General features: G+C 41.2%; 1 protein-coding gene across 3 annotated transcripts; it reads right to left on the bottom strand.

Moving 5' to 3' along the window:
- Window positions 1–124898: 124898 nt before the first annotated feature.
- ZBTB18 (zinc finger and BTB domain containing 18) lies at window positions 124899–130804 on the bottom strand. Of its 3 annotated transcripts, none has more exons than XM_065401660.1 (2): window positions 130746–130804; window positions 124899–126481 (listed from the first exon to the last, which is right to left on the bottom strand). In XM_065401660.1, the coding sequence occupies exon 2, from the start codon at window positions 126465–126467 to the stop codon at window positions 124899–124901; it is 1569 nt and encodes a 522-aa protein (XP_065257732.1). In that variant the 5' UTR covers window positions 126468–126481; window positions 130746–130804. The 3 variants fall into 3 exon arrangements, with proteins under 3 accessions (XP_065257732.1, XP_065257731.1, XP_065257733.1); XM_065401659.1 differs by lacking the exon at window positions 130746–130804 and adding an exon at window positions 128517–128529; XM_065401661.1 differs by lacking the exon at window positions 130746–130804 and having other exon boundaries at window positions 124996–125054; window positions 125090–126475.
- Window positions 130805–288358: the final 157554 nt, after the last annotated feature.

Below are 288358 nucleotides of genomic sequence, written 5' to 3'. Positions count from 1 at the left end.
GTGCCTATTCTATGATTATCTCTAAATGGCAAATCTCAAGAAAGCACCATTGATCATGCTAATGTGCTTCACTTAATGAAGTAAAACATAATATATATATAAAAAAAGAACAGGAATCTCCTAAGGTGTAATGGATAGTGTTTATCCATCCAGTAATCCTAATTTTAAACTTTGAATTGCAAAATCCCCTCATCCCTGCATACTTTTTAATAGCTATTTTATTTTTGAACTGTTCCACCTAAAAACACACCAAGTAATCAGAATTTTCAGTGGAGGTTTCTCTTCCTCTTAAGAATTCTTATCTGGATTCCTCTTCATCCTTTGTCTTTTCATCTTTAACATTCTCCAGTAGTTGAGTTGCAATAATTCAGAGAACAGAGAAGTTTAATGGGATACATTCCTGGGAGCATGATCAAGGCACATATACTTACATTGATAACAATTTAAATCTTTTTATTTATTCGTATTATGTTAGTGCCCAGGAGCCCCAGGCATGGACTGGGACCTCATTCATTGTGCTAGGCGCTGTACAAACACAGAACAAAAAGATAGCCTCTTGTGATCTTTTGCAAGTGTCAGCTACTCTACTATGGCCTTGTCAAGGAGAGGATATGCAACAGTATTTTATTTGTTTGTTTCAGATGGTAGTTTTGGTTGTTTGAGGTTTTCTTAAGCCAATATTTTCCTTTTGACAGAATAAATCTTGTAAATTTATTTGTCTGACAATTCTGAAAGTCCAGGGAAGACACATGAGCACAGAATAATTGTGCCGTTTGAGTCTTGAATCTGTGGGAGGCTTGGATTGTCTCAGAATTCCAGAAAGTGAATGGATGTAGCAAATATGTACTTAGGTAAGGCCTGCAGATGATAAAAGAGAACTGTTGACTGAAGCAAAGGATAAAATGTTTAAAACAGACATATTAATCATGGATCCAAAAGATCCAAGGACTCAGGACCCATATTCAAGAGGCACTTCCAGTTGTGCAACTTTATCGGTTCTTTCCCTGTCTGTGGTGTGGGACAGTGCTAGGTCTACAGAAGGAGGGGAAGGGCAAGTGTGCGAACTACTCCCCACTGGCTCGGTCTGTGTTCAGGCAGAGGTGGCAAGTGCAGATCACAGTAGCACTCCTTGCTCAATGCAGAGAAGTTGGGAGCGCTGTAACAAACAGACCCTGTAAAGGCATGGAAGCTGTTTGAAGAACACCATCAGTCATGTACATTGGCTACCTAGGTCACTACTGAGTGATTCAAAGCCACTAGAAAGAAGTTCACTAAATCCAATGTGCTCCCAACTAGTGGTGTCCAAATAACTGATTTTTCAGTTCACTGGCCAAACTGAAACATTGAAAACATGGCTTCAGAGCAACCTGAAACAATTTTTTTCCAGCTTGTTCAACTAACCATTTTGTTTGACCCAAAGCAAAGTGTTTTTCTTCATTGTTGATGAGTTTCTACCTACTTAAAAAAAATAAAATTGAAGTACAATTTTAAATGAAAAATTATTTTGAATTGAAAAGGGAAAATGTACATGGAAAATGTAACATCTACTGTCAGTACAGTAGTTTGGGGTCTACAGTCGAAGCCATTGTCTAGTTTTAAGGCAAGTAACCCTACTGGAATAATAATTTGGGGATCTTGAAAATCCAGGGAAGTTGACGCCATTTGTTTGTGAAAGGCTATTCTTTGAAAGCTCTAATTCAACTTTCTGTATTGGTGATTAAATGTCAAACCAACTGTTCTATTATAGGCTATTGCATTTTTTCTGAGGATACATTTAAAGGGCAACTCATTTGCATAACATTTTCATATCCTTGATCTCAAAAGGCCTTAAGGAATCTGGACTATGATCTGAGGTTGCCAACTCATGGCTAGTCTAGTATTTCTACCATTTACATTTTCTGTGCTGGTGCAAAAGATGAATGGCCACCGAACAATTTATTGATTTGCTTTGAAAATGATATTGGCTAAGCTGGGGACCCAGACTGTGAAGGGTTAAACATATTCAGTGGTACCAAAGTGTTTTTACTGCTTACTCCAGGCATCTGACATGAATCTTCGAGGTGAAACGTGTTTAAATATTAAACATGAATGTTCTTCTTTTGATGATTAAGCTACTATTAAAACCTTTATTTTTTTAAATAAATAAAGCATCTAGAGCCAAATACGTTTAAACTCTCAGTTTCTGGTCATCTTCTTAATAGAAAATACAAAGTGAAAGCTGCTAATAAAGAGGAGAGAAATGCAGGGTCCAGCAGAATGATTCGGAGCAGCTCCAATGGGTGAAGAGAAGGGAGAGATAGAGGAGCAGCAGCAGAGAGAGGCAGAACAGTGCTGAGAGGGGAGGAAAAGACAGGCATTATGTACACAGCAGCAGGAGAGGAACTGTAAGTATTAAATACACCAATATCGTCTATCCCTATTCAGCAAAACTCTTAGCACACAAAGAATTTTAGGCACATGCTTGAGTCCAATTGACTTCAGTGGTATTTCAACATGTGCCTATATTCAGCAAGTGCTTTTGCTGAATTGCGACAGACTTGGGCATGTGTTTGCTGAACCAGAGCCCCCTGCAATCCCATTAGTGCCAATAGGAACACAAAGGAGTATACAGCATGGCAAGATTTTGTCCGCAGCAATATAATTGCATCTCAGTTCTGGTGAGAATAATAAAACATTTAAGCTAGTTCCTGCTAATGGTTAATAATGTCACCAGAAGCCACTAAAAGACAACGTTATAAAAACATGGATGCCTATAGAGTTTATCAAAATGGGAGACTATATCTTTGCTATTGATCAGTATCACCTGCAAGTGATGTCAGAAAAGTACCTGCTAAAAATATTTGTACATTACAATTTGGAGCATAACTGATTTTAAACTATTACACAGTGGTTGGAGAATAGTGCAGAGGCTGGGGGGTGGAAAGGGAACAGAAATTGTTGGGCAAAAGACACAGAATGGGGCACCTGAAATATAAAATGGGGTACAGAAGAGGACAAGAGACAGAATGGGGAGAAGTTACCTTCATCTATATATTTGATTAAACAATGTATTTCCGAAAATGTACTTTAATTAAAGTTTCAGTTCCTCTGGTTCTGTTGAGGTGACAAGCTAGCCAAGGTCTGGGGCAGCCTGCTCATGGCAGTGTGCAGCTCGAGCCAGAATATAGCCAATAAGGTTTAATAAGATCTAGAAGTATGTCCCTCTTCCAGTAAAGCCTCCCAGACAAGTGAGAGTCTAGCAAACAGCCTATCAATATTTAATGTAGACTATTTTATTAGAAATAATAGGTAAAACAGACCTCTGTTTAACTTTCAGTCATTGGCTGCCTTTTTAAACATCTTTTTATTCATTTTTTAAACCAACTCAATTAACCCTTATGGAAAAGTCCTCTAGAATTTAATAGGGATAAAACTAATAAGGATCTATAGAAACTGGATAGGATTCTATAGAAGTTACTCCAAAAACCTCTGGGTCCAGATCCTCAGTTCGTGTAAATTGGCATAACTGCACAGAAGTAAATGGAGCTACGCTGATTTACACCAGTGAAGGATTTGGCCAGTAGAATTTAACAGAGAATGACATCTTTTCTTTTGAGTCTTCCTATAGAATTCTGTGACAGTGATGCGATTTTCTATTAAATCCTATGGGATGGTTCAAAACATCTACAGAAAGGATATAATTTTCTGGTGACTTCTATAGGACTTTTCTATGAGTGGGTCTTTGTTTCTCCCCTTTTTTCTAACTCGCCTCTTCCTTCCTGCCTCATGCAACTGGCTCGTTTGCAACATATTTGGTGCAATCCTGCCGAGTTTCATTTTCACTTTTTTATTGAGAAATCAAAATCTTTTGGAATTAAGCCCCCCCCCACCCAATACTGAATTTTCAATAGCAGGTGAAAATTACACTCCGCATGAGAGCAAAGAAAACAATACTTCAAGCTCACAGTGCTGACGTGGGAGCTACAGCGATGACGTTCAAGCAACACGGCACAATGGGGAAAATATTTGAAAATGAGGGGGAAATGTTTTGGAGCTACAGATTTTTAAAAAATGAATTAATCCAGCTGCAGCAGAAGAAAACAGGGGAAGAAGTTTTCAACTGAGAGCATAAGGAAGTTGTTCAATCTTAGATCAGACGGTGGAAGTAAAATGTAAAGTCCCAGTATTATTGATATATTTCTACAAAAGACAATGGGGCAATACATGAAAGGAGGCGACTTAGCATCTACTACTATGGCTGCTTAAGGGAACAATTCTGCAACACTTAGGTACAATGGAACTTAACCCCATTGTCCTTATTTACACTGGCATTTGGTGTGTGGTTCACAGAATGCATTAATGGAGACATGCAATCTCTTCTGCTGCAGCTAAATGGCTGTGTCTATGCCAACATATCTCTTAATAAAATCCCCTACCATTGTACTATCATTGCTGGTGTAGCAGCAGCAGGGCCAGGCTACTGGCAGTCTGTGGTCTTTTAATTACCATCTAGATGTGGTCCAAGCAGGGTTAATCAACATTGTAATTAAAATATCAGTGCCCTGTATAACAAATCACTAAAATTTATACATAGGTACATACACATTTTCTTTTTTACCAGCCCCAGCAAGGTATCCTCCTTGATTTCCTAGATGTGTGTGAGTATTTGCATTTATATAGATGAAGGTTAAAGCTCGAGAGCTTAGTGTTTGGACTTCCCAGAGTGTTTGCCTCTAAGCTCCTGCTATAGAGAGGATGCTATCAAATAATATCAAAGCGATGGTGTATCACAATTCTTAGGTCACACTCTGCAATGGAGTTACTTAGTCCAGTGGCTCTCAACCTTTCCAGACGACTGCACCCCTTTTCAGGAGTCTGATTTGTCTTGCGTACCCCCAAGTTTCACCTCACTTAAAGTACTTGCTTAGAAAATCAGACATAAAAATACAAGTGTCACAGCACACTATTACTGAAAAATTGCTTACTCTCATTTTTACCATATAATTATAAAATAGATTGGAATATAAATATTGTACTTACATTTCAGTGTATATTCTATAGAGCAGTATAAACAAATCCTTGCCTGTATGAAATTGCAGTTTGTATGACTTCACTAGAGATTTTTTTGTAGCCTGTTGTAAAACTAGGTAAATATCTAGATGACTTGATGTACCCCCGGAAGACCTCTGCATGCCCCCAGGGATACGTATACCGCTGGCTAAGAACCAGAGATAGACAACTATCAAGTACAATGAGCTAGATTCAGTCCTCAGTTAAACCCAGGCAACCTTACTGACTTCAGGCTTTCAGGACTTTATAGGGTTTCTGATCTTGTCCCACTGAAGTTAATGGAAGTGTGATAGCGGACCAGGCAGCTTAGCAGTTAGCACACCATGCTTCTGGCCCCTTGCATCTCTGACCAGACAGCAGAGGTGCCTGGTTCCTGACCTTAGACCAGGAATCATCTGGCCTCCATCCGCATGTGGGTCTCAGCACGTAACGGGGCATGGTAGGGGGAACCAGGACCTCCCGCTCCAGCCAGTCCCAGCTCAGGGCCTCATGGGAAGCAACACCGAAAGGGTCCTTCTGGCAGACAGTGAAAGTCCACTGCCCTTGGCTACTTCCTACCTATGTCTCTTCAGTCTGGGGCCAGCCCCTATAGTGCAGACAGTCTGTAGCGGCTCACTTGGAATAAAACCTCCTTGTAGATCTTGTGCAGCATTCTGCTGTGGCCTCAGGTCCCTCTGGGTGAGGGCTGATGTACGATTGGAGTGGCCTAGCCCCCAACATCCTTAAAGTCAAATAATAAAGTTCATTCTCTACTGGGCACGCCCTAGTCTCCCTCAGCCAGGGACACAGTGCTTCTCCTTCCCCCCAACAGCTGTCCCAGTGTCAGGCTTGTAATAATGCAGAGAGGCAGAGCTACCTTCTGCCCTTTCACCAGTCAGCCCAGAACTGAGCCACGTGCTCTCCTTTTCTTCTGCCTCCAGGCCTGACACTGGCTGCAGGTGTAGCAGGGTGGAGCTAGCTGGGCCTATAGGCTTTCTTTAACTCCTTTTCTGCTGGTGTGAGGTTTCTCTGCTCCATTGCAGGAAGCTTTGATGACTTCAGTGGAACCCTGGGATTGCATGGGTCCAAGCTAACCTAGGCGAAAACTCCCTGATTCAGGCTTGTGCCGTTTTTTTAAATTTGCTTTTCAACTGTATATGTTTTTCAAAACCTTAACTTGTTTTTTCCTCTTTCTTCCAATTCTTTTTAGCATCTTGGAACATGCCATGCAAATGGAATGGAGTGGATATGATTATGAGCACTATATAAATATCTCCATAGCTAGTTTAGATGTCCAATTAATAGATAAAACCTATTAGATTACCTGCTCCCGCTCTCATTGAAGTCAATAGACATTTTGCTATTGTCTTTCTGGGAACAGAATTGTGTTCAAATACTGTTGCACTTACTGTGGAAATATTGTCAGGCTGGAAAGCATGAAAACCCTGCAAATCTTGCAGGTCTGGATTTCCAGCTGGTGAGATGCTCCAGGAATTAATTCAGAAGAGCTATATTTTGTTTCTCCCTCGCCCACCCCACCTCAACCAGTTTAAATTTTTAAAGGGCCTCATCCTGCTCCCTTTGAAATCCATAGGAGTTTTGCCATTCTTTTCAATGGGAAAAGGATCAGGCCCAATGTGTGTAAAATATTCTGTTCTTTCTTGACAACTTGTGTGCTGCTTGTTAGCACCAAACACTTGTCACCAAAGTTATTCTGACAGAAATAAAAAAGGAAGGCAAATCAAGAGAACAGTAAACCCCTTGAGTGCTTTTGGGAAATACAATGCAGTATATAGCAAATAGGACCTAGGTCATGCTATAAGTGAAGAATTTCCATGTCAATTAGAAATGAGCCTCTGGGTAGCCACCAGTCTCCCCATAATGCCGAGAGCCAAGTAAGTAACCCTACTAATCCGGAACTTACAAATATTTCAGTCAGATAGTCAATACTTGGATTAAGCAGCCAAATGCTGGTGTGACTTGGCCCAAGCTTATAATCAGCTTTTAGCATCATCACTGCCACTGTGTGAAGAAAAGAAACACGATGTGAAAGGAGATAGGAGAATATCAATTAGAAGGAAAACGTTGCTTTTAAAATTCAGCTGTGGCCTTATTTTCTTCTAATGGATCCTTTTCCAACCCACCCTGAGTAAAGCAACTGGCAGTGGCATGTGATATGCATTGCAGATGGATCATGTGTCACCCATACAGCTGCACATATCTTGCACACAGGTGTTCGATTTTGTGTCTGCCAGCTGCCCAGCAGCAGCCAGATATTTTGTGGCCAAGGGACAAGAGGGGAGCAAAATCTTCACACTTGTTTGGAAAGAGAGAGAGAGAGAATGTGAGTCAGAGTTGTGGTGCAGGGAGAGGGTGGGAAGGCATTAAGCCATCTCCACACATACGCTCAGGGCCAGATTGTCCCTTCAGATCCTGCACAACTCAGTCAAAATCAGGAGTGTCCAAACTCTGAAAATCCTGCTCCCCAGATCATTGTGTAGAGGGGACCCTCTGTGTGTGGAGCTGCCCTGGCTGAGCTGGAAGGGGAGAGTGTGTCCTTTACAGCACTGTAACGCTTGCCCTTGACTCTGCAGATGGAGCTCAGCAAGTCCAGGGACCTGCACATGGGGCAGTGCCATGAACAAAGGGTGGGGGAGGGGCCAAGGGAGGAGGTGTATCTTCCCCAAGCCCTTTAGGAAATACTCCAACAAATCAATTCAGCCTTAGGCCTCCTGTGGGATTGTGTGTGGATTGTGGGGAATCTACAGGTGCTGGCAGTGGAACCAGTTCTTCAGTCCACCAAAGAGGGGGCAAACCTGTCAGGCAGAACGAGTTGAGGAACATCCTGCATGCTGAACCTTCCTTTCTCCCACCCCCTTTGGGCCTGCAACTGTGGATTTTGCCAGATGAGGGGTCAATCTGGTACCAGGTTTATCTTACCTTAGACCTTAGTTCTTCCTGTGCCAGGCAGTCCAGTTCCTCCAAGTATCAGGTTTGGAGTAACATTTAAGCCTTCAAATGTTCCAGGGTATCCAAGCATTGTTAAAGATTCTTCATCAATTGGTGAGATTGACCATGGATTCCCACCTTCTCCCTTCTGGGAACTTTTGCTTTGTTTGGTATTCTGAAGGATCCCAGGCATTCTGCCTGTTTCCTTGTTTCACTGTATATTTCCAAATTTCATAACATTTCCTCACTAAAACTCTCCTCTGATGAGATACCTGCAAAAGGCTTGACAGTGGCTAGACATCTGGTGTGCTGGGGCCATTGCCTTTCACGCTGACCAGTATTGCTTTGTTTCTTTGTGCTCCCCTCTGTATGTCTGTGCCCAGCTATTGTCTCTTGTTTTCTACTGAGATTGTCAGCTCGTTGGGGAAGGGACTTTTTGTTCTGTGTTTGTACAGTGCCTAGCACAACGGGGTCCTCATCCATGACTGAGGTTCCTTGGCATTAACACAATACAAATAAATAATAATAACGTACAAAGTCTTTCCCATTTGGCCATTATCCACTCTTTCCACAAAATTAGAGGAGATCTTTCTCTAGGGTAGATGACACTGGATAAGGTAGAACTTCCTTAGCCAAACCAGGATAACATGCTGTATGAATACATTATTTGAATGAAGGCCACCCTTTAAAAGTGGCTCCATCGTGTATTCAGTGACTATGTTCCCTATTACTCCTGATAGTAGTTGAAATTTCAGCACATCTTTCTTTGAAATGCTGCTTGACTAATGTGTAACTACAACAGAGAAATCTAAATAGGTCCCTTGATAGATTACTTCCTCACGCATTTGGGAATCTCCTATGCCATTTTTGTCACTTTTTTCTTCATTGGAATGTTGGCAACCAACAAATCAGCAACCAAATATTTTTATTGAGAGACCTGCCTTCAATTGTGATTTTATTGGTTACTCCTTTCCTGTTTGAAGAAGAGACTGATGAAGTTTTTCAGTTCTTCATAAGGTGTAAATGGAAATTACTAAGGAAATCTAATTTTGGTCAATTGTTTTCTAACTGTTAGAAGAAATCATTTAGCACTGAGAAATTTTTTTGTCTTAGATCTGAACCCTATGTATTTCCTTTAGCACAGCCACACTGTACTGAAGTCCTGAATACCCTTGTCTCAGTGTATAGCCTCAAAATCTATTCAGTGTCTGGAAGGAATAGTAAGTATGCTGAGAAATACTGTATTTCCTTCAGTCTATCTAATATTTTTATCAATCTACCTACTCTTAGAGGTTTATATACCACCAATCCCCATAGAATCTAGGTGCTGAATTTCAAAGTCAGTTCAATGATATAATTCCTACTAACCAGTAGTTCAAGAATAAGATGGTTTTATTGAGAATGCCCTTTACCTTTAAAGATTACTGACCTTCTCCCATTAAGAAGATTGTGATAGTAAGATGTGTTTAGTTTTTGCCTCTTTGAAAAAGGGTGGTTTTAAAAATATTTTGCAGTTGGGAAGTCCCTATTTCTCATCCCTGTGGGAAAGGAGAAAAGTAAACTATCCTAGCAGGATTGTTCAATATAATTCAAAAATGTCCTTCTTCAGATCAAGGCATCATAAAACAAAGAAAAATCATATTATTTTGTTTTCAGTAATAAGATTAGTGTAAGTAAAAATATCCTGACAATAGAAGTAGTCTTGGTGCTACAGAAATATTAAACATAGTTGATTTTACCCTGTGCTACACAATGTTGCATCTGAACTAGTCTAGTGGCCTGCAGTAGTTAGCACTGTCAATGAAGAGACATAGGCCTGGTTCCTGTGTCTGGTATAATATTATGCTGCAGTGCTTACAGGAACTGGGAGTGCTGTAGAGGAGGATATTTAGCCTATGGAGGTGAGGGAGCAGCGTGTATTGTTCTTCAATGACTCATCTGATTATTCTACCCTGTTAAATCACACCAGTGCTCAGTACAATGGTACCAAACATGACAAATGTCGAACAATTGTGTAGATATAAATTCAAAAAATGTTTAAAATTATACCTTAACACAGGGATGCATTACTTACATAAAAAGGAAGTTGAGTTTTGGTAATCCTAGGGAAGTTAGCCTTGACATGTAGGACTGAAAACTTTTATTCATCAAAGTCATCATCAGGATCTGTATCCAGGGCACCCCTAGACACATCACACTGATCCTTGTCTGTGCTGCACTTACACATCTACGTACAAGGCAGGCTGCTAGCCAAACATTTGCAAGGTGGTGAGCATATCGTCTTGGCACACAAGCAGTTGATTAGCTGAAGGATTGATTTGGGAGCGCATGGTATGTCACACATGGTATGATCAGTCCAGCCCTCAAGATCCATCCATGCCCAATAGGGGAGGGTAATTTTGGATATGCTTGGCCATCCTGGAGCCATTCCATTGCTTGATAATTTGCCCTCTTGATAGCAGGTATAAATGCACCCCTTGTCAGTGGCAATTTTTCTCCATTTGTCTGCTTCTTGGAAAACATCAATCAATGTAGCTCTGCAAGTGTCATAACGTTGGTCTTCAAATGCTAAACTCAACCTCCAGAGCATTGATGACCTCATCAGTGACTGTCTCAGCCATTCTGAGCACCTCCAGAATGAGGAAAGTTTTCAGAAGCTGAATCAAATGACTTCCACTAAGATAATTGGTCTTTCCAGCCAACCTTCCAATACGGTCACATCCTGAAAGGGCACGGAAACCTGTCAGTACACATCTCTGAGGGATCTGTAGTGATTCTGTTCCTCAGCAGCAGGCACAAAAACAGAATCTTGTGGAAGTCTTGGTTAACATCTCACAGAGAACACTAGAACATCTGCATCTTGTGCAAAGATCCATCCATGAGATCCATCCATGCCCAATAGGGGAGGGTAATTTTGGATATGCTTGGCCATCCTGGAGCCATTCCATTGCTTGATAATTTGCCCTCTTGATAGCAGGTATAAATGCACCCCTTGTCAGTGGCAATTTTTCTCCATTTGTCTACTTCTTGGAAAACATCAATCAGCAGGCACAAAAACAGAATCTTGTGGAAGTCTTGGTTAACATCTCACAGAGAACACTAGAACATCTGCATCTTGTACAAAGATCTATCCATGAGGTCCATCCATGCCCAATAGGGGAGGGTAATTTTGGATATGCTTGGCCATCCTGGAGTTAACATCTCACAGAGAACACTAGAACATCTGCATCTTATGCAAAAATCTGGAGTTTAGCATCACTTCCCTGTGCCATTGATGGCGTGCAAGATAACTGTAGGGTCAGCCTCCTCAAGGGAATGACAAAGAAACTCCACTGAACAGTGCAGGGCAGCAACTTCATTATGCCATGTGATGACAAAATTCTTTGAGCAATTCTTTGCATGCTGGAGCATTTTTGCAGCTAACTCATCCTTTGTGCGAGTATTAGACAGTAGCATCTTCACTGTGATATTGGAGACGTTCATCAAAGTCAGTGATTTGTATTGGACAGGTTCAATACCATGGAGTCGCTTCTTTCAGGTAATATTTTTAATTGATCCCTCTGCATATATGTCAAACATGAGGTGGACTTCATCGTAGGTCCAGTATATTTTCTGTAGCCTCATATTGAAATGTTCAGCTAAATCTCGTCAGGTGTTAACAGTTTCTGGTTTGTCAAGCGCTTATATCTCAGCCATAACATCTATGATTGCTTCACTAAAAGGCCTCTGTGGTGTAAGATACTGGTCACATTGTCAGTAGGTGCTAACTTAGGAAGGCCATGCAAGATGTGCATTCATTTGCTTTTCTTCTGGCACATATGCACTATTCCATCACATTCGAACTTCAATCGTGGTACCATGGAGAACTTGTACTTTCCAAAGTCTCACATAGATCAACATTATGCTGAAACGTGGACACAACCAGGAGATGAGCAAACAATGACCTGTCTGCGGTTAGCTCTGTAATAGTTCCTTCTACTTTCACTCTAACTTTCTTCATTGCATTCGAGCCCAGCTTTAGTCTGTTCTTCTTTACTGGATCCCATAGATTGACAAAACCTTGGATAATTCTTTGGGTTTTGAAGGCTTCATGCAAGTAATGACCCAAAGTACCAATTTGACTGACATAGTTAGCTATCTCATCACTGAAGACTGCTTTTGTCATGCCATTAATGAGCTCTGTTCCATCATGTGTGAACGAGTTGCCAGTGCAAGTAAGCTCATCCATAGCTTTAAAATTGTCCCCTCTTGGCTTTTCTCCTTCTTCTTAGCGTATGCGCAACATGCCTCAGGTGGCACGTGACCAGGATTCATCACCAAATTTTATCCACTGGTTGGATCATTAGCTTCCCCGGCTTGGGCCGGGTACTGACAGGGAGTGACATGAATGCTGATCCATGCCCCCTCTTGGCTTTTAACAGCCCCCACTGAATCTAGTTGATGCTTGGTTAGTTCTGGGGAAGTCATCGCAGCCATGCTTAATGTATTGTTCAATGCTCAATGAAGTTCTGGGTTGTCAGGAAAAACCATGAAAGAGCTAGTGCTGAAGTCATTGTGATCTCTGATGCACCACTTAAAGAAGTAGTACAGGTCCGGTTGTATTATTTTTTCAGGTTTGACATCAACTATGGGATCCTGAAGCACCCATGTACTTCAGGTCAAAATCCTTTTCCATAAAAATGTAGCATCTGCAAACAGTCTTCATATAACTGTTGATGACAGCAATTTCTTCGGCTTTTGATAGCACCATGTCTTTTGCAGCTTTTAAGGATATGTGCTGCGATTCATTTCTGTGGATAGGATTGCTAAAACTACATCCATATCCCACAGTTCATCTTCAATAAGTGCTGTAAGAGCCCTTCTGCTAAGCATTTGTTCCTCTTCAACCCTGTTCAAAGCATATATTTCTCTGTACTTAGACTCTGCATTGGCCATTGCCATCGCTTTCCCATCCCATTCCTCTGCAAGGCAATTTATGTTCTCCGCTTGGATCACACAGTTTGCAGTAGTAAAATCAGTATTTGTTTTTGTTGCTTTTACCTTTTGATGCAACACATTACATACATTTCTTGGTGTGGCATTCGATGTGATATGCAATGTTGTATGCTTGGGAGTATTTTGGGTTAATGCACACTTAACTATACTTGCCAAATGTAAGCTCTCTGGCCTGAAGCCTACAAGAGAAGTGAGGTAACTGAGTAAGCTCTCTGTTGGCATCTGTTGGAGAGCAAAGGGAGTTGACTGAGTGATGCATTACCTCATTTACATAGCAACTGTGTTCTTTGCCGTCATCTGCTGGAGAGCAAAGGGAGTCAACTGAGTAAGGCAGTACCTCATTTACATACCAACTGTGAATAGTTTGGAGTATAATTTGGCTAAATTTTGTACTTGGGGCTGATATTTCAGAGATTACCTTGTTGGGAACTGCCTGGGAAAAGCCTGGACAATGACTGGGTTTGGGGGGTCACCCTGATGAAGACTAACGTTTGCTGAGGTTGGGAAAGAGGCCCTGCCCAGAACCAGAGTTTGAGGGGAGAGAGACTGCACATTCTTGACTTTCTGCTGGAAATACCTTTTTGGGTGGTAGGGATGCTGGCAGGGTTCTTAGGTTCCTCGTGTTCTTGTACCTAAAAGAACTGAGCTGTGAGCTGCAGTTGGCTCAGCATCAGTTCCAGTCATTTGGTCTGTAGCAAACATAAAGAAGCCTAAGAATAGTTCTGGTTACCTGGTCAGCAGGTAGAGCAAAGAGGGAGTTGGGTTCACCTCCAACACCAGCAGGACAGCAGTGGGCAGAGCAAAGCAGGAGTTGGATACACCTTAGCCTCCAACATGAAAATAGCAGGCTGAGAGCAGTTGTGTGAACTATGGTGGGAGCACAGGAGTTTTAACCTCAGTCTACACTGGCCTAAAAACTCTGCTGAGGCCGCTCCAGCCTAGCTGCTCTGAAATCATTATAGCAGGACAGAGCCCCAGAGCTACATAAGAAATGAGGACCCTGATTTTCCTAGAACCACAAACTGTGAGTGGGAAGTTGGGGAGCCACAAATGGTGAGGAGGGTCTGGGAGGTGGAAAAACTGCATCAGCCACTCAGGATCCAATTGTTCGGGACTGTGACTTGTGCTCCCTGAGGTAGTAGGTTGTAGAAAGTGTTATATTGCAAAGTGTGCCCCAATTCACCCTGTCCTTTCCCCAATAAAGTTCTTTTGTTTAAAACCTCTGTTGAATGTGCTTGCGAGTGAGTACAGATTTGCCTATCAAAGGCTCTCAGAGTGGACATAGGTTCCCAGATTTCTGAGTGGGGGCTTGAGCCAAAACAAGGCAAACTGCAGATAATCCCCTAAAAAATAAGGACCCAGCCTCTGTTGCTGTGAAGGCCATTGGCAGAAGGGTTACACGTGTAATATTTTCACAAAGAGTAATTGCTTCATAGGGGTTCTCACCTGTGTCATGTGTTGAAACTGTGCTTAATGGATGCCTTCAGGTTTCCAGCTTACCACAGAAGAAGCAGGCCTTCTTCTAGAAATGCATGCCATGGGACCCAGTATAAGGCATGTCTCTCCCAAGCTGGCACTTGTCCTGGCATCTTCAACTTTTTCCTGATGCGTGGTGTACTTCCTCTCCAGTTTTGCCAAATTCAGTTTGGTGCACGTCTTACAGCATGAAACGTGCCACTGAGCGTTGTGTTTAACCATATCCTCCTCAGTGGTATTCTCCAAAGATTCAGTTACTAGCTGGTACTCTTCATCTCCCCATTGAGGGCTAAAAATGATCAAGACCAAGTAAAAAGGAAGAACTTTGGGAGTGTAATTACGTTATGTAATGTAACATTCCGTAACTATGTCAATACCATTTGCAAATGGATTCCAGTAATTTCTGGTGGATGCTGATGTCTTAACCAGTGCCTCATTACAACTCTTGGCATAATAAACAAAGGTGATAATCAATACCACTGAACTGCCTCTTTTTTGCTGATGACGGCAAATCAACTTGAAGCACTCTTTCCATTTATAGTAATCTGCAACATTAAAAAAATTAACCAGGTACCATGTTCTGAGCATTAACTGATAACACAGCACTGTCAGTCAACAGCCACAATTTAACTTTGTGACGGTTGCATGCCTGTATTAAAGTGTAATTAAAAACAGTAATTTTTAAACATTTTCTTGAATATATAGCTGCATTATTGTTCCGGGTTTGTCACGGTTGATACCATTGTGTTCATGGGAGAAAGGGCTTTTGAATGATACCCAACCGGACTAATTTCTGATGATGTATTATCAAAATTTCCACCAACCTGAGGAGCTGGGTGGGAAAGGGGGCAGCGAGTCCTCCCTGTTTCACTGCAAAGGGTGACACCATTGAAATTTATGATTCTGTAGATTTTTACAAATCAAATGACACCTCCCTTACTTTTGCATCACTATGTCTTGTGATATCCTTTCCAGAAGTGGTACTTCCAGGAGTGATGTAAGACCTAGCAGTCGCTACATTCTGTTTATTTTTAATTCACTATTTTTTAACATAAAGTAGTTTTGCAGGAAATCCACTATGGACAGAACAAAATGATGCACTCTGCTTGTTCCTGCTATCTTTCTGAGGCAATGACAAGTAAGTATGCTAAGGGACAGGTGATGGGAAATCCTTTAAAAACAACTTCACAGAGTTCTAGGACAGTGGTTTTCAAACTTTTGTACTGGTGACCCCTTTCACACAGCAAGCCTCTTAGTGCGACCTCTCTTATAAATTAAAACACTTTTAAAATATTTAACACTGTTATAAATGCTGGAGGTGAAGCGGGGCTTGGGGTGGAGGCTGACAGCTCACGACCCCCCAGGTAATAACCTCGCGACCCCCTGAGGGGTCACGACTCCCAGTTTGAGAACCCCTGTCTAGGATAAGAATGTCTGAAAATAAAACTAAAGCAGTGGTCCCCAAACTGGGGCGCGTCCACCTAGGGAGGCATGGAAGAACGTTCAGGGTCACACGACGGGGCCCGGGCCAGCCCCCATATCAGGTGGGAAGGGAGCGCCATGCTTCCAGCCCTGCTTCACCCCCAGACCAGCTCCGTCCTCAACCCCATTCAGCCTCCAGGCTCAGCTCTGCTGCTGAGGAAGCCTTGGCTGTGCAGTAATGCTGGGGCCGGGGCAGCGGGGCGGCACAGACAGATTCCAGATGAAAAGTTTGTGCGAGTTTAGTGAAGAAGTGGAAGATTATAAAATACCGAACTGTTTCCAGATGTCCTGAGAGGGTTTAGACTAGCAACTAATTTTAGTAATTTAGGGCCAGATTTTTAAATCTATTTACATGCCTATCTTCCGTTTATTTAAACCCCACGCGGCACCTAAATATCTTTTAAAATCTATCCCTTAGTCCCTGATTCAGGAAATCATCCCTATTCAGACAGCACTAAATCACATGCTTTAATTATGCGTGTGCTTAACTGTTGTCCTGAATAGGGATGGATATTAGCAAATGGTTAAATGTTTTCCTATATCAGGACCTTCCTTTGTTGCATTTGCTTACGTAGTACTTTGGTTATGCCTTGACCAGTCTCACATTTCCTCAGGCAACGGATCGTCTATGTGAGACTCTTTTTGTGTTGTAAGCTGCCATAGTAGCATATGAAAGAGGAGGTTATAGCTTGTGCTGTAGAATTTGGTAGCAGATTTTGTAGTACAGTGCACAAGGCATAGATGCTTATGAGCCTTTGTACCTGGCAATACCAGTGAAAAGCAGCCATCTTTGTGGCGGAGAGCAGCAGCAGCCAACTGGTGCACAGCAACACTACACAGCAATGTGGAGAAGGGGACATTTTGATAAAGGACTGTCCCAGGGTGCTCTACTCACCACTGGAGCATCTCCTTCTGGCCACGTCTGGGAATTAGCTCTGCCAAGCTGATGCGGTTGCACTCCGTCACTCTCTGTTTCTCACTCTCTCAGGACTCAACTGCTCCTGCTTTGTGGCTTCGCCCTCTGGCCAACTCACTGTAGACTTCCCCTTCCAAGGGTATCAAAGTTTCTCAGGACTGTCCCAGGCAGTCTTCCCGTTCACTGCCCTTTAACAATACCACTTCCCCAATGGCTGATAGGGGAACCCAGGCCCACCCTCTACATGGAGTTCCAGCCCACAGACCCTAAACCAGGGGTTTTCAAACTGAGGGTTGGGACCCCTCAGTGGGTCGTGAGGTTATTATGTGGGGGGTGGAGAGCTGTTAGCCTCCACCCCAAACCCCTCTTTGCCTCCAGCATTTATAATGGTGTTAAATATATAAAAAAGTGTTTTTAATTTATAAGGGGGGGGGGTCGCACTCAGAGGCTTGCTATGTGAAAGGGGTCACCAGTACAAAAGTTTGAGAATCACTGCCCTAAACAAACAGTCAAGGTCCATACAGTCCCAAATCGTAATGCTGTATCTATGGGCGACTTCCTACTTTGCATTCTCACCGACAGTGACTGCATGTTTCTCTCTTTGCAGCCCCTATCTGCTCCCAGCTACCAGGGCCGGCTCCAGCATTTCTGCCGCCCCAAGCACACACACAAAAAAAAATTTTTAAAAAAAAAGCCGCAATCGGCGGTGGCAGTTCGGCGGCAGGTCCTTCGCTCCTAGAGGGAGTGAGGGACCTGCCGCCCCCGAATTGCCGCAGGTGCCGCCCCTCTCCCTTGGCCGCCCCAAGCACCTGCTTGTTAAGCTGGTGCCTGGAGCCGGCCCTGCCAGCTACTGGGCTTTATACAGGTCCCTCCTGTTCCTGTCCAGCTGAGCCTTGTTCCCTGGCTCCTCCTCCAGGTGCAGCCTAGGCAGTTAATTGGCCCACCTGGCCACTTTAACCCTTTCAGGCCTTGTATGGGGAGGACACCCCATCATGCGGACAAAGCTCTACTCTTACAAGAAGTGCCAGATTTTCATGACTTAGTTTCTATTTTGCACCGACAAGTCTGAATTTAGCGCATGAAGCTGTTTAAGTACCTGGCTGTTCTCACAAATCATGTACTTAGCCCTCCAACTGGCTGAAATCATACCCATAAATAATTCTGACTGCAAAACAAAATGTGCAAAATTGTGCATGTTGAAAGGGAAGCCCCTTAAAGCCTGACTGAAAATCAGTCATTCATGTCTACTCAAGGCAGTCCCTGGACACCAATAATTTTGATTACTAAATTAACCTTATTAATGGAATCAAGGTGTGGCGCACAGGAGTGCTGATAAAATGGGTCAGGATGACAAAAAGTTCATACCCACATCACATGACAGGCATCAATATCCACTGTTTCCAGTGCCTACTGTTGCAATTAATAATCAAGATCATAATACTTTCCATGCATAGGATCTTGAAGCACTTTACACATATTTAAGCTTCACAACCTCCCTAGGAGGAAATGTATCCCCATTTTACAGATAATAAACTAAGGAGCAGAAGTTATGTGGATTGTACAGCAAGTCACAAGTGAGACTAGAACCCAGTAGTCCTGGCATCACCTTCCCTGCTTAAAAAAAATGCCTGTGTGGACAAAGAGAAAGTACAGAAACTATGGTGTGGGGGAAGCTTGATTTTACCATTTTAAAACCGGCTGTTTTATTGCACAGAAGCAGTGGTTAACCTGGATTGAACAACCATGTTTGACACCTGCTAGGGCAGAGAAAGTGAGCTGGGAGAGTTCTGAACATGACGGACTGGCTGATCCCATGGACCTGCTTGTGCTGCAGCTGAAAAGGAAGCCAGAGCTGGCTTCAAGCAGCTTGAAATTGACATAAGCACCCGTTTTTAGATGAGCAGCAGTTTGGCCTTATCATTTCAAGCCGTTACAGATGCAGGTTGGCACAGCGTGTTCTGGATCTGTGAACAGACGAGACATAGGAGAGAAGCAGAGAAAAGGGAGGGAAAGGGAAAGGCATGGAGAAAGTACAGAAATCGAGACAGTGAAGAAGGAAGTGAAGCCAGAATGGCTGAACCCAAAAAAGGGAGTAGATGGTGAGAGAAGGAGAATTAGGGAGAGAGAGAGGAGAGACTAAAGAGACAGGACAAATAGTAGGAACAGACAAAACACACAATGTAAAAAGAAAGAATAACGAACAAACTGAAAGTACCTAAAAGAAAAGGGGGGAAAGAGACACAGTTAAAAAAGGAAATGGGAAACCAATATATTATTTCATTATCTTCACATTGCATTAGTGCCCACAATGCGCTAGACACTATCCAAACATATAGGCAAGGACAGTCCTTCCACCAAAGAGCTTATTGTCTCAGAAGACAATACAGATAGACAGTACTAGATGGATAATAAAGAAACTAAATGTCTTAGGTACACGTTTTGTTCATTTTTTTTCTTTACAGAACCTCCTAACCCTAGCTACTGAATATCTAGCTGCTGACCCTCCCCCATTACTATGATCCCTCACTTTAAAACAAAATCACCAAATTCCCTGTTATGCCAGAGCACTGCTTGATTCATGACTCCCACCCAACATTCAATGAGACAATGAACTTCTACCTTTCTTGAACGTACCTGTCAACAGCCAGGCCTTGCAGTCAACAGAAATGGGCAGAACACTGTGACATCAGAGGACGGGGCACCCACCTCTGTGGAGCTGTGCTCTCCCTTTCTATCCTGTCACTGCAGCTCTTCTGGCAGCTGGGGTGGGCAAACTACGGCCCGGGGGGCGACATCCGGCCCTCCAGACATTTTAATCCGGCCCTCAAGTTCCTGCCAGGGAGCAGGGTCTAGAGCATGCCCCGCTCCACGCAGCTCCCAGAAGCAGCAGCATGTTTCCTCTCCGGCTCCTATGTGCAGGAGCAGCCAGGGGGCTCCGCATGCTGCCCCCACCCCAAGCGCCTGCAGACAGGGTAGCGTGCAGAGCCACTTGGCTGCGCCTCTGCATAGGAGCTGGACGGGGGACATGATGCTGCTTCTGGGAGCTGCTTGAGGTAAGTGCCACCCAGAGCCTGCACCCTGACCCCCTCCTGTGCCCCAACCCCCTGTCCCAGCCCGGAGCCCCCTCCTGCACCCTGAACTCCTCATTTCTGGCCCCACCCCAGAGCCCGCACCTCAACCCCCAATTTTGTGAGCCTTCATGGCCTGCCATACAATTTCCATACCCAGATGTGGCCCTCGGGCCAAAAAGTTTGCCCACCCCTGCAGGAGTGCTTAGCAAAATTCAGGATTTCCATCCTCAGGGAAATTCTGATACTTCAACTTTTTTTTTTGGTCCCAAATCAGGACAAAAAGTTGGAATACTGACATTTTTTGCAGAACAAAATATTCAAAAAAATTTAAATTTGGAAATGGTGAAACATTGCATATCATCATTTGCAATCAAAATGAAACATTTCAACATTCCCCAAATTGAAATGTGTTGTCGACGTGACCTGAAAAGCACCATTTCCCCATTGTGGCACAGTGCCTTAGAGGAGCAGGGCCAGGCTTCCTGGCTGGACTACATCTCCCATATACATCCAGAGTGATGTGATTCCCACGGTGCACCATGCAGCTTAGTTAAATGGGAGTGCACATTGTATTATGGGAGGGGAGGGGAGTGCACGTTGCATTATGGGAGGTATAGTCTTCCAGGAAGCCCAGGCCATAGACGAGATGGGGGGAATGAAGTACAACCCCCATGGGGCAATGTGCTGCTGTAGAGAAATTAAGTTTAATATTGAACTGATTCAAAACTAATGGTGTTGGGTCATTTCAACAGAACAAAATATTCCAATTCCATTTTCCCAATTGAAAAAGGGAAATTTTTGGCAAAAATGATGGAAAATTCCCAATCAGCTCTAACCAGAAGGTTTCCAACCTCCTGTGGTAGGAGGGGCTTGTCTGTACTGTGGTGGAGGCTCCTCCCATGTGGTTAGCCCCAAAAAGGTTTATGGGCTGTGAGGGTCTAATATAGGTCTGGGGCTAGGCAGGACACAGAAAACAAGTCATCAGTTTTAGGTCACGTACTGTACTTCCCTTGCCCTTTTATTTCTGTAAATATCTTTAGTATATAAATGTTTTAATAAAAATCTGTGAATTGTTATTTATTATCAATGGCGCTGAATGCAATTTCTTCAAATACCAGGTCTACTAGTGCAGTGGACAATGGAGGGTTTAAGTGGAAAGCTGGGATTCTTGGGATCCAGGACTTGCAGCTAGCAGGGGTCCAGACACAGCAGTGAGTCTGGAATCAGCAAAAGCTGCAGTGCATGGTGTGCCCCAGACACAGCAGTGAGTCACTGAGCAGACGGAACTGCAGAACACAGCCGATTTCTGCCAGCTAGAACTCAGGAAGGAGGTGATGCATCATGGACCTACCGATAGGTCTCCGCAACTCCTCAAGTCATGTTGCCATGTGATCTAAGGGAAGAGTGGAGCTTTATGACTCAGTTGGCATATGCAGCACTTTGGGGGTACAAGGATGTTTCTTCTGGCGTGGGGCATATAGTTGGATTCAGTCGCAGCATAATTTTAATTTCCCTCTGAGGTGTATGTGTGTGTGTTTGTGGGGGAGAAAAGGGGTTTCACAAGTATTCTGTTTGATCCAATTAAAAAAATGTAAAATGGGTTTGAAAAAAACACATCTCCAGTGTTGGTCTATGGTACAATATCCACAGTAATGGCACAAATATCCCTTTTGACTTGAACACTGAAAAAATGATTTAAACATTAATACTGAGGGCTAAATCCTCACTGACGTCAATGGAGCCACCCTCATTTGCATCATTTGAAGAGATGGCCTTGTACTAGCAGCACAGGGGTGCATGGCCACAGTGCCACCTTTTGACAAGGTGCAAGCATGTGGGGCCGCCCGCCCACACAGAGAGCCAGCTCATGAGGGACAGGTCTATGGCTCTATTCCTTCCCTGTCCTTCCTAGGGTGTGCAGCATTGACAACAGAGCTAACCTCATATAGTCCTTAAAGCGCAGGGGAATGTAAGGTCTGCAGTTGTGTCTGACACGTATACAGGAGCACAAGGCGAGAAAGGCTTCATGTGCCCTCTCCCCACCTCCCACACCTGCACAGGGAATGCCCTAAATACATGACAGTGTTGGAGGTTAGTATTTGGAGCAGAGAGTATTGATGTATGTGATGACAGTGCAACCTCATACAATATATAGGCCACGCCTGTCCCCATCTGTGCTTAGTAGGAGGAGCATCTGTCCATGCAAGGGAACAGCCTTGATATTAAAAACACAGTTTCAAACAAACCCTAATGTGGACAGCACCCTGAGTGTAGGACCTTCTGAGAAAGGACCTTCTGACACTCCCTTGTTAGCTAAAATATAATTCTAGACTCAATTCATTTTGACTCTTGCATGCTTAGGTATCCCCAATCATAAATGCACGGCGTAATACAGGCTTTAAAACTTAAGGACATGAGAAAACACCCATACGTGTTCTAACAACAGCATAGCAGGATAGACTACAATGGACTATCCTGTAAATATTGCTAAAGAGGCAGGGACAAATCTATCTCACCTTCTTCATGTGAAGAGTCCCTTTGCCCTGAAGTCTATGTGGCTACTCATCTTAATAAGAGAAGCAGGATTTGGCCTGTATATTGTACAGCAAAACCAAAATTGGCCCTAGATTCAGACTAATATAAAATCTATAAGTCTAAAACCTAAAACAGCTTTAAAAATAACGTTAGGCACCGCAGTCATACAAAGAAAGAAAGAAATATTTGGCTTTAACATGCAACCCCTTCTCTCCCCAGAGAGTGCAGAACTGTGCTCAACACTCGGTACTTAACCTCCCCATTTTGCCCCAGTGTTGAAGTACGTACGGAGCCCCATGCAAAACCTATTGAAGCCAATGGGAATTTTCCCACTGACTTCAACAGAAGCAGGACTGGACCCAGAGTATTTAAAATTATTGCCTGTTCTTCAGATACCCCTTCAGTAAGTCCAATGGGGAGGATTAAGAATCAAATATCATACTTTTCCTATTTACTCTTATTCTGTTATTCTGATAGAGGCAATTTATTAATGTGAATAAACTGAGCTTTAATAGGTCCCTCATGAGAGTGGTGTCTTCAGAGATGAGTCTCCCCCAGCTAAAAATGGTGCCCCCAAGAGATCAGATTAATAGAATATCAGGGTTGGAAGGGACCTCAGGAGGTCATCTAGTCCTGAGGATGAGCCAGACCCTGAGGGCATGTCTATACTTCAGTTAAAAACCTGCAGCTGGATCACGCCAGCCGATTTGGACTTGTAGGGCTCGGGCTGCAGGGCTTGCATTGCCGTGTAGGCTTCCTGGCTGAAGCTGGGACCGGGGCTCTAGGACCCTGTGGAGTGGGAGGGTCCCAGAGCTTGGGCTGCAGCACAAGCCCAGAAGTCTACATTGCAGTGAAACAGCCCTGCGAGCCCAAGTCAGCTGGCATGGACCAGCTGCAGGTTTTTAATTGCAGTGGAGACATACCCTAAGGGGCTAGTGTGCAGAGCTTTTGAGAACTACAGTTTGATTCTTGGCACCCCTGTCTGGATGAGCATTCACAACAATGAAAAGCTGCAGGCTGCCAAATTTCAATGAAGCAGGCAAGACTAGATTCAGCTCTAGCTAAATGCAAAGCGTATAGGGCCCTCCATTTTGGAAGGGAGTTAGCTTTGCAACTGGAATTCATACTTTTGGCATCCACTAGTGTCGTCAGTCTTTCTTGTCCCCTCCTGTTCCCAGTAGATTTTGCATCCTTTACAAGGGAGATAGTCAACATGCAAAGTTTAGTCTTCTACCCAAGCTTCCAGAATACCCAAGCGCCGGCCAACAGAATTGGTAGTCAGGGGAATAGCCACGAATGTTTAAAATAGTCTGGCCAAGTGATATTGAAGACTGCAAGATGAATGATAAGTCCCCCACACACAATACATTTTTTAAAAATGTAAATGAACATAAGAATGGCCATACTGGGTCAGACCAAAGGTCCATCTAGCCCAGTCTCCTGTCTTCCAACAGTGGCCAATGCCAAGTGCCCCAGAGGGAATGAACAGAACAGGAAATCATCAAGTGATCCATCCCCTGTGGCCCATTCCCAGTTTCTGGCAAAAAGCTGTTAGTGAGAGGCATAAGCTAGTGATCTGTGCTGAGGGCTGTAGGCCAAGAATTCTAGTTTTCATCCTGGCTCTGAAAATGACTCCGTCTGTGCCCTTGGGCATGTCACTTAGAGCCAGCTTGTCCCTCCTCTGGGGTCAGGGGATGAAAATTCAGTGGTTATGTGATTCTAACCTGGGTCAAGGTCAAAGCAGCCCTGAGATAGCCCCAGAATACGGGGATGTGCAAGAGGACATGAAGCCACTGTTTTCCCTCCTTCCTTTTGGGCCCACTGCATTTTTTCCTGAATCTTTACATTTTTCTTTCTTATTCTCTTGGGGTAAAATTAATGTCATTCAAACTAAAAGTATCAGATTGCTCTTTTGTATGGAAAATTATAACAGTCCTGACTATGACACGTCAGTTACCCTAGGAAAATATGGCCAATAAAATTAAAACAGGGAGACACAGATAGGCACACGGACACAGATGGTTTAAATCTGAGCTTGTTCTGGGAGCCAACTCAGGTAAGTCAAAACTGCTGATCATACATTGTAGCCTTTTGAAACTTTACCTATTTTATTCTGTATCATGTTAACTTATAATTTGCCCAGCCCTAGAGCAACTCAGTGCTGTATCCATAGTTTTAAAGAGCTATATTAATCCAAACGAATTATGTTAATAGAAAAGGTTCAGAAAAAGGCAACTAAAATGATTAGGGGTTTGGAACGGGTCCCATATGAGGAGAAATTAAAGAGGCTAGGACTCTTCAGCTTGGAAAAGAGGAGACTAAGGGGGATATGATAGAGGTATATAAAATCATGAGTGATGTGGACAAAGTGGATAAGGAAAAGTTATTTACTTATTCCCATAATACAAGAACTAGGGGTCACCAAATGAAATTAATAGGCAGCAGGTTTAAAACAAATACAAGAAAGTTCTTCTTCACGCAGCGCACAGTCAACTTGTGGAACTCCTTACCTGAGGAGGTTGTGAAGGCTAGGACTATAACAGCATTTAAAAGAAAACTGGATAAATTCATGGTGGTTAAGTCCATTAATAGCTATTAGCCAGGATGGGTAAGGAATGGTGTCCCTAGCCTCTGTTTGTCAGAGGATGGAGATGGATGGCAGGAGAGAGATCACTTGATCATTGCCTGTTAGGTCCACTCCCTCTGGGGCACCTGGCATTGGCCACTGTCGGTAGACAGGATACTGGGCTAGATGGACCTTTTCTCTGACCCGGTACGGCCTTTCTTATGTTCCCCAAACCTCTATAGATCTCCCTGGTTTTAAGTGGGGATGTTCTTTGTATATTTCCTGGGAAACTGCTATACCATCTTTCTGCAGCACTCATTATTGTGGTAATGCTTGTGGAAACACGAGAGTCTTGTTAACTATTGTAGGAAGTATTGTGATATTAACTATGTTTTATCTATGGTTACATGCCTGTGTTTGTATTCTAAAGCCTGATTCTCATTTACACTAAGGCTATTTTACAGTGGTCTGGCAATGTAAAGGGGCCTTAAAGTGGGCTTAAGTTACATTGACATTCACTTTATGGTTACTTTTCAGTGCCAGAGATGGTGTAAAAGGCCCTGAATATTTTAGTCTTTTGTGGCTCAGTTTGACTCCACTTAACTCTAATAGTTAAAGACGGAGTGTCAGTGGTCTACATACTTGATACATATCCTGCAAACTCAAATATAGCAAGGCTCAAGAACACTCTTTGCATAATGTACATATGTATTTCATTTATTTTTGTAAAAATTCTGTTTAAGCATATGGAAAAGAAGGAGTGATAACACTGCCTAGAGGCAGATATAATGTGGTCAGGCAATGTGCAAGCTTCCTCACACAGCTCGAGGAATGAGCCTCAGTTCTAAATTGCTATATGAGTCCTGGACTATTTCTTAGTAAATATAAGCAACTAAACCAAACAGCGTGGCTCTGTGACATGGGCAATTGTCAGCTAGGGATGGAAAAAGACCTCTGGACACATTTCACATGGAGGTTATGGCAGTATGTTTTAAACCCAGTACTATGGAGATGCAATACTAAAGTTGAATTTTTCAAATTTGGGTGCTTAAAGATATGCGCGGAACTCCATAACCTAAATATCTGTATTTAGCCAGAACATTTTGGCTTAGTGATCAACATGCTGTGCAACCAATGCCCCTAAAGAGGTTTCCAAAGGACAGCACCAGGGTAATATTAAAATATCATAATCATTACATCAAATTGCAAAGAAGAACAAATCACTAATAGAAAATTAAACGTTTTAAGTATAATAAAAAAGAACAACCATTACTGACTTTATTCAGAATCTTATCTGAGTGAGGACAGTGAGAAGGGGCCACTGGGCCTGATCCTCAGAGATGATGAGCGTCTGCAAATGCTCAGAATAAAGCCTATGCTTTTTTAACCTTCAAATTTACACGTGCATCTTATATTTATTTACATTTTACTGACATGCGGTTGAAAATATATTTCAACCAAAAATAGCATTGCTCTTCCTACGTGATTGGGGTAAACTATAGTTGCTACAAATAAAAGTAAAGAGTCATAAAATATTTGACATTCATTTAGATATATGAACTTCTGGATGCTTATCCAGAGCAAACTCCAAACCTTTGGCGCGTCCCTCATCCATACAAAACTTGTAGGTTTGCTGTGTTGAGACTGACTTACTGCATGATGTGACATAGATTTGCTATTGTGCAGTTATATGTTGGTATATGTATGGTGTGGCTGGTTTACTCATTGTTCATTGTTTGCTACATTATTGCTGGAGGTTGCATGTTGACAAACAAGTGAATTGATAACATGCACACAGACCAGGAGAGATGAGGAAGGATGTGTGTGATGTTGCACTCCATATGTTTTATGGAAATAGGCTTATGAGTGTGAATATGATGTAACTGGAATATGCTTTATGCAAAAGGTCTCTTGTAAGGTATCATAACAAAGGTTATAACCTACTGAATATATTTCTCCTATTTGTATGTATGTATCATTCTTGTATCTGAAGCTAGAAATATAAAGTATAACTCTGGGGTCCTATTGTAATTTGCAAAGTGTGGATCATTGATGGTGGTTTAGAATCTTGATGGCTCCCATTGACTAGGACAATTGGTTGTAAATGGCTCTGTTTACTTGCAAGCCTTTCTGTGTTCATGTAAGCCAGCCCAGGAAGAATGGAGGATGGGGGTCTCACGGGACATGTGACCATGTCACATGATGCTGAAATCCATCTTAAATCTGGTACTTTTCCCAGAGAGACAAAAGATTCCTGCCTTGGGCCAAAGCTATAAAAGGGGGTGGAACAGAACAAAGGGGCTGCAAGTCATGCGAAATACCCTAGTTACCACCTGAGCTGGAACTAACAAGGACTGTACCAGGGGAAAGGATTGTGCCCAGACTAGGAAGGAGTCTAGTCTGTGAAAGAAGCTTATTGGCCCATCTCTGAGGGTGAGATTTTACCTGTAAACAGTTTCTTAATGTATTAGGCTTAGACTTGCGTGTTTTTGCTTTATTTTGCTTTGTGACTTACTTTGTTCTGTCTGTTATTACTTGAAACCACTTAAATCTTACTTTTTATACTTAATAAAATCACTTTTGTTTATTAGTAAACCCAGCGTAAGTGATTAATACCTGGGAGAGCAAACAGCTGTGCATATCTCTCTATCAGCATTATAGAGGGCAGACAATTTATGAGTTTACCCTGTATAAGCTTTATACAGAGTAAAACGGATTTATTTAGGGTTTGGATCCCATTTGGAACTGGGTGTCTGGGTGCTGAAGATAGGTGACCTGCTGAGCAGTTTTTGGTTAAAGTCTGCAGCTTTGGGGGCGTGGACCAGACCTGGGTCTGTGTTGCAGCAGGCTAGTGTGTCTGGCTTAACAAGGCAGGGTTCTGGAGTCCCAAGCTGGCAGGGAAAATGGGCTCAGAGGTAAAGTCAGCACGTCAGGTGACAGTCCCAAGGGGGTCTCTGTGACTGAACCCGTCACAATGTGAGTAACAGAAATAATAGTATGTGGTCACTCAGTTCAGACATATGTATGTATTAGTGATTTAAATGGTTGTGGGCGGTAGGGTTATTAGGGATGGTGATACTCTTACTAAAGTAAAAACATTTATTTCTGGTAGGCTGTTCTGCAGAAGTGGTTTGTCAGACTGACTTAAATGAGGTGAGTGTAGAGGCTTGACAGATTTCGAAGGCAGAACTATTTGAAGAGGAAAAAAGAGATTGCTGTTTCATTTGTGGATGAATAACTGTTAGGCTACTGACTATCTGCTATGTGATGCCCATTGAGTTAACTTTGGGGAGGGAGAATTAAAGTGAGAAAATGGGCAGCAGAAACAGCAGCATCCAACAGCAGAATACATTTCTCTATCTCTTTTTCTCTCTCTCTTACACCCACTACCAAATTCTTGTCTTGTCTCAAGTAACTCCACTGAAATCAATGGATTTAATACAGGTTTACACAGCTGTAACTGAGAAAAAAATTGGACCCTGTTTCCTAATTTGGGCTCTGGCCCAGAAAAGCAGTTAAGCATGTGCTTAACTTTGATCACGAGTAGTTCCAATGAAGTCAATGAGACTGCTCCCGAGCCTAAAGTTAAAGCTTAAGTACTTTGCTGGATTGGGGCCATATAGCACACACAAATAAATGTCAAAGATGGTCACTAACCCTTCTCCAGATCTGCTTGAAATATTGCAAGCAAGAAATCTTGATTGAAAGACAGCTTTTGACATTGTCACAATGTTTCAATGAGAAAAATAACGATTATCCTGACATGGCTCCAAAAAATGACATCACCGAAACAAAAGGGTGACAACTTTTGTGCAGAATTGCACCCCAAAAATGTTCACTACTTCCACACAGCTCTACTTTGTCCACTATGATATTCTGAATGCATAGCTGGGGAGTCTAGGAACTAGACCAAAGGTATTTGCATAAGAATCTGTGATTCATTGCCTCACAGACTGTACATCAGCAGAGGGCTGGATTTTAATTAATTCTATTAATTTTAAGGGAAATAAAATAGAAAAGTATGCAATGGTTTCTTTGCCCAAAAAGCTCTGAAATGTCTTTTATTTTTAGAACACGCTGCAAATGCTTTTCATACAAACATATATTTTATATATAAATCAGTTCCGGTGTATTACTCACTGTGAGAGCACACTTTAAAAAGACTCTGACATTTACATTTTTGTGAAGGATTTTTGTTTTTTTAAGAAAGAATCGTATATATGTATCATACAAGTATTTTTATCAGGCCAGATTCTGATACCCTTATTCATGACGAGTAGTATCTTAAATTGCAAATAGTCCCCTTAAATAATTTGTTGAATAATGATGGATGTTTAAGCAAGTGCTTAAGGCCTGAATGCTCAAAAGGAGTTAGGGACTGTGACACAGGTGCCTAGAAAATTAGAGGAACAACACTGTGATTCACAAAGCCTGAGTTTGGCGCCTAATATCTTTATATAATGAATAGGGAGAGATGGGCACCTCAGAACAGGATTCACAAAAGCCAGAACAGTAGGTGGGAAGCTGCCTAAGCTATCCCATCAGAGATGCTAACAAGGGGAGCGTGTACTAACCTCTGTCCCTTTCCTGGAGATAGGCGCCTAAGTCCCGGATGCAGGAAGGCACCTATTTCTGCTTGCGATTCACAGACGGGAACCCCTCTTTGGAGTTAGGCACCTATGTCATTTTGTAACAAGGCGACGATGGTGGTGCCCATCTCGTAACTTTTAGCCCAGTGGTTAAAGCCCTTGTGTGGGAAGTGGGAGATCCGGGTTCCATTCCCCCCTCTCTGCCAGTGGAAGAGAAAGGATTTGAATAGGGGTCCCGCACCTCTCTCTCTCACACATGCACAAACAATGGCCCAGTAACTGTTCCATTGTGGATAAACACTTAAATAGACATTGGGCCAGAGAGACTGTAAGAATGACTTATAGTCCAGTGGTTCGGGCACCCACCTGGGACGTGGAAGACCCAGGGTCCAGTTCCCTGCTCCAGTCTCTTTCATTATTTATCCACAGTGGAACAGCTTCAACAGGAGAGATAGAGGGAACCCTGCATCAGAATATCCATAGCTCAGTGGTTGGGGCACTCTCCTGAGAGGTATGAGACCCTTGTCTTTTTACCCTGGTAGTGTGGCCTTGTTTGTAATTTAATCCAACAGAAATCTAGTGAGAATGACTAAAAATTATTGAAGGTCTGTACGATTCAAATGGACTGAATTCAAACCAAGGCTTTGAATGCAGGCAACATTTAAAGAATATAGGGCTTGATTTACTGAAATAAAGAGAAATGCCAGGACTTTTAATGATTTAGGTGTATATTTCCCCAAAAGTAGGGCACCCATTAAAATTACGTTTTGAATGATGTAATTATGATTAGGCTTGTACAATCCCCCAAAAGAATAATGTTCTGGTGCTTTGCACTGTCAGGGAAACACTCCAAATTCCCATTCGTGTTGGTCTTGTATAGATAATATCCCAATCCTGTATTCCTTGCACACTCAAAACTTCCAGCACTAATGACACTAGCTAGAAGACAATAGGGAGTTTTGGCTGAGCAAAGAATGCAATGATGATGCAAGAGGTTTTTTTTTCTTTTAACTTTGTCTTCATGTCACTAGTGACTCTCAATCTTGCTGGTAATGAATCAGAGGATGACTATCATGGACCGCTTCAGTACAAACCCATCTCTTATAAACACATCAAAACCAGGATCCTTAGGCTGGATTTTAGCCTGTGGTTCAGTTAGCAAGGATGTACATTACCTATACTCTGAAAATTGAAACACAAGCTGATGCTTATTTCTGCTGCTGAGAAGGTGACAGCACCAGCGCTGGAGCCAGAGGATTCAGGGGGCCATGCTCCTCATTTTTAACAAAAGAACCATAAGCGCAGAATTCATGTCCCATGCAGATTATTTTTTCCCAGCAGAATAATAGATTCTTCCAGGGAGGCGCTGCAATTACACCTTTTGCCCACCAAAGGCTGCTGTGGTGCTGCTGACTCACTGCTGGAGCTGCCAGCCACAGAGAGGGAGGGGGCACTTTGGCCTTGGCCCCCTCACTTCTACAAAGGTTCCGGCGCCCTTGGGTAAATTCTCTAGTCCCAGCACACAACCCAACTAACAGGGCTGTGCATAAAGGCCTGGGGTTGTCTGCCCCACTAGTTTATGGAGTGGCAGCAGAGCAACAACAATATGTCGATTCAGATTCCAAATGTCAGCCCCCCCAAAAATGGGGGGATTCAGCTACAGTGATTTGGTTCTAGCCCATCTGTACCGAGGACTAAAACATTCAGAACGCAACCTGACATGCCAAGGTGTTTTCTGTTTCTAGAAGTGCAATTACTGTTTTTAATGGTATTTCTGCCTGCCTGTAAATTGTCTTGTTTATACAGATTATGAATTTGCTTTTCACTTGAAACAGAATGTATTGAATGCCAGAGGAAATGGAAAGGAACTTTATTACACCCACATTGTATACTCTGTAAGTAAGGGAGCATCCTGCTGTGCCAACTACTGGCTTCCATGCAGCTGCAAACACAAGGTTGATAGGACAGAGGCAAAGGTAATGGAAAACGGACATTGATTTTGCAAAATGCAATTCTGCAGAGAGCCACCCTCGTCCCCGAGGAAATATTGTATACTGTGTACTAGTTGTGTGTTCAAGGGGCATCCCTGATTTGTTTCCTTGGATTTTAATTTAGTTCTGGGTTGTCACATCATGCAGAGCTCTGAGCTGCCTTTGGTAGATGATGTCAACCACTGGCTCAAAGGAATAGGTTTGTTAGATTTAAATATTGTGTATTTATGAAGATTAATGGAGGAGCAGCCAGCGTGAAGCACAGCTAGGTAATAAAAGCAGAGCTGTAATGCCCTCTCTCCACAGGACAGCAGACCCAGAGTAGTTGGATTTGATGCATGAGGAACTATTACTCTTGGCCGTTGGTTTCCATTGGGATTCCAGCACAGGACGCCAGTCTGTGAGGTGAAAGTTAACAGCATCCATGTTGTGTGCCTTCTCTGACTATTCATTCTTTCTGCTTAAAACAAAAAACAAAAACAAACAAAAACAACTCTTACATTTTTGGTGGCATCTCATGCTGGGGGGAAAGGCTGAGATAAATGGATACTTTCAAGGTCATTAGCTTGTGGAGCTCACAGTTTATATCACTCTGCCAGAGTTCTGCTTGGAGAGGTTATAAATGTTTTTCTGCTGGAGCAGGGAGCTCATTGTTGGATTTTGGATCCTCTGCTTGGCTGACAGTGAAGAATCAGAATTCTGGTGGAGTACAGCTCTCCCTCCCTTCCTCCTTAAGGTTCTTTTGTATATACATTTCTAATATAAAGCAACAAATCTGATACATGATTGAAGAGCCTGAACTGTCTGAGCAACAGAGGTACCAGCACCAAAATACATGCTGGGAAGCTTAGCTTCCTGGCACCCCACCAAAAAAGTCAAGGTCAAGTGTTGTTCAGTATCCAAGGAAGTTACCTGAAAATGACAGCCTAGAGCTGGACCAACTATTGTCTCATCAGCATTCAACAACACAGACACCAGAGGGGATAGAGAGAAACCTGAGACGTATGGTGTTTGTGTGGGGAATGCCCCCTCCCCATGCTGTGGATTTCAAAACACACACACACACACACACACACACACACACTTTTTTTCTTAGTCCACTCTGAGTCAAGGCCCTGGCAAGATGTGTGCTTTGCAGATGGATCAGCTGCCACACATTGGCAGCTGTGCCAGTGTGGTAGCACACAAGTATTTTCTCCTTGTACTTGCTATCTGGCCAGCCAGCAGCCATAGTGGGTTTTTTTGTTTTTGTTTGAATGAATGGTACCTCCCTCTCCTCATTATTTCACAGAAAAGGGAATACTCTGCATTGCACCTTGCCTCCTGGGCCAGACTTATCCTCTGAAGGATTAAAACGGGCAGAGGCACAAGCTTTGATGGTTTCCAAATCCAGCTTTCAAACAGGTGAGACAATTTGACACTATCTCACCATACAAGTTTCTTCTGCCTTGCACCAGTAACATGGCCGGCCAGCAATAGCACTGAAGATAGGCTCTGTAAGTACATACTGGATGGTAGACAATGGATAATGTTGTTTGAACTGGCCACTGCTAACCCTTTAGTTCTCAGTAAAGTCAATAGTTGGCACTGGCATCTCTGTTTGCCTAATCTCTCTGGTATTTCTAGGGCACCTGTCCCCATACCATCTAAGATCCTGACAACCTTCCTTCAGATGGAATATTTATCCATATTTCTGGATGCCGACTGAATTTGCTTTGATAATGCTGCACCCTACTCTTGGGTGATGTGAAAGGTACCACTGGCGCCAACTTCTTCAGAAATGCTGTGGATGTACTAGCAATTTTGGATCAATGCGACAAATTGAAATGTGTAGGAAATTCCTGATATGAGATGTACAATCAGTTCAGAAGTTTCATACCAATAGATGGGAGACTCCAATAGACCGGAGCTGAAGGTGCAAGCTGATCTCTAAAATAAATGGACACAAGTTTTTTATTTCATTTAAGTAAACAGAGTGATATTTACTGATAGGACTTCAACAGTAGCCAATATGGTGATCAAGAACTGGAGAGCAGTACTGAAAGTGGCTGGTTTTGTGAGGATCTCCGAGGGTACAGCTTACTTTTCCATAATCAGGTGAAGGTGCTGCCTCAAATTCCAAGTACTGGTCTGCAGTCTCCTTCTAGTGGGAGAGTGACTTAGTTCTCAGGCTATACCAAAAGTCTTCTCTTTCCAGAGCAAAACAAGAGTCCAAACAAAACAAGTCCCTTCATCCTTTGGCTGCAGGGGTTTCAAATGGTCCCTTTGCTCCTTGACTGCAGGGATTTCCTCTCAATACCTCCAGGTGCCAAGGCTGAGATGGAGCACCAACCCCAGGCTCCATGCAGCAAAGCAGCTGTCAGCTCCAATATTCTGCTCCACTTTACTCTTCCCAGGCCTACTCCCAGCTCTTGCTTGTCAGGCTCACCTACCTTTTAGTCCTCCTTTCCTGACTGCTACAAACTCCGTTCCCAGCTTCCTTTCAACTGGGAACTCAGTACAGGAACTATCTGGACCTTGGGTCAACTTCTCACCCACAGGCTGCTACTTTCTCCAGCAGTGCCTGCACACGGAGAAAGTGGTTTGATTTTTATTCCCACTCCTCTCCCAGCAGGTTTTGGAGGTCCAGCACAAGTTAGATCCAGGGCTGAAATCCCACTTAAAGGCACAGCTCACCCTGTGCCAGACCTCCAAAGATAGCCTTCTGCAGAAGTTTTAATCTGTGTAAAGATTCCATAATAGATCTTTACACAGATTAATAATAATATTAGGCAATAATAAATTTTGGAAGTAGACGGAGCATGAATTACCAGTGCAGTGCTTTTCTAGCAATATTTAGAAAGTGGTAATCAAAAATACTGAGAACAGATGTTATATTGTGTTAGGAGGAAAAAAATGGGTCAAATATTATGCTAGAGTTTCTAAAAGCCATGTGGTCTCCATTGATCTTAACCTCTGGGTTAATTTTTTTCTCTGAAATCCCATTGAAGTTGCACTGATGTGACTAAGAGGTGAATGTGACCTTCGGTGTTTAAAGTATTTCATTTCAGAAAATTTTGTGATGTCCAATTCTGAATCAAACAAAATTGCTAAAGCCATCAAGGTATTTTCAGTCTAACAGTGACAATTTGGGTGACCAGCTAGCTGAGCAAACAGACCTTCAGAAGTATGAAATGCAGGACTAAGATAAAGTGGGAATGGATGAGTAGATGCAATTTTATAACACTTTCTAACTTAATGTTAGTCAGCAATAAATCCAGGAGAGAAAAGTTCCAAGGAACATTGTTCAGTAGCAGAATCATAGTTCAGGCCTAATGGCAAGAGGAATGAAAGTAAGATATTTTAGGACAAAGAAATGGAGCCGAGGAATGGTGGGTAGAAAAGAGAACAGATCCAGATGTAATTCACTGGTTTAGTGTGTTATGTCTTCCCCTACTTAACAATTTAAAGAAACAGGGTATAACTGACTAAGATTAAATGTCACTATTAATTTAAATCCACAGGGGCAGTTGAATAAAATCAATTAACAAATATAGTATACAGTAATAAATGAAACTTATGTAACTGGCATTTACACTGCCACCATTTACCCCACCCCGGAGTGTACACTCCTCTGGATTTCAGAGACCTAGACGCTTGCGTGGGCGTGCTTGAAGATCTGCAACTGGAGACAGCACCCTGTTGGTTCTGTGTATCAGTCCAGCCAAGGCAACAAGCTGCACAACCCCTCTGATGATTGGAGCTGGTCCCACCAACGGTCAGCAGCTCTGGGTCCTGGTTTGGTGGGAAGATCACTCTGCCTCTCCCTCAGACTCAGTCTCTCTGCTGTGCCCCTTCCCTTGCAAGTACTTTCCCAAACAGGAGTGGGGGTTACTTGCTGTTCCTTCACTGCAGGCCCACCTCAGTCAGCTCTAGGCACAGCAACAGTCTCTGCCCTGGCTCCAGTGAAGGCACCAACCACCTCTGAAGAGCCCTGCTCAATCAAAGCCCCTGCAGGCTCTCAGCAGCAGCTTCTGGCTTCCTAGCAGCAGCTCCTGGTACGGACAGAGCTCCACACCAGCAATCTCCCCAAAATGGAGCCTGCCGCCTGTTCTCCCTGCACTCCCTGGAAGAGGAAGTCTCTCATTCTTTCCCCAAGGCATCATGGGATTGTGATCTCTAAGGCTAGATTGCAGCATACAGGATCTTCCCAACTGGAACACTCACAAGTAAGTTCAGAGGCCACACTAGTAAAAGATGCCTAACACAGGATATATCCACAGTGGAGGTTTGACTTTTAAATAATAGAGGGTAGTAGGGTACATGGTGTCTACTAGATGCATGAATGATTCTCCATTTACCACCATCTTGTCAACCAGTCTTTGCTGGTCTGGAGAATAAACTGTTAATGAATTAATAGCTTGGACATACAGGTCAGCAGCAGACAATGGTAATTTGGTCAACTTAATGTACCCTCTCTGCACATGCACAAACACGCACAGCATACATCATTTGAAAGCTTATGATGTCTACTTTAAGATGAGGTAGTAGGATACGGAGCTGTCAAATGGTGCTGTTATCATAGAAATGGGGATAAATAATGACATAATCAACACATGATGACCACTTTGAAATACTTGCATTAGTTTCTGTTAGTTTAATAATATATTGTTTCAAGACATAACGTTGGATTTCTTTGTGACCTCAAAGCATAACAACAACAATCCAAAGGGTAAAATAAAATCTTATAATACATTTGTACAGGTATCATTGAAATGTATTTGCAGTAGGGACATTTCTAGTCAACATCATTATGATCTTTGTTAAGAGTGGCTGGGGTACCACAGTCTTCATTGCCTTGCATGTACACGGTTCTGCACAGGGAAGATTGTTCTGACTACAGACAGTTGCTTGTGCAGCAACCTCTACTGGTATAGGCACAAATAAGAGTTTGTAGACACTCAGATATCGTTTGGGCCCTTGAAGAATACAGGGTACAAGAGTATCATCCATATTTTTCCATCCATATTGCAAATGGTGATCCGATATCTGTTTTACCTATGTGAGAAAACATCCAAATCTTTGTTTGCCAAGATGCTCTTTTGACATGTTCTTCAAAACTGTCCACATATGATGGGAGTTTAGCCAGTCACTTGTCCCTTTTGATGGCTAGGTTGAGGCACAAGCGATTCAGGCCTCTCTGGGGCTCCTTTTCTTTCTCTCTCTGGTCATACAGCACTGCTACCAACTTTCTTGCTGCAGAAATTGTGGCTTGTCCAACACTTTCTTCAAATTTGGCAAGATCTCTGAAGTGGGAAGCTCCTATGGTTTTGAGAACATCAAAAACACAGATTTTTTTTCCCAATAGGAATGACACAGTTCACCATACATCCTGTTGTTAATGCGTGTGCAGCAGGAAGTATGGTGCAGAAGTCAGGAAGGAGTGTGTCACTAATTATGTACACACGTATGATGTGACGCTTGTCAATTGTGCTGGTCATGGTGCCTGTTTCAATCCATGTGTTCCATTTTTGGAAAGTAGTGAACAACAAGGACCAAACCATCTGTACCAGGTGACCTAATTATTATGGTTCCTTTGGCACCAAGAGACCCAAAATCCATATTGGCACATACAGCATACGGAAACATCCTTGTATCTGCTTCCTCTTGAGTACTGTATAAATCTTGGGCTTCTTCAGCACCTTTACTGGTGATAGACTTTGCTACTTCACCTCCAGCAAGAAGAATTGTTTGTGCTGGCTGTGGCTCCTACACTCTTAGGTGCATATTGAATCATATATTCACTGTGGAATTTTACAAGTTGCTGGTCTATCTGCAGCCTGTTCTTGAAATTCCACTCTATCCATTGAATGGAAGGTATTCTTTCCATCAATGGTCTCTACATTGATGTCTATATTATCTTCTTCATGGATGAGATCTCCACCAGCATGAAGTGGTATGATTCCATCTGGAATGAACAAACCTCACTGGAGTCTTTCTACTTCAGTTTTTGCAGCACTAGTGATGAATCGTCTCAGCTCATCATAACTGATGCAGAATCCAAGAAGTTGTAGTATGTCAATTAAATTGTGAGATCCAAACTCACGGCGTGGCTGTGACGCAAGACTTATGTGCAGTGGTGTGATAATTTTGGAATTGTTACATACTATCTATCAACCAAAGAACAAACTCCTGCACCAACGGGGTCACAAAAATAGCTGACCTATCTAAACTACAATCACCTGGCTTTGGATAATATTCTGAGGCTTTCATTTTTGACTGTTTTATATCGAAGGGTAAAAGCATTGTTATACAAAACCACTTGTTCATTTGAAATCTGTTCATCAAGCTCACTTGCCAGAACATCCAGAAAACATTTGGATATCTTAAATTCATGCTTCAGTTTACTAGCAGCTTAGATAGCATTAGATAATGTTATTGCACTGCATAGAACAATGGTAGATTTGCCTTGTGCATGCTGTGCATGGAATGAAATTGCAGAACTACAGTGTTTTTCTAACCTTTCCTGTAATTTGCTACTGGAATAGTTTGCAGTTTCTACATCTGAGGGAAGTAAGACTTTATATCTTTGTAGCAGCTTGGACAGGAGACAAGCCTTCTTGCTGTACATAAGATCATTGTCTATCTCAGGGGTGGCCAACCTGAGCCTGAGAAGGAGCCAGAATTTAACAATGTATATTACCAAAGAACCAGCAGCCCCCATCAGCTCCCCCACCCCACTCCCAGCGCCTCCCACCCACCGGCAGCCCCGCCAATCAGCGCCTCCCCCTCCCTCCCTGCACCTCCCGATCAGCTGTTTCGTGGCATGCAGGAGGCTCGTGGGGGGGGAGGGGAAGAAGTGAGGGCACAGCAGGCTCAGGGGAGGGGGTGGGAAGGGGTGGAGTGGAGTGGAGTTGGGGCAGGGCTTGTGGCAGAGCCAGGGGTTGAGCAGTTGAGCACCCCCCGGCACATTGGAAAGTTGGCGCCCGTAGCTCCAGCCCTGGAGTCGGTGCCTATACAAGGAGCCGCATATTAACTTCTGAAGAGCCGCATGTGGCTCCAGAGCCACAGGTTGGCCACTCCTGGTCTATCTCTTCAATCAGTTGATAAAATGCAGTGTTATGTAGGGACTGTATTGTTACAGTGTAACTAGATGGTTTTGCTTTAGGATTTGTCTTACTCAAGTAGGAAGAAAGGCATGTTGAGTGATAAACGGCATCCTTAGCAATCAAGTCTTTCACAGATAGTCTGTGCACCATCTCCTCACTGAAGTGCTGCCTCCCTTAGATTGGTTGATCTCTCAAATGTTTCTGTTTTATGAACTTTCTTGTTTTTCTTGTGTATTTTTCTCAAGCAAACAATGCAACAGGACCAGTCACTGGAGGATGTGCTTGCTCTGGTAGCTACAGAAGCAGGTGAATGTGATGCTCTCTGATCAGATTCAGTCTGTTTTCTTTCCTGGTTTCAATACAGCTCTGATATGTGCCAAATGTGACTTGCTTGTGTATTTCTGAAAGCGACCCCTGGGATAGAGTACTGGTGGCACATCATCTAAACTAGAAATCTCATCCAGTAGCCGTCAGTACAATTCATCTCTCCTGGCTTCTGCTGCCAGCATCACAGAATTCTGTCCAGCACTGGTGGCTTTTGACAGTTTTGCATTCTTTTGTTTTTCTTGACAAATAACACATTTTTCAAAGTTTGTGGAGAGTCTTTTTCTCTTTGATGTAAGCTTTAAGGGGCCTGTATCTTCCCTGTCTTCTTAAGCTGTAACTTCTCTGGCGAGGTAAAATTCCTAAAGTATACTGTAAGCATTACTACTACCACTATTTTTCATTCTGCACAAGCATACAGACTTGTGCTAAATTAAATATAAATTAGATCTATATATTAGTATCAAAATTGCCATTTTTGTTTAGTGAGCACTGTGACTGAAGCTCAGCATGAAGCTGTGAGGTGTCATCTCTAACACGAATATTGACCTATGCATAAGTGTCACTGAATTAAAAAGCTAGTTTATAGAATATTTCAAAGGCTTGTACTGCATGCATAGGCAAAATTAAACCCTTCTACCAGACAGACTAGATGCTACATTGTATGTATGTGAAGGTCCTCACTCGGGGGGCGGGGGGGGGTTGGTCAGGAAGCGTGACCTAGTGGTCAAGGCTATGACCCATGACTGGCCGGGGGATTGTATGTCCAGGGTCCATATGTGGGGGAGAAGGGAATGCTTCCCTCTCTGACTGTTTCTGAGGTGGGTCCTCCCTACCATCAGGGAGGGACCTTTGGGGGCAGTTATCTTAGAGATTTTGGCCTTCCCTCTGCTCTGCGCTGCTGGAGCCACAGGTTGCAGGTCTGCTTTCTTCCAGGTTTGCCACCAGATGAACTGTGTGTTTCCCTATCTTTTAATTCCTCCACCAGATGGAGCGTTTGCTGACGGTGTGGTGGGGCGGGGCTGGCTGGACCCAAAGTAATTTCTTAACCCCCTGTGGCCCTGTGTGGGGTTTGTACAGCCCATCATAATATACAAAAGCTTACAAATGGAGAAGCATTACATTAGGAATTCACATACATTTATATCTACCCCTTCTGTAGTACAAACTATGAGCACACAATCTACTGCTACTGGTGCACAACCTTCAGTATGAGACTGATCTGGTCAGCAAACATCAAGTTGAAAAGATAGAAAACTATTATAATCACTTGTGAGATACTCTGACAATTCAGAATATGCAATGTGAAAACATTTCATGTTCATATATCATGAAATGTTGATATTTGCCATTTTTGCCACACGCTAAAGAGGAAGCAATACTTGCTCATGCAAAACCATTAACAATCTTTTAATTCATTGTTGTTGGGTAGCTCTGACCCATAAACACCACATTAAGGTGTTAAATTTATTTAAAGAGTAAAAACTGTAGTCATAGTCATGGTGCAATATTTCTGGAACTGTGCAAAAAAATGACACTTTCTCATTTTGGGTACCATTGTTTCACCTCGCCTACAGGCTTATAGCACCACTTGGCAGTTCCACATCATACCTCCTCTAAACATACATAATATAAGCTTTCAAATGATATAGGATGTGAGTGTGTATAGGGTGGGTACTTTAAACTCCAATAATAAGGCCCTTTTGGAGTATTGCAGCACGCCTACTCATATCTAGTTCCTTGCACAATTATTTTAGCTTCTGCCATAGCAGATTCAATTTGGCTAACAATAAAGTACCGTTTTCTATAGTTAGTTCTGGTTCAAGCAGTAATCGCTCATTTATGCCTGGTATAGATGTTTTCTCCAAGAGCTGGTCTCAAGTCATCTTATTGCTGGAAAATGACAAGCTCCTCTACAGTAGCAAACTATTGGTCTGGAGAGACACCCACATTCTCTACAAATTAGCAAAATATGTATCTTTCTACCACTACATTTACTGTAGGCATTCAAAATTCTTTATAGCTGTAACTGCAGACGCATATGGGTTATCAGGAAGAGAAATAGTATAAATATATATAATCAAACACACAGACAGGGTATCAGCAAACCTTGATTCCAGGCGTCCGGGAGTCATTCCATTGATAGCAAAAATAAAGGGTGAAATGCTGGCTCCACTAAAGTCTATGGCAAAATTACCATTGACTTCAATGGGGCCAGTATTTCACCCTCAGTTTTCAAATTACAAGACCAGTTTGTAAAAACCGGTACAGGCTCACATAGCAAGGCAGAAATGCAGAAAGAGATGCAAGTAGGAGAGTATCCACCCTTTTGCTAAATTCTTATATAATGTAATTGAGACATAGCACCAATATCACATAGTAAACAGTTTCCTTATTATAGGAACTTCTGACCAACAACCAGGATTATAATGCGAACTGTCCTAGCAGTATATGGTAGCTACATGAGCTGTAAGTATCCTCTAGCACCGTCTAGGTAACTCACATCACCATGGTAACAAGAGGGACAATAACAACAACATACTTCTACAGAAACCAAGTAGGCCTTCGGTCAAAACAAGCTACCACACCCAAAATAACGATGTTGCCAAATTCTCTAGTAACTGAGTCCTAGCAGTTTTAATTCTTTAAATAAACTGACCCAAAATATCCTGGCCAGGCAGTGAATTAGAAAATGCTGAAAACAGATCCAGAATTTTCCAAGACTATCAAGAATGCAAAAGGATCATGCCACCTGACGTGGTGGGACAAGATGGCAGCTACCGGCTGAAAAGTGTTATGCCACTCGGCTTATGTGGCACAATCTCAGTTGGCAGGAGTTTAAGATACTTTTTCCTGGGGATTTTGCTCCACTGTAAATGGTTTTCTGTGAAAGAATTTAAGCTTCCCAACGGATAAGTGGAGATGAAATATGGCAAATGTAAACCCTTCCTCAGTTTATCAAAAGGTTCAAACAGCCCTGAACCAGCTCTTATGGATTACCCCTACCTAGTATCAGACACGGGACTCTTTGCAAAGGTCTGTGGGCACAGCAGGCTCTCTGGCAACTTGTAAAGTAGAAATAGATTCCAGCAGCTGCAAATTGGTGAATAATACTAAAGTATGCAGGAGTCTTTGGAACGTCAGCTTATCCTAAAAACCAGTTCAGGGAGATGAGTCCAGGCTCTGTGTGCTCAGCCCTTCTCAGAATGGAACAAAAGTTGGATGCTCTCCACACTTTGGTGAGTGGAACAGAAATTAAACTTTGTGAACTTGAACAAAAGACTGATCATTTGGGGGAAACAGTGAGGAACCACAGACAATTAGTAGTCTACAGGCTCTACAGCATCATTAATGAGGGATAATATCCAATTAAGAAGGAGGACAGAAAATCTGGAGAATCCTTGTATGGATTCCAATCAGCAGCTAGTAAATTCTTTGGCTGGTCATTAAATAGCAAAAACATTCACACAAAATGTAAGTGACTGAAGTATTTGAAGTGTACAGGTATGTGGTGTGCTTCCCGCATGCTGTGAAAGTGTTCCCCCCACCTACACACCTAGCCAGAAAAATGTATGTATTGGAAGGCACTTAACAAAAGGCTTGAAGGGGCCTGGCAATGAATTAACTCAATTAAAATCTGTGGGAGGGTTCGACTTCACATCATGAGACAAGCACAGGATGAGTAACCAATCTAAAACTGAAAGGCACTTTGCTTGTGTCTTTTGGATGGCCTGTGGCTGGATAATATTCCTACAGAGACAAGGTAGGATGATTCTTTGGAGGACGTTATAAAGCTTTAATTTTTTCTTGTTGTCGAAGGTAGATAGAGATTTCTTTGTAGCAGGAAGTTTTTTCCTACCCAGAGGCCTTCTATACCCATCTCAGTGTTTGTTTAAATGGAACTATTAATCCTACTGGTTGAATGATGTGAACCAAATCAGACACACCTTTCATAAAAGGAGGAGGAATGAGTCAGTGATCCTTGAGCCTCATAAATCTTTTTTCTGGATTGATGAAGAAAGGGGAAGCGTCTGTAGAGAGACATACACAAAGTTAGTAGAAATTTTCAGAATTTTGAATTTTCAACAAAAGTTTTCACCCAAAATTCTATTTTTGTCAGGAAAACAGTCAGGTTTCTCCTGTGATTATATTTGTAAGTAGAACAAATGAGCCTGGTTTTCAGGAGAAAGGTAAGTTAAAAAAACAAGACACAAATAAAACATCTATAAAATAAAAGACCCCGTAGCTATGGAAGAACCAGAAGAAGTTCTGAGTTTTTTTCCAAACCATTAGAAATTCTCTGAAAAGCATTGGGCTCTCCCCCTCCCCCCGCCTCCCAGGTATATTAATAAATTCTCTCTCCACAGTTGCAATAGGGAACACAAACCTTACATAGTTACTATTACAAACAGCTTCTAAATATCATAATAAAAGAGTTCACAATGGTCTGATTAATGGGGTTTTAATTACCTCTCTCCCCTCTCTTTTTTCCATCTGGAAATATATATACTTAATCCCTTTTGGATATACTGTATATAACCACTGAAAGTCATAGATACCTTGCTTTTCTCAGGACATGGCCGGCATAGTACAGAGAAGATTAATATCAGTTTCTGCTTTGCCATTCCAAACCCCTGCTAACTGTAAATAATATTTCAGAAAAGATCTTGATGCATCATGATCTGTTATGTAGCAGTGATGATGTTGGTTGTTATGTCTTTAGCAGTGATTTATCATCCTCTGCAATGACACAAATCATGGATGGCTCATGACATTCCAGAATGTATGATCTCTTAGTTGTGGCAGTGATTAATTCTGTACTTAGATCATAACATTTTGAAACCTGGGATTTGTAGCTTATCTTTTGCTTCTATCCACTTTTAAAATGTACATACACTCATAAACCCCTCTCTTTGTTATCAATGCGTCAAGCAGCCCTTCTCTCCTTGTTCATGATAACTTGTAACAGTCCACTTTGGGTAGGCCTCGAGTGGTTATCTTGGAGCTCTGAATGACTCATTTCCATTGTGTCTTCTCCACCACTTTCTAACTTTCAGTGTCCTCCTCCTGCATTCTAGTGCTAGGGACATATTTTGAAATTATGCTGCATGTATAATGAGTATAAAATGTTCCTTTGAAAGCTGGAGTAAGCTCAGCTGTTTGGGTACAGTAGGCCCATTCCGACACAACAAGCCCACACTCAAGCTGTGATCCCAACAGAGGAGCAAGCTTGTCAAGTCTGATCTGATCTAATCCAGTGAGCTATTGCCATATCAGCTCTGCACCGATAAAGTGGAAGCTCCTATTTTTATTTGTTTTTCCTTGTGGCATTAAAAAGTCTCCGGTCTAACAGAACAGTCTAAGGGTTAAAGATCCAGTACTAATACATTTATGGGGCCTTCATGCTGACAAAACAGAGCATATGTCTCTTAGAAAGTACATAAATTATTGTTAGAAGGCAGATTTCCTGGGTTTTGGATGAAAGAAATGGATATTATTGTCAAATGAGAAGAAACACAATGGGCCAAATTCTGCTGTCAGCAAACACCATCAGAGGAGTTGCATGGGTGTCACTGAGGGCAGGCACAATTGTAAGCTTACCTTGGGATCAGGCCTGAGAGGTGCTGAGAACCCTCATCTCTCATTGGGATGAAGCCTGAGGCCCTTAATCACAGTTTACTTAGTGTTTACTCAGGCAAAATTCCCACTGTTGTCAATGGGAGGTGAAGATGCTCAGCACCTTGTTGCATTGGCTGCAATAAACCAGTCAGTTTTCAAAAGGTATGGTGTAACCCTTGATCTAGGTCAGGATTTACAGAGAAGTTTGACCTGGGTATAAACCACCACCAATCCCATGTGGTATATTTTTATATCCACTTTGCAATGATATAAATAAGGAAGGAAGGTGCAAGACAGTGGTATAAGAGGCTCTGTGATGCCTTTAGACAGCATAGGGAATGTTCTTCTGTTGGGGCACTGGAGAACCAGGGAGAACTACAGAGTCTTTGTGTGTCCAGCAGCCTGAATATAGAAGCTAATGTTGTACCAATATTTGAAAAGGGTAAATGTGACAGCCCAGGTAATTATAGGCTAGTCTGTCTGACATCAGTCCCGGACAAAATAATGGAACTGATATGGCACTTGATTAATAAAGAATTAAAGGAGGGCAATATAATTAATGCCAATCAGCATGGGTTTATAGAAGATAGATCCTGTCAAACTAACCTGATATCTTTTTTAATGAGATTATAAGTTTAGTTGATAAAGGTAATAATGCTGATGTAATATGCTTAGACTTCTGTAAGGCATTTGACTTGGTACCCTACTACATTTTGATTAAAAAACTAGAAGACTACAAAATTAACATGATACACATTAAATGGATGAAAAACTGGCTAACTGACAGGTCTCAAAGTGTAAATGGGAAATCATCATTGAGTGGGTGTGTTTCTAATGGGGTCCTGCAGGGACTGGTAAATACCCTTATGCTATCTAACATTTTTATCAGTGATCTTTAAGAAAACATAAAATCATCACTGATAAAGTTTGCACATGACACAATGATTGGGGAATGGTAAATAATGAAGAAGACCTCTCCAGCGCATCATCAAAGATCTACAACCTATCCTGAGAGATGATCTCTCACTCTCACAGATCTTGGGAGACAGACCTGTCCTCGCTTACAGACAACCCCCCAACCTGAAGCAAATACTCACCAGCAACCACACACCACAGAACATAACACTAACCCAGGAACCTATCCTTGCAACAAAGCCCAATGCCAACTCTGTCCACATATCTATTCAAGTGACATCATCATAGGACCTAATCACATCAGCCACACCATCAGGGGCTTGTTCACCTGCACATCTACCAATGTGATATATGCCATCATGTGCCAGCAATGCCCTTCTGCCATGTACATTGGCCAAACTGGACAGTCTCTACGCAAAAGAATAAATGGACACAAATCTGACCTCAGGAATCATAACATTCAAAAACCAGTAGGAGAACACTTCAACCTCTCTGCCACCTTTAAGTCTGTTACTGAGTGACCAATCTTGCAACAGAAAAGCTTCAAAAACAGACTCCAACGAGAAACTGCTGAACTTGAATTAATATGCAAACTAGACACCATCAATTTAGGCTTGAATAGAGACTGGGAATGGCTGAGCCATTACACACATTGAATCTATTTCCCCATGTTAAGTATCCTCACACCTTCTTGTCAAACTGTCTGAAATGGGCCATCTTGATTATCACCACAAAAGTTTTTTTTCTCCTGCTGATAATTGTTCATCTTAATTAATTAGCCTCTTAGAGTTGATAGGGCAACTCCCACCTTTTCATGTTCTCTGTATGTGTATATATATCTCCTTACTATATGTTCCATTCTATGCAGCCGATGAAGTAGACTGTAGCCCATGAAAACTTATGCTCAAATAAATTTGTTAGTCTCTAAGGTGCCACAAGTATTCCTGTTCTTTTTTCTGGATCACTTAGTAAGTTTGGGTGCAAAAAAACACTATGCATTTTAAGGTAAATATATTCATCTGGGATCAAAGAATGTAGTCCATACTTACAGGATTGTGGACTGTACCTTGGGAAGCAGTGACTCTGAAAGGGGCTTGGGGGGGGTGGTCGTGGTGTATAATCAGCAGAACATGAGCTCCCAGTGCAACACTGTAAGGGTGAATGTGATCCTTGGTTGCATAAACAAGGTGGGTGTTGGGAGGTTAATGCCAAATAATGAGGTAACATATTGTGACTGCTAGTGGAATAGTGTCCAATTCTGGTGTCCACTCTTCAATGTTGATAAATTGGAGAGGGTTTAGAGAAGAGCTACAAGAGTGATGAAAGGACTGGAAAACATGTCATCCAATGACAGACTCGCCGCGCTCAATCTATTTATCTTAACAAAGAGAAGGTTAAGGGGTGACTTGATTACAGTTTTTAAGTACCTGTATGGGGAATGGAAATTTGGTAACAGGCTATTTAGTCTAGCAGACAAAACTACAAGATCTAATGGCTAGAAGTTGAAACATTATGTAAGTGGAGGAATGGTCCTGCTATTGTGGGGAATTTCCCTGGCTTCTCTGCTACCCCAGTGGAATCAGATGGTGAAAGGATCTGTGCCCCCATCCCAACTCCCTTTACCCATATGCCTGCCTGAGCTAGAGGACTCCACTTCCTCTCTCCCATGCATAAGGCCGGGCCCAGGATCTCTGGGGGGCTTAACCCTCACTTTTGCCGTAACAGGGGCTAGTTTCAGTAAGAGGCCAACAGCCCCCTTACATAGACAAATACAGACTGGAAATAAGGTGCTAATTTTTACCAGTAATGGTAATTAATCATTGGAACAATTTACCCAGGGTCATGGTGGATTCTTCATCGCTGGCAATTTTACAATCAAGACAGATTGTTTTTCTAAAGGATACCCTCTAGGTCAGTGGTTCTCAACTAGGAACACGCGTATCCCTGAGGGTACGCAGAGGTCTTCTAGATCAAATATCATCTAGATATTTGCCTAGTTTTACCAAGGCCAACACAAAAAGCACTAGCTTTTAGTACAAACTAAAATTTCATACAATCACGTGTTTATACTGCTCTATATACTATACACTGAAATAGAGGTAGAACATTTATATTCCAATTAATTTATTTTACAATTATATGGTATAAATAAGAAAGTAAGCAATTTTTCAATAATAGCAAGCTGTGACACTTTTGTATTTTTATGTGTGATTTTGTAAGCAAGTAGTTTTTAAGTGAGATGAAACTTGCGGGTACATAAGACAAATCAGACTCCTGAAAAGGGTACAGTAGTCTGGAAAGGTTAAGAGCCATTGCTGTAGTTCAAACAGGAAATAATTCAGAGACGTTCTATGATCTGTATTATACAGGAGGTCAGACTGGGTAATCACAGTGGTCCCTTCTAGCCTTAGAACAGATTCTCTGTTGATCTCAAGTCACCACTGGGTTCAGCAGAGGAAGTGGGTTACAAAGAGCTGATGCTGGCTCCCTGATTCTCAGGATGGCTTTGTGCCAGCCCTAGCTCTGGCCCTGATTCCAGTTGTGGTTCTAGAATAGTCAACAACAGCATGGAGGCTGCTTTACTGTTACACCCAGCAGCTCAAACTAGCCAGACCGCTGTAGTTCTCCTAACACACTTGCTATGTCAGAACCAGGTTGGGGACTGCTGTAGGAGCAAACTACTTGGTTCTACACCAGCTAAAGACTCCCTTATGCTCAGGAAATTATCATCTGGGGACAGCCAGCCAGTTTCCAGCCCACTTGCTTTGCCAAAACAGCAGAAAGGGGCTGTAGTGGGCTAGAGAATCTAGCCCAGAATAACCTTTATATCAATTACATCCTTTTCTCTGCAACAAGAGACACTGCAAAGCACCCCCCCGATATCAGGCTAGTGAACTCTGTCTACTAGCTTCTCTAGAGCACACAGTAACGCATTCATCAGTAGGAACATTTAGCCACTCAGTTTGCTGTGTTGATCTTGTGTTGAACCCTTTCATTAGCATATGCAGCAGGTTGCCTTACTGTTCAGCTATCACTTTGATTGTTCCATTTTGCCCTTTAAATGAAAGTCTAGAAATAATGTGCATTTTAATAAAAACTGTTTCATTAGCTCAGCTCAGAGCTTTGTCATGTATTTATAGCATGCTCTGTATTGTTGTATGATTTTTACGAATTCACATAGGACAATGGTGAAAATGTTTAGTTTCAGTGTCCTCTTTCCTGAACTGCTCATAAGTCACCTTGTATTATGAGCCAAAGGAAACCTCATGGCAGCGATAGCTATATTACATTAAAAAAAACTATTAAGAGAACATTAAGGTTGCAAAGTGAAGCACTCAAAAGTTAGGAAATGCCAGCATTAAGGTTGCCAGTACAACCTTAATTCAACCCTATTGTCTGTACACATTATGATGCAGACATTACATGATCCAGACTAATTTTTCCACAGGACCCCTCCTCATTCAGTGCACAGGCTGGGTGGTGCTCTGGAGATGAATCAGGGTTGCAAAGAGAAGGAGGCTGCTGTTGTTAGGACCTCAGACTGATTCATAGTAGAAGTCAGAAAGTGTGTGGTGAATCAGGCAGGAAACTGCAAAAAGAGAAAGGATGGTCTCATGATTCAGGCAGTTGAGGTTATTGAATACTTGACTTTGCAACCTTAACATTGTTTTAATTTAGAATTTTAGATGTAATTTTCTGGTTTTTAAACTTAAATGAAAAAAAAAACAAAAATGTAACCATGTTGGAATCATATGGACTCCCCCTCCCCCACTGGTCATCACCAGGGTTGGGGTTTTTAGATCCACTGCAGAGTCTTCTACCATTTGAGTTAACAAAGTAGCTGGTAGAAGTAGAAGGCTGTTATCTTCCATGTGGACCTGGCAGGCTAGCCTCTTTGAACAGGGGCTTCACCCGCCACCCATGCCCACCAGTGAAAATTTCAGCCTGAATGGTTATATTTGGCTAAGTCATAGGCAATATAAAACAAGGTCTTATAATGGAGAGTGTTAGGCAACCTTAACTATAGGCATTGCTACTTGCTCCACACCATAATTATATGCTTTATAAAATATGCCTAGCTGTAATATGTAATTCATTTGTCTCCTAAGAACAGACGTATAGAAAGGGAAAGGAACCAAATATGTTAGAATAAATAATGTTCTAGTCACAACTATCCACCTAAAAATTGGCAGCTCCAAAAATAAACAGCAGTGATTCAGAAATAAGCCTTCCTAACTATTAGCCCTAGATGCCTGGTTTCAGAGTGGAAGAGGAACAATTTCAAAAACTAGTGGCAAAGGTGAGAATAACAGTATCAGATATGCCCTCTGAATCTGCTTCACATTTCCAGTTTCCAGCACACAACTCTGATTATCAGTTCCAAACAATGGGGGTTTCACAACAGCAACAAATTCACTACTTATAGCTAATTTCATCTAATAGAATTGTTTATTTTTGATTCCACCGCTTTAAATACAAATATATCTGAAAATCATGAAAGTGTCCTTATAAAACCCAATATGGGATGTGCAATATGGGATGTGCATCAGCAACATTCTTACTACATTATCTATAGACTACTTACTAATAACGTTACTTCTTTATATGCTGTACATCTTCCATTACAATAGCCTTCTTTGCATACTCCGTATTTTACAATGTACTTACGCTTTAACATAACCAAGCAATGCCTTACTTTTTTATGTACCCTACCCTTTACAGCAGTCCTATTTCTTTATGTACATGCTACACTTATTTCTCTATATACATTCGGCTACATGGCGCTTTTACTTCCACACTTGCACTACAATACTTTACAGTACTCTCACTCCATTGTGCATTTGCTGGACTAGATGCTCCACTGTGTTACACCAATTTTCCTCAGATGCAATGCCAATGAAATCAATTGAGGTACACAAGCATAAAACTGTGTAACACACTGGAGTAGCAGACCTCCCCCCATATCTGTATACTGTCTCTATACACACCCTTCTTTATAATGCCCTTCTCTGCAGACATCTTAATTTACAATTCCCTTGTTTATTTCCATACACTTTACTTGCTTCTTCATATTCAGTAGTCATTACTAAGATATAGCTGATCTAGGCAGCTATGCAGAGATAGGGAATTTTGAAAAATTATTGCAAAAAACTCATATATTTCTGCCATTCTGTGTTCATTTTAGTGGTTTCCATTGTAACAGTTAACAAAAGATGCAAAGACATACATACCAGAAACATAAGGTATGAAGATTTAATTTTTTATACAGGATATACATTTAAATCACTACTACGTTTCCCATTTGGCAAGGGTATTGTTGTGGCTAATGTATGTATTTCCAAAAACAATTATATGGTTTCCAGTACTATCTTCCACAAAATTTTCAATGAGCAATAAAAAAAGGTTGAGGTGGGATGTGTTTTATCCCACCACGTTATATCATCCCTCTTTTTCCTCTTTGTTGGATGGCAATCAGAGACCCCCATGCCAAGCTTTGGAAGCAACAGCATCTGGCTCCTTGGCAGATTCTGCAGGCGGTCTTGTTGCCAGCCTTTAAGCTGTGTCTGGGTCTGCTGCATGGTTTGGCTGCAGATGGGCTCTCTGGGTTGCCTTGTGCTTCTGGGTGCCAGTTTTGGCTTACTTTTGATTCCGAGGACTTTACTAATTTTTATTCATTTGTGAATAAAGGCCCATCCAAATGCCTCATGAAACCAATACCAAATTGTACAGATATTTAAAAATAAAAAATGAGGAGGCTGTTTTTCCCATTGCTGAAATAGCATCTGCAAATGGATCTAGATCTATCAGTGTTTCCATTATAAATCAGAGGGCTAAAACTTAGCCATGAATGTTCTTTCCAGGATGAAATATAATACCATGGTTAGAATATGGTACAAGAATAATGAAGATTTTTTTCAGACGACCTAACTATTACAGTACTCAACTTCCCTACTTTTAATGGGAACAGTACTGAGAAATGAATTTCTACTTCTGAGTTTAAGTCCAATAACATTTAAGCTCCAAAAATTCTTCTTGTTGATGTTTCTGGTAGCCTAGGTTTAATACAGCCCTGGAGTCTCTTCCAAGAACATTGTCTGGGCCTAAGAGAAGATCCTCAAAATGTGAGAATAGTGTCGAAATTGAAAGTTTTGCAGAGAATAAAATATTTCTTGGTGTTTGGGTATGTATGGATTTAATATCAGAAGACAATGAGCCAAATTCACCAGTGGCATCAGTAAATGCAATTCTAATTGAAGCCAGTGGAATTGCACCCATTTACACCTAGTGCTGAATTTGATCCAGTAGGACTAGATGTGCTGAAAGCACAACCATGTAAGTTTACATTTCAGTAATAAGACATGGCAGGCTATTGTTAGTGGTTAGTGAAGCACAGGGTGAAGCCAAGTGCCTCTGTCCTTCCAAGAAGTGCTGATATACACAGATGGCCTGGTGTGTCCCTTTCAATTATAAAATTAAGCCTTTGAAACAAAAATGTAACTTCTAACATCTAATAATTAAATTTTATGAGTGCTGTATACCAGTGCATCCATCCTCACATCCCTGTCAGATAAAGAGGGGCTGCTAGCTGGGCTCTTAGCTTTAGAGCCTTTTTGGCAAGTAACATTTTTGCTGTGCTAGGAGATGTGGGAGTCTGTTTCTTGGCACAATTATAAATATGCTTTGAAATTAGTAGGTTAGTTGTATTCTTCATTTGAGACTTTTGACAAAAGTAAAGAAAAGTGCCTTGCCCATGTAGCCTGCCTGCACCTGGTGCAGTAGCTCTGGCTGAGAGAGAGCGGTGTGGTGGTCGCTGTGTGGTGCTTTCCGCAGTTGGCACAGGCCAGGGTGGCTCAAGTCAGGTGTGCATTGAGGGGAACTTGTCATAGGTCACCCGGACACATTTAAAAAGTGGATGGGGGCCTGGACTGTCTCCATACCCTCTACTGGGCAGCCCAGGCCCTCTTAGGGATGTAGAGCACAGGACAACATTCACTAGGCCCTAGTACTCTTGAGTGTGAGGTGGAAATCCGGACCTGCAGCTATGCTGATGCACACAGTAGCCCTATTCCCCACTGAGTGCAATACAGAGCAGGATTTGGCTGATAGCAGGGTCAGGCACTTACTGATCGACCCCCCGTAAAAGATTTCCTAATAAAAGTAGGATCCTTGAGTGACAGTTCCAACAATAATGAAAAGAAAAACAAATATTTAAAAATTGGTTTTGTTTTTTCTTCATTTCAGCATACAACACATGGGGTTTTACCCACAGCCTTTTGGCCAGAGCCAGTATCTGTTCCTTACATATAACACGGTATTGAACTCAGTGATACACTGTGATATAACCAGCCTACCTAAAAAGTTAAACCTAACTAAATGAACTAAAACAAATCAAAGTGGTGGCATGCTGATGCTCAGATCTTTTTTTTTTTAATTTTTCTTTTTTGTAATTAGGAAAAGGTTTGTTTGATTTTCTCTTCACATGTCCCTGCAGTCTATAGGCAGTCTCTGCACATGATTTATAACAATCTTTCATGTTCAATCTTCCTTTCAGAATCATTCTTTCTTGGATTCTTTTTAACAATCTTTCTTGCAATCTTGTGCACCTGGAGTCTTGTATGAATCAAGCCAGGATGTTAATTACTCAGGTGTAGTGGTTGGTGAGTCCTCTTTTCCAGGAATAGTTGTTAAATCACAAAGAAACGGTTAGATTTCTATTTTCTTTTCCAGGTTATTAATTATTATTATTTTCATCGTGAAAGTGTCTCCTGGTCCCAATCTGGCAAAGCTGTTGAGTACATGTGCAACTTGAAACGGGAGTTGTCCAATTGCATTCAATGGGACATGTTTAAAGTTATTCCTGTGCTTAAGTGCTGTGCTAGATCAGGTCCCATATTGTGGCATAGTCCAGCCTAATGTTCACTTGTTTCACTGCTGTGATAATAGCACACCTTGCTCACTAATTGCCTTCTATGAGGAGATAACTGGGTCTGTGGATGAGGGGAAAGCAGTGGATGTGTTATTCCTTGACTTTAGCAAAGCTTTTGATACGGTCTCCCACAGTATTCTTGCCAGCAAGTTAAAGAAGTATGGGCTGGATGAATGGACTATAAGGTGGATAGAAAGCTGGCTAGATTGTCGGGCTCAACGGGTAGTGATCAACGGCTCCACGTCTAGTTGGCAGACGGTTTCAAGTGGAGTGCCCCAGGGGTCGGTCCTGGGGCCGGTTTTGTTCAATATCTTCATTAATGATCTGGAGGATGGCGTGGTCAGCACTTTCAGCAAGTTTGCAGATGACACTAAACTGGGAGGAGTGGTAGATACGCTAGAGGGTAGGGACAGGATACAGAGGGACCTAGACAAATTAGAGGATTGGGCCAAAAGAAACCTGATGAGGTTCAACAAGGACAAGTTCAGAGTCCTGCACTTAGGACGGAAGAATCCCATGCACTGTTACAGACTAGGGACCGAATGGCTAGGAAGCAGTTCTGCAGAAAAGGACCTAGGGGTTACAGTGGACGAGAAGCTGGATATGTGTCAACAGTGTGCCCTTGTTGCCAAGAAGGCTAACAGCATTCTGGGCTGTATAAGTAGGGGCATTGCCAGCAGATCGAGGGATGTGATCGTTCCCCTCTATTCGACATTGGTGAGGCCTCATCTGGAGTACTGTGTCCAGTTTTGGGCCCCACACTACAAGAAGGATGTGGAAAAATTGGAAAGAGTCCAGCGGAGGGCAACAAAAATGATTAGGGGGCTGGAGCACATGACTTATGAGGAGAGGCTGAGGGAATTGGGATTGTTTAGTCTGCAGAAGAGAAGAATGAGGGGGGATTTGATAGCTGCTTTCAACTACCTGAAAGGGGGTTCCAAAGAGGATGGATCTAGACTGTTCTCAGTGGTACCTGATGATAGAACAAGGAGTAATGGTCTCAAGTTGCAGTTGGGGAAGTTTAGGTTGGATATTAGGAAAAACGTTTTCACTAGGAGGGTGGTGAAGCACTGAAATGGGTTACCTAGGGAGGTGGTGGAATCTCCTTCCTTAGAGGTTTTTAAGGTCAGGCTTGACAAAGCCCTGGCTGGGATGATTTAGTTGGGAATTGGTCCTGCTTTGAGCAGGGGGTTGGACTAGATGACCTCCTGAGGTCCCTTCCAACCCTGATATTCTATGATTCTATGATTCTATGATAATAGTAAACAAATTACTGATCCTTTTCCAGAAGTCCCAATTTAAATACTAAGGAATCCATCAGCAAATCACTCTATATCATTAATAATATATATAATATATGCTGGTATAGTCTCCAAAAGATGCTCTTACTGGAAATATCCATCTGATATGGACAATGATCTAGAGCCGAGCTAATCCACTACTGCAAAACAGGATTGGTGAATACTGTATTTGTTTGAATTCCAAACTGCTGTTCAGCTCATCCATGGTCGTGTCCTCTTGTGAGTTGTTAGATTAAAGTGTTTTTGTTTGCTTGACTGTTAGGGAGAGTGTTTAGTTATTCATTGTAAGAATGCCCATATTCACATGTATGCATGAGCATTTGTGCGCTAACAAAAGTGTTCTCTATTTCCTATTTTCTGGTTTAAAAACTTTCAGATAGCCAACTGGGGAGCAGAAACAACACCATGTGACTTAGGTAACCAATCACAGACCATGAATATTGAATCATAAACAGTGAATAGACAAATTGAATAGCTCACAAATAAACCATAGGATGAAAATTATCTGTCCAAACTACTATGATTAAGAAAATAGCTAGGAATAATGACTATATCAGAAGAAATTCAGGTTGGTTCATCATTCACAAACAGAAAAGAAGAGCTTAACTAACTCTATTGCTGTGTCACATGACCCCACCTTGCATACTGGATTAGCTTCTGAGGTTGCACTGGATACAAGTGAGGTCAGAGTTTGTCCCACTGTATGGAAAATTTATTGGCTCTGTTCCTGTGTATGATCTTAATCCTATGAGGTATCATAAAGGTACAAATACATTATTCATTTATCATACATAATGATATGCTTGGAACATTATACCTATGGTTGAAGAAATGACAACTCTACAGCTGTATCTTTGTCCAGTTTCTAGTGGGCAAGAGCCCATACCACAAAAACCACCATCTCATTTGGCACTAATCACCATTTGTGTTGGCAGCCTCAGCAGAGAGGCCAAGGACTGAATGAGCGTGAAGGCTGAGCTCTCCCCTGAACTCTACCCTACAGGTGAACCCTGCAGGTCAGTATTGACATATTGGTAAAGCAGATGGGGGAAGCATACATTCTCATTGCCTGCCCTGTATCTGTTCTGGGGATAAAGTAAGGAATTCAGTCTCCAATGGCTTGTCAGACTAGCACTCTTCCACAGTCTTTCCATTCACACTAAAAGTTTGTAAAACTACATTTGTTTTAGGAGTCCCTGTATTTCAGGTACTTGTAATTTCTGAGAACCCTGCCCTTTGCCACGCTGATTCTCTATCCGAGGGTAATGTTTTTTATTTGTAAAGAAAATTTGGAAAAAAAATCCCATGTCACTCTTTCTAAATCACACAAGCATAAATAAATGGTGTTTTTCCCCAGTTCCAACTATGATTGTGAGAAAATTTTAAACAAATGCATTTAAAATTTGATTCATATTTTTTTTTTAATTTATTTTCCATGGAGTTGTACCTGAAGATTTTAGGCCCTTGCCCTTTGCCAAGACAGATCCTGAACTCCTCACTGGGCAACAACACATGCAGACATGAGCAGCAGCTGCTCCTTTATATGTCTGGAATGAGCAAAACTGGGAAAAATCAGCAGTGTAGCCCAGAGTTCTGAGAATAGGGGTATAGCCTCAGAGCAAGCCAGCTCTGTATATATTGCCCCACAAAATGATAGAATCCCTATGCATTTGCCATGCCTAACTTATTTCAGGCAAAAATAACAGGAGTACTTGTGGCACCTTAGAGACTAACAAATTTATTAGAGCATAAGCTTTCGTGGGCTACAACCCACTTCTTAAGCTTATGCTCTAATAAATTTGTTAGTCTCTAAGGTGCCACAAGTACTCCTGTTATTTTTGCAGATACAGACTAACACGGCTGCTACTCTGAAACCTGTCATTATTTCAGGCACAAGCTGGAATAAGTCAGCACAGAATGCATCAGGCTGATGTCTTTCCCTGTCCCTCCTGTCAGTACAGCAGAGGGTGGGGACAGATTCTCCCGTCTGGCTGAGTTCCACTAAGCTTAGGGCCTGATGTGGGTGGGAGGATGGGGAACATAAAGCTAGCTTTGTGTCATCTTTCAGGTGCCTAGGGTGACTGGGAGCTAGTTCAACCCTTCTAATTTAGGTATAGGTGCAACAGTCCCCAAAGGGCAATTCCGGCAATGGGGGAAATGAGAGACAGCACAGCAGCACTTTGGAACTCTCCCTAAATCATGGACTCAAAGCAGGGTGGGGCTGCAGCAAAGAAATCTCCTAGGGAATCCTCAGGAAGCTATTGAAGTGCAACAAGAGTGGTACCAGGGTCCATAGAAAGGGCCAGGACCTGGTCTGGAATGTTATTGGGGCTCATGGGGAAAGCTTACGCTGTGAGGTGTCCATTGCTCCAGAAGCACCAGCAGCTCACATCTCTACGCAGGTGGATTTGGTGTACCTTCCTCATTCCCACTGAGTCTGTGGGTTCCAAAAACTCGACTGCTACCAACCCAGAATTTTCACACCTCTATTGCAGCAGCTGGTTCCTCAAATTTCTGAGAATCTACCCTAAAAGCAGTGAATAAGGTGGGAGTCTCTGAATAAAATAAATTTCCCCTGTAAAAGGGCTTTCAGAGTAAGATTTAAGTTACATTCTAAGGACAAATACCAGTACCCTACAGCATTGCAGCATGGATGGGCTTCTATTTCCTCTTAGAAAATGTTATCTTAATACATGAAATCGAGGAAAACATGTGCATGAAAAGAGGTTTATAATTTCATACTCATTTTGCAGTTTGGCTATTTTATAAACTCAAATTTCACAGCATTTCCATCCAAAGCCAATACCATATTGAAACATACAAAATTTCAAATTCTCAATTGCTTTGATGTGGAATTGAACTTTGTCCAAATGGAATATAGTAATTTCTAAAATTTGAAAATGTTTCCTCAAAAGGAGGATCACTTTTTAGGGAAAATTAACCCATTTTCACTCAGAAAGGGTCCTATTTTTAGTGAAATTGCAAAATTTCAAAGGTTTTTCATAAAACGGAGCATTTGGACATTTGAAATAAATTGTGAAAAAAGACTAATTCTGAAACTTTCTAATTTCATTGAACCAGATTCTGAAGTCATTCAGTTTTTGCCATTGAAGAAATGCCAGGGTATTCTTCACAAGGACACCATGACACTGGACTTCGATCCACCCTTTTGTCCAAAATAGCCCCAATTTTGTGACCTACTACGATGCTGTAAAACTCAGCTGTTTGACAGGGGATTTGGAGAGGACGCTTCCCATAATGATAAAGGGATGGAAAAGCATATCTGTAGGTGGTTGCTTGGCTGAGTTTCTGTTGACATGATTACTTAATGGTGCTGGGATTTTATTGTATTATTAACGATGCTACAGCACTAATGAGCCTTGGATAATTATCTTTTTAATATTTTAAAAGTAAATATAGTTTTTTAAAAAAAATTTACTCAGCCCTTAGTTCAGCTAAATGCCATTGAAATGTATGGAGTTTGGTCTGAATAAGATCTGCATAATGACTGAAGTCAATGGAACTATGTGTGGAGTAAGGCACTCTTCATCATGAGTAAAGGGATCAGAATCTTGCCCTTCTCAATTTGGATTAAATTATTCCACAGTTTTCAGCTTCTATTGAAGAACAGCAGCATCCTGCAAGTAACAGCTTTCCTCTGCCTCGGGAAGATGGTACATTGACTATAAAACAAAACACAAAGAAATTAAAAATAATACTTCATGTGTCAATCATCTTTACTATTCTATCAAGTGTTTCCTTGAAAATGGTATATTAAGGTGATGCATTTTCAACATTAATGAAAAATATCTTTAGGATTTGATCCTGCTGCTGTTGAAGTCAATAGGAGCTTTGGCATTAACTTCTATAGTATGATTGAGACCTACTTCTTTAAAATTGATTTCTATCAATAAAACCATAATCAATAAGTTTCTTATATAGGGAAGGCACAAAACCTCTTGAAGCAAAAAAAAAAAAAAGTATATGCCATACAGTTGTCTTTCTTTTACGGGCCTTGGTCCTGCTCTCATTGAAGACACTACCAAAACCTTCAACATCAGTGGGAACAGGATTGGGTCCAGGATGTTTGAATTCTCAATGTTCTCAATTGTTTCATTACAATAGCCAAGTCATTGGGCCAAGATTTGAATACACATCTTCCTCACACCATTTCACAAAAGGCTTCGATCCCAAGAATAGGAGAATACAACAAGGGCATATAAATATGAATGTCAAACCGCCCCCATGAATGAAATGCTTTAAAGTACTGGGGAGTTCCATAGAGCAGTAGGCCATATAAATACAATGAAATGATAATGAGGCCAACCGGTGATGAAGACCACCCACCCGTGGTTTTATTGCTGTGATTTGGAATGAAGGTTCTCAGCGGGGCCATTTCATTTGGATGGCTTTGTCATTTTTAGTACATGCTAAAGTAGCAATTGTGAAAGAACATTTCAACCGTTGTCTCTGACAAACAGCAGCCAGACTATTTATGGATAACTCCCACCCCATTCTTGTGCCATTGGCCGTAGCTGTCGGTAAGAGAGAATGGAAAACTGCTACTTTGTTCAAACGGGTTTTCCCCTAGTAACCTTCTGTTAATCCCTGCATACACTTCATTTTTCCCGGGGGAGGAATGTTTTACTCCACTCACTCATTAGAGGGCTCTCCAGTCTGAGAACTTCTCTGGTATAATGCCTGCTGCCCCCTGGCTGTAGGCTGCCTCAAACTCCATTATATTTAACCTCCTATCCAAATACTTCTTTACAACATTCAGATCCTGGCTGTCAAAGTATTGAGCTGCAGTACATTTATTTAGGGTGTGATTATGCCTTTAAGACACAACACTTGTATTTTGGGGTGAGCAGGAGGAGGGCTAGTCAGGAGCAGGAACCCCTACAGGAATGTTGGCTCACTCACTCAGGAACCCTGTGTGCCGAATCAGAACATCTCCAAGTCTCTTGGTTCTGCCCCTCTCCGATTATCCCTGCTCACTTTTTAGGTTGCATCCACCAATTCCCTAACAGAGAGGAGGTTGCAGACAACTTGCACCTGGGCATGCTGACAGCAGGAGGATTTTCTGCCATCCAGGTTCTGCCTGGTGGAAGGAAGTTAAACCAAGTTTCAGATAAACATGTTGTCTTTGAAGTATTGATCCAAGCTGAACCTGCAAATCTTTTCTGCTTCATACACCTTTACAAAAAATACCCACCCATCTACAGTTTATGCCACTTTTAGTCTTCCTCACTGTTTTGCAAACATCCGTGGCCTCAACAGCCCCCTAATATTTTGTATTCTGCCTTAATGTTTTAAGTAAATGAACTGAAAAGAAGTTGATCACCGGGATTTTCTTAATTCCCAACTTCTGTCTCGAGTTTCTTCTAAGGCAGAGTAACTTTGTTTGACTTTTCAATTGTGAGATACACTTCTGAGGAAGGTGGTCCACATTATTACCCCATCATTCCAAGTTATCATTTCAGAAGCTTTCACCACTGGCTGGTGTTGAAATATGCCACCTTCGAAGTCACAAAATTCCTTATTCACCCATAGGTACTTCCTTCTGCAGTTGCTTAAAGTATGCATGAATTTTTACCTCTCAGTTTTTAACTATTCCAGTTTTGTAGCTAAGGCAACTACAGCACGGCCTGGAAAAATAAGCAGACATAACCTCTGCTATATGTCTATAGTGATGGCTTAACATTTTATTAGCATTGGCAGCAGGAGGTGTTTTATTTTTGGGGTGAGGGAGCTATCTCAAAAGAAAACCATTTCTAAGACTGAATTCTAGATAGGTTAGATTTAAGGAACTATATAATTAAGTTACTTTATTAGTATTGCAGTAGCGCCTAGGGCCAGGGCCGGCTCCAGGGTTTTGGCCGCCCCAAGCAAAAAAAAAACAAAAAAAAGCCGCGATCGCAATCGCGATCTGCGGCGGCAATTTGGCGGAAGGTCCTTCGCTCCGAGCGGGAGTGAGGGACCGTCCGCCGAATTGCCGCCGAATAGCTGGACTGGTCACCCCTCTCCGGAGTGACCGCCCCAAGCACCTGCTTGCCAAGCTGGTGCCTGGAGCTGGCCCTGTCTAGGGCTTCCAGTCACAGAGCAGACCCCATTGTGCTAGGCATTGCACAAACACAGAACAAAAAAAGACAGTCCTTGCCTCAAGGAGCATATAGTCTAAGCATAAGACAAGACAACAGGTGAATATGATAAGCAGATATGGAGAGCACAAGATAAGAATCAGACAGTACTAGTAAGCACAAAAGGCAGTGGCCACAGCACACCAGCTGCCATTGTTGAGATTTTTGTAGGCTAGATCTCTTACTCTTGGCTCTACCTCTTAGAGTTGGAGTCGTAATCCAGGATGCGATTCCTGGGCTACCACCAAGGACAAACATACAATTCACAAATTCGTAGATTCAAAGGTCAGACGGGACTATTGTGAGCATCTAATCTGACCTCCTATATAACAAACACTATCTTAATTCCCCCAAATAATTCCTAGAGCATATCTGTTAGAAAAACAGCCAATCTTGATTTAAAGATATCCAGTGATAGAGTCCACCACAACACCTTGTAAATTGTTCCAACGGTTAATTACCCTCACTGTTACAAAATGTACACCTTATTTCCAGTCTGAATTTGTCTAGCTTTAACTTCCACCCATTAGATCATGTTATACCTTTCTCTGCCAGACTGAAGAATCCATTATCAAATATTTGTTCCCCATATAGGTACTTTTAGACTATGATCAAGTCATTCCTTAACATTCTTAGTTAAATTAAATAGATTCAGCTCCTTGAGCTTCAGTCATATTTTCTAATCCTTTAATCATTCTTGTGGCTCTTCTCTGAACCCTCTCCAATTTATCAACATCCTTCTTGAATTGTGGACAGCAGAACTAGACACAGGATTCCAGCAGCGATCTCACCAATGCCAACTACAGAGGTAAAATAACCTCTTTACTGCTAATCGAGATTCACCTGTTTATGCATCCAAGGATCACATTAGCCCTTTTGGCCACAGCATCACATTGGGAGCTCATGTTCAACTGATTATCCACCACCCCTCCCAAATCCTTTTCCAAGTCACTGCTTCCAAGAATAGAGTCCCCATTCTGTAAATATGGCCTATATTCTTTGTTCCCAGATGCATACATTTAGCCATATTAAAACACATATTGTTTGCTTGCACCCAGATTACTAAATAATCCAGATCACTCTGTATCAGTGACCCGTCCTCTTCATTATGTACCTCTCCCCTAGTTTTTGTGTCATCTGCAAACTTTTAGTCATGATTTTGTTTTCTTCCAGGTCATTGATAAAAAGGTTAAATAGTATAGGGCCAAGAACTGATACCTGTAGGATCCCATGAGAAACACACCTGATGGATGATTATTCTCTGTTTACTATTACATTTTGAGGACTATCAGTTAGCAATATTTTAATCCATTTAATGTGTGCCATGTTAAATTTTATATAGATCTAGTTTTTTAATCAAAATGTTGTGCAATACCACGTAAAATCCCTTACAGAAGAAGTCTAAGTATGACATCAACACTATTACCTTTATCAACCAAACTTGTAATCTCGTCAAAAAAATTACTTTGACAGGATCTATTTTACATAAATCCATGTTGATTGGTATTAATTATATTACCCCCTTTAAGTCTTGATTAATCAAGTCACATATCAGCTGCTCCATTATCTTGACCAAGAATGATGTGATACCGACAGGTCTATAATTACCCGGGTTGTCCCGTTTATCCTTTTAAAATATTGACTCAACATTAGCTTTCGTCCAGTCTTCTGGAACTTTCAAAGTGTTCCAAGACTTACTGAAAATCAACATTAACTGTCCTCAGTCAGTGATTTTAAAACTCTTGAATGCAAGTTATCTGGACCTGCTGATTTTAAAATGTCTAACTTCAGTAGCTGCTATTTAACATCCTCCTGCTGCACCAGTCTGAGACAGCTTCTTCAAAACCACTGCAGTCACACAATGGCCAAGCTTTTAAAAGCTGCTGTTGATGTTGAGTGGGGTACCCAACTTGAGACTTTTAGAAGGGACCTGATTTTCAAAAAGTTCTAAACATCTGCCCTCTGAAAATCAAGCCCTTTTAAAGCATCTCATGATGGGCACCCAAAACTTGAGGCATTCAAAGCCACTGGTCACGTCTGAAAATCTTGGCAAATCTCTCTGACTCAGGATTCATTGTTCACAGGAACTTTTCACACCTAGCAGACTGTTGGTGTTATACTATTAAATAATTAACAATAATAGTAATGATTAGTAATGTAACACGGCTTTCCTTATATAAAGCCACAACAGTAATTTCTGTCCACTCCTCTAATAAAAAAAACCACACCCACACTATAAAGTAGTACCGAGACCCACTGTGGATTGTGGGGATGCACAAGTGGTCCAGAAGTGCTCCCACAGAGCATGCCAACATTGGAAATCTCCCCTACTCCCACTCCTTCTCATAAAAACTTGCAACTCCTTCTGCCAGCCCTGCATATTCCAGGGTTTCTCTGAAAACTCTACAAATGATGGGCTTTCCTCATGACAAATAGTTCATTGCTAGCAGCACATTACACTATCTTTAGTTCTTAGTGTGTAGGGAGAATTTAGTGCACGTTTAAGGGAACTCCCTTTCATGTCAAATTGGCCCTTTGTTATTATTCAGAAACAAGAAGATTTGTCTCATGGAAAGATCAGTAGAACACGCTTGGCAAAAATATCAACTTTTTTTGCCAGTTAGGAGTCCTGGAATTGACATATTTTCAGATCTCAGCTTCTGAGTTTCCTTTTCCGCTTTCTTTCATATAAGCATTTCTATGGAACTTGTCAGTGTGGTATCTGAGCAACTCACCAACATGAATGAATGAAGCCTAACAACACCTATATGACATGGGGATGTATCATATTCCCATTTTACAGACTGGGAATTGAGGCCCACATAGGTTAAGTGACGTGCTAAGGTCATACAAGAAGCTTGTTGGCAGAACTGGGAAATGAATCCAGCTCCCCAGGCCTGTGCCTTAATCGTAAGACTGTCCTTGCTTCTTCCAACTCCTTCCTTCTTCCTACAGCCCCACTCTTCTCAATACACCAAATATAGATAGTTGAAAAGGAAGACTGTGGATGGGGTAGAAAAACTCTTTGTATTTTTTAATTTGGCATAGCTGTGAGAACAGACTATAAGAAACAGGACTACAAAGAGCCAAGTAAGTTCACATGTGTTTGTTGTGTCCAAAGAGAGTTGCTTTCCTTTGTAGCAGTATGCTCCACTCATCTGTGCATCTGGCCTTTTATTCTGCTACCTCTTCTGCTGTAATGAAAAATGACAGAGCTGAAGAACACATTTGGGTGCTGAGTATTCTCCAGGATGGGGTAAAGCATGAACCAGGTGCTTGGGGCAAGAGAATCTGGAAAGATATTCAAATAGCTTTCAGAAATATAGATGAATAAATATATTATGGGCAAAATTCTCACACTTCATTCTCAGTTTTTGCTAGATCTCTTTGTGCAATCAGCATTGCAACACATGCTTACAAATTCCTATTACAAATCCAGGTGTAGTTTGTGTGGGTCTCATTATATAGTGGATCCCATAGCTGCTCTCTAGAAGCACGTGGTCATTCAAGGTGGCTTGTTCCAGATGCCAGCACCGAGCAATCACTCTAGTGCAGTATATCTCAAACTGTGAGGCTGAGCTCCATGGCATGGCATTGCTCTAATCCTTCCTAGGGGACACAGAAGTCAGCCCAAGGAAATTGATAAAAAGGAATATTCCGTCTTTCTTGCCTAATCATTGTCCATGATGATTCAGTGAGAGCAGAACCATCTAGTCTACATGGAAGATTCAACAGAATTCTACTCTTTTTGAATCTTCAGTGGAAACGAACAAGAACATTTAAAAGGCTGTCCTTGTGTACCCACAGGAGAGGCCCAACTAGTTTTCTGTATTTTAGGGGAGGAAATATGGGGAAAAATTAGAGAAACTTTGCCCAAATAATAACATTATTTGAAACCGCAAGTGATCACTTGCATAATGTAGGGGTAACAGCACTTCTGACTTAGGTGTGTTAACTCTGGTATCCAAGGATTGGTGGAAGAAATATCCTTTAAGGATGGATTTGAACAAAGAGGGGATGGTCCCCTGGTGGTGCTTGAAGAAGTAAGGAGTGTAGGTATTATGACAACACCTGCTTTGCAGCTGTAGCTGTGTCACATGCCACAAACGGCTGAAAACTTACCAGCTTTCTCTTGGGACCTCCTAATGACAGTAAAAAAGGCTCGACAGAGTTCATACAGAAGTTACGTGACTTATGGCGCAAGACAGTTGTCCACAATAATCCCTCATAGAATTTCAGAATATCCATTGGGACCCTGGCTTTCAGCAGAAAGATAAATGTGCTTCAGATAACGTAATACACCGATTAGAAGAGCTGCAGTGCTCTGATAAAGCAGAGAAGTTTGTTTCTGTATTATTTTGTGTGTACACTTACATGGTAAGGTCTAGGGCACTGGTTCTCCACCAGGGGTATGCAAAGGTCTTCCAGAGGGTACATTACCTCATCTAGATATTTGCCTAGTTTTACAACAGGCTATATAAAATGCACTAGTGAAGTCAGTGCGAACTAAAATTTCATACAGACAATGATTTGTTTATACTGCTCTATATACTATACACTGAAATGAAAGAATATTTATATTCCAATTGATTTATTTTATAATTACAGTAAAAGCTGTGTTATCTGGCACTTTACCAACCTGAAAGCTCTAGAAACCGGCATTTCTGATACCTCCCAATACAAATCTTCAATAGGGTGGCCAGGTGTCTGTTTTTTTACCAGAACGCCTGGTCGAAAAGGGACCGTGGCAGCTCCGGTCAGCATCACTGACCAGACCATTAAAAGTCAGGTTGGCGCGGGACAGGCAGGCTCCCTACCTGGCTCTGCATGGCTCCCCGGAAGTGGCAACATGTCCCTGGTGCTCTTACGCGGAAGACCAGCCATGGGGGCTCCGTGTGCTGCCCCCGACCCGCTCCGAGCACTGGCTCCACTGCTCCCATTGGCCGGGAACCACGGCCAATGGGAGCTGCATGGGCGGCACCTGCGGGCGGAGGCAGCGCACAGAGCCGCCTGGCCATGCCTCTGCCTAGAAGCAGCAAGGACATGTCGCCACTTGCGGGGAGCCCCCCGAGGTGAGCGCCGCCTGGATCCGGCACCCCGAAATCCCTCCTGCACCCCAACCCCATGCCCCAAACCTCCTCCCACACCCAAACTCCCTCCCCTCCATTGGTAAGTATAACTCTTAGTTAACCAGAATTTTTGACTAACCGGCACCCTCCATTCCCCCAACATGCTGGATAACAAAGCTTTTCCTGTATATGGTAAAAATGAGAAATAAGCAATTTTTCAATAATAATGTGTTGAGACACTTTTGTATGTTTATTTCTGATTTTGTAAGCAAGTAGTTTTTATGTGAGGTGTAACTTGGGGGCAGGGGCGGCTCCAGGCACCAGCCCAACAAGCAGGTGCTTGGGGCAGCTAAGGGGAAGGGGCGGCACGTCGGGCTCTTCGGCGGCAATTCGGCGGCGGGTCCTTCGGTCCCTCTCAGAGGGAAGGACCTGCCGCCGAATTGCCGCTGAAGAAGAAAGCGGCACGGTGGAGCCGATTGCGGCTTTTTTTTTTTTCTTTTTTCCCCGCCGCTTGGGGCGGCAAAAACCCTGGAGCTGGCCCTGCTTGGGGGCATGCAAGACAAATCAGACTCCTGAAAGGGGTACAATAGTCTGGAAAGGTTGAGAGCCACTGGTCTAGGGGCCAGTATCATATCTTAACCCCAGTGTTTGGTATAGTGCCAAACCCCATGTCAGTGATTAGCAAATAATAATACATAATAATAATCAGCTCATCAAATCAGTTTCATTAGTTGTAGCTAGAAAGCACAGATTTGCTTTTCAGCCCTGCAGAAACACAAAGTGCCTCCTGCCTCCCCATCTGGTGCATCAAAAAGGGAGGGGTGCCTGGAGGCTAAGCTGTCCATAAAAAACTGAAAAAGGCCAGCATGCAGTGTATACTGCAGGCATGACACATGTTTTTCACTTCACTGACATGCAGGCCACAGGTCAGAAAATGCTGCAACCCTTCTCAGATCCCAGCTAAGTCATTTCTGGTCAGTTATGTTCTCTCACACACTGGGTCCAATTCATCACGGAGGCAATGGCAATGAAGTCAGTGGAGTTAACACCAGCAGCAAATTTTTAGACCTCATGTTCTCAAAAATTGTCACTGATTTTAACTCTCAGTTTTTGGGGTGGGAGGCTAACTAGAGACACCTATGCACTAATGGCCAGATGATCTGATCTGCTACGTCCACTGTGCATTCCAGAAGCACCACAGAGTGGACCGAAAGTGGTCAGAGATGATCAGTGGGTAATTTCCCCATTGTGGGAGAACTCCCTGCTGTGTAAGGCTAGCAGAGCAACTGATGGGCTGGATACCACCAACACTCGGTGAAAGGGGAGGGAGAGGCCTAAGGAATGGAGCTCTGCTACATCTGATCCTATACTGCCATACAGCCCCTGCATTAAGATATAACAACAGAGGAGTGGTAGGCAAGCAGATCACGAGTTGTATAGGTTGGTTTGTTACTTGGAGTTGCTTGACAAATAGTAGAACAAATTCGGGCCTGTTAATGGGAGCTGGTGCATAGCTCAGCACTTTTGAAAAAATCAGGCCACTTACCGAGGTGCATAAACATGGATGCAAGAGCCTAACTTGAGGCACCCATATAGCCTAAGGAGTACTTGCTATGAAAACGCATCAGCCCAATTATGTGCATAAATACTGTGCAAAGAATTCTAAAAAACGAACAAATCTGTAAAACTGACAATATGTTGGCAGATAACACATGTACAGAAAAAAGGGCCAAAGTCAATGAATAAATTGTTCACAACTAACAGTTCTACCAGCTGTAGTCACAATGGAGTGTAACAACCAAGGTTATTTGTGTAGTACACAGGGCCAGAACAGCATCATATTTTGTCCAGACATCAGATTGCAATGCAACACTGCAATGTGCTCAGATTTTGTGAGCTCAAGACAGAGGTGGGAGGATCACAGAAATGCTGGGATGATTGATAGTGAAATCTTTGATGTTTCCAAGTGTCCATGCAGAGGTATCCATTGCTTACACTCCATTTCCCTCTCAGCATAGTACTTTTCAGGGTGGATGGAATCATAAATTTCAGAAAAACAAAATAGCACAATGACATGTCACACAGGATTCATATTCATTTGCACAGCAAGGGAACGTACAGTTTAAGAGGAAATGTAACATACTGTTTGTCTTCTAATACTCATTACTTAGGCATAATAAGGCGCATTACAGAAGCAGATAAGGTGGCTCCCCATTGTGCACAGGTTTTAGAAGACATATGTTTGCCCCTTCTCTGTACTTTCCCCTGTTTTTGTCAGTTTATGGCATTCCCTTGAAGTTGTTTCACTGCGATGCTTGTTGATGATTTTCACTGTGTTTTTAAAAAAATGCTTTACAGGAAGCTGCTCAGTTCTCACCAGAAGACAATGCTAAATTCAGATACATTTCTTCCATGCAATTGGCAAATCTCTGCTAATGAATCCACTCAGATACCAATGTAGTTCTATGGGAAACCTGGGTTTTGTTAGCATTTTCCCACTGATTTTAATATATGCAAAGGGCGGCATTCTGAACTTGGCTACATCTTTGTAACCCTCAAGGGAGCGTTACAGAAGGCAAAACTTTGTCCGCTCTCTGGATGTAATAAAAGTTAATTTAAAAAGTGCTTTAGTTGATGCAATATAACCATATTTAAACATAAATTAAATCAATTTTTTTCATTCATAGGCAGCAGTTCAAATTAAAAGGTGCCAGTTCTGCCTTCAGTTACACCCATCTGACACCCCATACCTGGAGTTGCACCCATATAATTAACCACAGAGACCTAAGAGCCATCTGAATTTCATATTTCAATTGAAAACAGCTATTATTTTTATAGCTAGAGATAGAATGAAATTGCATGGTACAACTATAAATATGGATGTCGGAATAGCGGCCAACTTTAACAACAACACTATGACTACTATCCTAGTACAAAATTAACATGTGAGGCCATTAAATGGAATGTACTGTATAGATGTGAAGAGGAGCAGAATTTTTGAAGTTTGATTTTTTTTATTAGTATTTAATGGTAAATTAAAATACTTAGCACAAAGAGATCATTTGACAGCGCCTCACCTTTGTCTCTTACAGGAGCAAAGGGCAACTTAGCACATAGCATTTCTGTTGGGTATTTTTCCTCTGTAATTTTAAAAGGCACCAAGTGGCCTGATCCAAAGTCAACTGAACTAGATGGAAAAACTCCCATTGATTCTAATGGGCTTTGGATCACGCCTAAAGAGAGCACATCATACTCAAGCTGGGATGTTTGCTTGGTTTTTTTCCTGTCCTTATAAATGCTCCATGTGGCATTTTAAAGTTCAGGTGTTAAAAACAGGAATGATAGCTTCATGAAGTGTTTGTCAGTGTACTGCAGAGTTTAGAAGGCTGTTAGAAATGTGAATATAAATGTTACTGTGCATACATAGTACAGGGACAGAGTTTAATTTAGTTGGAGCTGCTGGCACTCAATACTTCCCATTATAAAACCCTGGTTCCAGTTGCTTATAGCATTGCCAGATTTTAACCATTTGGGTGTCTGCCGTAGGGTGACCAGATAGCAAGTGTGAAAAATCAGGACCCAGGATGGGGGGTAATTGGCATCTATATAAGAAAAAGCCCCAAATATCGGGACTGTCCCTATAAAATCGGGACATCTGGTCACCCTAGTCTGCCGCAGGCTGAATTTTTTGAATCTCTTCATTCCAGCAGCTAGGTCTTAAGGAAAAAACACCAACTATCACAAGGAGACTTGCAATAAAATTGTGAGAGCTGGCCACATTGAAAAATGAGAGACATGGGCAGAGATAGAAACATGTGAGGGAAGGGAAGGACAAGAGAAGTGGGAGGTAAACAGAGAGGAGAGCAGGGAGAGGTGAGAGAAAGAGAACCAGAGAGGCTGAGAGGTTAGGCCAGAAGGAAAGGCAGCCTAAAAGACAGAGCAAGGGGTGAGAAATGAAAGATACACAAAGCATTAAGGGCAGTAAATCTTTACCTAATGTATTCAACTTCCAACATTTGATTTTATTCCCCTGGTGCAGAAGGGGAAGACGAATGGAACAGAAGGTGCTAATTGTAAGTCCCAGGGGCCTGGAAGGGAATTTTTGGTCAGACTGCAGCACTGAGTGGAAGGGCATCGTATTGTACCTGCTTGTCCTACTTTCCCATTTACCGTCTAGCCCTAGAGGTCAAGCAGCAGAAAAATACCTTCAAATGTACTTCAGTTATATTTGTTTTCCAAATAACTCTGGGAAGAAGTTACAGGCACCTTGGAGGAAGGAGAAAGAACTAGGCGGGGGGTGGGGGATAAGGGCAAAGGGGAGAGGGCAAAGACAAAGGCTAGAGAGAAAGATAAAGGACAGATGGGGAAGGAGAATAGGTCAAGAGATGCAGACAGGGAAGGAGCCACAAGAAGAGGACAAAGAGAGAAAACAAACCTTTATATATTTTGAATTCTATTAAATAATGTACCCTTGAGTGTATGTTAATTAAGCTCACATTTCTTCCTCATGGTTGTTCTTCTCCTAGATAGCATGGTGCTGGGGATGGGTGCTGTCTAAGTACCACAGATAGATAGATCTGTTGATATTACATCTGAACTGCACTCTCATCATTTGCAAATTCTCACTGGAAACCCTTGATGAAAGAACGCCCTTACTATGTACGGCAGGGCCGCCCAGAGGATTCAGGGGGCCTGGGGCAAAGCAATTTTGGGGGCCCCTTCCATACAAAAAAGTTGCAATACTATAGAATACTATATTCTCGTGGGGGCCCCACTTGCCCCCCCCCTCTGGGCGGCCCTGATGTACGGTCACTCTTTACACATTGTGCACCAAAGCTTTAAAGCCCAAGTTGTAGGGAGGGGGCATGCAGACTAGTTGTGCACCCACCATGTGAGCAGAAACCTGCATTTACAAGGGCATATGTCAGATTTCCCCTCCCCCCCCATTTTTTTTTAACTGTGCAAGGGCATTTTGTGCATCTCTCCCATTTTGCGAAGGTTTTTAAATTTGGCCCTCACTAACATACACACAGACAGACTCACTCATGCTGGTAGAGAAAGAGAATGTATTTGCCTGACCCTGAGAAGAATGATATGATTATACTTGCAGTAGTCGCCTTGTTGCATTGCTGCCTGGAGCCAGTATGTAGGCAATAGGTGCTCCTCATGCACGAGCTGCATGTGCCTACTGAACACATTTGTCTGTTGAAGTTCATTTTAAAAGAGCAAAATCTCACACGACTTCAGTACAAATGTCTGCAGGGATGATTCCACTCTATCTTTCAAAAGGAAAGAAGAAAGGTACAGTCTGGATTGGAGCTGGTCAGATTATTCATTACAAATAATTTATCTGACCAATTTAGCCCTCTTTTTACGACCGTGAACTATGCACACACAGTTCACACTGTTTACAGATATGTTCCTTATTCACAATTATCTGCCAAACAATTTGTGAAAACAAACCTTGGTTCCCCTAGGGATTGTCTGCAACCCATTTGCTCAGAGTCCTGTCGAATCATTATTTGCACTGTATGAGTGGTCGCCTAAACCGAATGATAATGCTTCTATGAATGACCTAAACAGGAAGACAACCTTTTTCTGTTCACAAATTATCCATGCACCATTCAACAGACCTATTGTGAGAGTCATAAAAAGGTTTTCAAAAATGCCTGTAGAAGACTTTCTGCGACTCCTCTTTTTGTGAATATTTATTTACTTAGTAATGATATAGCATCCTAGATGGGCACCAGAACTGGTAGGTCACACTGCATGATCAGGGCCTAAATTATGACAAGGACAAAAGGAGGAGTGGGAATGGGTAAGTGGGTGACAAGGTTGACCACAGCCATGATTAATCAGTGACATGGGAGGCTAATACATCTGCCTCAATTTGAGAGCTACATAGTGGGTTGTTGTGGTTTTTTTGTTGGTTTGCTTTTCCTTTCATAAACACATTCTCACTAATGCCAGCAGAGTGAATCAGTGGGTTTTATTCACAGGAATATTCCCTTTAAAAAACAAAGCAACCTGTATGCACACAGCTTTGGTCTGGATTCATGTTGCAGCAGTACTGTGTCACTTTCTGGATTAAATTTTTTTAATCAACACTGGCAGTAGTGTTAAGTAGAAATGGTCTATACAGTCTTAACAGGAGAGAGAATAAAGCGTAGACAGGTATTTCTGCTTATATGGGAGCACTTCCCAAATCTAAAATCTGAATCAGAAGTGCCATTTGTCTGGGGGGGAAAAAGAGTAACAAGGAGACAGATGTTTCTCTCATTAGTTCTGTTCTGAGACAGGATTGCTATTATGACATGTCACCATCCTGGAGGGCCACAGATACAAATGCACAGCAGGACAGCTGTGTTTGAATTATCAGCGTGATTTCCACTGGGGCACGAGACACAGCCCATATTTTTTATTTTGACGCAGTCGTGCAACAGTCTTTTCTGAATTACTGTATTAAACACAGTGTTTAAAAAAAATATACAAAACCAGGCAGTTTTCTTGGCCCTGCCCAGACCTATCAAAGAGATATTCAAGTGTTTCAGTTTAGAATCACTCTAAAAATTGTGTTGGTCTCCATTCAATTTAGCTCAGACCACCACTGGATATTTCCCAAAAGGCAGATAATTGTCTGTCTAATCACTGGACAGCAATTCAGTGTACTCAAGGCCCAGAGTTAACGAAACCCAGATCCAAATAGTCAGTGAACAAATTAGGTTTCGTAAGAGTCCTTTAAAAATGCTGCTTTCCTTCAAAACACATTCATTCAGGCCCTTGAAGCACTGGAACTGAGCAGTAGACAGTCCAGGAAAAGGTTGAATTTCCATGCAAGGCAGACAGGATTTCCTGCAATGGGTCAAGAAAACATACCTTCCTATTGTCCTAGTTTATATCACAGAAAGTCCCTGTGCTTTGCTGAGGACAATGTGAATTCCTACTCTTGGTAACTAAGGAAAACATTCAGGTTAACGTTTGGCATGTTGTGTGAAAGTGCTGCTGACATTCCTGACAGGAGAAGTCAGTATAAAAAGAAGGCGTTTCCTTATAGGCTGTCATGTGTGCTCATGGACATCCCCCTTCAACAGTTGCTTGGCCAGTGATGTGGAAAATCAGTGGCAGTCTAGGGATAAACTATATTTAGGCTTGGACAGATTATATTTTTATTGGTAAATGTCGATTTTACTGTGCACACACAAACTGGAGAAGAAATGTTTCTATCAATAATAACTAAAAATTTACAGATAGGCAAAGTAAGAAAAATGCTGCTTGAGAACTTATTAGACTTCGAATTAAGAACGTTTACTTGGTATATTTTGACGTGTGATGTTGACAATTTGTGTTTTAACAGGTATAAAGCTTTAACTATTTGAATCTTAGCATCTACTGTCATTAAATAATTATTGTCTGATCCTACCTATTGTCTGATCCCCACAATTTCCTGCAACTGTGAAAATTTAAATACATTTTTTTTTAAAAATACTTAAAAATAAACATCTGTAAATCATAAATCAGCTGTAGCCACCCTGTCACCTTTTCCCTAGACCTGCGGAGGGTGCGTCACATGACCAGGGCTCAGTGCTATGGAGTGGTGTGAAGAGTGGGCGGTCTGAAGGTAAGGTCACAGGAATGGAAATCTACCCCCTGGATGGAAAAATGTACAGAAAACTGTGAGGGGAACCTTGCAGAGTTTCCTGTCCCGCACCTGGGTTTGCTGCCTAGGGTTGTAGGAGCTGGCCCTAATGTCATTTACTCTAGATTTACACTCATGTAATGCTGTTGAAGTCAATGATATTGCTGTGGATTCACTCTAATTTAACTAAGAGCAGAATCTGACCCAGGGTGCAATGCCTTCAAAGCATGTAGAACCATAAAGGGAACATCTGTCAGTGCCCCCACATAGCGAGGCAACGGTCACCCATTGCTAGTATTATGAGGGGAACCTCCTCTTGGGTTGTTGGGTGACATACACCCCATGAAAGGTCAGAGTAAATGAGTTTTGTGTGGCAAATTCTGAGCCAACACACCTGCCTCCCAGTCACATGTCAGGTACAAAGGCTTCCCTGCATTATTGCTTTGTCTATAGGCCATCCCCAGCCATGGCTGTTCTGTGATATGCAGGAGCTGGTTCAACAGGTGGATTTCCCCCATAAAGGAAGGCAGCCGTCGGAGCCTGAAAGCCAAACTAGCTCTACTGATGCTTGGTGATATGCTGTTTGAATATAACAACTGACATTGCACATCTGTTAGTCTTAAAGGTGCCACAGGAGACTCTGTTGCTTTTTACAGATCCAGACTAACACGGCTACCCCTCTGATACTTGCCATTGCACAGTCTCTTATTCTCTACTACCCCACTGAGGAGAAAAATATGCAGAGCTGTGTCACCTATGCTGCTTTCCACATAACCTCTGTAGTATCTTTCTGGATAAAATACATAGCAGACGTCATCTGTGACTTCTTCCCCCCCTTGTCATTGACTACAATGTCCTTTCTTTCATTTATGGATTTCAGTCAGCTCCCTCGTGTTTTGGGTTTTGCAACAGAGATGGCACCATACTTCCTAGGCAGCTTTGACCAGCAGCCTGCACAAGAGTTCTTCAGACCTATCTCTGTAATTCGTGACAACTGCTCTATTCCATGATGCACTAACCCAGCAAGAACACAGCCCATATTTCTCCATTAATGGTAGTGATTAGTACAAAATCATTATGAACAGGTGAGAGAACAGAATTCAAAGACTATAGGTAAAGGTAAGAATACAAATGTAGGCCTCTTGCTGTGGATCTTCGGTATTCTCTATTCTCGTACAAGGTAAAGCAATGAACAAATACAAACATGTTCTTTTATTAAGTTATTAATAGGCTTTATATTGTACCTGTCATGGAATTTTTATTTATTTCATTGTTATTGTTGGAATTCTTTCTTCCCCACTAAGAACATTTTAAAAATAAAATACAAATCCAGTAATGGGCATAAAAATTACACTTCAATCAACAATTTACTCATAAACACAGGTAACAAAATATAATTAAATACCAAATTACCAGTGTTAAGTAGAAGTGGGCCCTGTAGTACGTGCTTGACACACACGAGGGTTGGTAAGAACCTAGGCTTTATCTTAGGCCTCAGTTATCTGGATCAGAGTGACAAATGTCAGTAGCCCTCTCACATGACAGGGGTCATCAGTATATTCTGACTCTAGTGACTACTGTTACAGGCCCAATCTCCACATTTTGGATCCTACTCAAAATCTGAACTCCCAACTGGAGATTGGAGAGGACTTGGCTTTGGTGCTCTGGTTCATGCCCATCTCTACTGTTAAGAGTATTCTATGTTCGCTACAGCATTTTTACAAGTGTGTTATTCCTTTGTGCCCAGGGCAGTGTTTCTCAACCGGTGGGTTGCAATCCCTGAGGAAAGGGTTCACGAAAGCCAGTCGGATGGGGTCATGAGGCATCGAAAATTTTATTGCAATCAAAAGCAAAGAAAATCTGTGCTCTGCTTCTCCCTTATCCTTCAATTCTCTGTCAACATCTCCAAACACACACACATACACAAATGAATTTAAATATAGATTAAGCATATCCTTATTATCGATGCATTTACTATAAAAGTAAGAGTTAACAAAATGGAAAAGGGATTGCCAAAAATTTCAACAGGACGCATCAGTAAAATGTGAAACACTGCAGAGACCCTTCTCGAATATTGCCCAGAGAATGGAAAATAACCAGATAACTTGAAAGACAGTGAAAAAAAATGACATCCAAGAAGATTCCATGTAAAATGTTACTGTTAGATTTAGGAGAAATAAAAATTTGTGTGCACAGCAGATGAAATATGCATCTTTCAATTTATTACAGATAAAAGGAGTGTAGGAATGGGAGCCAAGATTTTCTCCCATCCATCTTCACCTAAAGAGGCTCAAACTAATGTTGTCATCTGAGGGTAAGACTGATTTGTCAACTACAGAGTATGGCAACAATAAAGAAAATCGTAAAATCAACTGTCCAGCCTCATTATTAATTCAGTTTAATTTGTAGACTTTCTCCCTGTTTAAATAAGTGTATTTCCTTTACATGTGCTGTAAGTATGTTCAGCTATAGTGTACATACATGTAAGAGACAGGTGACATACCAAACAGAACTGATTCCATAATACAACAATAATTGGGTGTAATATTTCATACTTTTTAAATAATATCTTAAACTATGAGGAGAAACTTAGTTCAAGGTATCCATTGAGTCCACCAATGCCCTACAGAGCCAAACCTACACCCACTTACGCATGTGAGTAATTTTAGGCATTGGATTAATGCCTTTGAACTCAATGAAACTACTCATGTACGTAAAGATACTAACTTGCATAGGCGTGTGCAGAATCAACCCCTGCATTTGCAGAATTGCTAAGCTGGACCATGATCTTCAAAAAATATCTGTAATTCATTTATAATGTAAAATTTTAAAATAACTGTGCTCCTCTCTCAATCCTTTCCACCTAGTCTAAGAAATCTGACATGCACTGTGTAAAAAAGATTGTCACCAGCTGTTAATAAGAAAGCAGCTTTAGCTCTTCCCATGTATCCCCCCTTGACTTCTCTTGTTCACACATATAAAGTGTCGGCAATCAGTTAAAATGGGTTTAACTACCAACACCGCTGCCATCACCTCCCGCAAACAGAGAGTGAGAAAAGGAAAAAGAGTTGAAGAAACAAACTGACCTACTTAGTTACTGCTAAGGACAAGCATACCGGTTCCGAACACTGGATGGCTATACATACTTGTTACCCTGGCATCTTCTCAAACAGTTCCTTCCTGCTCCTCTTCAAAATATGCCCTCCCCACCATGTGTCCTCTCCCTGTGATCTTTACTGAGGTGGATTTAAAAAGGCCATTTCATCTAAGCATCCAGCCTTTCCACTCACCTGTTAGTACCTGTTCAGCACAGAGCTGCTCTGGGCTCTATACCAGGAATCCCTCACCCCCATTCCATAGCCACTGCTATAGGCACTTACCACCTGTCCCTCCTGTCTCTGCTGCTTGCTCTTCTGAGGAAAGACTGGACTTAACTGTAGGGGGAGGTGGCTTTCACTGAGATGACCAGACTTGGAAGGAGTGGTACCTAGAAGGGGGAAGGAGGGACAAAGGAGGACTTATTGTTGACAGGAGTTCTTATTCAGACCCATGCCCAGTGGTCACATACTCTCCCCATGCCTGGCACGTAGCCCCTGAGTATCATCACACTTGGAAATTAACTACTCCATAAATTACATCCGCCTGGGCACAGGCCAGTTTGCTAAGTCTAATATCAGTTATTGCAAAGCGGAATCAGTGTATTCAGCTGATATAAGGAAGGCATTATAAATACTATTGGTTTTTGCTCTTCAAAGTATTTCTGGCAATTCATAGTTATAATCATTTGATGGATAACAACCAAAAGTGCCTTCCTGGCAGCACAGCATTTTTTGCTGAGAGACTGGAAGAATCTCCTTTGCTTTCTATATAAAAACCTACTGATGACTCATGGAGAACTCAGAAATCGTCCTAGTTAGAGATAAATAGCAAATTATATTGCAGATATGGAGAGATAAGTCTGAGTCACAAAGTTGGACTAGAGATCAGGTATCAAACTCTCGAAGGTCAGGGTTATATGGACGTGGAGGTTTTTGTTTGGGCCCCTCTTTACTTATGTATCACATACAGTCTTTTCTTTTTCTTTTTCTCTTGATAAGTGTTTAACCATTGCCTCACTAAATCCTTTCTGTAGAATCAGGTTCTTATATTCTCTTACCTTCTCCTCCCTTTCCTGCCTTTTTACTTTTATGGTCATTTTATTAAGTTTCTGAGGCAATTAAATAAGGGTTCCACTATAACACATCTACCTCCGTTAGCCACCAAAGCACACCGTCTTATATAATTATATTGTGCACAAAAAACATCCTCTTTAAGAGAGCATTATTAAGGTAGCAATTCAAGCACACAAAAGTTAGGAAATGCTAGAATTAAAATTACCTGTGCAACTTTAATTTGACACCCCCCCACCGCTGGGACTGGCTTCCTGCTCTAGGTGTTGCAACATAGGGCATGGGTTTGTATGTGACCGTGACCCCATGTGCCATAATCACTATACCACTCACTCAGATATAGCCTAGCTGCCCCTCTCACTCTCCAGCCCCTTCCCCTCTGCACCAGGCCAAGATGAAGGCTATGGTGCCTGGATAGAGAGTGCAGCAGGCACAATAATGTGTGAAACTAGCAAGCCAATAGATATAACTGAAGATGGTACCATCAATGACCCATCATTTCCCCCACCCCCTAGCAAAACCTGGCTCTGCCTCTAACACAGTACTTAGCTTTATATAGCACTATATATGTTCTAAGCACGACTCCCACTGACTTCAGCTGCAGCTATGAATGTTCAGCACTTCTGCAAATCAATCTCATATTGGGCAACCAGAAAATAAGGAACGCACAATTAGTGACCCCTGGGAAAAGTTTGGTTTAATTGACTTAAATAGCATTGTACAATAGCAAGGACAATCTGCCCCTTAATAGCCCAGGGTGGCGGGTGAGAACAGGGAGCAGCTGACCCTGCTCCAGAAAGAAGCCCAGCAGACTGGTGCTGGGAATCAACTGAGACAGCAGATCAGCACCTCATGATTGGCCCACATTCTCAGCTGGACAATATAAAGGAGAATGGATGCCTATGGTAGGGGAGAGGGAATACTCTCTAGCAACCAAAGCAGAAGGCAGCATGCTGGCAGAGTCTCTGTGTAGTACCCTTCTCTTCCCCTTCCTCCCCCCGGTTGGGTTGAAAAGGGCCTTATCTAGTAATTACTTAGAGGTTGGAGGACACCAGTCTGAACCCTAACCAGACTGTTATTTATGTTATGTTTTGCACACTTTTCTTTCTTTCATTGTGAAGACAATAAAAGAAGCCTGAAAGAAGGGACAGAAACCTAACCCGGAAGTGACTATCTATCCTCAGCTGCTGACTGGGGCCACAAGTGTAAAAACATCACATAGGAACTCTGTGGTAGAAGTAGGGTTGTAATCTAATTCTGCTTTAACCATGAGACCTTCCCTTCTCTTCCTGCAATCTCCTACCTCATTCACTACTTACCTTCCTACATCTGCAACAAATGGGTCAGGGGTCCTACATGAAACAGCCTCATTCAATTACACAGTTCTGATTTATTCCTAAAGCAGGTCCATCATCCTAGCAGTATCTTGCAAACTCAAAATTTCACATTAAATTTTGCCAAGGAAGTGGATTTCACACACGCTGATGTGTAGGAAAAAAACTGGGCACTTGAAATTTTTCATTCCACAAAATTCTGAGGATACAAAAATTATTAAAATGATCAATAAATGATACAAAAAAGTATCACTGTTTTAACCCAGTTCTAAGTAAAATTAAAAAATAAGTTAGCTTAATTCTGGAACCATATGATAATTTTCTTGGCATATCAGAGTTGCCTTCCACATATTAAATAGTTAACACAATTAAAAATTCTGAAACCAAAAATATTTTATGAAATATTAATGGACAGATTGTGCTATACAGGACACCCCAATGCTCAATAAATTTTCAGTAGTTGCGAACTGAAGTGTCCTGCCCTTAGAATAAAGTCAGCCAATGAGAGCATTATGATGATGTGATCCTATCTTTCATTTAATTGGTTGAGGGTATCATTCAATATCTTGTTGGGAGAGTTGTATGGGTAGAATTTCTCTTAATTGGAAATAGCTGGTCTATGCTCATATAGATGAACTTTAGCTTTCAATTAAGTGGTTTTTCTAATTTTTCTCAAGACTCAGTAACTTTCCCCCCTAAATACACTGCATAAATTCAAATATCTTTTAAAGAGTTGTTTCCTCATGTCCTCCTAAGAGTGGTAGAACTGCTAGTTATTTACTTAGGAGAATGCATCAGGTGGACGAAGGGTGGCCACCAGGAACAGATATATTCTAGTGGAGCTTCGCTGAAACCCTATTTAATTGCCTCAGAAACAACATTAAAGAAAGTAAAAATCATCCATGGAAATATTATAAAGGGTAGGGACACTGTTGTTATTTATGGGTAATGCCACAAAGTAAAAGAGAATAGCTCTACAGGACATCTTTAATGTTTTATGGGCCAGCACACCTCAGAAACACCACTCGAGAAGGAGTGGGTGTCCCTGGGACATTTATTTACGTGCATGCACATGAAGTGGTTTTGCTATTGTGGAGGAAATAGAATGTTGGATGAGATTAGGCACTCAGCTGCTGCCTGTTTACAGTTTGGGACCGTGGTTCTCAACCTTTTTTGCATACTGGAATCCCTGTCCCATATAGCCAGGACTGCCCCCTCCCAAATAGCGATGTCAGAATGGCAGGGTGGTCATTATGGAGAATTAATGATTTAAAAAAACTATCCACTAAGGCCCTAATCCCTGATTTTGTGCTCGTCTTTTGGGCAGGGGTGAATTTCACATGGAATGCAGGCCTAGACCAAGACCAAGCATAGAAAATTTCAGCCCCAAATGGAATATTTCAAAAAGTTATAACCCCCCTGTTTTCAACAGTTCATAACTTATAGAAACTATTTTGCATCCTTAATTACAGGGGTTCCTGCCAACAGACTGTAAAAAGGTTGCACACAGTTCTCTTCCCATAAACATTACATGGGTATTGGACTTTGCAACTCGTAAGGAATGCTATAGTCCTAAATAATCCATCTATTCATTTTCTCCCCATCCCTCCCCCCCATCCCCAGTTTAAGCACAGAACGCCCCGAGGCTCAAGAAGACAAAAGATGACAAGGTTTCCAGATATTTATGTGGCATATAAATATGAAGCTTTTTACTTGTGAGGTGTTATATTATTTGTTAATTGTCCTATTTAAAAAATGTTTGGGGGAACTCAAACAGGAGAAAGGAGACAAAAGCCTCTCCAATGAGACTGAAAATTAGGAAGAGTCAGAGCTCCAACATGTTCTACTGCTGGGAACAGCAGAGCTGCATTGTGAAATCTGCTACTTTTGGTTCAGAGCCCAAGGGCTCAAATAGAGTCTGTTCATTACAATGCAGTGTATATATAAAAAATACCCTCCAGATAAAACTTTGTAGGTTTGTTCCCCTCCTCTAAGACTTAAAGACAACAGAGCTATTAGGATATTGATGTGCTAGTCAAACTAAGAGTGAGCTCGGTTGCATGTAATTTGCAAAATGGGCAAGTCTGTATATCTGAATGCAGCTGAGACAGGAATATGGTGTCTTTTGTTTTGGTTTGGGGGAAGGGGAGGGGAAGATCACAGCCCTGGAAAGTTTGCAGCATTTTCTAGTAAAGAGCCACTTCAACAGTAGTCTCTGGGTATTTAAAAGGCACAGGCAGCATACCTCAATATTCTGTAAAGCACATGATAAATTCGTAGCCCAAAATACTAAGAAAGCATTGCATAGGTTCTGCTTTAAGTGCTATTTATTATACAGCATGAAATGCACAGAACTCTTATTCATGTGGGAGTTTTATGCAAACATGAAAGTAGAATATGGCTCAAAATTTTAACTTGATGTGATGTAGACATGATTTTCTGTAGAATCTTCTGAAGGCAAAGTTCTTAACTTCATGTAAAAAGGTACAAACCATTCACTTAAAAAGAAAGGAATAAATAAATTTCTGTAGCATGTAGCAGTATGGTGCTGGATGACACAATCAGTTTATACCAGTTCCCACATTTCAAACAGAAATGGGGTGGTGGGGAGAGAGAGAGGAGGGAAAAAAGCACAGAAAAAGCTGTTTATCCAAAATGTTTCCCTCCAGAATTTTGTTTCATTCAAATTTGCAACTAATTGTTTTTAAGGGATAGATGTACGTCTAGAGATGGCACACTACTGTGGAGAGATGGTAATTCCTCCATAATTAATGCTGTCAGTAGATTTCCATTTAACGTACAATTTCTATTCCTTCTAACTTTCTCAAAACTAAATTGAGTCACCTGAATAATAAGCATATGCATATGCTTTTACTGAGAGAGAAGGTGAGGTTTTTAAAGTGTTAAGTAGTCAAGCCTTTTAGCAGATGTTTTTAAATGGTGGATATTTCCTAACTTTTGACACCTTAGCTCAAAAATGTCTTGGCCTAGAAACTTCAAATTTGTTTAATCATGTCAGCTTTCATGAGGACTGGTGTCTTTGACTGTTTTTGGAAAGTGTGGTTTAATTTTGAAGTGCCATTTGAATTTTTGAGAAATGCACATAGGTCTTAAAGTTTGCAAACTGTATTGCATTGAAAACCTGTAGCCATTGACTGTGGATAACAAAGTTCATATTTCAGCTGGCAATGTATACAGGGAAACATAGATCTTATAGACAGTAATGGCTGCATTGGAATTGATTGGCATACAGGGTTAAAAATGTCTGCTGCCAAAGGTTCTAAGAAGAATTACAGCAGAGCTTCCTGCTGTGCTTGTAACTATTACAAAGACTCCTGCAGAGTTTATAAGCTCTGCACAGAGCTGGAAAGCTTTGAAGAATTCTTGGTCCCATCACGCTTTCCACAAAATAATATGGTCTCCATTCACAATCAAGTTTTCACCCAGGAAGTTTATAAAAACAAGTATGAAAAAAAATCTTTAGAAAAATCCTTGATCGAAGCTTAATTTATGGAGTTATTTACTTCAGGGGAAAAAATCTTATTTGAACAGTGAGGTTGTATTAAAAATAGTTTGCAAAATAGGGATTACAAATGAAAGCAAAATTTTCAAAAATAAATGTTTGAAAAATTGGAAATTCAGAGTTAAGGTTCCACAAATATCCTTAACGTTGTCTCCTATATGTACCCCTGATCACCCTGTACAAAATAAAGGAAATAGAATTAGGATAAAGTTAAATTCAGCCAGTCCATTTTCTGTATGCAAAATAAAGAACCATCTAACATTATTTTATTGTCCTTCCTGATGTCGGTCTAAGACACATACTATCACATAAGATCTCATGTATTACCATTTAGTTTTAATGTACTAAATAAAAAGTCAGAAACAATGAAACAGTCCTAGATGAAGAATCAAAAAGTACTAGGAAAGACCCACTCGCACTCTTGCGGCAGCAAAGATTTTTACAAGTTTTACTTTGTAGCTCGTTCTGCAGGCACTGAACCATCTCACTACACAGGTAATGGGGCATTTGGAACCCTCTGAACAATGTGAACATTCTCCTTGTATCACAATTACGAAAGCCGAGCTGTTAAAAAACTTTGGGCTACAACATTGTGGAAATTCACTGAGTATTCAGTGACCCTAATAATTTCTCATTTTTTCCCTCTGATGGCATGGTCGGCAGGTTGTGCTTTGGGCTGCAGCCTGAAACTTGTAGGAGTCCTTGGATGCTGCCTGCAAAATGCACCAGAGCCCTTTACTTATCACTGTATGTCTCTGTTTCTGAATTTAAATTTGATACATCCGAGTGAGGAAAAATAGGCTTTTCTATATGCTGTTTCATTTTAGCTCAGAAATTAAATAACTGAAATATTCCTTGTTTAAAACTCAACTTTAAATTTTTCACCAGGGGAAATTTTTCTAGTTATTGGTAAAGCTCAGAATGACCAAAGCTAAGCAAAAATAAAAACATCACAGATTTTTTTTTCTCCAGACGGCATGTCTGAGTAATACTTGGCTTTGTTTCCTGCTACCAGTGCAGCTCAGATTCTCTGTCAATGGTGGCAGATACAGATATACTAAAAGGTACTGGTGCCGGGAGACCTTCTTTTGGAAATTACAGTTGCCTGAGATTATCACTGGCCCCATCCCATTCATTCCATTGTGCCACAGGGTCCCTTTTCAAATCCAGTATCTGCAACTGTTTGCCAAAGCCAAGCAAAAATATGGCAGCTAGCCCTGAAGGTGTTGAAATAGAAATACTGGGGACAGTTTTCAAAGGTGCCTAAGTGATGTAGGTGTCTAAGTCCCATTGAAAGTCAGTGGGACCCCGGCATATTTGAAAACTGTATCCACTATCTGCCAAAATAGATATGGTACCTATCATTGAGGTTTCTAAGTGGGTTTTTCTATAGGGATTTTAATTTCTTGGGCTCCTAGATCTCACATGAGGATGCTTATGGTGTACCCACAGGCCAACTCAAGACACCTGAAGAGAAAGGGGTTGATATCACATACTCTATATTATCTTCTTAGAGAGGCAGTTCAGTCCAGTGGATACAACAGTGTGTTCTATTTCTGACTGCCATTGCCTCATTGTGTGTCCTCTGGGCCTCAGTTTCTCCATATGTAAGTTGAGACTAATGATACTTCCCCTCCTTTATAAAGCTCTCTCAATGAGATTAGGTAAATTCTAACCGTAGAATTTTTCATGGGTTGGCATAACATAGATAGATTTACAGATAATTCAAGAGCACTGAGAATGTACTGTTTGTCTTTGTTATTACTACTTTGTATAACTCATACTTCTTAACAGGACAGATGTAAAATATTAGACATTCAAATTTTCCGAAGAGCAGGACCTTTCCAAATGAGGGGCAGCAGCAATAGTGTTGCATGTGCTACAGAATATCAACAATAAACAGTGCAGGCAACTCACTCACCTCAATGTCCTTCAGTAGAACAAGGCACAAATTAAGGGCAAGATTGTGGCATCTAGTGACAGCCGATAATAAACAGTCCCAGGAGAGCATCAGGAGGCTCCCTGGCTTTGCTAGGTGGGATAATTAATTTACTGCTACCAGGTAAATGACAATTAATTTACTGAAACCAGGTATACACAACCAGGCAGCTCAAATGGCTGATGCATAGGAGTGTGTATAGTCATGGCTCCACTGACTGCTTGTGCCTTCCCGTCCTCTTCCCACCCACATGCTCCTAAGGAGAAGGATCTTTTGGGATGCAGCCTCATTGATTCCTTTGCCTCTACACAATCACATAAAACAGGAGTATCTTTACTGTAGTCAATAATTACACAACTGTGAGGTCAGAACCAGACTCGCAATTTTAATAGCTGCTAAAAGCTGATAAATGCTGCTGTTTCTAAATTAACCAGTTCACTAGTGACAGGCACATGACACTTCCACATGACATAAATGCAAGATTAATATGAAAGGAGGAGATCTGATGACACATGGGAGAAATTGTTACTATGTTGGAGAATGTGTGGCCCAAAATCACGACTGTCTGTGTTTTCCAAAAAGTTTTAAGGATGATCTGACATTCCAGGTCTATTTCTAATGGAGCATTTTCATCTCTCCCTCACACCCCAAACAGATTATATTGTGTTTTTTAGTTTATTAAAAGATCAAATGTTGGAATGCTGGATAGACTGAATTCATTTATCAGATCACAAAGTCCTCATAACATTTCTCAGCCTTAATAACACATCTGCTCTTAAAATGTTGTCTCTTGATAATAGCTGGCTGAAAGTGTCTGAATTTAGGGATTATTTGAGACAACAGATTTCCTTCTATTTGGAATTGAATGAGGCATCTGCTCCCTCACCGTCAGCTTTGTGGGATATTCTCAAGGCAATCATAAAAGGGCAGATCATTTTGTACATTATGAGAAGGAAAAAAGACCTCTGTTGGCAATTATGATATTTGGAAGGGTGAATTAAGGACCTGCAAAGATATCACTTCACGTCCAAAACCCCTGCTACTTCACAGATTCTCTCCCAGTTTAGGATGGAACACAGATTCAGCAGACAAGTTAATAGAGCAGGGGCAATGCTCATTTTAAGGCCAACATTTGCAAAAAGGGAAGAGGGAAAAATAATAAGGAAATGAATTACACTCCATCTGGAAATTAAAGAACAGACCTGACGACACATTACAGAGATTAGGACTCAGGATGGAGAGCTAGACAAAGATCCTTGGAGGATTAATGGAACTTCTGCCAATATTTATGCCAAGTTAGTACATTGGAAAACCAGGACAAAAATGAATGTTTGCAAATAAATTTTACATATATTCATCATCATAATCTGCACCCAGGTATCAGAGAGGAAGAAGTAAAAGAAAAACAATCAGAAGACAATTAGAACTCTGAACTGCAACGAAGCCACTACACTGCACTTAACAGGTACATAGCCAATTTCTATTGGACTTTTAACACTATATTCTATCCTCAAATGCTGACATTCTCCAAAGTACCAAACAAATGATTGTTTAAAAGTACGTACATGAACACACACAAAGATATATAGCCTCTTATTCAAGTGAACCTTCTTCCCAAACTGCTGTGGAGCAATATACCAGCTACCTTGAATAAATTTGGATTTGGGAATAATTCTTTACAATAGGGCAAAACTTTACATATTTAAGTGCTGAGCCTGGAAAGGAGTCCATGCAGGGGGAGAGTTATGCCTGCACAGAATCCCCTTGACTTCACTGGTACTCCGAGAGGATGTATGGATCCACCGGTATAGATCCTGTCACAGGACTAAGTCCTTAGTTTGCCAGTGAACATTTTTTTCCTTTGAAATAGGTAAATATCCTGTCAATCTTGACCAAGAATTTCAAAAATGGATGCCCAATGTTAAGAATGGACCTAGGAGCCTAATGTCAGGCACACATTTTAAAAAAATCTTTGTCCTTCTGTATCTTTATTGCCACACTGGAACAGAAGATTAGGTTCTCCTGAAAAATACTGAGGTATTGAGCTGAGTGTTATGACTAATGAGGCCCAGTTTTTTCATGGCGTTTATGTGGATTATGGTATGTGTGGTTTAAACAAAATATATGTGGTACTTTTTTAACCTAAGGAACATTATTTACCTTCTGTGAAGTAGTAAGGTTTTGATATACATAAGGAAATTCAAGAGGTGTAGAGGCCATGACCGGGACTTTCCTGTGCCCAACCAATCCTTAGATGCTAAATATCCCTGTGGGACTATTGGCTGAAGGCTTAATGTAGGCTAATCTAATTTACACCTGTCTTTGGCCTGGCACAGGAGCAGGTGAGCATATAAACCACAAGTCAGTGCATAGTACATGGCCTATTCTGTGCCTGAGCCACAGAAACCATGAGTCCATTATAGCTCTCAACTTGAGCTTTAGTGATTTATGAGTACAGTTCTGGAGGTCCCCAGTTCAATCCTGGATATTGGCAAAGATGGTAGCCCTCACAAACACACATCCTGATTTGTGCTGTGTAGCCCTAGGCCAAACAGCTCATGGAAATATTTCAATGCAGAGTTGGACTGAGCTGCAGAAATCAGATCTGGATCTTGATTTTGAACATACTAATCTTTGTGAGGTGATATGGTATTTACATACAAGGATTTAATTCAGGAACAGCTCAATTTCAGAGGCAGGGTTTTTTTTTAAGCAGTTTGAGTCAGTCCTAGATCAATTCATCTTTATTTTTTTTAAATGTGGCTATTTGTTATTAAAAAGGGTTTGGGAAGTTTCAAATTTTCCCCTTGGCCACCTTTAAATCTCATTTCTAGTCCCTTAGTCCCTTTAATGAAGTCCTCGGTAGTTTATATTGTTATTAAACCTCTGTTTGGGGAATATCATTTTAATCCTCATTATATGCCAAATATAGATATCAAATATTCATTGTGTAATTGAAATTATAATATACAGCCCCCCAAAGGATCTTTTATATTAATTTAAATTATCCTCAATTTAATTAAGATCAGGAATAACTTATGCTCCTGAAAATGTCTTTATTGAAGTGATATTTGCAGATGATAGAATAGAAATAAGTAGTGTGTTGTGCTAACAGCACCTTTTTTGGACAAATCCTGTCCCCTTTTGTAGAACAAGAAACATGCAAATCTAGAATTAAAGGGCCATCATGAACTTGAAAATGAGTACTTTTGTAGTTACAAGTAATAATTAAGATGACTCCATCTAATTTTGCTAGCAAAAGCAAAGTATTTCCCTTTATTTGTTCAGTTTTCTTATTTTGTGCATTTGACAGCAATATGTGTCATTTTCACTGTTACCCTGTATAATCAGATGGTCAATTCCTCCACCGCTGAAAATACCCCTATAAACAACATGAAAGCAGAACAATCCTTATAAAACATATTTTAAATGATTTTTTTTTTAAATCAGGAGTTTGTTTAAAAAATATTTGTTTTTAAATCAAGTTATGAGTCTCCTTATACCCTACTGCAGAATATGGCAGAATCACAAAAGTCTTTGAATAAGCATTTCAGCCTACAACAGAATTCATTTAAGCTATTTTTGTAGCTAATAATATTAAATTAGCATTTATATAGCATTTTTTATTCAAAGCACTTTACAGAGAAAGCATTGATTCTCTTTAGAATAGATGCTGCTGTAGAGAGATCTATTGGAATATTTTGTTAAAACCAGAAGCACCCATATATAGCCCCATAGGAGTCAATAACAATAACATATGGCTACATATATTGTGAGCCTCTTGTGATCCCTTGTGTTTTTTTTTTTTACTCTATTTCTGGCCACTCCCTCTAACACTGCACCAATCCAGCACTAAACTTTCTGGGCAGCCCCCACCATTGCCAGACAATGGCCTTCTAGTTGTTATGGATTAAATTGGTTCAGGTATTGGGCAGCAAGTAATCTGGGCCAAATCTGCATCCTCATGAAGGCTTTATTTCCCCTCCTTATATAAACTCCCCTTTCTTTATATACTGGCCTAAAATATACTGCTTGATAAGACAGTGGGTATCATTCCTGAGTGACACAAAAAGTTCACCTTCTATAGCCATCCACAAGAGAGCTGCAAGTCACAGGACTTCTGGTCTCCGTAAGCTTAGTGAGCAATGACAGATAAAGGTTGGGACTGAAACTCATGCCTTCCCAGCACAATAGCCTGGCCTCTAGAGATCACATCAAGCTGTCTCCTTGCCCCGAAGATACTCATAAGTCCATCAAACATAAAATTGAACTTTAGTGGAATATATTAGTCAGCCATAAACATTGCATTGTGAGAGATGAAAACAGAACACCTGTTTTCAGGTGGGTTTGGTACAGCCCCTGTCTACAGTCCATACATATGGGAGGAGTCACATGGACTTAAATGGAGTTACTACAATAATAAGAGCCGCAGGAATAGGTCTCTACACTGTATATTAAAATTGTGAATGTGACAATCCATGTAGTAATGTCAGAATGCTAACTGCAATTTAGACAGTAAGACCCTGATCCTGCAATGAGTTCCATGCAGACAGCCCCCTGTGCCTGTACTAAATCCCATTCATTTCAGTGGGGTTCCACACAGGTACAGGTTTCAGCCCATGCAAAGCTCATTGCAGGATCAGGGCCTTACTTGAGATGATTATGAACATGGTGAATATTGTAGGGGAGAATCAATGCTGGGACCCTTGTAAAATGACAAGATGAGAAATCTCTTAGATGATTCATTCTGCTCATTTTAAATACAAGTTTTGCAGATTGAGGTTCCAGAATCTCAACTAACTTTGGTACCTGTGGGTATTTTATCTCTGTCCCCATCTCTAATTATATACACCACCAAACATTTTCAGTGCTTTCAGAATTAATCACATGCTGTTCTAAAGAATTTTGACATTTGCATTTCAAAACTCTTATCAATTCTAAGCATTTATTCTACAAAACTTGGAAAGATTGTCATTTTGTTTCAAATTATTCCAGCATCGTGGGCATTGCTACAGAATGCGGAATTACAGAACATATGAGACTGAAACCTGACACTCCTTCTTCCCTGTTGTGAACTTTTGATGGTGAAAAAAATATACTAGTTTAAAAAATAAATTAACTAGCAGCCCAAGTTCATATTCCCAACACAGCCTCAATTCCCATTGGCTTCAGTGGCCCTTGTGTGTATACAAGGAGTAAAGGATCATAGTCTATATAATCACATGCAAACAAATAAAATTGATTAAACAACAATAGTAATAAAATATCCAATACAGCATAATCTCCTGAGGTTGTTGGCTGTAACTCAGAACACTAACAGAAAAGAAAACAGATGGTATATTTTTCCAAACATCTCACCCCTTCAGAAGTGGCTTTACAATCTGGATTACACAAAGAGTTTATTAAAATCAGTTTATATTACTATTAAATAACCTTTCTACCTTTAAAAATGTATCAAACTAGACAGTTTTAAGCTTTCTAGCCAAAGAAACATTGAATTTTGAGTACACATAATGACAAATAATAAGTAACCTTTCCAGACACTTGAATCTATCTCAGTGATTGAGAAGGGATAGTGAGGTATAAACTGAAGGAAATCTTTTTAAGGGAGTCACTGAAGTGCAACTGGAATATAAATATTACTTTGGTCTTTTCCCCCAGTGCTATAATGACACAGGCCAGGATGTATGTTACAAGAAATAAATAGCAATGCCTTACGCGGCTTTAGCACTTTCATCTGGAAGTCTCAAAGTGCTTATACCTATTTGCAGAGGGAGAAACTAAGGCACAAAGTGCTTATAGTGACTTGTCCAGTGGGTAGGCAGCAGAGTCAGGAATAGAAGCCAGGTCTCCTGCTCTAACCAGCAGATCTCTTTGCCATCTTCTATGTGATAAACAAACAAATACTAAGCTAGGAGAGTGAACTGCCTTTTGGCCCCATCTTCAGCAAGCCTAAAATTGCACACATTGCTGGTGAGTGAGGAACTAGCCACTGTGATCCATGCGTAGGTCATGTCTTGTTCCTCATTCAACCTGGGGCTGACTGTGAAAGCCACAAAGCAGCTCTGACTATTTCACAACACAGCAGCCCATCTCTTGAACAAGACAAGCACATAAACCGAGTACTCCATGCACTCCATTCATTTTCCATTGGATTCTGGATCCACTTCAAAGTCCTGGTTCTAATCTATAAAGCATTTAACTGATTTTTTTAAGAGACCTCCTTCCACCCACAAGCAACACTACCTGAGTAAGGAATGAGCAAAATCTGCAGGATTTAGCCTTTAAGTCATAAAGACAGAATAGCTGAAATTTTCAATATGTTGTACTGTTTTTAAACACATACGTGATTTTTCCGTGCAAAAATTACACTAAGAAAATACCACGACATTTTCTGCTACCTCCTCTCCCCCAAATAATACACAATTCTGACAGGCCGTAATTACAAATAGCTGCCTATTTTTTAATGGGTCTTCCTGGCCTTTTCATGCATTTTTCTCTTTCTGACTGTGTCTCTCGCTCTGTTTCATCAAATCACCTGAACAGGCAAAAAATGTATCTGCAGCACTTAGGAAGTTTTGCTCTTATTTACCTTCAAATGCTGATCTTCAGTTCTCAACATGTGTTCAGCAAGAGCTCACGAGCCAAAGTGAGACGAGTACAAAGCTAATTTTATCCTTTTCACAGCGTTCGGGTGACTTTGCGCCACTTATTATGCACATTTTCATATAACTGGTCTGCCCAAGATCTAGTGGGGAATCTATGTTTTCACATTAAAGGGCCACCAGCATCTGTGAGGGTTGAGGAGTAACTGTGAAAGAATCGTTGCCACACCTAGACTGTTTTTTTCTGCAGAATTTGAAGACCTATCAAATGATTCTTTCTTTGACCTTCTCCCCTTGCAGATGCTCATAATCAGAGGTTCATTGAATATTTCGTGCTTTAATCTTACATTACTGCTAGATGAGTACTTACTGTACTGACTTTCAGTGTTTACAGACATTCCCTTTCCCCCCCCTTACTTTCCATTTCCTCTTTACCATTCGTGTCTTAGGGATGAGGTGAGGGGGACAGGTTCTTGCAGGTATATTCGCTCTATTGTTCACAGCAACAAACACAGCTGGGGGCCCCAACTCCACTGGGCTCAGGAAAACACTTAATACAGCTAGGTTGCTAAATCATTTCTTTTTAATAGTATACAAGATTCAGCTTTTCTCTTGTATTGGCAATTATGGTTTAGGAAAAAATTCAAATAAAGTACGTCCGTCCGTCCCTGTCCCTGTCCCTGTCCCCCTCTCTCTCTCTCTCTCTTTATATATATATATATATATATATATATATAAAAAACCACACACAAGAAACTACACTGAAAGAATATTAAGCTTGCAAAGTCAAGCATTCAAAAGTTAGGAAATTCCAGAATTAAGGTTGCTTGCACAACCTTAATTCAGCATCCTTGTGCATATGCATCATGATACAGTCTTAGTATGACAATCATAAGAACAGCCATACTGGGTCAGACCAAAGGTCCATCAAGCCCAGTATCCTGTCCTCTAACAGTGGCCAATGGCAGGTGCCCCAAAGGGAATGAACAGACAGGTTATCATCAAGTGATCCATGCCCTGTCACCCAATCCCAGCTTCTGGCAAACAGAGGCTAGAGACACCGTTCCTGCCCACCCTGGCTAATAGCCATTGATGGACCCATCTTCCATGAATCTATCTAGCTCCCTTTTCAACCCCGTTATAGTATTGGCCTTCACAACACCCTCTGGCAAGGAGTTCCAGAGGTTGATAGTGCGTTGCATGAAAAAATACTTTCTTGTGTTTGTTTTAAATCTGCTACCTATTAATTTCATTTGGTGGCCACTTGGTTCTTGTACACCCCTATCTCAATATAACGCTGTCCTCGGGAGCCAAAAAATCTCACCGCATTATAGGTGAAAACACGTTATATTGAACTTGCTTTGATCCACCGGAGTGCGCAGCCCCGCCCCCCCGGAGCACTGCTTTACCGCGTTATATCCTAATTCGTGTTATATCGGGTCGCGTTATATCGGGGTAGAGGTGTATTATGAGAGGGATTAAATAACATTTCCTTATTTACTTTCTCTATACCACTCATGATTTTATAGACCGCTATCATATCCCACCTTAGTCACCTCTTTTCCAAGCTGAAAAGTCCCAGTCTTATTAATCTCTCCTCATACGGAAGCCGTTCTATACCCCTAATCATTTTGTTGCCCTTTTCTGAACCTTTTCCAATTCCAATATATCTTTTTTGAGATGGGGCGACCACATCTGCATGCAGTATTCAAGGTGTGGGCGTACCATGGATTTATATAGAGGCAACATGATATTTTCTGTCTTCTTATCTATCCCTTTCTTGATGATTCCCAATGTTCTGTTCGCTTTTTTGACTGCAGCTGCACACTGAATGGATGATTTCAGAGAACTATCCACAATGACTTCAAGATCTCTTTCTTGAGTGATAACAGCTAATTTAGACCCCATCATTGTATATGTATAGTTAGGATTATGTTTTCCAATGTGCATTACTTTGCATTTATCAACATTAAATTTCATCACATATTACATATTATTTTTTCCACAGGACCCCTGCCTCATTCAGTGCACAGGATGGCCAGTGGTCACTGAGTAAGCAACTCTTCAACATTTTGTTTTATCTCTATTCCTGAACGTGTGGCACAGTATTCAAACCTTGCTCTGGAGACAGAAACATTAATTTCTTCATTGGCTTTTCTATGGCACTTATCACTATAGTATCTGAGTGCTTCACACACATTAATTGATTTATCTTTACAACATCCCACTGAAGTAAGGAAGTAGTATTATCCACATATTACAGATGGGGAACAGAGGCACAGTATTTTTGGGTGTCCAATTTCAGACACCTAGGGCCTGATTTTTTCAGAGTGCTTACCATTACATATCATTTGTTATGTTCAAAGCACAGCTTCCATTGACTTCAGTTGCAGCTGTGAGTGCTCAGCATTTCTGCAAATCAGACCCCAGGGTCTCAAGTTGGGAACCCAGAAAATGAGGAAGACACAATTAGTGGCCGCCTGTGAAAATTCTGTTTAAGCAGTATTGCCAGCCTCAAGAGATCAAAAATCATGAGTCAAGCCACCAAAAATCATTTAAAAAACGTGATTTGATGTTTTTTTAATCTGTCTTAACTACCCTCTCTCCTCTGCCCATGTGAGAGTGAGAGAAAACGAACACGTTAGGTCACAAAGTCAACCTTTAATGCACACGGAAATGTACATGTCTCCTTGGCTACCATATGGAGAGCTCTCCTCATCGCTAAACTAGGGCCACTGCCATCACATTACTGTCTTGACTCTCTCTCCCATCCTTGTTTATTTCCTTTGATAAAAGAAAGGCTGGATGATAAATAGCTTCAGAACCACTGGCCTAATTAATTCATTATGATTCAGACTCCTACACAGAACTTATGTTTTAGGGTTGATGAGTTGCCGTTTTATATACTAAAGAACTTTAAGATTATATCAATCATTCATATAAGCAATAATAGCACCATGAAAATAATAGGGGTTTGGTTTAGTCTTTTGCAAGAAGCAAAAAACTTTCCATCCTGCCCCTTTCTCCTGGGCAGGACTCCCTCCCACAACTCCGCACCTGCCTCCCACTGGTTTGGGCTCCCTCCTCCACTCTACTCCTCACCCCTGTCCTACCTCCCCCTGCTCCAGAGCCCCCTTCACATCCCATCCCTCCCCTGCTGTCTCTGATCTGAACCCCCACTCCCCTCCTTCCCTTCTCACCCCTCATTCCTGCCCCCCATTCCTCTACAACCCCTAAATCTGCCTCTTGCTCCGCCTCAGTCTCCCAATCCATCTTTCACAGCCTGCTGCTCCTCACAGGCGCTGTGCACTGGCCAGCCCCCCAAAACCATAGAGTGGCAGCTATTTTGCCTGCCTCTGGGAGTCGTTTCAATCTCACTGAAAACAGTGGAAGGTGGCAACCAACTTTATTAAGGGCAGCCTCACTTCCACACGCAGCGAGTAGAGAAATGGCAGTCATTTTGCTGGCTTCAGCCCCCATTGACAGTAATGGGAAATGGTGGCTATTTTGAATAAGGGAAAAATTGTGAGTTGGCCCCTTTCATTGTGTTCTCATAAAAAAAAAAAACCACCCCAAAATCATTAGTCATGATAAAATCATGAGAGCTGTCTCTACTGTTTAAGTGACTTGCCCAGCATCACACAGAAACTCTGTGGCAGAGGCAAGGACAGAATTCAGTTCTCCAGGACAGCATCTGATTGCTATAACCATGAGACCATACTATCTCTTCCTGAAATCTTCTACTTCATTCACTGCATGCCTTCACACTTCTGCAACAAATGAGGCAGGGGAAGTCCTACAGACAGTCCTCTTCATTACATAACCCAGATTCATCTCCAGACCAGATCCTGTGCACTGAATGAGGCAAGGTTCCTGTGGAAAAATAGTATATGATCACGCAATTAAAGACTATCATAATGCATATGCACAAGGGGGACAAATTAAGGTTGTACAGGTAATCTTAAATCTCGCACGTCCTAATTTTTGAGTGCTTGACTTTGCACTCAATTTTCTTTTAACACTGTTTTTATATGTAGTTTCATAGACTTTAAAAAAGCAACCCTCCCGCGCCCCTCCCCTCCCGAAATTCCATTATCTGACACTATTCAGATATCCACATTGGTCATCACTATGGTTGGAACCTTTAGCTACACCGCAAAGACTTCTGCCACTTGAGCTAACAGAGTACCTGATTGAAGTAGTAGGCTGTCATCCTCTATATGGACCAGTAATAGAGAGGGATGAGAGATACACAGATATTTGCTGACAGAAGAGGCATGATGAGACTCAGGAAGCTTGGGTTTCATTCCAGGCTCTGAAGGGGAATGTTCTCTAGTGGGCACAGACTCTTCTTCCCCTATTGTGCTCAAGTGGCACCTGACCCCTTTTGCCCCATCCCTTTCAGCCTGTCCCCCATCTCAGCCGTTTCTCTTCCATCCCACCCCGACACCTTGTTACAGTTCCATCAGCTTGCCAGTCCCACTCTCCCCCACCCCACAACCTCCCAGTTCTGCCCTCCCATTTCCATTTGCAGTTGCCCCCATTCTCCTTGTCCCAGTAAACTCCCTCCACTGCCCTCTCCCCCAGGACTTCTTGTTACGTATGCATTTGAATCAGCCTGTTCCTCCTCCTCCTCACTGCCTGGGCCCTGCAGCGGGGCACAGAGTACTGGAGACATAGGCTCCTTCTTTTATGTTCTAGAGGCCTGCAGCAGCAATTGCAGAGAAAGTCTTGGCCAGCCCCTACAGCCCAGAGCTAAAACAAACTCAGTAAAGATGTAATCTTGAGAGAATTTAGCTGCCCAACTCTAACAAATCTTTATTGAGCATGTACAAACAGATTTTTCAAAGACTTGTAACTTGGCCAAATTTGGGCACTTTTGCACAGGAACAGTCAAAGTTACATCCCCAACACCAGGGTCTCCCTTACCAAATTTCAAATCCCTACTCCAAAGAACAGAGGCACTAGCGCTTAACAGGGGCGGCTCCAGGCACGAGCGCAGCAAGCGCGTGCCTGGGGAGGCAAGCCACGGGGGGCAGCCTGCCGGTCGCTGTGAGGATGGCAGTCAGGCTGCCTTCGGCGGCATGCCTGCGGGAGGTCCGCTGGTGCCGCAGTTTCGGCGGCGGGGACGCCAAAGGCGCGGCACCAGCGCACCTCCCGCAGGCATGCCGCCGAATCTGCATGACCAGCGGACCGCCCGCAGGCGCGCCACCAAAAGCCGCCTGACTGCCGTGCTTGGGGCAGCAAAAAACAGAGCCACCCCTGGTGCTTAACAAAGTGGTTGTCAGAGTTTTTTTAACATCGGCAAAACAAAGTATTTTTCCCCAATTTCATTCTCTGAAATAGCGGAACTGTTTTTTGCTGAAAACACAAGTACCTGAAAACAGGGTCTTATAATATGAAATGTCAGGGTAACCTTAAATATATACAGCACTACCAGTAATCGCTATAGTACATATATAAATATTCTTATTCTCACATTTTATGTTTTCAAATAGTCTAATATATTCAGAATTATCAGTGGATTTAATCAGCAGGGCATTCTTTATAACAGAGATAATACATTACCTTACAATTAGCACTGGATTTCTCTCTTTCTTCCTTTTTTTATTTTGTTTTAAAATTTAGTTTGTGTGTGTCAGGTTCTTATTTTGGTATCTGATTCCTGTGTATTATCTACAGACCTGATAAATTGCAACATATTCCCAAGCCCATTTCCAGGAGTTATTAATTTGGTTGGGGGTCTGAATTTCATACCTCTGAGGATGGAGCAGTCACATTCTTATGGAAAAGTCTTATAGAATTTAAGAGGAGAATAATAACTATTCTGCAGAATTTTTAAACCCACTTACAGAATATTAACAGGGGGCATCATTCTCTATATGATCAATAGGAGGGAACACAAATTCTATACAATGGCTGTATTCGATAGAATACAAATTCTATCAGTTTTAAGAACAATTTCTATACAACCCTAATTGTTTCATACCTATTATATAGTTCCTCTAGGATTTTCTGTAATGACACGCTCTTCAGCATTTCATGACTTGGGCCCAGATCTTCAGTGGTATTTAGGTACCTAACTCCCATTGATTTCCATGGGATTTAGATGCCTAACTACCTTTAAGGATCTTGGATTCAGTAACTATCATTCACCCCCCATAAGGATGGCTAATCCCCTGAAATTTTTAAATGTAGTGTATCTTCAAAAGACCCAGCAAAAGCCAGAGGAACCCTTTGTCAAACTCAGGTGGCATCCTGAAGACCACTTACAAAATATTTTTCACCATCTAACCCTTCAATAGCCACCTTTAAACCGTTGTTTCTAGAGAGACTAGTGTCTATAAAGTATACATGGAATATGCCTAGTAATGGGTCTGAGAACCACTGATACAACCTTTATAGTCAATGTGCCTAACCCCGCTTCCATTGAAACCAACTGCAAAATTCCCATTGCCTACTCCCTATTGGGAGTATGACTAGACCTACTGGGACTTGTAGAGAAACATTCTGATACTTGTTCTCATGTTGAATAGTACCTTACTCTACAAATAGCCTCTTTGGTTTCAATGGTATCACTTATGGAACAAAACACTACTCAGTCGGAATAAATGTGTCAGATTCTGCCCCATAAGTAGGAACTATATGGTGAGTTAAGTGTTTACAGGATCAGGTCATTTGTTTTTAACTTTAATTGGGGGCTTGGGTTTCACGCAGAGATAATAATGTGTTACATTTTAAAATATATGTGGTTGTATGAGAAACAAACATATTTGGAAATACTCGTGATTTTCTATCAGGTTTGATTAAATTGGTTAGAAGTCACAGAATCACGCAGCAAAAAAATGACCTTTTCAAACACACCTAATTTACACCATTACATTTAAGATAATAAATAAAACCTCTGTAATGCTTTATAACATCAATAATACCCTAGAAATTATTCTGCACTTAGTGGCCAATTTAAGAGCATTAAATGCTGTTAACAATCAATTTACTAGGTATTATTGTGCTTCTGTTTATAAATGCCTAATTATATAGGTCATATTTACTTGGAGTGTGTTAGATTTGCTGGCCAATTGCAGCACTTAAATCAATGCAGTAAAAAAATAATTGCCTTATAAAATCACTTTTTAAAAACCTGTTTGCATACAGATTTCTAGGTTTCTGTTATGCCATCAACACTTTTCCAGAATGTCCCCCTCCCTGAATCAGATAATTAAAAGGGTACTGGTGCAAAGGAGAGCAGAGCGCCACATGGCTTGGCAAAGTGTTTCCATAAAGTTCTGTCCTGTAGCTGTAGATACAAACTCAAGCTGGTCGTGTGCAGAACCCCAGCATGTTGAGCCCACTACCCCTCGGCACAGCCAAATGTTTCAGCAGCTGCCCTTTTGTCCTGTTTCTTAAATAAACAAAGAACAGATACAAATTAATGACCTAAATTTATGGCAAAACACACTGCCTTCCCAGAGCAAATAGCCTTAAAAGAACAGATGTTAAAATAGCATTTCGTACTCAGATACAGAAAACGGCTACTGTGTGGAAATGGAGGTTGGAACATATAGAGAATAGTATCTAAAGAATCTAATCGTTCCACAGTATCTCCTGCAACACCACAGACTGCACAACCGTCTGATCCTGTGTTGTACATAATAATTACCCTTCGCAGCACATTCCCCATCCCTTCTTTTCCCATCTCAGAGTCCCAGAAAACTTGCTCCTCTAATGTCTCGGTGTTTTACATTCTTTTTGGGCTTTGGGAGGATAAAAAGAGTGAAATGATTATTTTGCCAGTATGTTAAATAGTACCTGGCTATCTGGTGCTGTAACCAGTGTAATTTAGTCTCGAGGAATTATGCTCATGGAATGCACACTCTCAATAAAACATTTTTGTCCTACAGTGAAGGGTGCATCCATTACATAGGAAATATTTATTTCTTGGTACATTTTTGTTGAGGATGATCCTGCAAATGCTTATATTCCAGCAATTGTTAATTACCCCTGCATGCAAAAAGTAATTATTTTACAAAACAGAGTGAGAAGCCATCACACAGGGGAAGTGTGTATGCCTTCTAGTCAGTGAAGCATCTTAGTCATTCACAATTGGCAAAGGCAGGAGCAAACAGTGTTGGGTCATCATCTGTACTCAGAAGTTGAATTAAAAGGCATATTCACTTTCCACACACCAAGTGCATTCTGTTTATACTACACCACATTGTATTTCTAGTCTTACTCAACATTTTAATATACATTTTCTTGTCAAGCTTCTTGGCAGTCGGGTATGCGGCTTGCAAGATGGACTGATAATTCCACAGGTGGACTGATTAGTGGGTGGCATTTTTGAGTTGTAGCAAGCTGTTAGCATTATGTCTGTTTGCTTTAGGTACAGATGTGAAATGATTTGACAGTCAATCTCAAAAGTGTGCAAGTACTTTTTTTTTTTTTTGGTATGTCAAACTCTTCTTATAATACCATCCTTATCCGTCTGGTTGTCCATTAAAAACTCCCCCCCCCCCCCCCCCACATAGCCAGTCTGGATGTTGCAATGCATTATTCAGAAGCTTACAATTTGTAAGTTTTAAAAGTAGCCTTGGTTTTTCCATTTCATTCATTTTTAGGACCACAACTGCTGGGACCAAGATTCTTTACTGGGTACTGAGGTTATCCTACTAAGAAGGCAATCTGTTTACTTCATGCAACTTGCCCAAACACAGGTTTCCTTAACAAAGTCATAGATGGAGGCAAGTGGTGTTTGACAAGTGGAATTGTCTGTTGACTTGCTCATTTCATTTCCTCCTTTTGGCAGAGACACTTGGAACTTGCTTTTTTTACAGTTACTATGAGCCCAGAATAATAACTCCTAAATCAACGCTAAGGAGGTGGAAAGGTACAACAACACAAACACTCAGTAACAGTCAGGACAGCGACATGGAAATATGAGTTGACATGCAGAATAACCACAAGTGCTGCATGATTTATTGATTGCACCTTGTCATCTGAATGATGAGCTCTCAGTTAGTGAAATTATACTTTTATATATTTCACAACTTAGGGGAAAATATAAATATTATATATACAAGCTGTATATACAGTAACTAATGGATAGAGCAAGATTACTACTTCCAGTTAGTGACAAAGTTGTATTCATCAGAAAGCTATGCTGTCTAGAGTTGGGCCAAACTAGCAAAACAAATGTTCTACAAATATTAATTCAGATATTTAGGTAAATTTGGTTAGGTTGTGTTCACATTCCTTTTAGTGTTCACATTCCACAAACATTCAATTGATTATGACTGGCCAAACCTTTCAGCTTTAGTACTGTGCTATGCATAAAATATATTTAAATTATATTGTATATGTGAAACCACAAAAAAACAGCAGCAGCTAGAGGTGAGCTAAATAACTAAATGCTCCTATTATGCAGATGATATTTAGAACATTAGAATGGAATGTCCAAGCATTCTATTATTTGCTAACAGTTTCTAAGTTTCCTTTTAGATACAATATCAAGTCTCTCATTGGTTGGACAAATGTATTCTCTTTGCCTCTGAATTAGTAAGTTTTTTTGGGAACCTCCAGTGCCGAGGAACTAGGACTTTTTTCCAGTGTTTAAAAAACCCAAACTTTATATTATATATAAATTTTTAATCAGTAAGGAGCTAGAGCAGGACAAAGGGTTTGCTGTTTAATGAAATTAAACAGCAACAAGCTATACAGAAGTAAGCCTCTTTGCTACAAGACTGTGGCTGTCTTGCTACATGTACAGCCTGAATGGTAAGGACAAGCATCAGGATCACCTGCAAATCCAGTGACATGTTCTGCTATGACTTGATGCTCAAAGTAACCAAAATAGGTCCATAAAAGATATAAGAATTCCATCATATACTGTTTTTATCCCATGGAATAGGTGACCAACACTGAGGTTAGCAAGGAAGTAATGATCACAGCCACTGAAAATCATGGAGTCCACCATTTTTAATATTGTAAAAATGTGGAAAGACCCAGATTTCTATTGCTTGCCCATTATTGCACTGATTTAACAACTTGAAAATCAAAATTTTCTGAGTAAAGGGTTTTTTTTTTTTTTTATTAAAGGGTTTCTTCTTCAGATATATGAAGAGAAGTGTGTCAGAGGTTATTACAGAAATATGCTACAAAGACGAAATGGTGGTAAAGTCAGAATACAATGAAGAGACAGGCTAAGGAAAGAGAAGGAAGGAAGAGGAAAGGAGTAAGAGGTTAAAGAGAGAAAAAGAGTTAGGAGACCTAGAAAAGTTACAAAAAGAGGCGAATGAAAAATGAGAAGAAACTAAGCTGGAAAGGAGTGTAAAGGTCGACCCTTGAAGTCTTTGCGCGGGCTGGAAGTCAATGGGATTATCATCGGTGCAAGGATTGCTGGGTCATTCCCTAAAAGAAAAGCAGAACTAAGTAAGAAATAAATTAATAGAAGCAGGAGAAAGGAACCAAGATTACCTGAGACTCAGTTTGGGTTGACCAGAGGTGCAGAGCCATAGTGCAGGACACCCATCTTCACCTGGAAATTTTTCAAGAAGGACACTAACTACAATGAAGTATTATGTCAAGAGTGGACACAATCACAGTTTTAAATACAAGAGTCATGAATTCTGAAATGTAAATCATAAAATTATGACTCTGAGTATGTCCTGAAAGTGAAGTGCCTTTGTAACAGATATGTGATCTTTAATCACCATAAGTGGCCATAGCGTTGGTCCCATATCTCAGAGAGGACACTGCCCACAGAGAGCACCTCACCACTCCAAACAACAAACCGGACTTTGTTTCTGTAATGACTCATGTGGAGTATCAGCTACTGATTTACCTACATCACCTTCTGCACCACCTATGTAAATTGTTTTGGGAAGTCTGCCATGTAAATCCTGATCAGACCTAATCCTGTTTAGATTATGAGACCTGACAAGATAACAATCCAAGATGCTATGAGTGCAGTTTTATTAACTAATATTACAGCAACTACCAACAAAGCTTTCGCTACAATAGGCCAAAGTCATCCTTGGTACAATTCCATTGATTTCAGTGGAGTTACACCAGGAAGATATTTGAACCACATTTTTTAACAATAAAAAGAACCTTCAAAAGAAACATGGTTAGTCCTCACTAGAGAGAGAACCCCAAACTGTGTGTTGCTTGAAATGCAGGTTAGTTTGGATCTGGGCTTTGGTTCAGGCCCATCTCTAGCAGCCACTTAACACTTCTCTCCATTTTTCTTCAAGAGTTGGAATATAATTTATCATCCTTACTCATGCAATAATTTTTACATTGGAGTGTTTCAGAGCTGTCTACAGAATGTGTGTGTGTGTGTGTGTGTGTGTGTGTGTGTGTGTGTGTGTGTGTGTGTGAGAGAGAGAGAGAGAGAGAGAGACAGACAGACAGACAGACTATGGCTGAATATCCAATTTAGAATTGTGTGCATAGTAACCTTTTGACCTTTTATGTTATTTCTCTATTTTTAATTTACACTCGTGGCTTTGGGGCAAAGTTTGCCTAGCTAAACATGCATCATGAAAGATGTTCCAGAGAGGTCATTATGATAGACAAAGGCCCATCTTGAAAATGCTATTTAAGGATACATAAAATTAATGGTTATGAATGAGGCAGGGAGCTAGCAAAGAGGATTTTGCATGCAAAGGCTAGGACAAAAAAATATATATATAAATCGGGCAACCTTAAGTTGGTTTTAGAAGATGGACACCCCGATCCCGTAATTGACTGCACACATGTGCACACCTGCACTCCCACACAGCCAATTGCAGCACTGGGGCCTTAATGGATAACTGGACTTCAACACAAGGGGATTATTTGGAAGAACAAAGGATCCCGGTTTTCCTACAATGCAAAAAGAAACTTTCTGGGTCTGAAGAGAGAGAGACACACACTCTTAGTTGGTTCGCTAAAAAAAAAAAAAAAAAAAAAAAAAAAAAGGAGAGAGAGATGGGAACAGTGATTGAGGCCAAGAACTTTCATATATATTACACACATACAGGTTTCATCTTGCTTAACCAGTTCTCTCTGTCTTATTGGAGCCTATAGCCTAGCTAGCTCTGCTTTTCACAGTGATCTCTTGTTTGTGATTCTTGTTTTATTTTCTACCCTGTTCCAAAACAAGAAACCTCTTTCACTATGTACCTGTTAAACAAAAGACAACATTTCCCACCAGGGTGGGCTCCAACAAAAGAAACTGATATCTGACCTTAAAGGAAGCAGAAAAAAGGCAGCTCAAATGGTGCCAACATGAACCTGATCTGTCAGCATGGGCACAAAAAAATCCAAACAACCTGTTGAGAGTTAGGCTCAAGTAACAAATACAATTTTATACTACCTCTTTCTTATGTAGTGCTTTTCCATTAGTCGATCTGGAAGCATGTTACAAAGGAGGCAAGTATCATTATCCCCATTTTACAGATAGGAAAACTGAGGCATAGAGAAGTTAAGTAATTAGTTAAGTTCACCCAGCAGGCCAGTGGCCCTCCGGTTTCCTGAATCCCAGGTCTCTATCCACGAGGCCCTACTGTCATGCAGTGCATCACAACAATGTAATGTTTTATTTTTAAAATTATTTTTTACAACTCTGTGAATATATCTAGGTTTCCAGGTAAATGGTTTCCAACTCTGAGCAACTGCAGCCTTTGCCTTCATAAAGCATTCTAAATGCAGTTTCATTCTAGCTTGACACTCTGATGAAGCTGTTAGGTTTTTATTCTTTGCTTATAAATAAATATACTTGTTGCAATTTTTTTTTTAAAAAGTGTGAATAGCTGCAGCAGAAGTTATCAATTAGCACAAGCAAGCAGGGCCAGAGTACTTCCTTCCTCCTCCCGCACAGCATATTATAAAGATACCTGTAGTCATCTACTTTTGAGGTTGTTGGAGCGCCTCATCACAAGTTGAACAGTCCCACTGCCTCCCTTGCATCTGCTGTAGAACGGCCAGTATGTTAGATACAAGGGATGCAGGACAGGCTTGCAGCTCTGGCACTCAGACAATGGGAGAGAGACCAGCTCAACAGCAGCAGGAAAAAAAGGAAAGATTCTTTCCTTTTTGTTCCAAAGAGCCTTCCTCTGCAGAGTGAGGATGCCAGAGGTTGCCTGGGTTTTCAAGCACTGCTCCCCCTTTCCAGTATTAAAGAAGCTGCAAGGGGAACCCCCTCCAGCAGCTTTGCTTAATTACCCTGATCTTTGGAGAGGCTCGAAAAACCTCTCAGCTGAACATTTTGTAAACCAGACTATGACTGCCAGAAGATTTCTGTTGATTATACTATGCAGAGTATTAATTAGAATATAGATTACATGCAGGGACCTTACCATAAATTTGCTGCAGTTTGGTACCTGAATGTATGTTTGTTGCCACATAACATTTTTCATAAGAAAAAGAATTTGTCCTACCACAGCTCCTGCGAGCAAGGAGGAGAAAGGATTGTCTTACCTTTTCAGTCACTTGCAGCTAGTCGGAGTATAGATCTTTAACAGCCTTCTAAAGAAATTAAGAATTATCGTAGCATTGTTTAAAAACATTTGAAACTAGCAGCTCGTGCACTAGACCTACGCTGGCTGCTAACCTTCTTGAATGTCAATACAGCACGGCATGACTGGCCAGGTAACATTAGTCACAAAGCTGATGAGGGGTAGTGGCCAAACTGACGTGGAAAGTACAATCCAGTGGTCACTGCATTAAATACCAGCTTTGTTCATCATGTAATTGGCACTGTGTTTCTGTAGCCCCCTTGAGAGCCACACACCAAATGCAACCTTCAGGCCACAAGGGTTGTTTCGGAGTTAATTTGTCATTGTGTGTACACTCACTCCCTAGGGTTCCTTTTCAGCACATTGTACTTGGTATTAGCTACCTCTCCCACTCGCACTGTGAATTTTAGGAGTTCCGCATCCAATTTCCTTTGTGCCAAGCTAAAACACATAAGGATTTGGTGGATACAATTATAGAATTTAATGGTAGTTTCTAGGAATATAGATGAGACCAACAGTCCATCTAATCCACTATCCTGATTCAGGCAGAGGGGCAAATAGCACCTGCTAACATGCAAGGAACAAGAATCCAGTACTGGACAGTTTTGGAATAATCTGACCATAGGGGAAGTTTCTTCCTAACCTCAGGAATTATTTGTTGGCTTTTGTCCTAAAGTAGGATTTATGTCCCATTTAATTTTTTATTCTACTGTAATTGTAGATGATCTCATTATACATTAAAAAAAAGAATTAGTCATTTAAACAAGGTTGACTCATTGGTATCTTCTGATAGGGAGATTCATAGGTAAATTAAATATGCTGTAACAAGGAGTTTTCTTTCATTATATATATATATATATATATATATATATATATATATATATATATATAAAATGTATTATGGCCTTTCCATAGCATTAGATGCCTATGATAGAATGAACTAGAGCATCCAATTTTTCTTTGCTGTACCATTTGCTATATTATATACTGCTATTGTGCTCTGATTTCTTGCTCTCCCCTCTAAATTAAACAGTCCTCATCTTTTCCATCTGTCATTGTATAGAAGTCTTTCCATGTCTCTAACATCTTTGTCTGAATCTCAATTTATCAGACTACTGTAACATATTGATTCACAGAAATCTCACTTTACTGAAGTGGCCCAGCTCCTGAAAGCTGTACTCACTTTTCTAAATCTGCTTCAAATTTTGATTCAACAAATGCTATTTGACAAGCTCTAATAGTAATATGGGTGCTAAAGGAATACTATCAAGAGAAATTTGGCCTCAAATGTAGTTATATTTTAAAAAAAACCTAACACTTAAAGCATTTCTGTGATTTTTTAAAAGATAAACAAATATTCCCCTGCAATGTTTGCAACCCAGTTTGCCATTAACCCACATCACAGCTCATTTAAAAATCAACAAAAGTTGGTTGCTGCCCATGCAGAAGCGCGTAATCACACTGCAAGTTTTTTTAAAAATAATTTTAGCCTCTTGCATGTCATGCTCCTGAAATATAAGAGGTATTTATCATGAAGTTAGACGAACTTTCGACAATTGCTAATTAGGACAGTGTGATACAGTGTATATTAATAGTGCATATCAGGGCAATCCAGGCCTTCCACTTATTACTTTACTTGCATTTACTGTACAAATGATTTTATGTTGATTGCAAGTAGCAGTAGGTCAATTCAGACACTACTTTAAAGTGTGATTCTACTCTGAAAGCCAACTAAGTAAAAATGGCACCCATCTTACTCAACTGATCGGCTCCTTGTGCATATTAAAAGTCGTATCTGCTTAATTAATGACAACAGCTTTTTACGGCTGTTAACACTGCAAAGCCAACCCAGCTTGGGGCGAGTGAGCTAGATACTGTTCTGGCTTATGCACAGCAAAGAGAATTGTTATCTCAAATTCTAATTGCAAAACCAAATTCTGTCCTCATTCACACCTGTGCAGCCCCACGACGATAATGGGATTTGTAGGGGTCAACGAGGGTACACTGTGGCCAGAAGAATTTATTATCAATGACTCTCCGTGAGCCATACAGAACCTACTTGAATAATCATATTTTAGATTGAATTTGGGTTGAACATCATCATTTTGCTGTTAAACTCGGTGGATTTAACATTGAAATTGTTATACATTCCTTTGCAGAAGTTACAAAACACATTTCTGAACCTAAGGGACTTATTTCACATGTACACATAGGTAAACAAAGAAATGAACATTAATTGACTCCATAGGAGAGAACACAGTGACTCATCTTTCTATCTCCCATTAAGGCTACGAGAGTGCCTGTGCTGCAGTTGCTGTAGCAGAGATGGCTGAAACAGCCACGGAAATGTACTGTCTCTGTTGCAGCAAAGACATCTTTATTTAAGTCACTTTAGTGGCAGATTCCCATTTTAAAAGCTGCGCTTTGTGGTGCACCTGTTCCCCAGGAATGAAGTGTTCTGCTTCAGTATATGCAGTAAAACATGAAGGAGCTACTCTTAGAGACAGCTACGGTGTGGATTTGGAGCTAACACTTACAAAATGTCTTGGGTGAAAGCAGTGATCAGACTGGCTGTTGAAAGTCAGGTTCCCAACCCATAAAGTAGTTTTGCAAATGCCACTTATATTGGAATTATATAGACCTTTCACTGGCCTACTCCTGATTAGAGCTGGGCAAATGATGGATTTTGCAGTTCACTGACCATTCAGAAAAATTGAAAAAAAAATAGTTGCAAGAAGAACGAAAAAATGAAATTTTTCAGTATTTTCAGCTAATTGAAAAGTCAAAAAATGTTCTTTGGACAAAAATCAAAAGGTTTTGTTTTAATTTCTACTGATTTGAAACAATTAGTTTTTAAAATAAAATCTAAAGAAATTTTCAAATAAAGACATTTGGAACAGAAAAATTGAAATGTTGCATTTAAAAAGCGTCCAAACAAAACCTCACATTTTTTTCTGATTTTTTTTTTTACTGAAACAATTGGGCAAAATCAACATAAATTCATGAAATATTAGTTTGTTGCTGAATCTGCATTTTTCACCAAAAAAGTTTCATGTGAAAAATTTCACCCAGCTCTATTTCACTCCAACTGACTACTGTGCCACTTGTAGAAGTATCACAGACATTAGAGATGGACAGAACCCATCAGGTTATCTAATTCAGTGGTTTTCAGCCTTTTTATAGTATGCCCCATGTTGCACCAGTAAAAAGTTTCAGGACTCATCTTCCATCTTCTAGCCATAAAGAGGTGACCTAGGCTGAGGGGGTGGAGAGTTCATCACTCTCTCCAATGCAGGCTTGTTCTCCATAGTACATATAGAGCTATGCCCAGTCACATTTAAAGTGTCCCAGGGAAAGGGGCTTTCTATTCTGGATTCTACAGATCTCACTTTCAGGAAATGTATCCAGATAGTCAGTGTAAAGTTAGTCTTTTGTAACTTGAGCCTCTTACTCCTAAATAATTCCTCCTTATAATACCCTTAAATTCCTCTCCCTCTTGGCTGTTTATACCTTTCAAATGTTTGTAGACTAATGTCCTTCCTCTGTTAGCCATCCTATACATATTTAGCTCTTAAACTTTCCACCTATATCAGTCTCTCCAGCACCATGATGTGTACACCTCAAGTGAAAAGTTATTTTAAAAAATTTTAACAAATAATTAACATAAGTGGTATTCATTTTTACAGAGCATGGATTATAGTGGTCTCTTGGCTGAGCAGGTTGAATCTTGCATTCCAAAAGGTATTTTCTATTGGTGTTGGCAGGTTCGGCTCCCTCCCTCGTACTGATAATTGAGCATTAAGATATAAGACACAGATTGGATGCAATTTTTCCAACATTAACAGAGATGAGAAGAGGAAGGATGGTCCTGTGGTTAGGACACTAGACTGGGATTCGGGAGACCAGGATCCATTTCTTGCTCTGCCACAGATTTCCTGCATGACCTTGGAAAAAGTAATTTGGTCTCCCTGGCCTGGTCTACACTAGAATGGGTTTGCCACTATAGCTATACCACCAAAACTTCCTAGTGGAGACAGCTTATATCACCAAAGGAATGTTTTTGCTTGTATAGCTTATACCAGATCTGTGAACTAAATGAGCTTATTGGCAAAAGGGCTTTTTGACCAGTATACCTGTATCTGCACCAGGGCTTTTGCTAGCAAAACTAAGTTGGCTAGAGGTGTGATTCCCCCCCCCCCCCCCACACACACACCCAACCAATATAGCCATGCCAGCATAAAAAAAATAATTAAAGCATAGACCGGGCCTGGATGTGTCAGATCCCTATAAAATGGAGACGATAGTATTTAGAAGGCCTCACAGGGATGTAGTGAGGATAAACATTACAGATTGTGAGGTGCTTATAAACTATGATAATGGGATGCAATAGGGCCCTATCAAGGCCCTGAATCCAAACACTGTTGATTTTTATGGATGTTAAAAATCTTCTGCACCCTGATCTGAATTTTGAAAATGGCCTTTGCGTTCATAATGGGCTAAACCGAAATCTCAGATTTGTACACCCCGACCTCCTTGAGATGGTCAGAGTTCAGATCTAAGCAAGTTTTAAATACACACCACTTCACTTATTCATGTGGAAAAGAAAAAAGAATCAGAATTTTTTTCTAAAGCTGAAGAAATTCCTCTTCCCTTCTCTGACTCACAAACCTCTACAACAAAAATTTCCTCTTGAAAGTTTGCTTTGAGTTAATAAGAACATGGGTGAAGAACATGAGCCCAATTAGAAGCTTCTGAAAAAAAAACTAAGTACCTGAAAATAGATGTTTACTATCTAAGTGACACTTCATCCCTAATTAGTGACACTGTTATTCAAGATTATTTTTCCAGATCCTTGTTGATAGTGAAAACGTTTTAGGCTTTTGAGAAAGTGACATTTAAGAGGTTATAGATGACAAATGACATTGAAATGTGGTAGGGCAGGTGTGGCTGAATCGCCCAATGACTGCATGCTCAGTGCTTCAAGGAATGCTGTGCTGATGTCCTTAAGTAACCTTTACACATCCAACATGCTGCAGCAAATTTCAAATGAGGATAAAAACAACCTGAAGTCATCAAATGGGGAACACTTTCATAAAATTAAGACTGACACTGAAATATTATGGGAGAATAGAGAGAAATTTGAGACAACACACTGCATAGCATGTACAAATAAATGTTTTCTTTCCTTGCTTCTCACTGCAAACTATTATTCTGCTACTGCAGGACAAAACATCACAATGGAGAAGCAGCACAAAACAAACAGAAAAAGTCATGCTCATAACAGAGTGCTGCACAATTGCTAAGCAGCTCACGTTGGAATGTGAGAAAATCATAAGGTTTGCACCTAGTGTGTTGAGTTCAATGCAAACAATCACATGCGCCATGAGACCCAGTTGGGATGGCACCTTTGTTAAGGTTCACAAACAAATAGGCTAGTGGCTCAAGAGAAAGAACCCAGGTTGGACCTGCACTTACACATTAGAAACATGACAATGGTTTGGACATTGTTTTCATGGGTTAGGGATGACTATTCACAGAGGCCAAAAGGATACTAGTACTCAATAATTAGTTGTAAGTGCTAGGACATGCTAGGCGCTGTCCAAACACATAACAAAAAGCCCCAAAGAGCTTACAGTTTAAGTAAATTCAATTTGTCTCTGGCTATCGCCCAGGAATTTATTGCCATCCTCATTATTAGTCTTACTGATACACCTAGGAGCCCTAGACCAGGAAGGACCCCTTTCTGGTAGATTCTGTACAAGCAGAACAAAGACAGTCCCTATCCTAAAAATGTTAGGATCTAAGCTGTATAGCAAAGAAAGGGGATGTCATAAATGGAATTAAACTTGTATTTAATTGTTCACAGTATTGATACAATTACAGAAGTAACTTTTGGTGGTTTCTATTTCTCACTGAGATAATATAGCATAAATACAGCATCCAATATCCATGTTTGGATTTTCTGGGAGATCCTTAGATCCTCTAATTTTAATCCTTTATGTTTTATAATTGACTGCTAGGCAGAGATGGGAATTTCACAAATAAGAAAATATTTTTAGGCTATTAGCTCATTTAGACCACAAAAGTGATACATGTCCCCTCTCTTTAAATACGTTACATAGTTCTGTAGGGCTTCCGTTATTGTGGAAGGCAGCTACACTAAAAAAGAAAAGTGAAAATTAATCCAAAGCTAAATTCATGACATGATTTTACTCCCATTGCATTTCACTTAAATGCATATGTTTACAATATTTTTAATAATAATTATTATTATTAAACATAGTAAAATACTTCCAAACTTGGCTCATAGCAGAATTGTACTGCTAGTGGGGAAAAAAAAAATCTGAAGCCTTGTCAATATGCCACTTCCTCCTCCCCCATCTTTTAACAGAAGCAGCCTCCAGTGAAATAATCCAAGCTGTGTTCAAGAAGTTGGCAAGTGGGTCCAATTAAATGTGGTTTTAGTGTATTCTGGCATTTGCATAGCTAGTTTGCCAAGAAGTAATGTTTTACAAAAAAAAAAAAAAAAAAAAACTGCATTGGTCCAGACAGACTAGATGGTGCTATGCATCATATAACTTTATCCCAGGAATCAAACAATACTTAATTTTTTAAATTTTCAGTTTTTAAAATGTCATCTATTACCCCATTCTCAGTTCATTATGATTTACAGTACCTCATATGCTTTGTACATTTTCCTTTACATTTACAGTTAGTAGCAGTAAATCCGTGAAAGCTAGCTTCCCCAAAATAGGAATCCTCCCTGGTTTGCAATTAATACTTTAAAAAGAAACCTTACATCAACATTACCTTTTTGTCGAGAAATATTTAATTTCTTATTTCAGCTGTATTCCAATTAAACTATGATCCAATAGAGCAGGCCAGCAAAATATCCTTTGTGAGCTAGAACACCAAGTTTTAAACACAGTTATTGAAAAATTGTATCATCTACAATGATTAACATAATTATGCTTCAGTGATTTTTTTTTCCTGTTTAAATTTAACCATCTCCCCTTCATTTTTTCTCCTACAACTATTTGTTCCTTCCTTAGTGGCACTTGACAGCTGATTGAAAGTGTTTATTAATACTGTGCATTGAGGACAAGCCTTATTCACAGACTCCTTGGCCACACCTAGGTCATAATAGGCACTAAAGTAATCTGATGTAGTCTCTCACCCTGTTTCCCCTACAAACACCATGGGGGAAAAAGGGGGTGAAGGAAGAGGAAGCAAACCCCTCCCCCCCGCCAAAATTTGTAGTTTAAAATTACATTTAATGTATAAATGTAAGTGAAAACTTCTGTCAGTGTTTCAAAGCACAAAAACCTCTTCATATAAAATGAAGAGAGTTCATTTAAAACTGATGCAGAATATAGTTATACGGAATCTTTAAACCCTTTTATAAGACTGCCAGTCTATTAGCAGGACTGAGTTCTCAGTAAACTCTACACTCCAATATGTGCAATGGAGCAGCTAATTTCTTTTGGACTCAATCTAAGGCACCAAGCTGATTTTTTTTTTAAATCTTTACCCAAACAAACTATTAAATAATCAACAAAGAAGAATATTTAACCAAAAATAAATAATAAGAGGAATGATCACTGTCCTAAAAACTACAAATTAAAGCTATGTAATCACAAAAGAAGGTTGAGTCATCCATTAAGCAACAAAGAAGAGAGGAAAACAGATTACAGTTCTGATGTTTTTGTGAAATTGGTTGCCTCACAGAAATGTGTACAAAGACCCAAAGAGGATGGATGGCAGGAGCCCGAAATCTCACAGAGATCATTATGTAACAGTACCCAAATACATGCTAGGTGCTTTACAGACAAATAGTACAAAAGGAATAGAAGACTAGTTCCTCTCTCCAAAGACTTTACAATCTAAGGTCCTAATCTTGAAACCACACACCTGAGTAAATTGACTCATGTGAGTAGGTAGTCCCATTGACTCTGATATGACTACTCACATAAGTAGTGTTACTCCTGTGCATAACTGTTTGCAGCATCACAGGGCCTCAATGTTAAATTAGACACAACGAGCAGCAGCAAAGAACAATGGGGTAAGAACAGGGGAAGTTACATAAATCAGGTCATGTGGCTGCTTAAGTTTATTAGGACTGGTTGAAACGTTTCCATCAAAACTGTCTGACAGAAAACCGAGTTTTCAATTAAATGACATTTTTACTAAAAGTTTGTGGTTTCTGCCGCAACATTTGTTTTTTCATCAAAAGCCCAAGTACCTGGAAAACAAAAACTTTTGATCTTTGTATGAAAACTGAAATAGTTCAAATTCTGAAATGCTGCCATGGTACCTTATGCTCCCATTCTCATCTATGAGCCAGGCTACCCAACTAAACCATCTCCTATGATACATCCACTCCCTCCAGCAAGAGGGGAGACTGTGATGCATCATGGGAAAAGTAGTCTAACAGCAGGGCCGGCTCCAGGGTATTGGCCGCCCCAAGCAGCCAAAAAAAAAAAAAAAAAAAAGCCGCGATCGCGATCTGCGGCGTCAATTTGGCGGGAGGTCCTTCGCTCCGAGCGGGAGTGAGGGACCGTCCGCCGAATTGCCACCGAATACCTGGACGTGCCGCCCCTCTCCGGAGTGGCTGCCCCAAGCACCTGCTTGCCAGGCTGGTGCCTGGAGCCGGCCCTGTCTAACAGAGAGGCCAGCTTAGAGAGAATAGGAGTGAGACACCTGAACTACAATTCCAATGAAGCACCATGGTGGCCCTTCTGAATCAAAATATATCAGTTTTTCCTCCCAAACCTCAACATTTTTCAAAGAAGCCCAAACCATTTCCCAATATCTTTCATTTCTGTACCTATCTTAATTGTTCTGCTGTACAGTCTTAATTATTTGAAGTGTTTATAATAAATATAGGCCACTGTTCACAAGCTGAGTTTCAAGAGTTTTCTCTATGCAGTACTAGTTAAAACTTTGCCCCATATCATACATAACTCACAATGTTTAACACTTGATGTATGCATTTCTTCCAAGTGCCCTTCCTTATTCAGCGGGTACAGCACCTTGCAATTGTCTTAGTTTTGACAGATTTCCCTCTGCAATTCTTTAGACAGGGCCCTAATGAAAACACTGTTTTAAAGGAGTAGTTACATCCCTCTTCCCCCCCCCCCCAAAAAAAAAACAACAACATTATTTTGGAGTCTGCTCTGGCTTTTGTGGTGGTTTCACTTAGAATCCCACATTTTTATTTTTGTTTCCAGAAGGAGTCTATGCCAGCAAGATTTTTGACACGTCTAGGATCACATGCTCTCATGCCTTGTGCACTAAAGAGTGCAGCAATACAAAATCTATTTTCAAATTGTGTAAAACAATCTCAAACCACCTCACTGGCGTGTTATTGCAGCATCACATAGCACAAAAAATGGTCCCATGCACAAAGTGTACAAGCTCCAGAAAATGGGTATGGTTTGAGATGATGGAACAAATTAGGAGAGTCAAAGTACTATATTCACTACCCCAGACTAAACTAACTAAGGCTATGATCCTACGATCAGCATGGATTTTAGGCAGGGAGAGGTCGTCAGCTAAATATGGGTGGAAGATCCAGGCTTTGACTCAAATGGCAAAGGGCACGGAAAAAACTGCTGCACATTTCCACGTGTTGTAGCACTTTCCAACAGATCGTGCTTCGTGTAATGCAGTGCTGCACATCTTCCCCAGCATAGTACAAATGAGTTGGGTGAGTGTGTCGGGGGGAGAGGGAGGTTAATTAGTTCACTGGTGTTTCTATTCCCACCCAATGCCAGCTACCTCTCAGTAGGGGATGATGAGGTGATATACACAGCATTAACCACTACAAAACTGAGTTGTAAAAAAGTTGCAGATTTGAGCCCTTTCTTCACCTTTGTAATTACAAAGATGGACACAGAGGAAGATTTTCAGGGGTATTTAGGAGCTTAAATATAGCTATCTAGAGTGGGATTTTAAAAAATAGGGAGTTAGGCACTTAGCCTGCTTTGGTGCTTTTGAAAATCCAGCTTGTTGCCTATCTTTAGGCACTGAAAATCCTGCCCGGAGGTCCTGGTCTGCATAGCTCAAGAAATCACAACTTTCACTTTTATTTGAACTATGTGCTTCTGGAGCTATCCATCTGATTTCAAAATTATTTTCCACTTTCCCCAAATCATTTTTAAAGCACATTCAACTCAAGTCAGCCTGCAGTAGAAAGGCCAAGAGCCACGTATAAAAGCAAGCACCAAACACTATAAGTATAAGGTCTGGTTGATGGAGGGCAAAACATAAACAGAAGACTGGGACATAGCAAATCCTCTTTACCTAACCATAGGACAAACACAGCTTTAGCTTCAAGTTTTACTCATCCTTCTTCAATGATTTCATTACTCACTGGTTTTCAAAGCATTGCATCTTTTTCTAGCTTTCTCAGCCATGGGGCTGCTGCTGCAGTCCAGTGGCTAACGCAGAGAACTAGGAGTCACAGGAGACCTGAGTTCTAGTCCCAGGCTCTAGAGGGGACCTTGGGGGAAAAGACACTTCATTTGTGCCTCAGATGTCCATAAAATGGGGATAATGATACTTACCCTCTTTTGTAAAACACTTTTGAGATCAAAGGATGAAAGTGCTTAATATTTCATGGAGGAATAGGGCTGAGGTTTTCCATTTTAGAGCAATATGCTACCCCGCACTTAAAAAAAAGATACTTTGAAAAGTTAACACTTTCCTAAAACCACAAGGTGGGTGGTGACAGACAGCATCTAATAGGAATCCAAAGGGGGTAATGGGGAATACCTACACTTCCCTCTCAAAAGCCAGAAAAAAAATTCAGAATGCTTTTTGTACTAAATCAGAGTAAACTGTTACATGAAGAAAACACTAGTTTGCTTTTCTCTTCCTACTTCCCATTTCTATATCTTGATGCATCTTTTCTTCATTCACATCTGTTTTCCCTCCAATCTTTCTATAAATTTTCCTCATACTTTAATGTGTTTATTTTTTCCTTTATTTAAAAACATCGACCTCTAACTACAGCATTCTCTTTCATCCTCCTCCCCATCAAACTGGGTCACTTTGGATGGGAGCCAAAGCATGGATTGCACTTCCTCTACATAAAAGCAGGTAACAAGTGTTTCAGAAGGTGAGCCTGTGATACCAAATGTTAGTATCATCTTCCAAATGCATATAAACTGATGTCTCTAAAAGTCATCATCTCTGTTCTAGATTCTGACATCTGATATTTATGCCCTGATTTGACACTACCAGTGTGGCTACACAAAACTATGTTTTATTAACAGAACTACTTACTTTTAATTCAAGCAGTCTTGGTGCTAAGATGTCCGTTAGTCCATGCAGATTTTTAGGGGAAATGCCACTATGGTATACTGCTATACAAGTGCAGTAAGTGGCAGTGCTCCAGGAGTGAGGGAGTTCTGAATACGTTTCTTAAACAGAGGAAAAGGGAAATGAGGAACAGCACTATTTGTCTAATGTACATCTTACTAGTTAAACGAGTGCAGCTCAAGTCAGTTCGGTCTCAAATGCTACAACTCTTCTCATTCTCATGCTAACAATCCACATAAATAAGTGTTGCAGAATCAAGCCCTTAATTTACTGTGTATTAGAAATTATTTGTATTACTGTAGCACCAAGGAGCCCCTAGTCAAGAATCCCATTGTACTAAACTTTAGTTGTACAATTAGTTCAGAATATAATATTTTTAAAGCCAGTGATTATGTTTGTAAAGTTTATAAGTGCTGCAGTTGAGGGAGGTTAGGAATATTTACATCTTCATTGTTTACTATGTGTGAACAAGTGTGGTTATTTTAACAATTGTAGGTTTGAACCACTGTACATTATCAGAATGTTATCTGATTCATTTCCAGGCAGAATCACTTCAGTCATTTTAAATCATTCCACAACAGACATGCCTACAAACCTGCTGTCATTTTTTTGATTAACATATTTTTCACTACAAGATATTCATCTTTAGAAGTCATACTTGTAAAATGACAGTGAGCTTTTCAGTTTACACACACAAATCACTCTAGTACTTGTCTTGAACCATCACTCAAATAAAACAATGCTCAGTTGAAATATCAAAAAAGACAGAGTAGTTTCTACATGATACGGTAACACCACCCTCTCCTCCCAAATCCAACTCCCCAAGTTACATGCTAAGAAAAAAAGAGATACAAGGTAATATTTAGAATTAGTACGCAGGTTAAAAGTTTTATACTTCCTAATTTAGTCCCATTTTGAACTATTGAGGATAGGTCTGAACAGGCCTCTCCACTAACATGTCTAAAATTCATCCATATTTTACACAAATTCAGGATAAGAACTTCAAATATTGAGACTACCAATCAATATTTCCTAAGACTAAAATATAATTTCATATAATTTTTGCCTTTAAAAAACTAAAAAAGATTAATGAACTTTTCATTCCTTAAAATAAGGAAATACCTTTCCTGATTTTGCTTTCTACCAAACTAATAAAAAAGGGTAGTAAAGTTTTGCATTGTAATCTACCCAGTTTAGAAACATGTAGCCATTGTAAGCACTATCCATTATCTATAGGGAGATTAATCTATTTGCAGTGAAAACTAGCATTAAGAAAATCCTTAAGGCAACCTGCAAGGAGTAACTCAGCATCTGCTGTGGGTATATGGACCTAACTATCCAGCATTTAGCCTAACTGTCCAAGAAGCTAAGCATTACAGTTGCACTAATACATACCCCTAACGTTAATGTAAGGACATACGAATATAAATTTGTCCCAGATATTTAAAAATGGTCTAAAGATTCCCTCCTGTTTGAAACTTAGTATATTAGTTCTCAAAGTCAGTTTAGCCATTTATAAATATTGAAAGATTAATAAGGTTACGGTATTTTCAATATTTTATGTATGTGTGATGCCTGAAAAATCTAGGAATTAAAGTAAGATACTGGATACACAATGCCAACTAGGTTGGGCTTTTTTTAAACCAGAGGGAAATAGCTAAAAATATGAAGTCACAGTAGCTGCTGCCTATACACAAAAAATGTTTCATAAAGATTTTAACTACACATTCCATATCAGTATGCATTTCCAAAATTATCTTAACATGAATCCTTAGGAAGCATTATGATCTGGCAAATATATTTAAACATAAATCACATCTAATTTACATGATAAACTTCAAGCAGTCCCAAGGAAATCATATTTATAGAATAAGTGCATATTTAAAAGTGTAAATGCACATTTGGGATCAAAACCAAAAATGTATAAAAAGTATGTTTAGTGCTAAAATTGAAAGACAAATTGGAAAAAAATAAGCCAGAAATTTAAAATTAAGGCTGTTTTATATTTCAAATAGCTGTAAACAGAAATTCAGAAAACTACACTTTTAGGACAGTTGTGAAAGATTTTTTTTTAAATTCACCCAAATATCAATTATACAGTGAGCACAAAGCTGTTTAACGTTTTTATAAGTAATTTTAATGCTCCTATTATAGTATCTCTGCAACACTTCTAGAGAGAATTTTTAAAAAATTTACATGAAGTCATGTAATCTATATAATTTACTCAAAGTATTTTACTAATTTAAAAAGGGTTTCATGCACTGGACTCTAATGATTAAAGATTTACTGTGAAAATCCATATTTTTGCATGTACTGTACATATAATAAAAACCCTTTTTAGTACACAGATTACCTCCAGGGACCGCAACAACTGCAAGCAACCATTACAGAATATCATATCAATCTGGCTGTCACATATGAGCACAAAATGTGTGTTCTAAAACCCCTCCAATTTGATGCAAATGCACTGCTGTTTCTAAACAAAAATTCCCCACCAAAATACAATAAGAATGAAAACTTTCCATTTAAGAAATACAAAACCACTTGAGTACATTAAAATATTCTAAAAACTAACCAGTATATATATATATATATTTGGCAGCAGTCAGTCAGTCAGAGGCTTCTCAAAACCCCAAATAGAATAAAAACTTCACTTCCAGGTCAAGACTTCGTACACTATATTTCAGAGTAAGATGTTATGGACAGATTATACAACCTTAAAAAGTAAGGTGTGTCAAGTTTTCCATGATAAAAATCATAAAAACTCTGCTATTACAGATAGAAGATGCATCAAGATCTGTGCGACTATTGTAAAATTTTTCACTCAAATGAGCTCCTTTTGACTCCCAAAAACAAACATGCTTAATGTTACATATAATATATGAATCAGAGAATTAAATTTCAGTGTAAAATCTGCAATATTTTAATAATGCTTCCTACTAGTGATGTGGCTGATTTATAATGAAAGACAATTGAAAGTAAAATAAAAATAATTCTTAAACTTAGCAGCATACAATATATTTGAATTATACTACTCTAGAATTAAGCAAATTGCGGAATTCTATTACGACAAACAGCGCGGCTGAAAGACAATTACTATTTCCGAAAACATGTAATTTGAAATATGTATTTAGTACTTACAGTCACTATGTGTCAGTTAAACCAACATCATAGTTTGCCTTATTACTGCTTTGTTTTACAGAGATGTCTCAAACTTGTTTTTCCTTGACACTCCAAGGTTTTGACAGACATAGGACATGCTTCTGTATTATCAGTTTAGAAAATATTTAGATTTTTTAAAAAGTCAGTAATGCATTTTTAACCCACAATAATAAAAAAGGATAATCTTTCTGAAAACATAATCTGTCATCAGTTAAGACCCTGTAAAAGGTTTATCTGGATTTTATCACACTAGAATGAGTGTCTAGCTCTAGGGTTTGAACATGCAGCATTTTTTCCATACGACTGTTTTCATTTGGCGACAACGTATTACCACCTTAGTTTTACCCAAAGGAATTTGTACAAATGGGATTCTGAAAAAACCCTACTTTACTGTGCATAAGTTAAAATTATTTTAAAAATCCGATTAACACTATTTAAATTATCTAATTTAACTTGACATTGAAAGTTGAAATGCCGCAAAAATTAAATTGTGATATCTAAGATAAAGCATTATTAGGAAGTCTAAAATATTAGGTTTTTTGGTTTCTCTTTAAAAAAAAGAATTCATTAGTGTTTGCTGCTTTAAAAATTAAAAAAAAAAAGTCAAAGCTACCATATATGTAAGTACTTGGCATAATTTATAGATTTATTCACTGGCATAAACTACACCACACTAAATATTTGCAACAAGAAAAATTATGAACACTAGTTTTGAATTAAAAATCTAAAAATGAAACCACAAAAGTTAGCAGTGCCCCCAAATTTGAAGAGTACATCTACACTAGAAATTTTTATAACAATTTCCCATCAATCATGTAATAAATTCACTTCAAGCCTGTAAAAATAATGTAAGATTGTACACACCTCAAGCATGCAAACAGTTTAAAAATATTACACAATATTTTTAGACCATTTACAGGCTTGAAGCATACTTACAATGGTTTAAAAAATTATAGTTTATATTCTCTCAATATTTGCAGAGCTCAAATGCAATTTTTAAAAATCAAATCCTCTACTATATAATTCAAATGTGTCCAACACTATACATTAACGTTGTAAAAAATTCAGTGACATACCAGAGTATAGGTAGCTTTCAGAAAGCGTTGTGGGTAGGTTTCTGCACTAACCAAAGAAATACTATTTTTAAAGTTAGGTTTGATGAGTCCATTTAAAAAGTTAGAATGCTTGAATGATTATTATAGAAGGGATTCATTTTAATTTTTAAAAAATGTTATCTGAACCCAAGTATTTCTAACAGGTCACGTTATCAATCAGCCTTACAGGTAAAACAGATAGGATAGTTTATGAAGAGAAGAAAAGAAAACCTCAACATGCTCCCCAAACAGGTTAACAAGTGCAGCTGCTGGAAAAAATGACAAGCTGCTAAAAAAAATTTATTGTTTTAAGTTACAAATAAAAGGTTAATTTAGATTTTGAAAATATGCATTGTCTTACATCAGTGTTCAGCAGGACTGTGAAACATCAGTTAGATGTTCTCCGTGCCCCTTTATAGAATGGGGTAAATAATGCAGATTCCTTTGCTGAAAGACAAGTTATATTTTGTTTTAAATTCTGAGCCATTTCAATCTTAAATTTACATGTTTCAGGTGAAAATAATTTTGCGTTAACAGAAGGCCTATAAGAGTAATATACAGTCTCAAGTAAATATTTAAAAATTGTTTTATCAAATATATCATATTAAGCTACATTAGCATTATAATAATTGAAGCCATAAGCTTTCAATAGAGTTTTAATACTGTCAAATTAAGAGCCAATTTACCATCAGGGGGACTGGTTTAAAAATGCAATTATGTGGTACACTCCCGGTGTGGTTTTAGATCACAGAGGCATTCCCTCTTCAATACCAATGACCATCACTGGTCAGAAAAGACTATTGAACCCATAAGACTATCGTAATAGATACAGAGACAGAAATTTCAGTTTATCAACCAGTATTAGACCATAATAGGCAGATGAGTGCACAAGTGTTTTGATTTCTGTAAGCAACACTTCCAAAGCTATCTAGAATAGATTCTCTCAAGCTTAAAATTTATTTAGAGACCATGTAAAAAAATAGTTACACAGTATTCAGATGTCACTTCTTTAAATCTATGGAGAGATGAAAGATACAAGTGTACTTGCCTCCTCTTTTCAAGAAGTAGCAATTCAGTGGCCATGATTAAGCACGCGTGGTATATTTACACGCACCAACTAACTACAAGCCAAAACGATGAAGCATGTTCTTACCAAGTGCTTTTATCTTTAGGGGTGAAGTTATGATTAAAGTTACTGTATTGGACAAGAATTCCCTTTCAAAGACTCTAAATGAAGTATTGCTGGATTTGTGAATCCTCTGCTCTTAAAATCCCGTGGCCCTTGGGAACATATGGCAAGCCTATCCTAAACCACATCTAATGCTAATCAGTTATGTGGATTTCAAACCTAATAGCTGTAATATTAACCTTCCCTTTCACCATTCTCTTATATTATTTAACCAAGTATTAAGATTATATAATTTGAAAGTTATGACCGTAGTAAGAATTTGCTGCTATGCAGGCTTTGTATATATTTAACAGCTGTTTACATTTCTAAATTTAACATTAAGAATTCATGAGGAATTAGCTTGAAATACTTCACTTTATTAATACATAGACCACAAAGAACAATAATGCTCTTGAGACTTTAGTAAGGGATTTAATTAAAATGATTGTGGAAAGATCCTTACAGCGCAGTATAAGTTACTCTGAATGCAGAAATTTGCACAGTTCAGGTATTTATCTACAAAATATTTCTGTATATTAGGTGATGAAACTCACTTGGTCAAGGCTATATGGAAGCTAAACCTGTTTAAATGATGGTGCTAATGAATCTTTTCTTTTACTTCACAAGATTTTTCTCAAATTCTCACCTTTTCCTGTTCCAGACTCCACAGTTCTACCCTCACATTCCCACTAGACTTTACAGTCGTAGTTCTATTCAGAGCAGGATAGGACAGATTTGGAAACGCACTTCAGGACTACCCTGTTACAAGAATCAATAGTTCAGGGTCAGAGGTATCCCAGGCATTTTTAAAATAACCTGGTTTGTACAGTAAGTGAAATTTACAGACAGACCAGGCGGATGAGGGATGATTACTATTTTCTTTTAGTAACCCAGAGTAGATTGGAGTACAGCCAATATTTTGGAATACAGGACATTTTAAATGCCTAATAATTCTATTGCCTAGGATGCCAGTTTATAGTCAAGCAGTGCTTCAAATTAAGTTTTTCCTTTCTCCTCTAATTTTCTATTAGAAACTTGAATACTAAAGAACAAGTCTGACAGATCTATTTAGGGTAAATTTAAAACATAAGAATAACATTCACTTCTGTTTTGTTAGAGATTTGCAGTGTTAGGAAACATTAGCGATCCCTAGGAAGTTAATAGGATGTTTCTACGCAGGTCTCTGAAGAAAATGTATTTTTCCCCTCTACAGAATGATAGAGCGCTACACACAGATGAATGCTTTCAAATCACAAGCATTTAATTTTTTAAATGTTAAGCGAGAGAGGTAAATATATATATGCATGTTAGCAACAGAGTGCTTAAAAGCATACCGAAAACATATTCCATACACAGTTAGCAATAGAAGTCTGTACAAAAGTAATAAAGTTACACAATATAAAAAATACTCCATAGTTATAATTTAAAAGAGGGGGAAAAAAAGACAAGGGAATTGATTTCTCAGTTCATATAATTTATTGCAGTTAGCACACAGTTTAAAAATTCACCAACACACCAATAGTACAAAACTAAACAGCATTATAAGTTATTCCCCCCTCAGGAAAATAAAACATACTATGATTGTCAAAGCTAGATGTCAGTCTAAGTTTTAGAACAAAAGAAGAATGTGAAACTAATAAAAGAAAATAAGCAATCACTCATGAGGACCACAAAAAAAAAAAATCCAAGAGAAAGTCCATTTTTCTCAGACACTGATTGTCTTTTCTAAATTAATAAAAGAATGTATTTTTAAAACCTAGAAACTATTCAAGTAACTAAAGATAATGCTCCAAGGCCATTTTCACAGCTTTTTTTTTGTTTTAAATGCCATTACAGGGTACAGCCAACTTAACACACATTTGACCAAATATTTCCAAAACAGTCCAGCAATACACAATGGAGTTTTCCATTCAGTATCTTAAGCACAAAAATAGGCTATGTTTACAGTAGTTAAGGCGATCAAATTTTAAACAAAAGCAGAAAAAGAAGGAAAAACAGCAAACGTTTTCCATGCTACTCCCATAGACCTTATTTGTAAGTGCAAGACAGGAAAACAAACACTGTGCAAAATGCTTTTGACCTGTGTGTTGGTCATTAAAACCACACATCAGGCTGCAGTCTCTGCTGCTTGGATACACATAGTCCACTATGCCCCCCTGCCCCCCCCCTTTCCCCATGTCAATCAAAGCTTTCTAGTCCTTTCAGCCTGGGGCTTTTTCAGTCCCTAGAATCTTTTCAAAAAGGGGGGGGGGGGGGGGAGAAGAGAAGAATAAGAATGACCTATTGTTAATTTGTGCAGCAGGAATTCTAAAAATGCTCATCTGGGTAAATGTATGCATCTAAAGTTTGAGCTGGCGTGGATTTTGTGCAATTAGGTTTTCTTTTAATAAATGCACACAGCACATGCAAATCTTTAAGCTGGTTTGTAAACATTAATATCTTCCTTCTTATGTTACTAAATTATCAACTTGTAGCTTAAGTTTTATTCAACTTAAAGACAGTGGGAAAGTAAATTTAAATTATATAAAATAAAAACAGTGCATTTATGTTCTTCATAACACCAGTTTTTTTCAGTGGTGTTTTTTCCTAAGGAAATTAAATAATTTTAAACTCACTCATTAAAGTTATACAATGCAAACAAAGACAAAAATATACTGAAACTCATGCATTTCTGTAGCGTTAATATTTACTTTTCAAAACTCAACTAAGAGCATCAACACAACCTGCCAAGTTCTTTGACACCCCCCCCCCAGCCCATGTAATCAATTACAGTATACAATAACAGTAATTCACATTTTTAAACACACAGTTCATCACTGCTGAAGCTGCAATATCCTTTTTCATCCCAAGCAAACCTTCACAGACTGAACAGAGTCCCAGTGATCCCAGTGTACTTTCAGAATTATTTTTTCCAGTGGGAACTGTCAGAAATCCAGAAGTTGCCATAATAAGTTTTAAGTCAACTGCTTGTTTAAAAATAGATAATCCAGCATTTCAGAAATTTTCCATTTGGGTCTAAAAGCATTCAGGTTTCCAACAGCTAGAAAGGACTCATACAATTTTAGAAATGTAAAGGAACTAATAAAACTGAAGGGGATTTCTACATTCATATTTTTAAAATAATGAAAAACATTTGGGTCTTAAAATAATGCAGTGTTTGAGGGGTGGAAGAGAATGAAGAAATGTAAAATCTTTTTACAATTTGAGATTTCCTTTAACAGCGAAGTATTTACTGGCTTATATTCCAAAAAGAGGGGCAAAAAAAATCCTCTGTAGTTTATTATGTCATATTACTTCTAAAGTTCATTTTCTCAGAGTGCTAAATTAGTGAAATGTTCATGCTGCCTTAAAGTGCAAAAACAAGCTAATAGCCAAACTTTCAGATCAAGGAAACAAGATTGCTTTTAGACTGTACCACAACTATATAGATATTTATATATATATTATTTATATATATAAAAAATTATTTCCAAAGTTCTTGTGAGCTATCTTCTAAGGTCCAGTCTCTGACAGTAGGTAAGCTCAGTGCTTCACTTTTGACAGACAACGAGTTCACCAACTCACAGTGAAACTTCCGAATGTGTCTGTAAAGGTCTCCAGACTGCGTGAACCTGCGTTCACACCACTTACAAGCATGTGGCTTCTCCCGGGTGTGAACCACTGCATGGCGGCTCAGGTTGTGGGAATACTGGAAGCTCTTCCCACACTGGGTGCAAGTGTAGGGCTTTTCACCTGAATGAGTCCTCTCATGACGTTTCAAGGTGTACATGCAAGAAAAAGTCTTACCACACAAGGAACAGGTCGGGACATTGACATCAGTAGCAGGCTTGCTGCGGATCCCATCCTGCTCTCGAAAGTGCGTGCTTAAATGGATCTGCAGAATGTGGGGACTAGGAAAGACTTTGTTGCAGAGAGGACACATAAAAATTTGGCCAGCAGGGCTAAGTATATTTGACACATAAGGGAGCAAACTGCTGTCCATGTTTCCTTCCACTTGGACTCTCTCATTCTCAGGAGTTATCATTTCATCATCGCTTGCTTTGTCCTCTCTATCTAGCTCCCTTAAGACAGAATCTTCCCTCATAGGAGCCAGATGGGCTGGCTCATAATGTACCCTGTTATTAGTGCTCACACTTTCTTTCACAGTGCTATGTTCCATGTCATAGTCATTAGTGCCAACATCACTTTCATCACAGGAAGCCTCTTTCTCCACCTTCACCTGAACCAGGTTGTTTCTAAGCATGTCCTGTGAAGAGAAATAAGAACTGTTCAGATTTTCTACTCCTGAAAGGCTGGACTTGACAGACAGGTCCAGCACACAGTCAACATCTGCTGAATCCCTCATGGAGGTGACAGACCTCTGGGACAAAGACTCTGTTGAGCTGCAGGGGCTGGCTACTGTTTTTCCAGCTGCTGGTGCGTGTGTCTCTGCCTCTCCGCCAGTCTGGGGAATGCCTGCTGAGTCTGAGGGCAATCTCATCCACATGTTCCCAGGCTCAGCCGCCAAGTCCCTTTTGCTAGGCAGGATGTTCAATTTTTCATCTTCTCCTTCATCTTCATCACTGGGTAAATCTCCTGCTATGTGGCTGCTGCCATCGGAGAGACTCTCCACTTTGTCCGAACAACTTGAGGCATCTTCTTCCTTTTTTGTACTGTCTGCCTCTGTGGTGGCTTTCTCTTTCAGCTTCTTTTTGCAGACTTTGACAATGTCATACATGTGGAGATAACTGGCAGCTGCTAGCACGTCTTCAATGGGCAAGTCTTTGAACTGGAGTTTCCCTTCATACATGAATTCAAGCAGGAGAGCGAAAGCTGGGGCTGTAACAATGTCGCTGTTCAGATGAACAATGTCCCTTTTGTCCAGCTGGTCCTTGTAAAAGAGGTGGAAATACATGCTGCATGAAGCCAGTACTGCTCTGTGAGCTCGGAACTGGGCATCTCCTACCAGGACTGTGCAATCACAAAGAAAACCCTGATGTCTCTGCTCACTCAGACACTGTAGCAAATGTCTACTATGATCAGGAAACTCCATATTGTCTTCATAACCTATAAGCAAAAAGATTTTTTTAATTAAATATGGGTAGAAATATATCAAACCTACATGTACAAATTATACTCTAGAAACTATTATTTAATTCCCTGGATTTTAATCAAGTGACAACTATACCACAACTAATACACATACAAAATGATTAACACCCCACAAAACACACTAAAGTTATTTTTATGACTAGACTACAGCATACCACAACTGCTTTTGATAAGAGTTTAGGTAAAGCAATCACTAATTATTTTTAAAAGTATCATTGTTGTTCCTTAAGTCTGTTCAGTGATCCTTTTTAAGCTACTTAAAACAGTAGATTTAAAATAGACTCAAAATACTGTAGGTTTAAAAGTTGGATTTTCACAGCAAAGAAAATAAAGTGTATTTTGAGAATTAAGCAGCTTTCTCTACAAAGTCAAATTGTAACAACAACAACAACAACAACAACAAGAGAGCTTACTGCGTGAAGACAGATGTTACTACCTTAAAATCTACAGGTATAACATACGTAAGGGATCGCAAACAGAGAACAAAAGCAAAGATTTATGAAATTTAAAGAAGAAAAAATTATCACACTTATGTTGACATACTTTTAAGGTTTTAAACTTTCCCCAAGCAATATGAGAGCAAAATATTCTATATTAATAGGTAAAACTTCTGAAGAAAGCTATAGACTAAAATGAAAACAAGTGTTGATTATACAAGAAGACTTTTCTTCTTTGTAGAGAGAGGCTTTTAAAAGATGCTTTTTCCCTACAGTTTGCAATACCAAACTAAAAGAAAGTGTTTCAGCATGGGTGTGTCAATTATTCCAGATACTATTCTTCCAAAGGCATTGTTTTCCTACTCACCTTCCTTGAGGAGAAAATCAAGGAAGTGCAAGAGTCAAAACTCAGCTAGAATGTAAAATTTCAAATTTTTTTTTTTAAAAACTAATCTATTCCCCCTCTTCTGTGACTAAAAGCAAAGTTCTATGAAACCATTTAAACACAGATTGTGCATTTTGGGGTTGGCATGTATTACTGAAAAATAATTATCCCTCTCAATCCAAGATGTATTAAAACTTACAACCCAACCTGAAATATATTCTGTAAAATACCATTGCTAGAATAAAGCAAGAAGATTTACAATACAATCACTTTAAGTGCCCCACAGCCAACATCAATCCTAATCCTTAAGAGGGCTAAAAATAAAGATTGGAGGGCAGCTCACAAGGTAGCTGTGATCAAATTAGGAGGCTGAAAGGACAGAGAGGGACGAAGAAGGAAGCTTATAAACATCTGATCCAGCTGACTGTGGCCATATGGCAGCTGCTGCCCAGATAAAGAGATTAAGAATAGAGGAGTGCGATTACAGCTGTCTGGCCAATTCAGGCAGCTCAAATCTACAAGTTCTAAATTAGTCGCGAACACAAAAACTCCCTCAAATAATTGTTGTTATGCTGAAATAAAAGATCTCAAATATGCATCTGAGAAAGAAAAGAGGAAACCAGTCAAGCTATTCTCCTGGGGACAAAAGTTTTGAAACACACAACTGATTTCTATCTTTCAGACAGTACAGCTGTATGCTTTTGTAGTTCTAGGCTGCTGGATCTTTAAACATGAAGTTTAATGGTAGAATTCACAAAACATTTTTATATACCTTTTCATATTTCATTCCAAAACATATTTTTGCTTTATCACCCTTAAAAAATAATACAAAATAGAAACCAGAACCCTCATACTGTCTGCAACTAAAATCTTCTCAATTTTGGTCAGAAATGATGAGCGAACTTGTTATCTCAATGCTTTAAAATGATATATATAGAGATATATATATAAAAATAAAAATTAAAGTTTCTTCTGATAACATGCACAGGAACACATACTCTCATGCTACATCCTAAGCTTTTCAACTGCAGAAAGTACACTTATCCAGTTAATACTCAATTTCATATATTATCCCTAAACTTGGTTAGAAAAGTAATGTGATTTTTCTGAAATTAAATAAACACATCAAAACAGAAATATGCTGTATCTAATCTATTACTACTCCTACCTTTAGTACACATAAACCTGATTAAGTCCTTTCCTCTGAGTCTTGCTGGCTCCAGGTCTGTTAGATCGGTGGAAAAAAAGCAGACTAAGAGAGACAGATGCAAAGTGGAGATGATGTTAGAGAGGAATGAGATACCTTCTCCACACACAGATCTGCACACACTAACTCCCTGTCTGTGTGTTAGAATAAAAGGCTGAGGGATGGCAGGCTGTCAGCTGCTCTGACATCATGTTCAGATGGAAATGCTACCTCCAGCTGTGCTCCTTTTAATGCCATATGCTACTCCTCTACACTCCTGCCACCAGCTTTTTCTTAGGAGAACTTTTCTCTTCTGTTAGTATAAACAAAATACTTCAAAGTCTCTTTTTTTCAAACTTTCTAACAGAAAAAAAATTGAAAATCCTAAACATATGGGGCTCTACTGTATTTATGGGATACCAACACTTCTGTCTAAAGATGGTGGACTGCTTTATATATTGACAGCATACTCAAGCTACAGGGCTATCCAGGAAATCCACACTGATTCGTTTTTTATTGAACCCAGAGGTTCAGTTACAAAGATGACATTTTTAACTAAATCTATTGAACTCAACTTATAGTCCACCACTTCAACGTCATTACCTTTAACTTTTTTGGGGGGGAGGGGGTAAGCAGCAGAGATAGTAACCTAAACAATCTAAATATATGCCATGACCGAGGCCGTCAGCCTTGCTAAAGCGTTATTTTACTCATGTTTAGCCACTGCTTATACTGTAGATCATTTCTGTATGTTTCCTTGGACTGTCATTATTATTCTGATGCATAAATATCACGCAACACTGAAGTTGGACTTTTCTTTGAGAAACCCTTAAGACTATATTATTTCAGAACAGTGACATAAAATTAAAGGTCAGGAATGCAGGAAATAGCTTAAATTGAACTGTTGTGCATTTTGTACCTGGAAATGTGATCTTACTTCCCAGGTCAGAAAAGATATCCTATCTCCCCTCTGCCCCATTCCAAAACCTTTTATAGTCTACTTTGTAATATTCTTGTGAAGTTGTCAAATATATGTCTAATACATTTGTTGTAAAAAGCTCTTAAGTTCAGTTCTGATATTTTGAAAGGCTGACAAAACAGTTCTGCAACCTAAGCTGGACACACTTGTGCTGTGTTCACTGTGCTGACATCTGTGAATGTCAAATGCATCTCTGCATACATACACATTCAAGGGAGTGGGAGAAAGACTGTGGCCTCCTATCAGACTGAAAAAGCAATGGTCTTAGGTAATGAATTACCATGTGGAGATCTAAAATGGGATGTGGTGATCAATCATCAAAATCAAAGAAGTCAAACAGGACAGAGCAAGTCGTCAGCCTAACTTTCTTTATCACATGAACCAGACTCAAGATAAGATGCTCATGAAATCAACTTCTCAGCAGTGCTTCACCACATCTTCCCCATACCAGCTACCAACTAATTACAGCACCTCCCCAGTTACTATACAATTCTAGGACCAGTCAGTTACCAAGGGTTAGGGGAGAATCTGTCACTATTATTTATAGAAAGTATTTCCCCCCTGCTTCTCAGAAAGTGCTGCAAAAGGTTGCAGATAAAAGCACCTCTAACTCATTCTGCTCCCTTGTGTGTACATGTATAACGTGCACTGGCCAAAACAGGACATACAAAGCAAAGAGACAAAAAACAGAAGCAGCGGCAGCGCTCAGAGCCGAGGGAAGGAAGCAGCCAAACGTGCAGGAAAAACAGACCTAGGTCACAGCAGCAGCAACAAAACAAAAGTAACCAGAAGCGCTGAGCAGCGAGTCTGTTGCGTGGGGCTGCTGCGCTCCCCCCTCTGTACAGCTGCGCGGACACCCCAGAGCCCAGGGCCATCAACTAACTCTGCTCCCACCACACACAAGGGGCTCGTTCCTCGCTGCACCGCCTGCCCCCCAGCCCAGCCCCACCTGGCCCGCAGCGCCCCTTAGCCCCACTGCGCCACCTGCCCCCAGCGCCAGCGCCACCTGCCCCCATCCCCAGAGCCACCTGCCCCCAGCCCCCCCGCACCACTTGCCCCGCCTACCCCCCCAAGCCCAGCCCCGCTACATCGCCTGCCCCCATGTCACTCCCTAGCCCCCCACCTGCTGCCCCCCCTTCCTCTTCAACTTGAGCCCGCCCCAAATCGCCCCCTCGGTGCCAGCCCCATTCACAGCGGCGGGGGGGGGGGGGGGTGAGGAGAGCGGGACTCACACACTCCGGAGCGGCCCTAAGTCCCCGGGCTCCCTCCGCCTCCTGCCGCCGCTGCCTCTTCACTCACTTGCTGCTTCGGGCTCTCGTCCTCCCCCCGCCCGGCTCCCCGCCCCCCGGCTGCGCCGCCCGCTCCCCACCCCTCCCCCCCCGCTGGCAGCTGAGGAGCGGGGCAGCCGGCGGAGCGAAGCGGGCCCCACGCTCAGCGGCTCCCCATGGCATCAGCGGCCAGAGACAGCGCGGAGCCCGGAGCCAGCCGGGCGGGGGGGGGGGGGGTCGGGGAATGGGGGGGGAAGCCGGGCGCACGCACGGCGGCGGCGGCACAGACGGGCCAGGGCTGCGGCACCCAGATGTTCCCCACCCCTCCCTCTCCGTTACTGACTGACAGGCTAGCCTGCCCACTCCGCCTCCTCCTCCAATCAGAGAGGCAAACAGGTGTTGACAGACAAGGACTGTCGCCCAGTGAAGGAAGACGAAAGGCCTTCACCTCTGACCAATCAGAAGGAAGAGGGCGGAGCTCTCGGCGCAAAGGCGGAAGGAAGGGTGGTTCCCGGCGCGCAGGAAAGGGGCGGGGCGAGAGATGGGGCGGAGTTCTTCGTGCCGGGAGGGGGCCGGGCTTCATTATCAGTGCTGTTCCCCCTCCCCCCCATAGCCTCACTCTGGGTCTGGGGCTGAGAAAGCTGAAGGAGCCGGGCCAGGCGTAATGCACTATGGGACAGTGTAGGACTGGAGGGTGGTTTCTAGATGAGGGGCAAGGCCAGGGGCAGCTCATGGACCTGCCCCACTGTAACCCTCTGCCTCTGGGACAGGGTGGCTGTCTGGCCTGCACCACGCCAGTGCACCATGGCTGCTCCCAGCACCCCCACTGAATGGGAGCCTCAGATCAGCAGCAAGGAATGGGGCCTGGCTCCCCCACAGTGAGACAGAGCAGTGTGAATGAGGAAGGGGTGCAGAGCCACCAATACATACCTCCTGGGAGTTGCCCATCAGATATCCTGTAACCTAGGGGGACATGCACTGAGCTAGGAGCCAGGAGAGCATAAATTCTGGTCCCGCCTCTCCTAATTGATATTCATGTTTCTATGTACCTCATAGCCCAAGTTACTGACCAAGGCCTTATACCTTAACTTAAAAGGCTGTCAACTATTAGCCTATCACATTTTATAAATACATTCTACAAGAGATTGCCCAAGGTCACTTAAGGCAGAACTTAGAATTGAACCCAAGTTTGTAATGTAACAGACCTCTGTTACTCAGCCAAGTTGCCTTTGAGACAGAATATACCAAATCTATGGGCCTGGGTTGTCCTTCCTCTGTTTGATCAAACTTCCTTCCCAGACCCAGGGACAGAACTCAGGATTTCCAGTCTCCAAAATTCTACTATTGTTTAAGCAAACAGTTAATAATCCACTGGCAAAGTGTCTGCTTTCCTCTATGGCAAGAACGATCACTAGAAGTGAGGCCAGGGACTTTGGTGCTGTCCGGGCTCAATGGGGAGTGAAAACAATGGGGGTGTAGGGATTGTTCAGGCCTGCTGTTGGGCCACAGCAACAAGGACAAGGCTTGGTGTCACAGCTCCACACAGCTTTGTGGTGGGTTAGAATATGTATAACAATCAAAGGCAGCAGGGGCCAGACTTGAACAGCTGAGGACTTTGGTAAACACAGGACAGTTGCCAAGACAAGTTGGAAATCACCAAGACTACCACAACTGTGGTAACAGGCCCTGCTCACATTCACCATAAACCCTCACTATGTGTAGGCTGATCTTGTATGGCATTTTCTGTGCATCTTTCAACAATAGTGTGTTCTTAGCAAAGGAGTAGTTTGCTGGGCATGTGTGTGTGTGATTTTTTCCCCACCATTTCAGGTATATAACTCCAGTATGAATTTATGTAGACAAAAAAGTGCACAAAAGTAACAATAGAACAAGAATCAAAAGGGAAACAGCTATGTATGTGAATCCAAAATGGAATGAAAATATCGCTCTTTTTATATACATTTTTGTATAATTATTTCATCTGGAAAGCACACTTCACTAACTTACAGCATTATAAAAAGGTACACCAAGTCCTATTTTGGCTAGCTTATTTGACAGCATCACTTTGCATACTGTGTAGCATCTGGAGTCCAGGTGCCCATTTTGTAATAATCCTGCTTCTCTTTCCTCCACAACCATTACAAAAATCCACCCTATTCTTTAGGTTCCCGTGGGCAGATTGCTCATACACATCTTACCTTCCATCTTGACTACTGCAGACTCCTTGGATTTTTTATACTAATCTCAAACCCTTCCAGCCCATCCGAACTGCTGCCACCAAAATCTTACTTGCTTATTGCTTCAACTAGGTAACTTGTCTCTTTTTTGAATCATGCCACGGACTCCACATTGTGTTATGCATTGCATCCCTGTCTTCAAGGCCCAACAGCTCAAACCTAGTCTCTTCCCCCTCACCTCACCCCATCAATTCCTCTCGGACACCCTTTCATCTTCTCGTGACAAAAATTAGTGCCTATCTCCTATGTCTGGAATGCCTTTCCAAAATCTTTTTGCTAAGCCTGCACCCTCACCTAATTCATATAACTCTTTAAACTAATTTAAATAACATTAAAAACTAATTTCAAAAGCATTTGCTAAAAATGGATTTACATTTATTTTTATATTATGTATTTTAAACATATTTTACATGTATTTACACAGATACATTTAAACTATATTTTATGTAAACACATGTATGTACATACATTTGAATTGCCAATATGTATGCCTGAAGTGAGTAACCATATCATCATGGCTGAAACCCATGTCCTTCCTCCCCATTTTCCTTCTTGATGTATGTTATATCTTAGTTGTCTGTCTAGTGCACTAAGGCCTTATCTTCCTAATACTTATATATGTGTAATTTAACTGATGTGAGTAATTCATTTGAAGCCAATGGACTAATTGAGCCTCTATACAAAATTTTAAATATAAACAGGAGCTGTTCAGCTGGAAAGGGTTGGGAAGATTTGCTGTAAAGGGACATAAACATCTGGCAATACATCTGGCTCCTATGTACATTTATAAAGCACTGTTCATGTCAGGCATCCCAAGGTACTATTCAAAATCACAAAATTTAAACTAAGAACATTCATAAGCCAGAGAAAATAGGACTGTTTTCAATTTATTATAAAATAAGAAATTAATCCCATTTATTGCACAAATACTGTTTGGGAGAATATACTACAGTTTTGGTGCAACACTGGGAAAAGCTCTTGCACCTTTGTGCCTGCTGACTTTAGTTTGTATCCTCCAGGCAACAAGTAAGCCTGAAGGCCTTTGGCTCATAACCAGTGCTGACGCTGCAGTGTAGTACCGTGGGAGGGGTTCCAGCTCTGTTAAAGGTCCTGTCCTTCTAATAATTCATTAAAGCCGAGATCCTCTTTGGCTGTCTCTGATCGAAGTTGGAGATCCCGTGTCATGTTTTGAAAAGAGGAATGGTGAACCTCCACATGGCTCACCATTACTTCTCAACATAAAAAAGATCTGCTTCCAACTTCAAAGGCTGTGGATGATGAACTATTGCTGAGCATGTTGTATTGTAGCTGCCATGTTTCCCTGCACTTAGTGTAATACCCAGATTTAATTCATTACTTTGCTAAGGGCTTTGAAATAGCTTGAGTATACAGCATTAGACTGTACAAGATCAAATTCTGTTCTAAAGGTGGGTACAAAGAGGGTAATGTTGAGTCACAAAAAGTCTAGGGTAAAAACACAAGACTGAGGGCCAAACCTGTACGTAATTTTAAAACATTGCCATTATAATATGAAGCCCTTTAAAGGCTTGACCTTCAATACTTTCCTGATCAGCTAGCACATTTTGCTTGTACCCTCTGTTCTACAGTTTTTAATCTTTTCTTCTAATTGTAACACAATTCTATAGTTGATAGCGCCCTCTGACAATCCCTGGTACCTGTGGATACTTCATGGACTTTGTTATTTTCTTTTGCAGAAGCCCCTGAATCTGTTGTCTAGGTGTATTGTGAGGTACCATAATTACCATTTATTCCCTCTACTTTGCTCTTAGAAAAGAATAAACAATGGACTGAAACCACTCCGGAGGCCAGTTGTCTTGTATCTATATTGTATGGATCATCTCAGTCCAATGAGACTCAGTTACCAATGAGGTATTGCTGCTGGTTTGATTAAGAAGGAAAGCAGAAACAGGTACCTCAGTATAGTGAAAGCTATTTTAGAAATGTTTGTAGTAAAATGGAAGTAGAGGTGACAGCAGAGCCTCTCTCTATTTTCTGATCCCAGAGAATGAAAGTTAGGACTGGTGCTGCTGACACTCATACATTTTTATTCTGAGCCACAACAAAAGTTAATTGATGACAGTTTGATTTTCAGAAAAATTAAAAGTTAAATATTTTCTGAATCCAACCTCAAGCATGATGGTGAAGTGATGTCACTATGGAACTGAATTGTCTCTCTGGGGAACCATGGTTGGAGGATCTCCGAGGTAATATAATGCAGTCTTTGAATTGCATGAATTGGCTACATGTATAGCAGTGGGTCTCAAACTTTTTTACTGGCGACCCCATTCACATCGCAAGCCTCTGAGTGTGACCCCCCCCTAATAAATTAAACACACTTTTTAATATATTTAATACCATTATAAATGCTGGAGGCAAGCGGGGTTTGGGGTGGAGGTTGACAGCTTGCGACCCCCATGTAATGACCTCGCGACCCCCTGAGGGGTCCCGACCCCCAGTTTGAGAACCCCTGATGTATAATATATTGTGCCAGTCTGACTGGATCAGTAATTCTTATCAGCTTTAGCTATGTTGGAGTCATCAGGATGTGCTCAGTTAAGAGCTCATCTCAGCATAACTGGTCAGAAATTTCTCTCTCCTTTCACATGGTATAATGTGGGGGAATAGCAGCACCATGAGGTAAAGTTTCTCCACTACCATGACCAGCACCAGCACCCATGTGATTACTCATAAAGACCAATATTTATGATTGATGACGGGCTGGTGTACTTTCTCCCAGTTCTGCTACCCTTTTCTGGTGTACAGACTTGCAAGTGTTTAAATAACAGCTGCTACTTTATGTGGGGACAGCTTTTGAGATAAATGACCCATTCTTTATGCACGGGATCAAGTACCATAGCGTGAGCAAAATGGTTATCTAGAACAATGGAGTCATCTCAAGACTGAATGGCTGGAGACTTGAAAACTGGAGTCTAGCACAATTCGTCTCTGAATATTAATGTCACTTTCACCAAATACAACCAAACCTTGATTTTATGAACACCAATCTTATAAAGGACCAGTTATACAAAACATTTTCCCACTGTGAGGGTGTGTGATGGGGTGTTCACTCCACACCAGCCCTGAAAAAGTGAGGGAAGCTGAAAAAGGGCCAATTAGTGAGATAGGCCACACATAGGGGGGTTAGGCTGGAGAAGCAACTCCTGTTTGGAAGATGGAGCTCAGCTGAGCAGATGTGGGCTGAGCTATCTATGCATTAGAGAGGGAAGAAGGGAACCCAAGGAAAGAGTAGGACCCTGGGAGCCTGGCCCTGAGGGAAGGGTGTACCCAGCAGACAAGTGGGAAAGAAAGCTTGTGGGAAGCAGCCCAGGGAGAGAGTAGCAAAGTTGGGGACTGAGCAGACATTGGTGGCGTGTTGTAGACTTCCAGGGCTGGAACCCAGAGTAGTGGGCAGGCCTGAGTTCTCCTATCAGTCACTGATGGGTCCGGTGAGATTCTATACCCTGGAAGGGAAAACCACATAGTGAACTGGCCAGCGGGCTGCATCACAAAGAGGAAACTACTGCTCTTGGAGCAAGAGAGGAGCCGCAGAGTTGGGTTGAGAGACCACAAGGGGAGGTGTCAGACCTGGAAGAAAGCTATTCCTCAGAGCAGCCATGAGGAGGCACCACCGTGGTGAGCGAGTACCCTGTGACAGGAGGGAGGGAAATCCCATAATGAAAGCGATGTTGATGAAGAACAAGTTGACATCCTTCCATGTGCTGATGCCTTCAGTGCATTGCAAATTGCTTTACAATAGTTTGAAGGACAAGGTGAAAGTGATGCGATGCACCATACTGCAACTGGGGCATGTACTTACTGTAATTTTGAGATGTTAAATTTTATGAACGTTGTGGTTTTTATGAACTCAGTCCCCAGTTAGTTTGTAAAATAGGGGTTCTACTGTAAGGATAACTCATCACCACCAGAACCAATACAAAAATATTTTATCTTGGCCTACAGGAATGACCTGGCTGCTAGTTTCCAGACTGATCAACATAATTTTGGGTAACATCTTCCATTTCCCTTTGAGGCTGCATATCTACCTGATGCGTATTGTAATTTGCTTCATTATTAAAAAGTACAAAAGCATGAAGTGCTTTTCATTTAGTATGCTGACTGAACATTAAGCTCTGCAGGAATGATTGTTCAAAAGTCAAAAGAAAGTCAGACCTAGCTTTACAGAAAGAAAGAAAGAAAGAAAGAAAGAAAGAAAGAAAGAAAGAACTACTGTTAACTTATTTTTTCATTTGGTTTCTATATATTTGGTGCACACATCTGTGTACATCTGCCTCTTATTCCGTTTAATGGAGGGCATACTACAGAAATTATAATTAATTTATTGTGGCCACACTACTATTTCACTTTTTAAGGCACACCTTAAAAATACAATATTTAAACAAAACCCAATTAAATTTTCTTGTGCTTGTTCTGTATTTCCTTTCCTCTTATTGTTGATTACAAAGACATTTGTGCCTAAACAGAAGCTGTCTTCTTCCAATCAGCCTGTTCTTTCTGCTCAGTTCATTGACTAAATCATTTAATCACCCAAGGCCATATGTTATCATCTTGTGTAAAAGGTGTGGAAGGAGGAAAAAAACGTAAAAATCTATGCACAAAAGTGGGCGCCAGAATTCCAACATAGCTCCCACTGTGAAGCATAAAATATAAAATGTAGTGGCTATAGTTACAAAATATACATAGACCAGGCAACAGCTGTGCAAAAGGAAAGGAAGGTACATGGCAAAGGGGAGTGAAGCCATGTGATCTGAGGGCACGGATCATGAAGTAAAAGCCATGTGTTAGTACTCTGGGTTCAATTCAACTGTCAACATAAGCTTCTATTCTTTGTTGTATTAGTTGCTCTCTGCTGCAATTAGGTTGAAGTACCTTAACTCATGCCCATTATACATTACTATTTTCCATATCTCCTGGATGAGATGATGCCCTACTTCGATTCCTTCTTGCATCCTTTTCCTCCAGGCCACACAACCAGTGTTACTTGCACATATTAACACATGATGTTATTCATTTTGTCCCAGATATATTGAATATGGCATCATATGCCTTGGCTACTCTTCTGCAGTTGCAGTTCTCTTTTGAGGTAACCCAATTTGATTTTCCTCCCCACACATTCACTGAGTGCTGCAAATCTCATGGGAACCCGTCTCCAAAGAAATCACAGGATATTTGTGCTAGTTGGTAGACACTGAGGTCTGGAAGAATTTGAAGGCTGGAAATATATTACAGACACTCCGCGACTTACGCAAGCATTCTGTTCCGGAATGCCTTGCGTTAGTAGAATTTTGTGTAAGTCGGGATCGTATACCTGACAATTACGCAAAAAAAAAAAAAAGCTTACAGAACTTTTTCCGTAAGTACGTATTTGCGTAAATCGGGTTTGCGTAACCTGGGAAGCATCTGTACTTTTAAATCAATAGTATTTTCATTCTATGAAAAGACCCATAATCCCTCTTTTCTTCATAATTCTAGAAAGCTACAACTGGCAGAGAAACACAAGTAGGGTGACCAGATAGCAAGTGTGAAAAATTGAAACACTTTTTTTTCAAGGGGAGCGTATAGTTGCATATATAAGACAAAGCCCCTAATATTGGGGCAGTCCCAATAATATCGGGACATCTGGTCACCCTAAAGGCAAGTCTGTGACAAAGTTGAAGCTGAAAACTGTAGAACAATTCTCTCAGCCCATTAGAGGGTAGCTGTGTCGAGCCAAAGAAGATTGAGGGATCCAAACTGAGAAGCTGCCAAAGAGGAGAAGGTTTCTCCTTCCATAGTCAAAGTCTCCTGAAGGTTGAGGCATGACAGTGCAAACTGGAAAAAAAATTGTAAAATTGCACATGGTTGTTTATCCTGAGACTATAAAAGCATAAAATATTATATTTTCATTTGCATGGCTTGCTGGTTTTTATTTGGCAGCTACAATAACAACAGGCTACACTGAGCCCATAAAACAAAGTGAGAACAGCAGCTCATTTTTTGTGGCAGAATGTAATGGCTATGGCTAAAGGGCTTACATAATTCATCTTAAACCTTTATGCCTGTATTTATTGTTGTTTAAATGGAAATTAAACTCCTAAGACCATAAGGAGGCTTCTGGTATCTGATCAGGATTTTGATTCAGATCTTTTTATTTATTTATTATTCTGATAGCTTCAATCCGTAACACTTAAAAAGAGCATGGAAAAACATTCCGTTCTGAAGTACTTCAGCTCAGTACAGCTGTGCTATGCCTCCCTTTCCTGCTTCTTAAGATAACCACAAAGCTCTTCGAGAATGATAAAGAACTGATAAAGGGACTGACTGTACAAGCCTGGACATCTAACTTTCTTCAGAAAAGAGATATTACAAATTATGCTTACCTAAGAGAATGATCACTTAGGAGAAATATATGAGGAAATAGCAACAAAGAGTCCTGTGGCACCTTATAGACTAACAGCCACAGGACTCTCTGTTGCTTTTTACAGATCCAGACTAACGTGGCTACCCCTCTGATACATGAGGAAATAAATTTCTTTCGCAGGTGATTAAACACTGAAGTAAAGCTGAGGCATTTGATTTCTGTGAAACAGTTTATTGTGAAAACATTCTATCACCATGAGAGCTATTTCTTATATGCAACAAGACAAAAGATGATCCAGCAAACCCATACCATTAAAGAAAAGAGGCATGAAAAGATTTCTTTTGTTTCTCTCTGAGATTTTCCAGGAATACCATTTTCACCTACTTTCTGCCCCTGAAACAGAGGGCAGGTTCAAGAAGTGAAGAGCTGTTCAAGGAAAAGTCCTGTCTGCAAACTGAAGCTACATCCACACTTAAGCCTCTACAACTGCAAGCCGCAGCAGTACAGTCTAGCCAGCCACTCACTACAGTGACAGGAGGGGTTCTCCCATCGCTATACTTAATCCACCTTCCTGAGAAGCAGCAGCTAGGTTGACAGAAGAATTCTTCCACTGACCTAGCGCCATCTAAATCAGGGGTTAGGTCGGCTTATCTATGTCACTATGGATTTTTCACACCCCTGAGCGACATAGTTGGGTCAATTTAACTTTTTAGTGTAGACCTGGCCTGACTTACAGGACAGGACACATGCTGTCATTGTTGAATTTTAACTGACAAGAACAAGTAGTCAGTAGGCTTGAATGAGAGTCCTTTATTTAAACTCACTTGTAAAATGTCACAATTCCACCATCTCGTTTTCCCTATTCTCTCCTTCCTCACTTAGCCTTCCTCACTCTCTGTTTAGACAGCTTTATATACAATGGTTAATAACAATGTCATGGTCATGAAAACAGTACTTAATTTTTTTATGCTCTGGCCAAAATCTTTTTTTTTTTTTTTTTGTGATAGCATATGAACAGATGATAAATTAGGTCTGGAACTTGGGAGACCCAGGTTCAATTCTCATTTCTGTAACAGACTTCCTTCATTTGGTCTTTTTGTTCCTCAGTTCCATGTCTGTAAGATGGTAACAATAATTCCCTATCTCACCAGGGTTGTTTTGAGGATAAATACATTAAAGATTGGGAAGTGCTCAAATACTATGGTAATGGGGGTTATATAAGTGCCATAGATAGCTGTTATAATGGTATTAAGGACTGTTCACAATAAAGAGAGTCATTGTGAGGCTGTGTCTATCTCAATGGAATAATTCTACAGATTTGTTTTAAAACACAGTTCCTCAAATTAAATCTTTATAATATGTTAAAGACTTTTGAGTTTTCAAAAGATAGCCGGGGTGAATGAACCCCCCTGCCCAGGTTTGAGAACAGCTGTAAATGAATATTTGGCACAAAACTAACAGAAGAAAAACTGTGGAAATGAATTAACAGACACAGCTAAAACAAAGATGACCTAGAGCTGCCAGTGGTGATTCACTGTTGACGCTTCTAGCATTAGCTGGTGATCACCTCCTTGGTAAGTAAATTTGCTGCATAAGTGCATAAGCTATTTTAATTTTCAGAAGATTTTAATGATTGAAAGATAATTAAAATTTACAGTAGCATTTCAAATCAATATGGTATATGGACTGCTGTGAATTTTCTCATCAGGCATGTTGCCCGCAGGAAGCAACATTAACTTCAACAGCAAAGTGTGGCTATGGGCTCATTAATCATCAAGTTTAGATAGTGTCTTGATGGCAGCTCCAAGTGCTCCTCATGGTGAAGATCCTTTAATAGTGGTTTAGACGTGCTATTCAGACACTCACTAATGAACTTTCACAACCAACCGCCCTTTGAGGTTGGTATTTATCATCCCTGTTTTTCAGATGGGAGATCAGAGGCAGAGAGGTGAAGGAACTTGCCCGAGCCCACACAGCAAGTCAGTGCTAGAGCTAGGTGGCGTCAAAACCCTGTGCTCATTTCTCTAGGGCAAAGAAAGAAAAAGACTAGGAACCACAATTTTATCAAGGGAAAAAATACAAATGGAAGATGTTGGAGTGGAGAGCAAAGCTAAGGAGAAAGAAAAAGAGTGAGAGCAACAAATGAGAAAATGAGCTGGATAAGAAGAATGAGGGAGAAAAGAAAAAAAGTAGAAAGATGTCTATTTATGTATACTAATGTAGCCTTCACTTTAGTACCACTCTCAGAGGTAAGGTGCACTCTGAGTGCAGCCTGGGTTTGAGTGAAGCTCTCTGCACCAGTACAAAGTGCTTACAGAAACTGTCAGTACACTGGCTCTACCCCGATATAACGCGACCCGATATAACACGAATTCGGATATAACGCGGTAAGGCAGCACTCCGGGGGGACAGGGCTGCGCACTCCGGTGGATCAAAGCAAGTTCGATATAATGCGGTTTCACCTATAACGGGGTAAGATTTTTTTGGCTCCCGAGGACAGCGTTATATCGGGGTAAAGGTGTATTTGTTCTTGAAGTTTGTTGCTTTTCTCTTTTCCCAAGTCAAAGGAAGGTGTTTTTTTATCTCACTCAGCCCTTCCTCTCTCTCAATCAAGAGAAGAATGCAACAAAACAGAGAGAGCTCTCTGGCATCACCTCATCCACATCATACTGGCCCTTCACCCAACCCTCTGGCCCTCCCCTATGGGAAAGGAGAAAAGGGAAAGATTGTGAAGGGGGCCATAGCACAAGCTGCCTGCTATGGCTTAATCCGATCTGCTGGAATAGTCCTCAGAAGTTCTGCCAGGCCTACTGAGAATGAGCAGTATTTTAACTTCTGTGAGGAATGGAGTGACCTGCCTACTATGGATCGATCCTTTGTTCGGACTCCCAAATAAGGCCACTTTACCTGTGGCTGGTAGGGGAACCTTGTCCCACCCACTACGGCGGGTTCCAACCCAGGGATCCTGTACACAGCATCTACATACTGCTTATTGTCATCTGTCACTGCGATTTCCCATGGCCTCTTCCTACCAGGCCCCTCTTATCTCCAGCCTTCTCTCAGGGCTAGTGTCCTCAGTTCCTTCTTTCTCTGCAGTCGCAGCTATGTAAATTCAGCCTGCCATAAACTCTGACTACTTGTCAGTTCCTTTGGCCAGAGAGGTGCCCCCTTCTTCACTTCTCTAGTCCCAGCCAGGAACTAAGATCCTGCAGTTCCTTTTATCTGAGCCTGCTGGATACTGACTGGCTGCTTCCATGAGGCCTCTCTAGGCAGGCACACAGGACCGACCTTTGTTTCTTCTCTCCTATAACTTCACTGCTTCCTGGGGTTCGGTGTAGTAGGACCCTGGGGCATCATGTAGGGAGCCACAAAGGCCAGATGCACCCTGTCACTAAGTACTAAGCTTTTGCTTTCCATCAGAACCATGCTATTGTGTCTGCACCTTCCAGCCCCACCCATTGGCCGTACATAGGACCCAAAGAAAAATAGAGCCCTCAGAACTATTAGTTGTAAATCTATGCTTTGGCAAGACTTCCAGGGTCACCTTTAGAGTCCTCAGGGATGAGGGAGGAATAGTCAAGCTTGAGATCTTGATGAACTGATTGCTTTATAAAGTATTGCTTTTCCTTCTTTTTCCCTTTCCCTAATAAATTTACCCCCCTAATTTCTTGCACTAAAGTTCTTACCATTCCTTAGAGCACTGTGTAAGCTATGCTGTAGCTTATTCTGGGCAGTTTTGTGACACCATTGTAGGCACGGCCTCACAAGAGCTGGAGGCACTATGTAATAACACTTGTAATAACTGATGATCCAGTTGCCAGTGAATAGATGAGTTCTTAAACCAGGTCAATACCACTCCAAAAACCCAGAACCCTCATAGACATCAGCTAGCACTGCTCTAGTGCAGTAAGGGTTACATTCATATAAATCTCCTCCCAACCAGGAGAGGAATGCACACTACAGAGCAGCGGTACAACTGCTCTTCTGCCCTGGGGCTACTGTAGCCATTGCACTTTCATCTCCACCCTTAAAGTAGCAGATCCATTGGCCCTGGCCCTCACTCTCTCCTTCCCAGTGGATCTGGGCTCCATGTCACACTGGGAGTTGCATCTCTTCTGCCCTATGCAGCTTCTTAAAGTTGTGTCCTCCTGTCCTACATCCCCGTCCGTGCAGCAGTTAAATATTATGATGATGGGTGCAGATTAACCCTAAAGAAGAGAGTCAGTGGAACCACACTAGTTCTTCTGTATATGGGGCCCTCCAATCATAGGGGGAAATGTTAATGGGGGCGCATAGGGTGAAGCAATTAGATTTTTAATGAAAAATATTCACTTAAAATAGTATAAAGTCACAAGGGGAAATATAATTGAAGAACATTTATCCATATATTTTAAAGCACAGATATATCAAAAATGATAGTGCCTATATCAAGGCTACCCTAATGGAGCTTTAATTTACATGCCATTGGCATTGATTTTGTGTGAATATTTACTCTCCTTTTCAATTAAGAAAATCCATAACTGCCACCATATTTTAATTTTAATGTATTTTTACACAGCTCTTTGTTTACCTTATTTTCTCTTCTATAACATTAACACTTTTTTTGTTAAAAATGTGTGAAAGATTAATTTGTAGAATGACGGGTTATGTGGGTGTGTAGTACAGGACAGATGGAAGGGGTGTAACATGACAGTTTTCTTCTGTGGCATCATTTTGTTTTTACTGTTGCAAGTGAGCAAAGTATAAGTAAAATGATTATTTCTTCTCTGGGCAAAAAGAAATAAGTGGTAGATTGCCCTGTTTCTCTCCATGGTACATCTTTATTATCATGCAGCTGCATCCCTGTCCAACATAGCTGACAGGTTGATAAACATTTGTTTAAGACTTCAGCTTGTCTGTTTGAATAGCACTCTGTTAATTAAAATAAGGGAATTTATATGTGGAACTCCATAATTCTTGACTATGGAATAGACTGGAATGTACTTTTATTGAACGAACAGGGTAATTTGGTGATTTATTAGTCTTCTTTCCCTATGTGATACTAACTGCTTCTGCACCTAAAACTGAGAAACCACACAAGAATCATAGAATATCAGGGTTGGAAGGGACCTCATCTAGTCCAACCCCCTGCTCAAAGCAGGACCAATCCCCAGAGAGATTTTTACCCCAATTCCCTAGATGGCCCCCTCAAGGTTTGAATTCACAACCTTGGGTTTAGCAGGCTAATGCTCAAACCATTGAGCTATCCCTCAAAGCTTTCTCATATACAAAAGCTAGCTACATTCAAGGAAGAGGGTTTTTTAATTGTTAAAAGAAGGCTGTGAAAGGTAGGGTTGTTCTAAGGCCAAATTTTAATTTACACATAAGTATGGTAGGAGTTTGGTATAGTAAATGTCCTTATTGAAGAATAAAGCAATTAGCACTGTAACTCACTGTCATCTGGCACATACAGGCATTCCAAGAAAAACTAAAACATTGAGGAAAGAATGAGAGAAATTCAGGACAGCATGTGGGAAAGGAATATGGAGGCTTCTTTTTATGCCTCTCTTAGGAAAGAAGAGAAAAGAGGGGAAATCTATTAAAAACTTCATTTCTTTTTCCTTTCTAACTTTAAACTGAACCAACTTGTAACATAAAGACTTGGGAGGGGGGAAAATTCAAATTAAGCTAACTACTAATCTTCAGTTCAGATGCCAGAAAAATGATCTTACAAATTGATATGTTTCTAGAGTTTCCATCTTCCAGTGAACTCTGTGGGCACTTTTAATGGGGCTCCATCTATCTGTGTCTCATGGCAGGAGAAAGGCCTGCTTTAATACACAGTACAGCCAATGGAACCAAGTGAAGAAGTTGCACTTTGCCTTTGCAACTGCTGACTTTTCCAGGTTCAGATTTGCAACCTTAGCACTACATCAATAAAAGTTTTCTGCATTTAGTTTCCCTTTAAAAAAAGAAAATTAGATGGCAAAAAGAAAATTAGAAGCCAAATATGTTCTTTCTGTGGCAAGATGAAGACAATTTACTTTGGCAAATCCATAGATTTGACACTGTACCAAGGTAGAGATCCCCAAAACCTTGTGGTGGCATTATGGTATTGTGCAATTCCATAATACCACAGTCAGTGACCATGCCATTAGAGCTGTGTGTACTGAAAAAAAAAATATTTCCATCTCATTTGTTTTTTAAAGAGTATTTTAATTTTAAATAAAATTGAAGTACATTTCAAAACCGTCATTTTGAATCAAAACATCAAAGCATTTCATTTTGCAAATGTCAAAATGAAGTGTTTTGATTTTTGTTGTTGGAAACAATTTGGCAAATTTGGTACAAATTCATGAAATGTTTTGGTCAACTGTAATCTATATTTTTCACTGAGAAGAGTTTAGGTTAAAACATTTTGCCCGGCTCTCCACATGTATACATTTTGCCTGGTTGGGTGTGTACACACACACACACAGAATGAGTGAAGTTATTTTTAATTCCCCGACTTCATCATTTTAATTTTTTTAATGTGGAAACAGGGAGTAGAGCATGATATTAGAAGTCAGATTGCTAATTTACCATAGCCTAATAGGGTTTTCTACCATTAGAATCATGTGAAAAGGCTTGGAAAGATTAGATTTTTATCAGTAAATGTCGATAAGCATCTAGTTCATCATATACACACAAAGGGAAGAAAACATATTTGCACTGATAATCAAAATTTATAGGTAGGCGAAGTAAGAAAAATGCTGCTTGAGAACTATGAGAGTCAAAATCCAGTGATTTCAACCTTTTGAATTAGACTCGGTACACGAACTAGTAGATGAACAGTAAACACAGATATGATTTGTTAATTTAATGTATATTTTGACATGTGATGTCAACAATGTATTTTAATGGTTTATAAAGCTATAACTTTTTTAATCTAAAGGTCCACTGTCAGTAAATAATAGTCTGACCCCCTCCATTGTTTCCTGAAACTGTGAAAATTTAAATAGGTAAAAACCTAAAACGGGGCTTAAAGCCCATAATTCTGAACAACTGGTAAAACTGAAACTGAAATCTAAAAAAAGTTTTAAAATAAACATTGATATTATTTGTTGAAATTATAAGAAAAAATCAAATTCTACCAAGCATACATACAAATTGATGATTTAACACATCAGTTCGATCTCTTTTCGATCTCTAAGTCCATGTCCATTTCACCATTGGGGCAAGATTGTCCCATACAGTACATTTTCTAGTGCTTTGTCCAGTTTAGTTTTAAAAGTCCCAAGTGATGAGGCTTCCACCAATTACCGTGGGAGACCACTGGGGACATTAAAGGCATGTCTACACTTCAATGAAAGACCTGCGGCTCTGAGCCCATGTCTGTTGACTTCAGCTCACAGGACTAAAAATAGCAGGGTAGATGTTCAGGATCGGACCCTGGGCTCTGAAACCTTACAAGAGGGGAGGGCTCAGACTCAGGTTTAAACCCAAACCTCATTACTGTCCACACACAAATAAGAATATTTTCTTGGCATTCAGTTTAAATGTTTTCTCTTAGTTTCCTTTCACTAGTCCTAGTTATCCCAGTCTATCAACTAAATAATTCCTCTCCCTTCTTGTCCTTTGCATCCATCAAATGTTAGTAGTCTTACACCGCAAATTCAGTTATCAGTTAAACATTGCCTATTTTGCTCTTTTAATCTTCCCTCAAAAATCCCTTCACTCTGGTCATTTTTGGGCTCGTCTCCAAATTTTTTCCAGTTTATCAATATCTTGGACTCAATTAAATGCCCAGAACTGAACAAAATAGTCCTAGTTCAATCACACCAGAACCATAGACAGGGATTATTAGCACTCTGCTTTATAATGTGCCTTTGCAGCCTCAAACCCCATTAGCCTTTTTTGTTGCCATGTCGCATTGCAAATTCACCTCTATGGTTTAGCAGTACCCAGAGAGCAGGTGAACTCTATCAGGAGCAGGGAAATCACCTCAACCTTTCTCTTCAGATTGATGGCAAAATTGTAACAAGGAGCTCCCTCCTAGCACATCCCTGGAGAGCTCTAGTATAAACTTCAGTAGTTGGCATTTCTGCTTTTCTCTGTGCATGCACATATTTCTGGCACTGCTGTTTCTCTTTCTCCATTGTCAAACAATGATGCTTTTCTAAAAAGATTGGTAATCCTGTCTCAGCTATACAGGGTGTCAGTATTCTGTCCTTCATATACTGTGTCACTGAGCAATGCTTAGTCCTAGATCAGCCCTTTGACAGAGGGGTAAACTTGCTTTGAAAAGCTGTGGGGGTTTTAAGGCCCCATCTGCAGCCCAACTCCCTTTCAAAGTTAATGGGTAAACAGGGACAGCTTAGCTTCCAGGACACCCCTTTACTGCAGAATGTGTGTCATTGTCTCCTGCACTATAACTGCAATATTCCTACTTCCTCGGAGGTTGCCAGAGGGAAGTGTGAGTTGTGTGGTTGCATGTGGCAGTCTTTTATCGAGAGCTGCCTCCTCAGTGGCAATGTAAGTTTTTCATTTTTAAAGCCAGTTGGAAAAGATTGCAGTGGTGAGAGTGAAGCGAGCCTCTTGGGGAGGGAGATGAGGTGCCTCTTGCCACGGGATTGAAAGAACTGGTGCCCATCTAGAAACTTTTGCACTTCCTCCGAAAATACATAAACCTATTTTGGCTGTCCACACGGGATTAGAGTTGCTTGGAGCTTGCAATGGGCAGCAAAAGTTTCTAGCTGCTTAGAGCAGCAGCACCCTAGCTCCATCACCACCCCCAGCCAGCCATACATTCCAGTTGCCAGCAGAGCCTCAAAGCTGAGTTTGACGTGCCCAGGGGCTTCCTCCAGTTCTGGGGTACACGAGGTTGGGATGACTGAACAGAAATAAACCACAGGAACAGGCAGGAAGATATGTTTGCCTGTAGAGACCCTTCGTAAACATAAACCAAACAAGGTATAATGAGTAACAAACAAAAGATCCCCAGATATTATCCTCATCCTTTCTCTCCAGGAGCCTTTATCATAGCCTCCCCTTAACACAAGCCTTCAAGATAGAAGGGAAGGGGAAGCAAGAGTTAGCCCTAGGGGGAACTAGGTTGTGCCCTTGTATGCTGTCATAAGGGAAACATTAAGTGTGGTCACCTCTCCACTCCATATGCACACCTCACCCCATTTTCATGGGTATTTGTTCTGCACTCGCTATACATCCCCAATACAGCAGCAGGGAAAATCTAGCCTTTAGTTAACAGTGCCTGGCATTCACCTAGGCTGTTCATAGGCTTTGGGTGGGTTTTATAACGCCCATTAACCCACATACAAACACTTTCATTTTCCAGGGGCAGAGTAAGTTTCCTTTGTTATGTTTAAAGGATAAGTCACAGCTACCTGATGTGCCATTGACTTAAAAGCTGGCCTTTGTCAACATACTCTTGATGTCAGTCATTAGTGGCATAACTGGCTCTCTTGGTATAGGTGAATGGCACAACGTGTTTTCTCAGCAGAAATAGCTTTAAAAAATCTAAACTACTTTTTCCTTTGTAGATAATTCCAAAGGAAGGCCTCATGGCTGAGAATTAAGTGCCAGTACCATTTTCAGTGTGTAGTTAAAATAATCCTGAAATCTCTCTTCAAACCACTTTGAACATAGTCATAATATACATGTGATAAAGGGGCAGAGGGAGTAGACAAGTGCAGGTGGAGTCTAAACAAGAAAAATAAATCTATGAAGGTGTGTTACCATTAAAAGAATTGACACAATTTCTTGTAAATAGTAGGCTAGAGAACAAAGCAACTTCCTTACCAATTGTTATACCTAGAAGATACCAGAATATGGACTCTGTCAAAAGAGCAGTGACCTGGTGCACGTTCAAATAAACAAATGGCCTGCCAAAGTCAAAATATTGTGGGGGAGTGAGAAGATTGCCAAATAGCATGATAATGTTATTATGCCCATTACAATCTTCAAGAGATCCCTTCTGGTTGTGATTAATGCACACTGTTCAAATTAGTCCTCAAACTACAAACCAATATGACCATTTTCTGCTTAGTTTCTATAATGCTACTGATCTGGCTATTTGTGTTTAACTGTCTTATTCTCTCCCTCAGATATTACAGCCCCAATCCTGAGCAGTGCTTCCTGAGTGGCACAACTTTCGAGTTGTAGCCCAGGGGCTGGGGAGAAAGGTGGCTGTGTGCCATCTGTGTGTTGCGGAGATTCAAGAGGTGGTCAGCAATCAGATCAGACCCCAGCATAGGTTAGAGTATCTCTAGAGACGACTTTGACTTGTGACTGCCCCGCGACTCCCCATGGAGCTGTCCAGCAGATGAGAACAGCCAGAACAGAGAATGATCCGGATAAACTTCACTTCCACCTTATCTCCATGCCTAGTATGCCCCTACACTAGGGGCTGTGAGGGTAAGTGGTATATGGCCATTCATGCCACAAAGGAAAACATGCTCCACTGAGGGAATTCCCAGCTGGTCCCATCCACTTTAAAGGGGCTGGAACATGGCCCAGAATTGGGTCCTACAGCTCCAGAAGTCTTAATTTCCATTTTTCATATTAATTTCAACAATTTCTCTTTAAGGTTGGTTTGCTTTTTCCTGTTAACAAGAATGGTTTTCCCTCTTCTCTCCACAGCTGTCGCTATTAAGTTGTCTTCATGTTTCATACATACTGGGCTGTCTTGCAACAGCCATGAAAAGGTAAGGGTTTTTTTTATAAGGACCCTGCTTCCTTGGGCCACTAGTAAGAGCAGCTTTGAAAAACGATTATAAAATTTTCCAGGCACAAAAATCTACCATCCTACCTATAACATGAAGATGAAAAAAATATTTTACTTACCCACTGAAAAAGTTCCTCATCCCAGCCAAGTGAGCAAACAGCATTTTTCATAGATTTCAAGGCCAGAAGAGACCATTAACACAGGCCATTGAACAGGGGTAGGCACGCGTGCCGAAGGCAGCACACGAGCTGATTTTCAGGGGCACTCACAGTGCCCGGGTCCTGGCCACCGGTCCGGGGGGCTCTGCATTTTAATTTAATTTTAAATGAAGCTTCTTAAACATTTTAAAAACCTTATTTACTTTACAAACAACAATAGTTTAGTTATATATTATAGACTTATAGAGACCATCTAAAAACGTTCAAATGTATTACTGGCATGCTAAACCTTAAATTAGAGTGAATAAATGAAGACTCGACACATCACTTCTGAAAGGTTGCCGACCCCTGCCATAGAATGTCCCCAAAATAATTCCTTTTCAACTACTGCTGAGCAAGTGTCACACCCTCAGGATATGCTGAGCCAATGACCGGGGGGAGGGATAGCTCAGTGGTTTGAGTATTAGCCTGCTAAACCCAGGGTTATGAGCTCAATCCTTGAGGGGGCCACCTAAGGATCTGGGGCAAAATCAGTACTTGGTCCTGCTAGTGAAGGCAGGGGGCTAGACTCTATGACCTTTTAGGGTCCCTTCTAGTTCTATGAGATAGGTATATCTCCATATATTTTATTTTTATTTTATTCTGATGGCGTGAGGCTTGTAAACGAATATTGTTCATTAGAGTTTGTGTGGGTGAGTAAACACATTATGGAACTGAACACAACCAGAGTTCTTCCTCTCCATCGAGCACATGAAGTTACCATTAAATTTCAGTTGAAACAAGTCTTATTACTTTTAATGCAATCAGGTTTTTTTATAATTCCCTTCCACCCTGTTATTTTTACTTCAAGCACAGACTAGTTACTGAATAGTTTCCACCCCTGAAGACCTCTACTGAGTTTAAATCTGCCACTTTACAGAGGTACCCATATCAACTGGGGGTGGAGGCTAGTGAGGAAGAGGACAGGGAGAAGGGGCAAATATTCAAATCCCAAGGGAGCAGCATGAGCACAGGTAACTGTATGGAAATCTGTATGGCTTTGTGGAGAAAGCAAAATCCCACAGCTCTTTTTCCATCTAGATGCTTACCTGAAAGAATCAAATGTATACAGCCCTATTAACAGCCAGTAGCTGAAAGAATATGCAGGCTTTCCCAGCCACCTGCAAAAACATCCACCATGAGTAACTAGGCTCAGATTTGTTCACTTAGTTGCCCTGAAAGGAAAGGTACTTGTATGGGGCAAAACTGGTCTGACTGGTAAAAGATAAAATATGGGGTAATCTTATGGTGATACAAGGAGAACATGAAACCAGAGGAGCTGGAGGATCACAAAGAGGAAGTATTGTCTGGTTCAGATGACTTGAGCTCATAAATCTTCCCAAGAATGACACCGCCAATGAATCTTGCAAGTATGATATGAGTTTCATGTAAAAATAAAGCATAGCATTTACCTGACATTAATTCCAAGACCCATAGGAAGCATACAATAGAAAATGCTAGAGTTAGGTTCCTGGCCACTAGCTCGCACCTAAACCCACATTTCCTGCAATACTATAATGAACTCCTAGACTAGACAAGAATCATCACTTATAGAGGAAGGACTGTTCTTGCAGTTAATTGGATAGGGACTCGGGAGATCTGTGGTCTGTTCTCAGCTCCATTGCAAACTTCCTGGGTGACCTCGGACAAGCCAATCTCTCTCTACCTCAATTCTGTAGCTGTAAAATGAGGATAGCACTTCCCTACCTCACAGGGGTGTCGTGAGAATGTTTGCGAGGTGAGGTGCTCAAATACTGCAGTGATGAGCACCATAGAAAAACCTAAAATACATACAATTTATGAACATTTACTGTACACTGCACACTGAGATCTGCCAACATTAATCCCAAAGAATTACATACTTTAGGCCTGAACATAACATACTGTATGCAGTAACTCACATAAGAGCAACCCATATGCTACTGTTAATGTGCCAACTGACATGGTAAGCCACAAACATAAGAAAGGATTGGATTTCAACTGATTTTTTTTTTTTTGTATTCCAGTTATTCCTCAGGCCCAATAGTTTTATTTACTGCCATCTTCTCCCCTTTCCTCTCTAGGCATTTTTGCTCTTCCTAATGCATCTTCTACTCCCCATAGCAGATTTCATCCTGGATACATCCTGCCCTGCAGCTAAATCTTCAAACAACTACCATGATCAGATAGGCCAGGAGAAACAGAAATAGAAACCCATCTCCCCCTGCTGTAATCTAGGTCACTTGATGGCCTACTTTAGGGTTCTCACTGAACTCTGGGTTCACTCCTGCTGGGCAAAGAAAAACACTGAGAACAAGTGGGTGAATTAAAACACACCATTCCAAGTGTCAAATCTGACTCCTCAGGATGGCTGAATCCAGGATGTGCTGACAGAAGGTTGGTTGTATTGCATGTGATTTGGAGACCAACATTTTTATATCACTTTCAGGACATAGTAGTTCTATCCCGTACTATCTACTATCTGTCATTGTGTGATGCCAACAACTGGGTTTATTCAAGGAACTGAGGAAAACCTCCCAACATTGCTACAATAGGATTTAAGCTTGAAGGTCACTTTTGAAAATGGGACTTAGACAGATCACTTACATACTTTTGAAAACGTTATCCATGGTCCATAAGAACAATACCAGTTTAGCTGTTCACGAGCTGGAGAGTTATCAGTGCTCATGCCTGCTCAGATATAGAAGACAGCAGTGGGTTCTTAATGACATAAGGGAGCCATGAATTAACAGTGTTTTACTTGACCTTAAGAATACTATTTCAGTTTAAATCCTTCAAAAAATGTGTATTTTATCACTAATGAGGTCATTCTTTCTATTATCATTATTCACATGTTTTCCTTGGATTATCTTTGTGTAAAATTAATGCTAGAAGGTGAGTTATTAATTTCAGGATTAATATTGAAAAATGCAGTGGATGGAATAGTGCTGTCATATTAAGTTAGAGATGGGCTGGGAAGACAGGGTAAGAATCTGGATTAGATTTAGACTAGGGTTCCAGAGCTATGGTTCAATGGTAATGAAGTTTTGCCATCTGTTCTAGAGAGATTTTGCATGCATCCAAACTGAGGTTCCAGTTCTGGCCCATTTCAAGTTAGTCTTTCTGCTCTCAAGAACTTTCAGTGGTTGAATATACTGAGTCAGATTGTGGCTACTCAAACTTTCTATCAGGACCCAGTAATTTTCTTATCATACAGTGGTTGCACCACGGCAGGGTGCCCAGTGAATGCTAATACTGAGTCACAAAGATGCACCATCATACTGCAGACATCATCATGCAATTTCAAGCTATCACACTGCATTTATTTTGTGACTGTTCTACAATAAAGTGACTCTCCCCAATTCTGACAGCTCGTGCCACTGAACACAATTGCAGATTGACCCAGTTCCTTTTGATGTAGGAAAGAGTACAATATCCTTGTCAGCCAATGACACAGTGTCAAATACAGTGAGATCAAAAGGAGAGTTTATATTTATTTTGTAAAATCGAGTGGCTTAATAACTGCAGGTGAGAAAGATGTCACCACATACTGTAAATCTTTAAAGTGCAGTGGTCTACTGATAGTAAGTGTATGAAAATTTTGAACACAAAGGCCAACATAGAATCATGAGGTTGGTTACTACAAGAACAGGGCCAATGGCTACCTTAACAAAAATCTTCAAGGCAGTGCACAGTTGGAAAACAAAGAATGAGAACAACTACTGATCTTTAGTTGGAGTAGGTGTACCACCTGTCCAATTGCTCTGGTGGGCCAGTTTGGATAGGGAAGGAAATAACTCCTGCTTCATTCATCAGAGACGGCTTCCTTGGGCTGAAGACGCTCCCTCATATAGTTATCGGGAAATGCAAGATGTTTTCAACTGGCCCCATTCTCCTATCACAGATGTGTGGGTCCCATTGCAAATATGAGATCTTTCATTCCCTGGTAAGTACTTGAAGGAGTATCTTCAGCCCAGAAGGCCTCACTCTTCTCCCCAATTTCATTTTGTAATGGCGTTCTGCTGCAAAGATGCCTTATGACCACAAAGCTCCTTTGACATATCTTCCCAAATGTGTCATTTAAGCAGGGAACCTCTTTCCTGCATCTGAATGTTGGTGGACTCGTTGAGGATGATCACTATGCCTTCCCCACCTCTTGGCATCATTGCCAGGATCCCTAAGAAGGGGGTGGGCTTAGGTACTATAATACCATAGAGCGTACCCTTGGACTAGATAGAAGCCAGAGTAAATTTGTTGCTTGAGAGGCAAAGGAATCTTTATGAGCAAGCACTTTTAAAAGTAAATTTGGGCTGGTTAATCGGTTACTGCATAAACACAGGTGGGTTCCCATTATGAACTTCCTAGGCCAAATTCTGTCCTCTCCTATGTTCTTGCAATACCCACTGAAGTTAATAGTATTGCAAGACAGTAACTGTAAGGCAAAATTTGTCTCCCTGACTTTTGTGGATTTAAACCTTAATGCTCTATTAACACTGTTTGGGGCATTATAGAAGGAATGCAGATCAAGGCTGTATGCTAAAATGTCTCTTCAGATGCCTGAAAACACACTACTTTCCAAATGATCCTCTAGTGCTCTATAATATCTGGAAACTGAAGTAGAATAAAGAAGTCAGTGGTTGGGTCTCCATGGTTTGAAGCAATATTTTTGAGATGTTCACTCTCTTTCTATTGTAGTTGTAAAGCAATCTTTATAAAGCTGCTATAATTCATCTACACCCCATTTGTTCTTGTAGCCAAATGGAACATTTAGCTGCTTTACAGGATTCCTCCTTGCTAATGAAATACCAATTAGTTTTTGCACCTTATCATCATTATTATTTGTTTCACTTTACAACTTTACCTAAAAGTGCCCTGTGAAATTTAAACGACTGCATTATCAGTTCAATGCTATATTTTAAATAAATAGTTCTGCTAAATGTAACAAGCTGGCATTTGTACTGCATGCACCTATATTATCATCATTGTAAAGCAGATGCAGAATGTAAGACTACTGGAACAATCAGCACTGTAATTTGCACAGTAACATTGTTTTAGACCTAATTAGTGCTTATGCAGATCCCTTACAAAAATGTGAAAACTGCACCAGGATGTAATTGTTAATGAATTTAGTGCAAAGCACATCTGCATAAATTCCATTTCAGCAAAAGGGGGGGGGGGAAGTTCAACTGCTATTTGCTGAAGAGCCAAAACATTGTGAATTGTGCCCACTATGTTTTAGCCTTGCTCTGCTGGCTTTGATATTTCAAATAAATACTACAAAGTTGAAGCCTCCAGCTGCAGACCAACCCATCTGTAGATGTTTGTTATATTTGGCAGTATTGTAAAATGATTTGCCTTCCTGCTGGAAAAAAAAAATCAGGTTCTCTCAGCAAAAAAAAACAAAATTGAAATACGTATCAGCCAAAAAAAGTTTTTAAAATATTCTACGGGGGTCAGGTGACAACTTTTGGAACATCAACTGAACTGGTGCTGAACACAGTTTAGCTGCAAGCTTCAAAGAAGACCAGCTGTGCTCCTGTCTGTTTTAGAAAACAGTGGTTGAAACCTGCTCCATTCTCCCAGTGTTTTCTGTAGCGTAGACAAAACTTTAGAACTCAGCTTCAGTCAAAACCTGATCCAAATACTTCTGTAAGAAATCCTTATTGGAATTCTGTAGCTTCAGTCCATCAGTAGTATTTCTATATGGAGGTCATAAATAAAGCCATGATCCTGAAAACAGATGCCTTTCTGTGGACCCTCATATCTACAATGGCTTCAGTTAACTTCATTGTGACTCCATGAAGGCATCAGCGTCTGCAATAGTACTACTTTTTGCAGACCAGGAGCCATGGCCTAAGTTTCAGGATAGGATGGACTTCCATACTGTTTTAGTTTTAGCAAGTCCGTACAACATTATGATAGTTTTGTCTGGGTTTGTGGAGTTTGCATACAACATTGTATATAGAAGTAGACCAAAGCATTATACTGCAGAAGTGGTTACAGGGGAACATGTTAACTTGTATAGGTATGGTAACCATACACTTGACACCAAATATCCATCTTGGTCTTAACTTTTGGAGTTCTTAATTCTTGTAAACACAGAAATCCAGCCTTGACATTCCCCTCCTGTCCCTGATGTCATCTAGGGTCAGGCATGGTCAGTTTGCACTTGATTGTTACTATTTAGCTCATAAAGCTGAAGACATGAGACATTCTCCAGCATTAAATTAGTTTTCTATCCAGTTCATTACAGGCATAGAGACCTATTGGTCTAGTATGTCTAAAGCCCAAATAATACTTGGGCTTATTTCTCACATAATCATACACAACAATAAACATTCTGTTGCTCTGTCACCTGATTGCAATGTGATGGCCACCATCTTGGTTGACAAACCAGGGATTGAACTGGGGATCTTCAGATGTAAGAGCATGAGTCTCTACAATGTAATCTCAAGAGTCAAACTCTCTGGTGGGGAGCTTTAACAGACTCACACCATCCGTGCATCAAGCACAGAGGAAGATACTTAAAACACATCAACCAGAGGGTTTCATATTTCCTCTGGACAGAGGAAACTTCCCCTGAGTGTGTGAGGCAGCAGCAGTTTGAGTCCTAGACAAGCCTCCACTTGTGTGACAGCCACTAACTAGGCTGGCCCCAGGGGTTGAACCAAGGATCTCCACTGGTGAAAATATGAACCTCCACAGTTTGAGCGAAAGAGACAGATAATCTAATAGAGAATGTAACAGACTTGAGAACTTCTGAATTGGGAACCAAAGGAGATATGTAACATATGGCAGCCAGTGGATTACAATAGCATTGCCCTTTTACTGCTTTATTAGACGCACACTTCATTCTCCACTCATGCATCTCCTCATTTATGAAGAAATGCCCTGAAGCATTTGGTACAACTCATCCATGTGCGTTCCAGTTTGAACCCACAAAAATGAACAAAACAACCAACTTAACCGTGATCTTTTAAACCCCCTCTCTCAGTTTGGTGGTACTCAAAGTTTTAGGAATGTGCTCATTTTAGTAACGGGTTACTTAGTCTTTCAGAATCACAAGGTAGGTTTGGGTGGGTTTGTCTGATATAGAAAGGCTGTGGAGAATTTAAAGGGAAAGGGAGTTGGGAGAAAAAGTCTGGACCTTTGGTGATGGGGGAACAAACGGAAAATAATTGAAGGAGGAGGAGAGATGAGGTGGCCAGAATAGAGAAGAATGAAAGGGCGGGAGGACAGAGAGAAAGTGGGGGATGACAAAAGTGAATAGGAGAACAAAGAACAAAATGCACACATGATCTGTGGGAGAAGACTCCCTTCCCAAGAACTTCCGATCTGGAAGTATATTCAGTGAACATGTTTTGACATTCATAGCAGGAAGACCAAGTTCAACACTGGGTTAAATGGGCACAACTTCATTGAAGGCAACTGAATTGTGCCCACTTGTGTCAGTGGTGAATCTGGCCCAGCATGCTATAGAGGTTACAAGCATATTTCCTTTAGGCAGGTGGCAAGTGCGAGCTTGGAGCTGTGCAGTAGAAGCTGTGATAGTTGTCTTTCCTCTTCTTTCCCGAGCTTTAATATAATGGTAGTTAGCACTTTTCATCCACAGATCTCACAAGTGGGTATCCATCTCCTCATTTTACAGATTGGGAAACTGAAGCACAGAGAGAATAAATGAGTTATCCAAGGAAAGACAGCAGCAGAGCCAGCAATAGTACCAAGGTCTACTGGCTCCCAAGCCTGTTTCCAAGTCACTGGGGGCCACATACTGACAATAGCACTGAAAAATTTCTCATGCTTTTAGAGCAATAAATAAAATTTCCATCTTTCTTTTCTAAGTTCTGGGGGTCTCCTTTAGTGCTCAGCTTCTCAACCTTGCCTTTGTCTCTCATTGAACATAGTCATATATCACACACACATAATCTTCTTCACAAGACTAGTTAACTTTGTTCTTGACCCCCTTGAAGCAGCTCCTCACGCAACTTGAGAAGGTAGGTGAAAGTCAGGTAAATTCATGGCGTCAGCTTGAAAGGATTCAAGATAGATGTTCTAAAGAATTACACAAGAAATTTTGTAGAGGGACTTTTAGTCAACAATGTGGCTGAAACTTTGCATACATTGCCCCAAACAAGCTATTTTCTCTTCCTTCTTATTTTAAGAGTACTGCTAAAATAAATTTTGCAATATAGAAAATTGTGTTTCTCTGCTCTCACAAGCCAGCACAAATGATAAAGAAAGAAGCTTCACTCATCACTTTCACATACTTTTCAAAACAGTTTGGATTCGAAAACATTTTACTAATAAGGTAATTTGCTACCTCCCCTGCTACCTCCCTCCTCCCCTCCCCCACAGCAAAAACTTGCTCTGTCTCATATCTCACACTTGATTTTTTTGGCATATATTTGCATACATTAGCAAACGGCAAGAGGATTAAAGTTTAAGAGGAAATTGTGGCTAGTGTGAAAGGGGAACAAAAGGACATCTGTGAAGTAGTCCACAACTGGCAAAGAAAGCTATTCCACCTCCAGTGCCAGCTGCAGGGGAAGTGGTGCCCACCGCGCCTGACAAGGACTTCTTTGTTTTGCTGAAAAAATTGGGAGTGCCGTTCTTTAAAGTGATATCATTTGAGATATAGAACTTTGCTTTTTTCTGTTCTAATCCAATTTTATACCATAATGCAGACATTTGGTAAGGAATTGATTCCCCCTTTGATAAGAGGCAACGTAGAAAGAAAACCTTCAAAATGTAAACTGAGTGCAAATTGATACAGCACTATCTTCCTGCACCTTCAGAGAAACTTTTGGGAGTTGAGTACATTTTTAAGAGCTTTTACTTTGTATGTACCTAGCAGGGCCGGCGCTTCCACTAGGTGACCCATGGCGGTCGCCTATGGCGGCAGGATTTGGGGGGACAGCATTTTGCCACCCTCGGCGGACATTCGGCGGCGGAGGGTCCTTCCGCTCCGGATCTTTGGCGGAAATTCGGCGGCGGGTCCTTCACTCGCTCCGGGACCCGCCGCTGAAGTGCCCCAAAGACGTGGAGCAGAAGGACCCCCACCGCCGAAGACCCCAGGCCCCCTGAATGCTCAGAGGAGGAGCGCTGCCGCCCAGGGCGGCAAAAACCCTGGCGCAGCTCCTGGTACCTGGCGCCTTCCAAATGAGGATCTCAAACAGTCCACAATTAATAAGCTTCACAACTCACCATAGCTTATCTGTAGGGCTCCACCATGTGGATGCAGGGATCCACTCACATATCAAAACTTGTGGGATCATTGCAGAGATATTATTATCCCTATTCTGCAGGTGGGGAAACTGAGGCCCAGAGCAATCAAGTGTTTGATCTTACTCCCATTAAAATCATTGATGGAAACAGGTTCAGGTGCAATGTGACTCACTCTAGGTCACACAGCAAGTCAGCATCAGAACTGCAAATGGAACCCAGATCTATTGACAGTCAGAAATATGCTCTAACACTAAATGCACTGACTCCCACTGAATGCCCCATCTATTCTCCCTGAATAGCTGAGAAATGCAAGTAGGAGAAGTGCCTCTTCTTTCACCACCACCTAGCCCCAGAGCAAAAGAGTGGGAGAGGGGCGAGATGGTTAGATGTGTGCAGGGAGAAAGAGGAGACAGAGATTGAGAAAGGGAGAACAAAGAGATTGAAGGGCGAGAGGGGAGGCTGAAAGCTGGGGATGTGAATAGAGATTGAGAAGAACAGGTGGTGGGCCCAAACATGGATACAGGGAGGAGCAAGAAATAAAGTGGGATTTGAAGCAAGTTGGGCGTGATAAAATAAAGAGGAGCTGGGCCTGCTTGAATAGGGAAGAGAATAGAATCAGGGGCTGGGGAGAACACAGTGAAGGGGATGCAAAGGAATAAATAGCGCTTTCTCCCATCCTGTCCCTTCCAATAACAGGACCCAGTTTTTAAGTTCTGAAATGGTTGACAGTGGATTATATACACAGACACCTTTTCTGCTACCTGCCCTAACCCTCCCAGGCACTCTCAACATGCCCCGCAGAACAAGTATTGTTTATAAAAACAAATACTTTAAAAGTTTGATCACCTGACGTTTGCAGATCCCAAAGAATGTCAGATGCATTTTCCTCTTCCTTTTAGGGTCCCTGAAGAAAGCAGTGTCTGAAGATAGGTAGGTAAAAGCTTTCTTTCCCCATGCGTTTGCTTTTCCCACATCCCCCACACTGTAGTACTGTGCCATGATTCTTTAAGGAGAGAAATCTAAAGCTTAATTCCAGCCCTCAATAGTATATGAATAATTTCAATGAGTAGGATTTATTGTACTCTCCCTCCCTTAGCTAACTAATTGCTCTAAAGTTCTCTTTACCTTTCTTGGCACATAGACTAACTTCCCTCTTTTAGACTTTGTTACAGATGGTAAAACCAAAAGCAGTCCTGTGGGCTCCCCATCTAACATCAATGAATACATAATGGAGAAAAATAGCTGAATATTTTTAAGCTGCCTTTTCTATATGGTTTGTTTGTGGCTCAAGCCCTTTCCAAACAGACCAAAGAGCAGTATTTTTATTAAACCTCTTAGAACCTCTCTCCAGCCACTAAAAAGCAAAAACAAAAAGTCAATCATCAATATCAAAAGACTCTCTCATAAAAAAGTTCCTAGGCTTTCATATGAAAACATACAACTAAAATTCAAGAAAAATTCCATGACTCAAGGCCCTGACTTGTTAATTTGGGTTATTTTTAAAGTACTCTCCCACTAACTGACTAATTCCCATGTATTGGAGGGGCGGGGGGACATGTAAGTTCGGAGCATGCTTACTATAGCTAGAGGGTCCTTTTTTTTTCTTTTTGGTGAACAGTAAATTGGGAAGAGAAAGGATTCCCTTTTAAAAAATGAGAAATATGGGTAAAATTGTTGGCTTATAAAAATGCAAATGTTCACCAGCAGCCTGAGGTCATTCCGTTTAAATGTGTAAGGGCACAGAGAGTTTATGCAATAGGGACAATTGGTTGAGTTTTAGAAGTGGTAGAACTTTATTTATGCAACTAATTTAGTAGAAACGAGATTTAATTCTAGAAATTATAACCTGGATTTCTTTTGTTAATTTATCTCATTTATGCCGGTATATTTCCAATTAGCATGTGGCCCGAATCCTGAACTGTGAGGACAAAATAAGGTTGTGATCCTGCAATGAGCTCCATAAAAGTTGTACTTGGGGAGGTAGGGGGAAAGAGTTCTTTATCCATCAGTCAGTATTCTAACCCGCCATAAAAGGTGCTCCTACTATGAAAATTGACTGTAAACATGGAATTGTGGGATTCTATGGAATTGTGGGCTTCTATATTTGTTTCTCCAGATAAAATGTACTTGGTTCACACACAAAAAGATGTTTTTTCTATCTGCCAATCTTGCAAACTGAGCCTGGGATCTGAAAGAGAAGCTGGATTCTTTCTGGCTGCCATAGAATCACAAATAATAAAGATCACATGGACCAAGTTCTTCACTCACTTATCCCTGTGCTACCCCATTGTATTCAGTGGAGTGGCACAGGTATAAATACAGAAAGAATTAGGCCCTGGAAATGGAATTTAGCAGTTAATACTTCTGTGAATGATGCACGAAAAGGAATAAAATCCAGCTCCCTCTCCCATAATTGTTCTAAGTCTGCAGCACTGAGCCACATGACAAGTAGTAAAAACTTATTTTTATCACTAAAATAGGTAATATGGCTGAATATATGCAAGACACAGATCTCATGAGTGAGGAATGAGATGGTGCCATTTTACTGGAGACACTTCAGAGCAGAAGTGCATTTTCATGAAGTTTACAAACGAAGATACATATTTATTACACAGTTACAGAGGAGAGGGCTCTGTAAAAATGTACTCGCCTTTGCTGGACAATACTGAAAGTATATAGTCAGACAGAGCAAAATCATGTCAATATTCAGTGGGAGGGAGATGATTAGCCAGAGACTGAATGATGATAATCAGCAGCGCTGATAAGGAAAGAACTGAACCTGAGGATAATGGGCCATTTTAGTGGCTTAATAATAAATAGGTGCATCTACTTTTAATTTTTAACTACCCTGTATAGTCATTAGTTGTTATTGCCATATTCTAGGTCCTACTGTGGGCTGATTCTGCATTTATACTTTAATAAATGCCGGCTGAAAAAGAAAACTACAAAAGAATCTATAACTTTCAACGTTTTAAAAATATTACAAGTTTTCCTTTATTTTTGCAAGTGCATGCTCTGTGGCAAACATGATTCCTGGAGGCTGCTCACCATTCCAAGACTGTACCATACAGTGACCTTTCTTGAAGTGTCCACAATCTAGTGCTGATTCCATCAAATGCTTCATGCCATGGCAGCCTGTCATTGACAGTGGAAGAAAAAGAAAGAATCCAATCCAGATGTTCATCAAGTAAATGCAAGACTTCAATGTCATGAACCAAAATAGAAAGAAAGCAAGAAAGAAAGCAAGAAAAAGTTTACAGTGGAATAGTTAGACATAAAGAGAAGAGATAATCATTAAATGCCTTGATATACCCAACTAGTTCTTAATATTTAAGGAGACATTTGAGCTGCTAAATGAAGTGTGGCCACTTGTAGCTGGAAAGGCTGCCAGAATTAAATTAGTAAGAAACTGTTTATTCAGCCTGTTCAGACAAAAAATGAATTGTTTGATGAATGAGAATTTTTTAATGAATTAGCATGTCATGCCAGTAGTTTTTCAGTATAAAGACTGAACATTTATATTTTTCTTTTGTTTTGACATGGCTGCCCTACAATAATTGAAGTATCTGAGCTACTGCAACAACACATTTGATTATGTGTTTGGAGGGACATAGTTGCAACTGTGGGTGGACAAACAGTATATGAAAAAACCTGTTTATTTACTATGTATTTCTGTAGTAGCTTTGATAATATTGTCTTTATTTTCAGCAACAAAAGCCCAATGTTTCAGTTAATGATAGATACTATGGTAATGAAAATCATATAAGTTCCTCAAAAAATAGGGTTAGTCTCCTTGGCAAAAGTCTTCACATTGGGTTTTGACAGACATTTTAATAAAGACGATAAGCAGCACTTAGCAATTAGGACCTGCTCTTGCAACCCTTACTCACGCAAAGTAGTACCATTAACCTCAACTACTTTACTCATGTGAGTAAGAACTACCAGCATAAATAAGGACTGTAGGATCAGGCCCTTAGTGAGATAACTAATCTTTCACTTCTGGAAAGTTGTGTCATGGGTAGAGTTCACTCAGTATGCAGCGGCAGTCAAAAAAACAGAATGTTAGGAACCATTAGGAAAGGGATAGATAATAAGACATAAAATATCATAATACCTATAAATCCACAGTACGCCTAAATGTTGAATATTGGGTGCAGATCTGGTCACCCCATCTCAAAAAAGATGTATTAGAATTGAAAAGGTAGGAAAAAGGCAACAAATATGATTAGGTGTATGGAACAGCTTCCATATAAGGAGAGATTTAAAAAATGGGGACTTTTCAGTTTGGAAAAGAGACGACTAAGAGGGGATATGATAGAGGTCTATAAAATCTTGACTTGTGTGGAGAAAGTGAATAAAGAAGTGCTATTTATTCCTTCACGTAACTCAAGAACCAGGGCTCACCCAATTAAATTAATAGGCTTAAAACAAACAAAAGGAAGTAATTCTTCACACAACACACAGTCAACCGGTCGAACTCGTTGCCAGGGGATGTTGTGGAGGCCAAAACTATAACAGGGTTAAAAAAAACAACTAGATAAGTTCATGGAGGATAGGTCCATCAATGGCTATTAGCCAGGACGGTCAGTGATGCAACACCATGCTCTGAGTGTCCCTGGCCTCTGTTTGCCAGAAGCTGGGAGTGGATGACAGGAAGGATCACTTGAGGACTGCCTGTTCTGTTCAATCCCTCTGAAGCACCCGGCATACTGGGCTAGATGGGTCATTGGTCTGACCCATGGGCAGTGGGTATAATGGGCCAGGGGCGGCTAAGCCTCCCCTGGCGAAGCTGCCCCTGCCACCAGATGACTGGGCTGTGGTGGCCCCACCTTTTCCCCTTCGTGCTGGGAGTGGGCTTCCACCAGAAGTTATTGCTTATTTATTATGCGCTATGCAGGTTCCCAGGCAGCTGAGGAGACGGTATCTGCTACTCAGCTTCCCAGGTCCCTTGGACTCCCCAGGGACATTACTGATGAACCCGGGAAGCTGAGTAGCAGATACTGCCTCCTCAGCCGCCCGGGAACCTGCATGGTGCACATAAAAGCTCAGCATTCTCTGCCTGCCACTGCCTGAGTGGTCCTCTCCAGCACTCCACCCCCCTCTCCGGAAGTCCCTGCTGCTGCTCACCGGTTCCTACTCTCCTCCCCGCTCAGCACCCCTACCGCTGCTTGCCGCATCCCTCCCAAACAGGGACACACACACACCCAGATACCATGGGGTCTCACTTTGCTCCCTCTTCTCCTTCAGGCTCCACCCCATCCACCAGGCTCCTCCCTTCCCAGGCTCCACCCCCATCTGCCAGGCTCCTCCCCCCTTCCCAAACAGGGAGGGGGAGGAGAGGAGGGATGCATGCAGTGAGCAGCAGCGGGGGGTGGGGGCCAAGCGGGGAGGTGGGGAGAAGGAGAGGAAAGATGCACATGGAGATTGGGGAGGGAGCCAAGCGGGGGAAGGGGCAGGGCCTGGAGCAGAGCGGGGGTGAAGTGTGGGCAGGGCCGCGGGCAGAAGAGGCAGGATGGGGAGCTAGCCTCCCCGACGGGAAGCTTCACCCACTGCCCATGGTCTGACCCAGTATGGCCGTTCTTATGTACAAGTGCAAATGGGGCCCCCTCTGAACCCTTATTTGTGTACAGCATAAAATAACCACACAATTTAGTACAATTGGCAGTCTCTGCTCGAGAGAGATCCCAGACTGGAATAGTAGCGGGTTTGCAGGTCAGGATTGAGGAGCATTGGCAGAGTTGTGTATGAAAGGCTGCACAGGTTCAAGCCAGTGCTATTAACCCTTCATTTTCACTAGGGCTAAATTCACTGACAATGTTTTCTTTAAAAATGTAGATTATGCATAGATTTGCCAGAGCAAAAATAAGAAACCTTTTCAATATCTTGGCTGTTATTTTAAGTGTCTGAATGAGCAAATCCATTTCCTATCCAGAAGTAAGGGGAACAGGCTTGAGTTATTACAATATTGTAAGCTTCACCCTTTGGTCTTTTCCCTCTAGTATATTTTGAAGATACAGGAAGGAGGGAGCAAGAGAGCACATTTAGGAGACTGGTATCCAAAATCTGAATTACAATACAGAATCCACACCACCAAATCATTTTATATTAGTGGGATATCAACTTCTTGCTCTAAAATAGTCATAATAAATATTCTATAGAAAAACAACTACTGGCTATACCACTTACCTGTGCCGATTGCTAAGGATTCTGATGTTATCTTGCAATTCATAACAGTCCTGACCTTCTCAGGGGAATCAGCAGCATCAGCAGGAAGTATGTAGGGCAGCCTTTCTTCGTCTGATGCCAAGCAGTAGCAAGACCTTCGGTAGCTGTGGAGTAATCAGGAGGGCATTCAAAGCATGACTTCCAGTACTTGATAGCCCAATATAACAGAATAAAATGGAGTGAAGTGGGAATGAATAGAGTGAACTGGGAACCAAGGGCCACACGTCAGCCATAATAAAAAAAATTGTGGAAAAGAATATCTACTTCCACACCTAGATTTGTCTCTGTTAATACCTGGGTTAATGTTTGTAAGCAATAAGAATAATACCAAACATGGGCCTTTCATCTGAGGGTCTTGAGTAACACACATTTAGTGTATTTATTTATACTACTTTTCATGCCTACTAGCACTGCAGAGGGTAAGGATCATTGTCCCCATTTTACAGATGGTGAAATGGAGACGTGGAAGGGTTAGGTGACTTGACCAAAGTCCCACAGCCTGTCATTGGCAATGATGTTAAGAGAAACCAAGTTACCTGAATCCCATCCCTGTCCCCCAACCAAAGGGCCCTCAAGACGAACAGCATTGTTTAAGTGCTAAATAGAATGGGAATAAATAAAAATAACTCTTTCTTACAAGTACATATGGAAACATGGCCTTTGGTGCAGGTTTACTTGAATAGTAACACATGTGCTACATATATCTCATTGCGGATCAGACTGTGATACTCTGAATACTGCCTTATTCCAGGAGTGGGCTCATTGAAATCAGGGGAACTAGCTGTGGAGGAAGGTGCTGGCCAATGTGAGTAAGGGTATCAGAACCTGGCCTTGTGTGCTTAGATTGATACTTTTCCATCTAGACATCACCTCTTTTTCAGTTTTCTTAATGCACTCCCCTCCAGTTTCTTACTGTGGCAGCAGCAGAGCTCATGGGCCTTGCAGGGAATAAGCCCCTTTCCTGAAAAATCTGATGGGTTCAGTCTGCCTCCTTTGTCAGTAGCTGATACTGAGCCTGGCTTCTTCTCTTGCTGCCACTTGTATTTATGATAACAGATAGATATTTATATAAAGTTAGGCTGATGCCTATTACGATATTCCAACCTCAGAGCTTATGACCGTGCTACTAGAGTTCTGTGGACCATTCCTGTAAGATACCGTTGTGTTTTATAAAGAGAGAAGAGACCGAGGGCCATATTTACAGACAAGTAGAAAGTGGACTTTGCAGTGGAAAGTTTAAGGCTCAAAAGCCATCATTAGCCACCTCCACTGAGCACAGAGAAGGACAAAGGAGGGGAAACCAGAGGGAGTTTTAAGGACACAGGTAAAGAACAAAGCAAAAGAAGAAAGCAGGGGGAGCAGAGGAGAAATAAGGGTAAAACTTTGGATCCCTTTCTCCTTAATTATTTAATCCCTCCTCCCCAGGTGAGCATGTACAGTACAAACCCATGAAACCAAATTCCAGCTAATCAAAACTTCCAGTTAACTAAAGCTAGGCTATGTCCTCCAGGCTTGGACAGTATCTTCACTGTACTTCAAGTCCCCCATGCTCGGAGTGCAGGGAAAAAAAGGCTACTGGTCTAGACCTTACGCTTTTTAAAATGTTCATTTCTGTGCTCCAGCGAATAACTGAACAGCCCAGGTGAAAGAGACTCTGCCATTTAAAACACATCTATAAACTTTCCACTAACTGACCCGGCTGTATGTGACCTGAATGGCTATATTTTCCAATAGATGTTCCTGTGTTGCATATGTAGCGCTGACCAGTAGCCTGCCTATCCTGGGGGAGCTGAGTGCGGGTGAAGCTAAATGCTCCTGTTCAGCAGGTCCAACTAAGGTTGCCAATTTTGGTTGGACGTATTCCTGGAGTTTTCATCACATGACATAATCTTTAATTCCTGGAGACTCCAGGACAATCCTGAAGGGTTGGCAACCCTAGGTCCAGCCCTCTCTCCTTGTGTGCCATTGCTATAGCAGCTGCTGCTGAGCCCCTGGCTGGGTGGCAGAGTGGGAAACAGAGTCTCAAGGTACTTCCCTCCACCAGAACCTCTAGGCAGCCAATTGGCTAAAGAGCTGAAGTGGGAGAGAGCAAAACTCCCCAACTTAACACGGACTCAGCTGGCCTACTTGTAAAGCAGGACTATTTTGCTTGGGACAGAATGAAAGCGCAGGGACAGCTCTAAAAGTGTGAATTTGTGCACTGAATTTAAACCCCTGCTAATGATCTTTAGTATATAGGTTTAATATTATGTCTGGAGAGGAATTCTTATTCTGTATTCACAAGTGTTTGGGCGGCAATGTTTCAGCTCTCACATCGTTGTGATTACACTGAAGTGAATAGACTTACACTAGTGAAAAACCTGTGTACAAGGGAGGAGAATCGAGCCTATAGGCCACGGGTGGCCAAACTTACTCACCCTCTGAGCCACATACAACAATCTTCAGAAGTTTGAGATCCAGGTGCACCTGCTGGGGCTCGGGATTTCTGCCCTGCAGTAGGGTGGTGGGGTAGGGACTTCTGCCCTGTGGGGAGGGGGGTCTTGAGGTTTCAGCCCCGTGGGAGGTGCCTGCTGGGGCTCGGGGCTTCAGCCCTGCTCCTGCTGAAGGAGAAGCCCGAGCTCCCCACCTTCCAGTCTTGTAGGTGGAGAATGGGGGGAGGGGCGTGGGGGGGGGGGCTCCATGAGCCTCACTGAAACTGTAAAAGAGCTGCATGTGGCTTGCGAGCCATGATTTGGCCACCCCTGCTTTAGGGCCTAGTTCTGCCCTAGGTTACAGGGGTGCAGCTGCCACTGAAGTCACTGGGAGCTGCATTCCCATAACTGAGGGCATGGGATGTATAGATCACAAAATGGCATAGATAGAGAGACCCATATATGGGTTGAGGTTAGGGATAAATTGAGAGGGGATCCAAATTCTGCTCTCATTTCCACCAGGTATATTGATGTCAATAGGATTGCTCCAGATTTACACCAGCGTAACCAAGAAAAGAGTCTGGCCCTATATTTGGCAGGAACACAAATTTAGAAACACCACCCACAGCCAGATCTGCAAATAAAGATCTGCAAGATTCAGTACAGATTCAAAGGGCAGATATACAGTCCATGTTTTGCTTTCCTGGTAGCCTGGAGAGAACCACCCAGATTTTCAACTTATGTACTTTACTTTCAAAAGGGCAAAATTTGGCTTTTGTAAATAATTTCACATACTTTACTGGGATAAAAATAATCAATGTGACATTTTATTCATCCCCTTTTTTCCTGCGTGCAAGCAGCCAATTCTCCATTACTTACAACCCTGCATTTTTCAGTTTGATTTCTAAAGAGACAAACACAATGATGGGATTTCTAATTGGTTAGAGCTCAAAATGTTTGCACAGAAAGCAATATTTCATCTTCTAGCCAATATGCCATATGCGCAAGCCAACAAGAGCCCCTTGTAGTATATATTGTCCACCAACCAGCATGTACTGTATATTAATGTTTGAGAACAATGTACTCTGATTTTCTATAAAAGGAGTATTTGTTGTAGCAACATATGGTACCATCTGAACTGATGTAGGTGTGAAGTCCAGTAGATACATATATGTCAATGAAAAATTGACTACAAATGGTATGTTGAGTTCTATATTAACTTTTCATCAATAACAACCTGGGAACGGCTGCAAAGCCCTCTTTATGAATTAAACAGCGTACACCAGTGCTCTTCACTATTTTTGAAGTGGGGGCCACTTTGGCAAAAAACCTCTAATGTGAGAGCCACATGGGGTGGGGCCAAGGGGTTCGGAGTGTGAGAGGTGGCCCAGGGTAGGGCAGAGGGTGGGGTTGGGGTTCCGGCTTGGGGTGAGGGCTCTAGGGTGGAGCTGGGGATGAAGGGTTTGGGGTGTGGAGGCAGCTCAGGGCTGGGGCAGAGGGTTGGGATTCAGGGGTGAGGGCTACGGGGTGGGGCCAGGATGAGGGGCTCAGGGTGCAGGAGGGGGCTCAGGGCTGGGATAGAGGATTGGGACGCAAGGGGTGGGTGAGGGCTCTGGGGTGGGGCTGGGGATGAGGAGTTTGTGGCAGCAGCTAGCTTGGGGAAGGGGCCCTCTCTCCCATTCCGGCAGGCAGCACAGGAGCTATGGGGGAAGGGGCCCTCTCTCCCCCCCGCCGACAGCACAGGAGCTCCAGGGGAAGGGACCCTCTCTCCCCACTGCCAGCAGCAGGGTACTCCGGGGCTGGAGGAGAGGCCCACAGCAGCCCTGCAAGCCCCAACTTGCTCCTCTCCCCAGTTCCCCCCCATCCCCTACCTCTCTCCTCTCCAGGTCCCTGCTGCGTGGCCCTTTAGAGCTGCTGCATAGCTATTTATAGCCTGCTGTGCGGCCACGCAGCTTAGAGGGAATTTAGGGAGACGTACTTAGGGTCGATGGGAGCCGCCACTGGCTCGTGGGCCGTGCAATGAAGAACACTGAATTAGACCATACTTTGTAAACGCTGGCTTTTTTCATTAATTTGTCCCCTATTCCCACAGTCCTGTCCCTGCCTCTGGATGCTGATCTCCGTGATGAGATCCCAAACCTACCCACTCAACCTCAGGAACCAACATGGATACTGATTAGCAAGTGCTTATGATAAAAGTAAATTGATTTGTCTGACACAATTACCAACAGGTATGATAAGCCTAACCTGCAATCCTTACTTGCATGGGTCAGGTTTGTAGGATCAGGCTTTTATGTAGGACCGCTGGGGAGAGCAACAAATTCTTTTTAAATTCATCTAGGTTTCAGTACCAGAAAGCTTTGACCTTAAAGAAGACTGTTACTCATTTTCATTCGTATGTGAAAGACATTACATGAGTGAGCACTGGCCAGCTGGTGAATGGGATTAGAAAGATCTTCTTCTGTCAGTTGCTGGTGTTGGGTCCCTTTGTGAAACCTTTTTCCACTTAAGAGACAGCTGTTTTCTTCTTCTTGCCCAAATGCTTGCTAGAATTCTTCGTGTAACCTTTGGTTTCATAAAGCTCCAACTTTTGGGTTTGATCCTGTGAAACTCTGAGTGCTCTCAGCTCCCACTGATTGGAGTGGAGAATCAGACTCCCTTTTTTGCACCCATTCCTGGTAGGAAACCCATAAAAGTTAGTGGAAAACATTAACTGTTGCATGCCTTGCTTTTTATATTATGGAACTTTTCTTGCTGGAAAAGTATTTTTCTTTTTCATTGTGCTCAATAAAATAAAGAAATTGATTTGCAGGCACCAAGGTCCACAACACACATGTTTTCTTTCAGGTTGGGGGTCGGAGGGAAGAGCTCCAGAATCCTTGCTACTGATTTCACTAGATTCCATCAGTATTACACTGATTTTCCCCCCTGTATTTTCCTTCAAACCTAATATTTTATGCTGGTTACAATTACAAAACAATTTCAGTTGAAAGACAACAGGTTAATTTTGAATATTTTTCTAATGGTGAAAGAATACTGAATTCATGTGCCAAGGACACACCAATGTCAGCAATATGCAATTATTATTACTAATAATAATTGTGTAACAGATATTACAGAAGTGCCCAGAGGCCCCAGTCAATATCAGGGCCTCATTTTAAGCTGGATGTTGCATAAATCCATGTGAACATGGGCTCCCTGACCTTAAAGAGTTTACCAGCTAAGAAATAATACTTCAGTGTACATGACAATGGACCAAGAGAGATTTCCCTAAAGTCTTTCAGAAAATCAGTGTCAGAGTAGGAATAGAACCCAAGAGTCCTGATTCCCAGTATTCTACTTTAATCACTAGACCATACTCCCTCTGATGCAAAATTCTAGCCATTCAAACTAAAACAGTAAAAAAAACAAACCCTAACCTTTTAATTTAAGGCACACCTCAATTGTTAGTTCTGAGTGTAGGCATTCTAATTAAAACACATCTTTACACTGATGTTGAAACACAATTCCATCTTTTATTTATTATTGTTATTGTTTTTATCATAGTATCATCTAGAGACACGCCCCCAACAAGATTGTGACCCCATTATGCTAGGCACCATACAAACATATAGTAAGACACAGTTCCTGTCCCCAAGAGTTTATTCCCACCATTTACTTAGTATCCAAACTTTCCCGGCTTTTATGAGAATGTTGAAATTAACAAACAAAAGAATATAGAAACCTGTTGGAAGGTGGTGACACCTAATGTGCAAGGGGAGGAGACCTACAAATGTAGATTGGTGACTATGGAGCTGAATTAAACATATTTCACCAATATTAATGCCCGAAATCCCCATAAATTGTGCTCCATCCAAGAGCCTGATGTACTGGGGATCAGAAAGAAAAGTAAAGACTAAGATGATGAGACAAAACAAGCCTGACAGGCTTTTTTCATGATACGTACTGCCCCTTTCAATGTTGGATACTTATGTGGTGCCATCTTTTCCCTCTCAAGGGAGAAGGTCCCTCTATTGAGCGTGATGAGGAAAGACCTTGTAAGTTTTTTTCCAAAGCTGGTAAATTTGAAAGTAAATACAATGCCACCTTTCATGTCTGATAGAAAGAGCAAACACAGGAACTTGGCTGCTCACCTAGCCAGTTTAGATTCTTGTGTCAGTCATGCAGTAAAAAGGGCGGAGAACGATGACCATAAAAAGATGTGGAAAGTAACACATTCTTAAAATGACTTCAAAAATCCAAAATTGAAACCAACATTTTTGTAACCTACAAAAGGTGATTCGGGCTGTTAGGAAACAAAAGTAATGCTTCAAATAGTCAGGGCGTGAGGAGTGAGACCCCCTTTGTGTATGTAGACAGGCTAGTTTCTGAAGTTTTAGATTTGGATCTGAAAGAAGATCCAGTCTAGAATGAAAAAAATCTTACAGCATTCCATTACATAAAACAGGGTAAATCACAAAGGAGGAGTGGCAATGATACGCATGTTCTCAGTCATCCTACGTCATGCCAGGAGTCCCCCAAGTAGCAAGAAAAAAACAGACAATACAATCAGATGACTCTTACCTGGCTCTATATATCATCCCTTTTTTTTTAACTCTCCAAGGCAAATGTACAGGTGTTAGGCCCTGATCCAGGACAGCACTTAGTAGCCAGATTCTCATACTAGATTTAACAAGTACCTTACTCCATGAACAGTGCCACTGAAGCCAGTGGGGCTATTTATGGAAGAAAATGCTACTTGCTGGAAAGGCATCAGAATTTAGTCCATTAGCATTTGTGTAACTTTAAACACTGATTTCAGTGGAACTACTCTGGTGCTTAAAACTACACACATACATGAGTGCTTTGCTGGAGGTCTACACTGGTTACCTAGGACATGCATATAGGAACAAATCCCCTCACATCTCAACCCCATGGGCACTGCCTACAGTGCAAGAGCTGGGGTTCTTCAACAAGGGGAGTTGCAGAATGTGGGAATTCTCTGTAAGGGTGCACGCCCCTGGAGTTCCATGGAGCTCGGATCTGTGGGGGCTTCCTGCATAGCATGGTTCTGCAGAGATTTGGGATCGGCCCAAAGGTGGGTAATTCATAACTATATTGGCCCCTCTACCTATTTCTGTGGAGGGGAAGCTCAGGTATCACAGAAATGACTCCAGCTCTGAGCTTAGAATAACAATCACAGAGCTGCTTCCCTTTCCCCCTCCCCAGTCCCTAAGGAGATTCCCAATGCACTGTCTAAGCAGCCAGGCTGAGTACTGGAGAGAGGATTTGGGGATTAAATAATATTGACAAATGAATAATGGCCTGATTGAAAGCCCATTGAACTCAACGGAGAGACTTCCACTGATTACAAAGAGCTTTGGATCAGGCCCTAAATGCCTTAAATCATCTCTTTACAAAATTCAATTGATTTTAAGGCCTACACAAAATACCCAAAAGTTAAGTAATTATCTGATACAGCAAGTAACATAGGCTGCTAAATGAAGTAGAAAATTCCATCCTAAACAACATGCTGTGCAGCAAATTTAATGCTCATCATTTTAAATAATAGAAATCTATTTAAAAATTCACTCAGGTAGCTGGACACATTCCATACGTATGGGGACAGAGTTTCAGACAAGTTACGTTTATAGTTGCACAAACGATTTCTGTGACTCTGGTTGCATATTATTAATTAATGGAAGTAGTATAGAATACGTACATTGTGACTCACAGTGGTGGATGTTTTACAGACTGTATACAGAGACTTTTCCAAAGAGTTTACATCATAATTTTAGGCATGATGTAAACACTGAGAGTCACCAAATAGGGGGCATTGAGGAAAGGCAAGGGCTACAGTAATAAGCTTACACAAGTGTAGGCACAGAGCCATCTTGATGGTTTCATTCAAGTTTTATGGGTGGGGTTTTATTGGAAATAACTCATTTCTAGTAGGAAACAGAAGAAATGGGAGGAACTGAGTGAGTGAAGTGGAGTAACATGGCAATTACCTATGTATCTATCTTTCTGTCTTAGGTAACTAAATGGTCCCTATTATTGTAGTATCTGAGCGCATCTCAGTCTTCAATGTATTTATACTCACCACACCCCTATGGGGTAGGAAAGTGCTATTATCCCCATTTTACTGATTGAGAACTGAAGCACAGAAAGACTAAGTAACTTGTCCAAGGTCACATAGGATGTCTGTGGTGAAGCAGGAAGTGGTATGCAAGTTTCCCAATCCTAGGTTAGTGCCCTAACCACAGGAACTAAACAGGTATTGGGAGGGCATTGCATGCATAGGGGACAGTGGGCAGCATGGAAATGGGAGTGGGAAAAGGAAATGAAAGGGGCATCAAGGCTGGTGGCATGGCGTGAATGAGCATACAAATGACTTTTACAGGCACAAAGAGCCAACTTGTGCCTGCTGTCATAGTAGCTGTGTGCTTAATCTGCTGCATCATGGTGCTCACATCTGGGAAGGTGCTGCATATGCTTCCAAATCATAATTTGATGGAGATGTCATGTCCACGTATGGGGCCAGATCCTCAGTAGATGTAAATCAGCATAGCTACATCGATTTTAATGGAGCTATGACAATTTATACCAGCCAAAGAACTGATCCTTAGTGTCAGAATATTGATGTAAGAGCAAATGTTATCCTTAAATTTCTACATGCCAACATTTGAAAATTCTTAATAGGGCTAATTTATTTATTATTCTTAATAGGGCAATGGGAGAAACTCAGTTGTTGCACAGAGAGCCAGCACCAGTTACAGGCAATACTTAAATTCCATTTAACCCTTTCTTTTGAGGGTTTAAGTGAGATATAAATGGCACATAGGCCTTATGCTGTTTTTCTGCACAGGGCTGAATTTTACCCATGCACTCAGCCTCTATTGAAATGTCTTGAGCTCAGTCAACGTTTTGGAAAAACAGTACAAATATGGCAAGCTTTTTAAAATAAAATGATAGGTGCTGTCTTCCCTAAGTGGGTTTGCAGTGTATACTACATTCCTATGGTCACTGAACACAAGGGAGAGAAAAAGAAATTTTCACTGGATCCTAATTTCATCTCATTTTAAAGAGCGAATGAGTGTAGGGCAAGCTCATCTCAAGGCCTACAGAATTTTTGCTCAGGGGTGTGACTGTGGAGATATGTCCGAGGGATTAGTTGCCACCCCCCAGTTGCCAGCCAGATGAAATATCACATACAATTCAATAGTTCTCTAGGGACAGCAGTGAGTCAGAATGTACAGCAACTGTTTGAAGGGTGGGATTAAAGCACATCATAAAATCTTGACGCTAAGAGAGTGAAAGGAATAGTTGCATGAGATACCAGTAAATTAGAGAGCTGTGTGTGTGCCTGGATAGATATTAAATAAGAGATAAATCTCAAATCATTCATAAAATGCAGTAAATTGCATATTTAGTGATTAAACTAAAAAAAAGAAGAAGAAGAAGAAGAAGAAGAAAAGAAATCTTGCAGTACTTGGGAGGAAAGAGGGCAGTGAGTCAATTAATATCCCAGGCGAATTCTTTGCCCCTTTCCTGTAATGCTAAATTCTATAATGCCACTAGTTATTTTGTCTCATGGATTAATCATTTATGTGGATTAGGTACTGCCTGGGGGAGTGATGACTACCGTCTTTGAATTGATAATTGTCCAACCCAATATGAAGGAGAATGGTCAGATGTAGGGAAGGTTAGTAATGTTTAGCCCACTCACCCAAACAAAGGACATCTGCCATTGGCACTGTAGCCTGGAGGAGTACTGCTCTCCCTTGTTCTGCCCTGGCTTTCTGTGGTTTGTGGCTACTGACAGCATATTACGGTATTTATGAAAATTAAAGCATATGAATATTTTGTTATTAAGGAGCTAGCTGAAGTAAGTTATAGAACAGACTGAGATGTGAAGTGCAATTCCTGTGACCAGTCAGGGAACAATTCTGTGAGGTGCTGAGTACCCCACAGAAGACTTTCAGCCCTTTACTGAGTCAGGCCCTAAATTAGGTTGCATATCAGGTTGCAGGAAACAGGAAAGATACAGTCATTGTTGACAATTCAATTTTAAAAATACATTGTTCTAAAACGCTAGGGCCACTCCTTCACCTGGGCAAAACTCGAATACTGAAATTAATGGAGCTATGTCAGTTTACACCAGCTGAGGAACTGGACCTTGATTTTTAATTGAACATGTAGTTAAAATTCAAATAAATTAACTATATTTGTACAGTCAAACTGAAATTCTTCCTCGTTGCCCTTCTGTAGGGTCATCTCAAGCCATTTACAAACATTAATTAATTAAGCTTCCCAGGAATCCTCTAGGGTGGGTATATATTATCCCCGTTTTACAGCTAAAGGAAACTGAGGCACAGAACTGTTGGGATTTGCACAGCTAGGACTAAACCCCAGAAGCCAGGCTTCCAGTTCTCTGCCCCAATCACTAGACACATTGCTTGCATTGTGAGGGACTAGACTGAAAAGAAATATGGTGACTAACTAATAGTTTGGTAGGACTGTGTATGGGTGACTCTGCAGAGGAAGGAGCCAAGAGAAACTGCTTGATGTTGCTGAGTAACCAAGACATTCCTCTAGCAGCAACATATTATGCAGTGGTTGCTGCTTTTCAAAATTGTTAAATATTTTTCAATTCAGAGTTATTGTTGCTAGTGTGTCCTGGTACTTCCCCTTTTCCTTCATCCTCTTTTCAATTCATTTACTTTACTAAAAATTACTAGCCAAGGGTTCTATTGTACAATGAAATGAGGTTGGTGAGCTATGTAAGCTTTTATGTAAGCTAGATGACAAAAGATGCATCAGAAAAGTATACAACAGGTAAGCTCTCTGTAGTATGTACGTCTGCTCAGAATAGGATCTCCATCTTGCAAGCCCTAATTCATACAAATAATCACTATTCATGCATATCATTCCATTGATCACTCCTATGAGATAGGTTACAGGCCAGGAACAGACCTGAGAGCTCAGTATTGCTCTATGACTAATCAATTTACTAATCACACACATTTAATATCATAAATAAAAGCCGGTACTAATTTATATTCTAAATCTTTAGCAAGCAAGTTGATTTCTTTGCTCATCTTTTCAGAGGGATCAAGGAATCCTACCTTATTATAGCCACTTACACAGCAGGGGCTCTAAGAAGAGAGAAGCATTTGCTTTCTCTGATCAAAATCAGATTCTTAATGGTGATATTTTCCATAATATTTAACAAAACCACATTGCTAAGGAAAGGGGACATAGTGGTTTCTCCATTGTTTAGACTTGCTTTAAGAACAGTTCCTTTTTGGCCAAACAGTTAACCATTTCTGTAGGAGCTCATCCAGTGCTGTTCTGTACATGTTGGTTTACAGCAAACTCATTTTGTTGTGAAGCATTGCACTTTAGGAAAATATAACCCACCAATCTGGTGGTAAACAAGCTTTGGCTTTAAGACAAAGCATGTTTTAATCTCCACGATCAGGCTACAGATCTGACCATGTTTTTTTAAAAAACCTCTTATGAAGAAATCCTATTTATGATTATTGTCTGTATTAGAATAAAAATGTCTAATTACCTTCTTATTAAATCTGTAGATATCAATTGTGGCTTTCTCTGGGAAATTATAATTTGCAAAAATGCTCTACATTCCAAGCTTTAACAGTTGGAGGTGGATGTCCTTAAGGATGGGGGGGGGGGGAGTTCTTTTTTAAATGGCACATTTACTAATTATAAAATGCTCTTATCTCTCTGCAGCCAAAGCCAAAATGAACATGTGCCTTGCACTAAGAAATCCCAGGATTGTCACAACTTGTGCCAGCTGTTGAGGTTATGACACCTGTGCCAGCATCGCCAGCTCTGCCCACTGTCATCTGTTCCAACTGTTCCATCTGCACTGTTTGTACCAATTCTCCCATTTCTGCATCTGTACCTTCTGCAGAAACGGTTCCAACAATGCCAGCTGTGTCATTGGTGCCAAATATGCCAGATGTTCTATTTGTCCACCCTGGGCCAAATCAATGTAGTTTTGTGCTCATTAGTTTTAGCTGGTAGATTCTATTTCACAATTTTTTGAGACAGAATCAATGCTAAATCACCACTACAACCGCTTTACATCTATCCATCCATCTATCTGTAAACACAACTTTGTCTGTCAATGTACATTCAGTCAAAATTATTTTGATCAGATTAAATCATGCATGATGATAGCAACTTCAGTATTAATGAGAAGATATTTTTTCCTATAGATTATGTAGCTGCAGAGAAATGAACAGGAGGAAAAAAAGTCAGGCTATGCAGGCTGCAAATAGTCTTAATGGCTACAAATAAAATTGTCCAAACATTGCTATGTTGAATTGGTTAAAGAACTGTGGGCCTGATTCTGATCTCATTTATACCAATGTAAATCAGAACTAACTGTACGGAAGTCAGTGGAGTTACACTGGTGTAATATGATGTAAATCAGAGGAGAATCAGGCCTTATGTAAGTATTATGTGATTTGCTATTAATTTATCTAACGATTGGTCTACTGATTAGTAGGTTTAACTTTCTAAATTAATAGGGAAGACATATAGGATCTTGTTCTATGTGCTGCTAAAGATGTTAACTAAAAAAATCACAGCACCGAATCCTCGGGTTATTTACTCAGTTTTTATTCGCTGCATGGCAAGAGAATTCTCCCATTTAGTTCAGTGGGCCACATTATGAGAGGTGTTGAGCCTCTGCAATGTTCGCTGAATTCAGTGGGAGGTTTGAGTGCACATTGGCTCACTGACTTAAATAAGAATTTTGCCTCAGTAAGAATTATACGCCAGTTTCTGCCACCCTTACTCCTCTTGGGTAAATTCATCCCCGTGGGGAGGACCAGCACAAGGTCTATGCACTACTCAGATACCACTTAAGCCCACAAAATAGAACATAAGTAGGATTTAAATAGTGCATAGTGCTGGCCCCTTGCGTAGGGATGATCTTCACTCATTCAGAAGGAACTTACTCAGTCATCAGTCACAGTAAAATCAATAGGAGTATTCACAGAGTGAGTGAAGGTGACAGAATCTGGCCCTTAAATCGTACCCTTTCAATCTGTGATGTCTCATCATATCATTGGCATTTAATCCTCACTTTCTGTGAGGTATCAGGTGCCTTCAACTCTAACTGACCTAAGTGCGAGTTATATGCGCTCAGAGGGCCGGTGCAAGGAAGTTTCGCGCCCTAGGTGAAATTTCCACCTTGCGCCCCCCCCCCCCAGCCCTGCGGCAGCTCCCTGCCCCCCCTCCGCCCTAAGGCGCCCCCCCCCCCCCCGCGGCAGCTCCCCGCCCTCTGCCCTGAGGCACCCCCCCCTGCGGCAGCTCCCCCCCGGGGAGCTCCTCACCCCAGCTCACCTCTGCTCCGCCTCCTCCCCGAGCACCCCGCCCCTGCTCTAATTCTCCTCCCCTCCCAGGCTTGTGGCGCCAAACAGTTGATTTGCGCCGCAAGCCTGGGAGGCGGGAGAAGTGGAGCGGCGACCGTGCGCTCGGGGAGGGGGCGTAGGAACGCTGTAAAAAAAATTGGGGGCACCGCTTTTTGGCACCCCCAAATCTTGGCGCCCTAGGCAACCGCCTAGTTTGTCTAAATGGTAGCACCGGCCCTGTGCGCTCAGCACCTCACATGAGGTACTTGGTATCTTGCAGTAGTGGGCCCATTATGTTGGAGGTGTTGTCTGTGTATTTATCTGAGCTCCCCGCTGCCATATAGGAATTACTCATGCCTACAACAGACAGCAGTGTGTCACTGTAGAGACATTGTGCTGTGCAGGGAGCCAGCAAATGGTTTGCATAAACTCAATCTGCAACTATTGGAATCAACAGAACTGACAGCTCATTATCAAAGGAAGGTACAAATTAAAAAAAAACGAGTCAGTTAATCGGGAGGAGGTGGAGGGAGCGAGAGAGACAGTTAATAGAGAGGGAAATAGAACACACAAAATGAAAAACTGTAGACCAATCATGCCTCCTAATTTGCATGACAAGGAGTCCCTCCTACATGAAAGTGGGGCTCAGCTGTTAAGTGAGATGGAATAGCAGAGAACTTTGAGATGTGAAACTTTGCAGAACTCTTCAATCTTTTTCTTTGGATGTCATGATAAACAAATATTATTTTAAAAGTTTCATAAGTTCTACATGGTTTACCATGAATCAAAAGCTGAATCTCTCTCTGTTCTGTATGGTCATTTCTTTGAGATGGTTAAAAATATAATGAAAAGAGAGAGAAATGTTTTATGTAAATATTTCAGGTAACTTTGAATTGACAGGCAGATAGACAGTTCTCTAATGAGAAACTAGTATGTTCTATTCTATATAGGTTTTTATACCATGCTCATCATTGTAGAGTCTGAGCATCTTCCTGTAGTACAATGTGACTACACACCTGGCACATGTTGTTTGTTCTCTCACCTTTCCCTAGAGGGAGAAGCGCATGGAGTAGAGTGTTTTGTTTTGATAGGTGGTTGGTGGTAGTGTTGTTTTGTTAAACATACCTGTTGCGATATGTTTGTATTAGGGAAGGCAAAGTCAAAGAAATGCACCTTGCGCTTGGAGCAGGTTTATGATAGTCCTTAGTTCCTGGGGAGTTAATTACATCAGTGGCTCTCAACCTTTCCAGACTACTGTACCCTTTTCAGGAGTCTGATTTGTCTTGAGTTCCCCCAAGTTTCACCTCACTTTAATTCTACTTGTTTACAAAATCAGACATAAAAATACAGAAGAGTCACAGCACACTATTACTGAAAAATTGCTTACTCTCTCATTTTACCATATAATTATAAAATAAATCAATAGGAATATACTTACATTTCAGTTTATAGTATATAGAGCAGTAGAAACAAGTCATTGTATGAAATTTTAGTTTGTACTGACTTTGCTAGTGCTTTTTATGTAGACTGTTGTAAAACTAGGCAAATATCTAGATGAGTTATGTACCCCCGGGAAGACCTCTGCATACCCCCAAGGGTTCACGTACCCCTGGTTGAGAACCACTGCATTACACAGTCTTGGACCACCCCCCGAGAAGGACCCGTCTCCTGCACAAAAGAGCTTTACTCTCATTGTTGAGAGTTCCAATGTACCAGAGAAGTGAAGCTATCAACCACAGTCTTCATCCCAGAGCTTTAAATCATCTTTCAGGTATCCTGGCCCTCACCATGGGGCACTTTGAAGAGGAGGACTGAGTACTTAAACTTGATTCAAAATTTTATGGGTAGCCAGTGTAGCAAGCAAAGACTGGTGTGATGTGCTTATGGTAGCCTGTGTTGCTGAGGAGATGTGCTGCAGTGTTTCATATTAGCTGGCGTTTCCTAAGGGCTGCAGGTCTGATATCCAGCTATATCGTGTAGCTGTAGTCCAGCTGAGAGGTGGCATGAATAAATGAGGCCAGATTTTCAACTGCCAGAATGGGATGGAGTCTCTTAGCCACCCAGAGATGGTAGAAATCTTTACTCAAGACCATTGTGATCTCAGAGCTCAGCATCAGTGAGGAACCCAAGAGTACTCCTAAACTACACACTGAATTGACCAATTGTAGTCCTGCAGTAGTTACCCAGACAAAATTCCCATTGAAGTCAATGATTCATTATTTTTTTTTAAAATCCTTAAAGCTACAAATTATGCACATACCAAGTCTACATAATCTTACATTTCTCTTGATGATATCCTTTTCTGCCCCCTCTGCCAACCCCTCTAGCACATACTATAGAAACTTGCTATGCCTTGTCTGTATTTACACTGTAAATTCTGTGAGGCAGGCAGTTTCTGTTATGCCGTACTGCACCTAGCACATTGAGGCCTTGACCTTGATTGAAGCTCCTGGGTAGAACCATACAAATAAAAAAATAATAATAAAAGATCAGACTGTAAAACAACAGTAAAAATAAGGGACCCAATTCTGCAAGTCTCACTCATGCCAGCTGACGTACTGACTTCAGTGAGACCACTTATGGGAGGAAGGCTTGCAGGATTGGGCCAAAGCCTAGGTTGGCATCTCCATTTAAATCTCTATTTTCAGGGAAGCTTTTTCGTTTTAGCCCGTTTCAAACTGCATGGAACAGGACTTAGAAGAACAAGTTGTCAGTCTCCAAAAGCATTTTTTAAATTGTTGTTACTATCTTTATTGTGTTGTCCTTTTATCATGTGTCATTAGCAGCAGTAAAGGTAAGGTTCAAATATTGTCTAGGCGTGCTGATTATAAAATTATAGTCTTGAGCTCCCACCTAAAACCTTACTCTCTCCCTGGTTTTAGGCACTTTACACTTAAATCCCCTCATCACTTTTACAGGTGTTTCTCCCTACTGACAGGTGCCTAGCAGTCCTCGGGAATATGAAACCAGAAATAACATTTGTTTGAGAAAAACAGGTAAATATCTATTTACATAATAAAACAAAATTAGCAAGACCCAAACAGTGTGGAATGGGAGTGGCTGTCCCCACCAGGGCCGGCTCCAGGGTTTTTGCGGCCCCAAGCGGCAGAAAACAAAAAAAAAGCCGCAATCGCGATCGGCGGCAGCTCCACCGCACCGCTTTCTTCTTCGGCGGCAGGTCCTTCCCTCCGAGAAGGAGCGAGGGACCCGCCCCCGAAGAGCCCGACATGCTGCTCCTTCCCCTTGGCTGCCCCAAGCACCTGCTTGCTGGGCTGGTTCCTGGAGCCGGCCCTGGTCCCCACGGTCCCAGTTAAGTTTGTTGGGGCCAGAAGTCTTAGTCACAAAACAATCTCCACCCACCTTAAACTCTCTCATGAATCTAGTTATATTCAGGGGTGCTCATGTGGGTATTACACTCACAGAGCAGGGAGCTGTTCTAAGATGGAGCATTTTACTAAATCTTTTGTTAGAATCCAACATGCACACATGCATACACATAGCTTGCACAAGCCCCATTGGTGGAGAATCTCCCAGGAACACCAAACTGCAGCATCCCCATATCCTGCTCACTGGAGCTAAGTCCATCTGACCCTTTCAGCAGAGTTCCACCCCTTTCAGGGACAGGGTGCTAGAAAAAATAGCCCAATCCAATTCTTACACCAAAAATGTTATATTTACACTACCATACACAGCTGTCTGCGTGCTCGTGCTACATGGGTGCCAGGAGGTGGTTCTCTTCAGCCTATCTGCTGCAGTCCAGTGAAGTCCACCCTCCCATATTCCACTCAAGTCTTTTACTGCCAGGTCACAGTTCAGTGAAATCAACACCACCAGGTTGGCTGATACCAATTCTGGACACATGAAGTAAGTTCCAATGCTATCAGGTCCAATCCCACAAAGTCAGCTTTGCTGATATCAGGTGCGGTCCTGCTAAGTGGGAACCACACAGGTTCAGAGTCTCTGGGCAAGAATTCCAAAGCATACCAAGAGCCCTGGAACAAGTGTCTCATCTCTCTGACAAAGTCTCCCATCCTATTGTTGAATCTGGGCTTACTACCCAATTAGAGTCCATCACCTGTCAACTCAGGGTGACCTTTGGCAATTTCTTCTCGTTTGCATCAGTATATTTATATGCACCATTTAGTAGCATTTCCAAAAACAGAACACAAACAAATTTCAAACAATACAATATAAAGCACAGTGCAGAAGTGAACTGGGGTGAAATAATAATATATGTGATTTAAGCCTGTTAGAGCTACTTGTAGGTTATTGGTTCTTGCTTCAAGTGCATTGCCCAAGTACCTTCAATCACCTGAGAAGTGTACCCATAACCTACTAATGCACACCCTGGGCAAGAGGCTGTGCTGAAACACTTAAAGGCACAGCAAGAACTCCCAACCCAGGGGGAGTGTGGAGTTAAGATGGCTATAAACCATCTTTGAGCCCTCCCAATCCTGGGTTGCTCTAGGAGCTAAAGAGGTCCCTGGCATAACTTAGATAGCTCTGAGGTCTATCTAAGTTATGGTAGCCTGCCCGGGCTGCTCTGTGGGTAACAGTGCTGCCCAGTGTCTCCCCAGCATGGAATGCTGAGCCCCTACCCACCAACCTGCCCCTCCAATTCCCTATGCCAGGGCTTGTAAGGAGGTCCTTGCAGGGCAGCTTTATGGCTGTCTTCCTCAGTTTCTGCACTCAAGGAGAGTGCTACTTGGATGATGTGGCACCAGCAAGACACAGAGCTTCTAGAGCCCCTTTACACCACTTGGTGTAAAAGGGCCAGAGTGGGGGTGAAAATTTCACCTCCTGTCATATCATATTGATAGAGTATGGGTCATTCATTTTACATTTCATTTAAAAAAATGAAAAAGCAGTTTTGGAAGAGGAGGGTAAAGCAATGGCTTCTTCCACTATAAAAAGTAGTTCCTAAAATGATGAGAAAATAATTGGACAAATGTTATAACATTTTTCTTCTATTCTGAATAAAGTTGTTTGTTCATTTTTTCCTAAGCCATGCCCCTCTCTTTTTTAAGGTTTCTTGCATTCTCTGCACCCTCTCCTTATCCCCAGAAACACGGCTGTCCTTTCATCACCCAGTTTGATCCCCAGCAGATAATTTTAACTCACTTTCTTTTATAAAAATGAAATGTGGAATATTGAACCGCTCCCAGTTTAACTTTTAGAAGACGAAATCAAAATGCCAGAAAAGGCCATGCCTTGCAGCTGCCACTTTAGGGGAAGGACCAGGCTAATACAAGCACTTTTTCTCCTTCAACTCCTGACTCCCCGCCACACACACTTTATCTCTTTATTGCCATCCTCACAGGAGGTTCAATCCAATGCCCAGTGAAGTCAATAGGAGTCTTTCCACTGACTTCACTGGGCCATAGATCAGGCCCAGCATGCCTTATTAAAAATGCTAGTCTGGAGAATTAAGAATTTTTATCAAGCCTCTTCCATAGAGAATTAAAATATCCAAGGTGATTTGTGGGAAACTATCCATTTTTGGCTACAATGAGTTTGATTCTCAGTTGCCCCCCACTCTACCTTTCTATTTATCCTAACTCTGTGGTGAGTCTGGAGTGAAAATGGCCCCCACACAGGGTACTGCACCCACAGGTCTGCTCTAACTAAAGTGGGTGGAATTGTTCCATAGGGGCCTTCCACTTGCCTAGGACTGCTGGAACACAGCACATATTGGCCCTGCCCTCACCCCATCCCTGGACTCCCTAGATTAGAGGAGTACCAAGTTTTATACCATTAGAGGATTCTCCTACTCCAGCAGCTTTAAATTGCTAATGGAGCAGTGCAAATGGGACTTAATATGGCTAATTGTGTTTGAGAACTGTAAGGTGTTCCTGTTCCTTCAAAGTGACTTTGTATTTTTCTGGTTTTGCCTGGTGAGGTACCAACCAAGAGCTGTATAATGCCACTTCTAGGTCCCTGAATGACCAGGCAGGGAATTCCTCTTTCTAAAATTGCAGTAGGACGGGGAACTCAAACAGCCCTCAGGATTGATTGAAAAGCATTTTTCCTGTAGAGAAATAAAACCTTTAGAAAGAACACACATTTTCAGTCAAAACTGAAGGGCTGTTTGAGCTCCCTTTCACAGCTGTTTTTTGTGAGGGGAACTTCCTGTTCAGTTAACAGGAAATGAAGTGCTCTTTTAACCCTTCGCCTTTTGCTGTAAATGTTTTAATTAACTCAATTTCTTCCATCCAAAAAATTACAGTGAGTTGTTAAGAGTTTTCATGGCACTTTTGTTCCTGAGACTGTTGGACAGTAGAAGAAGAGGGGAGAAAAACAGCTGTTAGGAAAGGCAGAGAGAGAGAGAGAAGGAGTGGAAAATTGGCTAACTGCCTTCGTCGCAAACACCCACCTGTATGAATTTCTTTTTAAATTACCTGTACTTTAAAAAAAAACAGTGGAAGTGGGAGGAAATTTATATATATATTCCTCCCACTTCCTGTTTTCTTAACATTGTTAAAACATGTTACATACAACATATACATGCTTTTACATATACTGTATACTTTTTGTGCCCTCACAGATTAAACCTAAAGTGGTTGAGCAGTTGGGCATAGACATAAACTTTGAGTGATGAGGTCCCAGCTGCATAACTTTGTGAGGTGACTAAAAAACTAAAAACATCAAACTGAAACTTTTTTTTCATAAGAACGTGACTAATTTGTGGATATTTTGGGGAAAAAAATCTGAGATGCACAATGGACTGATATGAAATGAGGGAAATTTTCTAAAAAAAAATTAAAGTATACAGCTCTAGTTGGGAAAGAAGCTTTGCAGCAGATTTGTCTTCCAAAATCTCCACAGCGTAGACAGAAATTCACCTACTTATTTACTGATTATATAGCAGCATCCCTTTCCTGCTATCAGATGACTATTCACAAGCTACTGTAAAATGTGCTGGCGATTCTACTGCATTTCTTATTGGATAAGTGTCCACATTAAAAATGCATCACCACAATTTGGAACCCTTTTGTTGGTACTCTTAGCTGTGAACTATCCTTTCACCCATAGAGATGATGCAACCAAAAATAACTGAGGCACATGGATGGAGCAGTGAGGGCCACCATATACTACCTTATCCTTTGTGGTACATCTTTTCTGTGACTATCCTTAGCAACATGAATACTTACAATTATACGACACCTCTACCTTCATATAACGCTGTCCTCGGGAGCCAAAAAATCTTACCGCGCTACAGGTGAAACCATGTTATATTGAACTTGATTTGATCCGCCGGAGTGCGCAGCCCCGCCCCCCCCCCCAGAGCGCTGCTTTACCGCATTATATCCGAATTCATGTTATATCGGGTCGCGTTATATCGAGGTAGTGGTGTATGTCCTGTTATAAACAAAATAGGAGAACTTCAGGGGGTTTCAGTCACTGCAAATAAAAGCAGCATTGCAAGCATGAGTAAACTCAGTGATGGTACTTGGTATTTTACATCAGTTACAGCTAAAGTGCAAAATTGCAAGAGTTGGGAATTGATTTCAAGCAGAACGGTTGTTGGAAGGTCACTGAAAAGAACTAATGCCTTGAGCCATCAGTGCTCTGTTGTTCAGGCCAAGGTTCAAAAGGCTAGTCCATGATTTCTGTCTATCCACTTGGGTATTATTAATTCCAACTCAATCTCTCATTTCACTAAAGTGGTAGAGAGTAACAGATGAAGGTCAGATCTTTCCTTCCTCCCAGAACACACCTGTAGTTTTCACCAGTAGTTCATATGTTCAGACATTATAGATACTAATCCAGAAAGCTTTTTCACATTACTAAATATCCAATGGAATTACAAAAACAGAAGACTATATGCTGAGGGTGCAGAGGAAAGAGATTGTCCTAAAAAACAATGTACCTGAATATTATACTTTATAATTGAAACCAATGGGAAAAAGATCACACCTGAGTGAAAGAAGCACATAGATTGTGTCAGCAAATCAGAGGAAAGGTTTCCTTTCTCCTCTAGTTGTGTTCTGCCATCCTGCATGGAACAAAAAGCTATTTCTAATCATATTAATTGACATACTGCTGCTTTTGTCCACATAAGAAAATGTACGTGAATAGTAGTGAACAATACGGTTTTGCATTAATCCATATGTTACAAATGGTTGAATTAGAAACAATTACATTAAAGATATTCATGACAGTAATTAATTTGCAATGCATATTATATACCTACAACGTGAAATTCCCCTCAGTAGAGAGAAACCATGCAAAGTCTTACATAAAACCTTAACGTGGTGCTTCAGTTGCGCTTTACAGTCTTATGTAAGCCCCCTCAACCAGAGTCAGTTTCATTCAAAAGAATAAATTTCCAGAACTTGGAAGGACAATACTCCAAATTCCTGTCAAATTTGATCTTGTATAAGTTTAATATAAGTGGCACTCTTTCTCCAGCATGACTTTTCTGTTTTATTTGCTGTATACATATATTAGATAAGCATGAATGTTCATGGCAAAAAACGATCACGCACTTCAAAGTATGCGTTACTATCACCATTTCTCTGGTTTTGGTATTTGGAGTGGAAACAAGAGCAAAAGTGAAGGAGAAATACTTTGCCATTTTTAAAGTTTGTCCAGGCAAGGGATAACTGCCAACTCATTTAAAGAACGACTCTCATAGTGGGTGAAGTTTATGAAATACAGTATCCAGTCAAATCCATCCTTGTTTCACCTTCCAACAAAGCCATGAAAGGATGATTATAACCTGTTTTTACTTGTAGGTACCCAAATCCCATTGACTTTTATTGGGATGTGAGCACCTAACTCCCTTAGGCTCCTTTGAAAATCCCAGTTTAAATATATTTATGGGCTTAAAATGTTTGTTTTGCTCAACATATAAATCTATTTACTTTTTGCATATTTATCTTTTATTTTCTTGAAACTGCCATAAAACTCACAAGGAAAACACACTAACAACAGTTGAAACATCATCACACCATCTTTAAAGAACTAGAACAGCACTTTATTATTATTTAGCGCTGCCTGGAATAGGATCACCAATTTGAACTCACGGATATTTTCTTACCATGGCACTGATTCTGCTCCCATTAAAGTCAATTGTAAAACTCTTATTGTCTCCAGTGGCACAGGATCATTTGCCTTATTTGCAAATTACCATAGCTATTTGTGCGTAAATAAGGGCTCATTATCATCAGTGACTATCTCCTCCTTCTTCTTAAATTCACATTAAAGTAATAACATTGGACTGGCGATTCTTCAATCTTTTTATGACATAAGAACAGAATTATGGCTTCGCTACAGAATCAAGCAGAAAGAGATACAAAAGACCTCTTATTAAAGGCCCTGTGATGCGGTTTACAGACCCCACACTAAACCAGGGCAAGGCATTAAGCAGTATGGGGCTAAGGAACTCTGCCCCTTGGCAGCTGCAGGACATGCTCCAGGTTAAAAGGACCTGGGTTGGCCGGGGCAGAGAGGAAGTGCACCAGAAAGTGGGGCTGATGCTTGGAGCTGTGAGAGGAGTGGCTGTGGTATTCCTAAGGCTACCCTAGAAGCAGTGATTCAGATTTACCATGACCACTCTCTTTGGGAGGTGAAAACCCACAAGAGACTGTGAAGAACAGACATTGTTCCACTGACAGACTAAATAGATATTCCTGAACCTGTGACCATGCCCCAAAAAGAGGTGCCACAGCCTGGTAGGAAGTCACCCGGGAGGAGTATAACTTGGGGGTGAACCTGTCCAGATATTATAATGCCCCTCTAGGGACCTGAATTGGGACCTGGTGGAATGGGAGACGTGGGTCCCCCTACCTTGCTCCCCCATCCTCTGCCATCACAGAACGCTACACGTGGAAGAGACCCTCAGGGAGGATTGGGGCCTGCTACCTATGACTCAGCTGGGGTCCCCCTTAAGAATGATCAGGCCAGAAAGAATGGTGTAGCAACTGCCTGAACACTAGGCCAGCTGGCTATCAGACTGACCTGCTACGTATAGTTAAATATTTACTCTCTCTCTCTAAATATATATATATTAAATAAAGCAAAGTAAACACATTAAAATGCCAATTTTATTTTAGAGTAAATGTTCTTTTTTATTCACAATTGGTCCAGTGTGAACTCCTCCCTCAACCATAAGTCAGTGATCAGTGGATGTGCTACAGTTTGAATGCTGTTGACTGTAACTTATGTCCTTAACAAAAACAATGGTTTAGTTTGAACTTCCCAAATACGTTATAGTCTGTTGGATGCCCCTGTGCTGCTTCTCCAACATTCCACAGTTTTACATGAGTTATTCAATTTCACCAGATCATGGGGAGTCAGGCTGCCTGCATAAAGACTGAAAATGGTTCTTCGTTTGCAGGAAGTAGCACTACAATGAGAGCACTGTGGTATTGGTACCACACACTTTCTAATCCTATTTCCATTTATTTAGGCCCAGATTCTGCAACCCTTACTCTCAGTGAGTAGTACCTTACTGGTTTACTTTGGCTTAAATTGAACTACTCATAGAATAATGTACCACTTGACATGAGCAAGGATGGCAAAATCAAGTCCTCAGCAAAGAAGGAGCAGAGAAAAGAGAAACACATTTTCCAGTACTTATGATTTCCAGCGAGAGAGGTTGCACTACAGAGAGCACTTGGGAAACCCCTCAGGATAACAGGCTGAAAATGGTAAGCACTACAAGTGCAGAGTTCACAATTGCTCTATTTTAACTCAAGCCTGTATCAGACAATGGTACAAGTGCACAAGCTCAGCCATAAAGGAGCCAATCATTTGCAATTTCCCTAAAACATTTAGAAATTTATCTGCAGGAGACATAAAATATACAAAAATCAAGGAATAGAGCTGTGACTGACATGGCAATTTCCTACAATATCCTTGAAAAACCTTATTGTATTAAGTTTATCTATTATTGTGGGCCATGATTATATGTAACCTCTCTAGGTGGGAAATGTGATAGATATTCCCAGCTTGGAAAAGAGGAGACTAAGGGGGGATATGATAGAGGTATATAAAATTATGAGTGATGTGGAGAAAGTAGATAAGGAAAAGTTATTTACTTATTCCCATAATACAAAAACTAGGGGTCACCAAATGAAATTAATAGGCAGCAGGTTTAAAACAAATAAAAGGAAATTCTTCTTCACACAGCGCACAGTCAACTTGTGGAACTCCTTACCTGAGGAGGTTGTGAAGGCTAGGACTATAACAGCCTTTAAAAGACAACTGGATAAATTCATGGAGGTTAAGTCCATTAATGGCTAATAGCCACGATGGGTAAGGAATGGTGTCCCTAGACTCTGTTTGTCAGAGGGTGGAGATGGATGGCAGGAGAGAGATCACTTGATCATTACCTGTTAAGTTCACTCCCTCTGGGGCACCTGGCATTGGCCACTGTCGGTAGACAGGATACTGGGCTAGATGGACCTTTGGTCTGACCCAGTATGGCCGTTCTTATGTTCTTATGTTCTTATATGAGACTTGAGAGTTCAAATGACTATACTGAAAATGCTAGACGAGTATGGACCTTTGGAACAATGAGTGCTAAGTGGATTCCCTAGGGAGGATTGCCTGAGGATTCCCTAGGGAGAGGTGAATGCAAATTACCCAAGTCCGGTTATGCAGAAAGCAAGCCTTTTGAAGCAACATGCTGAGGAGAGGGTCTTTGTCTGCTGATTACCTGTTACTGAAGGCCAAGAGCAAAGGCCTGAGCTGTATAAAGAAATGACTGATCTGCCCAGTGTTTGTTCTCATTCTGGATCTAAGATGGATATGAATTTGTAGCCACAGGGAAAATCCAGTTGTGGGTTTTGAAGGACTGAAACCTAGGAGAGTCCTAGGCTGGCATTGGGGTGACCTCTGGGAAGGTGTTTAGCATGTGTTTAGGTTCTTTTATTGTTTTAATATGTTTACTCTGCAATGAATTTACCTTAAGAATAAGTGTGCTTGCTTAGAGAGAACTGTGTGATAACTTAAAACTGCGGGCAAAGCCTTTGGAGAGAAAGCAAAATGCATGTGCTGGCCTGTTTAGGCTGTCTGGCTTGCTGGGGATATCACAGTGCAATCCAGAGATCTGGGCAGACTTAAAACCCCTGGTCAGGAGGGAGATAGATGAGGGTCTCTGCTCAGAAGAGGTGATATCTGGGCGCCAGAAACCTTTAAATGCAGATGCGATGCGTGGGGAGGGGCATGCAGGGTCACATGACCCCCCAAGATTTGCTGCTTGGCTTGTACTGAGCATGCTCAGACAGACTGAGCACGCTCAGTAACACTGCGGAAGCTGGCTGCTCTCACTCTGTCCCCCCACTATCAGCGGGCACACGTCATCTCTGTTTAAGTGGGTGCCCTCCAGGTAGTACACAGGGGGAATACAGGTACAGTTGCCCTGAAACTGTGATGAGCTCCTGCTGTTGCTAATATATAATTCACTTTTCTGTCCCTGCTTGCGACTACAAATACTTTGTGTCCTTATTCCTAGCCTAGCAAGTTCTCATATCTACATTAAGGGCAGATCCTATCTGGAGTAAATCAGTGTAGCTACATTGAATTATACCAGCAGAAGATGTGACCCCATAATGCTTACCTCTGTCCTATTTGATTTTTCTTTATTGTTGCTGCCATTTTTGAGACTCACTAATGTGCTCAGCACCATGTGTCTAAAAAAATGAGGTAGCAGAATTGCAATGAACTAGTGGATGTATATAGTCATGTGTTTCAGCAGAATTATAGGAAAACACTTAAGATATAGCTATCAAAGAAGAGTGAAGATTTATGAAGAACAGGACTTTTTTAATACCATTTTGTAACCATCTACAAACCCCTCTTTCAAAATAATTATTCTGAACGGGCATCTCTAAAGCTGCTAACCCTAAAAGAGCTCAAGATATACATTTTGCATTCACCTCAGTAATTCAGCAACTAATCAAAGATGCATGACATCATCTGGTCAACAATGTTTGCTACATATTCTTTGTGGCACAAAGGCAAGATTTTTTGTACATGTTGGCTCTGAATGAAAAACACTCTAGACTGTAAGAGGAACAGGTGATGGTAGAAGCACAGATCTGTTGGGTTCTACCTGTAGTCACTCATGGGCAACAATAGAACTAGCTGTGAGAAAGCAGTCATAACCAGAGTCTAGTACTTCTTGTCACATGGCCAGCTGGCCAATCCAAGCAAGAGATGGGAAAATTTCTGCATAAATATTGAAAGACTGTCATGTAGCCTTGGAGTACAGTTACCTATTCCACCAACTTCTTTCTATGTACCATCAGTTTAATTAAGCAGAGAAGCAAAGATAAGAGCCAATTTCCATATAAGGGCAAAAAGACAAGAGTTTGCCTATGTCCAGTATACTATTCTATGTGACTTGCTGAACCAACTAAAATCCAAGCTTGTCAGATACAATGAGGGGAAATATTTTATCTCCTAAATGAAACGTATGCTGTGAGACAACTGAACCCATGAAAGACCACAAAGATTCTGCCATCAAAACTGTTCAATTCCAAATAACTTTCTAAAGACAGGCCTAAATTATTAGTGCCTTTCCAAACGGTATATAATTATGCATTGTGGATAAATTTATCCCTATGCAGAGGGCTGGCAAAAGCCATATTTTACTACTTCTTTTCATTGCATCAATTGTGTTTAAGTGGTATGTAGGACTTGTGCTGTTCCTCTATACGGGGATGAATTTCAACCTCAGAGAAAGAAGGAAAGGCTCTGATATGATTTTTGAAAACACTCTAATTCTGGTTCTTGTCCTATTAATTGTAAATAATTTCAATATTTTGTCCTTTGCAGCAGGTACTAAAAAATTTTTATACCAAAGCACCACATTCAAAAATAATAATGTAAACAATTAAAAGCAAAAGGAAAAAAAATACTTGCAAACTCTATAATCTGGAGCATGAGGCTTTTGCCATTACTTTTACAGCTTGTAGTTACCTTAATGTGTGTCTCAACATATACTACTGTGTTTTCCATTTAAAAAAATCAATCATGTCATTTACCAAGAATTGGTACACTGTTGGTAGCTGAACATAGACAATGGCTTTCTGCAGAATAGGAAATAACTATAATATTTCAGGTACTGTGCTGTGGTAACGCTTGGTGAATGCGGATTCTTTAATGGTGACCCCTGTACAGTGGTTTGTTTTGTTCAAAATCATTGCACTTAATAACCATAGTTTGAGCTCCTCTCTCAGAATGGTATGTCATTAAGAAAAAGAGCACGTATGACCAAGCCAGAATGGTTTAGTCTATGGCTTGAAGCTGTCAGAAGAGGTACTCTCTAGAAAGAAGGGAAAGCACTGTCAAGGCTGAAAGAGAGTCCTTATCTGTACAACTCCAGATTCTGGCCAATAAATACTCTGGGAGATCAGTGACAAGCAGGCAGGGAGACACCAAAGGCTAGAGTTCATGGGAAGAACCTGAGAGATTGGAATTGGGAGTAGTGAATGTACCAAACCAGGTCAGTAGGAAAGGCTCATTTTCTCACAAAGATGCTGTTAGAACACAAACTCAGGTAGCTCTTTTACTGTTTACAAGCCAAGTTGCTAAGGAGTCGTTTGGTTTTATTTTAGTGAAATACTGGTTGAACACCTGTTGTTACAGTGGAGTTTTTATGTATTTTCCACATATGTTTCTGTAGGTCTCTGTTGAAAGGGGCAGGCGGGCTACAACAGGAAATGTTGTTGTGATGCAGGTGCAGAGAAAAGGGCAATGATGCAATGAAAGCAATTTTTTAGATGTTTCAACTTCAGAATCAATTTGCTAGAAATTAGTGCAGGCCAAACAAATGTTTTCTTTACAGCCTAAATTTGCTTAGCTCTACTACAGGAAAAATAATAGCACAGTTATATTCATGAAAACAATAGCTTTTCCGGGAGTGGAGCAACTCCTTAATCTTCAGTGAGTCTCTCCTTTATTATCAATGCCATTCTGTTTTGAAGGAGCTTTACAGGCACACAGAACATACTGTCTTATGGCCAAATCCTGAGCCACTCTGCAGACAAGCTAGGCCAGAAATTGATTTGAAATGTCAGGTTTCTCCATATGGTTGGTGCTGGCAAGGCTGCACAGATCTTGTGCAGGGGGAAGCTCATAACTCCTTGCGTTGCTCTCTAGCAGCTCTCTGGGGGATTAGAGGGAAGTTTGCAGATTGGCAACACCCATGCCACACTCTCAGCCTATGAGTCACACTGTACTATCCACTGACCAGAAACCCTACTTAATGATCAGTGAGGCACAGTGTTTTGGTTGCTGCATAAATAATACAGCCCATGGGTTCATAACATGTGATAGCCGTCAGAAATCAGATGTACCGGCAGGGCTGGATTTCCAATTAGGCACAGTAGGCACGTGCCATGGGGCGCGAGCATTCTAGGGGCACCTTACCTCTCTAAAACTGTGTGCAACATGAAGGTCAGCTGTAGGCATGGGGGCACTGAAGATGCTGTGCCTAGGTGCAATCTTGCTTCAGGAGACACACTCCACCACCAATGTGCAACTTTCAGTTCCAGGCTATGATGTCATGGCTCCTCACTATCACAAGCAGCATTTTATGTTAGAGAAGAGCTGTTCACTGTCACCATATCAACATCTGGCCCACATGACATCATAGATTGGCAGGCAATAAAGGTGAATGAGCTTATGCTGATTGATGTCTACAAGCCTCAATCAGTTAACTGGCTAACCTCTGCTCTGCCCACTTTCCCAGGCCTTTCCAATGACTGTGGCAACTTAAATTGCTGTCTTATCAATTGGGGATACCTGGAAAACAATGCAGATGGAGAGAGTCTAATGGAGTGCCCATCATTTGTTGACCTACAACTCCTCTATGACCCAAAACAAATACCAAAGTTCCATAGTAGCACATGGGCAACTGGCTCTTCACCTGATATCATCTTTTCATCTTCCGGACAACTGCAGCCAGTGGTCATAGAGCATAGGGTGCTTGAAGCTTTCCCAAAGTCTCAGCGTTGGTTATCTTTGATCACCACAGGCATGTGGATATCAATAACAAACAGCTTACGGAAGGCCTGGTGGAATTTTCGGAAGGCTCAGTGGGACGTCTTTCAATCAGAACTAGATACGTCTGTCAACGAACTGGCTGAGTTGGGCTTAATACGTCCAGCTAATATAAATGATCCCTCCCAAATTTTCTGCAAATTAGTTCAGGCAGCTGCTAAGAAATAAATCCCTAGAGGCTATCACCAACAATATATCCCTGGGTGGTAGAGTCAGAGACAATTAAGCTCTACCAGAAATTCAAATCTGCTGGTAACAAACAGAAAACCGTTAATAAGAGCAAGGAACTCATTCAGTGCTAGATCAAACCAGGCCCAATCAACAGAGAGTGACAGTTACAAAGATAGACTTCACTCATTCTAGCCAGGAAGCCTGGCAGATCATCAAAAGACTTTCTGGAGATTCCAGCCTTGGCAAAATGGAGTTTCCAGTCACTGCAAATGATCTTGCATCCTAGCTAGTGGTTAATGGCCATATACAAACTTGGATAAGTCTTTTAGCTGGGCAGTCAAAAACTGAGGTTACAGAGGAATGGCAGTCTCCTAGTGTGGATTTAAACCTGATGGTTCCTTTTTCAGACAAAGAGCTGCACCAGGCCATAAAGCTTATGAAAACAGGAAAGTCTCCAGGCCTGGATTATATCCATATGGAGTTCCTACTTCACCTAGGCCCAAAAGCCAAACGCTGGCTGCTTCAGTTACTTAACTGATGTTTCCAGGACAACAGCATCCCAAAAATCTGGCACAGGGCAAAAGTCATAGCCATTCCAAAACCAGGAAAACTGCTAGACAATTCTAAAAGCTATCAACTGATCTCTCTTCTTTGTGTCATGTAGACGCTTATGGAGAGACTGATTCTAATGTGCATCGGTGAGGTTACTGAACCACAACTGCACTTCGTTCAGGCTGACTTCATATATAAACAGTGTACCTAAGATTAAGTCATTCACCTAACACAAGACATCAAAGAATCCATTTGATGGAGTCAATAAAGTTGGCGCCATTCTGATGGATCTGTCAGCTGCACATGACACTGTTTGACATGTGTGACTGACTGCCATGTAGTTGCACCTATTCCCTGTAAGCCCATGGTGTAGTTCATCGTGGAAATGACAACAAATCGGAACTTCATTTTACAAGCTGGAGACAAAGTCAGCTGGCTTAGGTGTCTCCGTAACGGACTCCCTCAAGGATCTATTCTAGCACTTGTCCTTTTCAACATATATACTTACAGCCTACCAACGACTAATGCCATTAAGCATGTACATGTAAAATGACATCTGTCTCATTGATGTGGGTAACGATCTACACAATATTGAAGGGTCACTCAGCCAGGACACAAATGCTCTGGTCAGTTACCTTTGTCAGCTGAGACTTTACATTAAGGGAGTCTGAGACAGTGGTCACAGACTTTCACCTGAACAATAGCCAGGCCAAACAACCCCATCCAGTAAGTGTTAAGGATCACCCACTGTCTTTCTAGACAATTGTCACTTATTTAGGAGTCAAATTGGACCATAGTCTAACATACCAATCCCATCAAGAACACATAAAGAAACAACACCTCCCACACTGTTTCGATTCAGAAGCTAGCGGGTACCTGCTGGGGAGCAGAGGCAAATATTCTATAAACCTCTGTCCTGGCACTTGTATTTGCTCCAGTGGAATATTGGGTAGCAATTTGGGGCAGAAGTTGGCATATGCATCTCATTGATTTGGAGCTGAACGCAGCCATTCATATCAGCCACACATTAACATCTAATTTATATGTGTTGGCTCATATAGTGCCCCCCAAAGTTTGGCGAGATGCCATCATCTTTAAAACTGCATGGAGAGCTATGATGGATGAAAACAACCTGGTGCACACAAGGCTGACTATTGTTCCAGTAGATACAAATAAGCAATGCACACTTCCCCAAGATGATCTGCCTGCCTCCAGAAGAAAACACCTACACCTGCAGTTCTTGTTGATTTGGCCTGACAGAATTTGTGATATCCTTTTGTGGAGGCCATTCATGCATTCATATCCAGTGCTGCTGATCCAGTGCCAATCTCAAATGAATAACAGCATACCAGGGCTGACAACATGTCCTCACAGAGTGGTAACAACTCTGGGATAGAGAGACAGGCATGCTGATGAACTTCAGATGCCCTAATTTACACCCACCTGTTTGCAACCTGGGATGCAGATCCTGAACGAGGCTTAACAGGGTGCTGACAGAAAGAGCCAGAGTGGCTACCACAATAAAGAAGTTTGGCTAAGCCCAATCTTCACAGTGTGCCTGTGGGGTAGCCCTGCAGATGTAAATGTGTGATGGAGGAGTGCACAGTTAGAAAATTGGAGGGTGAACTGCATTACCTTGCTGTCCTCAATGATTGTTCAGTTAACTGAACAATCTAGATATCAACTTGTGATGCATACAAAAGAAGATTTAGACCAGATACATTTTAGTCTATAATCCATGTTCTAACACAATCTTTTCCATAGTGGGATCTCCTTTTCCATACTGGCTCCCCATATCCAGAAATTCCTTTCCATCTTGCTGGTGTCTAGTCAGGGACGGGGAGGGATGGATGGATGCGCGAACACACACACACACACACACACACACACAGAAGGACACAGTGAACATGACATTTTAACACTTGTTTGTAATCCCCAGTAACCCTGTTCTCATATATAAAGTGTATCTCTCTCATTCTATCTAGATTATAAACAACTACCTGCACCACCAATAGTTGATTGTTCAGTATTTTCTATTACAAGACCATGTTCTCAGTTGCTTATAACTTTGCCAGACTTTAACCTCTTGGGCTGAAGTTTTCCATGATCATAGAATCATAGACTTTAAGGTCAGAAGGGACCATTATGATCATCTAGTCTGACCTCCTGCACAATGCAGGCCACAGAATCTTACCCACCCACTCCTGTATCAAACCTGTGTCTGAGCCATTGAAGGCCTCAAATCATGGTTTAAAGACTTCAAGGTGCAGAGAATCTTCCAGCAAGTGACCAGTGCCCCACGCTACAGAGGTAGGCGAAAAAAACCCGGGCTTCTGCCCATCTGCCCTGGAGGAAAATTCCTTCCCGACCCCAAATATGGCAATCAGCTAAACCCTGAGCATGTGGGTAAGACTCACCAGCCAGACACCCAGGAACAAATTCTCTGTAGTAACTCAGATCCCACCCCATCTAACATCTCATCACAAGCCATTGGGCATATTTACCGCTAGTAGTCAAATGATGGATGTTCGCCTCAGGCTGATTTTCTTTTTAAAGTTTCAGCAGCATCAGTTCAGCCACAGTGAAGAACAAGATTAGATAAAAATAGTTTTGCCCATGTTAAATGAGTTGTAAGAATATTTTTAGAAGCTCTAGCACCTCCAGCCTTTGGAGCGGAAACTTGGCAGGGGTTTCACCCTGGTGTCAGGGATGTGCCTTTTGCTGTTGCTGTGAAAAAACACTCAAATTTGGCCAAGTTATGAGCCTTTCAAAAAATATGTCTGCACATGCTCAGTGGAGACTTGATAGAGTTTGGCTGGTCCTTATAGAGCATAACAGCTTATTACTGCTACCAGAGACACCTCTACCCCGATATAACGCTGTCCTCGAGAGCCAAAAAATCTTACCGCATTATAGGTGAAACCGCGTTATATCGAACTTGCTTTGATCCGCCAGAGTGCGCAGCCCCACCCCCCTGGAGCGCTGCTTTACCACGTTATATCTGAATTTGCGTTATATCAGGTCGCATTATATCAGGGTAGAGGTGTACTCCAGTAGTTCAAGTGATAAGAGGTCTGTACTGCAGATTTGAAGGTTCAAATGCAGCTGATGCCCCAATATTGATAGATTTTAAGGCCAGGAGAGTGATCTGTGATCATCTATTCTGACCTGAATATGGTTCCATGTGATGGAATTACTTTTTATTCAGTTTTTTAATGAAGAAATTACATAAACATTACATTAAGACTGCTAAGGTTGCAAAGTCAAGCACTCCATCATATATAGGCATTATAATACAGTCTTTAACTACATGATCATCTGCTATTTTTCCCCCAGGACCTGCTTAATTAGTCAGAGATATAAATTTTGCTTACTTAATCTATAAAATTCAATGTTGTAGTGTTTACTATTTTGGCATGAATTGTAAAATCTAGAAAAAATTGTAGAAACCTCAGCACAACAGTACACCAAGGACTCTCCATTAAGTGACAATAGTATCTTAAATGGATAAAATGGAAAAAGATTTGGTGTGCTTCCTAGTCATGGTTAAGCCAGGAAAAGGATTGTCTGTGCCTTTGCTTATAAGGGCCACTCAATACTGCCGATCAGTGAAAGACTTAGCGGGCAGCAGGTGTGGGATGCCTGTGGCTGTTACAGTCTCTCTCTTGGCATGGGATGTTACAGTGCACGACCATATTTTGAGCTTCTTCAAAGGAATGAAAGGAATGAACAAAGGTTACTGTAGTACATTATCAACAGAATAACCCCCATTCTCCACTTCAAGTAATAATCCTCTCTTTGTGAGCACCAGTAATCTGCACCCAGCATACACAAAGTCATTTGTAATTTTCTTTCACATTTGTACAACCTGCAATGGAAAGACACACAGGAAACCCAAAACAATTTGGCAAGTAATTTTTTATGTGCATATCAAGGGTAAATTAATAGTGATAGACTGTTAAATTAAAAATAACATTTTAACAGCCACTTTTGAAAATTTCTGTGTAGGCTCATGGTTCTCAGATATACATTATTTCATGGAAGATTCTATTTCTTAACTGTACCTTAATTATTTCTCCCCTAATTCCTTTTAATTTATTAATTGTTTTCATTTTTGAAATTATATAATTTTCCCCTTTCCTAATGTTTTTGTCACTGAAAAGTATGTGTATGTGGGGGGAAATAAGAGGGAAGTAAAAATAAATAAATAAAACAAATTGAAAAACAAAAAAAACCCTTAAACATAAAAAAGTTCTAAATTATTAATGCTCCACTTTCATTGGAGAACTGCAAAATTTAAAAAAACAACCATTTTTCACAAACATTTCTGATTTTGAAAAGAAACCATTTTGGATGAAAATTTTTCATCAGAAATTTTTTTACCACCTCCAGTATTTTCTTTATTCCACAGATTTTGAACAGAGTGTTTTGCAATTGTGTATTAAACAGTATTTTGGAATTCTCAATTCAGCACTCTATTAATTATTATTCTTAGTCCTATTTATAAGACATCCGTCATTGTAATATCTACCTGTTAAATTATTACTGTTCGGGAAACCAAAGTAAATACCGTCAGATCATTCTTGAAAAGAAAGTTGTATTTTCATAGCTCAAACACTGTAAAGTTTATACATTAGCAGTCAATAGTAGACAACACCACCTATTATATGTATACTCAGGTAGCAGAAGGCAGGAAAACATCATAGTTGGTGGTCCCTGAAGCTAGGTGCCCATATGGCTATGAATATGATTACTGACAAAAACTTAGGTGTCATGGGGACTTTAGGCACCTCCAGAGTTAGGCAACAGATGAACAGTGGTTCTGAGGATCTCAGTGGCTCCTAAATGTTGGCCTTAGGCATTTGGGGGTTTTCTCAACTGCGTTTTAAAACCGTAGCAGTGAGTCTCAGAGCCCTGGGTCTACAGACTCAGGCTCATGCTAAGGTGCTAAAACCAGCTGTATAGACATTAAGGCTGGAGACCAGGCTCTGAAACCCAGAGAGGAGGGTGGGCTTCAGAGCCTAAGCAACAACAGCTACACAGCTGTTTTTAGTGCCATTGCATGAACCCAAGTCTGCAGACCTGGGCTCTGAGACTCGCTGCCCTAGGCAATTACAATGCAGTGTAGACATACCTTAAGTCCTTTCATGAATTTAGCCTCTAGTAGTTAAAGAGCACCTTTCATTCATCGATTTCAAAGTGCTTTACAAAGGTGGATAAGCATCATTATCTCCAATTTGCAGGTGGAGAAATTAGGTCACAGAGAGAGAGAGAGCAATTATATTGGTAGTCTTCCCTTGGAGCTTCTATCTCCCATAGCTACTTGGGTGGGGAAAGAAGATCCTTAGGGTATACCTACACTGCAGCTGGGAGCATAGTTCCCAGTGTGGGTAGACAGACATGCACTAGCTCTGCTGGAGCTAGCGTGCTAAAAATGGGAAGTGTTGCCACAGTGACATGGGCAGTGACTAGGCTACACTCCCGAGAACAAACCCACCCAGCCCCATACTCGGGTGGTTAGCCTGAGCTGTTTCTTGTGCCTATGCAGCCACACTGCTATCTTTAGCATGCGCCTGTCTGTCTATGTGCACTGTGAAGCACTTTCCCCTGTTGATTCCCTTCCCTCCTATTCTCAAGGGAAAGGTGAGAATATCCCTGTAATGAATTCTGGAGCTCCACTTACCTATGCATTATGGGAGGGGAGAGAAAAATCAATAAATTATTATACCACCACCACCCCCAATAACTCCCTCTCACCAATGTGGAGAAGACTAGGTAAAGGGATAAGGCGGGAAGAGACCAATTACAGAAACAGGGGAGGGGAAAAGAGGGAGTGGAGAAACCAATTTCTTACTTAACAGTTTTTCTCCTTTAACGTATCCCATCATATCTACTTGCTTTAATGTCAAAAGTTATTCTTTACTGCTCCTGTTCAAACTGCAGAGCCAATGCAGCTCATTAATAGATCTGTTTATTCGGCCATAATCATTTACGCCTGTGCAATTCTATTACTCTGAGAGCTTTACATGGGGCCTGTTCCAAAGCCCATTGTTGTCAGTAGGATCTTTCCATTCATGTAGCGGGATTGGATCAGGCCCATGAAGACTATTGGATTGCGCAGGTGTAATTGAGGGCCTAAATTTTATCTGCAGAACCTTTATTCCTGGTGATGATATGAGATATGGAAAGAACTCAACTTGACTCTAAGATCCCAAGTAGTGTTTACATAGCTAGCAGTTAGAAAATATATTTTTAAACTTCTACATGGAGTACACTTGATATGAAGTTATGGAGAGACAATAAACAGAGGAGTCCATCATATTTTTACAGCATCACTCTTCAGAGTAAAACTGCACTTTGTGTGTGTTACTGGCAGTGAATAATAGTGTGATAGTTATATTATGATTCACTAGTTATAACTGTATGCATTAGTTACACTTGAAAAATAATAATAAAATATACTTGTAGAGAGACTAACCACGCATACTAAATATTCAGTGAATAACCTGAAAACTTTTTTTTTTAAAGGTAGAATGTACAAAAGAAACAATAACTATGCAGAAGGGAACAAACTTTACTTTTTTTTTTTTTTTTTTTGGTGGGATTTAAGATGTACTGTGACTTTAAAAGTGGGAGAAAAAACTGCAGTACGAATAATTAAAATAGGAAAGAAAAGCATGCAAATTTGTACTATGGAGTTTTAAATCTAAAATCTTTTGTAGGGAAAAGCTCACTGCTGGAGAGAAACCACTGAATATGTGCGTACCGCACTGCTGCAAGTTATCTGCTTGTTATAGAACTGAATAGATGACCCAAAACAACACTAATTTCTTTTTTTCCCAAACTGTAGAATGTAGCTGTTTGGGATGCCTGCATAGTAATGCATGTTTGCTATTACAGAGATTAAGCTTCACTGCATGTGCATTCACAACATAAACAGGAAGGATTAGAATGACCACATGTCTCAAAAGACTGGAACAGTCCCAGAATAGGTTCTGGATATCTTGTGTCCTGAGTAGACCCCATCCTGGATGACAAATGTCCCAGATTTCAAGCTTTCTTTTGTAGTTCATGGGAAAGCGTAGTTAATCCATGAAATAGTGAATACACACATCAGCTCAATTCAGCTCACTCTGATAATGTGTAGACTGTAGCTATTGTGCCACTTTGTTCCCACTGGGAGGCAGTTTTCTTCACACAGCTGAACTTCTACGATATTGCAATTTCTGCTAAATCCTTGCTTCTTCTTGATTAGGCTGCTTAGTCTAGTTTCTTTACATCGATCACGTTTTCTCATTTTAAAATTTTAATTTATAACGAATAAATAATAGATTTAAAGGAACTCTAAATCTCAACATTGACAGTGCTGTATTAATCAAAATAAAGCATGCTTTTTACTCATCTGTTTGGATAGTTGTGCTTAGATCATTGGTGAAGATTAGTGCTCTTACTTTAAAAGAGCATTTCAACATCTCCTCTAGTAGCAGCAGGGATGACATCATATAAGTGATTGTTTAAGATGAGAGGGGATCACTAGCTCAGCAGTGCGGTAATCCTTCTTGTGATCTCATCTGTATCTTTGCTGCTAGAAAACATTGTGAAAGCACTGTTTGCCAAGCTATTTGTCAACGTATTTCGGTGTGTGCACTAAAACAAGTAACACACCTGTGTGATCAGATCTTTTCAAAGATGCTTTTTAATGCAGGAGTATTAAAAATTATGGAATTCACATTTCTTTCTGATACATGGTTATGGATATGAATGGAAAAATAAAAGGGTTTGCAATGAGAATTAAATGCATTTATGCATATTCATGGAAACTATTTAAATAAGTGTATTTGAGTAATGAAACATTATAAATTCTCTGTTCTACTAACAGAAATCTGAAATCCACTAAAATAAAACATGTACTCATTGAGGAGTTTGTACTGAAATATTCAGTTAAACTAAAAGATTCCGTTACACCCTGTAACTGGCTGGCTAATATAAATGTAACACAGACTACTCTAAAATGTAACTAGAAAAGCATTTCTGTTTCTCCCTGTCCCAACAATCCCTATTCCACTATCATCATGTCTGAATTTATCTTTTCCTCTACCATTTTTTGCTCTTAGTGACAATATATTTTTTTGGCCAGGATGTAATCTAATAGCATCCTTCCCCTTAATGCATGTCAGTGCTGTTTTGTAGAAGGGTTTGATGTCCACACATGCTGTTTCTTGGCCCCCCTCCCCTTCTCCCTCACCCCCCAAAAATGCATGAACCACACTTAAACATGCAACACTTTCAACCTTAGAAATTATTCTTAAGGGTAATTTTTTCATCAATAATCACAAATCATGAAGCTGTTCTAATTAACAAATGGTCTGGATAAGGTGTGCCAGCCTGAAAAAAGATAAATTTTAAATATAATTTGTAAAAAGAACTAGGGCACATTTAAAATGTAAATTTTAGAAATCCTCATCTAAAAAATAAAAGGTAAAGAAATTAAGTGCAAAAGAAACTTATAAGAAAGGAGACCAAAAGTATAAAAGGAAAGCAAGAGACATTACACTACATATTGAGGGAAAATTGGCATCTAAACATTAATAGAAACATGAAGCAAAATCTGCCTGCTTATCCACTTGGGGGAATATTGCATCACATTAAATGTCATCCTTCTTGTTTTTTTATAATGTAAAAACAGTGGCTACTGAGTAGGTGAACAGTCTCATTACTTTGGATTGCTAGATAATGAGACAGAAGAGGAATAATTAACATAGACTGAGCATTTTTCTGTAGATATCTTTGCTTATTGTTTCCAGGACACTTTTAGTGGAGAAATTATCACAGGAAAACAATCCCTGACAATGGATTCAAAACCATTTTAAGACTTCCAGTAATGGTAAATTTCAATAGCACCAACAAATGTATTTTTTATTTCCCTTTCATAAGTTATAAATGTTTAATAACTGAATAAAGTGGTGTGCTTTTTTTGAAGAATGGCACTAACACTGATATGCTCACTTGGTTTTATCAGCTTGCCCCTGGAAACCTATTTTTTATTTAATTTAAAAAGGAACCAGTTTTAATTGGAAATTATTATTGTGGAACTCCTTTTTTAAAAAAAAAAAAGTGGATGCAAGCCAACAAAACTTTTCCCCATGACTCTTTCCTTCAACAATCTTTTCATTTTAATGTTGCTGTGCCAATTCCTTCTATTCTATACCACCCACTGATTTTAATGAAAGCTACATGGAAATTACATAAAATACATTTGACATATATTTCTTATAATTCGTGGAGCTTTTCTACACATAGTGTCAACATGCTACTTACAAATATCTAGTTTTAAGTGTTCAAGGGCTAGCTTCACTCAAGCTGGTCCAGGAAAGTCTAAGGGATTGTCTACATGGGAAAGTTTTACCAGTATAATTATACCAGTATAGTTAAACCACTATGTTTATACCACTATAACGCCCTATGTGGACACCCTTATTCCAGAACACACGTGGCTTTTTTTTTTGTTTAACTTAAACCTCTTCCAAAGCATCATAAATTAAACTGGAAAAAGATTATCTTAGTGTCCACATGGGGATTATACTGATATAACTGTGGTGGTTGAATTTCACATCTCAGTTTATAGAACTTTAACCTTCCTGTGTAGGCAAACCTGAAGTTACATCTCCTTGCACCAGGCTGGATCTCTAAACCTTAGGTAAAACTTGTATTTGGATTCCATAGGAGCCACAAAGATGGCTCAAAAGATGCTCTGAGCAAGAATATCTTCCATCTACTATGGAGATTCACTCTCTTCAGTCAGATAACACCCACTTTTGAGATTGCATTAACTCCCTGAGGTGGAGGGAGTGTGACAGCTTTTTGCTTCTGCAAGTGCCATATCCTGTGGGCAAAATTTCCATATCTGGTGCCTTCAACCAGTTTTACAACTGCAGAAGCCAGCATAGATCCTGGATTGCATCTAGAATTCTCTGAAAAGAATCCTGTTGTTCACTTGAGGAACCCACACTGGCTTACAATAGGATCAAAACAAACCCACATACCCCAATTCCATACTGAAAAGTAGCAATGTACATTTATCATTAGAATACTATTTCAGGCACATATGACTGAAAAGGTTGCAGTCAGTGGATTACCCTTCAGTTTTAAAGACTGACGATATCACGCATAATGCTTCCACAGTAATTTTTTATGCTTTTTAGTGATGGATCTGAAAATATGTTCCAAAACTATTATGCTTACTGAACCCCCTAAAAATATAAAAAAGCAAGATCAATGTCAAATTAACGTACTCTACTGTGAAATAAGGCAGAATAGAATTAGATGCTCTCCAAGGTACTGAAACAGGAAACCTTGACATATAGAAATGGTTATTAAAGAAACCAAAATTTTACATAAGCTTCTTCAGTTCAACCATGCATGAGAGAACTATCTAAAATATCTAAAAGCCAATGGAAAAAATTCAATTCTGAATTTGGGAAAGAAGCAGAGTTTGAATAATATTCAATACATTTCAATATCTAGGTCACAGAAGTTAAAGTTTGTGTGTTTTATGAATGAGATGCCAAGAAAAATGCAAGTTAAACATGTCAAAAATCATTTTAGTAACTAACTGAGTGCTGCTCCCCATATATACATAACACCAGCATAGGACTGTAGTATAAATGAACTTTAGCCTTAGGAAGATGGTTAGGTTACAGCAGCATGAATAAGAGCAATGGGACGGGGACTAGTGAATGGGGGGGGTGTCTCTGGAGAATAGGTCTTTGAAGGTTATCAGATGAGTAGAATAATATCTACTTCTGCTTCTTGCAGAGCTCTGAGCAATCTGGAGGACTCTTATAAATATACATTGCTGATCTTGCTCCTCTCATCCAACCTTTCTTCCTCTTGGCAACAGCTTTTGTACTCTGACAGGAAACCTTTTGGTCATTGGTCCTGAAAATTCACACATTGCACTCGCTTTGGTGTTAGCTTCCTCATTTGAGAGAGTGGTGTCCTTTCTATCCTTTAGGAGACACTGTCTATAGTTAATTTACTCAGGCGCAAACATAGGTTAAAGGGCACTAGATAGCTTAGTTCAGGTAATTGGTCTTGGATTGTAGGGGCTTTGACTTTTAAGCATCAAATCCATCCCTGGTTGTTAGTGATCAAAAGTTATTTCCATAATATGGTTGCTTATTCACCTTTGTAAAATGATTTGGTGGTCTCGTTACAAAAAATATCACCATAACTGGTAGCAATTGGCATCCTTGTTGGCAATCTTGGCAAAGAGGCCAACAAATGAAAGGACAGGGAGACAGGGCTACCCTCATGTCATTAGATGTCAACCCTCCATATCAGGGCTCAGGCATACTGGTGGAGCAGTATGGAAAAGCTTGCTCTGCTGGATCAAGGATATTCCTATTCTGTGGATAAATTACTTTTCACAGGTGTCAATGCAGCATCTTTCAATCTACTAACATAACTAAAAAGTGAACATCCAGTTATAAGTTAAACTTGAGCTATCACTCTAATATTCTAAAATTTCAAAATGAAAGCATCCCATTCCTGTGGGAGGATTTGTTAGCTCAGCCTTTCTACCATAATCCCAGAGAACTAATCTACTCAGAGATGGAAATTTAAGGGAAATAATGTCTTCCCTCCTCACATATATTGTTTTTCTCAGTTATTTTACATCAAATGTAAACGTCAAGGGGCTGATTCTGATCTCACACCGGTGTTCATTGAGGTTAGTCCTGATTTAGTCAATGGAAATACACTGATGTAACATTAGAATTAGCAAGTATAATGAGTATAATTCTTAAATTGTATGAAGATCCTCAACAGAATTGTGGTCTAAATTAGGGTATTGTGCTCATAAAAACCGAGATTGTGGGCCCTTCTGAAAACAGAAAAATATACGAATTATTATAATAATTAAAGGGTAAATCAGTGGTAGAGATGTCACCAGAGGAAATTAATCTGCACCTGAGGAACTGAGAACAAACAGCATTACTAAAAATATTTCTTCAGAAGTTATCTCCAATGTAATAACTGTTTTGGACACCTGATCTTGGAAATTGGAGAGGAAGAGTGAATTTAATCATCAAGAAATTCTCTAGGTACTTCATCACCAGGAACCGTTAACAAGGTACAAGGACATATTTCTGGCCCAGAAGACACAAAAGTTTAGTATAAGATAAGCATAATCAGGCCAAAATGCAATTAAAAAGAACTTTCATTATAACTGGACAACCCAAAAAACAACTGATTGCTGCAAAAAGAGGAGAATTATAAGATTTTCTGAAGGAAATGAGACGAACATACATTAGCTTCTTTGACAAATGGCTCCTTAAAAATAGAATAAAAACTACACATTGAGAGAACATATCAAAGAGCTAGTGCAAGTATGCCTAAATGAAGATTCTGACAGCAGCCCTGGGTTACTGCTATGTTCTTCCTCTTGGCCTTAGAAGGGTCACAGAATTTTCCTCCTATTAAGAGTGGCTTGGAGACCCCCTCATTTGTTGAGTTTTTGACACTTTTTGATATTTCAATGGCATTTTTGTGAAGGACTGTGATGGGGAACCAAGGGTTAGCAAGCTACTTTGGGCTCCAGAGGTCCACCCAGCCACACCTGGTGGGCATGCTCACAATGGAAGCAGCACTCAAAAGGAAGCGGTCCAAGTCAGTCAAAACAAGGGAGAAGTCCTATGCTCCTAGCTCCTGCAGAGAGGCTACTGGAGCTCCATGCTGTCCAGACCAGACCCCGCTACTGAACCATTGCAGGCCCCTATGGAGACAGGGGACGGCAGGCCACAACTGATGGAGAAGAGCTTCCAGGCCACTGCCAGGGAGACTTCTCCCCCATATTTGGTGAGTCCATAAGCAGATGCTGTGGTGACTTTGGAGGGGCAGAGGCCATGCTAGCAAGTGACCCAGGGAGCAGGCTTGGAGCAACCACCCCAGGCCACATATCCAACCTGCCAGTCACAGGGGCCAGGGAGCAGGGAGAGGCCAAGTTCCCCTACCACTTGCCCGTCAGCCTCTTGCTATTAAGCGACACTATCGACCACAGATGCTGAACCCCCCAACAAGGACTTGGAGTTTTTTGCCACAAAAATAAAGTACTTTTGGAACATTATGTACAAACTGTATTGGGATTTTCTGGAGAAATCTCTCAAGACAATAATATCCTTTCTAGTTTGTAAAATAGACCAGATTTCCATTGGAACTGGAAAAGGTTTCAGAAGCTTCCCAGAAAGCTATTATTGCTCCCAGGAAATTAGGAAAATTAATAACAAATCCTTGTGATCCTGATCCTAGAAAGACTTACACAAATGCTTAACTTGATGCACTAAGAGTCTCACTTCAAAGAGACTTCTCACAGTGCATAAAGTTATGCATGTACGTAGGTGATTACAGGGTCAGTTTTGTGAGTCTCTAGGAGTAGAACTCCAGACAGATAGCTGAACAGGAGTTTCTCCATTTCATTATGTTCAGAGTATGAGGATAGGCATTTGAGTCTAATCTGTGGGTTAGCCAATCAGGTCCGGTGGTTTCTGTTATTCTAACTCACAGTTATGGGAAGTGGGGAATTGGGGCTATCTGATTTCAGAAAAGGGAGATGGCTTGTACATCAAAAGCAAGATATAGACAATATAAGAGTTAGATCCTTTTTAGTAGTTTAACTTAGGCCTTGTCTACACTACGAGAGTACTTCGATTTTAGTTAATTCGACTATGTGGAATCGATATTACTAAGTCGAACGTGTGTGTCCACACTAAGGACAGTAATTCAACTTTGTGAGTCCACACTAACGGGGCAAGCGTCGACATTGGAAGCGGTGCACTGTGGGCAGCTATCCCACAGTTCCCGCAGTCCCCGCTGCCCATTGGAATTCTGGGTCGAGCCCCAAATGCCTTCTGGGTAAAAAAATGTGTCGAGGGTGCTTTTGGGCGCCTGTCGTCATCCGTCCGTCACTCACGCCCTCCCTCCCTCCCTCCCTGAAAGCGCCGGCGGGAAATCAGTTTGCGCGCTTTTCTGATTACTGACAGCGCGGACGCCACAGCAGTGCGAGCATGGATCCCGCTGCGACCATCGCTGCAGTTGTGGCAGTTCTCAACGCCTCGCAGCTTCTCCTCCACCTGTACCAGAGGCAGCTGCAGATCAATCATGAGAGGAGGCTACGGCACCACCGTGACGGCATGAAGTCGGACACTAGCTCCGACCTCTCTGAGAACATGAGACCCAGCGCCCAGGACATCTCGCTGTCACTGGGTCTTGTTGATACTGTTGAACGGCGATTCTGGGCCCGTGAAACAAGCACAGAATGGTGGGACCACATAGTGCTGCAGGTCTGGGATGAATCCCAGTGGCTGCGCAACTTTCGCATGCGGAAGGGGACTTTCCTCGAACTGTGTGAGTTGCTGTCCCCTGCCCTGAAGCGAAAGGACACCCGGATGCGGGCAGCCCTGACTGTCCAGAAGCGAGTGGCCATAGCCCTCTGGAAGCTCGCAACGCCAGACAGCTACCGGTCCGTCGCTAACCACTTTGGTGTGGGCAAGTCTACCGTGGGGGTTGCTGTTATGCAAGTAGCCAGGGCAATCGTCAAGCTACTGCTATCTAAGGTAGTGACCCTGGGAAACGTGGAGCTCATCAGAGATGGCTTTGCCGAGATGGGATTCCCAAACTGCGGTGGGGCTATAGATGGGACTCACATCCCTATCCTGGCACCGGACCAACAGGCCAGCCAGTACATCAACAGAAAGGGGTACTTTTCCATGGTGCTGCAAGCACTGGTGGACCATCGGGGACGTTTTACCAATATCTACGTTGGATGGCCTGGCAAGGTTCATGACGCTAGGGTGTTCAGGAACTCTGGTCTGTGTAGACGGCTGCAGGAAGGTCTTTACTTCCCGGACCACAAAGTAACTGTTGGGGATGTGGAGATGCCTACAGTCATCCTCGGGGACCCTGCATACCCGCTAATTCCCTGGCTCATGAAGCCCTACACTGGCGCACTGGACTCAGGGAAAGAACTATTCAACTACCGGCTCAGCAAGTGCAGAATGGTGGTGGAGTGTGCTTTTGGCCGTCTCAAGGGGAGATGGAGAAGCCTACTCACTCGCTGTGATCTCAGCGAGACCAATATCCCCATTGTGATAGCTGCTTGCTGTGTGCTCCACAATTTGTGTGAGAGCAAGGGGGAGACCTTTATGGCGGGGTGGGAGCTTGAGGCAAATAGCCTGGCTTCTGATTACGTCCAGCCAGACAGCCGGGCGATTAGAAGATCCCAGCGGGACGCGCTGTGCATCTAGGGAGGCTTTGAAAGCCAGGTTCCTGACTGAGCAGGGTCTCCAGTGACTGTTCACTTTGTGGACACAGATACTGAACCTGCCCCCGTTTCTTTACCCAGTTACTGTTGACTATCCTTCCAAGTTACATACCCCCTTCCCCACCTTCCCAACAAATAAAATCTGTTCCGTTTTGTTACTGAACAAGGTTCTCTTTCTTACTGTTTTCGCGGGAATGTTTTAAACCGGGGACGCAGACTGTGGCGGGGGGCTGGTTTATTGTTTTGATGCAAATGATGCTTCTAAACTCCGGGAATGACAGGCTCCGCAGTGCTGGATTGGTTGTTTCAACGCAGCCTGCCAGCAGTCCTGGGCGGGACTGCATGTATGTGTCGGCCAAGTGACTTTCTGGCAGGGGGCGGAGGGTAACAGATCCCCTGCTGCGTGGCTCTGTGATCCAGGATAAGGACCGCGGCAGAAGATCTGTAACTGCCCTCCCCCGCCACAAAGTCACAGATCAACCCCCTCGCACCCCAGAACATGAAAACCGCCTCCCAGACTGACCAGGGTAACTGGTGACTGTACTGTGTATGTGTCCTGATGCTGGACCTGCCCCCGCCTCTGTAGCCTGCTACAGGTGACTGTCCTGTCCAAGTAACAAACCCCTTCCCCCCCTTCAGACAGAATCCCCTCTAAAAGACACTCTCGGAAACAGTACTTAACAGAAACAGATGTTTTATTATGAACCGCACATGAAAAGGGGGGGAGGAAACTTGGACGTGGGCTATTGTGAGATGGGTAGGAAAGGGCTTTTCAAACTTTGGAACGAGAGCCTTCCATTGCTGCAGCAGTGTGCAGGGGCCGACTGAAAGTTTTAACGGCCCTTGCCGCCCCTCCTTCTTTGGACTTTTGGTGAGGGGGGTGTGGGACTTGGTGGCGGGGGAGGGCGGTTAGAGATAGACAGCAGCAGGGCTCTGTCCTCCTGCCTCCGGTCTTGCAGAACATCCACTAGGCGCCGGAGCGTCTCCGTTTGCTCCCTCATTAGTCCAAGCAGGGTTCGAGTAGCCTGCTGGTCCTCCTGGCGCCACCTCTCCTCCCGTTCCATGACTGCTCTGTGCATTTGTGACAAGTTCTCCCTCCACTGTGTCGTCTGGGCTGCCTGCTCTCGTGAGCACTCCATAAGTTCATAAAACATGTCTTCACGCGTCTTTCTCTTCCTTCTCCTAATCTGCGCTAGCCTCTGGGAGTGTGATGCCAGGCTGGGTTGGGAGACAGTCGCAGATGTGTCTGTGGGAATGGGAAAAAGGGAGTAAATTCCTGAGACAGATAAATGAAGTTGCTAACAAAGAACATAGTCTTTCTCTGTGAACAACACCATGCACTGGACCTTTCACATGCGCACTCAGGACAAGGTCGAATTTTCGGCCCTCGCCTTCAGTGCCTGGGGTCTTGCAGTTGCGATCAGAGAAGCGTGGCAGGACACCTCTACTTTTGTTGCAGGAAAACATGGTAAGCCGTAGACTTGTGGCAGCTTAAAAATGTAATAGTAGCACTGGGCTCCTTTCGCACTGAATGCAAGGCCACTCTCTGCTGGCAGCAATCAGGGAAGCATGAGCTCTGCCCCTGTCCCACCACCTCGCGGCTGTCCCCGGGAAAGATCACTGTATGCTGCCCCTCTGCCGCCTCCACCGCGTGGCTGTAAAGCAGTCCCAATACTAACATTCCCCTCCCTAATTTAAAGCAGGGCGTCATGTGCGATATAACTCTAATGAGGATCTCGGAGAGCGAGAGGGGAAGAATGCTTCGGGAGACCATGCAGAGGCCAGGGCCGTATGCCGCCATGCTGTGCCGTGCCATGATCCCGGACTACTTACTGGACTCATGGCGTGGGAACGTGTGTTACCACGGTGGACCAGTTATGTTAAAATTACATGTTTTGATGTTTAAAGCACTCACTGCTTGATCCTTCCCCTGATTCGGTGTCCGGGGTAACGGCTGTGGACGGTTGGTAGGGGATCTCGGTAAGGGTGATGAAGAGCTCCTGGCTGTCGGGGAAATCAGCGGTGCAAGCGCTGTCGACTGCCTCGTCCTCCTCATCTCCTTCCTCATCTTCCCCGTCCACTAACATTTCCGACGAGGAACCGGCCGTGGACAGTATCCCATCCTCTGAGTCCACGGTCACTGGTGGGGTAGTGGTGGCGGCCGCACCTAGGATGGAATGCAGTGCCTCGTAGAAACGTGATGTGTGGGGCTGGGATCCGGAGCGTCGGTTTGCCTCTTTGGTTTTTTGGTAGCTTTGTCTCAGCTCCTTGATTTTCACGCGGCACTGCGTTGCATCCCGGCTGTATCCTCTCTCTGCCATGGCTTTAGAGATCTTCTCGTAGATCTTTGCATTCCTTCTTTTGGAGCGCAGCTCTGAAAGCACGGACTCATCGCCCCACACAGCGATGAGATCCAAGACTTCCCGATCAGTCCATGCTGGGGCCCTCTTTCTGTTCTGAGATTGCACGGCCATCTCTGCTGGAGAGCTCTGCATCGTTGCCAGTGCTGCTGAGCTCTCCACGCTGTCCAAACAGAAAATGAGATTCAAACTGCCCAGACAGGAAAAGGAATTCAAATTTTCCCGGGGCTTTTCCTGTGTGGCTGGTCAGAGCATCCGAGCTCGAAGTGCTGTCCAGAGCGTCAACAGAGTGGTGCACTGTGGGATAGCTCCCGGAGCTATTACCGTCGATTTCCATCCACACCTAGCCTAATTCGATATTGCCATTTCGAATTTAGCGCTACTCCTCTCGTTTTCGAGGAGTACAGAAGTCGAATTTAAGACAGCTCTATGTCAAACTAAATAGCTTCGTGGTGTGGACGGGTGCGGGGTTAATTCGATGTAACGGCGCTAAATTCGACATAAAAGCCTAGTGTAGACCAGGCCTTAGAAGCACTGATCTTTCTAGAGGTTAACAGAGGTGCTAGTAGGGTTTGTGTGAAGTAAATCACAGGTTGGATTCCGTATCATTAGTGGTAAAATTAAGAAAAAAATTCTTGAGTTCCGGGGTATAAATAGCTCCAAATAATAGATATCCTCTCTGGTTTGGGGAAAATAAGTTTGGGACCTTAGATTTACTTAGGTGGCCCCAGACCAACTGCTCAGAGTTTCCTGGTACATCCCATTACAAGAATGTTAATAAAATTCATGGAAGATATGATGAGAGAGAGAGAAACATGAAAGTAGTATCACTGAAAGAAACCTCATGGTAATAATGGACAACAACTTGTGAGTCCAACATGAATTTGTAATGAAATTGACAACAAAAAAGAAAATGTCATTTTGGGTTGCATAGACATAATGTCACTGAGCCAAGAGGTAATAGTCTTTTTCTATTTGACCACATCTGGAATGCTGAATTCATTTCTGGCAACCTAAGTACTAGACCTATTGAACTAACAAGAGTCAAAAAAAGGACAACAGAAAGGATTAGGAGGCTGGAGGGACTGATGGGATAACTAACATACAAGGGGACAGGATAGTAGTCTACAAATATATGAAGGTTGTAAATAGCAAAGAACGAGAGAGACACTTTTGGGTGCTGTAGAGAGTATAACTAAGAGCAATGGAATGAAATTCAGAAAAGGAAAATGTAGGGTGAACATCAGGAAGAATTTCTAGACAGAGATCAATTAAAACATGGAGTAATCAACCAAGGGCAGCAATTTAAACCCCATAGAGCTAGGTGTGACGTTCCTCTCTGGTGTTATCTGGACCGGTGATCTACTAGGTCACTCCAGTCCTTGACTCTGGGAGCCAGCCTTACCCTGCTCTGCTGTGAGAACCCCCACTCCTGGGCTGTTCACGCACAGCCTCTGGCAGGTAAACTGCTTTTTGGATTGTGCAACCGACAGGAGCGGCGCCAGGGTTTTTGCTGCCCTAGGCAGCAGCGCTCCTCCTCTGAGCATTCAGGAGGCCTGGGGTCTTCGGTGGCAGGGATCCTTCAGCTCCGCGTCTTCGGGGCACTTTGGCGGTGGGTCCCGGAGCGAGTGAAGGACCCGCCGCCAAATTGCTGCCGAAGATCCGGAGCGGAAGGACCCCCCGCCGCCAAATTTCTGCCAAGGGCGGCAAAATGCCGCCCCCCAAATCCTGCTGCCCTAGGCGACCGCCTAGGGTCGCCTAGTGGAAGCGCCGGCCCTGGCAACCAAATGACACTAGCCAATATCTCCGGTCCCAGACACAACCCTAGGAACCTCCTTCTTGCAGTGTCCAGTTATGCCTGTTGGATGCTTATGAGTTTGTCAATTTAACAAAGAAATTGATATGTACCAGGCTTGCTATCCCAAGGGGAGTCTCTGACATGCTTCAAACCAAACGCACTGCTTCAGGTAGACTAAACAAACAGATTTATTAACTATAAAGATAGATTTTAAATGATTATAAGTTAAAGCATAACAAGTCAGAGTGGTTACCAAAATAAAATAAAATATAAGCATGCAGTCTAAACTCTCAACCCTATTAGGCTGGGCAGCAACTAGATTAAGCAGTTTTTCTCACCCCATTGGATATCACAGTCTTTAATATATAGGTTTGTTCCTTAAACCTGGGCCAATCTCCTGTGTTGGAGTCTTGTCTTCTTCTCAGTGTCTTAGTTGCCTGCAGCATAGGTGTGGGCAGAAGGGCCCAGTATGTGTCCACAGTGTCTGTTTTATACCCTCAGTCCATGTGCTTTGGGAGCACAAGTCCAGGCATGTCTGGGGAGTCTCTCCAAGCAAGGTTGAGCAATTTCACCTGGTATGGCCTCATGCAGGTGAGTCACTGCACTGTAGCTCCCTTGCTGGACAATGGCTGTTGATGGGTTGTTTGACACCCCACCCGGGAGTTGATTACTTTCCTTGCTGTTGCCTCTGGACAGGGCCGGCTCTGGCTTTCTGGCCGCCCCAAGCAAAAAAAAAAAAAAAAAAAAAACCCGCTGCGGCCAGAAGAGCAAAGCAAAAAAAAAACCTGCGGTGCGGCCGGAGCCAGGGTGCAGGGGGACTCCCTGCCCTGCAGATGTGCCCCGGGGGGAGGGAGCGGGGGGAGAGAGAGAAGGGGGGTGGCCAGGGCTTCAGCGGGGCGCTGCCACGCGGCCCCTCCCACCCTGCCCCCTGCCCGGAGGGCTCCGCATTGCTCTGGTCGGCTGGGAGGGAAGGACGGGGGCTGCCCTGCCGGGCTTGCTGCAGGGCGCTCCCGTCCTCCACGCCGTTGCCCCCTACAGGGTGGCCGGAGCGGAACAAACAGCAACAACAAAAAGCGGCTGTGCCGCCCTAGGATTGGGCGGAATGCCGCCTCCTACAAGCTGCCGCCCCAAGCACCAGCTTGCTCGGCTGGTGCCTGGAGCCGGCCCTGCCTCTGGAAAGCTAGTATCTGGCTGATTCCCCAGCTTACAGCATGCTTTAGTGACTACAATACAACACAATTCTCATAACTTCATATGCATTAATGATACACATATATGGATAGATAAATGACTTTCAGCAGATCATAACCTTTCCCCTGATACCTTACAAGGCATGCTTTATATGTAAGATCACGATTATATAAAAATGAGGAATATGGGGGTTAGAGTATGCTCCCTCAAGGTATAGAATGTCACACTAGGGTCTGAAAACTACACTAGATAAAACATAACTTTATAAGTGAGAACAATCTGACATTGGTGGGGAGATGGCGAAATTGACGTAATAGTTCTTTTTTTCAGTTTGTATACATTTGGAAGAATGTATGGAGGTTACTGTATGTCATTAATTCTTATATCGACCAGCCTACTGTAGAAAGTGCCAAGCTCTCTAGCTTGGATGCAATCTTTCCCCAAAGGATATCCTTTCCAATCCCAGTAAGCTTAGAGAAGAGGCACACAAGATATTCTTTGCTAGTATTTTACATATATTTTCCCAGAACCTTTTGAGTAATTCAGAATGAAAAAGCACACATTACATTGTTACTGATCCTAAATTTATCTGAGATGTCTCAAAAAAAATGCCAGGTACCGTGGTATTATATATGCTTCATGCAAATAGGTCTTCCCTTATTATTTCTGTTTGATTTCTATTTTCAAGCAGCAAGCAACGGAGGGGAGGGGGAAAGAGGAGTGGATGAGACCGGGCCTCTGGAGAAGAGGTGGGACAGGGGCAGGGCCTCAGGGGAAGAGGTGGGGCGAGGGTGGGGCCTTGTGGGGAAGGGGCCTGGCAGGGGAGATTCCGGCACCCCTGCTGAAGTGTTCGGTTTTTAAATATTACCAAGTTGGCAAACCTAGTGGGGAGCTGAGCCCAGCCAGTCCTGCAGGACAGAAGCTGCAAGAGCTGCTGTTATGATATGGATGGTGTACTTATATACTACTTATTACATTAATGTGTATATTGTAGATCATGGGTAAGAAATATTTAGTAAGCCAGATGTTTTTTACATTAAAGCTATTTCCTGGATTGCAACAGACCATCAAGGTTTACAAATGGGTCCTGAGCCCAAAAAGGTTGAGAACCACTGGTCTAGATCTCTCAGAGTTGCATATACCTACAAGAAGAAATTAGTTTTTAAATAACAGATATGGGAAATGCTAGGAAATAGATAAAATTGTCTTATCTGATCATGCCCCTGTGTTCTTAGGGTTTAATACAGAAGTAAACAACCATAAATTAGGAAAGACATGAGGGTATTTAATAATATACTATTAAAGGATTCCCTTTTTACAGACAATATCAAGAGTGATAGGTTATTGAATTCAATAACCTGAAATATAATACTTCCCCCTTTTTGTTAGAAGTATAGCAGCCAGTTGGTGAGGAGAATCAAACCTGGAATAAGATAAAGCCCCTGTGTAAAGTTCCTGGGTGGAGTGGGGAAGTGGTTAAATTACTCAAACTTCAGAAATATCTTCATTTAAATTTAAATATAAAATCCTTTCTTCAAACCTTAGTTTGGAAAGGTAGCAAAATATCCCCTTATCTTTGCTGGACCTGGAAGCCCTTCTTAACATTAACTGGTTAACTAAGATGTAATTTCCTACCCATAGTCTCTATTCAGTTGGAAGAGACAGTTTTAAAAAATGTTTTCTCCAAACAAACAATAAGATATTTTTACACTATTTCTGGGAAGCTAGAAAGCTGTATGTTATTGTCTGGGTACACCGCAAGAAGGACAGGAGACTTGTTATGGGTTTTAATCAGGCCGCAACTTTATTATATAGATGTCTGGGGCTACCTGGCAGATAAAGTGTACAGTGCAGGCAAATCCATTCTTACTTAAATCAATTCTCTGGGGCTTCCACCAGCCCCTCTTTGTTTCCATCCAGGTCCCCCAGCCGACCCATGGCTTGGACCTTATAATCCACCACCCTTGTAAGAGGGTTAAGGAGGGCTATGAGAACAGGTGTGTGTGTGGGGGGGGGGGTTTGGATCCCAGCCATACCAATCAGAGGAGTCCCCAACCCCCTCTCCCGTTCTGTTCCATTATCCAGTACCTCCTTTTAAGTCCTTTATCAGGCCATTTATCTGGTCACTGGCTGCCCTCCCTATGGAGTACCTGCACTGAACATCCGCCCAACCTTACAAAATAAGTTGTGACATATGGCCTACCACCTTTTCTTCTCACCAGAAAAGGTCTTCCCTCACACCCGCTGTGGGGAAGGCAAAAAAAACCACACTCCATCAAAGGCAATTGTGGTGGTGCGGGAAAAAATTCCTTCTCAGCCCCCCTTTAAAAGAAGCAACTAGCATAAAGCCCACAGCAGATCCTAACCCAGCCTGCCATTCGCCTCCACTAGGGGAGGGAGGGGGGTGCTGGCTTCCTCACCGCGTGGAGCAAAGAGACTTGCCCCACTCAGGTTTCGTACCTTTATGCACATTCCTGGAGGCGGGGGGTGAGTCACTGCTGCAAAACTGACCACCGAGCACCTTTTTTTTTTACAGCAGTTTCTGACCTCCTTCCTCCCCTGCACCACCCACAAAGCAGAGCTGCCCTTTCTTGGGTAAGCCCTAGACAAATTCTGCCCCACTTTAGTTGTGGTGCAGTCATTTTTACAAAGCTGCAGTTTCCCAAGGAATTAGGGGCTTAAAAACTCTCTATCAGATATATTTCATGGTGGCCCAATTAGTATTCCTGTCACAATGAGTGAAAGAGACATAGGAAAATGTCTAGATGGATTCAAAGTTCATCACCAAATCAGTCACATTAACTAATTTATTTTATGCTAGTAGGGAATATATAAAAAAAGAATACTCTGCACTAACAGGTATTAATTCACCATTGCATTTTCCAGTTTTATGTTGGTGTAAATCCATTGATTTAAATGCAAAATTGGAATAACACAGTAGGGAAACATACTCATGAGGTACAGTCTTACATTCCTTCAAACAAGATGGTCAGCAAAGTCAGTGGTCTCAGATAAATTAACAATTATAAAATATCAATTATAAGGTCAAATTGTTCCATTAGGTCTACAACAGATTTGGATAAAATTTTGCTCTGATTTACACAGTTGCAAACTCAATGAAGCTGAAAGATTTTCACATATGTAACAAAAAGCAGAATTTGTGCCTACAAGTCCACTCAGTCCTACTTCTCATTCAGCCAATAACTAAGACAAACAAGTTTGTTTACATTTACAGGAGATAATGCTGCCCACTTCTTATTTAAAATGTCACCAGAAAGTGAGAACAGGCCTTCGCATGGCACTTTTGTAACCAGCATTGCAAGGTATTTATATGCCAGATATGCTAAACATTCATATGCCCCTTCTTGCTTCAGCCACCATTCCAGAGGACATGCTTCCATGCTGATGACACTCGTTAAAAAACATGTGTTAATTAATTTTTGACTTAACTCCTTGGGGGAGAATTGTATGTCTCCGGCTCTGTTTTACCCACATTCTGCCATATATTTCTTGTTATAGCAGTCTTGGATGATGACCCAGCACATGTTGTTCGTTTTAAGAACACTTTCACTGCAGATTTCACAAAACTCAAAAAAGGTACCAATGTGAGATTTCTAAAGATCACTACAGCATTCAACCCAAGGTTTAATCCTTGAGGGGGCCACTTAGGGATCTGGGGCAAAATCAGTACTTGGTCCTGCTAGTGAAGGCAGGGGGCTGGACTTGATGACCTTTTGAGGTCCCTTCCAGTTCTATGAGATAGGTATATCTCCATATATTTATTATTATTTATTTATTTAAGAATCTGAAGTGCCTTCCAAAATCTGAGAGGGACAAGGATGCTTTCATAAGTCTTAAAAGAGCAACATTCTGATGTGGAAACTACAGAACCCAAACCACCAAAAATGAAAATCAACCTTTTGCTGGTGGCATCTGACTCAGATGATGAAAATGAACCTGCGTTGGTTCGCACTGCTTTGAATTGTTATCGAGCAGAACCCATCATCAGCATGGACGCATGTCCTCTGGAATAGTGGTTGAAGCATGAAGGGACATATGAATCTTTAGCACATCTGGCATGTAAATATCTTGTGATGCCGGATACAATTGTGCCAGGTGAACACCTGTTCTCACTTTCAGGTGACATTGTGAACAAGAAGTGGGCAGCATTATCTCCTGCAAATGTAAACAAACTTGTTTGTCTGAGCGATTGGCTGAACAAGAAATAGGACTGAGTGGACTTGTAGGCTCTCAAGTTTTACATTGTTTTGTTTTTGAATAAAGATTTTTTTACATAATTCTACATTTGTAAGTTCAACTTTCATGATAAATAGATTGCGCTACAGTACTTGTATTAGGTGAATTGAAAAATGCTATTTCTTTTGTTTTTTACAGTGCAAATATTTGTAATCAAAAATAAAGTGAGCACTGTACACTTTGTATTCTGTGTTGTAATTGAAATCAATATATTTGAAAATGTAGAAAACATCCAAAATTATTTAAATAAATGGTATTCTATTATTGTTTAACAATGCGATTAATCGTGCGATTAATTTTTTTAATTGCTTGACAGCCTAAAAATATTGTAAGTGACCTCAGAAGTGGATTCTTTAAGGCTATATTAAGGATTTAGTTATTTCATAATTTTTTCCATTTATTTTGGATCAGAAAATTCATTTTATAATTAACTTAAGACTGGTGCAAAAAAATACTGAAGGTTTACTAAAAAGTTCACTCTTTCACTGTGCAGTAATAGCATCTTCTTGGTTTACCAGATGGATAGCCTAAATAATGATAAGGTATGAATTATCTACAAATTTTTGTTTTTTTTAACAAAAACAAACAACTCAATAATATATATGATGAAATCAACAATTATAGAGATGCAATGGAACTCTTAATTCAGACATGTTGGTCAAATGAAAGAAGAAATAACTAACCATCCAGCGGTAGACTTGGCTACAACTAAGAAAACAATTTTGTAAACAAAACTAGAGGGGAAAAAAACAACAAAATCAACTTGTATCACTCCACAGCAACCTCTGTTTGCAAGCAAGGCCAAGTAGTGAGGACTAACTAAATCCATCCAGCCCTCCTCAACAAAATGGGGAGAGATACTCAGATAGGACCTAATTCAAAGTCCATTGAAATCAATGGGAAATTTTTCCACTGAGTTCAGTGAGCATCGGATCAGGCCATTAGTATAATAATGGGGATCATGTAAGCACTTAGATTAGACAGACCCCATTAAGGACAGAAAAAATGGACCTTTGTCTTCAGAATTCATAACTTTTTGTTTTGGTAAGTAAAGACTTTGTTTTCACAGAAAATGTTTTTTCATAATATTTTCTCCATAATATTTCCATTTTGGTGTAATATAATATAAACTATTATATGAGAATTGCAAAAATAAGCATCTAACAAGCAATCTTAGAACAACTGAAGAGAGAGAAGTCAACGGGGAAGTAGAATTTGAAAACATAGGACTAAATTTTTCCCTTGGCTATGCATACGGCACTCCCACTGAATTCAAGGGGATAATCTTGACCCAACAGTATCAACAAGAAGTTAGAGGATTAATTAACTAGGAAAACAAAGCAGAATTCTTCTTCTTAGAAGAAAATCTGAAACACATGAGGATAGCAGGTAAGACAGGTCAACTGATTAATGTCATTTTTAAAAGATGACACACAAATGCTTCTTATAATCATTATAATCTCTACTATCATTTTCCAACATTTACCTAAAGTTTATTTTAAGGGAAGCCTTGTTTTTAACAATCATCTTAAATCCTAGTAAACTGAAGAATTAATTAGCAAGCACAGAGGATCAGCAAACTAATGCTTTAGTCTGTTAAACCATCTGCTCAGGAGCACCCTGTTCAAATCTTGGCATTACTGGAGGATGGGTGAATACTTTTGTCTCTTGTACTGAGTTACAAGTTGCTAGTCTTTGCTGATACTCTTTCCCTCCCCATCAACTCCCCAAGCACAGGGTAAAGAAAGGTATAAGAGGTTCATAATTGATCAAATTTCTGTTATCAAAAAAGTTTGGACTGGACAGCTCAGTACTCAATTTAGCAGAAAATCTCATTTTAAATATTTCTTGTGTTTCACATTGGATTATTCTGCAAAATGTAAGTATATAAAAGGCCAGATTCACCAGTATTCTCTGGATGCTTTGTATTGCCCAGACGAAGCAAAGCAGCTGTAAATCCATCTTAGTCAGCAAAACTGGTGCAAATGAACTGAAGCCTTCAAGTGAATCTGGCCCATAGTTTTGAAAATTGTTAATGCAATGTTATTGTTAAGATTTTAATGTGTGGTTATACCAGATTATTAACCAAAGTACACTTATCAGACCTGTGAAAGTCCTTGCTAGTGTAAACCCAATCTGTGGTTGTAGTCTAAATGGTAATTTTCTTTAATTTCAGTTCATATTTTAGTTCTCCGGAAATGCAGGCACTTTCTGACATAAGGCAGGTCAGAGGCAAAATTAGGGAAGCAGCATAGAGAGCATTCCAGGAGCAGCTACTCAACCACTTTTATGGCTAAGCCTAAGAGAACTTTCCCACACCTGTAAGGGTACAGAATAATGAGGGCTATAATCCAAGTGACTGATGATACTGATGCAAGCAAGTTATGTAAAGGAGACTGTATGGCTGCTGGGAGGAAAAGAGAATACTGACAGGGCAGTCATGTGCTGAAGTAACAGCTATTCAAAGCAGTAGCGGATTTACCATGGAGCCAGTGGCTCCATGGAGCCGGGCCCACACTCCAGGGGGCCCCGACCAGGCCACTCTTCTCCACCCCCCGCTCTCTCCTGCGGGGGGCAGAAGCTTGGTGCTCCTGGCACTGAGGCTCCTGCTGCAGTAGGGCAGCCACGCTCCCCCTCCCCTGCCTCTTCTCACAGCTTGCTCCCTCCCCCTCCCTGCCGCCGATCAGCTGTTTGCTGGCAGGAGGGTGGGGGAGGAGCACAGCCACAGCATGCTCCCCTGGGGAGAGGAGGCAGAGAAGAGGTGGGGGTGGGTTTTGGGGAGGGGGGTGGAATGAGCATACCTACTCTGACTGCAGAGCTGCACAGCCAGGCTGAAAAAAGAAGGTGCTGCTCAGCTCCCCAGACTTTGCAGCTGGACACCACCTTCTGGGTCCTAGTGCTGGTTGAGCTCCCTTCTGTAGCTGGGAGCCATCCTTCATCTTGTACAACAGTGAGTACCCATGGTGGGCAGGCAAGGCAGGGGGACAGAGGCAGTGGGGAAGGAAGGGGCATGGGATGGGGAAGAGAAGGGGATAGGGCAGGGATCGGCAACCTTTGTCACGTGGCCCGCCAGGGTAAGCCCCCTGGTGGGCTGGGCCAGTTTGTTTACCTGCCGCGTCCGCAGGTTCAGCTGATCGTGGCTCCAGGCAAATGGGGGGCTGCAGGACGAGGGATGTGCTGGCCGCGGCTTCTCGTGGCTTCTCGCAGCCCCCATTGGCCTGGAGTGGCAAACCACGGCCAGTGGGAGCCGCAATCAGCTGAACCTGTGGACGCGGCAAGTAAACAAACCGGCCCGGCCTGCCTGGGGGCTTACCCTGATGGGCCACGTGCTGAAGGTTACCGATCCCTGGGATAGGGGAAACGGGGTCCCAGCATGCGGATCCTCTTGGCAGCAGCTGGGGCTCCCCTGTTAAGCAGGCCCATCAAACCCTCACCCTGATAAGCCCCACCTCCCCTGCATCTGTACCACCCCGATGAGCCCCCCCAGACACCCTCCCCACTGAGCCCCAACCACCTACACCTGGACCCCACCCAAATGAACCCTGTAGATAAATCTCTGTATTAAGCATCTTCACATAACTTTATGCCTCTCTATATAACCTTGTATTAAGCCTATCCATATATAACCTCTAACTTTCATATGACTTTGTATTATGCCTCTTCATATAACCCTGTATTAAGCTATTTTCATACAACTTTGTATCAAGTCCTTTGATATAGGAACTTTGTATCAGATCCCTATGTAGAAAAAGTTATAGAAAACTTTGTGTTAAGCCTTGGTATAATGGTATAATCCCTTAATCAATTGGCATGTTGCGTGAATGAGCAAGGCGTGGAAGGCAAGCACCTCCAGACAGCTAGTTGGAGAGGGGATGGAAGCCAGACCCAAGGACAATCAAACTTGTCAAGTGGTCTCACTAAAGAAGAGCAGACATATTGACGGCCTGGGAGGGGAGGGTTTAGAATCAAGCACCTTCTTTTGGAAACAACCTCTTTGAACAGTATTGGGACAACACCCAGAAGGAAGCAGCACAAAGGACCAACGGACACAGATTTTGAATCTGGTATAGATTTGCATGAGAGGGAAGCTGCTATAAATGTGAGGTGTCTTGCAGAGGACCCTGGGTTTTGTCAACATCGGAGCATTGATCCAGATTGGCAGAAGCCCGGCTCCACCCCTCCCCTATCTAACTCACCTGGCCAGTGAAGTTAAGGGGAGCAACTAATTGGTAACAACAACAAGATGGAGTATGTGACTGCATGAGTGTAATATAGATCATATGCATATGATACAGTGTTGATTGATGCATGTATTACCAATGAATGTGGCGTTTGCCTTATTCCCCCTGAAAAGATCCTGTGCAGTACTTTAAGTACAACAACCCCACCTCCCCTGCACCCAGACTCCCCCCCTCACCCCGCTGAGCTCCAACCACTTTCACTTGATCCTCCCTGCAGATTTCCATTGCCCCTGCACCTGGCACCTCCCTGTGCATCCAGATCCCCCACTGAGTTGCCTGCACCCAGACTTCCCCCCACAGAACCCTCTTACCCCCATCTGGATACCCCCACACTAAGTCCCTCTGCACTTGGATCCTGCTGCTGGGCTGAGCCTCCCTGCCCACATCTGGTGTGCCTGGCACAAAAGGGGCAGGGCCCCAGGGTGTTTCTGTGGCAGGCCTGGTCCTTGTGCTGTGTCAGGGTCAGGTTCAGTCTCACTGCCAAGTCCCTGTCCCAGGGGAAGGGGAAGGCTGCAGGGTGATCTCCCACCTCCATGCAGCCAGTGGCCTGTGCTCCCCACTGCCATGGTGGAGCTTCCACATTTATTTATTATTAAAAAAAATCAGAATTTTAAAATATTATGCACAGAATTTGATGCAGAATTCCCTCAGGAATATGGGGCACTGTACAGCTGTGATGGTGGGACTGTGAAGGGGGTGCTGGACAGTAGGGGATCTGTGGGTGGGGGAGCTGGGCAGGGGGTATGGTGTGCAGGGTGCTGTGTAGTTGTGGTGGGATGTCAGCGGGAGGGGTATCTAGGCAGGGGGTGCTGGGCATAGGGATCTGTGGGGGAAGTCTCTGCGTGAGGGGGCACTGGCATAAGAGCAGGGCACTGGGCAGGAGGCAATGTGGAAGGGGCACGCTGGCAGCGCAGGGCTGGGCGGGCCAGTGTGCGTCTAGCAGTTTGGGGTTTGTAAATAGTGCCCTTGTGCTGGGCTGAGTGGAACCACTCCTGCTGTGCTGCGACTCATTGCCCCCAACCGGCCCCTCGCTCTGCAGACCGCCCCCCATCACATGCCCTATTTCCCCAATGGGGGCCCACAAATATGTTTGGCGCCGGGCCCACAAAAAGTTAATCCGGCCCTGATTCAAAGGATAAGGTTCACTCACCTTCACATTCCCTATTTGCTAAAGAAGATGGGAAAGATTCCTTATATATGCCAAGGGGATGGTCTGGCCTACAGTTGGCAGGAGCTGGCTTCTTTTCTCTTCAGCAGCAGCCGCCTCTCTCTTCATATGCTCCTTTCCTTCTCTCTGGATAGCTATGCCTTTCTCAGAAGTGGGGACATGTAACCAACAAAGCCTCTAAGCATAGGACATTCAGTTAAGATTCCCACCTGTTCCCCCTGCCTCATAACCTTAATCTCCTTGCTTGTGCTCATGCATTATGGGCTAGATCCTTTCCCATTTAAATCAGTTGGCATTTTCCGCACCACCTTCAGGGGAGAAAGATCAGGCCCTCTTATGAGGTGCTTAATTAGAAATCACTTTATGCTGGTCACTGTGCTATTATATTCCACAACAAAGATTTTTTTTCCCAATGGCTTTGCATTTAATTCCTTTAAAAGAGAGAGAGAGAGAGAGAGAGAGAGAGATGGAGCGGGGTGTGTGTGTGGGGGGGACATTAAAGGTGGATAGAGAACACAAGAAAAAAGACTGTGATTGGATTGGATTGGATTGGATTGGATTGGGGGGTTGCTTCTGTAGTAGACTGACCTTCCTCAGATAAATCTGTTGACTGTGGAGCCAATTTATGTGCTCACTTTGAGGAAAAATTTCCAAGAACTTTAGAGGATATTTACATCAAGCTATGCTTATAGCTAACCTATATAACTGTGTGATCATATTGTCATTACTCTTTTCCTCCCTCTCCTCCCATTGTTTGTCACACTCAATTGTTTTGTCTTGTTTCAAATTAGACTAAACTTATCCGGGCAGGTAACATGTCTTTCTATGTGTTTGTTCAGCATTAGTATACAATTAGTACAAAAGGCCCCAACTTTTATTGAGGCCTTTGAGTAATACTGAAATAATAATAAAAAAGCCATTAAATATATAAATGATAAAACACCAAATAATATAAATGCTGTAAAAATAACGGATGTTAATCCTTGAATCCTATGGTGCTCAGCATAGCTAAACTAATTACAGTAACAAGGTACACAAAATAACATTAGTTCCTCTACTGTTATTCTGTAACAAATTTGGGGCAGGAACCTCACCTTCCTACATGTTTGTAGCATGCTTACATGTTGTTGGTCTAAAATAAATAAATGCTTATTATGTGTGCTGTGGTTGTTACTACCAACAAGCAGAACACGATGGATAATGCCCCCTTTTAAGAGGAGAAGGAGGGTGATGTTGGCATTGAAAGGTTCCATTGCAGTTGTGAGTAGTCATTTGAATGGGTAGCTGTGAGAGAGGGAGGAGAATGCTGAGGAAAGCATAGTAACTGTAGTGAGAACACATTGCACCGTGAGACAGGGAACAGGCACTGAGGTTAATGAGAAGCAGAGATGGGAGGGGTGAAGGAAAGAGAGACAGAACCAGTTAGAAATCAAAGTGACAGAGAAAGACTGTAAAATCCGCCTGAACACACCAATCAGCTCTGTTATTTCTCAATGCATTGTGGGTGTCTGATGAGGTGAAATCGGTACCCAATCTATGTTCCTTCACCCTACAAATAAGCTCATTCTTATCCCTAAGAATCTAGTTATCATGAGGAGAAGAATTTGTGTGTATGTAACAAGAAAGGGGTTTCAGAGTCACAGCCCAATGGAAGTTGAGGACATTTAACACCTCACAGGATCAGACTCACTATATCTATGGTGTCATCGAATTACACAAACAAATCATTTGTCTAAAAAAGTTTAAGCATTGTTTTTGCAAGTAGCCCCTATAATTGAAAGTGATTTGATTTTTTTTCAGTTTATGCATTTGGCAGCACTTAGTGTATAGTGAATATCATTGCTTCGTCTGCCAGTCATTTCCCCCTATTACCGGTGTGGGTCTTTCATATCACAATAGGGAAACTAGTCATATGTGATTGTTAAACCACATAACCTGGCATGGGGAACTCAAGGGTAAGTGTAGTAATTTGAGCTACTATGTATTCATTTTTAAAATGACTACATTTTAAGTTAACCCTGTCCTTTTAAATGTGTTCATGCATGAAAATATCGAGTTATTCCTATTTATTTCCCCATGCTACTAATAGTAGCGTAGAGCTATTTTAGAAGTATTTTCCTAACTTTCCTTTTTAGTACCTTGTCAACATTTCCTTATTAGGCACATTGCCCCTTTACCTTTTTTACAATCTTCACTATTTTAGTTTAAAATCCTCCTAAGTGACATCATTAGTCTCCCAGAAATGAAGGGGAATGAGGCTGAAGTGGAGTCCATGCAATCTGCACAGCCCCTTCTTGCTACAACGAGAGGACCAATGCTCTGCAGACACAACCCTCTCCTCTCTATGCCACATTCTAAGCCACCTGTTTACTGTCAGGATTAATCTATATATATAGCCTGTCACTGTGGGATCTCAGTACTCCACAAATGTATTAAATTGAACAGAAAGAGACCTTCCATCTTTGTCTCTCAGTATACGCAAAATTTCCGAAGAGATTACCTGCCACAGTTTTCTCCTTTAGCTTCTGGTCCAGGTTCCTGAAGTTATAAATGATCATTTTTATCTTTGTCTTAGACATATTGGTGTTTCTGATATGGATGACAATGAATGGGCCCTCTTCAGATACTTCCATGTCCCTATTTGTGTAATGTGTAACATCACAGCTTCCCACTCTTAGGGAGTTAGCGTATAGACCTATTGTCCTTATCCCACTTGCAAAAAATTTGATCAGCTATAGCAATTTGTTCACCAACAAGATCTGTAATTTCCATACAGTTATGCTATCCTCATACAATTCAACTTTTGATTGATATCATGCTTCTCTTCCCCATGTATCATTAATATGTACACTAAGTTTGAGTAGCTAATCTGAAAATAATGTTACTTCTTCAGAAGGTATGTCATCGTTATTAAATTTTCACAGTCAGCACATTACAGCCATATTATTTCCAAAGTAGATATATCACTAAAAATAGTTATTAATCAAGGGGCTTATTTCTACAAAACGTATATTGAGTAATACCTTAGTACATGAGAAATCCCACTTAAATGATGGAGCAGGATAATATTAATCAAAATAATGGTGGCATAATCTGGCCCCAAATGAAAAAAAAATTGTATTAATTAATGAGTAATACAGTTTCTGTAAACTGTTGTATAGTAAATCTTTGCTGAACCACACACTTCACAATCCACACAAATAAAAAAAATCAGATTAAAATCAGGCCCACTGAGTTTAATGAGACTACTTGTAGAACAATTATCTATGCAAATAAAGCTTACTTATGTATGTAAAGCTTTGCATGGTCAGACCCTTAGCAAGGCTTATAAACTTTGCTATTTCCAAATGAAGTATTCAAAAATGCCAATGGTACTTGTTGTTGGGGATTAAGTGCTAGATCCAAAAAGAGACTTAGGTTTTATAACGTTCAGCAGTGTAGCACCTTTTAGACACCCTGCCACCCAGATCAATCCACAGTGTTGAGTTAGGTGCCCTGGCTCCCTATATATGAGCAGAGTTGGGTGTCTAAGAATGGGATCCAGAAATGCCAGCATACTGAGCAGGGAGTCACCTAAACTAGCCTGAAGGAAATGTCAAGGACAGAGGTATGGTCTAGGTCCAGGCCAGAGGCAGGTACCTATCTCTGCTTAGGAGTCTCAGCTGTGAACCCTCTCCTGGAGTTAGGTGCCTCAATTATTTTTTGCAAGAAATGCCAGGAGGAGCAGCCCTCCTTATAACTCTTAGCCCAGTGTTTGGGGGCACTCACCCACAATGTGAGAGACCCAGGATTCAATTTCCACCCCCCGTCTGATGTAGAAAAGGAATTTTAACGTTGGTCTCCTACCTTGCAAGACTGCCTTAACCATTGGTCTATGGGGTATTCGAGGGCAAGTCTCACTCAATCTCTCCTGTTGAAGCTGTTCCACTGTACATAAATAATTAAAATATGCATTGGGTCAGAGAAAGACCCTGGTTCCAGTCCCCTGTGAGCCCGTGTCCCAGGTGAGTGCTCTAGCCATGGAGCTAAAAGTTATAGGGGTGGGGCACCACCTCCACCTTCTCATCTGGCTGTTTTGTGAGGGGTTGCATGTTTTGAGATTGTCTACTGGGCTGGGCCCCACAGGTGAGAAAGATGGGGCAGCACCTCTGAGGATCCCACTGGGGCTTATGAGTGAAATCGGCACCCAAACCCAAATTGAGGCAGCTGTGTGTATGTTAACTGGCAGAAACATGGATATCTAGGGGACTCTAATAGTGGACAGTCAGATGCCTAGGGACTTCAGGCACCAATTGAGTAAGGATTTAGAAGATCTCACAGATGCCAAAAGTAGCAATTAGGCAACTAAGTTATTTTGTAGATCTAGCCCTAAATCCATGATGAATCTGAATTTTTTAAAGACAGTTATCTAAATACAAAATAGTACATTTTTCAAAAGGTGCTAACTCATGAACAACCACTTTCCCTCATTGGGATAGATCAAGAATATTCTAATGGAATCTTACCAAACAAATTCACATTTAGGCTCAAAGTAAATACAAGAAATTTTAGCCCATGGTCATTTTTTCAGAAACATGTAAGTTATTGTAATTAAATATAATAAAGTACTTCTCATTAAAGAAGAAAAATGTTTTCCTCATCAATAATGAAAGTGTCATTACTGCAGCATTTTTGGTTTTTCATTTTAAAATATAAAGTAAATGTGGTTTCATGTTGGATCTTCTAGGTTATTTATACAAAGTAGCCATTAACAAAATTAAAGAAAGTAATTAAAATAGGCAGCTTTTAAAAAATAAGAGAAATAAACTAAGATACAATGTATCTATTTTACTAGTGTAGCATTTATCATTGCAAGTGGCAGAGATTCATATTTGAAAGTAAGGCAGATCTACTTAGTAGAAACATAAGGTGACATTCTGATTCTATTGATATCAAATGCCATTAACTTAAATGGGACAAGGATTTCACTCAAAAAGTTTGGCCTTTGAATACTTGCCACTGTGCAGAAGGGTCCTTATTACCCTGAAATTGTATGATATGAGATAGTGTTAAAATAAATTATCTGATGGAGTTTGTCATGGGACAAAGACCAAAAAGAACATACTGGATGCACTCAGACACAAAGGCTTGAACTCCAGGATAGAAGCTCCACACACATTGCTCATTTGAAACTTCAGGTGTTTTGAATTTGAAGGGCTGCTGACTGGCTCTCCAAGAGAGAAGAATCAAAATCAGAGAGCAGTTTGGGGAGCCAGACTGTAATCAGGAAGGGAAGCAGTGCTCTGGTCTCATAAAATTAGCCTATTAGCCTTTCCCTCTGAAAAAAATAAGTAGAAGCAATATTGAAAGCTATTGTTAATGTTTATGTTATGTTTACTCTGGTTAAATACAAGTTTAGTAGTTTTTCAAAGCCAGAAATTGTAGGTATGGTCAATCAGTAGGTTGTGAAAACATCTGTACAGCCCTCAAACTCAAGTTAGGTAAAGCAGAAAAGATTGCTGAATATTCCCAAGCAAGTTATAGCACTGTGGCTGCTTGTTGAGTACCCCTTTATAGCCAGGAGTGATTTAGAGGCACTCTGTCCCTATTAGCCCCTACTCATAGACTTTTTACTTAAGTTCTCTAAATAGTCTCTATTGTGACTCTTAGCACCCCTTTCTCAGGCTAGTTTAATGTCATATAAAGTTCACACAATCTTAATCACAAAATAATCCAAACAGTTCTCAACAAAGTCCCAAAATCATAAACTCTGCCTGAAACCATCCCCACTCCCCAGCCCTCTCTTTCTAGAGTTCATCCCTCTTACCCTACACTCACACCCCCACATCATACTTGCCACCTTCCTGATATCTTTTATATTGGAATCCCTGATTCCTCTCAGGTGGTACTCATCTTGTAATTGGGGCTGCCTTAGTCCCAGGCTTTCCAGCCTCTGGGCAAGCCACCCTGCTATACAAGTGTCCTAAGAGGAAGATTAGAGGGATAAAAGGGCTATATTAGTGAGCCAGTGACACTAGTATAGAACAAAGGTGCAGGGTCTGACAGCTAGTCTACTAGTTATTGCCTATGCTCAAACTTTGGGTTCTTTTGCAATTACTCTACAACAAACAGAATAGCAGTGTGCCACAGAAATAGTGACTGCTGACACAGTCTACTCATTTCATTAAGGAGCTATTGAAAAAGAGGAAGTCCCTCACTGTAGGAACTGAAGAAGGTAGCAATATATGGGGTGTGCTTTTCTAGAAAAGTATCTATTAATTAATGTAGGGAGTAGGTTTTGCTTTTCTCCTTCACAACTGAAGAGACAGAGAGCTGAATCTTGGTTACAGCCCCATGTGATTATTTAAGCCTTTCAGCGATCTGACCAGGTCCTCCAGCAAAAGCAGGAAACAAGGACCTGCAATTTCAATTTTTTTTTTAAAAGGCAGTGGAGTAGCAAGGAAAAGAAACAACATAACCCACTGTTTCCCATAAATAAATATTGTCTTTGCAGGTCACTTTTAGAACAAATGTTAGGGTAAAGAAACACTGAAAAGTTTTAGTTTGATAAATCAACATCTTTTTCCTTTTGGAGTGATAATAGATCCTTATACATGTCACTATCAATTGTAAATATAATGGATGTACTTCAGCACAAACTAAACTGCATACATATTATGCAAAACATTTAACTGATAGAATAAAAATCAAAAGGTAGCAGTATGTTGCCACAAAATGTATTTTAATGAAGGAGCAGTCTGCTGACATATAGTCTTTTAGTCAATGGGACTAGATACATAAGAATCACTCATTCAAGTTAGTATTGCAGGATCAAGATCTGAGAAGCAAAAGTTTAGTGTTTTTTGAGTCAACGATCGAGGAGAACTTTAAGTGGAAAAAATTCTTGATCTTTCTTAGACATCCATTAGGATAAAATATATGTACACACTGGAGAAATTAAGCAAGGAGCTAAAAATGATTGTTTTAAAAGGTACAGATTTGAGATGTTCCATAGATACCTCAACTAGAGTGTTTTAACATTTTCCCTTGTAGTGTTACTGCTCCATTCTTCGAAGTTTATACAGAACCAGCTGTGCCATCAGTTCTCAAGGGAAGAGAAGTGTTTAAAGAAAATGAAATAAAACTCAAAACATGTCCAGATTGGATAGCTCTTGTGTGCTATAAACCACACAATTTTTATAGAAGAGTTTTCTTTTAAATTACAATATAGAGAGAAAACGGGCAAGTAACACTATTGGAAAAAGTAGAGCTGTTATTAAAGAGGGATATAAATGTACTCCTTATTTTACAGATCATAAACAAGTCCCTGTCCCAAAGAGCTCACATTCTAACTCAGAGGGGTGGTAGTACAGGGAACAGTTACTATACCATAACAAAGGCCCTTTGTTTTCAGTTTTTACCATTTTTTTAACCAGATAGTTTTACAGAAGCCATTATTTGGTTTTCACCAATTTTCACCTGAATTTCAGAAATGCCAGAACTCCCCAAATCTGTCTCCGTGCTCTGGCAGGCAAGAGGGCAGTTTGATCATCTGGACCATCACCTCTTCTTCTGGAGTGGGCCCTGAAGCAGAAGAGATGGAGATGAGTGTGCCACCTCCTCACTCTGCTTCTTCCATCTCTTCCACTTCTAGGCCTGCTCCAGAAGGAGAGATGGCAGCTCCATAAACTCTTACTGAGTTGCTATTTCCTTCACAGGAATGGGGAGCAAGGGCAAAAGTAATGGAATGACTTGAGCACTGGTGTATTACTATTGTCAGTCCCACATCCACTATACACATACATTATCAGCTTTACAGATATGCTGATAACTATCTGTACATCAAAGCAAATAAAGATTGGTGAATTACTTTTCAGGCTAAAATGGGTTGAAAATGAAAAACTATCTGATTTCCTTTCAGAACATAAGGAAAATAAACAAAACTTTATTTTGAAAGTTTAAAAAGCAAAAACAAGATCAGGAGAAGAGGGGGATAGTTACCTTGATATTTACCCAGAAAAGTGTGAGGTTAATTTTTTTTTCAAAATTTTTGTAATAAACCTGAACAAATAGCTGAGAAATTGTAAACAAAATAAAATCTGAAAACAAAAGGGCTTAACCATAAAGTGTAGAGACAGCAGCAGGGGGATGGTTATTATCCTCGCATAGGGCGTGTTGGTACAAATCTAAAGAACAAATCCAAAAACTAAGGAAACGTTCACCACTTGCTGGCTGGGTAACCTTAGCCACACGTGCCTTTATGCCTGAAAAGGAAAATTGAAACCTAGGTGAACTTCTTCCAGCCCCAGAACCCTTCCCATGGGATGAGTTTCCACCCCTCTTCCCTCCGCCTGCCTCTCCCCATCCCCTCCATCTCCCCCTCTGCCTAGCTCCTTTCCTCTCCAGCCCTCCCGGCCTCTGGCTCTTCCTTCCCCTCAGCCAGGCTCCCCAGGCTGTCTGTCAGGTCGGGTCGGTCGGGCTGTCTCCTACACTCACCTCAGACCCCCTCCCCTCCCCGCTCTGTCTGGCTCCCCCTCCTTCTTCTCCCCCCTCTGTCTGGCAGCCCCCCCAGTGCGGCGCTTCTCGCGAGAGCTGGGGGATGCCGCCGCCGCCGCCGCGGACGGAGGGGGAGACACTCGGGGGGAGCCAGTGACGTCGGGAGTTTTCCCGAAAGTCAATAACGAGCCCGGCGGAGGCGGCGGCGGGCGGAGCCGAGAGCGGGGGCCCCGGGGCGAGCGAGCCGGAGCGAGGAGCCGCCGCCCTGACCCCGTGGATGCTGCGGCCGCGCTGCCCGGCCGGGCGCCTCCCTGTGTAGCGGGGACGCTCGCTCCATGTAGCCGCCGCCTCCTCCGCGCGCCGGGGCCGGAGCCGCCTCCCTCCCCCCGCGGAGACACCGGCCGCGAGGGACCGAGCCCGGCGGGGGGACCGGGGAGGGGCAGCGGGGATCCCCTCCCGAAGCCGCCGCCCGCCCCGCAGCGTCGTCGTCGCAGGTAACAGCCGGGTCTGGGGGCAGCTGGGGTGACGGGGCCGCAGCCGGGCGCGCAGGCAGCCCGCGGGGAGCCGGGGAGGGGGCGCCTCTGGCCTAGCCAGACCGTCCCTGTCTGGGTGGGGAGGAGGCTGCATCAGCGCCCAGCTCCTCCCCCTCAACCCCAGACACCCCCGAGACTGGTCCCAGCGGCGCTGGGCCGGGCGGGGGGGCTCTGACCGGCCGCCGCCCTGAGCGGGGCAGGGGACGCTGGCGGGGGCGGCCTGTCCAGGCACCGCAGGTTACTGCATCGCCGAGGTGATGGCGGGGCGGGGGGAGGTGCGCGGGGCTCCAAAGGCGGCTAGTTCCCACGCCGAAACCCCTCCCCCCACGACCCACCCCATCGCCTTCCCTGGTTCCCCCCTCCCCCTCGCCTGGCAGTGAATTTGAGGTAAATGTAACGTAGAAGTCTGTGTTGTTAGTAGTAAATTTTTTATCAGCTTGGAAGTTGCGCGTGTGCTAAGAATAGAAATGTGGAAGGATGGTCTGTTCGTGGCATTGCATTGCTCAAGTGGTGCTGCTGCTGCTGCTGGCGGCTCTGGCAAGCAAGTAAACAAACCAACCTCCTCCTGCGCATCAGTCCTGCTGGATCAGCCATTATGGTGGCTGTCTTGCACATCCAAAAGTTGATGTTGAAGTGAACTGTTGTTAGTTATTTGTTGGTGCATTGCTCTCGGTTGTGGTTTCAAGGACTTGCATAGAATTATAGGCAGCACAGTTGAATAAAAAGGCAGGGTTAGTGATTAGCTTCTGTAAACAAAGTGTAATTTATTCTGACAATACAAACTGCAGTGTATATAGGTATATGATATTTTGGCTATTTGAGGGTTAACTACTTTGGAATGAAAGTTTTAAAATCACTGGAAGTATCATATATTTAGATTACACTCATGAAGTAACTAGTGGTGACAGACATGGGGTTTATAGAGTGTTTAATTGCTATATGTGAATTGCAATTCTCAGTTTACTTCTGGGCAATAAACAGACATTTTACATCACTTCTAACAGTTTTTTCTTCCTTGTACCTTAATTAAAATGGGTGGTTTTAAAACAGGACTTTTGTTATCTTAAAATTTAAATTTAAAGCCAAGTGGCTGATAAATGGTTTTAACACTTTTGGATAACATAACATTCCTAAATATAATTACTAGTTGAGTGGCTATTTGAATTTATTCTGCAAAAATAAATCTTTAAGATCTACTTTAGTTAAAGTAAACTTCTTATGACAAAGACATTTATTGTTGAAGTTTGGATGTAGATATCTAGTAAACTATTAGCCAGTATTGATACTTATATAATACTGCTTATAGCAGTTTGTTCTGCAGGTACTTGCTTCTGACTTATTGTAACTGTGTTCATAGGGCCGCTTGAATTCAGCAACCATAGTTGGTGCATATTTTGTATATATTAAAAAAACCTCTTACCTGCCTACAAACAAGTAGCATAAAAATGAACAATGTAAACTTTTAACAAAGTGCTTTGCTTTTTACTTTGTATAGCTCCACATGCATTGTATTTTACTTTTGTATGACTCCACATGAATAACACAGTTTAGGGCAGTCAGGATTTAAGTAAGAAAGTGTGCATACAAAAGAAGAAAGTTGCCTTTGATTTTTTGAAAGTATATTCATTAAGGATATTCTGTCTGTAGGTCTTTTTGTTTTCCTGCTGGGAGTTTTAAATTGACCCCAATATCTTTAATTGGATTGGGCTTTTAATTATAGAATGTGTGTGTGTGAGCTGGTTGGATGAGGCAAACATGGAAATTTAAATAAAAGATTCAAAGGAAAACTTTACAGAGCTAAATGTTTTTCTTTGAGAGCTCTGTGTGTGTGTGTGTGTGTATATGTGTATATAAAAATAAAAATTTGGTTAGTCCAAATTCTCTCTCTAATATCAGTGCATAATGTTTGCAGATTTTTACACAGACTAGTAATAATCTTTTGTTGTAGGTGGTTTCTTCCCTGGTTCATCTCTGTTTGTTATAACTAGGTTGATATTAATGTTAACTTGAGTAGATTCTACTAACTTTTATATAGCTGTATGGAAAGTTAGTATCTCGGTGTTTTAGTATATACTTTTGTTTGACACAAAACCAAATTAAGAAATCAGGAATGTTTTGTTGCAATTGTTACATTTTGTCTGTAGGAAGCTGGTAGTCTCTCAGCAGGTTTTGATTTATTTTGTTTGGACTGGAACTATGATACAAACTCTAGTTCCTCCTAGAAAAGTTACATTGCTTTTGAAACTGAAGCACATTTTATTGTGAAAAGGGACTGTATTAAGATGAACATGAAGACGTCTCTAGAGTTGAACTGTTTATAATTTAAGCTTCTGTGAGCAGGTTTATAAGAAACTATATATTGATTTACGAAAGCAATTTCAAACTGAGTGCTTCTGTAGTTGTTACTCTTAAAAAACAAAACAAAACGCGCCCCCCTCCCCAGACAAATAGTGCCTTCAAAATGCCTAGAAAACGTCTATCAGGAAACAGTTTGCAAAGTGCTCTTTCATTTCTTGGGTACAAGTTTTAATGATTTAAATGGGTAAATAGCTAATAATCCCTCCTGTTCCCAATAAACGTTATAAATAGTTTTTAAGTAACTTTTTAAAATGTTTCATTTTTAGAAGATATTGTTATGATACCAGTACACTGATGCAGTGATTCCCATTAAAAATAACTTGGAAACCTTGTTTACTTTGTGCCATGATTAGCATAACAAAAATATTGGTTGCTGTAATCCAGTTTGACTGTTCCCATCCATGATGCAAATCCAAAGTGCACAGTTAAAGTACAGTTCTGTTTTGCAATGCAGAAGGGACCTAACATCTTTTGCAATCATCCAAGGCTTTAACGTGGTTCTAAAAACTATTACTAAACTTAAAACCAAAACAAAGCAACTCACTAAAAACATGGGACAATGGAAACATCCTGTAACTGTGTTGGAAGAGAACTGTGTTGTAACAAAGTCTTAAAACATATTTCTGTTTCTAGCATAGATAGATTCTAAATTAGCTAATATTCTGTGAAAGTGTAATGAATGATAGTGCAGTTGCACTTTTGAGGGTGTTAGTGTAAGCATGTTAGTGTGTACTAAAACTCAAGATTAGTTTTTCCTCAGACTAAATGAAACATTCTATCTAAAACAATTGGGTTTTTGTTTTTTGTTAGACGACTTGTAAAGTGAAATAATAGAACATGTAGATTCATAAGATGACTGAGCAGGCTTAAATATTAAAATTTCATATAGTTAAAATCTCCATATGAAATATACATACCCTTCATTGTTTTAGATATTCCATTATGTTTTATTTTGGAACATTCCTGGCTTAATTTTGTTTACTGTTTACAATTCTTTTAAAATGTTTGGATTACTTTTTGTTATCACTGGAGAATGTGTTCATTCATGTAGAGGGTGTATTTTAAATTAAAAAAAAGGGGGATTTATGTTGTTCAGCTAATCTCGCTACTTATGAAGTGTGTTTAACAAAACTTTTGTCTCAACTAACACATTTTCCTTTTGATCTGTATTAAACACATTCACAGTATCACAAGTTTTCATTGATAAAGTTTTGATATCAGTCACTTCTTTTGTAACAGATTGATGTGATACACGAATATTGTGACTGCACTTAAAGTAATAGGCAAAAAGATAAGTTAGGTGGGGGGGGGAGTTATTTAAGTGTCAAAATCTAATGAAAGCAAGAAAACAGAAAACTGCAGGCAAAATGTTATAACTTCTTATACTGTGAAAACCTCCTTTAAGTGCTGGCTTATTGCATTCTGTGGAACAGTTTTAAGGAGGTGACTAAAGGAATCTGTTTATTCTGAAGAGAAAATGTATGAGAGTAGTTTAAACTTGAGGAAACCCTAAATATATAACAGGAAAGAAAGCAAAAATACTACATAATTATGACAGCATACTGACTCAGCATGACAGCCTGGTTTCATGGACCTCAACTAGCATTTCAGTATTTTCGCTGTAGTTGAAGTTTTGAGATATGGAAATGGATTTCAAGCAGGTTCTGTTGAGCAAACTCATCAGTCCCTGTAGTTAATAATTAGTAGGTGCACCACAAAGCTGAAGAAGTTAAAAATCTTAAGAACAGGGGGTGGATATTGTTAAAAATAAATTACAGTGAGAAAAGGGTATACCAGTTTCCAGTGGCGGATTTAGAGTTAGTGGGGCCCTGTGCTCAGCTTCATTTTTGGGGGCCCCTCCGAGACCCAGCCAAGAAAAAGAACATTGTTTCTTATCTCCCTCATCCCTGTACTACATTCTTTTTTTCTTCATCCTCCCCCTCTATTATAAGTAATAGGAAGTAAATGAAAATAAAGTGAGGGGCCTTGATTGTTTTTTAGTCTAACTTTTTTTTTTCACAGAACACTTGAAAATTTCTAAGGGTCTCGGCAGACCACTTAATGATCTTTCCAAATATTGTTTGTACCGTTAGCTAACTATTGTAAAGTGCTTTGGATAAGAGCGCTTTATAAAAAAAAATGTAAAAAAACATTGGGGTGTGGGGTCTGGCCAGGAGTTAGGGTGTGGGAGGGGGCTCAGGGCTGGGGCAGGGGGTTGGGGTGTGGAGCGCTTACCTGGGGCAGCTTCTGTTTGGTGCTTAGGGCAGGGGTGGGGATGGGGGGGTGCAGGAGTGAGGGATGGGGGTGTGGGCCGGGTGTGTGGGGGCCACCCCAGCCCCTGCCCTGAGCGGCTCAGGGCAGGGCGCTGGGGTGTGTGTGTGGGGGGGGGGGGCAGGGTACTGCGCGGGGGAGATCGGGGCTGAGGCAGTCCCAGTTGCGGCCGCTGGGTTACCTTACGTGGCTGGCTGGTAGATGCATCTTTGCCGCTGCCAAAGGGAGCTGTGGCGGCAGCAGCACGTGAGAGCTGAGACCCCCTGGCCTGCCGCTCCCTTCCCCTGGCTTTTTTCCAGGGGCTGCCAGCAGCAGTGCATGCCAGGGACTGCACCTCAGCTGCCTGGTGTCCAGAGGAGCAGGGCAGCAGGACAGGCACAGACGGACACCCCACCAGGGGAGCACACACACACGCCTTTTCTATAGCATGCCCCCAGCCGGCCCCTCACCTGCCTGTCTGCTGTGGCACGCAGGGCTGCCAGCGCCAGCCTGCAGCAGGAGTCCCGGGAGCCAGCAGGAGCCTGGCTCAAAGGATGGGAGAGCGCACCACACGCCGCGCCTCCAGCACACTCTTAAACGACTCCCTCCCTGCTCTTCTACACAGCTTCTGCCCCCGCAGCGGGTGCTGGACGGTGCTGGGCTGCCCGGTCCTGGGGGCCCCATGCCAGGGCACTATGTGTTTCATTGTAAATCCGCCTCTGATAGTTTCGGCACTTAAGATGCTCAAAATTCGTGTAGACTCAATTTATTTTCAGTTTCTTAGTACCATTAACACACATTTCTGTTTAGAATAGATAGTGGTTTAATTTATTTAAGTACAGTCGCCCCCATTTATTTTTCATGTATCCCCTTTTAGTTTAATGGTCAGGTACTGATCTTCAAGGTCAGGGGCGTGCTCAGGAATTTATACTTTATCATTTTTGGGAAGGCACATTAAACGCACACACATTATAGACATTAAACCATATCAACACACTCACATAGATCATATGCAAATAAATAAACAACAGTATATTCACCATTGCAACAAAATGTACCTTTAATCCACCTTCAATACAAGCTCCTTAACATTATGGGGGGGGAACATGTGCAAATCAAATAGACACACATACATCCATAACCACACATTATGGGGATATGTGTGTAACTTCACCAAGTTTGCACACTGCATGTTAGGAGGAAATACTATAGTAGAAAAAGGGGGGGTGCAGAGAGCTCCTCCAGGGCCCAGGCAGGGGGGTCCAGAACTCCTCTCACCCTGGGGCTGCAGCAGGGAAAGTGAGCTCCACCTGCACCAGGGCCCCAGTGGGGGACGCGGAGCTTCTCTGGCCCTGGGGCTGTGGGGAGGAGGGGCGCAAACTCCTCCAGTTCCGGGTCCCCAGCGAGGGACACAGAACTCCTCCTGCTCCTGGGCTGCGGTGGGGAGAGTGAGAGCGCTCCTCTCCCCCAGGGCTGGAGAAGGTCCACGCTCCCTGCTGCAGACCCAGGGCCGGAGGTGTTCTTGGGTCCCCCGCCGATCATAAAGGAGGCCCGTGCCATTGCTTCTTCCCAGGCCTTGCGCACCCCCCTGTTCAGGGTTAGAAATTGTGGTTGAAAACAAGTAGTCACACTCCTGTGTTTTTTGAGTTGGTGACCATAGTAACTAGATTTACAGAGCAATACGGGAATTTGAAAACTTACACACTCAATGTACAGCAGCAGTCAAAAAAGCAAACAGAATGTTGGGAATCATTAAGAAAGGGATAGATGATAAAACAGAAAAATATCATATTGCCTCTACATAAATCCATGATATGCCCACATCTTGAATGCTGCATGCAGCTGTGGTCGCCCCATCTCAAAAAAGATATATTGGAATTGGAAAGAGTTCAGAAAAGGGCAACAAAAATGATTAGGGGTATGGAACGGCTTTCATATGAGGAGAAATTAATAAGACGGGGACTTTTCACCTTGGAAAAGAGACGACTAAGTGGGGATATGATTGAGGTCTATAAAAGCATGACTGGTATAGAGAAAGTAAATAAGGAAATGCTATTTACTCCTCATAACACAAGAACTAGGGCCCACCAAATGAAATTAATAGGCAGTAGGTTTAAAACAAACAAAAGGAAGTATTTCTTCACACAAGGCACAGTCAACTGTGGAACTCTTTGCCAGAGGATATTGTGAAGGCCAAGACTATAATAGGGTTCAAAAAAGAACTAGATAAGTTCATGGAGAGTAGGTTCATCAATTGCTATTAGTCAGGCTGGGCAGGGATGGTGTCCCTAGCCTCTGTTTGCCAGAAGCTAGGAATGAGCGACAGGGAACGGATCACTTGATGATTACCTGTTCTGTTCATTCCCTCTGGGGCACCTGGCATTGGCCACTGTCGGAAGACAGGATACTGGGCTAGATGGACCGTTGGTCTGACCCAGCATGGTTGTTCTTACATACTGAGGCCCCAGTCCTGTAGGCCCATGTATCAGCATAATTTTACTCACTTTATATATTTTTAACTTTAATTGGACTATGTACTCGTGTAGGTGAAGTTACTTGTATGCACCATTATTTTAAGCACTGAGGCAAACCGCATGATCCAGGTCCACTGAAATCAATGAAGGTCTTTCCATTAACTTCGGTTGGTGTTGAATGGGGGTCCTTAATGAATAAGTGTGCCAAATTTATTTTCAGAGTTAGTTTAATACCATAACTCAGTATTCCTTAAATTGAAAGTCTAAATTTCTGAACACTATAGACTGGGAGGGATTGCAACTGCTTTGGAGGATAGGGTCATAATTCAAAATGATCTGGACAAATTGGAGAAATGGTCTGAGGTAAACAGGATGAAGTTTAACAAAGACAAATGCAAAGTGCTCCACTTAGGAAGGAACAATCAGTTTCACAAATACAGAATGGGAAGAGACTGTCTAGGAAGGAGTATGGCAGAAAGGGATCTAGGGGTTATAGTGGACCACAAGCTAAATATGAGTCAACAGTGTGATGCTGTTGCAAAAAAAGCAAACATGATTCTGGGATGTATTAACAGGTGTGTTGTGAGCAAGACACGAGAAGTGTCATTCTTCCGCTCTACTCTGCGCTGGTTAGGCCTCAACTGGAGTATTGTGTCCAATTCTGGGCACCGCATTTCAAGAAAGATGTGGAGAAACTGGAGAGGGTCCAGAGAAGAGCAACAGGAATGATTAAAGGTCTTGAGAACATGACCTATGAAGGAAGGCTGAAAGAATTGGGTTTGTTTAGTTTGGAAAAGAGAAGACTGAGAGGGGACATGATAACAGTTTTCAGGTATCTAAAAGGGTGTCATAAGGAGGAGGGAGAAAACTTGTTCACCTTAGCCTCTAAGGATAGAACAAGAAGCAATGGGCTTAAACTGCAGCAAGGGAGGTCTAGGTTGGACATTAGGAAAAAGTTCCTAACTGTCAGGGTGGTTAAACACTGGAATAAATTGCCTAGGGAGGTTGTGGAATCTCCATCTCTGGAGATATTTAAGAGTAGGTTAGATAAATGTCTATCAGGGATGGTCTAGACCAGGGGTCGGCAACGTTTGGCACGCGGCTCGCCAGGGTAAGCACCCTGGCGGGCCGGGCCAGTTTATTTACCTGCTGACGTGGCAGGTTCGGCCGATCTTGGCCCCCACTCGCCGCGGTTCGCTGTCCCGGGCCAATGGGGGCGGCGAGAAGCGGTGCGGGCGAGGAATGTGCTGGCGCGGTTTCCCGCCGCCCCCATTGGCCCGGGACGGTGAACCGCGGTGAGTGGGGGCCGTGATCGGCCGAACCTGCCGCGTCAGCAGGTAAATAAACTGTCCCGGCCCGCCAGGGTGCTTACCCTGGTGAGCCGCATGCCAAACGTTGCTGACCCCTGGTCTAGACAGTATTTGGTCCTGCCACAAGGGCAGGCGACTGGACTCGATGACCTCTTGAGGTCCCTTCCAGTCCTAGAATCTATGAATCTATGAATAACAATTTTGGAGAAGGCAGAGTTTCACTTTACCAACGAGCAAAATGTCTATTGAATTCTAATTTTTTTCTTTGAAAAGTATATAATGTTTTGTTTTTTGAGGGGAAAAAGTGGATGTTAAGGTATGAATATTAGAAGGAGCTGATGGTTAAATGTTGGACAAATTTAAAATCTGTAAACGAGAGTATAACCAAAATTAAGACAAATGCCATTAAAAAGCAGTTAATAATCGAGTATAAGGACATCAATATATTTAAAGGCCAGAAGAGACCCTGATGATCATATAAATCTGACCTCTTGTGGAACACAAGCCAAAGATCCTCACCCTCAAGCCCCTAACTTATTTGAGCTCTAGCATACTTTTTAGAAAGATATACAGTGTTGATTTAGAGACTTCCAAGTGATTAGAGAATCCACCAAATCCTTGGGAAATATACAAGTTGAGTGTAGCTCTTTAAAAGGATCCCCGATTTTTGAAGAAAATTATAATAAATAGGAGCTATTAGATGGATTTAGCTGAGAAGTTAGAGCATGGTTCAATGTTACCAAATTAAAGTTCTGGCAATTTTTGGATGCTGTGAGGAATGGGACCTCTAAGTTATATTTCCAGAGTTGTATACTAATATAAAGTATCATTGCACCATATCCCCAAAATTAATTAATAAATACAACTTTGAGAATGCAGAATGTAATCTCTTGGTGAAAGTTTTATTGTACTTCTCAGTCTGAAATAAAGTATTTTGAAAACAAATTAAATTTATCTGAGTATTTTCCTGTACTTAATTTTGTTATTTATAATGGCTCACAGACCATTGGATTTTACTTTTTAATCTGTATAGTGGCAACAGAGTAGTAGGTGCTTTGTGCCTGGTTAGATAATCAAGTTCCAGAAAAGTAAAATGCACATGTATGAACTTTTGTATGAGAGTTCAGTTGGACTACTCACCCACACACACGTTTACATAGGCTTTGATCCTGCATACACGCATAAGACAGCATACAAGCAGAGGGCTTGGGAGAAGAGAAAGGGGTGAAACAGAATGGTGAGGTTAAGTGTGCTTCTTGTGTGCTTGATAACTTATTAAAATCCAGATTAATGGGAATTTCTGGATGCATTTAAAATCAGTCCACTTAAGTGCCTAAATATGGATTTAGATTCCTGATTTTAGGCATCCAATCTTGAAAATGCTAAATCTTTGCCTTAACATTTATTTTGCTTGGCTATTATGAGTCATTACTAGGTCTTTTTAAAACAAAACTTTATCTGTATTAAAAATGACAAATTAGTGTTCCCATTTTAATTTATAGTATGCTAACTATATTACATGCAATCTAAAATTCTCAGTAGAGAATGCTGAACATAGTTCTGATGCTTATCGCTAGTAACATGAATGAAATGACTCACTTTATTTAAATAAACCTAATACCACTACCAGGTTTAATCTCCTGGTGCCTTTTCTTCTTTGACATCTAGTTTTAAATTTTGTTAATTTAAGGAGATTTGTTTAGTTTGAGTTAAAAGGAGAAACTACTTAATGTTTTCCCTCTGTTACATTTCCAAGACTCACCCTATTAAACTGATGTCTGTTTTATTTTTATTTATTTATTTATTTATTTTTTGGTAAACTGGCAGTTTAAAATTTAAAATAGCATTTGTCAGTAAATGTTTGACATTGTATTGAGACGGGGAAGAACTTGAAAAAATGGAGGCATGTTAAAGCTATTTCACCTGGGAAAAGAGAAGGTAAAAGAGACATCCTTAAGATTCTTAAAAGCTGGTAGAAGGATCCACTAATGTTTAAAGGTTTCCATGTCTTCATGTATGTAATGAGTTTTTGTTTCTTTGGTAAATAAGAACAGAGTTGGTCAGTTCAAATTACTTTGGCTATAGCCCTATGTGTTAATCAGTCAGTAGGAACAACTTGTTTTTTCCATTATTAATATGGACCAGAAATGCAGATTTATAGTTACCAGTAAAATTTTTCAAACAAAATCTAAATAAAAAAGAGCATTCATGTAGTGTATATTTTGCTAATATTACATTGTGCCTCTATTTTCTTATTTGCAGCGTTCTTGAAGCATTTCTTGGTTTATTTTTGCAAATAAATTTAATGAAGCTAGAATTATTTTTTGTTAATGCGAAACACACATCATACATCTGGGTGCATTTGGAGCAATCCGGGAATCACAATAACCCATTTATCTTTCTCAGTGTACCTCTTTCCCCAGTGTAAGAGGGAGACACTGCTGTCTTTCCATGCACCACATAGCTTCAAGTAAATCCCTTTTTTAAACCATAAGATAAAGCTTTTTAAAAATAGATTAATACCAATATTCTGAAATATTTTATGGCTTTTGCTGCAAAGTTCAAATGAAAAGAAAAAAAAATATATGATGCTTATTACAAAAGAGTATACATTTGTTAGGTTAATTTTATAAACTACAGAGGATAGAAGACTAATGGGAAGGAATTTAGGGATTAATGTAAGTGTCTTAAGTTATACATACTAAAAGATCGGCATCTTATAGTGATATGTGCTAGCTTATATTACTCTTATTACCTTTGTCCTGTGTAATCAATTTTTTATTAGCTTCAGAAATGAATTAATCAGTAATACCCCTCTTCCTGGTCCCTTTTGTTGAGTAATGGTGGTGTTTAAACCATTCAACCCCATGGAGACTGTACAGACCACAACGAGAGATGTAATCTATTCTGCAAATGTTTAGTTACAACCAAAGTTCTGGATCACTTTCACTTTTTTTTAAAGAGCTAATCCACTCAGTCCTATGCTTTAATATAAAAATATATGGAGATATACCTATCTCATAGAGCTGGAAGGGACCCCGAAAGGTCATAGAGTCCAGCCCCTGCCTTCACTAGCAGGACCAAGTACTGATTTTGCCCCAGATCCCTAAGTGGCCCCCTCAAGGATTGAACTCACAACCCTGGGTTTAGCAGGCCAATGCTCAAACCACTGAGCTATCCCTCCCCCCCCAAACAACTTGTGGAACAGGTGGTGGTGCCACCCTCCTTCCCCATCTCTTATGATGGCGTAGTCTGGGTGGGAGACCCAGGTTCAAATTTACCCTGTATAAATAATCATTGGAGTAGGGACTTGAACTTGGTTCCTCCACCTCCCAGGTAAGTGTCCTAACCAGTAGGCTATTGGCTGTTCTGTCCAAGTAAGAGCAAGACAGACCCTTGCATCTGGTTCCTTAGAGCACTCGGCCACCCTGAATCTCTCTCTATATTGTATCGTTTGCGTTGTATATGTATAGTAAATTAAATAGCTACATCCTGTGCCACCGTGTACCCTGCATCATGGCCTTTCTTGTCCTAGCTAATTATGATGGACAACATCTCTAGTTGTTTTGATTAGAATTCTAAATGATAGTGGACACACACAATTTATAATTTAATATTTTTGATATGAAGAAGATATAAGTATGGACCTTTGTCTGGTTTTGGTATCTCTCTCATTCTGGTTTAGTTGAATGATAGAAGAATTTGGAGATTTTGAGGGCATCATTAAACTCATATAAAAGAGTCCATTATTACAGGGCCACATTCATTACTATAGCGAGGCTGCCTGGCCCTTTCATAATTTGTCTCCATAATTTGTCTCCATTTTTATAGGAGGTACCATCACCTTTCTAGATTTGCAGGGTTTTGCTGCTATAGTTTCATTACTGTAGAGTTTTAATTGGAAAAAAAATTGTTCATAATTATTTGAGCTTAGTAACTGATGATTTCTTTCATTTTTAATGACATTGAAAACTTATTTATGAGCACATTAAACAATATTTTTAAAAATGTATTCCCCAAGTCACATGTAATATTTGAGCAGTTTGTGGTGCCAGTTAAGATTTTACAGACGTGTTAGATTTTTTCGTATTTTTTCTCTTCATGATATAACTACAGGGCAGAGTTAAGGTTGCCTAAGTTGCTTAATGGTGCATTTCTTACCTTAATGTGTTAGGATTTCTTTTAATTGTAACCTAAGCTGTGAATTTCATGGATTTGTATTACTTGGTTTTGGAATAATTCATACATCCTTATAATATTTTTTACAGTGGTATTACTTATATGTACTCTCAACCTTAACTCAATATTAGCACAGTTTTTGTGTGTGAATTTTTTTAGTTTTTAAAAATAATTAAAAACATCATGCACAAACCCTAAACTAGAAACCATGCAATATTTCTAAAGATGGGAAAATATGTAGTATCAACCTTAAATTAAAAAAAAAAAAAAAAGACTAAAGGTTTTTAAGACTTTAAACAACAAAACAACCAGAGCAGTCAGATCAACTGGCTTTACAGATATTTTGCATCATCAGAGAAGAACAGAACAACAGAAGTGTACTGCTGAATCTAGTCTTTAGTTTGCAATTGACTTACTAGTTTAGAGGGCTGTGTTAGATTAGTGCTATGTGAAGGAAAAGTAGGGGAATTCAATATCTCTACGCTTTGAGAGCGCCTCCTATACTTCTGCCACAGTTCCTCCAGCAGCATAGTCTCGATGTGCATTGGCGTTGAGGCCTCATTGTCATGGGGAGCGTTGATGCCTAAGCTAGCATGCAGCCACTGGTGAGCTCCCAGCTTCTGTATTGTGTCCAGTTTTGGGCACCACATTTTAAGATATATGAGGCAAATTGGAGAGAGACCAGAAGAGAGCAACAGAAATGATAAAATATTTAGAAACCTGAGTTCTGAAGAAAGATTTAAAAAAAAACTGGTAAAAAGTCTTGAGAAAAGAAGATCGAAGGGGAGACCTGATAAGTCTTCAGATACATTGATCATTGTCTTGTTGATAAGTCATTCTCCATGTCCACTGAAGATAGGACAAGAAGTAATTGGTTTAATCTGAAGTAAGGGAGATTTAGGTTGGATATTGGGAAAAACTTTCCAACTAACAGGATAGTTAAGTGCTGGAATAGGTTACCAAGGCAAGGTGGTGGAATTCCTATCAGTGGAGGTTTTTAACAACAGATTAGACACCTATCAGGGATGGTCTAGAGATACTTGGTCCTGCATCAGCATGGGGGGATGGGCTAGATGACCTTTCAAGGTCCCTTCTAGGCCTACATTTCTATGATTAATCATCCAGCAAGCTTCTTGGCCATCTCTGTTAAAACTCTTGGATGCACGTTATCCAGACCTGCTTATTTCTGCTGTTTAACCTTCTCCTGAGTTACTATTGGAATGGAAAATGTTTTTCATCATCAGATATAATTAAGTCATCTTCCCCCCCTCAAATACAGAACAGAAATATTTATTGAACACTTGCGTCTCTTCTGCATTATTATTGACAATTCTACCATTTTCACTTAGTAATGGATCAGTATCTATGTTAGGATCCTTTTTGTGTCTGTTATACATTTAAAAAAAAATCTCCAAACCAAAACTTCTTATTGTCCTAATCTCTGTTGGCCATAGATGGTTTCTCTTATCAATTTTGTACAATTCCTGGCTTCATTCTCACTCTTATCTGGTCACATAAATATTTCTGTATACAAACTGCAGCTGCTTCAACAGGAGAGATTGTGAGAGATGTTCCCCAGAATCAGGGCATTCTCCTGAAAGGTGTGGGTTGAAATTCCTGCTCTATCAGGCAGAGGGGAGGATTTAATCTGTCTTCCCCACATCCTGCTTGATGCTGTAACCACTAGGCTGAAGTTTATAAGGGGAGCACCACCACCGTTTTTATTGTTTGTTTGTGAGAACGGGCATAGACACCTAACTTCAAGAGAGAGTTCACAGGTGTGAGTCTTGAGCAGAGGGAAAAATAACAGGAGTACTTGTGGCACCTTAGAGACTAACAAATTTATTAGAGCATAAGCTTTCGTGGGCTACAACCCACTTCTTCGGATGCATATCTTGAGCAGAGGGAGGCATCTCTATTTGGCCCTGCACGTGGCTCCCTTTGAGGGGTGGGGATTAGATGACATTTCCTTTTGGATAGGTTATGAGGCTCCCTGCTCAGCTTGCTGGCTTTTGTGGATCCCATTCTTAAGTGTCTAGCTCCCTGTTCATTGTACAGGGAGCCTGGGTGCCTAGCGGTGGGCTGTGGATTCTATTATGCAGTAGAGTGCCTAAAATTAGGTTCAGCATTGTAATGTCTAAGTCCCTTTTGTGAGTCTCACCTTGAATCTCTGTCTCTCTGCTCCAGAATTGCGTGAGCTTATGTTTTTGTGAGAGTACCTGCAGAAGGGGCCAAAATTATTTTGTTTGCGCTGGCAACATTGTTTCCCTTTTCTTCTCCAGCTAACCCTTCCTGTTGGGAAAGGGGAGGATGCTGGGATTCCTGCCAGGATGCTGTCCCTTTCCTAGGCTCTTGTTTGGTACTTCCATGTTTTGTAGCGGCCTGCTTATTAGGTGTCTGATAAATTTGAAGCTCCCTAACCTCTCTCATTTCTAGGAGGGAGAGAAAGCACACTCCATCATAACTTTTAGAGGTACCAGACTGCTACAGTGGTCCATGGAAGCTTCTTTGCTCTTCCCAGACTCTATTTTTAAGTTCTCTTTTTGGTGAATAGTTTCAGTGCTTATGTTTGTAGCTGCTCTTACCTTTCCTATGCAGCAGCAGAGTATAATTGACCTGATTCTTGTCAGTTTCACTGCTCTGAGAGTTGAGAATAGTAGTAATGAAAGCTAAAAAGACACTGGTCGGTTTTCATTCATCTTCAGCTTGAGAAAGCTCTGTCACCAGAGGCTCCAGCACTGTGTGTGTGGTTCATTTTTAAGACAGCACTGCATCAGTTGACACTTAATTCATGTTTGGGAAGTATGTCTTTGCAGTTATAAGGGCTAGAAACTTAATTTAAAAAAATGAAATGTTAGTTTTTCGTTGTATGTGGAATAGCTGAATGTAACCTCTTAATACTGGTTTCATAGCATCCCAAAGCGGAGAGAGGAAATGTTATCATCATTGGTTCCGAAGTAGAATCTTTTTTTATATGATTTAAAATTTATTTACCTTGCTGGAGTTAAATGTTGGACTTACATCATCAAATGTATCGAAGAATAGGTTCCTGTGTGCGTATAATGCATCATGTGCATGATTTGCTATTACAGCACCGGAGGAGGTTGTCTGTAAAAGTTCTTGCTGTTGCAGGGAGAAACAACCCAATCCATTCTGATATATTTTCCAGCAGTAGAAGAATATAAGGTAAATTCTTCCTTTTTAGGGGGCAGTTGGCCTGCAAGAGGTCTTTAACTTTAGTTCCTTCATGCACTGAGTTTGCTTGCTTTGTTACATAAACTTACTTTCTAGCATGCTAGCTACTATGATACTGTCATTGCAATTTAAAATTCCCAGTATTCGTTATGTTTTGAGTATCATTGACAATATATACAAAGAAATGTTTGGGTTATATCTGTTATGGCTAAAGTTAATATTTGTCCTTTAAGTTTCTTCTTGCTGCAAGCCATCTTACCTTCATGACTTTCAAGTATTTTTGTCTGCCATTGCAACGTTTTGTGAATAAGAGGAAATTGTATTTTAAAACATGACCCTAGATCAGTAAGCACATGCCCTTTCGTCTCTTTCATTTAAAATAGTTCTTCTAGGAAAGATGCATTTCCTTAAGAAATATGATAAAAATATAGTACTTTGTTTTTCTAACTGTAAATTAAAACAAACTATGATTTTTTGCTTAATGGGGCTTGGGAAAACTTTAATATCCTAGAAAGAAAATATTTTTTTTACCTAAATTTTGCCCTGTTATACTTATTATTTTGTGTATACTGTATTTTAGCTCCTTTTTCTTGTATTATTTTATATTCAATATACTCCCTAATATATTGTCTTGTTGCCAGCACCGCACTCCTTTTCAAGCTCAAACTACCACTTTCCCTCAGTGTGATAAAATAAACTGTCATCCCACTCAGAATATTTAAAATTGAAGTTTAGTCAACCCTCAGTCCCTGTCAGTGTTGGTAGAATTACGGTTTCCTGTCCCAAACACTGTAAAAAGCTTTTTTCTCATCTCTTGCTATAAGACAGACCTACAAAAATGGGAAAATTACTGTACTGGGAACAGTGAAAGTGACTATAGGTGACTATGCCCATTTGATCCTCTCAGTATCCAGCTACTCTGGAACTTCAAATGTGTTGGGGAACATCAGTGTTGTTGACTGACCAAATTACAGTGTTGTTTGGGAACAAAGTTAAGGTCCTGTCTATGGTACAAAATGGAACATTATTATTGGGTCTCTTGAAATAGGTGAAGTTCTAGTATAGATGAGTCTTTTATTTGTAAATAACACATTGCATCCTACTTGTCTCTAATGAAATCTGTATGGTCCTAAAAGCCCCCCCACCATTGCATATTAGAGAGAGAGTGTGTTTCTGAACAGGTACATTTTAAATGAAGTTTCACAATAAGATCAATTTTGACATCCCTGGTATTGAGTAACTCTTGAAAATCTAATCAGTTAGTGTTTTACTGTCTTAGTTTCAGAGTGAAGTAAAATGTTTTCACAAAGTTTCAACAAAATGTAATAAATGGGGGTTAAAGCTACAAATATCTTAAAATGGCCCCTTTGAAATTTGATCTTTACATTTATTTTAATTTCTGTAGCTCAATATTAACTTATTTACTATCTCCTCTAACTTCACATATAATTATGATTTGTTTGAAGAGTTTACTTTTGGTAAGCAAAGTTATTAACAATTGTTGTATCCAGGACTAAAGGTTATAGTCAGGGTGGATAAAAATCAATGATTTAAAAAAAAATAAAATCGGATTATTTTGATAAAATGCTTTTTGAGGAAAAAACCTATCTAAAGAGAGATACATTATAGCTCAGATATCTCATCATGGAATAGGGATTATAAATTCTAATTCTATAGTATGAGACAATATATTCATGTAATGTTTAAGAAAAGTTTTGTAAATGAGTTCCGATAGTTCATGGATTAGGGACCCAATCTTATGGGGTTCCAGGGTCTTCTGTATAAATTATTTAGGTTAATCTTTCTATCTGCCCAATGGGACTCAGTGCTCAGGCTAGAAGATACCATCAGAAATGCTTAGTTTTGAAGTTCTCAAACTGTGGATTTGTGTCTCCAGAGATAACATGCTTGTTAACAGCAAAAATGTTTTAAATAAATAAATAATATATAGCGGTGGGAAATAACAGACCTCAACCCTATTGTCCCTCTGCAAATTTGTGTACCCAGAGTCAATCCCTTACCTCTCTCTAAAAGTGCAAAGTTTCAAAAAGTTCAATGAATAGAAGATTGTTGGGGGCGGAATAGATCTGGACAAGGAGAAGAAGTCTGGAGATAAATGTGAGAAGAGAGGGACAGGCAGTAGAAACAAAAGACTATTCTTGCATTCTCATGTTTGAGCAAAAAATATAGTTGTTACTGTATGGTACTATCATTTTTGATGCAGTTGTGATAAAAAATAAATAGCTGAAATAGGCAGATGTTCCTTTTACAATTTCACCTTTAATGTAGTACTGAGTGTCAGTGAATGCAATGAGTAATACTAAATGAGCTGTATGGTAGTAATAAATAACTGCATTGACTTATTTTGTTTAGGAGAATCCATCCTCAACATACAGGATTCTGAAGACTATCCACCTTTTTAAAAAGGGGTCCAGAGGTGACCCTGGCAACTACAGGCCAGTAAGCCTCACTTCAGTACTGGGCAAATTGGTTGAAACTATCGTAAAGAACAAAATTGTCAGACACATAAATGAACATAATTTGTTGGGAAATAGTCAACATGGTTTTCGTAAAAGGAAATCACGCCTCACCAATCTACTAGAATTCTCTGAGGGGGTCAACAAGCATGCATGCGGACAAAAGAGATCCAGTGTATTTAGATTTTCAGAAAGGCTCTTAAGCAAAATAAGCAGTCATGGGATAAGAGGGAAGTTTCTCTTATGGATTGGTAACTGGTAAAAGGATAGGAAACAAAGGGTAGGAATAAATGGTCAATTTTCAGAATGGAGAGAGGTAAATAGTGATGTCCCCCAGGGATCTGAACTGGGCCCAGTCCTATTTAACATATTCATAAACGATCTGGAAAAAGGGGTAAACAGTGAGGTGGCAAAATTTGCAGATGATACAAAACTACTCAAGATAGTTAAGTCCCAGGCAGACTGCGAAGAGCTACAAAAGGATCTCACAAAACTGGGTGACTGGGCAACAAAATGGCAGATGAAATTTAATGTTGATAAATGCAAAGTAATGCACATTGGAAAACATAATCCTAACTATACATATACAATGATGGGGTTTAAATTCGCTGTTACCACTCAAGAAAGAGATCTTGGAGTCATTGTGGATAGTTCTCTGAAATCATCCACTCAATGTGCAGTGGCAGTCAAAAAAGCGAACAGAATGTTGGGAATCATCAAGAAAGGGATAGATAATAAGATCGAAAATATCATATTGCCTCTATATAAATCCATGGTACGCCCACACCTTGAATACTGTGTGCAGATGTGGTCGCCCCATCTCAAAAAAGATATATTGGAATTGGAAAAGGTTCAGAAAAAGGCAACAAAAATGATTAGGGGTATAGAACAGCTTCCGTATGAGGCGAGATTAATAAGACTGGGACTTTTCAGCTTGGAAAAGAGGCGACTAAGGGAGGATATGATAGAGGTCTATAAAATCATGAGTGGTATAGAGAAAGTAAATAAGGAAGTGTTATTTACTCCTTTTCATAATACAATAATAAGGAGCCACCAAATGACATTAATAGGTAGCAGGTGTAAAACAAACACAAGAAAGTATTTTTTCACACAACGCACTGTCAACCTCTGGAACTCCTTGCCAGACAGAGAGTGTTGTGAAGGCCAGTACTATAACGGGGTTCAAAAGGGAGCTAGATAGGTCCATCAATGGCTATCTTCCATGAATCCATGATAAGCACTATCTCCAGCTCATTTTCTTGCAAATATTCTCAATACTTGGTACCAGGGTCAAACCTTAACTGCTGAAGAAGAGGAGTTGGCTATGACATGGACATCCAGCAATCATCCCTCTATAATGCCAACTATAATAAACTTCAGAGCTAAGGGTGAACCATTCAAGAAATATATGTTTGCTGATGATGTTTTAAAGAAAGTCACACCAGTGAACTGGTGAAAGTCACTTAGGCACTTGGATTCAGAGACTGTTGAAATGATAATCTCACTTTTAACAGCAGTAGCTTCTTCTGCCAGTGTAGAAAGATTATTATCTTCCTTTGGACTAATTCATTCCAAAATTGAGAAATCGTTTGGGACCTGAAAAAGCAGGAAAGCTTGTTTTTCTTTTCCAGATGAAGGTGAAGGCGACTAAGTTAGCTGCAGAAGCCAATATTTTATGTTTCTCATGTTGACCTGGCTGACATGTTTTTTTTAAAAAATTAAATAGACTATTTCATTTAACTATTTTAGTTAAAAAAAACAATTTTAACAAAAACAAACCTGATTTTAAAAAACTTGAATGTTTAAATTCAAAAATTCATATGCTTGTTTTGTTAAAATATTATGTTTGCTGTTGAAGAAAAAAATCCAGAATACATAACACTGTTGTTTTAGTTAAATAAAACCACTTAAATGTCTGTCTAGTGATGTTCTCCTCCTAATCCAGTATGGCAAGAAAACCCTCCAAATATTAATGATTAACCTGTTGAATTGGAGATGGTCACCTACCAATGACTTAATAATTATCTGCTTCAATTACCTTTGGTAAATGAAATAACCAAACAATCATTCATTTTCTGATATAGCTGTAAAACTAATCTGAAAAGTTTTCAATAAATCACTTTAAAAATGTGTAGTGTGTACCTTCTAAAAATGAAACCTACATCTATCTTTGAGTTGTGAAGAATATGTATTAAGGTTATAACAACCAACAAGAATGCACTTTTATGTAGAAATCCATGATTAAATTGAGTCTTCCTGACTAGTGATTTAAATGAAATCCACCCTGGTCAGGGTCCCATAAACAGTCCAGGTAATTCTTAAGTAATATTGTGATGCTGGAGGTAATTCAGTCACTTATCTTCTCATCCAGTTCATTTTGTATGTTTCAGTTCTGTTGGTTGAAATACTGCAAGGTATTTAGGTGGGGGAGATCCCACAGGCATACACTTTGGGGTAGGGAAGAAATTAATAGATAAGAAAAACCCATGGATAGCAAATGAAATCATTGTTCTGATGAATGAAAGAAGGAAAGTAAAAGCACAAAGATGGATAACAGAAAAAGGGGAATATGGAAGACTAAATAAAATGATGAAGAATAAATGTAGATTAGTAATGTCTGAATGAGAAATACAAATAATCCGAATAATTGTATAAAGAGAACAAAGTGATATGTATCAAAGTACTCCACTTAGGAAGCAACAATCACTTGCACCCATACAAAATGGGAAATGACTGCCCAGGAAGGAGTAGTGCAGAAAGGGATATGGCGGTCATAGTAGATCACAAGCTAAGTATGAGTCAACAGTGTAACACTGTTGCAAAAAATCAAACATCATTCTGAGATGTATTAGCAGGAGTGTTGTAAGCAAGACATGAGAACTAATTCTTCCACTCTACTCCGTACTGATTAGGCCGCAAATGGAGTATTATGTTCAGTTCTGGGCAGCACATTTCAGGAAAGATGTGGACAAATTGGAGAAAGTTCAGAGAAGACTAACAAAAATGGTCTAGAAAAGATTGAAAAAAATTGGATTTGTTTAGTCTGGAGAAGAGAAGACTGAGGGGTACATAAGTTTTCAAGTACCTAAGAAATTATTCTCCCTTCCCTTTACAAGGAGAAGGGAGAATAATTGTTATTCTTAACCTCTGGGGATAGGACAAGAAGCAATGGTCTTAAATTGTAGCAAGGGCGGTTTAGGTTGGACATTAGGAAAAACTTGCTGACTATCAGGATGGCTAAGCACTGGAATAAATTGTCTAGGGAGGTTGTGGAATCTCCATCTTTGGAGATTTTAAAGAGCAGGTTAGACAAACACCTGTATAGAATACTTAGTCCTGCCATGAGTTCAGGGGACTGAACTAGATGACCTATCACGGTCCCTTTCAGTCCTATGATTCTATGATATTTGTGTTTTATTGACCTCAAAAGGTATTTGACAGAATCTGCCACTACAAAGTGCTCAACATATTAGAGCTGTCGGGATTGATGGATACAAACTCCGAGTAATAAAACAATTATACTGGAATCAGAAGGCAATTATAATGGGAGATGCAAATGAAAATTGAGAAGAGATCGAAAGGAGTGAGAGACAGCGCTGTATAATGTCAGTGACTTTATTCAGCGTTTATAGTGAGTGATTAAATTAATAGAAGAAACAGAGGAAGGTTTAAGATGAATGAAAAATAGGTTAATATTTGCTGTGCAAATGACACAGTGCTGTTGGCTGATTCAGAAGGTAGTTGAAATTAGTAGAGATTATAGATGAATATGGCGAAGAATATGGTCTAGAGTTGAATGTGGACAAGACAAAAACTATGGTGGTATGCAAGGATCCTGGGAAGACATGCAAGATTCCAATAAATGACACAGCCATACAGCAAGTGAGAAATTATTGCTACTGAGGAAGCATCATTACAGAAGATGGGAGATTGGATCCTGAAGTCAGCACCAGAATAGCAAGAGCGAAAGAGATATTCTGGAAGAATAAACATTTGATGAGAAGGGACACAAATCTCACAACTAAATTCTGACTGTTAAAAACTTACATATGGTCTGTGTTAAATTACGACTATGAAAGGTGGACATTCAAACAATCAATAAACTACAGTCCTTCAAATTATGTGGTTATAAAAGAATTCTGAAAATATTGATAAACCATGGAACCAATGAAAAAAGTATGGGAGATAGGAACTCAGCAAATACTAATCCGAGATCTTAAGAAAAGAAAGGTTTGATTTGCAGGGCACATTTTTTAAGTAGGTCAGCGGGTGATGCATGTTTATAGGCCCTGAAGGGGTAAGTTGATGGCTGAACAAAAAGAGGAAGGAAAAAAAAGATCTTGGATGGACAGTATGGTATCCAGGGTGGATCAAAAGGACTTTTGGCTCACAAAGAGATGAGCAGGGGGTTTTACAGAATAGGCTGCCATGGTTGCAAACCTCTAGTAATGGAGATGTCGTATGAGAAGATATATTACTGTGACTATTATTTATTGTAGTAATAATAATGGCTTCTCAGTCTTCTTAAAGAATAGATGAAGTCTCCTGTGAGAGTGAAACTGGAGTCAGAGTTTTCCTGAAAAATATGTTTTGTATGTACAATGTTATGTCTTAATAGTTTTTCACTTCTCTCAGACAGTGGTTTAAAACTGTAATCTGAATTGCACAAATTAAAACTCTCATGAGCCATTTACAAAAACATAAAATAACCTAGGAAAATCACTAATAAACTTTGTGTACTAAGGTTAATGCTGCAGAAATACAAAACTATATATCCTCTTCATCACCCTAAATAATACCTAAAATGAAATCTAAAGGCTTAAAGATATGAACATTTAAGAACAGCATCTAAAAGCCTTGAGTCAGTTGATGAGGATCTGTTGTCTTGACCTTAAAGAAAGTTCTTACAATTAAATAAAGCCATCCATAAGAGAGCAAACAGACCAAACAAAATCTTTCTGTTTTAGGTGTTTTTCTAGAGTATATGGGATCCAGTGCTGTTGTATATTTGGTTAGATTTAAGCACAAGTGTAAGAGTTTGCAGGATTTGGGCCTTATAGTGTGTAGCAATGATTGTAGTATCTGAACGAAAGAAAATTAAAAAACAAAAGTCCACCTGTATATTTCTGAAAAACAATACATGAAAAACATAAAATGTTAAACTAAATTCACTTGATATTTATATACACCTCTACCCCGATATAACGCAACCTGATATAACGTGACCTGATATAACACGTATTCGGATATAACGCGGTAAAGCTGTGCTCCGGGGGACGGGGCTGCGCACTCTGGCAGATCAAAGCAAGTTCGATATAACGTGGTTTCACCTATACCATAGTAGGATTTTTGGCTCCCGAGGACAGCGTTATAACTGGGTAGAGGTGTATTATCATGTCATAAATTAATATATAAGGAAAATATATTTGTCATTATGACAGATTTTATTTTTTACAGCACAATATCCATCCAAACATAACCTTTCCTCCAGCATCTATACAAAGGAAATAAAAATCAAATAATAAATAACATGCAACTGTATATGTAAGTTATTTACAGTGGTATAATTTTGAACCAAACATTGGAAGGGACAAATTGCTGGTTGCACAGAAAATATTGTTCCCCCTTCACTTTCCCAACTGGCTCTGAGCAGCAATGCAATGTACGGGTCTATCTCACATTTACATTCACTTATATACTAAATGTGAGTGATAGTAATGTTTTATAAAACAAAAATATATAAACAGAAAGTGTCTCTATTCCCCCCCACCCCCGATTTAGTCTCTCTCCCCTGTAATATGGTGCAGGCTTGTGGAGGGAGGTGTTTAGGAGGAAACAGTGTGGCTTCTGACAGTGACACTTCTGGATATAAGGCTCAGTTCTACCGTACCATCTAAAAACTGGGTTGAAAGTTGTGGGAAGATATGTACTTCTGCATGCCCTAAAATTATACCTTTTTTTTGGCTAATGACAACTCTTAAGAGGCTTTTTAATCTGTTTTTTACATAAGAGGTGTTTTGTACACAATATGATTCTGCTAATTTAATTTTGAAGTGTTTTTAGGGTTTGGATTGGGTAGGGTATGGAAATATTTCTATAACCTTATATTTGTTAAAATTACAAATCAGTTAAAAGCAGACTTCAGCCATCATGAAAAAATAACCTCTCATTTATAATCCCTAACTGGCTTCAGACTGAAATATTTCTTTAAATAACTTTTCTTCTAATGTATATGTGTGGTATACTATCTCTTGCTGTTTTTCATGAGTGCTGTGCATCTGGCACTTTATTTTAAATAAATAAAAAACTGAAAATAAGAGCACTGAAAGTTTAAAAATAGAACCACTTATGAATTACATGGACACTGATAACATCTGAAAACAGGGAAAGGTGCTGTGGGTCCAACCATTGACAATCTCCTTTAATTGCATTCCAGACATGGACAGAACTCTATACTCTACAGTTGGTGTAGGTGATAATAGTTTATTTAACATTGTTTGCAACAACTGTATTTTAGTTGAAAGTTCTGTTTGCTGTTGAAACCTGCCATAAGACCAGAGAAGTACTTTCTTTATAGTGCTATTCAAAAATTGTTTTAACAGGCCCTTTTTTTAAATATGGGTCAATCAATGAGAGACATTTGTAAAGACTTAGCTGTTAGAATTTAACTCTTCATTCCTTCTCTAATACTTCCTTCCAGGCTGACTCCTCAGTAGAGATTGGGAAGGGCAGCAGAAGAGAAGCCAAACGTTTAAGCTGATAATTCAACAGAATTTTCCTCTGAATTGAGGGCTCAGAGTGGAGCCATCATGAGTGATGTTACCATTGTGAAAGAAGGCTGGGTTCAGAAGAGGGGTAAGTTCCAAATATAAACAGAAAATCCTTCTAAAGTGTAGCATGCTATCAATAATGATATTTTGCAGCTGGGAATATGAAAAGTCTAATACTTTGCTGTAATGTTCTTTCCCAGTTAATAGCAAGTATCCTCTCTCTCTGTTAATGCGACAATCCAGACTACATGGGCACTGACACCTTGATCATGCAAACAGTTAGGCATGTGCTTAGTAGTATATATGTGAGGAGTTCTGCAAAAGTCAGTGGGACTATTTGAATGAAGTCAAGCATGTGCCGAACTGTATTGCTGAACTGGGGCCCATGTGAATAAAGTTACAAACGTTTTCCAAAATAAAGAGCAATTTTGTATTAAATGAATTAAATTTAGCTTTTGGATTGACTGTTTATAATCTGTCATTGAGTGATGTAACAGATTGAGGAATGTTAGTGTGCTTGAGCTTTGATTTAGAGCTGTGCCATTTGCATTTTTAAGAAACTTTTTTTTTATAAAGGTTACTTTTTAACTTTTGCTGATCTGGGAACAAATATCTCTGTCATGGAGGCCAGTTTAAAAATATTTTCGTAGTATTAAAATGTGTCCATAGCAAGATTGGGCATTTAGTTGATTGGTAGTGCATGTGAAAACAATGCCTTCAAAAATGTTTAGACTGAGAGATGTGCTTCTGTTTAATTTAATCTCACTAATTTTTTTGTTTTATAAATTAAATTCAGCACACATATCGGTTAAAGTATAACTGACCGTTTAAAGCTGATACTTAGTTTTTAAGTAGTTATAACTTAATTGGTAGCTGTTAGCAGTTACAACCTTCATTTTGTAACTAACCCAAAGGAGTCACTTTAGGAGAGGATGGCCTGATTTGCCCAAAGCTTAACTTTTCCATCACAAAAATGCTTTTCTGCTCTCATGCTGAATATGTTGTTAAAGATCTTTACTGTGTTGTGTACATGGGTACTAGTGTATGTATGTACGTGACCCGGTTGAGTAGGATGGGAACTAATTCATGCTGGGGATATTTAGAGCACTCCCAAGTTTTTAGTTATTTGTAGTATCAAAGTGTGTAGTTTTAAAAACGTTTCCTAAGCTTTGACTTTGGCTTCTTTGCTCTCTGCCACAGTTTACACAAATCTATGGCAGCTTCCAGTTAAAATCAATGCTTACAGCCCATAAGTTCTTTTATCTCACTTGGAAGAAAATACACATTAGAGCAGGGGTTCTCAGACTTCATTGTACCACACCCCCTTCTGACAACCACAATTATTACATGACCCCAGGAGGGGGGACCGAAGCCTGAGTCTGCCCAGGCCCCTCTGCCCTGGGTGGTAGGGCCAAAGCCCGAGCCCATCTGCCCGTGGGGGAGGGGAGGGCAAAGTTAAAGCCCAGTGGCTTTAGCCCCAGGCAGGGGGCCTGTAACCTGAGCCCTGCTGCCCAGGGTTGAAGCCCGGGGCCCCAGCAGGTTTAAGCCACTTTGGGGTCCTGACCCACAGTTTGAGACCCACTGCATTAGAGTCAAGTGTTAGTAAAGAAGACACTAAGTAGCTTTTCTCCATGACTTCCTTTTTAATGACTATAGTAAGGTTTCTTAAAAACATTTTTCCTATTATTTTTATATTGTGAGTATTTTCTTATACAGTCATTATATTTGTTGTAAATATCTGGCAAAACTACAGCAAAGATAAAGCACAACTGAAAAAAGTAGCAAGAAGTAAAAACCGAAGAACACTAAAATAATTTGCTGATAACAGAAATAGTTTCGGCTTCTAATTGTTTAAATACCTTTAGGTTATCCTAGCAGTGGTTTTCAAGAACAAGACCATTTGGAAACTCTTAAGATAAAAGAACATCCTTTTGTTTAAATTGTCTTAAGGAATCAAAATAAGACTTTGTTTATCCAGTATGAATATGAAACTCAACAGTTTATGCTCACAGTCCGCCAGTTTGTATAAGTAGGGGAGACTACAAAATAAGAATATCTGAATTGGTGCTGAAAGAACTTGGGGAGCTGATAATGGTATAATCAGAAAGAGACCTCTTTCTGTCTGGTTAGGAATACTAGCTTGCTTGGGCTGTTTTGTATTTCAGTGTCAGCTTTTTGATAGATATGTACATCAGAGGAGTAACTTCCCTTTATTGGTGGTGTCTCACTTTTGTTTATATATTTTGACCAAGAGGCAACAATGGACTAAAGTATATAGCTAGGCTAATTAAAAAGTTGTAAACTGAATGAGTATTTTTGTATCTGACTCCTTCATTTTGTTCTATTTCAAAATAAGAGGACTTGCTACAAATTGCCCTTCCCCAGACACTTTTCAATTTTACTTGAAGTGGGAAACTCTAGAAATGTTGGATAGCTGTATCACATATTATCACCTTTGTAATACTTTGCAACAAGATTTCCATGATATATACTGCTATATTTTGGTCATGCCTTTAACTAGACACAGTTCCAAATGAGACTCATCTCTTCTTACTGCAAGAAGGTTGTCTGGATCATGGTGTGAGTGGCTCCGTAATCTAGTTAAATCCAAGAATATTGTGTGTTGAATAACCTTTTAATTTTAGCAATGAGATGGTTTGTCTAAATAGCATGGCGTGCAGAGACAAAGACTGTCATTTGGCATAGTGACCTCATATTTTTATTAAATGTCACTGAAACCAGGAAAAGCTGGGAAAAAAAATCATAAACCTCCTATGCAGTGGTTCTCAAACTTTTTTTTTCTTGGACCACTTGAAAATTGCGGAGGGTCTCGGCGCACCACTTAAGCGTTCCAAATGTTGTTTGTACCGTTAGCATGCATGATTCTATTTTGAACATTTGGAGAATCTAGTGTGAGTGGCATCTCACTTTTGCAACTTAAGTATGCTTTCTGATCAACCAAGAGGGTGATTGGAAAGATACTCCATGCCTGAAACTTTATCATGAATGAGTCAAAATAGTACTGCACTTATTACCAAAGTTAGTTACCAAATTCCATTTGAATCAGATCTCCCTTAATTTTAATTTGGCTATAGTGCCCAAAGAACAAAAAGGAAAACCTGTCAATTCTGTGTATGAAGGAGAGCACTAACAGTATACCCCTGAATGATGTTTGAGGATAAGAGGTCATACATTTTGGTTGCTCTTTTTGAAGGCCCCGAGAAGAGATTGGTTACATCTAATGAGTCTGTGCTTCTTGGCTCAGGAGATTATAGCTTTTATCTGTTTTTGTTCCTCAAGAGCTCTCTATATATTTTGCGACTGTGAGAGCATATGCTTGTTCTCTGCAACTGTGTAACACGGTCAGACTGGAATAGCTACTTACTTTCTCCAGACATTGTGGAATTCATCTCAGATGGAAAATTTTGAAGATTTCAGTCAAATTAAAGAAGTTTCCCAAACTTTTCAAAGATCAGTCCCCATTCAAGAAAGCAAAATGAGTTGTGCCTTCTCTCCCTCCCCAGTTCTGCCATGTGTTGCTAAAGGTTTACCCATCTTCATTTATATGTCTTCTGCACTTTTGAAAATGCTGATTTAAAGGAAACTACCTGATAATTGTGGTGGTAGGTACTGCAGTTGAATTCTGAGTAACCCTGGTTGGTCCAAAGGGATTTATGGAGAATTGAAACTGTTCTCTAAGCACTCCTGCTCTAACCCAGATACTCAACACACTGAATAACTTTTAGTTTAAGTGCAGTGTATCCTCTCTATCCTATTATGAGGTTTATCCTCTCTCTCAAAGGAGTGTCACTTCACAAATAAACCCAATGTTGCAAACTCTTGGAAACTTATTGCAAATGATGTTGCCTTTGCTGTGGGAAGTCACTTGATGAAAAACTTCAGTCTTCCCATGACTTGGGGAAAGCCAAATGAGGGAGAGACTTTCCCCTCTGCCCCACAATGCCCTGTAATTTAGGGAAAGAGCACTATACTGGAAGCACAGAAACTGAGTTCTAGTCCTTCCTCTTCTGTTGACAGCTGTGTTCCTCATAACTCTTATTATGAGTCAAGGCCATATACCTTGGGAAGTAACTTACATCCATCCATTCCAAGATAAGATAATGAGACCTGTCAGAAGGTCACTTTAGTCAGAGCTGGGAATAGAAACAGGTTTCTAATACAACTCTCACCTGCTTTACCCCCACAGCTTTTCAGAAGGAACTTGCTAAATTAGGTACTTTTGTAATTCATACTAACAGTGTGGCTCTGTCACTCTCTAGTGGCTAGACCACAACCAGAAGTTTATTATTCAACTGCTGCCTCCATGCTATGATTTCTGGTCCTCCAGCTCAGCGGGTCCCAGGTTCATTTCCTGCAGACTATGCAATCAGGGTGTGTTACATTTCCCGGCAGTGTCTGTAACTCAGAGACAGTTTAATCACAGAGCCAGGAATAGAAACCAATAATCCTCATGCCTTATGTTCCAGTGCTGTTTGACAACTACCTGAGCAAACCACTGGTAATGTGTGTTGTCTCCCTGTATGGGTGATCTGGACACAGGATAACAGCTTTCTTTCCCTCCATCATTTACTCCTGTACCTGAAATGGAAGAGGTTTAGACTAGATATGAAGTTTCTGGATCCAAGCCTTGATCCTGGAATAATTTTTGAAATGATTTTATATTGCAAAATACTTTAGAAGTGATTTGGATAATGTGTTAATATTTGATGATTGCCATTTTTAGTGTTTGTGTTTTGGTTACTCTGAACTGTCCTTTTAAGTGGCAGACTGAGGGCTTGCCTACTGTGACAGACCCAGACCAGTGGGGTACAGGAGTCTGGTAGAGGGCAAGTATACTGGTCACTGGATGAGTAGTTTTCTGTTCCCTGAGTGACCAGAGCAGGAGCTGCACTAGAGTAATCAGGAACCTGCTAGAACCAGTTCAGGCAGGCAGGCTAATTAGGACACCTGGAGCCAATTAAGAAGAAGCTGCTAGAATCAATTAAGGCAGGCTAATCAGGGCACCTGGGTTTTAAAAAGGAGCTCACTTCAGTTTGTGGTGTGAGTGTGAGGAGCTGGGAGCAAGAGGTGCAAGGAGCTGAGAGGGAGAGGGTGTGCTGCTGGAGGACTGAGGAGCACAAGCGTTATCAGACACCAGGAGGAAGGTCCTGTGGTGAGAATAAGGAAGGTGTTTGGAGGAGGCCATGGGGAAGTAGCCCAGGGAGTTGTAGCTGTCATGCAGCTGTTACAGGAGGCACTATAGACAGCTGCAGTCCACAGGGCCCTGGGCTGGAACCTGGAGTAGAGGGTGGGCCCGGGTTCCCCCCCAAACCTCCTAATTGACCTGGACTGTGGGTTCTTCCAGAGGGGAAGGTCTCTGGGCTGTTCCCCAACCCACATGGTGAATCTCTGAGGAAAGAAAATCCGCCGATAAGCGCAGGACCCACCAAGATAGAGGAGGAACTTTGTCACACTACACAGAGGTTTTTTGCACCAAATTAACTGTATCAGCTAAAAAACCAGCACATTTAACAGGCACAATCACTAGTGTGGGTGCAATTATATCAGTATAAAAGTGTGTGGTGGTATATAGTCTGTTCAGATAATTTTACCTAAAAGTTAGTTAGCTGAAGTATTAACTTGACCCTGTCTGTACCCTCTTATAGTCATAATAACTGGTTAATTGCAACTTAATTTCTTCAGGTATAATTCATTCACAAGTTTTTATTTAATTTAAGTATATGGAAAGTTTTAAGAGTCTCTGTTATCCCATTATTAAAAGATATTTGGGATAAAAACAACACAAAAAACCCTATCACAGATACTAAATTTCCATTTTTTTAGAATCCGTTTTAAATTAATTTGAACTGATAAGGTAAATTTGTTAGCTAGTTTAAGTTCTCAGAAAATTCATTCTATCTCCAAGGAGTAAAGTGTGTCAAGTTTGAGGAGGATGCACTGTATTTTTCATACATAACAAGGAGGTTGAATTCATGCTTTAAGTGCAAAATAGAACATAGCTATGAAGTGTCAGTGTAGTCTTTAATCAATTAATAAACCTCATTAGTGCCACTAGATTCCAGTTTGTTGAATTTTCTTAAATAGAAAAGGTTTTTTTATTTTAAATTTCTGAAACCAGTAACTTTACCTGATATGATCAATAAAATTCAAACTTTAAAATAAATTTCATGAATTTTTAAAAAATTCTATCCATCCCAATGAGACTACTCACAAACTAGATTTGAAAGTGTTCATATGTATGTATTTAGTTTGAAACTATTATATTAGGTCGTCCTGTTTCCCAAGAGTGTAAAGGCAACATTTCTTTGACTTTGAACCTTAAGGTTAACCTTTCAAGAGGCATGTTGGCAATAAGAGCCAAGCTGACTTTTTTCCATTCAAAGTAATGTGCCAGGCAGTTCTGTATTTTTGATATGGCATTCTCTCTATGTTTTTACTATGCATTTTTTACTACTTCTGTCTTCTGTTTGTATGGGTCATATTATGCCATAGTATCTGAGCACCTCATAATATTCAATGTATTTTTCCGCACAACACCCTTGTGAGGTAGGGAAGTACTGTTATGCCCATTTCGTAGATAGTCTCCTGTGCCTCAGTTTGTGATTTACCCAAGATGTCACAGGCAGTCTGTGATGGGGCTTGAATCTAGGTTTTTTAAGTTTTAGGTTAGTGCCCTAACCACTGGATCATCCTTCCTTTACTTGGTCTCTTCATTTTGAATCAAAGCTGTGCTTACTCTTTTGAGTTAAGTGGCCCAGTCCTTTGTACTCCTTTATCTTGATTATGTGTTTGTGGTTTCATTATTGGAGGGTACCTAATTTCTCACTTAGATTTTTTTGAATATAATCATGATTAATCGCACGATTAAAAGAATTAATCATGATTAATCGCATGAGTAATTGCACTGTTAAACAACAATAGAATACCATTTATTTAAATATTTTGGATGTTTTCTACATTTTCAAATATATTGGTTTCAGTTGCAACACAGAATACAAACTTTACAGTGCTCACTTTATATTTATTTTTGATTACAGGTATTTGCACTGTAAAAAAACAAAAGAAATAATATTTTTTATTTCACCTAATACAAGTACTGTAGTGCAATCTCTTGATCATGAAAGTTGAACTTACAAATGTAGAATTATGTAAAAAAAAAAAAAAAACTGCATTCAAAAACAAAACAATGTGAAATTTTAGAGCCTGCAAGTCCACTCAGTCCTACTTCTTGTTCAGCCAATCGTTCAGACAAACAAGTTTGTTTACATTTGCAGGAGATAATGCTGCCCTCTTCTTATTTACAATGTCACCCGAAAGCGAGAACAGGCATTTAATGGCACTGTTGTAGCCGGCGCAAGATATTTATGTGGCCATGTGCTTTAAAGACCCATATGTCCCTTCATGCTTCAGCCACCATTCCAGAGGACATACATCCTTGCTGATGATGGGTTCTGCTTGATAACAGTCCAAAGCAGTGTGGACTGACGCATGTTCATTTTCATTATCTGAGTCAGATGTCACCAGCAGAAGGTTGATTTTCTTTTTTGGTGGTTTGAGTTCTGTAGCTTCCACATTGGAGTGTTGCTCTTTTAAGACTTCTGAAAGCATCCTCGTCCCTCTCAGATTTTGGAAGGTACTTCAGGTTCTTAAACCTTGGGTCGAGTGCTGTAGCTATCTTTAGAAATCTCACATTGGTACCTTCTTTGCGTTTTGTGAAATCTGCAGTGAAAGTGTTCTTAAAATGAACAACTTGCTGGGTCATCATCCGAGACTGCTATAACTTGAAATATATGGCAGAATGTGGATAAAACAGAGCAGGGGACATACAATTCTCCCCCAAGGAGTTCAGTCACAAATTTAATTAATGCATTATTTTTTAACGAGCGTTATCAGCATGGAAGCATGTCCTTTGGAATGGTGGTTGAAGCATGAAAGGGCATACGAATGTTTAGCATATCTGGCACATAAATACCTTGCAATGCTGGCTACAAAAGTGCCATGCAAATGCCTGTTCTCACTTTCTGGTGACATTGTAAATAAGAAGAGGGCAGCATTATCTCCTGTAAATGTAAACAAACTTGTTTGTCTTAGCGATTGGCTGAACAAGAAGTAGGACTGAGTGGACTTGCAAGCTCTGAAGTTTTGCATTGTTTTGTTTTTGAGTGCAGTTATATAACACAAAAAAATCTACATTTGTAAGTTGCACTTTCACGACAGAGATTGCACTACAGTACTTGTATGAGGTGAATTAAAAAATACTATTTCTTTTATTTATCGTTTTTACAGTGCAAATATTTGTAATAAAAATAATATACACTTTGACTTCAATTACAACACAGAATACAATATATATGAAAATGTAGAAAAAAATCCAAAATATGTAATAAATTGCAATTGGTATTCTAGTGTTTAACAGTGCGATTAAAACTGCGATATTAACTCAAAAAATTAATCGTGATTCATCACGTGAGTTAACTGCAATTAATCGACAGCCCCAATAATGTCTTTCCTTGAAGTGTGTGTGATCTTGAGGGCAACAATGCCTTTGTGTTTTGGTTAGCAGAATTCATTCTTTTGTATATTCTTATCACTTGAGAAATCCTTAAGCTTTTCGCTCACTAGGAGTGAGGATTTACTTGATGCTTTGCATGCTTTTTTGATTTTTTTTCTGAAGGCAGGATTTCAATATGTATCCATGCTTATAATTTAACAAAACCAACATGGGATGAATGATAGATACTCTTTCATACTTCCTTGGAGCCTGGAGAAGTTTTCTTGTAATGAGCGAGTTGTTTTGTAATATGTGTATTGTAAGGATACTGTTCCCCCCCCTCTTTTTCTTCCTTTATATTAAAAAAGTCTGTCACAATGCCATAGCACTACAGTGCTAGATATTCTTAAATAATGGTCTTCTGGAAGACTGTGTGTTTAGTATTTCTAACAATGAGAGCTTATGGGATAGAAATTAATATTGAATAACTGTTAATTTATCCAGTGATAGATTCAGTATTGCAAAGGTCACTAATTCTGAGATTAATACTAACGCTGTGCAGTTTTTAAAATTTAAACGAGCAGTTTATATGCCATCAGATTTTAAATTTATAGCTCTGTGGAAAAACTTCCTGTTGTATCTACTGTCAAAGATGAATTATTGGAATAAACCCATTGATTCAAAATATTAATTGAATTTGTTATCTCAAATACAACTGGTTTACTGCCTTCGCAGTGTTCTGTACTTTCACTATGAAACCTGAAAAAGTATTGAGGAATTTGTTAGGCAAGGCTTTGAAATTACGCAAAGGCCAAAGAGATGTTAATTTTGGAAATGTACGTTAAAGACCTAGTTTGGTTATTTTGGGGGGAGGGGGATGTCTTTGAAAAAAATAGTTTCAGAAGTTATGCTACTAATTGACTGTTGTTCACAACCTGTCAGATATCTTGTTTGCAGATTGTCTGAATTATTTGAGTAGATTAACACACCTCTAACAAAGAGAAATTTAAATAGACTATCTTGAACATCTGTTACACAAAGTAGAAACAAAATTCGTTTTTCTAATTGTCTCAGCTAATAGTACTTAATTCTGAGTGTCTCCTGATAAGTTTGTATTGTTTCAACTGCTTTAATTTTTTATTCTAATCTGTATTTAATAGCAAAAATTATTAAATAGTGGTAGAGTTGCCATATGTAAATGAGAAGACAGTAATGAGGAAGATGAGTAAAGAGAGAAGTAATACAGTAAGATATTAACAGCAGCAAAGCCTAACTCTTAGTGTTTTTCATCTCTAACTCTCAAAGTGCTTTACAATGGAGGTATCATCCCCAATTTACAGAGGGGGAAATGGAGGCATGGGGTGGGGGGGGAATTGACTTGACAAACGTCATAAAACAAGTCAAGGGCAGAGCCTGGAATAGAACCCAGGTCTCTTGATTTCCAGTCTAGCACCTCTTCCCTCTCTATCATAGTCCCACCATCAATACTTGATGAATACTGCAGAAACACTGCACAAACTACTATTCTGAATAAAATCCATCTCTTTGTGTTGCTGGAGTTTGCACTTCCTTTTGTGTGTTTATGAATATTCAGGTAAGCAAGGGTTTTCTTGCAAAAGTGTTTGTAGAAGGTAAAACCATTATAACTAATTCCATGAATAAGTATTTGTGAGAGTATGCACAACAGAGATGTTCCTATAGCTATTTTGAAGGTTGAGGGGTTGGAAATGGAGGGGACTGAGCCTTGAAACAATTGCCTCCAGAGTTGTAAGGGACTTCCAGGGGCATATGCTGTGCTGTATACTACTGGTTTGTCTACAGTAGAGATGTATCTTGAGTTGGAAATTGATTGTTCCCTCTAGCTCACCTTCATTTCAAACACAAAAGTCCCTTATATGTTTGCTTGTAGCAGAAGTTGGAGTACCTACCCAAGTAGTGTGTGGTATACATGCCCCAATAACTTGTTTTTATTCATAAGCCCAGATGGATTTACCAAGGCCTGCATCCCAGTGGAGTGAGTAATATACTTCTGTGTTGATTCAGAAAGAATCAATTATTGTGAGTCAGATAATGGGCACAAACGTGCCCAATCTCTGGCTCTATCACAGTTTTGGTCCCCAGCTGCTCAGAGCCTGCAGTAACATGGTCATTGGCTATTTAAATCTCATGTGGGTGTATTTATTGCCTGACCAACATCCATCATCACAGCAGCCACAGTGGACCTGCCAACCGCAGACTGGTTGCTCACAGATCTGTAATGCTTGGGAGATGGCCATCCTCTAAAGGGTAGTAGCCACATGCTTCTGAACTGGTACTGCCATTCCCCTTGTTTTGTGTTTTAGCATAGCTACAAGAATGTGGTTTTCCTCACCATGGAAATGAGTGCACTTCATCTACAGTGAAACAGACATCCACTAAGGATTCGTGCCATGACACCACACCAGTAAAGAGTACACTTCTCTCAGAAACTTGAATAGAACCAGGGATTTTTGAGTCTCATCATTCCTCTGCTGTCAGCAAATTTGTGTATGCAGAATGTGTATCTTGTCTCCCTCTAGTGACTGGCCCAGATAGGAGCTGACAACCTACTACTTTTTTCATGAATGGTCTGGAAGTACCGTATATACTCATTCATAAGCCGAATTTTTTTAGTAAAAAAGGGAAGCACCAGAGAAGGGGGTCGGCTTATGAACGGGTATAGAGAGGGAGAGGTGGGACACAGCCCCTCTCCCCAACAGAGGCAGCACAGCCAGCAGAGCCAGAAGGGAAGAGGCGGGGCCAGAGTTTCTCCGCTTCTGGCCACGCTGCTCTCCCCCCCAGCCTCCGAAGCAGCTGCAGCTCCTGGGCTGGCAGGCTGTAGCTGTGCCGCTCGGCCCCGCCCCCCAAAGCAGGCTGTGGCTGCGCCGCCCAGCCCGCCAGAGCATGCTGTGGCCGTGCCGCCCGGCCCAGCCCGCTGGAACATGCTGCGACCGCGCCGCCCGGTCTGGCCTGCCGGAGCAGACTGTGGCTGCACTGCCCAGCCTACCAGAGCAGCTCCAGCCAGGCCAGAGACATCCTCCCCTGGCCCTCCCCAGATAAGGTGAGAAGGGATGGGATGGGGAGAGTGTTGGGGGTCCTGGGCTAGGGGTGGGGTCACGTCGGGGGTGGCCACAGGGGTTAGTCCCCTGACTCCTAGCTTCTCCTCCCCCGCCCCCCCCAAATTTCCCCACCAGTTGCTGTCCTGGCCCATCAGGGTAAACAGCTGGAGCGCCGGGACACTTTGTTTACTTAGGTTTACCGCCGTGCCTGCGGACACTTGAGGTAAACAAACCATCTCAGCCCACCAGCGGCTTATCCTGATGGCCCGGGAGCCAAAGTTTGCTGACCCCTGAATTATAGCTGACCCCTGAATTATGAATGGGTCATAAAAATTTTCCATTTTTACTTATCCATCTTGGGGTGGGGGGTTGGCTTATAAACGAACCGGCTTATGATCGAGTATATACGGTGTGTATATATAAAATTACTGCTGATAAAATTTGTGCACAGAAAGATTGGTAGAATAGTAAATAACTGAGGACCTGGAAGTCCTACAGAGCAATCTGGATTACTTGGTGAGCGGAGCATCTGGAAACAAAACAGATTTTAACACAGCCAAATGCGAAGTTATATGTCTAGAAACAGGCCATGCGTACAGAATGGGAGACTGTATCCTGGAAATAAGGGGACATAGAAGACAAACATGAATTTCCAGTGTGTTGCTAATGCAATTCTTGTATGTATAAATAAAGGAGTAGTGCAAAGGACTAGGGAGATGATTTTGCCTTTGTATATAGTATTGGTGGAACTGATACTGGAATATTGTGTACGGTTCTGGTGCCTACATTTTTAAAAGGAAGTTGAAACATTGGAGGGAGTACAGAGAAGAGCCACAAAAAGGAAAAGGCTGAAAGTGAGAGATCTAAAGAACTAAATCTGTTTAGTTCATAAAAAATGAGATTGAAAGGTGACTTGATTACAGTTTCTGGAAGAAAATACTGAGTTATATAAAGGGGTCTTTAATCTACTGGAGACAGGCATAACACAAACCAACGGCTTTAAGCTAGACAAATTCAATTTGGAAATAAGGCACAAAATTTTAAGTGTGGATGATTTTAACCCCTACCAAGGGAAGTGGTGAATTTTCCATCTCTTGATGTCCTCTTGTCAAAACTGGATGTCTCTCTAGAAGTTATGCTGTAGCCAAACGCAAGTTATTGAGCTCAGTACAGGGGTAATTGCCTTATAGTGATACATTGAACTCCTTGAGTCCATCTAGCTTAAAGAAGAGGTTAAGGGATGGTTTTCCTCACCATGACTACAGTCTGTAAGTACCTACATGGGGAACAACAATTTGATAATGGGTTCTTCAGTCTAGGAGAGGAAGGTATAATGTGATCTAATGCATGGAAGTTAAAGTTGAACAAATTCAGACTGGAAAAAAGGCATACATTTTTAGCAGTGAGAGTAATTAACCATTGTAACAGTTTACCAAGAGTAAATGGTGAATTCTCTGTCACTGACCGTTTTTAAATCAAGATTGGATGTTTTTCTGAAAGATATGCTCTAGGAATTATTTTGGGGGAGTTCTGTGGCCAGTGTTGTACAAGAGGACATACTGGACCCTCTGAGTCCCCAGAAGAGGTGGTCAAAGAGGAGGAGGAGATTTCGGACCAGGAGACGACACCGGTAGCCAATTTCTCGTCCTCTTCCCCTGATGAAACCATTGTGCCCTAACCTCCCAGTACGGGGGATGACTTGAAGCAATTTCAGGACCTTTTTAAGAGGGTGGAGGACTCATTGGACATTTTACTGGAGGAAGTGCCAGATTCACAACATAAACTATTTGATGTCTTAGGCTTGGTCTACACTAAACCCCCAAATCGAACTAAGGTACGCAACTTCAGCTACGTGAATAACGTAGCTGAAGTTCGAAGTACCTTAGTTCGAACTTACCTCGGTCCACACGCGGCAGGCAGGCTCCCCCGTCGACTCCGCGGTACTCCTCTCGTCTAGCTGGAGTACCGCAGTCGACGGCGAGCACTTCCTGGTTCGACTTATCGCGTCCAGACAAGACGCGATAAATCGAACCCAGAACTTCGAATGCCAGCCGCCGAACTAGCGGCTGGGTGTAGACATACCCTTATAGACCTCAGCCTCCTCCAAAATCGCTCTACCAATGAATGATGCAGTCATGGAACTGGCAAAATCAATTTGGTAGACCCTGGGAACAATTCCACCTATGTGCAAAAGATCTGACCAAAAAATACTATGTGCCTGCCAAGGGAACAGAGTTCCTTTTCTCACACCCTGCATCAAACTCCTTGGTCATGGACGCAGTAAATGAACAGGTAGGCAACAACATCCCAAAACCACACCATATGATAGAGATTGGAAGAGACTAAATCTCTTCGGTCATAAGACCTACTCCTCGGCAACGTTACACTTCAGGATCGCCAACTATGAGGTATTTGCCAAACACAACCACACAAACTATTCAAAATTGTCAAATTTTATTAAACTCACACCGGAAGAGAAGAGAACAGTTTAGGGCAGGGCCAACTCGAGGCAAACCAAGCAGGTGCTTGGGGCGGCACATTTTCAGGGGTGGCATTCCAGCCAGCCTCTTTTTTTTTTTTTTTTTTGGTGCTTGTGCGGCAAAAGCCTAGAGCCGGCCCTGGCAGCAGCAGCATGTCCTGCACTGGGGGCACCCTGGGGCCATTGCGGTTCACGTCGGGGAGCAGCGCCCACACCTTATGGCCGTGCGGGCTCCGAGCGCGGGACACTCGGGCTGGGGGCCACCCCTTGGGGCACACGGAGCCACCTGCAGGTGCCGCAGGGCGGCCGCCCCCCCAGCGCTGCAGCCGGGGCTGGGCGAAGTGGCCAGAGCCGCCCAGGGACTGCAGAAGGGCGGCCAGGAGCAGCAGCAGGAGTGGGGCTATAGAGAGCGGGGCGCTGCCGTGCGGGGCCCGCGTCCCGCTCTCCGGGGCTCCGGTCCCTCTGGGGCTGCCCTGCCCTGCCCAGGCTCCTCAGCCCCCTGTTGGGGCATTCCCCCGGCTCTGTCCTCCTTGGTCCTGGACGGTCCTGGAGGCGGGAGCCCTGGCTGGAGGGACCCTGGGCTGAGGCGCGGCCCGGGAGACCTGCTGCTTACCCCGACCCTGCCAGCGCTGGACTGGCTGGAGGAGAGGGGGGAGCAGGCGGAGTCAGCGCTGGTGGGGGGAAGCCCAGTGCTGGGGCGGCAGGGGGTGCGGGTGGGGTGGGGGGGAGAGCCCAGGGTTGGAGCGGCAGGGGGTGCGGGTGGGGTGGGGGGGGAGAGCCCAGGGTTGGGGCGGCAGGGGGTGCGGGTGGGGTGGAGGGGAGATCCCAGCACTGGTGTAGCAGGGGGGTGCGGGTGGGGGGGGAGAGCCCAGGGCTCGGGTGGGGGGGGAAGCCAAAAAATTTTTTGCTTGGGGCAGCAAAAAACCTAGAGCCAGCCCTGGTTTAGGGCCATCATCTCTGAAGGACGTCTTCTCGACAGAACAGCATTGCAGGCTGCACTAGACTCCGTGGACACCGCAGCATGATCTATAGCAACAGCAGTAGTTATGAGGTATGCATTCTGGCTACATCTTTCTGGGTTCAACAGTGATAATCATGATGGACACTTCACTACTAGATTGGGGAGCATATCTGAACTCTCTTACTATCCGGGGCCGTTGGTCACCATCAGAATCCCTCCTACATATGAACCTACTGGAACTATGTGCCGTTCACAGTGCATGCTCCCATGTCCTGCCTACAATCAAGAACAAGACCATAAAGATCCTCGTAGGCAATATTACATGCATGTTCTATATCAACCGGCAAGGGGGGGGGGGGCATGTTCACGCTGCCTATGGACAGAAGCCATGCTACTCTGGAACTGGAGCATCAGTCACAATATCGACATCTCAGCCTCCTACCTGCCAGGATGCCAAAACACCACTGCAGATGCACTAAGCAGAAGATATTCCCAGGATTATGAGTGGGAATTAGACCCACGAGTATTACAAAACATATTCAAACACTGGGGATTCCCAACTATAGACTTCTTTGCAACAACACAGAACGGCAACTGTTCTCAGTTCTGACCCAGAGCAGGATTGGGTCCTTGCTCCCTGGGTAATGCTTTAATCATGAAATGGGACACACCTCTCCTATACGCCTTCCCTGACAGACATGTTCCAGTCCATAGTCTCTGTCTGAGAGCCTCAAGTCCAACCCAAGGACAACAGTATGTTCATATGTACAGCTGTTGGGGTACATGGCCTTGTATATGTATGTGACTCAGCCTTCTAGATTTTACCTCAGAGGTCTGCAGGCTTGGCTTCACTTGATATATTGCCCAAGCAGGTATTTGCTAGACATGCTGATTTTTGTGTGCCTGCACAATTGCTTCAGTCTGTGAATTGATGATTAGACCCTCAGAGTGTATATGCAGAGGGGTTTCTTACCACCAGAACCAACTACAACTCTTGTAACACATGTGTCCACCAAAGATTGGCAGGCGTGTCTGGATCAACTTCACACTCAAGGACTGTAGATGCCTCATGGAGCTGTGTGTCATATAAATGTGCTGGAACTTTGAGCTGTTTGCCAGACAAGTGAGACGTTGGTTGCCAGTATTGAGGGCAGGTGGTTTTAAGTTCTCATTGACAACAACACTGCTGTGTTTTATCTGAGCAAGCAGGTGGGGGCAATGTTATCTCAGCCACATGAAGAAGTGATCTACTTGTGGAATTTTTGTATAAAGAACAGTGTCTTGCCAAATGCTTTTCGCCTTCCACGAGTGAGGAACAATAATATAGATCCTATCAGCAGGAACGTCATTGATCATCACAAGTGGTCAATAGAGGGACATTCTATAGCAAATCTTCCATCAGTGGTGATATACTTGATGATAAATCTCTTTGTAACCAACCTGAGCAACAAATGCAGGAGATTCTGTTCCGGGGAGGTCACAGCCAGGGTTCCCTGACAGATGCCTTTCTTCTTCCTTGGCTGAATAATTCCCTCCAGTCCCTCTGATTCCAAGGATGATCAGGAAGATACAAAAAGATAAGGCAGCCTGAATACTCCATTGTAGCTGCCTGGCCGATGCCGTGCTGCTACATGGACCTGCATCACCTCTCAATTTGACCACCCATTACTCTACCTGTGGATGAGGATCTCTTGTCTCAAAACCAAGACAAATCATTGCACCCCATTATTCCTGGGGGAATTCTGTGCCAAAAATTAAAACTTCTGTGCACAATATTTTAAAATGCTGCATATTTTATTTGTCAAAATAACACTACATGATCACACCAGTTTCAATTATTTTGGCTATACAGACAACAACAACAAAATTCCCCCAGGAATAGAGTTAAAGAAACCCCTACAAGAACCCAATTCCTGTTTCTCTGTGCCCTCCCTCCCCCACCCAAGAGCCCATCTGGGGGGCCAGACACCCATATCCCTTCCCCTCCAGAGCCCAGCCATGGGCATCCTCTGGTCCAGACACCTACATCCCTTGTCCCCCAGAGCCCAGGGATCCAGAGGGAAGAACAGCCTGATGATGGGTCCTGGGCTTGTATGGAATTTCCTGCACGCCACCTTCCTTCCTTCAGGGCATGTGGGGAACTGCAGCTGCTGGGAACCCTCCAGCTCCTCCTCCTCCTCCCCCCCCTTCTCCTGGTAGTGTCTTCTATTTGTGAGCTGGGAAGCTGCTGGATCCAGTAGCCTCTAGTAGTGACCAGCAGCTCTGCAGTCCATTTCTGTGAGGGGAGGAAAAAGAAAATTCTGCACAGAACATTAATTCTGTGCAAATTCCGCATTGCGCAGTGGTGCAGAATTCCCCCAGGAGTAACCCCATCCTACAATCTCTTCACCTCATGGCATGAGTGATTTCTGGTTGAGCAATGAGGAGTCTGCTCCTGAGGTATCCAGACTAGTTTGGTGAACAGCTGAAGGGATTCCACTAAAGCCATGTACAAAGCAAAATGAAAAAGGTTTTCAATCTGGGTATAATCACGCCAGTAATCACCAGATAGCACAGACATTAGCCATATGCTGGACTACCTACTGCATCTGAAATACTGTCAGTTCAGTGAGAGTCCATTTAACATCCATTTAGTCATTTGTAAAGCAGTGACATAGTCCAGACATGATGCTATTACTCAAGCTGTCCGAGACACTGCTATCTTTGGCAAGTAATTGTTGCAGTCTCACTTTAAGTTTGAAGTCCCACCATCTGAAAAAGGAAACTATTAGTGAGTCACGTGTAGAGGAATTTGTATGTGCAATCACTCCAAGGAGAGAGAAACTGTTGCTTACCTGTTCTTTGATATGTTTTGTGCACATATACCTTCCATGACTCTTCCACCTTCCCTGCTACTTTGGGTTTTAGCTAACTGATGGTGCAAAGGACCAAAGAGGGAGGGAGCAGACATGCCCCTTTATACCTTTGGCTCTGTGTGTGCGGATGAATGGTGGTACATGCGCTGCTTGCTGGAATGGCTGGCAAAAGTCTCTGACTCATGTGCATTGGCTGCACATACACCTACAGAGGAATTGTATGTATGCACAGTGCATCCTGAAGAATAACAGTTACTGTACTGGTAAGAAACTGCTTTTTCTTGCAGTAAAAACTGGATGATCTTCACTTCTCTTTCCCGTTCAGTTGTTTTATGTTATGAGTAATTATCATTCCTCTGGGGTTAGTGCAGTGTGGAATAGATTTACTTTGGGCCTGGAAATAGTGTGTGTTTGAAATACATAAAGTCTCCCTTGAAATCAAGGACACAAATTGTAAATTGTGTAAATTCAAGTAAGTGAAGTGGAAACCCATTTTTGTGGTACACTTCTTTTTCAGGTTAGATATTAACTAGTAGTTTTTTACTTTTAATAAACTATGGTCTGACATTCACTGCTAGATATTTTTCTGAATAAATGCTTTTGTTTTTGATGTGCACTGGTTAAATGCTAAAAATATATAATTCACATGATCTGAGTTGCACTCAGCAACTTGGAAGGAGTAGTCATGTATTGTTACAATGTGCTCAAAGAGAACAATGATAGGATGATAATTAAAAATATTGGCTTATTTTAAATGGGTGGAAAAATAAAAGCACACTTTCAAGAAGCAGGATTTTAAGAGCTCAGCTTGATTGTTTTAGACAAAATTTGAATGTAAGGAAAACTTAACATACAGAGATTCACCTGAAAAATACTGGATTCTGGTCATAAAGTTGGTGATTGCGCTTTAAATTAATTTTATATTTGGTATACTTCTTCTTTGTGTCTTTCAGTATTTTGACTAAAAGCCCACAGAAGACTCTCGCTAGTCAGTCTCCTACCTAAAAGTGCTGACCGCCCCCAGGTGGGTTCATTTTACCAAACATTGACTGAAGATTATTACACAGTTGAACGAATGTCTCCAGTAAATTAGGCTTAATGGGTTGACCAAAGAGGGTGGAATCAACCAGAATCCTTGATTTGTTGGTTATAGATGTCCAACTCCCATGAACCAGGTTGTGTAGGTCAACATACTGCAGTTATGTTGAGTTTTTGCCAGATCTTTAACTGAATTATTCCTGCACTAAAATGGGAGTGCTGCTAGCTTTACTTTTCTGTTCTGCAATACTGGTTTTTGTCCATTCTGATTTGTCCTTGCTCTTGACCTGATTTTCCTCCTTTTTACCTAGTATGAGGTTGGGGTTGAGAATTAGCATTGTGGTTAAAATAATCATTTCTGTTTAGCTCTTCCTCTTGGGCATGTTACTCCGTTTCTATCTACTCAGAACTATTGCCTGTATTCTCCCTGGAACTATTGCCATCTATCATATGGAATAATCATTTGGAATGCAAAGTCCAACCAGACAACCTTCTTTGTACTCTCCTTTAATGGCTTGTCCAGTGTTAGCACAAACAAATATTGCATTTACCACTTAAGGTCAGCCTTGGATGACTTTCCAAAACATTGAGATAGAAGATAGTTCAACTGCTTCCAAGCTAACTGTGAATTGCTTTGATCGTCAGTTGTCCATCTCTTCATTTGATGAATTTTGATAGCCTGGATGACATACGTTTTCCTAATACAGTGAATTTTGTTTGGCAGAAAATACTATCATAGTGGTTAGTTTTTTACATCAAAATCCTACTATGTTGCAACAATTTCTTTTCTCCTGACTTGTGTAACTGGGCTCAGGTTTTTGGAAGGAAAAGATCCTAGTTGCTATGGTCTTTGTCCCTCTTGGCTCTTGTTGTCTTACATACAATTCTTAAAATTTTAATTTCCTTCACCTTACCAACCTAAAGTAATCTAGTATCTCTCCCTTTGTTGGATTGTACACGGTATTAATTTTTAGTAGTGCAGGTATGAGATTTACCATTGAACTTCAAAATAAGTCTCATCCACAGGCATCCATAAGATACTTATCTTCTTGCTAAAGTCTTGGTTCTTAAAATCCTACCTTCTTCTCACTCAGCCTAGGCTTGTCTTAGGTATCTCTCATAGAAACTGTAGAGATTTTCCATCAACAGTTTCAGAATTTGAAGCAGTAGTTTGTAGATTGCGCTTTGTAGCCATTCAATTATATAAGCTGTGAAAGTAAATTAAAACTTTTCCAGAATTCAGTTTACACTATTGCTTGAACTGAGATTAAATGGGAACCTGTAGTTTCCAGAGCCTGAAAAACCCACTGAGATTTTATTTCTGAGGGGGGGGGGGGGGGGAGAATTGGAAAAAGGTGAGGGGCTGAAGAGGGAGAACTGCTGCCAAAATGGCAGCCTGCTGCCTGCTCCTAGGCAGAGGAAAAACTGGAAAAGTCCGTAACTTGTGTTGATCTTCTAATCAAATAATTACCAAACACTACCAAATCTTGTGGGTTTTTTTTGTTTTTTTTGTTTTTGCTGTCGGGACTGGTCTCTGCTTTATACCTGATGTTATCTTTCAAAGGAAGACGTATTAAGAAGGATTTGTATTAGCCTTTAAAGGTATTAATTCTAGTACTGGTGCAGATATTCCTAATTTTCTTTGTCTAGGTCCCTGAAAAAAATATTAATGTTAAACATTTGATTTTTTTAAAATATTCTATATGTTTTCCTTTAAAAAAAAAAAATCAACAAGAAGCTGCCTTTTTTCCAGAGAGATTTAAGTTATTGGGTGAAATCCCTTGAAGAACGTTCTAAGGGATAAGTTCAACTTTCTTTTTCTTCTTTCTGGGATGAAATACTGCAAGAGGTATAGGAGATAGAGAGTCCTCTCTTTGTTTTGTCAGGGTAGTTCTATCCAGCATTTCTTTTAGCTGCTTAGTTTATCTGGAACCATTCATATCCTCCTTTAACATCTCAAACACACATGGTGAATCTGCTGGTCCAGAATTCCATAAAACAAGAGGTGAATGTTTATTTTATCCTCATTTCTTCTTCGCTGTTACCACTTCATCGCCTCTAAGTTTATTCATGGTACATGCTTTTTTATCACGTCATGTATTTTAAAGAAAGAGAGAGAGAAAAATCATCCACCAGAGACTCTTAAACTATGTTAGAGATCTAGTCTTTGAAAATTATTTACCTCTGCCCTCAAGAGATTTTGGTAAAACTGTTAATATGAATAACATTTTTGGAATAGAAGAGTGCAGGTGCAAAACAGGCAACCACATCTTTTTGACTGTTTTCTTCACTTTGTATAAAGCACCAGAATATTTTTAAATTAAAATTATAAAAAGAAATATCCATTACTTTGATGATAAATACTACACCCCAAAATGAACCATCATTTAAAATATTCATAACACTATCCTAAGAATTTTAATTAAGTATAAACTTTTTATATTAACTCTAGCAAGATCTAATACAGTTGTTTTTCTGTGTCTGCTTGAATGCAGTACAGCTGCTTTTTGATGTCATTAGCTATTTAAATGGAATAGAAAGTGGGAGAGGAAGAGGGCTAAAAAGACAGTTTTTTTTAAAGAAAAAAGCTGATAGTGTCTTCAGTAAGCAAATTATTTTGTTTTTTTCCCTTTTGATTAGGATATGAAATAACAAGTGAAGTCTGATTGCTACAAAAGAAATTACATCTGGAGAATTTAACTGGGGCAGTTTGGAAACTTTTAGTAAAGTGTTTCATATTGCTCCACTATTTAGGAGAACACAAGGATGACTCTAGCAAAACTTTCCTCTATATGCTTGTGGAAACATCACTATCTACCTTTTCCTCAAATAGAATAATACAACTTCTGGATAGTTTATTTGTATCCTAGGAGCATCATGTTGTAGACCACAAATGCTACATGTTAATGCTCATCAAATGCACCTGACAACCCAGATCCAATAGTAACAGTAGTATATCTGATGAAGCTTGAGAATGACTAGACTCCCTGTTTGCCTGTGAAAGATGGCAGTACATGCACAAACATATACAATGCTCAGTGTTCACTGAACAAATTGGAATTTTTTTGACCAACCCTAGTTGGTCCACTCTAAAGAGAATGTAATCTATATGTTTGTGGAAAGTAAGCAGTTTTTACCAAAAACAGATTTTAACTTGTCACCCTGGTATTACCATGGTAATATCCATGATATTATGAACTACTGTTTTTACTTAATAATGAGGCAGTCTGTTTCTGTAACCTGGGTGATGAACCAAAGACCCTGATTTTGGTTTTAATTTAATTTTAAAGTGAACTAATTTGAGAAAACTTTTTTAGTGTATTAAAGTCAAATTGCAGAGAATGGATAGTCTGAGTGAGAGATCTGCTGAAATACAGCACCATACTATTGGAACATGTATACATTATGAAGAAAACTCATTGAGCTAGAAGGTTAACAAATATCATGGGGGTGAAAGGTCTTGTTAAATCTCTTTCAGTCAGAGGTGCATTAGCAGTTGTAGACAGCATTAGATTAGTTCCCATACTGGTGATATGCAGAGCAGCCATATGGGGTTCTTTATATATATAAATTTATGAACAGCTATTATATGGATTATGTGTGGACTATAAATATGGCTTACTGGCATTAGAGGGCTTGATTTGATGCTCAATATTTTCTAAGTTTTTCTCATGGTGAGGTTTTTCTCAAATCTGAATTATGGCTGTATTTTCCCTCATGGATTGTGTTTCTTGTTATGTTTGAAATATTTTTTGTATTTAATTTTTCAAAATGAATATTTCTTAGATCTACTTTGTTCCTTTACATTTGGGAATAAGAATATAATACAAAACATTATGAAGTGATTGCTTCACATTTTGCAGTAATTGGCATGTAATATTTTGTACGATCAACTGTATAATAAGAAACATGATCTAAGAAATGAATATATTTTTAAAATGAATTGTTGAAAAGATTAAAATTACCAGCAAGTATTATGTACTTGAGCATATAGTTTAAGAGGTGGCAATAAAAGTGTGGATCACAAAGACCATATTCTTTACTCACCTGATGTGGCAGTTGATCCGTGCAGCAGACCCTTTTACCTGTGTGAAGCCTCATTGATTGCAGAAATGGAAACTAGATTGTGGTTTTGGTTTTTATTTTTGGTGACCATATGAATGACACAAGGGGACTTCAAATGATTTTTACATGCAGTTAGAACTCCCATGGAAAAACATTATAAATATGCAAACCAACTGTCCACTTGTCCTGTAAATCTTCCCTCCAGGTCCTCCTACAGAAATCAGACTATTAATAATTACTTGAGGGGCAGGTGGAAATAGCTGGCACTTAATATATTTATAATTATCAGAAAAATTTGCAGTTGTATATATGTGTACACATTGTACATATGTGATTGTATCCATAAACCTCATTCTTCATGTCACTTGTCTTCATACTCTTAGATTGTGTCTGCACTTGTGACTGTACATGGTTACACGTGCATTGTTCTGCCATAACCCCCTGTTGTCCACATCTGAAGCCCTGAAGCAAATTCCTGAAGGAGAGTGCACAGCATGAAAGCTAGCACTCAGAAGGAGTGTGGGTATGTACATGCCTCCTCTATTTCATGGCCCCATAACTGTTCTGCAGTTCAGTGTGGATGGGGTAAAGGGCCTGTACCAGGTCACAGGTATCTATAGTCCTCCAAGGCTATTTCCACAATGCATTGATCCCTTTGCTGCCTGATTCTTATCCAAAGGTATAAAAGGTCCCTGGCCCCCCGTTGCCAGTGGTAGTAACGACCTGTGCTGAGCACTTCATATCAGTTCTTCTGTAAATGCTATTGATCAGTACAGCAATCATGGATCATGTTCCAAGGGCTGCTGCCCCGTCTCTGGAGCACACTTAGGTACTGATCAAGCTGTGATTAAAAGTACACTGTCCTCCATGACTTCGTCTGCAGCAGCAAGAATATACACCCGTGCCAGGAAGTTTCATGGAAGTTGGAGGAGGTGGGCATTCACTGGACTAAGTCCCAGAGCTGGGAGCATATGAAGTATCTCAGGCTTCTGTACTGGAGGGTGAAGGATGCCAATAATCTCTCTGGGAGGGTACCTAGCACATGCCCATGCTATGAGGAGGTGGACCAAGCGCTCCTCAGGGCTGTGAGTATGGAGCCTGAAAAGCCTCTCGATCCCCTCCTCAACCCTGCTGGCCTCGTTGTATGACCGGATGCCAATCAGGGGCAGGGCAAGGAGGCTACACGGACCTCAAAGGAAGCCAGGAGAGCCAGAGGATAGGCATATGTGATTCTACATCTCTACTGGACAGACCCAGTTGAGGAAGCTTTCCCCCCCCTCTCCCCTGAGGAGGACTCCAAGCTGCTGCAGGAACTAGAACCTCAGGCTGGTAAATCATAATCGCTTCCCCCCATATTACTGGAGCAAGAGATGACATTAATACATGCCTGAAGTTGGTGCCCCTCTGTGCCTCCCATTCCCCCACTCTATCCTGACATGGTCCCCAAGCAGGACATTACTGTAAACCAGTGATTTTACTGAAATCCCATGAACCCTGTAAAGCATTTAGAGGAAGCTATACCTCATTGCAAATGACCTGTCAGTATGCCCTTGTGTCTGGGCATTTCTTGACCAGCACTCTGGCAGTGATAGTCCTTGGGTGTGTAGATGGAGGGAGGGTGGGATTGGTTCTTAAAGGCGCTGGTTGGGGAAAGAACTATTTTTGACACTTATGGTTATACAAGGATCCAACAGCCTCCCCCTTATCTCCTCTGCTTTTCCTTCCCTATATGAATGAGAGCCACATGGATGTGGGGCAGAGGTGGTTGGTTTCTTGTGTGCAGGCCTGCGTAGGTCCAGGAAAGGGAATCGTTTGGTTGTCCGAGGAATGTGACCATTTCCAGTGTTTGTTACTGTTCCCAGTTCCCGATGTTTGTCTTCTCCCTGTGCTGAGCCATTCCAGAAAAGTGCGTGTGGGTGAAGCATCTGCTACAGCAGTTGCACAGATACATTGCCATGTCCCATAGCAGTGGAGAGGTGACTGGCTTGTGGTGTTCATTCAAAAGTTCAGGGAAGAAAATACACTTGTGGTGTGACTGTTTCCCTGTCCCTTTCAGTGCAGTTCGCTGGACACAGGGGTTGGACTTTTTGGGGATGCAGTGGAATTTAGGGGGTGGGTGGAAGTTTTCTGTGATTCTTCCATGGGAACTCCATCTGCTAGCTAAGAATACACTCCGCTTCCTCTTGAATTGCCTCCCAAAATTCAGCACATTTTTCGTCTAGCAGAAATTCAAGCTTGTTCTTCAGGTTTAACGGCAGGGCAAATGTGTTTGATCCAGCTGCGTAGCTCACTAAACCCCTCCACCCAGCAATATATGGAGGGTGACCATTAGCAGAAACATCTCTCTGGCATAGGTGGCTGGGTGTCCTCCAGAGGACTGGAAAAGCCTCTTCTCGTTTCTATTCCAGTACAGGTCTGTCGCATCTTAACGCGCATTTAACATGCACGAATTCAGCTTTACGTGGTCGGCAAAAAAAAACAAAAAAACAAAAAAGAGAAAAATAACAATTTAAGTACTGTTCGTGTAGTGCGGGCGATTCCGCCCGCCATTACACTCAATGTAATTTTGACTATACGCGGTTTTCGCTTTACGCGCTGACCGCGGAACGTAACCCCAGCATAAGATGAGACAGACCTGTACCTTGAACATAGCTGTGTTATCCAAATGCCTGCCTGCTGTTAAAGAAGAAATATGTAACTACTAACCTACGTCATCCCTGAAAGGAACTGAACTCCACCCCAAACTGGTCCTTTGATGCATTGTAAACAGTGCAACATTTTAATAACAGTACTGCAGGTATCTTAACATTTTTTACTCTTAGCTCCTTCCTCGTAAGTCTTAAGTTTTCTGAAGGAAGGGGGCTGTAACAGTAGCATTCCAGAGATGGTTAAAAGTATCAATATTGTGGCCTTCAGCAGCACAGTTGTTATGTGGGGGGACTTCCTAGGCTCCTTCAAAGGAGAAGTGAAATATAATGCTAGACTTGCCTTTGACTTGCCAAGACATTCCAGTGCTCACAGGGAAACCATTCTGCTGGTAGGGCAGGAGTGGCACTGCAGACATAGCAGAGACAGACAGAGAAGGGCCCTGGAGAGCTTTCACGTTGCCATAGCTCGAAAGAATCAGGAGCAGTTCTAGTTCCTTTAGGGCAAGGGACAATCCAGCCGGGGAGTGGGGTTGGGGGCCGCTCCGCGCACATGTGCCGCGGCTCTGCCCAGCTCCCGGAAGTAGCGGCATGTCCCTCTTTGGCTCCTACATGTAGGTGCAGCCAGCGGGTTACGCACGTTGCCCCTGTCCCAAGCGCCGCCCCCACAGCTCCCATTGGCCAGGAACTGCGGCCAATGGGAGCTGCAGGGGAAGTGCCTGCGGACGGGGCAGCACACAGCTGCCTGGCCACGCCTCCGCGTAGGAGCCAGAGTGGGGACATGCCGCTGCTTCCGGGAGCTGCTTCAGGTAAGCACCACCCAGAGCCTGCACCGCTGAGCCCCTCCCATGCCCCAAACCCCTGCCCCTGCCCTGATCCCTCTCCCATCCTCCGAACTCCTCGATCCCAGCCCAGAGCACCTTCCTTCACCCCAAACCCCTCATCCTCAGCCCCACCCCAGAGCCCACACTTCCAGCCAGAGCCCTCACCCCCCTCCACACCCCGATCCCCTGATCTAGGGATAGCCCTCAGGCAAAAGTATTTTCAAAGGGTGACTGAATTATAAAAGTGAGGGGCAAAACACCCCGAAGTTTTCTCTCCCTATCCATCGCTCTCTCTTTCACCTAAGACGATAAAAGAAACAGCCTTTGGACTTTGGGAGCAGATCCTGTCTTGAGGACTTGATCAGCAATGTCACTGAAACATGTGATCAGGTATTTCATCTTGAACCAAGTCTATTTTAAGTTTTAATACTAGGAAGCATTTTATCTTTACAGTATTTCTCTTGTGACTTTAATGCCTTATACTTGTACTCACTTAAAACCTATCTGCTTGTAGTTAAATAAACTTGTTCTTTAATCAAAACTAATTCGTATTGTCAACTTATTTAGGGTAGTGAACTGTTGTATATTGATCCCCTTAGCAGGGCAACTGACCCAGGAGAGGACTGGGCAGTGCAGAACACACATTTTGGGGGAAAATCTAAGACTGGGAGTGTGTTGGGATCACCCTGCAAATGGTAACCAATGCTAGTAGAAGTCAGAGTGTAACTGATGTGTGGCTGGCAGACTGCATGTTCAGGGTGTGAGCTGCATGCTGGAAGGTTGTTTGTGAGCGGCCCAGGTGGGAGCTACAGCAGCAAATCTTTGTGAGGCATCCAGGTTTTCATGGCAGGGGTGACAGCCCCTCATTGGTCTGGATTGCATGCTGGAATGTCATACCCACATTGTTGTTGTTGGGGCATTTAGTGCACTGAATGAGGTACACCACATGTTGCGATAACAGATGCAACACCTTTATAGATATCTCCACTGCTACAATGACCAACATACCTTTTCAGGATCCATGGGTGCTACACCTGCCTGTCACAACATATGGTATACATCCCAATGACAGCTATGTGGGTGAAACCAGACAATCACTATGTGCTTGAATGAACTCTCTCTGGAAAACAAGACACCTTCAAAAGATGAATCTGGGAGCATAAATTCACAACTTTGCTGAACACTAAAAATTATGGACTGAATAGAGACACTGGATTTATGGCTTTTTACAACAGTCTATAGCCCACTAATCCCTTCCTACCCAGCTGCCCTTATTTTAATTTTTCCCCTTCTTTCCATTTC

Source organism: Emys orbicularis, chromosome 3, assembly GCF_028017835.1.
Source record: "Emys orbicularis isolate rEmyOrb1 chromosome 3, rEmyOrb1.hap1, whole genome shotgun sequence".
NCBI classification, from domain to species: Eukaryota; Metazoa; Chordata; order Testudines; family Emydidae; genus Emys; species Emys orbicularis.
The sequence above is the reverse complement of the archived record's forward strand: the minus strand, read 5'-3'. Positions and strand labels throughout refer to the sequence as shown.